Here is a 288,358-nt window from a genome sequence, read left to right as displayed (position 1 = left end):
TCAAAATACATTATAGTAGCAGTGCAGCATATGTAAAAATTGTGTGGCTTCAAAAGGGCATCGATGTATTGAAGGCAAGAGCATCGAGGATGACTCAAGGACTTAAAACTCTCTGTTATGACTAGACACCAGCAAAATTAAAATTATTTGCATTGGAATAAAGATTAGGATAAATGTTTATTCTATTTCCAAACAGGTTTAATTTATTTAACGTACACTTGAGAATCTGAGCCTGCTGAAGCAAGATGAGAGTTTGAGAAATTTATTCTCTCTCCAAATAACACCCATTAAGTTGGAACAAATGCCAAAAGGTTTAATTCTATTTGAGTTTTTGAAGAGAAGCTCAATCAATAGATGACGAAGAAGGGAATCAAAGATTGCGGATTTACATAAAGACAACAATATCAAAAAAAATGTTATGAAACATTTATCGTCCCACCCACTATGGGAATCAGAGCGGGCAAAGGATGGACCATGAAAAGGTCCATTGACCACAGGCAGGATTTTGTTTTTGAGACGAGCAAGGCCGTAATATCCTACCTGATGTGTTTTGGAAAAACCTTGGAAATGTCATTTTTGGAAGAGGACAAGATTAAGAAAGAGCATACATTCATATAGTTCTGTTCGCATCACAAAACATTTCATACCTTTAGAATTAATGTTGAACTGTGGTCACTATTATGGAAGCAAACAAACGTGGACCATTTTTACACAGCAGCGCTTCAAACAGTAAGAGCTAGTTCCGGTTTGGTGGTGTTTGACTAAAAAATGAATAGCAACTAGGATTTTGTGACTTCTGACCTTCTGCAGATGATGCCCTGTGACCCTAAATGCTCACCTCATGAAAGGATGCAGCAAAACAGGAGGCTATTCAGCCCATTATTGCCATGTCTGCCTTCTAGAAGAGCAATCTAATTAATTCACTCCTTGTGCATAGCACTGAAAGATAATATGTTTTTCTATTTCTCCAATTCCCTTTGATTTCACTACAATATCTACTTTACCCTTTCACGCACTGTATTCCTGATCACAGCAACTTATCCTGAAAATTGTTTCCTCCAACAGTTCATGCTGGTGGCATTCTCTGGTCCCGCTGACAGCACACCACCCTGCTGCAGTGGCTTCCAAGGGAATTCCCACTGACAACAGCGGGACTGGAGGATCCCTCCACCAGCAAATGATGTGCATTCCTGCCACCAAGAAAATCACTGAGGAAAGGCCAGAGAATCTCACCCTCATGTCGCCTCTGGTTCATTTTGCCAAGCACATCAAATCTGTAACCTTTGTCTATTGATCCGTCTGCCACTGGAAGCATTTTCTTCTTATCTACTCCATCAAAACAATTTATGATCTTGAAGCAGCTATCAAATCTCCTCTTAACCTCCCCTACTGGAGGAAAATAGTCCCTGCTCCTCCAGTCTCTCCATTCGACAGAAATTCTTCATCCTGCTACAATTCTTGACAATCTTTTCTGCATTTACTCCAAGACCTGACGTCCTTCCTAAAGTGTGCTGCCAAAATGAACATCATACTCCAGCTGAAGCCTAACCAGTGTTTTATAAATGTGTGGCATAACTTCCCTTCCTTTGTATTCTATCCCTCTATTAATAAAGCCAAGGTTCCTGAATTCATTTTTAGCAGCCTTCTCAACCAGACCTGCCATCTTCAACGATGTGTGTACTAATATCCCCAGGTCTCTCTGTTCCTGAACCCCATTTAAACTAGTACCATTTAGTTCATTGTTCCTTTCCAGTCTTCCAAACAAAATGTATCAATTCAAACTTTTCTCCATTACATTTTATGTAACAGGCAGATCTCCATTTTATCACTCTATCAAATCCTCCTAAAGTCTATCACTATCCCCATTGTTTACTTAATTTTTCTTTGTGCTGCGGTCTTAGATTTCCGTTATCCATTGGGGGGCAGAAGTGCTTCTTGTTTTCACTCCTGAATGGTCTAGCTTTAAATTTGAGATCATATCCCCTTGTTCAATGGGACAATTCTATGGCAGAGTCCACAATACATGAAAAAAATTAACTTAGTATACTAAAGAGTCTCCATGTTTAGAATACAGATGCAAGGAACGTTTCAAGCTGACACTGTTTCACAAGAAGTGCATCCCCAACATAGAAGCATTGGACAACTTTTCTTTTGCACTGGACAGGGCAGTTGTGTAATGAACACAATTTGCTGCTGGACCTTTCACCACAGCTTCTTGATGAAACTGATGAAGATAATTTGCCATAAAACTTCTTGCTGTCAAAATACACTGGTACTTTGCAAACGATGGTCCCGATTTTGTGTTGGTAAAGACAGCGAAACTGTCAGTATTCACCATCATTACCCACTGAAACTGATATCAACTCGAGGAATCCGCACACATTCAAGGTCCCCAGCATCACAGATTTCAATCTTTAATCTATTTAGTTAACTCCACAGATTATCAAGAAATGCCTGAGCTCACTGAAGCAAAGGGGCCTCAAAGGCAAAGGCTTTGCATCCTGGTAAGAACTCAGCTATAGTGCAGAAGACTTCTGCTCCAGAATTTGTCATGCCCTAGCTAGCTGTTCCACTACAGCTACAACGCTGACATCTACCTGATAGTGAAAGTTTGCTGAGGTATGTCCTGTCCACAAAAAGCAGTACAAATCCAGTGCAGCCAATTACCCATCAGTCCATTATCATTTATCAGCTATGTAATGGAAAGTGTTGTCGACAATGCAATCAAGTGGCACTTAACAATAACCTGCTCACTGATGCTCAGTTTGGGTTTCTCCAGGCTCAGACCTCATTGATGTCTTGGTCCAAACCTGGGCAAAACAGCTGAGTTTCAAAGGTGAGGTGAGAATGATGGCCCTAGACATCAAGGCAACATTTGACAAGGGTGGCATCCTGGAGCTGTAGTATTATCAAAGTAAGTGGAAATCAAGGGGAAATCTCTCCAGTCATTCATGGGGCAAAATAACTCATCATATCCCTTCCCTCTATCATAAGGTCAGAGTGTGGGAATGTTCACAGGTAATTGTTCAGTACAATTTACAACTCCTCAGAAGTAGTCTGTGTCCAGTGGACAATATATTCAGACTTGGTCAGATAAATGTCAGATGAATGCAACATTTGTACCACAAAAGTGCTAGACAATAATTATCTCCAACAAAAATAACATAACCATCTTCCCTTCAACTGCATTAACTATTAACATCCAGGTTATCAATGACCAGAAACTTAACTTGACCAGCCAAAAAAGACAGTGGCTAAATGCACTGGGTTTCCTGTGGCAAATGACTTACTTCCGATCTCCCACATCCTTTGATCTACAAGGTACAAATCAGGAGTGTGATGGGATACTCCCACTTGTCTGGATGAATCCAGCTTCAACAACACTCAAGAAGCTCAAAATCATCCAGGACAAAGCAGGTCAATTAATTGGAACCTCAAAAACCATCTTTAACATTCACTCCCTCTGCTGCAGTGTGTACCACATTACTAGATGCACGGCAGCAACTCAGCAAGTCTTCTTCAGCAGGACTGACTAAACCTCAAACCTCTAATGCTTGAGAAAGGACAGCAAATGCACGGTAGCACAACATCTGCAAGTTTCCCCTGAAGTCAAGCATCTGACTTGGAAATCACAGTTAGAATTTTATGCTGTCTCACCAGCAGATTTTTAGGCAGTGGGGTGAAAAGGTTGAGGGGTTGGGGCGAGCAGGAACTTGAAGGGTCAGGATTATCTCCAGGTTTCCTACCTGCCCTGTCCATACAGCGATTTTACTCTGGGGATGACAAGGCCTCAGAAAAGAAGTCCTCCTTTCCCCAATGAGGTTCTTAATTTTTTCGCTGGTACAAAAATTGAACCTTTCTGGGGGAAGCACAGAATATAGTAAAATTATATCTGGGCTGGGAAGTGGGGGCGGGGGGCCACTAAAGTTAGCCCCTGCCACCCATCACCTTTAAAGTCCATTGTAGGATTTTAATACATTTTTACAAATTTTGAGGGTCTGTAACATCTATGGATTTAATTCCTTAACCACTTTATAAATCTTTTAGTTTGAATTTCTGTTGATGAGACAATGACAGTCAAGGCAGATGGGATTCTCTACAGGAAGGCTGCTAGTATATTTGTGAAAAATACATCTAATTGTTTTATGACTTATCACCTCACCTCACTTGAGTGACTTAAAATATTTTAACTTTGCAACTATTGTATCTAAAGGAAATGTGTTATTTGTTCAGAGTGGAATGTGAACTCTAAGGGGAAACAAGGAAACAAGACATTAACATTTGTCTTTTGTCTATATGCTCTAGTTACAAAGGTGGAGTGACATAAGATAACTTGTGTCCTATAACCAATGGCAGAGATTATATGGACAAGTTCCAAATAGGGGAGGAGGAATAATGAAAAGTGGGATAAAAATTGGAAAACCTGTAGTCTTTGTTAGCACAATGTCACCTTAACATCTGGCATATGACTCTTCTGGACAGAATTCAACATTTCAAAGACAGAAAAGCAAAAGACATCACCTGTGTTGGCAATGTTCAAGGTCTCCTATGAACTTGACAGATGAAGAACATCTATGTTGTTTTTACTGCTTCATGTTAAATATATGTAAAATCTCACTTAATAAATTCTGCTCAATTCATACATGCTAGTTATTTGTACTTTATAGGTCAAGGACAACTGAGGACCTAAGTGTTAGAAATTGAAAATTCAGACTTTAGATTTTTTAATTAGAACTGTTTTATACCTTGAATCCCTAATTTCATTGACTGAAAGCATCCGTGCCATTTCCCACCAGCCTCACCCCCAAATATCCCCTCACAGCCACCTCAGGCCTTCCTAATCCTCCACGTTCTGGAACTCATCTGGCCCTTAGGTTCCCAGACTTAAGTCTCCACATTTTCTTGGACGTCAACTTCTGACACTGTAGCGACTGTAGAACTGTCAGCCAATCAGATTGGTTGACAGTTCTCTTAGATGGGACTTCCTCCTGAGTGAGTGGCACAAGTCCCACCAGCAGCAGATCAACGCTCATTGTTGTATAAATTGACTACCCAGGTTCCTTGGAGTTGGCCCAGATATGCTTTCCACTGACTCTTCAGATGGCGGAAACAAGACTCCAAGGTCCAAAAAATTCAGACCCACCATTCCTTCACTATCACTGGATCAAAATCCTGGAACTCCCTAGCCAACAGCACTACAGTGTGCCAACTGCAGCATTTCAATAAGATGGCTCATCACTGCCTTTACAAGGTTAATTATAACTGCATGTTAGCAACATTCATATCGCATGAAATAAAAAAACATAGAAGCATAGAACATTACAGCACAGAAACGGGCCTTTTGGCCCTTCTTGGCTGTGCCCAACCATTTTTCTCACACTCAGAATAATACAGCAATCCAGAAGTTGCTATCAGTGAGTCCCCCCTTCCACAGAGTATGCTGTTGAGGATTTCCCCCAATTGGAAACAATTGGAAATTATTGAACTGGAAGAGCTTCCACACTTACACTCTTAGTTGCACCTTAAAAAGTTTGAAAAAGTTACACATTGTTGAATGAATTGTAAGTAGATTTTTAATTTTTTAAGTTCATAAATATTGTTAATCATCCTTACTGGCCCTAAAAAGCTCATCTTTACGTTTTTGAAATATCAAACTTCATTACAATAGAAAAATTATTTTAGCTTGAACTTTTTAACATTTGCTTATATGTGGTCTTCTATTGTAATTACTCCTGCTCCTAATTCTTATGCGCGTGTGTACTCATAATCACTTATTTAATTATGTGAGATAGTTAAATTGAAACTTAAGAATGAAGTGCTTTTAACTTCCTGGTTTGATTGCAGCGAGAATATTTCAGTGTGATTGGCTACTTGCCCCGTTTGCTGATAGGAGTGCCGCTGATGCCTTGCAACTCTTGGCTTGGCCCCTGTTTGGATCCTATAAATATTTTAAACTGCCATTGGGAAAGTGAAAAACCCACGCCACGGAAAACGTTGGCAGCTTTCTTGGAGCTCAGCAGTGAGGGTCGTTGCTTCATCCCTGAGTGCAAAATCCATCCCACTGACTCAAACCTTAGTGGTTTCTTCTTGAGTTTACTTTTGCTGAAAATATTAAGCAATTAAAATCACAAGTACATATGCTTTATTCTGTTAAGATTCCGAAATTGACACTAGTTTTATCTGGAATCGTCACAGTAAAGAGCTACTAACATGGACAACAAAATTCAATCCAACCTCAGCAGGTAAATTCATCATAAAGTGAAGATAGAAAAGTTAGTTACACTTGATGAACATTACACTTTGAAACCCATTGTTACACATGTATGTTTTCAGACATAAACAAAGCAAAACATCTAACAATGTTTCATTTCTTCAGTGATTAGGTTGATCCCAGATCAAATAGACCAGAGATCCTTTCCACTCAAGGAATAGTTCTGAATAAAACAGCTAAGTAAATATAGCAATATTGACTAAGAACAAACATTTTATCATTCTAAATGATCTGATAGGTTGGAAATGTAACTTGATGTTTTATTTGGTTTTATGAAATATATTTTCTTAAAAGTTTAACTGACACAGAAAACAGCAAACAGTTGTGATTGTCAGTGGTTGTAGTAAAAGCCCAGAAATTTGGACAGCCTCCATTTATGCATTCCCTGCACTGGACTTGTGAGGTCCAAGATTGCCCAATACTGAGGTTCAGGCCTAATATTAAATGGAGCCAGGGGCTGATGAATAACCATAGGATGCTTCATCCCTCAGCATCATGATCAGCACAGGCTTGGAGGGCCGAAGGTCCTGTTCCTATGCTGTACTTTTCTTTGTTCTTAAGTGAGCTAGGACCAGGATTTGAATTAGAATGTGGTAGCAATTAGGGAGTGGTTTGCAGAAAGTGTGGGGCCAACATATCATCAAAGGAGCAGCCTCTCTCTTCCCAACTCCACGTACAGGTAAGTTGCTTACAGAGAAAGGGATGCTCCACAGACCTATTTCTGAACGATTGTAGTGTACAATAATCTTCTAAACGTACAAGTCATTTATTGCTCAAGTCAGAGATAAAAAGTAGAATAATACTTTGGTATTAACATTAAAAAAATAGCAAAAAATGTCATCCTTCCACATCATCTGTTCTTCCTGAGAGACACTGTGGGTACGTGATATCCAGTTACTCGTCTTCATTTATTTCAACCACAAAAGGTTCTTGAACATCTATCTTGCCGCTATTTACTATCACACAGCTTTGGTACGGTTGATTTTCACTGTTTGTGTCCTGAAGTTCTATCATGTGTACTACAGACTAAGAACACAATAAGAAAAACTGTCAGCAATGTTCCAGGACATGTATTTACATGTTCAACAGTTCCAACCAGCTCCCTCGTTACCAGGATTAATATGCACTTAATTATAATCACATGTCCTTATCTTCAGTATAGCAGGTACTGTAGCTGAAAATTCCCATGGGGACAGAATGGGGAACACCCCAAATTGTGCTCACTTGTGTGCCCATTCTTTTGATCTTGCTTCATAGCCAAATTTCCTGACTACAGGCCAAAATATAAAAAATGGGCACAAAAACTGGAAATCAATGCAAACAACTGAGGATCAAATAAAGCATCAAATTCACACCATATCATCCTTCTTTAAAATATGAAAAATAAAGATTAAAGCCACTGAATGATAATTCATGCACGTTAAGCACAGTGGGCAAACAATGTCATTTTTAGGGCATTACAAAGGCTACTGGCATCTGGAGTGCACATGACTTCCGAGGTGAAGTTTGCACTCAGATAACCCTATTACAATTACTCAGGACAGGCAGATCATGATGTTGGAGTTTAATGCAGACAAGTGTGAGGTTATTGCATTTTGGAAGGATAAACCAAGGTAGAACATACAAGGTAAATGGTAGAACACTGAAGAGTGTGGTGGAACAGAGGGATTTGGGAGTACAGCTACATAATTCCCTAAAAGTGGCGTCACAGGTAGATAGGGTCATAAAGAGTGCTTTTGGAACACTGACCTTTATAAATCAAATATTGAGTATAAGAGTTGGAAGGTTATGGTGAGGTTGTATAAGACATTGGTAAGGCCAAATTTAGAGTATTGTGTGCAGTTTTGGTTACCTAATTACAGGAAGGATATTAAAAAGATTGAAAGAGTGCAGAGAAGGTTTACAAGGATGTTGCTGGGACTTGAGAAACTGAGTTACAGAGATAGGTTGAATAGGTTAGGACTTTATTCCCTGGAGCGTAGAAGAATGAGGGGAAATTTGATAGAGGTGTATAAAATTATGATGAGTGTAGATAGAGTGATTGCAAGCAGGCTTTTTCCACTGAGGCTAGGGGAGAAAAAAAACTAGGGGACATGGGTGGAGGTGAAGGTGGAAAAGTTTAAAAGGAATATTAGGGGGGGCTTCTTGACAGAGTGGTGGGAGTGTGGAATCAGCTGCCAGATGAACTGGTGGATGCAGGCTCACTTTTAACATTTAAGAAAAACTTGGACAGGTACAAGGATGAGAGGGTGTAGAGGGACATGGTCCAGGTGTAAGTCAGTGGGACAAGGCAGAAAAATGGTTCGGCACAGCCAAGAAGGGCCAAAAGACCTGTTTCTGTGCTGTAGTGTTCTATGGTTGATCAACATATGCTCCAGCTAATGCAACCTCATAAGCTTGCACAGATGAACAGGAATAAACAGCAGAAAGAATCCCCACAGCAGTGCTATTCAAAAGGAAAATCAACTACTTACAGTTTCATTGCTGATTGATTCCTTCTGACTATTGCTGTGATTATAAACCCTACTATAGTTTCCATAGTTGTTTCAAAAGTTTCTAAAATCAGCAGGGAAAGGGATGGCAACTGCTGATTTTGAGAGTTCAACACAAATCAATTTCTCCAGTCATAGGTACACTAATATGCTTTCCTCCCTGTGACTTGGAGATTGAGCAAAGACCACAGAGAGCAGGACAAGCTGCAGGAAGAGGGAGGAGGAAAGTGCTCTCAGCAGGTGGCCACATCTGCTCAGGAAACAATTCTACGACATGAGCCTCAGCAAGGATGAGGTGTGTGAAACGTCTGGCCTTCACTAGTAAGTTGTTACTAATATCTGCAAACTGCTACAGCGACGACTGCAACCTCAGAACAAGGGTTGCACTACTAGTGGACAGTGGAAGTGGTCTGGCAATGAGCTTTAATAATCTGGTTCCTTCCAGTTGGAGATATTAGCAACATCAAGCAGTTTTGCCCCTCTGTCACACTGAGGATCTCTATTCAAAGAGGACTAACTTAATTTCATTTTCTCTTGCTTGAAAGCAAGTGGACAGAGCAAGGACAAGGGTTTGCACCTGCAGGCTTCCCCATGGCGCAGGTTACCATTAACTCCATGTACATTGCTTTATGGGTGCCATGTGTCAACTGTACCATGTAGCAGAACCATAAGGGATCCCATTGTCTCAAGATCCAGCAGAGCACCATTCAGGTCAATGTCCTGGCAACAGTCATGATGTTTTCATTAGATCATAGAAGCCCATCAGTGCAGAAGGAGGCCACTTGACCCATTGGGTCTGCACAGACCACAATCCCACCCAAGTTCTATCCCCATAGTCCTACTTATTCACCTTTCTAGTTGTGCTGACACTAAGTGGCAATTTACTATGGCCAATTAGCCTAACCCACACATCTTTGGACTGTGGGAGGAAACCAGAACACCCGAAGGAAACCCACGCAGATACGAGAAGAATGTGCAAACTCCACACAGATAGTCACCTGATGCCAGATTTGAACCCGGTCCCTGACACTGTGATGCAGCAAGGCTAACCACTGTGTCACCATGTGCCCTTAAATGTGTAATAATGTGGCAGTCTGCCTTCCAGCAGCATTTGAGACACCATGTCACAAGATTATCTGCTGTTAGTATGGCTCATGAATCCTGTTCACAACTCAGACACACACAGCAAGGGTACAATGAAAGCCATGCTGTCATACAAAATGAGATACAGCAGACTAATGGGGTGCTTATAAAACAATTCTTCCTGGGCTGCTCTGGCCAAACTCCACAGTACATGCCTAAGCTAGTCCTGCTGCATAAAATTGTCTGAACGAGGAGACAGTTTGCTACTACCAACCATCTTGCAAGGAGCAGGGGAGGGAGGAAGAAGGCAGGAGGCAACCCAGGGAGTCACTTTCTGCCCAAGCAGTAAGTGAATAAACTCATTCAAATGCAATACCAATAACTATATCACCAATTGTCCATTTGCCAACAATTCTACATTCCTTACTTTCCTTCTGTCACTATCACATTGGCCTCATGACCACAATGCAGAAATAAAGGCCACCAATAAATAAACTTTCCAAACAGAATTTCTAAATGAAATCATGTCATATTGCATACAACCTTATACTAATCATTTTCCTATATGGTTTGGAGGAACAACTGAAAATGACCTGGAACTCAGTTTCTAAGTGCACATGCAAGTGTCTTCCTTACAACCATCTAACCAAGCTTTCAGACAACATCTGCCCCACCTATGACAGAGTCTTTAAATTGTGCATTGGACTTATCAGCATCTCAGAACTCATCAAATGAGAATGGAATCAAGTCATTCTCTGAGCATGAAGAAATTAAGAACTATATACTTACACTATCTGCAAATTGTAAGTCACAGAGATTGTAAGATAAGAAAGGTGGGAATGCAAGAAGGAGAATGAGGATACCACCATTTTCCCCACCATTACTCAAGTTCTCAGCAAGGCCATTTACATAATAGACAGTAGTGTCTCAAAAATGGGAGTCAGCATATGCAACAATGGCTCTCCTTCCCCAGTTAACTCATGCTGTTGTGCGTGATCTTCTCCTGCCAAAAAGAAGGAACTATTGTGCAATATATTTGGGTGACGTGGGTGTCATGAATGAAAACTAGCAATGGTGAAAGTTGGGCGATGTAGACAAGAGGCATTTTAAAAATGTGTTCATGGGGATATGGACAATCGTTGACAACGGCAGCATTTATTGCCTAACCCTAATTCCCTTGAGAAGATGATGGCTTCTTTAACTGCTTCAGTCAATGTGGCCATTAGGGAGGGAGTGCCAGGAATTTGACCGAGAGATAACGAAGGAACTAAGTGTCATCTGAGGCTGGAAAAGCTGTGAGAATTGTGGTGATGGGTCGGTGAATACAGGAACTGGGTGAATCTGACTAAAACCCAACCCTTAAGAACATAAGAAATAGGAGCAGGAGTAGGCCATCTAGCCCTTCGAGCCTGCCCCGCCATTCAATAAGATCATGGCTGATCTGTCGTGTCTCAGTTCCACTTTCCCGCCCTCTTCCCATAACCCTTAATCCCCTCTCTTATCAAGAACCCATCAACCAGCTTCTTAAAAATATTTAGCGAGGCAGCCTCCACCACTTCAACGGGCAGAGAATTCCAGAGATTCACCATAACCTTGCTGGATATGAACCAGGTCACATCACCGTGGTTGGGGGAAGAATCCAAAAGGGGGTTCTCCTTGGTGCACATTGCATTTGGCAACTCTTCCACGATTCTACAGCCAGAACACAATTCGTACATTGGAAACAAAGAATCTCCCCGAGATCCCTGACTGGGAAATGGAAACCCAAACTGAAGTCAGCTGACAAATATCTGAATTTCATTCCTTGTCTTGCTGCTTAGATGGAGAGCCTATCCTCAGTTTAATGGGATTGCAGCTACTCATACACGTAGCCAGTGTTATTTAAAGAACAGGTTTAAGGAAACAATTATATATAGTCATGCAGAAAAGAAAATGGCTAGTTACCATTCCAGATATGACCTTGCCGAACACCACATGCTTTCCATCCAGCCACTTTGGTTTTGTCAATGAAATAAAAAACTGGGAGTTGTTAGTATCTGGTCCTGCGTTTGCCATGCTGACCCATCCAACTCCATAGTGTTTCAGCTTGAAGTTTTCATCAGGAAACCTCTCTCCATAGATACTCATTCCTAGAACATCAATAAGCAGAAGGTAATGCAATTCACAATGTACATTAATCTGATACTTCAAAATATCAGGTATGTCAGGGGATTTTCACAGTAACTTCTTGCAATGTTAATGTAAGCCTACTTGTGACACCAATAAATAAACTTAATTAATTTACAGAATATTACCCATATAAAAATATCCATTTAGAGGTCTCCAGTTTTTGCTCTAATTACAAGTGCCATATTTTTAGCATGCTGCCATGTAACTCAAAATAAATGATTAGTACATATAGCAACTGGAAAGGATGAGGAAAGTTAAAATAGCGGTAAATAAATCGTGGTTCATGTTTTGATCATAAGAACTTTTAGAACACTGCAAACCACAAAAAAAAAATCACAAGCTAAACAACTGTCATTCTGATAAAGTGAAACCAGTTTCTAATGTAAATTATCACTGTAAACATTTTTTAAAAATGATAGAAGAATTTGAAGTATTTTGCAAAGAAAAATAAAGTTCAAAGACAATCATCACCTCCTGTTCCATCTCCCGAAGTAACATCTCCACCCTGTATCAAGAAATCCTTGATCACACGATGAAATGTGCTGCCAGTGTAACTGTACCCTCGCTGGGAAAAATAAATGGACATTTTAAATCAGCTAATTTGTGTTTTTGCATGGAAAACTTAGTGAAAAGTCTGACCAATATATGGATTTAGAAATCAATGAGAATAATGAGTATTAATTTTATGAAACACTACATATTTTCTCTTTAGGAGTAAAAATTCCATGGAAAATCAAAGCACTAAATGTAGTCAGTCAGCAACTGTAGGAAGTTGAATACAGCTGCCCACACACAAAATTACAAGCTTGATTTCTCTCTGGCAGAATGTGGTTCAGAACCTCAGGCCATGGATTCCATTTTACAAAATAAAAACTATGAAGATGTCACCTTAACGAAAACTGAATTTTGATTTCCTACAGGGAGCCATCAGCTCTCTAAAGTGGATGTAAAAGATCTCATGGCACAATTTGAAAGTACTTGGAGTTGTTCTCACAGAACTCTGCTTAACATTTTGCCTCAGCCAACATCAGTTCATCTGGCTCTTGGCTTCATCACTATTAGCAGAAACTTGACCCCTGCAAATTATTCCCGTATATTACAAAAGAGTTACTTTTCTGAAGCACTTCAGTGACTGAGAAAGAGATGGGTAAGACTATGAAAAATATCTGCTACAAACATCTTTGGAATCCTTTATAAAAATGGTAATCTTTTATTGGTGTAAGTAACAGCCAATAATGCAACATCAATACTGCACTAAACTTTATTTTTATATTGAAAAATTGTCCTGGTTGAATCAATAACAAGCATGTATGGTTAGATCTACTAATAATGATATGTGACTGCAAAAAAGCAAATTGAATTGATCATTATAAATATGGAAAAAAATATGTAAAAAAAAGAAGTTAGAAGCCCAAATTAAAAGGGCTAGTGAGGATGGGGAGGGGCAGCTGGGGAGGTGTGGGGGATCAAAGAATGCTTGATTTTTTTTTCAGTTTTGAAAGACTGCTGGGATGTTTTATAATGTATATTTATTGTATAATTCTTCAGATATTGAAATTTCAATTGTTACTCAACTGTCTAAGGAGTCCTGTATTCACATTAAACTAAAATACACTGAAAGAGAAAAGAAAAATAGGCATATCTAGGGTGCTACTATAGTTAGAATGCATATTCCCCATTCATCAAGTTCCTGTCATCTTTTTATTTTAGATTGTTCACTTTTTTTTTTCCAAATACATTACCAACATAGCCTGTACTGAACCAAAAGTCTCATCAAGATTAGAGTCAGGGCTTTGATTTTTAACATATACATTAAGGCCTGAATAAATACGTAATGGATCCAAACATAACAATTTCTTGGCAATTTGCATTAATTTATCTGGATTCAATTCTACATGTTAAACAGCTGAAGGAGCAATTTTACTGTGCATTCCTGAGAATAAGACCAGATACACTTCATGTGAGTTTCTAGTTTTCCCTGTAACAGGAGGACTCTGAAGCAGTCAGACAGATTGATAAATCAAGGTGTTCTAACCCACCACATCAATGCATATCATTTAGCAGTTAAGCACGCAGGTACAGCAGACAGTAAAGAAGGCAAATGGTACGTTGGCCTTTGTAACGAGAGTATTTGAGTATAAGGACAGGGATGTTTTGCTACAATTGTACAGGACATTGGTAAGGCCACATCTGGAGTATTGGTGTCTTTATCTGAGGAAGGAAGTCCATGCGATAGAGGGAGTACAGCAAAGGTTTATCAGGCTGATTCCTAGGATGGTAGGTCTGTTATATGAGGAGAGATTAAGTTGGTTAGGACTATATTCACTGGAGTTTAGAAGAATGAGAGGACATCTCATAAAGACTCTCACAGAGACTGGCAGATTCAGAAAGAATGTTCCTAAAAGTGGGGAAGTCTAGAAGTAGAGGTCATAGTTTGAGGATAAGGGGTAAACCTTTTAGGACTGAGATAAGGAGAAACTTCTTCACCCAGAGGGTAGTGAACATATGAAATCACTTCCACAGAATGTAGTTGAGGCCAAAACGTTGTCTGACTTCCAAGAATAAATTAGATATAGCTCTTTGGATCAAGGGCGAAAGGGGAATGGGGGATCAGGATATTGATCAAAACAAATGGTGGAGCAGGCTTGAAAGGACCAAATGGCCTACTCTTGCTTCTAGTTTCTAAATTAAATTCTGAGCATCACTCAGAGACCAGATAAAAGGATGCATGCTCATTCTGGAGGCTACATGACGGTATGTTACAAAAGGTGGATTTTTTAAAAAGGCAAGATTAAAATAATGAAGGAAATTAATCTGGCATGAAGTCAGAGGGATAGTATACAAATTTTCTCATCAGTCTCAGTTGGGTCATTATGGGAAAGCAGAGAAACAGCCAAAAATGTCATCACAGGGTGTAAGAGGGAGGAATGACAAGAGGGCCAAAAATTCCAATGACTCTGGTGTCTTTTCTAATGCTTTGGTAGAAGAATAGGAGCAGCCAGTTCCCTTGGGTGGAACTGTATGTTTTATAAGAATTACATGAAAATTCAGTATATTGAAATGATGAAGCTTAAGGTAACAATTTACTCTAATCTTTTTCTTTGCAAGTGTGCCTAATGCAATCCATGTATCTGACATACAGATTCTGTGTGGGGAGATCAAACTTGAAGCTGCAATTTGACACCAAGTGAATTACACTTCACCCTGCCAGCGGGTTTGTAGACTTGATGTGGAGTTGCTGGCGTTGGACTGGGATAGGCACAGTAAGTAGTCTCATAACACCAGGTTTGTAGACTGGGGATTGGCTATGAAATTCTTTGGGTGACCTTCCCATTGGACTCTCACCCATCTGACCTCTCCACAATTTTGCGATGAGATGGCCGAGGCCTAGATTAGCTTGATCGCCCTTGCCTCAGTTGAGGCTCTGAAGCGATCAGTGACCACATAAAGGCTTCTTCCTACCCAGCCTCAATTTTCACTCTGGCATGGGAAATTCAGGGGTTAGCGGGGGGAACCCAAAAACTGAGCTTGCTCGGCTTTCAGGTGAGAAGCGTTGGGTGCTTGTATGAACAGACTGCTTTCAACATCGGGCACTGTCCCAAAAAGGTATGGCCCTTGTAGGTGGTCCCTGCCCTTCCCCACACCCCCGTCTCCCCTAAGCCTCCCATTCCCTGCCTGTCCTGAGACTCCACATTTACCTTGTCCTGGACACCCAGAACTTAGACTATGAGGTTTGGTTGTAGTCCTAATCCTATCCATGCAGTTTCTAGCATTGCAGGAACTTAAGCGCTTTCAGCCAATCAAGTGGTCTGGCAGCTCTTTAAGGTGGGACTATCTCTCAGCGGAGGGTGGAAGTCCCATCTCTGGTCAATTAACACTCATTGGAGTATGAGATGGCTGGAGGGCAACATGTTCAATGCCAACTCCTTGGATGGTTGAAATTTTAAAATCCTGGCCCAAGTGTGATACTAATCGCTTGTTTCTAACATTAGATACTTGAGGTTGTGCATGTGATCACCTGGATGCTGCTAAATACTAATTATACTTAGCTTGCTTAGAAACAGAAACAGTGTGAGAATACCGCCTAAAGATCGTCTTGTGTCAGTGAATTAACTCGAGTCACATTCACTATAGATTCAGCAAAATGAAAACTGCTTCAAAACAATACTAATATTCTATGGGATATAAAATTGAATGCATTTAAAAATCATCACAATGCATACATCAATCTTTGGGCAAAATAGGGAGGCAGAGTATCAGACTGGCTCAGAAATGTGTGTGTATAGAATGAGAAAGGTGATGGTGCTTAATTAAATAATAAAATGAATTGGATTTCTACTTTGTGTTAGGGTGTCATAGTAGTTAGCACTGCTGTCTCACAGCGCCAGGAACCTGGGTTTGATTCCCAGCTTGAGTCACTGTTGAGTCTGCATATTCTCCCTATATCTGCATGGGTTTCCTTTAGGAGTTACTGTTTCTTGCCGCAGTCCAAAAGACGTGCTGGTTAGGTGCATTGGCCATGCTAAATTCTCCCTCAGTGTACCCGAACAGGCACCGGGGTGTGGTGACTAGGGGATTTTCACAGTAACTTCATTGCAGTTTTAATGTCAGCCCACATGTGTCACTAATAAACAAACAAACTTTAATAACTAGTTCGATAGTCATGATTTAACATAACAGTACCTTACCTGACCTGTTGCTAGGATGATAAAGTTTTCTACTGTCAATGGAACAACTTTACCAAATAGACCAATGACGATCCTTCCAACATCTTTACCACCAATTTCAATATCGAAGAATACCTAAAGTTGTAGAAAAGCGTAATTAGAGTTGTACGTTATATATTAATGTGATGAGTTTGGTCTGAATTACAACATTTCCATCTGTCAGAAATATTCTTCAAAAATACCGGGCAGGCAGATACGCCCATTAATTTGAATATGCATTTATTAAAATTGTTGTATTCATACTATTGGACAATTTGAGCAAAAAAGTGCAGTTGGTTTTTTGCCTAACTGAAAATTTAAATAAAACAACTTTGAATTAAGAGGAGTGAAGTATATTAATAGGACATTTTCATTTTTTTTGAAACAACTTATAAGTAAAAATCCATAAAAACTGAAAACAAAGAATTTTCTATGGAGACATGTATTAAAATCAATGCTTTGTGGTTTCCTGTTTCTACCACAGTGGTAAGTCAAGCTGGGAAGAACACCTCCTGAATGTCAATTCTTCCACCGTGAAATAAAACACTTTCAATGTGGTTGATTCTTAACTGTTCTTGGAAATGGCCCAGCAAGTCATTCAGTTGTATCAAAGTGCTAAGGAAAAGTCAAGTAAGAATAAAGCAGAATTAATCATCTTGTATCAAATCAGGCATCAGATACAACAAACACACATCGTGCCCATTTGACCCTGTGACTTTCCTCTCACTAACATCTAGGAACTTGTTTTAAAATTAGGGGAATTGACTAGTCATAGTCATTTTCACCAAATTATATCTTACAATGAATGTCCCAGAATCCTCTCTTAACATCCCTAGGTATATCCTGTCCCACCAGCATGACAGACTGAATAGTGTTGCAGCATAGTGCTGTACCGGCAGGAGTGACCGGCCAAGGGAGTCCTCAACACTGACTCTGGACCCCATTAAAATCTTATGGCATCCAAAAAAAAGGGCAAAGAAGCCTTGTGCTGATTACTACCTAATGCTCTCCCACCAAGTGACGAAACAAGACAATATTACATTGAACACCACTTGCAAGAGCACCAGGGGTGACCAGGGCACAGAATGCACTCTGAGTGGGATCAATGCGGATCATTAGAAACAGGCCTGTAGTATCACTACTAACCAAGCTAGCCAAGTCCTGAAAGACATAACTCCAAGGCTGGGCTTGCAGCAGGTGGTGAGAGAACCAACACAATGAAAGAACTGACTTGACTTTGTACCCATAAATCTACCAGTTGCTGATATATTTGTCCATGACAGTACTAGTAGGAGTGATATTGCACAGTGCCATCTTCATACTGAGGACACTCTTTAACATGTGTAGAATGACCACCATTCTAAATGGGATAGGTTCAGATCATGTCAGCAGCTCAAAAAGGGCATCCAAAATGATGCTGTGGACCATCAGCTGCAACAGAATGGTAATCCACCATAAAATATAGTCTCATGACTCAACACATCCCTCATTGTATCAGTACCATCAACACAAAATAAATACTGCAAATGCTGGAAATCTGGAATAGGATCAGAAAATGTTGGAAATATTCAGCAGGTCAGGCAGCATTATGGAGATTAATGAAGTTAACGTTTTGAATCATGATACCCTTCACTGTTACCATTAGGCCAGCAGACCAAACCTAGTTCAATGAAGAGTGTAGGAGAGCAAGAAGCAGTATCAGATATACCTCAAAATAAGGTATGAATGTTGTCAAGCTACAACACACAACAGGCTTGGTCAAAACTTGGGCAAAATAGGTGGATTCCAGAGTGAGTGAAGAGTGGCTGCTTTAAATCAAGATGTAGAGATGCCGGCATTGGATTGGGGTAAACACAGTAAGAAGTCTCACAACACCAGGTTAAAGTCCAACCAGTTTATTTGATAGTATATTTACTATCAAATAAACTGGTTGGACTTTAACTTAGTATTGAGAGACTTCTTACTGCTTTAAATCAAGGCAGCATTTGACAAGGGTGGCATCAAAGAGTCATAGTAAGTTTAGGGGTAAGCCATACCTCACACATAGGTAGATAGTTGTGCTGGTTGGAAGTTAATCCCCTCAGTCACAGGACAACTCGTTGCATGAATTCCTCAGGAGAGTGTCCCAAGCCTGACTACTTGAGCTGCTTCACGAATGAGCTTCCCTTCATTATAAGATAAGAAATATGGATGCTTGCTAATGATTGTATAATGTATAGCCCCATTCATAGCTTCCACAGATATTGAAGCAGTCCATCCCCACATGTAGCAAGACATTCTCCACAGCACTGACCCCCAGGCATAGAAGGAGCACCATAACAATGTCCAATGTGTCATGGCAAATGAAAAAGCAAACTTCTACTGTGACCAAGTAATGCAATTGAAGGATAATCCATAATTACAGTATCAACACATTAAACTGATATGTTCTCTTCCCGTTCCTCTCACATCATTGCAGTTCCTAATGGAGATCAGTCCTAGCCACGCTCCATCGCCAAGCTCACTAATAAATGACAGATGTTGTTGGTGATGTGACATCCCTGGACTTTTCACATTTATCAATGTTTTTGCTGGCAAGAAAACTTATTGTAATTCAACCATGGGAAGTCTTCCAAGAATTCTTGAGCATTGAACCTGGAAAGTCAGCTGGTCTAGACGGAGTTACAGCCAAGCTTATTGGAATCTTTGCTTTGTGTTTGGTGCTCTGTTATGCAATATCTTAAATGATTCCTTCACAGAGGGAGTAGTTCTAATGGAAGTGAGCAACCATTGTTCCAGTACTAAAAGAAAGAAGTATCACTGGGCAAACTATGCCCTATCACCTTGACAGAACATTTCTCTAAGATTGCAGAGTAGTTTGTGACTAAGTAACAATCAGGTTTTGATCCTCTATTTGACTGTGATCAGTATGGTAGCTGGGCTTGTAGGTCAACAACTCACAGTCTGGTTGACATTAGAAGTTCCTATGTGAAACTGCTTTTAAACTGGGAACAAATGCAATCATTATTACTACAAATTTTTCAAAGTTATTTGACAGGGTTGATAATCCATTTATGGTTATGACACTGTTAACATTAAACATACTTGTCCCAATGGATTGCTGCTTCCTCAAATGACCTGCCCTCAGTTTATCAGGTACTACGGTTGCCTATTTTAAAGGTGTCTAATTGACAGGAGGTTTTCTTTGTACTTGACTAGACCCAATTCTTTTACTAATCCTCAGTAATGTTCTCTCTTTTTCTGGCCAGAAATACTAGAAGTATGTGGATCATACGATATGCAGAGTGTATTGGCCTTAGGATATAGGCAGTGAGCTTCAGGAAACTTTCAACATTCTCAATGAATTGTGTAGGGAAAACAATAGGCAGTTAAATGCTACTAAATGTAGGGCCTTGTGAGCAAACTTTAGCAATCAAAAGCACATGCCCCTTGACATAAAAAGCATCAATAAGACTGAAGACCTCAACATCAACATCCTTTGGGTTACCATTGACCAGAAAACTGACTCTACCAGCCACATAAATACTGTGCCTACTAGGGCAGGTCAGAGGCTGGGAATTCTGTGATGGGTATCTCATCTTTTACTCTCCAAATTCTGTCCACCATTCACAACACACAAGTCAGGAATGTGATGGAATACTTGACACTTATGGAACAGTACAGTTCCAATAGCACTCAGCAAGCTCAACATCATCCAAGACAAAGCAGGCCACAGACCAACCAACACTTTAAACATTCACTCCCACCACCATTGGTGCACTGTAGCAGATTGATAGAACAGACGGAGGAAATGAAAAGTGGAAAAGAAGAGGTACCTGCTGGCAGATACTGAAGCAATTGGCAGGGATGGAAGAAGAGCCTGAGATTGTAGTTAAGATGAGGCCAGCAGAAGGAATGAAGGGAATGATATCAGCAAAAGGAACGGGAGAGATTTTTGAACAAGGAAGACAGCAGGGAGCATGGCCAGAAGCAGTGATGCATAATATAGGAAGAAAGGAAGTACTGGGACATAACATGGCAGAAGGCAGAGTTCAGACTACAGCTGGAAACAAAATATTTTTGACATGGGAAATTGCATGGCTTTAATCTCATGAAGAGGCATAACTTAAATTAGAAACGTTATAAGCAATATTGCAGCTAGAGTGCAGGTTTGAAATGCTCCATGAGTTAGAGACCAAGTAGCTGAATGGAAGCAGGCAGGTAGGTTTGTGATAGAAAGATGAATCAGTGATCTAGAAGTAGACAGTAAGTAAAACAAAATAAATGATGTTTTAAGTTACAGTTTATGCATGTAGATGGAAGCAGAAAAACAAGATAGCATACTGGTTAACAAACAGACTTTAGATATGCAGAGCAAAGAATTACATTATGACTGAAACTTGAAATTGCAGTGATTCACAGTTGATTGTACAAACTGGGATTAGGTTTGGAATGGGGCTGAACAAGACACTCTGATCCAACAACTTATTACTTAACCTCTGAATTATGAAGAATCAAAGTATGTAAGTGCTAACTATAGCTGAAAACGATCATCTTACAGTTGTGATAACAACATGCTTTGCACAGAAGGCTGAGAAGTCTGAACATTGTGTCATTTTGGAAGGTGATTAAATGCCTATACAACAACATTGCCTGTTGTTGGCAGTGGCAGCCTCATGAGCTCATGAGGGTGGTACTGGCCTCTTGCTATGAATGGGCCTGTTGCTGCTCTCCCACTCTTAATGGTACCACTGCTCCTCTGCACTTTATGAATCCCAATCAGAGAAGTCCTTTGAGAATGAGAAAGGAGGACAGCCAGGATATGTGTGCTTTAAGTCCTGGTCCCCATACAGCAGAGCTTAGTCGCCAGTTGTCTTGGAACTTGAGTCCAAAGAGAATTTTTACTCCAGACTCGAAAAATCCTTGGCCTCAGAACCAACAGGTGACGAGCTGATCCTCCTTGGCAGATTCAGCAGAGTTGTAATGGACACAGAGCTCTGGGAAAGTGTAATCAGCGCAGGGTGAGAGGGAAATCCAATAGCCATGGTACTCTTCTCCTGATAAATTGCCTAGAACATGGCTTTACCTTAACCAAAACCTTGTTCCATCGAAGAGAAAAATACACAGCCTCACAGCAACACCCTCGTTCCGTACACTGGTTCGACTACCTCATTATCCAAGTGAGAGACCACAAAAATGTGCGTATCACCCACATCATGACAGGAGCTAATGACTGCTGGATGGACCATTGTCTAATCTATCAGTGATCAGCATCAATGTATCCCCAAAGCAGCAATGCAACAGATACATTGCTAAAGAAAAATCAAAGTTGAGGCATTCAAAGATCCCGATAAGAGAAACCTATTCAGCCAGCGCCCAACTGCCAACCTGACTACTCCTGGTAATCCAGGAATGCAGAGTGTCCACAGTGCCTGGTCTGCCCTCAGGGCCTCCATAATCAGCACCTGCGAAGAGACGCTTGGTTACTCAACCAGGAAACACCAAGACTGGTTTGATGTGAACGACCTGGAGATTCACGAGCTGGTCAGCTGCAAGTGCAAGGCTTTTCTGAACCTGAAACAGGAATGTAACTCAAGAGCAATAAAACAGCTCTACAAACAACTGAGGTCTAGCATAAAATTCATGATGTGAAGAACAGATGGTGGGTGGAGAAAGAACAGAAGATCCAGTAGTTAGCCAACAACCAGGACATGCAAGAATTCTTTGGCGCAATCAACATCACTACGGCCCAAGCACCCAAGACCCACCCTGTTGCTGGGCAAAAACGGGAGGGTTCATCAAAACAGAGAGGCAGTCAGTGCCCACTGAAAGTAGAACTGCAAAGATCTCCTTAACAGAGAGATTGTCTTCAACATGAGTGTTCTTGCCTCCAAAAGTTTGTCACCATCCCCCTGCTCCAAGATGACATGTCTTGATCCTGACCAACGGATCCACCACAGACCCAATTTACATTTGGAATGGCGTCAAGTAAGGCTGTGTCATCACACCGACACTGTTCTTGATTTCTTTGCTTCATCTTTCAACCTCAACCTCAGCAACCTCCTCACTTGAGTGGAATTAAACTACAGAACAAATGTGAATCTGTTCAACCTCCACTGCCCACAAGCTATGTCCATGGTCGTTCCATCATTTGTCATGAACTGCAGTATGCAGATAATACTTGCATCCACGCACACTTGGAGGCTGAGCTCCAAGCTATCCTCAACACCTTCACTGAGGCATACGAGAGCATGGAAACTACACTAAATATCTGTGAGACAAAGTTCCTCTACCAAGCTTCTCCTGCCTTGCAGCATGCCCCTGCACCCCCCCCAACCCCTCTCCCTCAATTATCCAAAACCATGATGAGGCCTTGGACAACATGGACCACTTCCCATCCCTTGGCAGCCTACTGTCAACAAGGGTAGACACTGCCTTCAGTGTGCTAGTACAGCATTCGGTCATCTGAGGAAACGTGTCTGAAGACCAGGACCTTAGGCCCAGCACTTAAGACATGGTCTACAGAGCAATAGATACAGACAAATATCCTATATGGCTCAGAGATGTAGACTATGTACAGCAGACATCTCAAAATCCTGGAGAAGTGCCATCAGCACTGCCTCTGCAAGCTGGTGGAGATTTAGAATGAATTGAACCATGTAACAGTCACATTATGAACAAATCCTGCTCAAACAGTAATTGGAGCAGGATGGAGTGGTTAACAAAAATTGAAGGCTGTGACGGAGGTTGTGGATAAGAAATGATAGTGAGTCATAGTCACAGCTAAAGTCAAATAGAATATCAGCTGTAACCCATTAGCTGCTAGCTACATAACATTATCCAGATCTATACTTAGTTTTCATAAAAGCATTGTCCAGATCTATATTTAGATTTTGAAAAAAAAACATACCCAATTACCAGTTAAGTTGGAATATTCTATTCTAAAAGTAGATAAATTGTTCACCCTACTCTTCAGCCTCCAAAAGATGTTTCGGAGCACACTCAGCAGACAGGCAAAAATGGAGCATTTCAGAGGCCTGCATTCAAGCTTTGTGACATGGATTCAAATCCCACTGCAGCAGCGGGCAGAATTTAAATTCAATTAACAAAATTTGGAATATAAAGCTAATCTCAGTAAAGTTAATTTATTTGTCACAAGTAAGGCTTACATTAACATTGCAATGAAGTTACTGTGAAATTCCTTTAGTTGCCACACTCCGGCGATTGTTCAGGTTAATGCAACTAACTAGCATGCCTTTCAGACTGGTGACCTAGAACTATAATGCTTTTGCTAAGATAAGCAGTTGCCTCGAACAACAACTTGTACTGATGTAGCACCATTAAAAATCACAAATTGGCTGACAGGGGCACTGTAAAACAAAATCTGACACCACACACATAAGGTGATATTGTCACGGAATAGGTACATCACAGGACACAACATGGCCATTCATTTCTGTGCTGGCTGTATGCAAGGGCAACTCCGATAATCCCACACCTTAGCTCTACAATTTTTATTTCTGCTGAGATAATTATACAATTCCCTTTTGAACACTCTGTACTTACCTTCAGAACTCTCTCAGGTGCTGCATTCCAGTTCCTAACCACTCGCTACGTGAAAAAGATTTTGTCAATCATCTTAAATTTGCATCGTCTGGTTCTCGAGCCTTCTGCCAATGGAAATAATCCTTCTTTGTGTACTTTATCTAGACTCCAGATGATTTTGAATACCTCAATCAAATCTCCTCTTCTCCAAGAAGAGCAACGCCACCTGCTTCTCTTTTAGTGAAGATGATCAAAAGCTTAGTCAAAGATGTAGGTTTTAAGTTGTGTCATAAAGGAAGAATATGAGACAGAGAGGGATTTAGGACCTATGGAAAACATTAGTGGACTGATTAAAATTAGAGATGCTTAAAAGGCCAGACATTGAAAGTTTCAGATATCTCAGGGGGTTATGGTGCTGGAGGAGATTTGAGAGACAGGAGCAAAATTATGGAAAAATCTGTAAACAAAGATGAGAATTTTAAAATTGAGATGTTGCTTAAGTGGGATCCAGAGTTGGTTATAAGGGGTGATAAGTAAATGGAACTGAGTGTGAGTTAGGACACAGGCGACAGAGTTTTGGATGACCTCAAGTTCAAAATGTGGGAGACCAGCCATAAATGTGTTGGAATACTCAAGTCTAAAAATAACCGCATAAGGATGTCGCAGAAGATTAACTTAGACAGTCAAACAATGTTATGGAAGTGAAAGTAGGTATTTTAAGTGAGGTTGCCAATATGTGCAAACTCACCTTGGAGTCAAATGTGACACCAGTGAATAATGTACCAGTACAATGGTTTAAAAAGACAACTCAAAGTTACGGTTTTATCAAACACCTGATGCAATAACGTTTGCACAGGAATTAATTTACCAAATATCGACTCCTGCTCCTATTTCCTGATTTTATTTAAGATGGCATAACTTTGGAGATGGCTCAAACCAATAATTTTAATGTTTGCACATTACAGGAGGCAGGCATCTGGCATTTAACGAACTCTTTAACCGCAATATTTTAAAGAGTCGTTTCACTGATGAAGTCTCAGGGTGTTCGGTCTGACCCCGCGTAACAAGTGCCTGTGCTAACCACAACTTCTGGTTCGATACTTGCCATTTCCAGAAGTTCTCCCTCTTCCACCCCCCGTTCTAACTTTAGTTTTTTTGTACTCAAACTGCGTACTCCCAGCACTACTCGTCCACAAATAATTAAATTCGTGTCTGAGTGCAAGAAAGTAATGGCGAATCCACAGGCTGACAACTAAAGACCCGCCTTCTACCCATGCGGATTGGATCAGTGAGCTGCAGCGAGCTGTGCTACTGGACAGCTCAGGAGTCAGGACAGTGGGTGTCAATTCCAGCTGAGTGGGATTGCTGCCTGCGTCTATTACTGTCTCCACTGGCTGCTGGCCACTAACTGGGAACCTACCTTAGCTGTTACCTTGGGGCCTCGCTTTCTCTGAGCAATACAGGTGCTGTCAGCCAGAAGAAGCACGACGCACAGAAACCAAGACAGCGGCGAATTCATCCTGCGAAAATAAACTTTTATTTTTAGGTGGTTCTCATTATCGTCCCCGACCAAGACCCGGAGAGAAGCAGGCTCCGCCTCTCACTGGAAGCAAACAGCAGCAGCGTGGCGGCTGCAAGAGCAGAGACAACCCGCCCTTTCCGGGATCCCCAGGCACAATGTGGGTGGCAGAGCACGACTTACGTCTAACCTGCAGTTCTCACATTTTCAACCCTTTTTTGCGCTGCAAGTAGAGCGGCTGGGCACGTTTCATTGCCAACCGAATGATCTAACCTGAAAGGATTTAATAATCTCACAAACAAGCTTGCCCTGACATTATTAAACTTCCAGCAAAAAGTCTCACAACAACAGGTTTTTTTTGTTTTTATTCCAATTCAATCAAATCAAGTCCAATTCAGAGTCTCAACAAGTTGGGACATTCCGGATCCAAGCTGACAAGACAGGGCTCTCCTGTCTTGGGTTTGATCTACATGATCCAATCTGATTGGAGTAGGCATTGCACCTCCTCCAAGGCTTGATCTTATTTGTATCTTAGCCAAAAGGCCGAGATCCGCTTTTAAAAATTGCTTCAAATGAAGCTAAAATGTAACCTAATGACTTCAACCAAGCACAGCATGTTGATGCTACACTTGATCTTAGCCTAAAGGCTTTATTTGGTAGCACAAGCCACAAGCTTTCAGAGGGCTGCTCCTTCATCAGGTGAATGGGAGTTGTCATCACAAACAGGGCATACAAAGACACAAACTCAATTTACAAAATAATGGTTGGAATACAAGTCTTTACAGGTAATCAAGTCTTAAAGGTACAGACAATGTGAATGGAGAGAGGGTTAAGCACAAGTTAAAGAAATGGCTGGAGACAATATACACTCTTTACAATACACACAGTAGAGCAGACTCAGTGTGCCAAGTGGCCTAATTCTGTTCCTATGTCTTATGGTCTTTTGGCAACATTTACATTTCATTTGACCTGTGTTATTGAGGATTGAATTAAGATAAGAATTGACTTGGTAGTTTTTTTTTGGTGTCTTGATCCCCCTGCCTATTGGGGTTATAAATATTCAATTTGGAGCAATGATGACAATGATGATGCACTTTTAGTACAATGTCCCATCAAAAACACAAATCAAATCTAAATTAAAATGACACTGAATAAACCACAAGACTTAGAAAGTAGCAAGTCATACAGATGCTAACAAGAGTAAGAGTTAATATAGTATTCAATCATGATATAAACAGAAAATGTTATACTCTGACTGAACTATTAATAGATTGGTTATATATGCTGATTTCACCAAGTACTAGAAGACTGGGTTTGTTCAGTCTTGTACACTTGACCGTTCTTACTACATTAAGGTGGGTACTGGCTGGCAGTTGTTTGAAAGACAATGCTATAATTAAATATATATTCTGTGGAAAAAATATATTTTTAAAAATTAATTTACTGGATGTGAGTCTCCCTGGCTAGGTCAGCATTTATTGCCCATCTTTAGTTGCCCTGCAGAAGATGGTGCAATCTGCCTTCTTGAACTGCCATGATGTGGCGATGCCAGTGTTGGACTTCAGTAAATGCAGTAAGAAGTCTCACAACACCAGCTTAAAGTCCAGCAGGTTTATTGGTAGCAAACGCCAATAGCTTTCAGAGCGCTGCTCCTTCTTGAACTGCAGCAGCCCTTGAAATGTAGGTACATCCACAGTGCTGTTAGGAAGGGACTCCTAGGATTTTGACCCTGTGTCAGGTAAGATTGTCAGATAAGTGTACACAAACTACTTGTAGTCATCACTCTGTATGTATCCTCATAACTGAAGTTTCTCTCCCTGGAAGCATTCTTGTAAATCTCTTTTGCACTTGCATTCAGTGTATTCACATCCTTCCTATTGAGTGGTGCCCAGACCTGTACACAATATTCCAGATTTAACAATATTCTAGTCTAGCAAATGTCTTGTATAAGTTCAGCATAACCTTGTTGCTCTTGTACCTTATACACTCATTAATAAAGCCCAGGATACTATATACTTTATTAACTGCTCTCCCCACTTGTCCTGCCACATTCAATGATCTATGCACATATACACCCATGTCCCTTTGATCCTGCATCCCTTTTAAAATTATGCTCTTTATTTTATATTGTCTTTCATGTCTATCTCAACCCCTATTTCTCCTCATAACTAAAGGTTCTCATCTCTGGAATCATTCTTGTAAACCTCTTCTACATTCTCTCCACTGCATTCATGTTCTTCCTAGAGGGTTGCACCCAGAACTATACACAATATTCCCAGCTAAGATCTAATTAATGTCTTGCATAAATTCCATGTAACCGTCTTGCTCTTACACTCTTTGCATTTATTAATAAAGGATACTTTATGCTTTATTAACTGCTCTCCACCTCTTCTGACACCTTCCATGGTCTTTGCACATATTCACCCAGGTCCCTATGCTCCTACATTCTTTCAGAATTTTACTCTTTATTTTATATTGTCTCTCTATGTTCTCTTTACTGAGGTACACCATCTCACACTTCTCCATATTAAACTTCATATACCACCTATCTGCCCATGGCACTAACTTGTCTATGCCCTTTTGAAATTCTACACTATCCTCTTCACAGTTTGCCTGTTCCCTCTGGGTTCCTGTTCTCTCTGGGTTCCTCTTGCCTCTGGTTTCTTCTCTCTGTTTTCCTCTTCTCTCTGTTTCTGTTCTCTCTGATTTCCAGTTCTCTCTTGGTTCCTAAGCTACCTTGGTACCTAATCTACAGCTCTTTGCATCCTACATCCTGTAAGAACTCCATCCCTTTCTCTCAGCTCCTTTGCCTCCGTCATATTTGTTCTGATGATGCCACTTTCCAAAGTGGTGCTTCTAATATTTGCTCCTTTTTCCTCAACTGTGGATTCCCACAGGGCTCTCAACAGTTCATCTCCCATGCCACAACCCTCACCCCTTTCCTTCCCTCCCACAATAGGGATACAGTCCCTCTTGTTCTCATATTTCACCCCACCAGCCTCTGCATACAAGGCATAACGCTCTGCTATTTTTGCCAACTCCAGTTTGATGCCACCACCAAACACATCTTCCCTTCACTCCCTCTATCTGCATTCCGCAGAGACCATTCCTCCGTGATAGCCTAGTCCACTCCACCACTATATCCAACACCTGTCCCATCACTCATGGCACCTTCCCATGCAATCGCAGAATGTGTAACACCTGTCCATTTACCTCTTCCATGCTCACCATCCAAGATCCAAAACATTCATTCCAGGTTAATCAGTATTTCACTTGCACCTCGTTCAATTTGGTCTATTTGCTGTTCTCAATGTGGTCTCCTCTATATCGGAGAGACCAAATGTAGACTGGGTGATCACTTCACTGAGCACCTTCGATCTGTGTGTAATCAGGACTCTGACCGTCCGGTTGCTTGCCATTTTAACAGACGATACTGCTCCCACATGTCTGTTCTTAGCTTGCTGCAATGTTCCAGTGAAGCTCAACACAAACTGGAGGAACGGCATCTCATCTTCCGAGAAGGCAGTTTACAGCCTTCCAGCCTCAACACTGAGTTCAACAACTTCAGATGATTAGCTCTATCCCACCTCACCCCTTTGTTTTCATTCTATTTTATTTAATTTTTTACTGTTCGCTACCTTTTATTTGTTTATTGTCCTTCTTCATTTTTCTTCCCCCCTTCTTTATCCCCACTTTCCTTACTTTTTCTCTCCCTTTGCTCCCCCCCCCCCCACACATAAGATCATGAGACAAAGGAGCAGAATTAGGCCACTTAGCCTATCATGTGTGCTCTGCCATTCAATCATGGCTGATGTTTCTCATCCCCATTTTCCTGCCTTTTCCCCACATCTTCATCTGTTATAGTTTACCCTCTGATTTCAGCTTCTCTGCCGTTTGACCATTCACACCCTTTATTCTCTCTATGGACTGCCATTAGCAGCCTTTTCCACTGTTTTCTGAGACTATGACTCATCCTTCATTTCCGCACCCTGCAGTATAAATATCTCCCACTTTTTATGCCTTTTAGCTTTGACAAAGGGTCACTTGGACTCTTTTCTCTCCTTACAGATGCTGAGATTTTCCAGCTCTCTTGGTTTCTATTCTCTCTATGCTCCTGTTCTCTCTAGGGATCCTGTTATCTCTGGTTTCTGTTTGCTGTGTGTTCTGCTTCTTGCTGGGTCCCTGATCTCTCTCTCTGTCTGTTCCTGTTCTGTCTGTGTTCCAAACTTCCAAGATTTGTGTCATCTGCAAACTTTGAAACTGTCCCCTGACACCAGCATCTAGGTCGTTAATATATATCTGGAAAAGCAGGATCCCAATGGGTTGAGAGCCAACATTCCAAATTTCCCTTCCGGGTTTTGGAATAGCCTAGCATTTAACATCAGCCATGTTCCTAACAGTTAAAAAAAAAAGGAGCAGCTATCACTTTTATATTCCAAATTTAAATAATCTGTGCTCTATTTGGTCTATGACACATACATTCTAGATCTTTTCCTCCATCCTCTACAACTGTTTTAGGAGAAAGGTGCTCATTCACAAGCATGCAAAACATAAGGGTTAACTTTCATTAATAAAGAAAAATTATGTTACAGATTATCTTTAGTTTTATTTGAAATCAGATATGATTAAGGTCATAAAATGTTTTCTGAGTGTAATCACCAAGACTGAATGAAAAAATGTACCAATACAGCTCTAACGTAACAAAGGGATAAGAGCAGATTTCAGTCTTCTATGTTGTTTCTAGCATGTGTCGTAGTCACAAAGCCAAGCAATGGCGAAATCGAGCTACCTGAGCTCTCTGCTACATTTTGACAGGGAGCAGTCTTCAATGATGTGAGTCATTGATTGGGGAGCATCACACAAAGAATAGGAACCCAGAGAGAATAGAAAGACAGAGAGAACAGAAAGACAGAGAGAACAGGAACACAGAGAGAATAGGAAAAGAAAAAAAGAACAGGAACAGCGAAAAAACAGGAAGACAGAGTACAGGTGCACAGGAAGAGTGGGAACACAGAGACAACAGGAACACAGAGAGAACAAAATCAGACAGAGAACAGGAACATGGGAAGAACAGGAACACGGGGAGAACAGGAACACGGGGAGAACAGGAACACGGGGAGAACAGGAACACAGAGAGAGCAGGAACACAGGTAGAACAGGAACACAGGGAGAACAGGAACACAGGGAGAACGGGAACCCAGAGAGAACTGTAATATAGAGAGAATGGGAACACAGGGAGAAGGGGAACACAGAGAGAGCACAAGCACAGAGAGAGCAGGAGCACATGGAGAACAGGAACAGAGAGAACAGGAACACAGGATGAACTGGAACACAGAGAGAACTGGAACACAGAGAGAACTGGAACACAGAGAGAACAGGAACACAGGGAGAACAGGAACACAGAGAGAGCAGGAACACAGGGAAAACAGGAACAGAGAAAGAACAGGAACACAGAGAAAGAACAGGAACACAGGGAGAACAGGAACACAGGGAGAACAGGAACACAGGGAGAACAGGAGCACAGGGAGAACAGGAACACAGAGAGAACAGGAACACAGGGAAAACAGGAACAGAGAAAGAACAGGAACACAGAGAAAGAACAGGAAGAGAGAAAGAACAGGAACACAGGAAGAAAAGGAACACAGAGGGAACAGGAACACAGAGAACAGGAACACACAGAGAACAGCACAGGAACACAGGAAGAACAGGAACACTGGAAGAACAGGAACATGGGGAGAACTGGAACACAGAAAGAACAGGAACATGGGGAGAACAGGGACATGGGGAGAACAGGATCATAGGGAGAATAGGAACACAGAGAGCGCAGGAACACAGGGAGACCTGGAACACAGGGAGAATGGGAACCCAGAGAGAACAGGAACACAGAGAGAGCAGGACCACAGAGAGAGCAGGACCACAGAGAGAGCAGGAGCACAGTGAGAACAGGAGCATAGAGAGAACAGGAACACAGGGAAAACAGGAACACAGGGAGAACAGGAGCACACAGAGAAAATAGGAACACAGGGGGAACAGGAACACAGAGAGAGAACAGGAAGACAGGGAAAACAGGAACGAAGGGAGAACAGGAACACAGAGAAAACAGGAACAGAGAGGGAACAGGGACACAGAGTGCAGGAACACAGGGAGAACAGGAACACAGAGAGAACAGGAACACAGAAAGTACAGGAACAGAGAGGGAACAGGAATACTGGGAGAACAGGAACACAGAGAGAACAGGAACACAGAGAGAACAGGAACACAGAGAGAACAGGAACACAGGGAGAATAGGAACACAGAGAGAACAGGAACACAGGGAGAATAGGAACACAGAGAGAACAGGAACATGGAGAGTGTAGGAACACTTGGAGAACAGGAACCCAGAGAGATCAGGAACACAGAGAGAACAGGAACGCAGAGAGAACAGGAACATAGGGAGAACAGGAACACAGAGAGGACAGGAACATAGGGAGAACAGGAACACAGAGAGGACAGGAACATAGGGAGAACAGGAACACAGAGAGAAAAGGAACACAGAGAGAAAAGGAACACAGAGAGAACAGGAACACAGAGAGAAAAGGAACACAGAGAGAACAGGAACATAGGGAGAACAGGAACACAGAGAGAACAGGAACAGAGAGAACAGGAACACAGAGACAGCAGGAACACAGGGAGAATGGCAACTCAGAGAGAACTGGAATATAGAGAGAACAGGAACAGAGGAAGAACAGGAATATAGAGTGAATAAGGACACAGGGAGAAGAGGAATATAGAGAGAGCAGGAACACAGAGAGAGCAGGAACACAGGGAGAACAGGGACCAAGAAAGAACAGGAACACAGGGACAACAGGAATATAGAGAGAACAGGAACACAGAGAGAATGAGAATATAGAGAGAAAAAGAACACAGAGAGAACAGGAACACAGAAAAGGAACACAGAGTTAACAGGAACATATAGAGAACAGGAACCCAGAGAATACAGGGACCCGGAGAGAAGGGGAACACAGAAAGGACAGGAACCTGCAGCAGACAGGAGACAGAGATTGAATATGGAGAGAAGAGAACACAGAGATCAGGAACTCAGAGAGGAAAGAAAACCAATAGAACAGGGGGATTGAGAATAGTCCATAAGTCCCCCCAGTAGTTGGACACAGTATAATCAGGAAACTCCGGGGCTTGTAAGAAAGGTACAACAGTAGTCACGGATGATTTTAAAAAGCTTAGAGACTGTATTAATCAAATTGGCAAGGGTAGCTTCTTGAAGGAGAGTTTATAGAGTGTATTAGAGTTTGTTTCTTAGAACGATATGTTGTTGAATCAATTAGGGGGTATGGTATTCTGGATTGTGTAATGAGATGGGATTAATTAATGACATTATAGTAAAGAATCCTCTAGGAAAGAGTGATCCTTACATGCCTAAATTTCAAATTCAGTTTGAGGGCGATAAACATGAGTCCACACTAATGTTCTGGTATTAAACCAAAATAATTATCTAGGCCTGAGGACAGATTTGGCCATAGTGGGCTGGTTAGAAAGACTAAATGGTGGGACAGTTGATAAACAGTGGTAGACATTCAAGGAGATATTTAATACCTCCCAACTAAAATATATTCCAGAGAGGAAGAAACCGTGTAAGAGGGGGGAAATGCATCCATGGCTAAGCAAGGAGATTAAAGATAATATAAAAGCAAAACTAAGGCATATCATGTTGCAAAGGTCAATGACAGGTTCGAGAATTGGGTACTTTTATAGATCAACAAAGGGTAACTAAAAAATAATAAAGTAATAAGCAAAGGTAAATTATGAAAGAAATCTCATGCCAAAATATAACAATAGCAAAATATTCTACGAGTACATAAAAAGGAAGAGAATAACTAAAGTCAACATTGGTCCTTTGGAGGAAAAGATTGGGGAGCTAATAATGTGGAACCCAAAAATGGCAGCGACACTAAATTAGTATTTTGTATCAGTTTTCACAGGGGATGACACTAGAACCAACCTAATAGTAACAGGTAATACGGAAGTTGTTGAAAAGGAGGAACTTAAAACAATCATCATCACTAGGGGAAAAAGTAGTAAACAAATATTGGGATTAAAGGCAGACAAGTCCCCGGGGCCTAATGGCCTACGTCCTAGGATCCTAAAGAAGCATCAGTAGAGATAGTGGAGACATTGATTTTAATATTCAAAATTCCATACATACTGGAAAGGTTCCAGTGGATTGGAAAAAGGCTAATGTAACACTTCTGTTCAAAAAGGGTGAAAGACAGCAAGTAGGAAACTATAGACCAGTTAGTTTAACATCTGTTGTTGGGAAATTGTTGGAATCCATTACTAAGAAAGTAGTAATGGGACATTTGGAAAGTCAAAACACAATCCACAGAATCAGCATGGCTTTATGAAGAATAAATTGTGTTTGACTAATTTGCTAGAGTTCTTCAAAGACGTAACAAGCAAGTAAATAATGGTGGTGCTGTAGATGTACTGTACCTGTACTTCCAAAAGGCATTTATTAAGGTGCCACACAAAAGGTTAAAAAGCACGATAAGATCATGTAGCATTGGGATAATATATTCACTTGGTAGAGGATTGGCTAACCGACAGAAAGCAGAGAGATTGAGTTTTTTGGGTGTATACTCACTGGAGTTTAGAAGAATGAGAAAAAATCCAATTGAGGTATATAAGATGATAAAGGGGGTTGACACGGTAAATGTAGAATTGATGTTTCCTCTTGTTAGACATTCTAAAATGAGAGGCCATAGTTTTAGGCTAGGGAGTGGATGATTTAAAACAGAAATGAGGAGAAATTATTTGACTCAAAGAGTTATGAATCTGTGGAATTCTCTACCCCACAGTGCAGTGGATGCTGAAACACTAAACAAGTTTTAGGAGTAGAATAGATTGGTTTATAATTAGTAGCAGGATGAAGGGTTACGGGAAATGGCAGTAGGTGGAGCTGAGGCCATGATCATATTGAATATTTGAGTGGGCTGAAGGAGCTGAATTGTTTACTCCTGCTCTGAGTTCTTGTGTTCTAACAGAAACCCAGAGAGAAAGTAACACAGTGAAAACAGGAGCACAGACAGAACAGGAGCTAAAGAAATCAGGAACAGAGAGACAATTGTTCCCTCCTGTTAGAATTTTATAAGTCTCTATGAGATCCCCCCTCATTCATCTGAACTACAGCGAAAACAATCCTAACCTAGTCAATCTCTCCTCATACATCAGTCCTGCCATCCCTGGAATCAGCCTGGTAAGCCTTCGCTGCACCCTCTCGAGAGCAAGAACATCCTTCCTCAGAAAAGGAGACCAAAACTGCACACAATACTCTAGGTGTGGCCTTATCAAGGCCCTGTATAATTGCAACAATACATCCCTGTTTCTGTACTTGAAACCTCTCGCAATGAAAGCTAACACATCATTTGCCTTCTTTACTGCCTGTTGCACTTGCATACTTACCTTCAGTGACTGATGCACAAGGACACCCAGATTCCGCTGCACACTTCCCTCTCCTGATTTGCAGCCTTTCGGATAATAATCTGCCTTCTTGTTTTTGCTTTCAATGTGAATAACCTCACATTTATCCAAATTTATCCATTGATTTGCCCACTCCCCCAACCTGTCCACATCATTCTGAAGGATCTATGCATCCTCAACACAATTCGTCCTCCCACCCAACCTGATATCAACTGCAAACTTTGAGATGTCACATTTTGTTCCCTCCTCCAAATCATTAATTTATATTGTGAATTGCTGGGATCCCAACACCGATCCCTATGGCACCTCACTAGTTACTGCCTGCCAATTTGAAAAGCACCCATTAATTCGTACTCTTTGTTTCCCCTCTGCCAACCAGTTTTCTAATCATCTCAATACACATCCCCCACTTTCTGAATCTGTCTCTGCTCTCAACACCAAACATTGAGATAAAAGCAAAATGTTGCTGGAAATCTGAAATAAAAACAAAAAAAATGCTGAATAAACTCAAAGGCCTGGCAGCATCTGTGGAGAGAGAAACAGAATTAATCATCAGAATTTTACCTTCCCCCCCACCCCCCGCCGCTCACCATGGGAATCAGAGCAGGTGACAGACAGACAATGGTGACAGACAGTCCATTGACCTCAGGTGGGATTTTATGGTCTCAGGATGAGTGAGCCTGTAAAATCCCATCCAACATGTTAAGTCTGGATGACTTCTTTAGAGATGAAGTGGGATAGAATGTGATGGATTATATAGTTGGAGAGGGGATGAAGAAGGTGGAGTAGGAAAGGTCAGAAATAGGTTAGAACTAACGAAAGATTGACAAAGATATCTTGGACATAAGACAAAGGGAATGTTAATGGTAGCATTAAAGACTAAAGACAATGCTGATAGTGGCATAAAGATAAGAAGACAAAGTGTTAATAGGTCAGTGACAAAGGTCAGTAACAAAGGTCAGTACTCAGTGAAAATAAAACCAAAGAACAAGCGACAGACAGTCCTGTTGGGAAGAGGATTTGTGTAGGGACAAACAAATATGGTTGGCTCAAGATGGTGGGGAAAGTTCACAATGTAAAGATGTTGAACTCAGTGTTGAGTCCAGAAGGCTGTAATGTGTGTACCCAGAAGGTGAGGTGCTGTTTCTCCAGTTTTCATTGGGCTTTACTGGGACATTGCAGCTAGTCAAGGACAGACATGTGGGCATGAGAGCAAGATGCTGAGTTGAAAAAGCAAGTGTCGGGAAGGTTGGTGTCTTGTTTGTGGAATAAATGAAAGTGTTCTCCAAAGAAATCATCCAATCTGTGTTTAGTCTCTCCAATGTAAAGGAGACTGCATTTGGAGCAATGATCAAAGAGACTAAATTGAATGCCTTGAAACACCAAACCTTTGATAAGCTGCAAACAGTATTCCTGCACAAATCTTCCCCCTTCATATATCTAACAAGTACACTGTATAAGGATAGCCCTAGCAACTACAAATCAGTCATAATGTCAGTGGCGACAAGCTTCTAGAAACAATTATTTGGTAGTTATATGGGTTGACAGGGAAGAGCCAGCATGGATTTCTAAAAGGAAAATCAGATTAAATTAACATGCTGGAGTTTTTTTGAGGAGGTAATCGAAAGAGTTGATAAGGGTAATGCAACTGATGTGGTGTACATGGACTTTCAAAAGGCATTTGATAAAGTGCCACACAACAGACTGGTGAGAAAATAAATACAAAATTGGCTGAATTGGCAGAGAACAATGGTCAATGAATATTTTTCAGGTTGGAGGGAAATTTGTAGTGGTGTTCCCACTACTGAGTACCTTGCTTTTCCTGATACATATTATTGATCTAGAACTTGGTGTGCATGGGGCATTTTTAAAGTTTACAGATGATAGAAAACTTGGAAGTATTGTAACTGTGAGGAGGACAGTTTAGAACTTCAAAAGAGCATAGACAAGTTGGTGGAGTGGGCAGATAAATGGCAGGTGAAGGTCAAAGCAAAGAAGTGTGAGGAGATGCATTTTGGTAAGACGAACATGGAGAGTCAATACATAATAAGAGGTTGGAACAGAGGGACCTGGGTGTATATGTACATAGATTGTTGAAGATGGCAGGACAGGTGGAAAGAACAGTTAATAAAACATTTGGGATTCTAGGCTTTATTAATAGGGATATAGAGTACAAAGAGCAAGAAGATTATGCTGAGCTTACACATGACACTAGCTAGACCTCAACTAGAGTAATGTGTGCACTTCTGGTATCACTCCATAGAAAGGATTTGAACACATTGGAGAGATTGCAGAAAAGATTTACAGGAATGGTTCCAGGGATGAGAAACTTCAGTTATGAGGAGAAATTGGAGAAGTTTTGACTGTTTACCATAGAGAGAAAAAGGCTAAAAGGAGACTTAATGGAGATGGTCAAAATTATTTGGTGACTGGACAAAGTAGATGCAGAGAAACTTTTCCCTCTTGTGAAAGGATCAAGAATGAGAGGGCACAGATTGAAGTTGATTGCAAAAGAAGTAAATGTGATGTGAGAAAAAACATATTCATACAATGAGTAGTTCGGGTCTGGAATGATCTGCCTGGAATTACGGTGAAGGCAGATTCAATTAAAGCATTCAAAAGGGCATCAGAGGATTATCTAAAAAGGAATAATAAGCAGAGTTTGGGGAAAGGCAGCTGAAAGACACAGTGGTAATGCTCATTTGGAGAGCCCGTGCAGACACAATGGGTTGAATGGTTCCCCGGTGCCTGAACAATTTTGTGAATCTGTGATACTTTGAACACCGGCCAATTTCTTACATGTTCCTAAGGATTACACCGAATTCTCAACTTTTGGCATAAATAATGGAAGTTTTGTGTGAAATTTTGTCAGAAACCTTATGGAAGATTTTTAAAATTATTTTTTCATGGGATGTGGGTATCGGTGGTTTGGCCAGCATTAATGTCCATCCCTAATTGCCCTGGGGAAAGTGATGGTGAACTGCACTCATGAACTGCTCCAGTCCTTGCATTAAAGTAGCTCATGCCTGAGGGTTTTTAAATGTCCTTTTGGGTTGTCTTTTGCTCAAGTAAGTTCAGAAGGTTAGTTGGCCGAACTCTTCACCTTCTTGCTAACCCCTATGTCTGCATCACTGTATTATTGAGCATATACACCTTAGGCTTGTTCCACATTCCATTATTTTGAATGGAATTGAAGTGCGACTAATGGGTTCGTAGCTGACCTGTTCACCTTCCTTAATGTGAGCACATTCCGGCACACTTGGCAATGAGAGTTTGGATTCATGCGGCACACCCAGTAATTTGTGAACTGAGCTAAGTAGGTTCACAGCACTCTGAGCATGTCTCTTGAATTTAACCCAAGTCCCCAAATCCCTAGAGCGCTGTTCTTCCTCCCTGTATCCAATATTTGGAAAGCCAACTCCTTCCAAGGTCATGCAATAAATGGATCTCTTGCAGATGTAAAATTCAATCTACCCTATTGTCCAATGTATCGCAATTTTGTTCTTTAATTTCAATTGTAGTTTATCGATAAAACTAAATTAATCCTGTTTTCTGCTGAATTAAATGCTAATAATATTTAATCCTCAAACACCATTTTAAATTCAACTTAGTTGGCAATGTGGAACGAAAACTTAATTCGAAGAACGCGCCCAAGACTGGGGCAATGCCAGAATCGACACGATCATCTATAAGGATCACAATTGTGCCTTAAATTTGTGGCACAGATTCGTGTCTGAAAATTCAATTTACAGCCATTCTGCTCTTGTGATAAAGGACATTAATTCGATTTTTTCACACAGAGTCTATTCAAATTGTCATTTCGGGAACTTGAGCGGGACAGAAGATCTGCCAGAACATGACCATACTTAGCACACGTGCATTCCTCAAAGAATCGTTTGAATAAATTCTTACTCGAAGTGAGTAGATTCCCTTGGTGCGGCAATAGATGTAGCGGCTATTCAGTCTGAACACCAAGTTGCGGAAGTGCGGGAAGCGTACAGTTTCCACTGTGATGTTACTCGCTATGTTCACCATCGCAAATCATCTTGAGCCCTATTCTAAAACAGACCGCCTTCGCACCATGTTAATATCACTTGTTTTCATCATATGGCATTCTGCCCCTCACTTTGCGATTTATGATTTGAAAGGTTCTGGAAAGTGCCATGTTGCATTGCTTGAGTTTCACAAAGAAGACAAGGCTGAAGTGAAGTCCGGTGAAAAAGCATGAAGGAGATTGGGATGAACATGTTTCTGCATAGTTATTGAAGATATTCTCGTGTGGAGTATATATACCGCCCTCTCCTCACCATCCCCCAGGATAGCACTGGCTATTCGGATTTGTTTTTAGGTAGCTGGTTGCCCAGGTCAGGTCCAGAAAAAAAAACACGTGTGGAGTAAGTCAGCTGCTCCTTACCGAAAATCAAATACCTAATCGAAATGTAAAGTGTACTTTGATTAACCAAAAACCATATGAAAGCAACACCTGATACTGCAAATATGCATGAAGTCCTGAATGATAACTAACTATACCTTTGCTGGGATTTGACAACACAAATCCTAATCGTAAATATCCTACAGCTATTGCACTCTCACTTTCCGTTCCGCCATCGCAGGGTTGTAATGTTCATGCTTTCCTGTTGTAGTATCACCAGGCTGGAGTAACGTGATTTGTTTAATATCAAATATCCCGACAAGCTGTCTCCCTTTCCAGGTCACCACCTGGCACAGCAGTGAGCAGTCCATTCATTGTGAACTCCCGCGCTCTGTGCCTGTGACCAGGCTGATTCCAATAATATGGATGGCTTTCCAAAAACCTATTATTAACAACACATCCTTAGCAAATCTCCTCCCTACATCATCGAAGGATTGTTGGCGATTACAGTCTCAGAATACCCCTGAATGTGGAACCATTGGATTTCCTGGTGTTCAGATTATTTAGAGAATTAAATTATAATTAATGATTTATGACTTATGAAGAAAAAACAACATTGTTGCGTTGAGTTTCACAAGTCTATTCATAACATTCATTACAAGAGAATTTACTCATAGGCTCCCGTTATGTTTGCCAAATATTTCTCGATGGAAACAGGAACATCTCACTTCTAAAAGATTATAAGCGCTGGCCAGTTGGCGAGGTGTGGTTTATCGTTTTGACGGGGAGAAGATGTAAGATTTCTCAGCAACTGCTCCTGTCAGATACCGCTAGTCAGCGCTTATCTAGTCCAAAGCCTCCTTAAATGGGCTTGCGGTCTTTTATACAACCCATTCCACTTCTTTACTTGGTGTTTACTTAAAGTGATAGAAAAAAAATTGGCCCAAAGAGTTCCAAGTATTTTTCTGCACTCCATCTGTTTGCCAGATTAATTCATTTAAATACGAGTTAACAAACCGAGGGAAGTAAACAAGAAGGATCTGGATAGCTGAAGGATCCAACTTACTTGAGCCAAGAACGGGAATTTTTAGTTTGTCAGAAACGATGCTATGAATGAATAATGATGTGTGCAGAGAAACCAGATGCACCAACGACAACATCAAATTCAATATTCACTTAATACTTTTTTTACCGCTGATATTCCACCTGAGAATCTAAGCGAAAGGACTTAATAGGCATTCAAACCTGGTTGGGAGCGAAGGCCAGACTGGAGTTTCCAGGCAGCAGCGCGCACGTTTGCTGCAGATTAACTGTTCTAACGAGCCCAACGAGAAGGATATCAGCCTTATCAATAATCACCTCAATTAAAATAACAAACTTCATAGATGAATACTTCAATCTACGAACCCAATCGGTATCAGCAAACTAAGCGACTTCAGAAACTCACAGTTAGCCACAAGTACTTGCAAGCCAAAACAGGTCGGCATTCAAACGGATTGCAACCGATTAAATCTCAGACAGGTTGGTCGGGACGGGTGGTGGTAACATTTTAATGCGAATTGAATTATGTAGCTGCCGCATGAATCCAAACTCCCATTGCCAAGTGTGCCGCTGTTATTTTGCGAAGTCCAATGGTTCGGGATATGAAAGTGTGAGGAGTTGCGCCCCCTTGGGTTTGTTCAGTTACTACCGGTGAAAATCCAGGAGTTCAGAAGTGGACACTTCCCTGCTTTTCACTTCCAGCTGCTCACCAAGGAGCAAGTTGGTCAACAGTTTTGCTAAATATCCGCAATTCTATTTTCTTGGTGCACTGTGTAATCTACCAAATTTATTTACAGCCCCCTGTGTTTTTCTTCACGCCTCCATTCCGTGAGGTCAGGTTTTCCGAGATGTGTAATAAATAGCGTGAAAGTCAAAGCAAACACCGAGGGAGTCACACCCGATAATTATGATTCCATCTGTAGTTGATATTGTTGTGCGTGAAAGGCTGATAAATTCGATGGTGACGAATTACTCCAATGTCGTTATTGATCGTGTTCCTACTGTAACACATCATTCAGTGACATTGGAGTTTTGCAGCATTTTCACATTAATTCTGAATGCAACTGCAAAGATCTGCATGTTGGAGAAGTTGCGAATTTTATATTTTGATACCAAGTGGAAAGGAGTCACAGGTCTATTTTGTTTTTCGGGACATCACTGATCATAAACCCTCAAACTGTACAGTAGAGACACTCATTCTGAACTTAGATTGTTCTTTCTGAACATTTTTAAGGTTTATACCAATTATACAGGAAATGGAATCGATGGCACGTGTCTTTATAAAGTAGTGTTACATTCTCAAATTTTGCTTTGATCGTTTTTGATGTTTTAATTTTCTCACCTTTGTACTTATCGCACAAATGTGGACGGCTATCACACAGTTAGTTCTTCCGAGTGTTTCCAACAGACATTGAATTTCCCATTAACAGAAGAGAGAAAAAAGTTTTAAACATCTAACATGATCAATGCACAACTGTTTCCGAAGCTCACTTTTACCACAGAAAAACTGAAGTGGATAGACGGCGGCACTAGTATCCGCCCCGACATTATTCCAAATCAACTGCTGTCAATAATTCCACTAAAACAACTTTACGTTCATTAAAGTGGAAACACATAAAAATCTGTTAGGAGAATTTATTTTTGAACGCCTGCCTTGGCCGAATGCCGAGTATTATCGATGCAAGGTAAGATGTAATTCATCTCCCCCTCTCCCCTAGCCCCCGTCTGTTCTCTGAATAGGAAAGTTAGTGTAAAATGGTGATTCAAAGAGTGAATATAAAATGTAAAAGACCCATACATTATTTTATAAAGCTCAAGGTTCATGATAATGATGAGCGGAATGTTTGTGGTGTATTATTGTTTACTACTTCGCTGCCTTTGATAGCGGCTCGTTACAATATACTCATTAGATTTATATACGGACAGTAATTATGGTCCCGAACTATTGATTGGCAAGTTTACAATCTGTTATACTTTCCCTTTCTCTCCCGCACCCAAAATAAGTACAGATGATGCAAGGGAGTGTGATCTTCATTAATCCCCCTTGAATAAATGTCTGGATTAATGAATTATAAACCCATGAAGCCATGACCTTAAAACTATAATCAGGAGACACCCTGGCTAAGAAAAGCTGTTGAATTCTTTATCGGACTCCTGTCAAAATGAACCGTCTATTTGTCTTGCCCGATCAAGAGAATTAATTAACAAGCAATGCAAACTTTTAATTGGGTGTCAAATGGAATCAGATTTCCTAATAACCAGCAATCCAGATCGAACCGTGCCTCGCTTCTACCTTGTGGGACACGTCAAAAAATTGTGACTTGCTTTGGATATTTTACGCGAGAAAATGATGAATTTCGGTAGTTAATTTATCGATCGCAGCTCCCATTCCCGCATGTTTTATTTTAGAAGTCATTAATCAATGAAGAAAAACATGAGTGTGCTCTCTGCATTTAATACACTGAGCCTTATTTCAGTCCAACAAATTTGCTTGGAATACCACATCGATTACCGGGCCAGATTTGTGTATACTCACACGCATACATAAGCGTTTGCACATCTAATCATATTATCGCTTTATAGAGAGTACTGGGGTTGTGATTATTCTGAAAATCCGGAGTGCCTTTTTTTCGACTTATGATTTGCTGAAATCATAATACAGCCAATGATTACAAAACGCTGGATTTTCATCCCCCCCCCCCTCCCTTCCTGCCCCCCGCCCCACCCCGCACTGTAACTTATAGAAAATAACCAGGTACAACAAACGAAATATAATGTTAATATTAATTTTACGTTAATTTATCAGATCGGTTAAATCATCAATCAAGTGAATGTCAGCGAGTTGCTAAATGTGAGGAATACGATACATTGCAGCAATTAGGCGTTGCTTAAATAAATTTACATTTTTTCTTGCTATAATCGACAGAATGCATTAGCAAACTGACCTGGCTGGTGTTGGACACTTTGACAAACAGACGGACATGTAAGAATTTGCAATTTCTCCCCAGAGGACTCCTCTTAATCAGATTGCTAGTGAGCGCCTTTATTGCTCTTTGCCTCCCAAGTTCAAAAAGTCCCCGGTGAAAACAGGTTTTATTTTCCCTCACCATACTGTTCTTTTATTTTCTTTAATTGAAATCGGATTTGTGAAAGTGACAAAAGTGAATGTTACGGGCAACAGATTGACAGGGATATTCCAGAGTCGCACAGATAGATCTGAAGTATTTGGTTAACGCCCTTCCCCAATCTATGAATTGCTGGAATATTTATTGTGTGATCCCAAGTGAATAAAAATCTCGACATATATGCCATATATACTGCAGTATTGCACACATTATAGGCATTGGCTATCTATATATCAATAATAGTATCGCAGTCGATATCCAAATCAATCACAAATAATATAAATAGTGGAAGACACCAACTAAATATTGCAAAACAACCTTACTATCTTCTTTAGGCTCCATCTATTCCCTTTATTCCATTAACTTTGATAATCATGCATATTGTAATGAACACGACGATGTGACACTACATAATCCTGGTTAGAAGAATATTTACCAAACTTCACTTTATGTCAATACTGACAATGGTATTTTCTGGATTATGTGTTGCAAGCTTGATCGCAGCACTCGGTGTATTATTCTATAATATAAAAGGAATATTAAATAAACCGCATGAATTCGAAAAGATGTCTTTACAATGAACTGCCAATATATCACCAGCTATTTGACTGTTACATAAATAACGATCACTAGGGCAGAACTCAATACTCATGGTGTCTAGCACAGTATAACAATACAGTACGCACCATTAGTCGTTGTTTTAATAATCTGAAGTTCAGAGTTCAGAGTATTTTAGAATCACGTTGGCATAATACATTCTTTTAAGTGAAGCAAATTTTTCATAGTCAATTTTACTTCGCACCAAAATTCCTTTCCGCGTGATTGTGTTTGTCTTTTCGCTGTGTGTTATCAATCTATGGACCAGATGACGGACGACCCTGTCAAAATGACGCCAGTCAAAACATTTCCAGTGCTGCCCCACTGGAGTTAGCAGAATATGCGCCGCATTAGATAGAGACATAATCCAAACACCCCAGCTACTTTCTCAGAATCTACTCCAATTGTTGGGGAATTACCAATCAGTGAAAGTCGAACCTGAATATTTCCAATACCTGCACCAATGTTGGCAAAGTTCAACGGCGCTTTGGAGAACATTGCGGTGTGTGGAGGAAAGGGCGAGAGTCAAAAAAAAGTAACAATGAAATGTAGAGCAAGGGAAGCTAATGTTGAAGATGAGGAGAACGCACAGAAACATTCGTCATCGCAAAGAATAGTGAGATAGGGGAAAACACGCAAACAATGGCGAGAGTACAGGCTAATGATCGCAACACACTTAAATAAAAGTTTACTTGATATATCACATCGACCTAAAGCAGCCACACCATGGACTTACCTTCCATTTCGCACTTTCCCATTTCTGTCCCAAAGTGACTTCTTGGCTCTTTCCTCTGAATTGGTCTGAAAGGAGCAAACACATGGGCGATGTTTACTTGACCCCAACAATTCAGGCAATAGATTATGTATACACACTATTTAACTATGTTGTGCAGGCTCTAGATAAAGAAACGGACAATTTGCCACAAGTTATGCAAATGAAGACACTCCCAATAGTGATCGCTGTACTGATAGAATTTAGTGCTGTCTTTAGGGAAATGTGCTAATCTATGGTTGAAATGGACGGGGATTGAATGTAGTGGGGTGTGGTTGCTTTCCAGTTTTTCCACGTTACAGTCAGCCTCCCTCCCCCGTCCACTGTCTAATCTGTGCTGTCGTAAAAACCACGTGTCCTGCTCCAAGTCAGCCTGTAAACGTTAGAGGAACCTCATAGATGAACAGAATCCTGTGGCTCGAATCTAACGCACGGCGACTTCCCACACGAGAACCATGCTTCTCGGATACACGATTAAACACATATAAAGGAAACAAGAGCCCCCCACACCCTCTCCCCCCGTTACAATCGAACTCTGGTTGGAATAACACCGTAGGTAAGTCGTCTCTAAACCGTGTACCACGGTGCTGTATTGTGATTGTACAGAAGGACATCAGCCCCAAGTTGGGCAGTTGATCCACGAGTCCGGCAAGTTTTCCGCAAGTTATTGCGTTCTGATTGTACTTCTAAGAAAGATCTGGCGAGAAAAGATCGTCGGTGTCATATCACGATTTACGCGATATCTAGAAACTTATTGAGCAAAGCAAAACTAAGTGCCCAAGTTTCCACGACATTGCTCTGTCATATATAAAGAACGCGTTTTGAAAATATTATGCTCCGATGCTTATCGTGCACAGTAGTACAGAATTGTAAGATGCTTTGGATTGAGTGGATCTGTCATTTGAATTGTAGCTCGGGCTGGATACATATTGAAACTCGGCGCTTGCACCAGCATGTGTGTGTGTGTGTGGAATACAACTGTCAATTCGTTTCATCATTTCAGCTAAACCTGCTTCTGCATTGAGATGGGGGTCTCATTGTTAAACAATATATTTAGTATATACGTTTCAGTTTATATATTGCACATAAAGTCCAAGGAATGCTTACACCTGGCTAAAGACTTTGAATGGTTTATAAAGATGAGTTGATTAGTTGAAGAATGTATGCTAGTAACGGTTTTTTTCTTTAATTATTGAAGTTGGAAGCCTTTTGAGATGATGAAACCCAGCGAGCCCACTGGATCTGCATTCCTAAAGGTCGATCCTGCCTATATGCAACATTGGAAGCAGCTTTTCCCTCAGCCCCAGCTGAAAGTCGGCTCTCTGACAGTGATTCCCAGCCAGCTGCAGCCCCTCGACAGAGCTGGCCCGGCCAACGAGAGCCTCCGCCAGCACTCGGGACCTCTCACCTCGTCGTCGACCTCGTCGGCCCCTTCGTCCGCTTCCTCGGCGTGCTCGCTGTCTTTCTCCGGCTTGACCCCAGTGTCTGTGCCGCAGATTTCGGTGCTGGGGCAGCGCCCGGTTTCTGATCCGCCCTCAGCGCTCAACGGCAACCAAAGCAAAGAGCTGTGTTCACCCGGGCCCGAAAGGACGCCGAGGTTCGCCTTCACAACAGAGGATCTGGACTATTACCTGTACGGACAGCAGAGAATGGAGATCATCCCTATCAACAACCATACAACAGACCCCAATAACCGTGAGTAAATCATTGCTCCAATAATTTGCAAAGATGTTTGTCTGTCATTTCCCCCTCCTCGTTACTTTATAAAGGAAATTAGGTTTCACATTGTAGGATAGATTATCCCAGAAGGGAAGTTCACCCCGACGTACTCCAACATACTTTTCCTCATTTAGAGGATATTAATCACAATTTATTGCACTTTACAGCTCCTAGACTATCCTTGTATCAGCCGATGATGTATATAGTTTTATTTGATTATCAGAATGCCTGTATGAACTTTTCACCAGCTTTCCCGCTCGCTATTATAGGCGGCTGGGTTTGAAGTAAAATGAAGAATATGTACAATGCAAATCTATCATCTTAAAGTATGGAACAAAGTGATGCTTGACACGGCTTAGATGTTGTTTTGTTTCGGTTTGGGATCCCGCCGAATCAAACACTTCCTTCATTAGAATCAATTACGAAGCAACATTAAGTTGTTCTTTAGAACTGGTTTCGCTTCCCTGTGCAAACTGCTCAGACATTTCCTTACAAATTACTGAGGAAGACAATGTAACTATACCACCAGACAACATTACTGTGGCAAGAATTTTCAGCCAAGCCGTGTGTTTTTTCGACAATAGAGATCAACTTGTGGACACATCAAAATAGTGGCACTTTATCCATATCAAGAGATACTTCAGTAAACTTTTCTTTAAAAAAACGTTTAGAATACTTAAAATACCTAATATTGTGATGCATAACTTTGTGTGGAGTATGACTGAGTTAGATACAGCAGACAGGACAAGCAATCGGGAAGACAATGAAGTCGGTGAGAACATCCTTTTTAGCTGCCACTAATTAGGATCACAATTACAGTGATGGTTTAAATATATATCATTCGAAACCCTGCAGGGTGTAAAATCAAACCTGATTTTAGATCAGTCCCGAGCAACATAAAGGCATGGATTTTTTTAAAAAAAAAGCTCACACTGTGAAAGGCACTCATTGATCGTGTTGTAACTTTTTACGTAAAAAAAACAGTTAAACATTGAAACCGGTTGACAGGGACGTGGATGCAGGAGTATAATTCTATCATCGACAGACTCAGGCAAAACATTTGTTTTCTGGAATCCATAGATACTTTTTTGTTTGATCGATATTTTTTTTCAACAGCTAAGCTGAGATAACTCATTTCATATATACAGCAGCTTGGATGAATGAGCAAGGTCTTTCCAGATGCTGAGGTAAACAGAAAGCGAGTGAAAGATTTTAACTGTAGGACTGAGATGGATCCTGGAGTTACAGGATTCACTGATAAACGTCACCCAGATTCCCGACCCTGTGTTCTTTCAACATCTCCAAATAAAGTAACCCAAATGATCAAGTATGTCAAATTAGCACCTCTCCTCCACAAACTAAACGGTCATTTCAAGACTGACTACCGCCTCTAACTATAGCTTTATTATCCATATTTCCTTTGCTTGAGAGGTGGTGAATGTTTATTTAACGTGATAAAATGGTCCATCAGCACTAATCTCCATCGATAACTGCCACACAAAGATGAGCGATGAGCGGACAAGACACAATTAATTGCCACTAGTTTTCTGGAGAAAGCTGGCCGAATCGACTGTATCAGGGCACCGATCGATCGCCGCAGAGATGCTATTCATCATCTCGGTATTGTTTGGGTCTCTTAGGGACCAGCCGTAGTTTTATCTAAAAATCCTATCTGTCTTCCCCCCCACCCCTCACCACCCCCAAACTCCGTCAGCCTGGTAAAATCCAATCAGCTGCCCAATGGCACCATGCAGCCCCTAGTCTTCAGCTTTGTAACAAGAAGCACACTGAGCATCGGGAGGAAAACACGGCGAGACGCGGCTGAATGAAGAAAAAGCACTCACATGACAACTATTTTCTTTAGTTGTATTGTAATTCTAGATAATATAACTTACATATCAAGAGAGATCATTCATGGCTCTGGTGTAGTATTGACACAATTAATGCAACATATTACAAATCTGATACATACACATATATAATATAAATATTATGATAGGAAATTATCAAGTGAGGTGCACGTTAGAATCTATACTTTGGAATATATACTTTGGAATATATGCCACTGTCTCAAATGCAAATAGGGTGCGTGGTCAGGTTTCAGATATTCTGCCATTTTAATGCAATCCTGCATTGAAAGCAAAACAAATATCTTATATAGTTGAATGATTTCCTAATATTGAATAACAAGAAATATATTTGTCATCTTATAGGCAAAGGCCTATGATATCTGTATTTTGTTCTGGGCAATTTTCCTGGCGCCGCAGCTTAACCATAAGGCATATGTGATAAATGTAGTTGTCAATTTAAAATAGGTAAGAATAATTGACATTTCTGTTCAAATATTTCACGTTTAAACCAGTCTGAAGATGAAATGGTGGATGCCGATAATGGTGACAAATTATCACAAGTATAAAAAGAACTTGGCTGAGTGTTATTCTATTCACTTAAAATTTGGCCTGGGAGTACTTCGGTAAACAATCTGTGAGCAAACTAACGGGAAGCAATAAAACATTTGTTTTCACAATAAGAGATGGTCTTTCGGCATTAGGGATTTTAAAAAATGAGTATTTCTGATCATTACAATCTCACTGTAATGCTACAAGGAAATGTTCGGGTAGTGCTTGACAAAATGCAGAACTCTTTTTAAAAAGTTTAACAAGAGGTTTATAGGAGAACTGCAATCGTGGGATTTAATTCAATTAAAAACATATAATTGATTTCCCGAAGAGCAGATCCGACCAAGGAGTGGTATCGCCAGGTGTACAATCTGTTCTAACTTTGAAACCACATTGACCGCAATAAAGCAAGTACACAGAGTAATCGCTGCACAGTTTTGGGCTGGTAATTCCGCCGGGTTGAAAGCCTGGACATTCTAGATGATTGTCGTACGAGACGCGATTCAAGAGTTGTATTAGAGCAGGCAGATTGCTGTCTGGGGCTGTTTAAACATCAACGCTGGGATTTGTTGATTTTTTTTTGTGTATGGTTTCAAATGCAGAAGCATTAGGGCAGTACAGGGGGATAACGGTTTCAATATCCATACGCGTATTATTCAGCGAGTGTCCTCCTCTCGCTTTGTAATGCAACCAACGTAATACTTTTTTAAAAAATCTCACAATGCTGGATACCATTTATTTAGCACTAAAAAAAATCGTCTCTCCTATTTGCGCGGGGACATTACAATATCTGGCCTTCAGTCAATATAAGTCAAAAAGGGAAATCTTATTTGCATTACTAATCACCCCGCACTCAGCAAACTTAATGACCCCATTGAACTACAAGTGGCTCGGTCGCTGTAAACTTTTGACTGAGTCGAGTCGGGGCGGGTGCTGTTTGAAGTTGAATGGGACGAGTTGTGCGGAAAAGGAGGCCCAGCTCTGTGAAACAGCTGAAAAGCGAGGAGGGGAAGGGAGCAAGTTTCGATTTGTCCCAATCCTGTTCTTCCTCTTTCTCTCTCTGTTGGCCATTCATAAAACAAAAACAGCCTATAAACCCTCCGCACGACCATAAAAAACGAGTTTCCATCCAGCAGACATGCAACAGACAGACCAACAAACCTTCAGACCAAACTGAACGGCAAGTTTTGTTGCAGAGCGCATTACATTGTCAGCTCATTGTCTGCATAACCCGAGTGGTCAGTGACTTCCCAGCGCAGCATCTTGCACATCACTTGCCTTCCACGGAATCTTTTGAGTCAGCTTGAACTGTTAAACTACCTTTATAATATATAACATACCAGTTACACAATCCAAGGTTTCCACAAGAAGAATTGTTTTTGCGAGGCCGCTTATTACAAACATTTTCACTGGCAGTTTTGAGTAACCGGTATTATAATTGTTGAAGTGGTTTGGATCCATTATATATTTCAAAACTAAAATGAACTGTTGGATTTGGAAGGCTACATCAGTTGTTGATGATCTACTACTCTTGGAAATTAATTAAATTGAGGACAAACTATGTACAATGTACTTAAAATGCATTTGCTGTCGTACTTAGTACCAGACAATAGGATATCCTGGCTCATTTCTCACTCTCATTCTCTGTGTCGGTTTCTTCTGCTAAATTCAAGCCTTTTTTTTGCAATACACAAAATTTTAGCTATTTTAAAGATTTGATTCAGACCGGTCTTCCCACCACATTGCAGTGAATCATGCCACTTACTCTTAGTTTTGTACGTATTCCCAAGTTTCCGAAACAACACAATAGTGGCAACAAGAATAAATGGCGCCTAAAATGGAGTTAGAACATTTCAATGTATGAATACCCGTCAACATCATTTCTAAAGACTCAAGTGGCGCTACTGAAAGTGTTCTGAAATGTACTAAATGGGGAAATTCCAAACAAAGGCAGAACACAAAATGCCAATAACATGGAGAGAGTGACCTTGATGCACTGGCAATTTGAGACCATCTTTGTGGTATTCACAACAGACCGCATTCTGGGATTGGGCTGCCAACCCTGTGGAGAATTTAGCACACCGACTGCAACTATGGACAGTGCAAGTACTTCGGGTTTAACCGCGCAATGAAACAGAAATACAGGGAAACGGAACTGTTTAAGGATAGAGATGTGCATCTTTACATTTACTGCATGTTATTGTATCGCGATAGCCAGAGAACAGTCACTGAAACAAGCCTTTACATTCAAATCTGTGCTAAAAAAGTGCATAAGTAATCAATTAAAGACCAATTATCTCAGACACGGTTAGAAATTACTTTTTAAAAGCTGCAACGCTATTAACTTTTTAATGTTTATCTTTAGATACGTATGAACTCTCGACTTTACCTTTCTCTTTCTACAGGGGAGCTGCGTAAGGGAACATGATTTTGCAGCGATATAAAGGAAATATGCTTTCAGAAAGCGAAATAAAAAAAATGCAATGCCATTTTTGCCTTTTTAAAATAGCCCCCGTAGTCTTTTCCCCGTGTCTGCACTGAAGTCTGTATAATAAATGAAGTCTTTAACCCTTGTTGTAAACTGTAATAAGCTGACTAAAGAATGGTTGACATTTGCTTTTTCCTGCCATCTCTTTCCACTAATCGACTGTCTCCGTTTCTCCCCTTACAACCCTTTCCAGTTCGCCCTTTGTGTTGGCACGCATTCTCACTTCGTGTCTTTCTCACTACTCAGTGAAGCCAGAGTCCTGTTCGGGACCAGTCGTTCTAATCTGCCGTTCCTCCTTACTGTCTAGTTTAACCTGTCCCTCTGTATTAACACTGACTACTGAATGAAGCACCTTCAACCCCTTGGTATCCAGGTTACCTCGTCCACTCCCTTACATCCAACTGCTCAAGTGTGGCTCCTTTCCTCTTAATCGACTTTTCTGCCCAACATTTATTACACTCTAATAAGTAATCCATGGTATAGAGGACTTTGAGATGTTTCAACGTGAAAGTCATTGCATAAATCTAAGTACAGTTACTGGTACTGTTGAAGTATAGTCCCCTTTGCCATTTTCTTGCTGGCTAAACTGACCTGTGAACCTTCAATTCTCCTTTCTTTGCCATTAAATGAAGGATGCTTACTTTCTTACCACTCAGTTAAACTCACAATTGCACTTTGATTTCATTTAACTTATTTCTTTCCCTTGCCTTTCAGTCTAACTTCTTTTTAGGCCAGATTAACCTATGGCCTTGTCCAAGTCACTCAGTGTAATCTATGCTTGTTCCACTGTCACATAGGCTAACTTGTTCTTCTTTCACTGGCTAATCTACATTGTCCTCTCTTCAGGCTGTGACATGTGTGCTGACAATCGGAATGGCGAGTGCCCAATGCATGGACCACTCCACTCACTGCGTCGCCTGGTGGGGACAAGCAGCAGTGCAGCTACAGCTCCACCTGATGTGCCATGCGGGCTGCGTGAGCTGCCCCGGGAGGTGTGCCTGTGTACAAGCACTGTGCCAGGCTTGGGCTATGGCATCTGTGCAGCACAACGCATCCCACAGGGTACCTGGCTTGGACCTTACCAGGGAGTTGCCATCTCCAGGGAAAAGGTGCAAGTTGGAGCTCTCAGGAACAGTCGTCACCTCTGGGAGGTAAGAAGCAACTGACCTTAAATCACTCGAACATCAATATGTTTTCTTCTATTCATGCATTAATTTGTGATGCAAATTATGCTATAGGATAAAATGTTATTTGATGCTCTAAATGATGTTTGCATGAAATATTTCCCTTTTCCATGATGTTAATATCACATTCTAATTGTTGGCTGAAAAGGAAGAATGTGCAGTGTTACAGGGAGAAAGCAAGACAATGGCACTAATTGTTCAGTTGGAGACCCGGTGCATACACAATAGGCCGAATAGTCTCCTTCTGCACTGTAACAATTCTATGATTCTGAGGACATTTTTTTTCATGACAGTCTAATTTATAAAGAATGTTCAAAAAGCAAATGTTGCATATCAGATAAGAACAAAAAAAGGAAATCATAATAACCCAGCCATATTGGAATCAAATTGCCAAAAGTATATTGGACAGTTAAACTCATCTTTTGAAGCCTCTCTAACTCCTTCAAGTTCCCTCTACTTGTGAAAATAGTCTTCACAATATATGTTTTGAATATTATTGAAGGCTTCAAATCTTCTTGTCTTGCATTCATCATATGCAAGGATACCAATATAAGGGGAAACAACAATTTATGCTGCATAAGAAGAAAGTGCTGATTGGTCTGCATAATAGACTCAAGACACTGTGTCCAACAATATTCTGCAATTGGACAATGTTTGCTAAATAATCCTCAGTGTACTAACAGTTATGCTGGCAAACCAATTTCAAATTGCTGCTTGGGCTTGCTGTGTGGCACCTTTGCATGGACTGGAAGCTACATATGTTAATATACAGGGCCCTGTTCTTTGCAGATTGAAAGAACACGTACACACAAGCCTGCTGCAGCAAAACAAAATAAGTGACAGCCATTTGCTGGTTCAGTCCTCAGGGCAATGTCTTGATCAATCGGCAAGCTGTCTGGTTTAAATTTCAAACAATGCTTGGCAGTTAACAATCAGTCATCTGGTGCCTTCTCCATGGTAACACATTTACCAATCAGATAAAAGCAAATTACTGCAGATGCTGGAACCTGAAACCAAAAGAGAAAATGTTGGAAAATCTCAGCAGGTCTGGCAGCATCTGTAAGGAGTGAAAAGAGCTGATGTTTCAAATCCAGACAAAGCTAAAATGTATAGAAAGTGGGAGATATTTATATTGCAGGGTGATGGAATGAAAGATGAATCATAGCCACAGAAACCAGGGAAACCAGCTAATAGCAATCCACAGAGAGAATAAAGGACGTGAATGGCAAAACGACAGAGCAGCTGAAATGAAGATGTTGTTTTGGAGGGGTGGGGAGGTAAAGTAGGGGAAAAGAATAGGAAGAGAAATGAAGAAAGGCAACAAAAAAACATAAGGTAGAGAACAGTAAAAACAGTTCATTTTAGCTTCTCTGCCTTTTGGCCATTCATGTCCTTTATTCTCTTTGTGGATTGCTATTAGCTGGTTTCCCTGGTTTCTGTGGCTATGACTCATCTTTCATTCCCTCATCCTGCAGTATAAATATCTCCCACTGTCTGTGCCTTTTAGTTTTGACAAAGAGTCGTCTGGAATTGAAACATCAGTTCTTTTCTCTCCTTACAGATGCTGCCAGACCTGCTGAGATTTTCCAGCATTTTCTCTTTTGGTTTACCAATCAGAGTCTATTTGCCAACCAATCAGCACTTCCTCCTCATATAATATACAAGTTATTGCCTGGTTGTTATTGTTATCCCCTTGTATCAGCATTCATGTACAGTGTCTGAATCAGTGCAAGTCAAAAAGCTTCAACGTGTCTCTTTTTCAACAATACTCAAGTTCTGCACTACCAAACAACTATTAATATATGTTTTGTATCTCTGCATGAGACTGAGCAGATTTCTTGGCAGCAATGCGTTTTGGTCATTTAGGAGCAATTCATCATGTACTATGATTGGCTGCGACATTTTCCACTTTATATGTTTGCAGTATATTTTGTACTTAAAAAGAGTAATGTGTATTTTTGTAGCTGTTTGAAATCATTTTTGATGTTACTTTATCATTTTCAGTGCTGACTATTGAAATATAAGTTTTATTTTCATTATTATTGCCCACACATAAATTGGGCACTGCCAAAGAAATATTTTCACATATGCCATTGCTATATTCGATACTGGTTCTAATATATGAACCTGTAACATTAACATAAGGCTTAGAACTACAGAATCATACAGCAAATTGAATCTGCAAAAAAATAATAGTCCAGGTTTTCTGAAAAAAAGGCATCTGAATGAAGGACAATTTTGCTAATCATCAAATTGGCCAACAGCTTGTAGCAAAGAAGAAATACCCCATAAATTGTGAATCACCACACTTTCTAACCTTTTTATGTTGTTTGCTATTTGTCTTCTGAAACCAGGATCTCACCCTTAACCTCTCCTGGATTTCCATGAAGTGGTTGCACTTTAATTGCCCAGAAAGTTAAATTTGACAATTATCATTGTAAACAACTTTTAATGATATGATCTCGGCCTTTTGGCTAAGATCAAGCATGGGATTTTCCGGTGGCGCTCACCCCATAACCAGAAAATCCTGCCGAGGTCAACGGACCTTTCCATGGTCTGCCTCTCGTCTGCTCTGATTCCTGTGGCAGGCAGAACGGGAAGATTTGCCCACAAGTGTTAGATCAAGCCCAAGATGGGGTGCAATGCCTTATCTTGTCAGCTTGATTTGGATTCAATTTAATTTTGATTTTGGTTTTTGGAGCAAGCAAGGAATGGATTTGTGTTTGCCATTCTGAGCATTGGCCTTGTTACTTTAAGATTGGAGTAAAATTTAAAAAAATGTTAATGACTGCCAGTCAACCCTCTTGGCCAGAAAATAAACAATCATGAGTGGTGAGCCTGTTTCCTTTAGGTTGTGAAATAATTTAGGAGATTATAAATACATCAAATTCGAAATGAGCTTTTATTTATTTTTCCTTTTTCTCTCGCAATTCAATCTTTCCTTCCCTCTTTTTATTTCCTTCTCTATCTGCTTTGACACTGAATTTGCTACTCTCATACCTCCTTCTTCTCAGTCCATCTTACTTTTATTTCTCAATCTTTTAATCTCATTTCGTAAGACAGCTAGTTTGTTCACTGAGGTACCATTTAACATGTTGCTCTGGCTGTATAAATATCACCTTGCACGTCCAGCAACTGTGGGCAAAACATTTAAAAACTACATGTATGATTGTCAGTCTAACAAATGGGATATGCCATAAATGCCCCACTCCATCAACATCTGGCTCATTGTGTTTCCTGGAAATTTAGTTGTCACTCTTCGTTATAATGACAGAGGCTCAGCTTATTCCTTATTAGGAAGCAATGCTACCCCAATAGCTTTCCTTTTGAAATTATATTTGGAATAATTCCCAGTAAAATATTGCTTGTATTATGGATACAAAATCAACACGTCAAACTTTATTTTGATTCTTGACAAATAATATTATTAATAAGGTTTATTAGGTCAATACATTAAATAAAAGGGTATTCAGTCAATAACTGTTATTTCAGAGTATAGTTTTACTTCCAAAGGAAAAAACCTTTAATTTTCACTGGAAATATCTTCTAATCCAGGCATTTAAATTATCTGAATGCTGTAGATTTAAGCAATACATTTAATCTAGAATGTTATTGAAGAACTAGGGGAGATAGGACACAAAGTTTCAATGTTACAAGCTTCAAGCAAGACTTGTGACATTGGAAGAGCTTTTTTTCACATAGTAAGTGGAATTTAAAAATAAATGTCTCTCTTAGTATCTAAATTGTTTGCAGGGATCAATTTGCATCCAGGCAAATGCAGAGTATTGCATCACACTCCTGAGTTGTGACATGTAGATGATGGACAAGTTTTGGGGAGTCAGGAAGTGAGTTAAACACCTCAGAATTTCCAGTTTCTGACCTGCTCTTGGTTACAGCACTTACATGGTTGGCCCAGTTCAGTTTCTAGTCAATGATACCTGCCAGGATGTTGCGAGTGGGGATTTAGTGATGGCAATACCATGGAACTTCAAGGGGAGATGATTAGATTCTCTCTCGTTGGAATGGCCATTGTCTGACACTTGCCTGATACTGATCTGTATCAGTGCAAATACAAATATTGTCCAGGTTTTGCTGCATATTGACATAAAGTGCTTCACTATCTGAGGAATTGTAAATGGTATTGAACTTTACACTATCATCAGCAAATATCACCACTTCTGATCTTATGATGGAAGAAAAGTCATTGATGAAGCAACTGAAGATGGTTAGGCTTAGGACACGACCTGAGAAATTCCTGCAGCGATGTCCTGGGACTGGGTTGACTGACCCTCAACAACTACAACTATCTTCCTTTGTACTAGGTATGTCTCCAGCCAGTGAAGATTTTTTCCCCTGACTCCCATTGACTTCAGTTTTGCCAAGGCTCCTGATATCACACTCACTCAAATGCTGTATTGATGTTCAGAGCAGTCACTTTCAGCTTCCCTCTCAAGTTCAGCTCTTTTGTTGATGTTTTGGCCAAGGCTGTAATGAGGTTCAGGTAATGAAGCTGAGTTGCCCTGATGGTGTCCAAACTGAGCTTCAGTGAGCAGATTATTACTATGTAAGTGCTACTTGATAGCCCTGTCGATGACACCTTCCATCATTTTCCAGATGATTGAGAGATGGCTGATTGGCTGATAATTGACCAGATTGGATTTGTCCTGCTTTTTGTGGATTGATCATTGCTTGGCAATTTTCCACATTGTCGGCCAGCTGTGAATGTTGTAGCTGTACTGGAACAGCTTGGCCACAGGCGAGGCTAGTTCTAGAGCACATGCCTTCAGTCATTTGGTCAGCATGTTGTCAAGGCCCTTACTCTTTGCAGAATCTAATGTTGATATTAGTCATTTCTGCAGCATTTGTAACACATGCAGGATGCAGTATAATATTTCTTTACCTCTCCCCAGTGATAGGGAAGATTGCTTATATATTCTATATCAACAAAATTGTAAAAAAAATTAGAATACATTAATAGCTTTACTGAAAAGTATCAGAGGAAACTCTCTAGCTAAGTTTACAATAAGCATGAAATGGTCAGGGAAAATATATTTCTAAAGTGTTTATCCCCCCCCCCAAAGAGAGCATCACTGTACTATTCCATTTTATATAGCAATCATTCCTTTTGGAGTCCCTCTGAGTGGGATTGACAAACTTAATATCAAATTGTGACAAATTAAATGCAATTTGTTCTATCCACTTGTACTCACTGCCAACTAGATTTAGATGGTTCAAAGTCACTTACAGTTGTACACAACTTACAGCTAAAAGGCTGACAGTCTTCTTGTCCAAGCTGGACTGAAAGTACACACGTATTGTGATGCTTATTTTTCATTCTGCCTGTTTATATTTCTCTCAGCTAACAGCATAGTCCTGAATGAAATTACTTATTACAAAGAGAATTGAATTAGCATTTGTAATATTTTCAGGCATGAATCCCAATGACAGCCATAATTCTACAAATAGGCACACTTTTGGGGACCTCACAAAATTGCAATTGTATTATTTGTTGTAGTATTGTTTTCTATTTTCAGACACTTGCAAGACAAATCAAAGAGTTTATGGGGAAAAACAATTAAAACTTGCGGATCCAAAGTCAACAGATTTGTGAAAGTTTTTTGTGGCAACAATTTACTGCTTTAGCAAATGTCATAACACTTCAAACAAATTTTATTTTATTTCAATATTCCACTTGATCCTTAGTGACTTACCTCAGTTTGATGATAAGTGATAGCATGTACAACCTGCTGGACATTTTGTTTATCTCTGTTAAATGCTGGAAAAACACTACACGAATGCAGCATTTTTAATGCTGTTTATTAGAAACATTATGACAAATTATTTTGAAATATGATGATCGTTCTGAAAGCAAATATGCCATTTAATATACATTCTGCAGGATTCCACTAACAGCAATGAGATAAACGTCCAATTATTTGTTTATGGTCATGTTAGTTGAAGTATAGTGCTTTCCAGGAAACCAAACAATCTCATTGCTGTTTTTTAAATAATGCTATGGAATCTTTCACATTCAGGGAAATTTTCCCGTCCTGTCTGCCACAGGAATCGTGGTGGGCAGATGAGTGGACCATGCAGAGGTCCATTGACCTCAGGGAGGATTTTCCAGTTTTGGAACGAGCACAGCAGGAATATCCTGCCCAGGATGTGTCATTAAGTGCAGATTCATTTCTGACACTGCCACTCTTACCTAGAACTGCACTGAAGTGCCAGTCCAGATGGGCTTTAAGCCCATGGATAAACTTAAAGGCAAAAGTACAATTGCTAACAAAATAGAAGGAAGTCAGAGAAGAAATAGTAGAGGCTTTGACTATAATTTTTTAATCCTTTGAAAAACAAATTCTGCTGAAGAGTTGCTGGTGTACCATTTCTGTTCAAGAAGAGAGGGAAGGATAAATTTGATAATTATAATTTCATTAGTCCAGAGTCGGTTGTGAACAAACGTTTTAGAGTTAATTTTAACTCCTGTTGGGAAGCTTGGGAGTTTGAGGTGCAGACCTGACCCATTTTAAACTTTGGGTCTCATTTGAACTTTGGTGGTTAACCTGTTTTGAGCAGAAAGTGGTATGTATCTGGCAGAGGAAGATGCTGGATGCACACCATGCCAACAATAAGGGAAGTCACAGGAGGCAGAGTGTTTGAGGTCTCTCAGATGTAATTGGTGAATAACCTGGCACAGCAGAGGCCTCTACTTGTTCACTTCCTGGTCTCACTACAGAAGATTTTTTCACTTACTTTCAATGACTTTACTGATTTATCAACAGGTTTACCCGGTGGGGTGTTGTCCCACTCGGGAGCAGGCTAAGATGCCATTAAGATTCCATGGATGTCATGGGGTTCTGATTTTCATTTACTAGTGCTGAGTGAAACATGAGATAACAAAGAACAAACTGCTTGGATTTGATATAGACCAGTCATGTTAGACATATGTGTTGCAATTTTGTTTGATGAACTGACCGATTCCACAGATAAGGAAAATACAGTTGATGGTCCGTATGTATTTTCAAATGACATTCCCTCATGAGAGAGCTTGATGCAAAGAAAATCAGTTCATTCTATATTGAAAAGCTAATAATGGATAGGAAGCAAAGCTTTAGCATGAACAGGTAATGCTCAGTTAACAGAAGTAGAAAAGTGATATGGCAAGCTTAAGTGATAGATCCATTTTTGTTTTTGATAATGGATTCAGACATAGGATGCATAGTTAAATATCCAAAACACATAAAAGTAAAACATTTGTCAAACAATGAAGTGGAATATAAAAACCTTTAGGATAACTTACACAGATCAGCAGTTTGGACAGACAAGAGGTAGATTCAAATCAATGCACAAATATCCTACAAGATATGTTTTGGGAGGAAAAACAATGAATGAAAGTAAACACTTAATGGAGATAATTTGAAGGCTGTGATTGGACAGAGAAATCTAGACTGTGAATACATAATTCTGTAGAAGTGTGAATACTGGTAATATATTTCCACATTTTAAAAATAGCAGTTACAAATACAGAAACAAAGTTGTACTGATGCATTTGTAAAAAAATGTGTTAGTTCGCAAGTATGGTTGTGTGTACAATTTCGGGTATTCTATTATCGATAGGACAACAGACAGTTTTTGTTCATGAGGATCAGAAATTACAATAATGAGGAGGAATCTGAGATACTAAATCAAACAGACTGTATGTGTATAAGAATGCTTTAAAGTATCCCACAAAAGGCAAAGGGTTGTGATGTAATTGCAATGCACAGCATTTTTACATCAACGTAACTGTCAAATGCTACTCTGTAACATTATTTGTATTGTCTAATATATTCCTCAAAGCAAAATGAAACCTAGGAAACCAAACATTTCTGTATCACATGCCTTTTTGTATATGATTTTGAAATTATTACATCCTGGATATTCTGTGTCTCCATTTTGCTTGATCATTGACCTGCTGATGGCCTCTGCACATCATAACCCTTCCATTTCCATCTCTCTCTGAAATGCATTGTACGATGTGGTCTTGTGCTTTCTAATATATTTACAATGTTGAAATAGAATCTCATTGAACATTGTCTTACTAAAATCAGTCTTTTTTTCAAACCCCAGAACTCCTTAACATCTTAAGTCTTTCCCTCCTTCTATAGTCTTCAATCATTTAAGTTCCAATCTCAGAGTTATTTAATCGCTGTTTCATGACTTATTTTGCTTTTTCTATTTTATTCTTTTCAACCTTTTTGGCGCCTGGAGTATGGAGTCTTCAGTTAATTTCTCAATGGAAAATTCAATTAAAATTGTGCTGGCAAACATCATGCCCCAGTGCTCCTGAGATTAAAGTCAGGTTTAATTTTTTTAATGTGTTATTTGCTCAGGTTGCATTTTATCAATGTAGGATATATCCTTATAGAGTTGTACAATCCCTACAGTGTAGAAGGAAGCTGTTTAGCCCATCACGTCTGCACCAAATTTCCGAAAGAGCATCTTACCCAGGCCCTCCCCTCTGCCCTCTCCCTGTAACCTTGTGCATTTACCAGAGGTAATCCACCTAGCCTACACATCTTTGGACTGTGGGAAGAAATGGGAACATCCCAAGGAAACCTGTGCAGGCATGGTGAGAATGTGCAAACTCCTCACAGATAGTCCCCAAGGATGGAATCAAACCCAGGTCCCTGCAGCTGTGAGGTAGCAGTTTTTATTATTCCAGTCTCATATTTTGTTATTGTGATTCTTAATATGGAGGATCTATTAAGGATTTTTTTGGTTCCTAAAGGTTTGCAGTAATGAGGTTTAAGTATTTACACAGTTGTGCTGATAATAGGTATTAAAGTAATATGGTCAAATAAAGGGTTACAGGGATAAGGTGGGAAGGTGGAATTGAGGATTGACATATCAGATCAGTCATGATCTTATTGAATGGTAGAGTAGACTCAGTGGGCTGAATGGTTTACTTCTGCTCCTACATCTTATGGCCTATGGTCAATAAGAGGCAAATCATTTGCACAGGGCAGCTGGGCATAAATTGGAACTGGCCATATCACTGATATCTATCTATCCCTTAAGGCTAGACATTCTACTGACTGCCACTTTCAGAGTAGGCAATTTACCCAACACCAGCCACGATCCCTTCAGCCCCTTATAAGGAGGGAAATCATTTTCACATTAAATCATTTTCTGAGGGATGTCCAGATCACTATCCTGTATTAGACATCAGAGTGGGGGCCATATATGTTTATCTGGAATTTGGTAATTCTCAACTTGTTCCATGCACAGATCTCCACAGATAAAGTGGGCCAAGGCAAGTTGGAAACAGGGCTGACCCAGCTAAATTGGACTTCTGTTTCTCAGGATTATGATGATCCTTTGGTTGAGTGATATCATTCCCTGCACTGAGTCAGAAACTGATTTATGGTCCTGGGACCCACTCCAAGCAACCCCAATTAGTGGAGGCATGATATGTTCTCAAAATAATGGCCTGATATCAAGTGGGCTGTTGATATCCAAATGGAGTTTGAATCAGGGTTAACCGTAGCAATATTACGCTGAGGCCGAAGGGTTGGATTTGGGGGCCCAACTCCAGTCAGTTCCTACAAACAGAGACCATAACACTCACCCTGAATACTGGATTGACATCCAATTTGCATCTCACTGATGCAGATGGCGCACCCATTGTAAAGGGTAGGTGGGGTTCTCTAGCCTTGCTTGAAGCTCACCTAAGAGTAGATAATCCAAAAATAACAATTCTTTAAAAGCACTTCTGCTGTCCTAATTGATACAAGAACCTTGTGAGACTTGGGTTAGAACATGATGGCAGAGCTCAATGCATGAACAGTATTTTCTTTTAGTGCATTTTAGTTTCCAAAACTTCTGAATATATGTTGTACTGCTGACATTTATTACTGTTAAGATTCATATTTGTAAGCGATATTGACTCCAGTATATTTAAATATATTCATTATTCACATGTAAAGAATACTACCCATAGGATCCAGAAATAACCATGCCTTAGAATAATTTGTCATGACATTTTTTCTGATGTTTGTTATTAATATCTACAAACTAGATGTGTATTTTTAACTGCTACCTAGAGTTTAAAAGCACCAGGATTTATAGTGACTCTGTCAAAAGTTTGCATCTAACAGCCTTTTTTTTGCAGACACAAAATGCTTTAGTTTTCATCCATTGACTTTGAATAGACAGAAAATCTCTAGAAGCTTTGCTTCTCAGAGGGTATCTCAAGATATCACAAAGCTGTTTTATTGATTGAATTAAGATGTGGAGCAGATTGAAAGGAGGGGAAATCAGAGCTTGCCATTTAGCCTCAGAAACAATTATTGCCGGATAAAACTTGGATTTGTTTTTAACTGAAATATAAGGACAGCGATGCAAAAGAAAAGTCTGTAATTCCAGAACAATATATGATATGACAAGTCCACTGACATATTCTATCCTCTCAAATGTAAGATAATGAAGGCAAAAAAAACTTCAAATGATTCATAAGTGAATTGTGTGTTTCTATAAACCAATTGTCGATGCTTTCCTTTGAGATGGTTGAACTAAGCTTAGCTGAGTGACCCTCCTGTCTGTATTTATCTTTTGATGTTTAGATGTAACTGAGTTTATCAAAGATTTTAGAAAAAAAATCTATTTTAATAATACAGAAATGTCAGCCCCATTCACTTATTTATTGATTCTGTCCTTCCAGCATTTGGCAAGTTGGGATCTTGCCTTATGAAAATCTATCATATTCCCCATTTCAGTTCAGCTGCAAATTTTAGATTACCATTTTCAAAGCTTCAGTTTAAAATATTTCCTTATCTTTATTTCAGATACTTCTACCATTTGATTATGCAATCATGAATTAGTATCGTTGCACCTTCTTGCACATATATACTGACTGCTGCTGGCTGAACTTGTTCTCTGCAGCCATCTCTTCTTTTTACTCCATATCTATTGCTGTGGCTTCAGCTCAAATTCCTCAGCTATTTACTATTGCAAGCTGCAATGTGTTCTGTTGCTCCCATCATGGCGCCCATTACCAGCTCTCTAAGCTTAGCAGCCCTGACTGCCTCATCCCCTTCCTATAGTGAATATCTTATCAAGTTAAGATAGAATTTCACTGACACCCTCCCCTTTCTTTTCCTTTCCTACTTATTTTTATTCATTCAAGGGCTTCACTGGCTAGGCCAGCAGTTTTTGCCTATCGCTAATGCCCTTGAGAAGATTGTGCTGAGCTTCCTTCTTGAACCGTTGCAGTCCATATGTTAGGGAGGGTATTCTAGAATTTTGACTCAGTGACAGTGAAGGAATGGTATTTCCAAGTCAGGATGATGAGTGACTTGGAGGGGAAACTCCTGGTGGTGGTATTTCTAGCTGTCTGTTGCTCTTTCCTTCTAGGTGGCAGTCATTGTGGTTTTAGAAGACACTATCTAATGAGTCTTGCTGAGTTCCTGCAGTGTATCTTGTAGATGGCATGCACTGCTTGCTACCACTGTGAGTCAGGTGGCGGAGGGATTGAATGTTTATAGATAGAGTGCCAAAGAAGCAGGTTGCTTTGTCCAGGATGGTGTTAAGTTTCTTGAATGTTGTTGGAGATGCACTCATCCAGGAAAGTGGAGAATATTTCATTCCATTCCTGATTTGGGCCTTGAAGATTGTGGACAGGTTTTGGGAAATCAGGAGGTGAGTTACTTGTGCAGGATTCCTAGCCTCTGACCTTCTCTTATGGGCACACTGTTTATATGGCTAGTTCAGTTGAGTTTCTGGTCAATAGCAACCCCCAGAATGTTTATAATGGGAGGTTCAGTGATGGTAATGCCATTAAATGTTAAGGGGTGATTGTTATATTCTCTCTTGTTGGAGATGGTCATGGCCTGGCACATGTGTGACGTGAATATTACTTGCCACTTGTCAGCCCAAGCCTGGATATTGTCCAGGTCATGCTACATTTGGACATGGACTTCTGTTTGAGGAATCGTGAATGGTGCTGAATATTGTGCAATTATCAGCAACCATTCCCAATTCTGACCTCATGATGGAAGGAAAGTCATTAACGAAGCAGCCAAAGACAGTTGTGCCTCGGACATTACCCTGAGGAACTCCTGCAGAGATATCCTGAAGCTGAGATGACTGGCCTACAACAACCACAACCATTGTTCTTTGTATCAACCAACAGAGAGTTTTCCACCTGTCTCTCATTGACTCCAGTTTTGCTAGGGCCCCTTGATGTCACACTCCGTCAGATATGGCCTTTATGTCAAGGGCAATCACTCTCATCCCACCTATAGAGTTCAGCTCTTTTGTCCATGTTTGAACCAAGGCTGTAATGAGATCAGGAACTGAGTTGCCCTCGTGGAACCCAATCTGAGCTTCAGTGAGCAGGCTATTGCAGAGTAAGTGCTGCTTGATAACACTGTTAATGACACTTTCCATAACTTTATTAATGATTAAATGTAGACTACTGGAGTGGTAATTGGCGAGGTTTCATTTGTTCTGCTTTTTGCGGACAGGACTCACTTGAGCAATTTTCCACATCGTTGGGTTGATGCCAGTGTTATAGCTGTACTGAAACAGCTTGGCTAGGAGCACAAGTCATCAGTACTACTGCTGGAATATTGTCAGGGCCTGTGGTCTTTGCAGTATTCAATGCCTTTAGCTATTTATTGATATGTATGCCCTCACTTGCTATCTTATACAGCAGTATTCCAATGACTCCCTCCCCAGAATCACAGCCCTATTTGTGCCAAGCTCCAGGACATTCATATGTTTGCAAACAAAGTCCTGACCATCCATTATCTAGCAGTGGTTGCATCCTAAAAACTTTAGAGCATTATTTAGAATTCAATCCATCATGCTTGCTTTTGAGATTTGGATTCTGTGCTAAACCCGAAAGTAAGCGAACTCATGTTGAGGAATAAACTTATTGGGAAAAAGGGTATTGGGGAGTAGGTGGGGTGCTGGGGGGGTTGGGAGGAGGTGGGGGGGGTGAGAGTGTGTGAGCGGTAAGTGCGCAAGGATGTTACTGCTTTTAATACAACTGGGATAAAGCCCCAGAGAACTGAGACAAGCCTTCTAACCAGTCTGCTTTGGCACTTGTCCATCTCTGTGGCTGCCTATGATTTACTCTCTCATATCACCACCCCTGGAAGGTTGACTTTATTCAGCCCTTTAACTTGAGGCAGGCCTGGTGAGTCAGGAAAATTCCCAATATGAACTATACCTTGCTAGTGAAAATCTGGCCTGATAATCTAAATGCCAGTTGCTTCTCCTCCGATCTTCCATTCATAGGAATATCAGAAAACAAGAATAGGTCATTTAGCTCCTTCTGCCTGTTCCGCTATCCAATACAGTAATGCCTGATTCATTACAATTATCTCTCTTGTCTGTTCAACAGCTTTCTTTATTTCTTATGTTATGTTCAAATCACTCATAATCTCCTACCCTGGCCATTCACCTGGTAAAATTCATTTCTCTTTACCCTAAGGTTTAGGAGTCATAGTCTTTAGGGCACTTGACAGCTTGGATTGACTTTCTTATAATTTACCACTTCATCCCTTTCACAGCCAATTCACCCTGTGACTCCAATACCTCCCTGACACGTAAGGATAACCAATTATCCATCAGTATTTCTCCCCTATTCCTTCCATTTGCACCTCTTATGTCAAGAGGAGAAAGATTATGGGTCTTTTGATCTCAAAAATCAAGATTATTTTTCAATGGCAACCTGAATCATGACATCCTTCTCTGCATCCTTCCACATTTCTTGCCCATACAGATAATTCCAAGTTCACTCTAGATTCATTTCCTGTTTAAGGGCCAATTTCTCCTATATCAATCCTTTCCTTAGACTTTTCTTGCGTTTTCCTTAGATTATTTCTTGCCCAATCTTCAAAACTGTTGTATTCACTTTAACTTAAAAATACCACCACAACCCCCCACCACCCCATCTATTTCAAGTGTTGCTCTATTTCTAAGACTTTTGAGTAGGGCATTATGGCCTAGCTTAATATTCACTCTCTGTCATTCCTGATTTAAGTGTTCTGGCTTCTTTCCCTTGCAAAGTACTGGTGTCTTCCATTGTCAGCATTGACAGCACTTGTTACTGTAATTGCAATCACTTTGCATTATTACCTTAAAACCTACTCAAGCACCATACTCTTCACTGTATAAAAAATACATGTAACAATGATATATCAAACCAAATCAAATCCTCTAATGTTTTCATCTTGGCTGATCACCCTATCATACATCACTGTCTTTCCTTTTGATCCAATTCCTCTACACCATCATCATGTGATTTCACTCCTATTTGCCCTTTGCAGCTCACACATCTGTTTAGAAATTATCGTGTGCTCTTTGGAATACACTGAGATTCTATCTTTTTCATCCTTCTTTTCTGCATTGCCCTGCTGCCTTTCAACAGCATCATCTATAGGCATAAGGCCAGTTTTTATGAGTACGATGACAACACACCATTATACTTCTCCAGTACATCCTGATAAGTACAGAGTAATTAGTACAACTTTTTCTTTTGTTCTGCCTGAAAATACTAGATGCCTTGGGTGAAGTGCATGGAGGAAAATTGGTTGAGGAATTAGCTCATTTCTCTATTTAAAGTAGTGGGAAAAAGAATCATGTGGGCTGTCCAGTAGGCTTGCATTCCGACCAGCTCAGTGTTACACTATCCGCTATGCCAAGGCACAGCAACAGGGAAAATGTCTCATTACACCTCAATTAATAATGATTCAGTATAGAAGTTGTCAAGTACTAAGTGCACAGAACACTCTTTTCAGTTGATCTTGTTATGACAACTGCCAGCAACAAAAAAGAGAAACAGGACATAAAACAGACTACCCCCATGAAACATATTAGAAAAGCAAAATTCTATAATACAAAGAGAAACACAACGGATTCTTGGCAACTGTTATAATGAAGTAAACTCATTACAGTGAAGCTAAGATACTTTGATGTTATGACTGTTTGCTGCATAACACAGTAACTTTCAATGAGGGCGGAATGTACAGGCTGGGTTTTTCCAGTTGGCAAATTCCAGGTTGGGAATCTAGAACAGGCCCTGGGATAAAGTTCCCAGAAGTGGTAAATTGAAAAGTTGCTCCAGGGACCCGGATCCAATTCATGATAGTGAAGCAGGAGATCCAATCAGAGGGCCCTCAGAGTTGACAGATCTGCAGCCCCATCAGGAAAGGCAAGTGCAATGATGCCTCAATATGAAGGCATCCCCAGTTGCTTGCAGAGAAGCCACCAAATAAAGAGGCCTGAAGCTGATAGGGCCTTTAAGGTGGAAGAGTCGTGACAGACAAGGTTGTGGCATTTGTGGCCCTGCCACTGAGGTGTGAAGCCTATGGTTTAGATGGCCACTCAGCCTATGCTGGGAGGCTGCCTCCTATGAGCTGGTGGCCTCCACACTCTGGAGTGAGGAGATGCTCTTACAGTGGGAAATAACATCACAAAATGACACCTACATCAGGCCTTTCTTGCCTTAATTGCCTGCTCACCTCAGTGGAGTGGGAAAGTCCCCTAGAGGCAGAGAGGCATTGGGGAGCTATTGATTCATAACCCTCATGAGGTCCAGGGGGAATCACTGATTGACCTCCCTGTGGGCTTGTTGTATATGAATTTCCCTGGTAACAGGCAATGGCCTGCCCAGCTGGAGCCCATTACCTGAGCCTGTTATAAGGCTGGCCCAGGACAGGGCCTGTTGAACTGTAATCCCAGTCAGGGACTAGTGTGTGTGTACAACACGGTAGTGGTTTTACTTTGCATTCTGCAATAAACTATGTTCCTTTCCAGTCAGCATTCCTGAGTCATTACACATCCATTTTATAGCTTCTGCTGCCTGCAATCCCATTTCCAGGGGGCTGGGAAAATTCATGATGTAGAGATGCTGGCGTTGGATTAGGGTAAACACAGTAAGAAATCTCACAACACCAGGTAATAAACTGGTTGGACTTTAACTTGGTGTTGTGAGACTTCTTGCTGGGAAAATTCAGCCAGACATGTTTGGAAAAGGTGCCAGCACTTTTTTTTTACAGACTCAGTATTCAGTGAGTAACTCTTCACCAATTTGGTTCTTGAGTGGCAGGGAATTTGATCAATCAACTTGCACATGTAAACCACTACTGATAGCATTGATTGACATGCCACCTAAATTACTATAGGAAAATACAAAGACATCAATCAGTATTCGTACTGTACTTCCAGCACTACTCTGGAAATAGAATATCTCAGTCCTGATAGACACTCCTGCTATTGATGCTGTGCTGGGCAAATAAAAGCTCAAACTACTTAAATTTGGCAAGGTTCAGGTTCATATTTACTGTAAAATAGCAATTTTCTGACCCTACAAATACATTGGAAACTCATATTTGGAAGAAAAGCTTAACAAACCCAATTTTTTAATTGGATTATTGACTTAAGCAATCAATTTTGTCTATTTGGGATTTAATTCAGTGAAGATTTCAAAAAATATAAACGACTAATCTTGACTGCTTTTTGTTCAGAGACATTTTCCCATCAATATCTGCTCATCGTGCAGCGTTAGATCTTTTCCTGTGATGTGAAACATTTCAGAAATATTAGAATTCTTGGGGCCCTTTACATCAGAAACATCAGTGGATCCTTCCCCTTTTTAAATCTCTTGACCCCACCCCTGTCTATTTCATACCCCAGACAATCCATTAAAGTCCACCCCTGTAGAGAAGGTTGGGCTGCTGCTCTAATGAATAGGCACTTCTTTTTCCAATGGTATTGGGGGCACACATTGTGAACTTCCCAGGCTGCATTAGGAGAGTTACTTATTAGACAAGACAGCCCCATATTCAGTTCCAGTCCCTGATTATGTGTCCAGTAGGTCCATATGTTAATGCGTTTCTGAGTGAGATGCTTGTAACTGCAGACAAAAAGACTTGCGCTACATTTATTTAAAATGTACTATGAATTCTTCGCTGTGTAGTATGTGACCTGGAAAATGTTGGTACTTTATGAATGTGAAAGGTTAGAAATGGACAGAAACAAGATAAATTGTTAAAAATCATAAAATGCCTTCAGACATTTCCTCAGGACTCAGAAATGGCCACTATAGCTTTGACATAATACCAACAGAAACTCTATTTCTATAATTTGACATGGAAAAATGGGGCAGGTCGTGAAGACTTTCCAATAAGAGATTAAACTGAAACCCTGTTAGTCCTTGCAAGTGGCTCAGGGTTTTAACAGACCAATGGAGCTATCGGCTCTCAGCCAAGCCTCATTATGTATTCATGGTTAAGAGCCAGGCATTCATTGGAGTATTAAAAACTCTGAGCCCAAGAGAAGACACTGCTTGATTGACAACCTTGGCTGTCTAATCTATGCTGCCAAACACACAATCTTTACACAAGATTAAAAGGTTTCTGGTGTTTGCAAGTTCAGTTGTTGAAACTTTAAAAGGTCTGGACAATTGACACTTTAATTGCACTGTAGTAAGAGGACTTTTTTAACATAGTGGAAAGTTATGAATGAATAACTATTATGTTAAAGTTTCTTTTACATATCCTATTTCCATTAGCGGTTTCGTTGGCTCTATATGGTGTATAGTGGATCAGTGGGTATGAACTTGCTGCAGCTTGGCATGGGGGCCTGAGGCAATGTGGAGGTGGGTAGATGGACACTGTTTGACATCAGGGACCATGTGGGTGGGTGAAGGGCATCATTTGGCATAGGGGGCATTAGGGCCACAAGGGTTGCTGAGAAACACATAACTTGGCAAGGGGAGCATGACAGCCATAAGTATTGCTTCAGGGAGTCATACCTTGGCCCAGGGAACATGAGGAGGACTTTCTGAACTTACATTTTAATAAATTCTCTCATGCAGAGCATGAATCACGTCACCTCTGAGGTGAAACATGACTTATTGAAACCCGATCAATGCAGACCCTTAAAAGTCAGTCCTGCGAGTTGGAAACCCCGGAATGGGGTCAGGAATGCTGGAATGGGTCCTGATTGCCATTTTTAAAGGGCTCCCGAGTCATCTCGCCTCGGTGAAAATCCAGCCCAAAATACCCCATGGCAATATTTGGAGAAGAGCAGGGGAGTTCTTTTTGGTGTTTCAATATTTAGTCCTCAACAAAGATCACTAAAATGTACCTGCTCACTATCTTATTGCTCTTTATGGACCTTGCTTTGTACAAATTGATTTGAAGAGCACCATAGGGACTACACTTGAAAAGCACTTCATTGGCTGTAGAACAATTTAGGATGATCCAAGATTGTAAAAGGTACTGTGCAAGTCTTTGTTTATTTTATCACTCATACAATAATATTATAGGGCCATTTAGTTCTTAGAGTCAGTTTTGCCAATTAATTAGGTTGTGATTGGTCAACTAATCAATTCCATTCCATTCATGTGGCTTTGTTCTATACTCCTGGATAACCATACTCAACATTACTCTCAAACGTGAAAATTCAAATCAAGACATTTTTTATTATTTAATGGGATGTGCATGTAATTACCAAAACTAGCATTTGTTGCCCATCCCTAATTGCCCTTGAAACATTCCTGAGGGCAGTTATGTGTGAATCACATCACAGTCAGTCTGGAATCACAGGTAGGCCAGACCAGGTAAGGATAGCAGATTTCCTTCCCTAAAGGTCATTAGTGAACCAGGTGGACTTTTACAACAATCGACAACGGTTTCATAATCATCATAACTGAATTCATTCCAGATTTACTAATTTAATTCAAATTTCACCAGGTACATGGTGGGATTCTAACCCCAGAGAATCCGCCAGAGCTACTGGATTATTACCCCTCCCCCCTCCACCCCGGCACAGAGAGTTCCCTATTTCCACTACCCTTTATGTCTAAAAATCTAAAAATACTTCCTGGTTTCCCTCCTAAATGACTAACTTTCAAGCCTCCCTATTATATGCAACAGAATCCATCTCTTCCAGGAATTCCAGCACTGTTTTGAACATTTGCCATGAATTAGCACCTACTGTCTGATACAGAAACCTATTCCCAAAGTCTAACCCCAGAGAATCTAACCCCAGAGAATTCTAACCCCAGAGAATCCGCCAGAGCTACTGGATTATTACCCCTCCCCCCTCCACCCCGGCACAGAGAGTTCCCTATTTCCACTACCCTTTATGTCTAAAAATACTTCCTGGTTTCCCTCCTAAATGACTAACTTTCAAGCCTCCCTATTATATGCAACAGAATCCATCTCTTCCAGGAATTCCAGCACTGTTTTGAACATTTGCCATGAATTAGCACTTACTGTCTGATACAGAAACCTATTCCCAAAGTCAGTGATCCTTTGGTATAATAAAAGCCTCCTGATATCTAGCTTAGTTTCATGCTTTTGTAACATATACATTTCCTAACTAAGGTATTGTTCTTAGACATTATTGTGATAATGATGTTAAATTGAATTATCCTGGTGGTGCATCCTAATATTCTATTCGTTTTTGCTTAGCTTCTCAACACAAGTGTGGATTTTGAAAGACTCATGCCGAGTCTCTTTCTCTCTCAACAAACTTTAGGTGGAACTTCAGCCTGGTATACACACATTTGGATCTAGCTGTACTCATTACATTACATTGTTTGGTGTGGTCTAACTACTACCAAGTAGTGAGCAGGATGTGGAAGATCAAATCCATAGGGAAATTACATAGAGAAGCAAACATTATAGAGTTTTTGTGCAGTAAGGCAGGAAACAGATCAAAATAAGCATTTAAAAATGCCAAGTTCATTTGAGGCGGCACAGTGGCACAATTGTTGATACTGCTGCCTCACGTGCCAGGGACCCGGTTTGATTCCTGGCTTGGGTCACTGTCTGTGTGGAGTTTGCATGTTCTCCCCGTGTCTGCGTGGGTTTCCTCGGGGTGCTCTGGTTTCCTCTCATAGTCCAAAGATGTGTGGATTAAGTTGATTGGCCTTGCTAAATTGACCTGAGTATTAGGGGGATTAGCAGGGTAAACACATGGGGTTATGGGAATAGAGCTGGTGGGTTATGGTTGGTGCAGATTTGATGGGCCGAATGGCCTCCTTCTGCACTGTAGGGATTCAATGAAATACCATTGGAATGATGTTTTGGTCCCATAGTTACGCACAGAAATAAAGACTAAAATTCATTTTGTAATGATTAATTTTTAAAATGTTAAACCACAGCATCAAAGACAGTAGAAGCAACTTGTTAAATCTATCAGGCAATATACTTTTCCGATGCTTTTCCTGTTTCTGTTTGTAATTTCATTCAAATTATACCATTTTTGATAAACAGCACAACTGCTTATTCCAGTATGTTCTGCTCGTAAATTCAGTCAATATTCCCCAAAGACTCATTGACAAATATACTGGTCTTCATGAAGCAAAACTCTTAAAGCCCAGAAGCTCCCAGATTTGATCGTCATTCTGTTCTAATTTCAGCTAGTGTAATAATTGAAATGTTATTACCGGCCTAAGTGTCCCTCGTTAGTGAGGGGGTAATTCAACAAAGTTCCTGTGTTGGTTGTTATGCATGATCCCTCCTCAATATATCTTACAATACCGGGTTAAAGTCCAACAGGCTTATTTGGAATCATGAGCTTTTGGACCATTCCAAATAAACCTGTTGGACTTTAAGCTGGTGTAGTGAGATTTCTTAGTGTGCCTACCCCAGTCTAATGCCAGCATCTGCACATCAGAATAATGCATGTAGAGATCGATGATGAGAAGGGGATTGCGCTCCAGTTGTAAGGGTCTCTAATTCACTAAAGCACACCTTTACTTTCACTGTTTAGTGGTAAATTCAGAATTTAAAATAGCCTGCCTGCTTTATACCCTGCCTAATTCCATTAATTTCAATGGAAATGAAAATGGGACAGGATGCATTGCGAGCAACTGGTCCAAATCCACAGGTTCGCCATCTGGCAGTGCAAGTTAAAACCAGATTCGTTGAAGCACAAATATAACAATTGGACACTAGGGTGAGGTACAAGAGGATAACTGGGACCATGAAAGTGCGCACTTACAGGGGCCACTGCTTTCAGGAAAGGAGGCAGAAGAGGAACAAAAATGTTTAATTATGAAATTTGAACAGTTAGCTAACATATTGTTTCCTCTTTATACTATATTTATAGTCCCATAAATGATGTGTTTGTGTTTGCCTTGCTATGATTGATATATATATTTGATTGTAATCATATTTTTTCTCTTTATGGATATGTGTTGTTATAAACTTGATACAAGCATCACACATCCAGAACTAAAAGTCTAATCGTAAAGGACAAGAAATACTGCACTTGTGGCTTGCAAGGATGTTTGGGTTTTGGAATATGTGAACAACTGTAATATGTTTGTTATCTTTGTTCAGATAGTTCAAAAGGTATTATAATCTTCAAAGCATTAGGAACTCATTGAGATATGTTCACTTTTGTTGTTGCTGCTTTTTAATTATTGCAAGAAATGCAATCCTGTGCTTTACCGGGAGTAGTATGGGCAATAAAGATGCAATTTATAGGAAAATCCTAGCTCCTGTTTTTGTTGGCTTAGGCCTCTGCCCGTGTAAAACTGAGAGAAAGTCATGATTTATTTCACTGATTTGTAGTCACCATTGTACAGAGTAATGGGTAATTTATAGATCTTTAGGGGATGATATTCCTGAAGACAGTTATTTCACTATAAAAGACTTCCCACATTAAAACAAATGCATTGCAACTAAAACATTTTGTGATATGCTGATAATTTGCAAGAGTCTCTTTGATCACTTGTCAACAATTATGTTGTCCATTACAACATAATGACCACTCAAAGAGATCAAGAAGTAGGAACGAGGAAAGACATTAAAGGTTCTGCTTTATAAGTCATTGTACAAAACATGTTGTGTTGAACAAAGGACAGTTTTCAGTATTTATGAGCCACATATTAAAATGAATATAAGTGTTATGGTATTAATGAAATAGTAAATGGATCTCCAAAAATAGTTAAATGGATATGATTGGAACTTGGGTGTTTTTTTAATGGGTCAATTTTGTGTTTAGCAAAGGTGATGAATGTAAGTTCTGAGGAATAGAACATAAGGGTAGATATTACAAATTTGTGATCTTTGGCACAGTGCTTCACATGACTGAAACATATATCAGAAAGTCATGTGCTGTCACCTGCAAGCCGTGTAAGATTTTCGATCGATTACTTCTCAGAAAGCAGCTGTTTTGTGCTATAAGCTTGTGGTTACCTGAAGCTGGGTGAGTGTGCCAGTGTACAGATGCTATTTTCATTCTATCCACTCTTCAATTTGTGATGGATTGGTTCTAGATGTGAAAAAGACTTGTGATAACCCAGAGAACTTCACTTGTTGGGCAATAAAGATATAAAAATAAAACCAGGAAGTGCCAGCTGGTCTGGCAACATTTATGGAGAGAGAAACAGTTAAACTTTCAAGTTAAATTTGACTTCTTCAGAACATAACATTATAGTTTATTTGGTTTGTGTATTTTCAGGCTCCCCTTGGAGAATGGTATGGTGTTTGGGAAGGATTTTTGAAGGCTGATTAACAACCTGTTTACAGCAATGTAAATATTCCTTCCATGGTCAACTAGTCCTGGAGTGGGATTTGAACCCAAATCCTTCCAGTTCAGAGGCAGAATTATTACTGACTGAGTCACTCAGGCTCCATCAAAATGGTAAAACAAGTATAGAAAACAGTAAACAAATGCAGATTTTTAAAATATAGTTTGTTTTTATGGTGTGTGTTTTGGCCACAGAAAACAGAATTAATTATGCGCTTACACATGTTCCATGAGGTTGAAATACAAAAACATACGTTGCAACGGAATCAAAGCAGAAAACATTGAATTTAGCAGGTTGGGTGGTATTTGTGGAGAGGGGAACAGAATTAACGGGCAAGATCTGCTATGTAACTTACGGCAGCAGGTTCCTATCCTTCACTATGTCGGCATTAGTCACCCAACATAATTTTGCAAGGAATGGCCAATTAGTGGCCAGAGGGTGTGTTCGTCTTCCAATTAAGAATGGCGGGCAAACTTCTGACACTGGAGGGCTTCCTAGAAGCACGTACAGAGAGTGGAAGCCTGCAGTTGCAACTAAGAGAGAGAGAGAGCAACTAATATTGGAGACATGTCTCAGTACTTCCCGTATTTGTAAAAATAAATATGGCCACAGATGTCAGACCACTCTTGTGGAGGCAGAATCACCCTGAGAGTGGCTACTGGCTGCAACTATAGCCAGCTTCCTGCACCAGCTGCAGGGATGGTACTTAAATCCTGATGGAGCACTGGATCTCAGGTTGACCGATGGGAAGCCACCTCCTTTCTTTGGATGTGGAAACTTCCGGGAGGAGGGCCTTAAAAGGCCACTTAGTTGACTCTATTGACTAAGCACGCTTGTGGTTGAATAGCTTTTTGCACCTGACCTGGGATCTTTTAAAGTGATGTGGAGGTGCTGGTGTTGGACTGGGGTAAACACAGTAAGAAGTCTCACAACACCAGGTTAAAGTCCAACAAGTTTATCTGATAGTAAACAAACAAGCTTTCGGAAACACTTTTCCTTCGTCAGGTGTGTGGAAAGTTCTGATCAGAGAAGGGCGTATAAAGGCACAAACTGCTGTGAGACTTACTGTGAACATCCTTTAAAGTGGCCAGGAGTCAGGATTGTATTAGGCTACCAGTATGCAGGGCATATTAGGATATCTTTGGACCCATCCATATTTGTTTCTGCTGCTATCACATAAATCTTAAATCCTGCCCAGTGGCTCAGGTAGATGACTTTTTCAGAACTGTCTTCACAAATGCTGTTTGTGTGATGGGATTTAGATAGTACGGGTGACTAGGCAAAAACCGTGCAAATTGAGTTTCATGTGGGGAAGTGTGAGGTCATGCATTTCAGTAAGAGGAATGAAAAGGCAGAAGAGTGAGGGTGACATTTTCAAACACATAAGATCCTGAGGGGGCTTGACGGGGTAGATGGTGAGATCTTTTCACTAGTGGCTGAACAGGGGGATATAACTACAAGATAATGGCCAGTCATTTAAAACTGAGGTGCATAGAAATTTTTTCTGGTAGAGGGTATGAATCTTTGGAATTATCTGCCCTAAAGGTGGTTGGATCATTGGAACTTTTCAAAGTGGAGGTAGATAAATATTTGATAAATCAAGGGATAGAGGGCTAGGGGGAAATGGCTCAGAAAAGAAGCTGAAGCCAACATAGATCAGCCGTGATGGTATTGAATGGCATAGCAGGACTCAAGGGCCTAGTGGCCTACTTCTGCTTCTATTTCTTGTGTTCTTGTATTTTTTTAAAGGAATTAGATGGCGTTATTATTAATATCTTCAGATTTGGTTTTAAGATTGTCCAGACTATTGAGCTGAAATCTTCTCTTTCTAATCCACTACCAGATCCGAGGTTTTGATGTGAATTTAGTTTATAAAATGTCAACCAAGCTCTCAATTGCCATGGCCACGGTACAAAATTGCACAAAGCTTGTTGCATATTGGTACTAAATTGACACACTCGCTCCGAGAGACCATAAACACAATTGGTGCACGGAGAAGAAAAATTTATACGTCTCTGGGGATGGATACAAGCTTGGGATTAAGGCATATTGTTGGGACAGAGTACAGGGAGGTCAAATCGGTAATTAATTAAAAGGCAGTAATCCATCCTCAGCCTCCTAATGATGACATACATAAACCTGTTGAGTATCACTTTGTGGATTATGTCAGAAGATTTCAATTGGATTACTGTCTTGTAATTGACTGAATAGTATCCTGTATTCTTTGTCATTACCTCTTACCAATCAAATAGCGTACTGTAAATACAAGGGGAAAAAATTCTTGCTGTCAATAATATACCAAATATAAAATGACATTTCCCATTTTGTATTTATGTCAACTTTTTGAGTAAGATGGACAACAACAGGAATCTCATTTCAGACTTTAAAAGCCTGGTAGCTGATGGTCATAGTTATGATAAACAACTTTGATTAATCAGTCTTCTACAGTATTGTTAATTATTTTTGTTCGCATTTCTCTCGAACACTGGCAACAGCATTTCTATCAAATACTGACAACTCCTACAACTTGCAATGCTACCTTGTAATCAGATAATAAGTACACCAGGAATGGGGATTGGGGGGAGGTGTTATTTAGGGAGGAAAGATTCGACAGGTTGGACCTGTGTCCACTGGGTTTCAGAAGAATGAGAGGTGATCTTATTGAAACACAGAAGATCCCGAGGGGACTTAACAGAGTGGATGCCAAGAGGATGTTTTCCCTTGTGGGAGAGACTAGAACTAGGGGACACTATTCAAAAAGATAAGGGGCCTCCCATTTAAGATAGAGAGGAGGAAAATTTCTTTCTCTCAGAAGGTCGTGAGTTTTTGGATCTTTCCCCAGAGAACAGTGAAGGCAGGGTCGTTGAATATTTTTAAGGCAGAGTTGGATAGATTTTTTGATTAACAAGGGAATCAAAAGTTATGGGAGACAGGCAGATTGTCGAGTTGAGCCACAATCAGATTAGCCATGTTCCTATTGAATAATGGAGGAGGTTCAAGGGGCTGAATGGCCTACTCCTGCTCTTAATTCATACACTAACTTTTGTATGATTGTGTACGAACGACATAAATTTATTCTTCCCTCAAATTCTGTCTCCTTCACTCAGAGGAGCATGTCATATGTTCTCAGTATATAGTTAGACAACATTAACTAAAGTTGCTATCTCCTTGTTTAAATTCTTGGTTTGAGTTTGCGTCCTACTGGGTTGCACTAGCACATAATCAATGATAATATCACTGGGCTTATAAGTTTCAATTTGAATTATAAATTGTATTAATTGTTGCAACACTGACAATTTACATTTTCATACCTGTTACTCCTTTGGTGTAATAAGATGTTCCAAAGTGCTTCAGAGAAACACTATGAATAAAATCTGACACTGAGCCACATAAGGTAATACTTGGATAAAACCTTGGTCAAAGAAGTAGGTTCTTAGAAGCATCTTAAAGGAAGAAAAAGAGGGGAGAGATTTAGGAAGGGAATTCCAGAGCTTAGTTGCCAGACAGCTGAAAGTATGGCCACAAATGGAAGAGCAATTAAAATTGGGGCACTCAAGAGGCCAGAATTAGATGAGCACAGCTGTCTGTGAGGATTGTAGGGCTGGATGAGATTATGGAGATAGGGAGGGAGAGAATTTTAAAATAGAGCCATATATTAAATGGGAACCAGTGTAGGTCAATGGGCACAGGGGTGATCAGGACTTAACGTGAGTAAGGACATAGACAGCAGAATTTTGGCTAACCTCAAGTTTACATAGGAAAGAATGTGGGAGGCCAGTCAGATGCGCATTTGAATAGTCAAGTCTGGAGATGACAAATGCACCGATGAGGATTTCAGCAACAGGGGAGCTGAGTCAAAGGCACACTCAGGTGATGTTATGGAGGTAGAAATAAGCAGACTCAGTGCTGGTGTGGATATGTGGTTGGAAGCTTATCTTGGGGTCTAACTTGACATCAAGATTACAAGCAGCCTGGCTTAGTAATCTGGGAGAGAGATGGTATCAATAGCTAAGAAACAAACTTTGGAATAGAGACTGAAAAAAGTGGCTTCAGTCTTCTCAACACTTAAATTAAGGAAGTTTCTGCTCATCCAGTACTCTGTGTCAGATTGGCAGTCTAATAATTTGGCAGTTGTGAAGGAATCAAGAGAGGCGATGGTGAAAACTAGTTTCAGAAGGAGTCACTAGCAGGTAATGAGAAATATGAAGGAGCAAAGGATCAACCCTTGGGAGACACCAGGGGAAATAGAATTTAAGCAGGAGAAAAAACATTTTAAGCTATATTCTGTCTGTAATTAAATAGATAAGAATGGAATGAGATGAATGCAGTGCCACCCAACTAGACGTTGGTGGAGTAGGTTTTTTTTGTTTTATTCCAATTCAATCCAATCAAGTCCAATTCAGAATCTCAACAAGTTGAGACATTCCCGATCCAAGCTGACAAGACAGGGCTCTCACCTTTTGTCTTGGGCTTGATCTACATGATCCAAGCTGATTGGAGTAGGTGTAGCTCCTATTCCAATGCTTAATCTCATTTGCATCTTAACCAAAAGGCCAAGTTGCCGCTTTTAAAAATTGCTTCAAGTGAAGCTGAAATAAACTGAAATAAAGTGAAGTGAACCTAATGACTTCAACCAAGCACAGCATGTCAATACTACACTTGATCTTATGGTCAACTGTAACAAAGGCTGCAGATAGGCTGAGAAGGCAAGGAGCTCAGGTTTGCCTGTGATACTGTCACATAGGATTACTATTAAAACATTATAACTGTGAACACAGTTAAATATGATAGCTCACTAGGTGAAGGTGGAAACAATTGTATCATTTCGGTAGGAGTAACAGATGTGTTGAGTATAGGGCTAACGGGAGGACTTTGAATAGTGTGGAGGAGCAGAGGGATCTAGGTGTATGTGTACATAGATCCCTGAAAGTTGGGAATCAAGTAGATAAGGTTGTTAAGAAGGCATACGGTGTCTTGGCGTTTATTGGTAGGGGGATTGAATTTAGGAGTCGCAGCGTCATGTTGCAACTGTACACAACTCTGGTGCGGCCGCACTTGGAGTACTGTGTGCAGTTCTGGTCCCCACGTTACAGGAAGGACGTGGAGGCTTTGGAGAGGGTGCAGAGGAGGTTTACCAGGATGTTGCCTGGTATGGAGGGGAGGTCCTATGAGGAGAGACTGAGGGATTTGGGGTTGTTTTCGCTGGAAAGAAGGAGGCTAAGAGGGGATCTTATTGAAACATATAAGATGATTAGAGGTTTAGATAGGGTGGATAGTGATAGCCTTTTTCCTCGGATGGAGAAAGCTAGCACGAGGGGGCATGGCTTTAAATTAAGGGGGGGTAGTTATAGGACGGATGTCAGGGGTAAGTTCTTTACCCAGAGGGTGGTGAGGGATTGGAATGCCCTACCTGCTGCGGTTGTAAATGCGCCTAGTTTGGGGGCGTTTAAGAGATCTGTGGATAGTTTTATGGACGAAAAGGGATTGGTTTAGATTAGTGGGTCAGTGTTTTTTTTAAAAAACTGGTCGGCGCAACATCGTGGGCCGAAGGGCCTGTTCTGCGCTGTAATGTTCTATGTTCTATGTTCTATTTCCACTGAGCAATGTGTAGCTGAGAAATTCTGACAGTGGCCTTGTGCATCAGAAATGCAGCGGGCTGGAATTTCCACCCATGTATCTGCCTTCACCACAATCTCACCCAAATATCACAGGGTAATTTACATATTGGTTTTCTAGAACCGATATTACTGAGATGCCCACCTCATAGGATTGTGGAATTGTGGAGCAGTAACTTTCTTGCATTTTAGGATCTGGGGTGAGGAACAAACCACTTTAATCAAACATTTCAAATCTTGCGTCTACTTTCTTCATCATGGGCCTCACATTCCAATGACAATGAATTTATTAGAACCATAGAATCTCTACAATGCAGACGGAAGCCATTTTGCCCATTGAGCCTGCACCAACTTTCCAACAGAGCATCTTACCCAAACCTACCCTTCTGCCAATTCCCATAACCCCACATCTTCACCCTACTAATCACCCTAGCCTACACATCTTGGGACAATAAGGGGCAATATAGCATGGCCAATTTGTCTAACCTGCTATCTTTGGAGTGTGGGAGGAAACTGGAGCACTCAGAGGAAACCCACACAGACACAGGAAGAATGTGCAAACTCCACAGAAACAGTCATCCAAGGCTGGAATTGAACCCTGGTCCCTGGTGCTGTGAGGCAGCAGTGCTAACCACTGTGCCACCGTGCCATCCTTGGATTTATCTGGGATTAATTGGCCTTCAAATATGGCACTGTAGGCACTCATAGGGAACTGTGCAGTAAATCTGTCTGCTTCATGCAATATACTTACTACAAGCATACACATGGCATAACTGGCAGGAATGGTGGAGAAACTGTTATAGATTGGGAGAGATAACTTTCCCCTTTTCCTCACCTCCTGCTGACTGCAACAAGATGTATTTTTGAGGAGGAGTGTCTTAACTCTTTTGAGTGCTGTGATGTTAAAGGAGAGACACAAATGGACTTTCTTGTAAGTTTAATTCAAAAGAAAGAATGTGTTTATTTCTGCAACACCCAAAATGTAAATGCTACAAACACCGACACCCTAAGTGCACACGCATAAACACCGGAAAAGATAATTTCTGGCAATGTAAAATGCACTTAGATTACCATCAGAGTAACAAGGAACAAGTTACTTGTTTTTAATCAGCCCTTTAAGATGGAAGTTGATAAACATTGTAGTCCTGAAGATTCTGTTTCTTGGTTCTTTGGAAACAAATGGAGGTTGGAAATTTCTGGCTTTTTCACATGAAATTGTGAAATTTAGAGAAGATATCTTGCAGGTGAAACAAATTATCCCCTTTTCACTGTTTCAGATATGTCTTTTCAAGGCAGGGCGCTTGCCTTTAGCTGGATGTGATCTCTCCTTTTGAAGTGTTGAACTCAGATTGCCTTACAGTCTCCTGTGTTGATTAATAAAGTATGGACTCCCTCTCCAGCCAGTTTTAGTCACGTGATGGCAGTATCAAGGCATCCCGTAGAACAACGATGAGTTGGTGCTGATGTGATCGATAGGTAGGTGCTGCAGTGTGATTGGTATTCCATTAATATTCCAGGTATGATTAGTTCACTGAAAGACTTTATTTTGTATCCCACTTTCATGGGGCTGGCAAATCTGGTTGTCACTGTCCTTTAAATTTCCTCCATTGAAATGGTGTGGGGTAGTCACTTTGCACTTAGGAAGACCATTTGCATCTTTAATAACTTCTTGGACATATTTGGCAAAGTGGCCAGTGGGAAACAAGACCATTTCTTCAGTCCTTGGGTACATTTAATTCTGCATCTATGGCTTTTGTGCAATCATTTATGGCAGGGTGGGCTTGATGTCTTGCATCCCACCATCATACTTGGAGCCATATTGAAAAAACCTTCAATATTCCTGACCTGCCGTTGAAGAAAGAAGATTGATCTGCAGAAGAAAGAAGATAGATCTCCAGGAAAAGTCTGGGGCTGGAAGATGGACAACCTCGATGACACTGAATCTGGAAGATCCACCTGATAGAAGTTACCCCCACCCATTGCTGTGGTATTCCAGGGTTCCGGGTCACTGGTGTTCTCCATCCAGAACATCCCAAAGCTGGCAGCCCCAGGCCTTCATCAGGTAAGGCCCAACTTTTACACCCATGTTGTCCCACATGTGTTCAGGATCGGCCTATTTCCATGCTGGTGCAATGGAAAACTAGGTGTGGGGGTAAGATTCCAGTCAGGGCTTTATTTGCATCTCATTAGTGGGGTGCAAATCAGTTTCATGTGGCCCCCGGTGGGATTCCCAAGCTGCCATGACCAGCACCATCAGAAGATCCTGTGGCAGCAGGTGGGAAAAATGACGTGCAAGCCACTAACCCTAACAGTGGCTTCCTCCATTGCGAGAAACGTAAAAAAAATCCAAGTGACACACCCAACCATGTCACAGTGGCAAGCCTACCCACCAGCAGATTAAATTTTAAAAGTACAGAAAAGTCAGAAATAGAACCTTCATAGCACTCCCCTCCCCCGCCAACACAACAACCTTCCAAACACCATGGCCCAGTGTAACACTCCGCCCATGAAACACCTCCCCACATAACAGCTTTCTCGCCATGGAACATCCACTGCCCAACATGACGTTCTCTGAGCCAAGCACTCACCTGAATTCTTCTGGTGGGTTATGCTTCAAGGTGCATGCCATAAGAGATTCTAGTGAGGGACTGGGACTAGCAGGCAAAGAAGCCTGATAATTACATTTAAATATATTCGCAAAGTGATCCCAGATTTGAATGCCTAGATTGGTTGGTTGGGGTGAGGGGGGTATGAAACATCTGCTATAGGAAGGCCCGCTGGTGTAAATCGTGCTTTGGGACTCATGCGGGACTTTCCACTCTAGCTGCCGATCATGTACCCTAAAATTGGGAGTGGAAAATTCCCCTCATGGGGATAATTAGACTTACCTGTGTGCCTCCAGGGGTTCCCTTTGCCTGGTTCATGTTTTTAAAAACCTGTTGTAAACTTTGCTGATGTCACGTCAATAAGGGGGGATATCCTAGTGTGGGGTTGGGTGGGGGGGCGGTTGATACAGCAGGCAAGCCCAGTAATGAGATGGATATGTATTTAAACAAGGTTCAGGGCTTTCCTGGGTGGGAACCTCATTACGTCAATGGGATAATAGCATCCTGAGATCTCACTGATGCGATTCTCTGTTTTAGTGTCTCATGGGATTTTTGCACACGTCACCATTTGCGTGCGTGATGAGTGAAGGGGCAAAATATGGCCTTTGTCTTTGGACAGGATTTTACGGCCTCGCTTGAATGAGACCAGAAATTCCCACCCGAAGTCAATGGACAATCCCGTTATCCGCTCCTTGTCTGCTCTGATTCTGTGGCAGGCAAGGTGGTGAAGTTCCAGTGTTTGTCGAGAAACCATAACAAGAAGACAGGTGATTTTCCAGATTCCAATTTGTGACATTGTTTTCTTTTAAATTATCTTTGTGGGCGTGACCTGACCATGATCAAGCCCAGGATTCTGCTATACACACCCACCATAGTGTAGCTCTGACGGTGGTGGGGGGGGCGGGGGGAGGCGCAAGTGGAAGATATACCTCCCCCGACCATTGAAAGTTCTCTGGGGCCTGCCAACTGGGAGTGCAAGTAATTCCAGGGGGGCTGGCCATTTGGAGAATGTGGAAATGGTGCTCCTTATAAGACAGCAAGGAAGGAACAGAAACAACAACCACTGGGCCTTCCCATTCCCAAATGTATCACATTTCACCCCATAAAGAGTGGATGTTCTTTTTAATTTCAGCTGTAGCAATGCCATCTGGAGCAATGGCCACTGTCAGTACTGCTGAGCTGGAAGAGAGGATACCATTGGATACATTGAGTAGGAAGCAGGGTTTAACAAGTTTGGGGAGGGGGAGGATAGGTTGACTAGGGCTGGAGATTATTGGGGGACTTGCCATGGGAATGGCCATTGCCACTGGGGACCCCTCTGTGAACAATAGAATGGCCAAATGGGACATTCCTTGAACCCACAGAGTGGCTACTAGATGGTCTTCCACATGCTGGAGGGTGCACCCACCATTCGCAAAATGCCAACAATGGTGGGATGAAGTCCTTAAATGTCCTCTTAAGTTTTGCAATTGGTCTATGGGCAGGCAGGCCATCCTCTACCTTCACTACTCTGGCAAAATAACAAGACAGTGGGAAGACACCATGTACACCACCCCCACCCCTCCTGCCTTCCCTCATTGTGTTTGCCAGTCCATTCACAGGGGGCTGGTAAAAATCTAGTCCATAGTGTGTGAATGGTACTGGGATGTGTAGTCAGGAAGATTCCATGTGTAATCCCTGGTTTATGTTGAGTTAGCTGATCTCATCAGATTTTCTTATTGCTGATTCATGTCACATTCTGACGGCTTGCACAGTTGAATAAACTGTCAACACTCACTATCTGAACCCACCTGTGAAGAGTGACAACTGAGATGAAATATGTCAGAAGCAGTTGCCACCGTCAGATAAAGAGGGGGTAACAGGAAAAGTGAAAAGGTGCTTTTAAGCTATCATATCATTTACGCTATCTCAACAGAAACAGGTACACTTATGTAATCAGTTGAGTAGGGCAAGAACTTCAAAACTGATGACAATTATTCATTGCAGCTAATGTGGTTCCCAAAATTCTGTGGGTTTTTATCCCAACATCAATAAGGAACCCCCTCTTCAGAACCTATGATATTTACAGAGCTAGGAGCGGTTCACTCATTATACCGATTCCGAAGGGGACTGGATACAGTGCAATACCTGCCAATTGTAGGATGTTGGTAATTCCAGTGGAAACTGCCCACGCATGAACCCCTGGAAGAATGGTGCACATATCCCATTGGTGTGCTTGATAAGCAAGTTGAAAGTGTATTGGCTAATTTTTAAATTTGTTGAGGGTCTCCAGGCTCCAACACAGGCCTGGAACCCTAAGCTGACTTCACATAGCTTGACTAGGAGCAACTCAGTACAGTGGCACAGTGGTTAGCACTGCTGTCTCACAGTGCCAGGGACCCAGGTTCAATTCCTGGATTGGGCCATTGTCTGTGTGAAGACTGCACGTTCTCCTTGTGTCTGTGCGGGTTTCCTCCAGGTGCTCCGGTTTCCTCCCACAGTCTGAAAGATGTGTGGGCATTAGCCATGCTAAATTCTCCCTCAGTGTACCTGAACAGGTGCCAGAGTGTGGCGACTTGGGGATTTTTGCAGTAACTTAGTTGCAATGTTAATGTAAACCTAGTTGTGACAATAGTAAATAAACTTAAAACTTGAACCTGTCAGTGGAATCCCAGGCAAGGGGCAGTGGAGGGAGCTAATGATGCTACAGCCCTGGAAGATCCCCCGCTTTGTTTGGGGCATAGAGCAATGATGGGAAAGATTGGGACCTAGTAGATCCAGATTCCTGCCTACCATTGGCTCTCTTCACACTTGCACTGGATTAAGTACTTTAGAAGGGTTGCAGGTTTTTGGGTCGATGGCTTTTACCTTATTTTGAATGCCTCATATTTCAATCACACGTATGTTTAATAATGATTTGAAATCTTCATAATGAAGATGGTCGGTGTCACTGTTGCATTCACAACATTGCAACTGGGCAGCATAGTGGAACAGTGGTTAGCACTGCTGCCTCACAGCAGCAGGGATGTGGGTTCAATTCCTGGCTTAGGTCACCATCTGTTAGGGGTTTGCACATTCTTGCCATGTCTGTATGAGCTTCCTCCGGGTGCTCTGGTTTCCTTGCACAATCCAAAGATGTGCAGGTTAGGTGGACTGGCCATGCCAAATTGCCCCTTAGTGTTAGAAGGACTAGCTAGGATAAATGTATCAGGTTATGGGGATATGGCCTTGTGGGATTGTGGTTGGTGCAAACTTGATGGGCTAAATGGCCTCCTTCTACATTGTAGGATTCTATGATTCTATAATTGCAGATGTGAAAGGCCATTTAGCCCAATTTAATTTATCCTTTTTGATATATCTGACATTGCAGCAGCCTATCATTTCTTAAATTATTCTAAGATTTTTGACCTTGCACTCTATCCAGAAGTCTATTCAGTCCAATCATCACGTTTTGATTGAAAAACTTTCCTTTCAGTCTTAAATTGAACTTATTTCCTTTGTTCTCCTTAATCTCATATTTGATTTGATTTATTATTATCACGTATTAGTACACAGTGAAAAGTATTGCTTCTTGTGCGCTATACAGACAAAGCATACCGTACACAGACAGGAGAGAGTGCAGAATGTAATATTACAATCATAGCTAGGGTGTAGAGAAAGGTCAATTTAATGTAAGAAAGTCCATTCAAAAGTCTGATGGCAGCAGGGAAGAAGATGTTCTTGAGTTGGTTGGTGCATGACCTCAGACTTTTATATTTTTTTCCTGATGGAAGAAGATGGAAAACAGTGGCGCTGATTTGACCAGCTCACCCCACCCACGACTGGGGCCATGGCCTATAGGGATGAGGCCAGGCCAGATCAGTCCATCATGGAAGGAACATAAGAACATAAGAAATAGGAGCAGGAGTAGGCCATCTAGCCCTTCGAGCCTGCCCCGCCATTCAATAAGATCATGGCTGATCTGAAGTGGATCAGTTCCACTTTCCCGCCTTCTCCCCATAGCCTTAATTCCCTTGTCCATCAGAAATCTATCTACCCGTGACTTAAATATATTCAATGAGGTAGCCTCCACCACTTCAATGGGCAGAGAATTCCAGAGGATTCACCACCCTTTGAGTGAAGAAGTTCCTCCTCAACTCTGTTCTAAAATGCAGCATCCCCCCCCAGCAATATTGAGGCTGTGCCCTCTAGTTCTGGTTTTCTTTCTAAGCGGAAAGAATCTCTCTACCTCTACCCTATCTAGCCCCTTCATTATCTTGTAAGTCTCTACAAGATCCCCCCTCAGCCTTCTAAACTCCAATGAGTACAGGCCCAGTCTATTTAATTTCTCCTCATAAGCTAACCCCCTCATCTCCGGTATCAACCTGGTGAACCTTCTCTGTACTCCCTCCGAGGCCAAATATCCTTCCGCAAATAAGGGGACCAAAACTGCACACAGTAGTCCAGTTGTGGCCTCACCAGTGCCCTGTACAGTTGCAGCAAGACCTCCCTGCTTTTATATAATTTCTCCCTCACGATAAAGGCCAACATTCCATTCCCCTTCTTGATCACCTGCTGCACCTGCAGACTGAGTTTTTGCAATTCGTGCACAAGGATCCCCAGGTCCCTCTGCACAGTAGCATGCTGCAACTTTTCACCCTTTAAATAATACTCCTTCCTACTATTATTTCTACCAAAGTGGATAACCTCACATTTGCTAACGTGATGGACCTGGCCATCTGCCAGGTCCTTGCCCACTGAGTGAGGAAAGGGGCCCGCTGTACATTCTGTAACCATGATCAGTGGGGGAAAGAGAGGGGTGAGGGAAGGAGGTTCCCGCAGATAACTTTTGCCTATCGCCTAAAGGGGTGAACCCGCTACTGCTCTGCATTGTGATTGGTGGGGGGAAGGGAAGGGACATTCTGCCTGTGATCAGTTGAGTGGGACACAATCCATCTGTGCACAGGGAATGGGAGGCAGCAGGGGCTACATTTTTGGGAAGTGCGGGGCTAGACTATTTCTAGCTACTAGCAGGCGAGGCATAACTCGCCAACCAGCTTGATCAGGCAGCAGAGGGAGCTATTGCGCACGTGCTGACCTCTATGGCTGCGTATGCGTAATTCCAATAGCAGAGGCCCGACAGACAGAGAGAGCTGCTGTGATAGTGGGGGTGGGATGCTGGGTTGAGGCTGGATGCAACAGCAGAGGCCTGACAGCTCTCTCCTATCTGTCAAGCTTCTGCTGTTGGAATACCCAAAAAACAGATCAGCAACTCTCCCATTTTCATGCTAGCTGGATACTTTGATTTTTTCTCATAAAATTCTGCCCAGTTGCCGCAATTGGAGCAGGCGAGGGGAGGCAGCATTTTTCGGTCTTGGGTCGAGCAAGGCCGTAAAATTCCGCCCCGTATGTTCAGGGTACATGGTGTCCTTGATTATGGTGGCTGCTTTTCCAAGGCAGCGAGAAGTGTAGACAGAGGATGGGAGGCTGGTTTGTGTAATAGGCTGGACTTTGTTCACAACTCTTTGTAGTTTCTTGTGGTCTTACAATCATTTTCCAGATTTATCTACTCCATACCATATCATAGGCATCTTCTTTCAAAGCTGTAAAGCCTAAGGACCTGAAATTGTAGAGATTGGGGAAGGTGTAAATTTAGAAAATCATCTTGGGGGGGATTTGGAATTTGGAGCAGATCTTAAAGATTTCTGCCCAGCATAGACTCCATCAAAAATTCCAATTGACATCAGACCTTTAAAGCCAGGGACCAGCCTTGAATCTTCAGCCTTGTTGCTGCTCTGTGCATCCTCCAGCACTTGATCCTCTTGCTCAAGTCACATGTCACACCATGTGAAGAATTTCATTCCTCCACAAATATTGATGCGTTTTATTGTGTAAGTGGTCATTATACAGACAGCACTCAGCAGAGCTGGGTAGGATCAAGATTATAATAATGGCCAGAAACAATCGGGGCAGTTTACTTACACATAATGGCCACGATTCTCCCATCATGACCTGCAGCTTTTCTGGCAAGTCATGGTGGGAGATGCGTGTCACTGGTCTTGTTCCGGGATTTGCATTTATGCCAGGAACACATGCACATCTCCCAAAGGTTGTGAGCAGTCGCTGGTCAGACCATGCAGAAAACTGAAGGGAAGGCAGGGTAAGTAATTTGAATCTGTATTTAATATGTTTTAAAAGTATTTTAAATGGAATTATCTGGAACGTGTCGGTCCCAATTGAATCTCCCATGCCGCCAGGAGTACTTCATTCCGGCGGGATTTGGACTAGCCCTCCACACTCAGGGAACTAGCGGGAGACTCCATCGGAATGAAAAGGGATAATTGTGGCCCCTCCGGGATCGGGCGGCAGGGGAATGATTCCCTGGAGCATGGGCACCCTGGCAGTGCCAGCCTGTGCCCCTGACACTGCCCAAGGGGCAAAGTGTCCATGACCAGGGGGCACCTTGGCACTGCCCACCAGATATCTGGCCAAGGGGGCAGGGCCTATTGTGGGCAAGGCCTAGGGGTGATCGGAGGGTCTGGGAGGCCCCATTGCCAACCTACATGGTGATCGGTCTGGGATGGAGGGAGGGCAGTGACTGGGGCGGGCGGGGGGTGGTCTGCCAGAGGTGGCCTGCCTCTGGGGGGGGGTTCTGACCCCAGGGGGAATCAGCGAGGGGGGGTGGTCTGCTGGGGTGAGGGGTCTGGGGGAAATCGTCAGTGCAGGAGGGGGGTGGTCTAGACATCAGGGCACTCTGAGATGGGGGGGGTCACAGTTGTGCTGTGAGAGGGAAAGGGTGGGGGCTGGGGATGCAGCACTGCGGGGATCCCGGGCTGGCCAGTGATTGAGACTCAGCAAATGGGGAGTCTGACAGACTGGGACCACTGTGCATGTGCAGAGTTCCAGAACTGTCAGACTCCAACGCGAATAGGTCCCACCGCCCCCTGGGTTTTTACTGAGATTCACAACTGGGACCTCTGCAATGCACAGAGTGCAGAGATTCGAGTGTGAAGCTGAACTGACAAAATAGTCATGATCTAGAACAGTTTTCCCACCAATTCGGCACTTTTGGGAGAATCACTTCCATTGTCCCCATTGGTGGTTGAATGGTGAGCAAAGGGATAGAGATCTAGAGTAACCAAGGTGGAAACTACAGGAAGATTCTTACAATGAATTTTCTGGTTTAGAGTTGAAACCTTCACCCGGAACCTGAGTGTAAGCAGATCAGGTGAGATGGGTCCATTAAAAGTGTGGCGCCTGACCACATTTTATGCAGTGCTGGGAATTTCTGGCTATGGTTTCAAGGTGAAAGTCTGTGAGTTTTAAGGTTACTAATAGTTATAGATAAGATATAAGAATGTTAACCTATTACTACCAGTTACATATTTGCCTTTGGTGAGTATTACTTTGGTAATGAGGGAACCTGAATGCTGGTGAGTAACGTGACAGCTGGGGAAAGCAGACACAAAACCAAGATTAAATCTTCTGTTGGCCCAGGGCATAAATGTTATTAGCTGTTAAGTCCATAAGATGCCCGGTTTAGTCTCAGTTTCCTCTTGATCTAAGCTCTAATAACATGAGGGTTTTAAAGAGGGATATAGATTGTGAGTGTAAAGAGATAATGATAATTGGCCTGAATTTCCTGGAGATTTGTATCCCCTTTAAAGGCACATCCACTTTGCAGGATCCAATGTACAATGCAAAAGTCCCAGGAAATTTAGTGTAAGTAATGTCAATCTTTACTTAATAACTTCTCTGTAATTTCATCATTCACTCCATAATTTCCTAAGACTTTTGTTTACTTCATCATTTCCACTGTCAAAAAAATGAACAGCTAAGTATCAGAGCTCTACTCCGTTGAAATCAATGCTATGATTATTGAAAAATGGCGCTGTTAGGCTGAGTACACAGAAACTATGACCATTACAACAGATTTAAAAGAGGCAGCATTAATTCAGGATGTGGTAATATAGATCCTCTGAATTGTATATCATCTTCATCAGGGTGATTAAAGCAGAGCCCTTTATTGAAATGTTTTCAAATATAATGCATATACAAATGTTGTATTTATTTCTGCAATCTAGTACTGGAATAAAAAAGGAACTAATAGAATCCTTGACACTCTGGTATTGTCTCTTTGGGTGACTGCAATATTGTTTTCTGATGTTAATCAAGGATAAAGCACAACACTGAAACTCCGCAGTTCACATCCATTGTCTTGTGACACTGCGTGAGCTACAAGATGATTGCTATTTTTCCAATAATCTTCATTTTCTACCAATATTTATTCAATATTTGGCTGCCTTTACAAGTAAATAAACAGAAAAATTAGATTGCAATTCCCACAGAAGAATGAATTCTAAAACAACTACTGGCCGCACCATTCCTGTTTCAATGCTATGCTTAAAGTGATGAATTCTAAGGTTTGGATTTTCACCATGATGTAGAGCTTCTCAGTTATGACACATATGGGAGAAGAGGCCTGAATCTGGGAGTTCCAAATCCAAACAGGACACCTCCCATTTTCACAGGAGTGAGAACAGCCCTGGTTAGGCTTCACCCATTCACATTTTGCAGAAGCAACTGCTCATAAGAGTCAACAGCTGACTGTACTCATGTGTGGTTTTGGTGTGAGATATCTGAAATCCAACGTATGCAGATTAGACCTGGTAAGAGCATATCTGTACTTTGTGGATTTGTTTGGATAGTCAGGGCAACATTTTGGAGAGGTAGGATACCCCTTTGAATACGGTCATGCAACATCTGGAAGAGGTCAGCTGCCCTTTGGGAAAGGTCAAGTGCCATTCTGGAGATGTCAGTTGCCCTTCATGAGATGTCAGATGTTTTTCATGAGAGGAAAGATGCCCTTTGGGATTCTAAAAGTAGGCATGGATGTACATTAAAAGTGCATTAACTCTTTGGAACTGTGAAGCTCATTGGAACTGTCAAAACAACTATCAAATGTATCAAGTTGTACCAGTAAAGGGAACTGTCAAAAACAACCGTTAAAGGTGTCAAAGTTAACTGGAGTGTTTAAAAAATGATTCCTTGCTATTTTACGTTGTATGTTGACATAGGTCTTAGGGCCACCATTTCTGGGTTATTGGTCCATGACTGATTCCAAAACCATCCCTTATCACAGCAGGTGCCTGCCATTTCACAGTTTGATTGACAACTCAAGTGGTTATGAACTATGAATTACGATGCTTGATTTTTATAAAACATTATAAAATTGAATGAATGTTTGTTGTTATAAGGGATAATGTAGTTGAAGGAATGTAAATGTAATAAACGGGGTTATGACGAAGTGTTTTTCTGCAATATACATTTGGAACTTGGTTTTATTTAATCTCAGCATGGGTTCTGAGGTCTTCTTAAGATGGACAGTGGGTGAGATGACGTCATAGGTGCAAGGGAAAAGAGTATCACGTTAGCACGGGTTGGCATGAATTGACATTAAATTGGCATAGAGGCAATAAAGGGCAGTGCTGGGTGGGTACATGGGCATAGGTTGGTTTGGGGGGTTGAAGGACCATGGGGTAGGCAGTGGGGCTTAGGTTGGCATGACTGGCCAGGGCTAGGGTACCTGAGGCATGGATGAAGCATGTGGTGAGGGGTGTCTGAGAGCTGTTTAATTTTTTTCTGTTTTGTTATTAAAATTCAATGCAGTGCTGAAGCACTGAGGCCAGTCTTCAGCCCAATCTGCCCCCACATCCAGCGTCCTTCGTACTTGTTCCAAGGTCACCCAGCTTGACTCCCAGAGAACCCCGCCACACCGTAACAAAAATTCAGTCTTCTAGTTCACTTTGCCGCAGGTCAGATTTGTAGAGCTGGGAAGTGTCCCAATTGTGGACACCCGACCCAGGTGTAAAAATCTAGATCTAATTCTTGATCCAGAAATTGTGGCAGAGATTCACCACTCGTGGATCAGGCAACTTATGCATTCGTCACTGCTATCATTCTTACAGCAAATCCCATCCAAATGAAAAATATACACCAAGCAATTTTGAGTAATTTAGAGAACAATGTGCAGCTTTGGGAACACCATTATAGAAAGGGCATTAATGCTATAGAATAAATGCAGTTGAGGTTCATGAGGATGGTGTTAGGGATGAGACACTACGATTTAAAAGAAAAATTTGAGATACTGAGGCTATTTTCACTTGAACAGAGATGGCTGAAAAGAGATGTAATGAGATTTTTAAATTATGACAGACTTTGATAGGGTGAAGAGAAAAAAAAACTCTTTCACTAGTAGGAGATTAGGCAATATTAGTCATAGAAAAGGCAAAAAGAGAGGTTAGAAGAAATTTCTTTTCACAGAAATTACTATCAAGTGACCACCTACTACAGTGTAATGTGTATGGATTTCAGGTGAGTTCAGGGTTGGTCTTGATGGTGACATTATTGGCAGTGATGGTGCTTTTTTTCTAAATTTGAAGTGAAGTGTGGTCATTCGTTATCAGGAGGGGAGAAAACCACGAAATAATTTGAAATTAAAATACAAGATTCATGCCTTGTTTAATGTAGCATTGGAGGAATTGACCAAACATAACAGGATTCTATTTAGTTTGACATTTTAAAAACCAACTTTTTAGGTTCATCACTATCAAATCAAAACTGTTCAACATTCCCTGACTATAAATGGGGCTCAGGTCTCAGATACATAGAGCTATCTTTGATAGTATCTGTCTGATAAATCAGAAAGGAAATTTAACTTGTGGCAGCTTAACAGCTTTGCAGATTTAAATCAAAACTTCAGCCGACAAAACATGTTTTCAATGCCATCTGAACTTGTTGAATTTCCATTTACTATTTAATCAAAAATCACTGATTTAGAAATATAGAATCTCTACAATGCAGGAGGACATTTGGCCCATCGAATCTGCACTGCCAACAATCCCATCAAGACCCTATCCCTGTAACCCCACTTATTTACCCTGCTAAGTAATCCCTCTGACACTATGGGCAATTTAACTTAAGGGCATGGTTAAAATCAGAAACATACTGTGTGGATGGGTACCTGCAGGTGCAACCCTGTATTCAAGTCTTTTCATAAAACTGCACATGCATCAATAATGCAGCCTGTCAATATACTGACAGTTACTTTATAGTATAACCTTCCAATTCAGGCTGGCCACAAAAATTAAGATACACTCTTGTCTTTAAAAAAGCAAGTAATGGCAAAAAAGTGATACTTGTTACATGATGCATAATTTTTCTTTCTGACTTTTAAATTTAATTAACTGTTTTGTTTCTGGTATGCAAAGGAAAAAAATGTAAACAGATTTATAAATAGTTTTAAATCACTGTGACACAATATTAGAGCCAAGTATGTGGCATTGATTTATGTCTAACACGTATCCATTGTAGTTCTTCTTTGAACTTTTCACATAGTATGTTATAGGATCTCATGTGTGCTCTGCCCAAAGACAGGTACTTTGTTCATTGTCAGCTGATGCTTCATCCTGAGCTGGTTTCTTGGCAGATTTCAGAATCCCTCAGTGCAGGAGGAGGCCATTTGGCCCATTGAGCCTGCATTGACAACAATTGCACCCAGGCTGGTTTCCTGTAACCCCCCATTTTTATCCTGCTAATCTCCCTGACACGAAGGTCAATTTAGCATGGCCAATCAACCGAAACCCACACATCTTTGAAGTGTGGGAGGAAATCAGAGCATCCGGAGGAAGCCCACACAGACATGGGGAGAATATGCAAGCTCCATACAGACAGTGTGGCATTGAACCCGGGTCCCTGGAGCTGTGGGACAGCAGTGACAACCACTGGGCCACTATACTCTGATGGTTTGCCATTGCCTTTCACTTTCAAGGGTAGGTGCCAAGTTTACCTCAGCTGGAATGGGAATCAAAACTATATTATTGGCATTATTCTGAACTACACACTAGCCATCTAAATAACTGAGCTAACCTCTCCATTCAGTATGAAGTAAGTCCTCCATAACTGTGCATTAGTGCTTGAGACCAGAGTAAGTTTTAAGGTTTTAGTGATGTTCAGCAAAACTGCAGCCCCTTCTGTAGTTCTATTGTTTTTACTCCACATGACACTACCTTTACACTATTGATATCACATCTCTTTTATGATCCATAGCAGAATGTTGCAGGTAAGAATTTTCAGCTTGGGCAGGGGAAAGTAAAATAGGCGTTCTTCCATTCTCCGATTAATTTCTGATTGACTGATAGAGGGAAAATAGAGAAGTTGGAGTGAGGGAGCATAAAGGATGGCCAATCCAATATCACCCTTTTTATATTCATGCTAAAGTACTTCATGGGTTAAATTATGAGGAATGATCACATGAATTAGGCTTATATTCCTGAATGTAGAAGCTTTATGGGTTATTTTATTGAGGTTCTTAGAATTTTGCAACAAATTGGATAGGATGGAGAGTGAAAAAACAGTTTCTATTGCTGCAGAGTTACTGAGGTTGAGGAATCAACATAGGGTCAGTGAGGATCATGGAACATATCTAGCAGATGTAGAGGGACTGTTTAAAGATGCAATACACCTCACTCAGTCACTGCATGATTCTGCTCTTATGGGTTCATTAAAGGAAAGGATTGTACTTCACAATCATGATCTGCTGAGCAAGTCACTTACTTCATTGCATTAAATGATGCAAGGCAATTTAGCTAGAGTTGTGGTTTATACTGTGTAGTTGATCAATGTTGTGCACCAAGAGTTGACTGTTCTATAGGCTGCCGTAGTTAGCATGCAGCCTCAGTGGCATTTGCAGGGAAGACCTCAGCCACATAGGCCTAGAGCAAAGGCAAATGTTGCTATTGATGACATTGAGAACTTGAAGTCTATAGTTCATGTTACAATAAAATGATTTTGGTTTTGACATGGCTGAAACACACCAGGGCAGTTTTAAGTCAGGAATCAGAGACTTCCGCTCATAGAGATCAATGGATGTAGTCAAGACTTGATATCCAGTGGATGATTTGTGTGCAGGAGCATAGAGATAGGTAACGTGGTGCTTACATTTACCATCAATCTCTTAACAGCACCTATTCCCCCAGCTAAGTGATTGGACAATCACCCCAAAGGCAAGACTATCTATGTCTGCAATGCGTAAGAGGTAAGTTATTGATAAAATCACATGTTGCCCCCAGAAAATCTGACAACATTCCCTTACATCTAACAATTTCAATGAAACATGAAATAAAAGTAAGGAGACAGTGGAGGATAATGCATATTATATATAACTTTTAAGTTTTCAGATACTGAATATTATCTCAATTTTTACAGAGATAGCTACTGAGTAGTTGAGCTCAGAGGAAAGGGCAACCAACAAAAGTCTTTTTCAGAAGGAGAACAGTAGTTCCTTTTGGAGGAATTTGATCTCAGTTGGGTACAATCAGTGAGCTTGTCTCTTCCTCTAGAAGGAAATTTTCATATTGGGAAAAATCAGGTAATCTTTGGCTGAATGTAAGTATATAATTCTCATAGAAACATAGAACAGTACAGCACAGTAAAGGCCCTTTGGCCCTCAATGTTGTGCCGAGCTATGTCCAAACCCAAGATCAAGCTATCCCACTCCCTAACATTCTGGTGTGCTCCACGTGCCTATCCAATGACCGCTTGAAAGCTCCTAAAGTGTCCGACTCCACTATCACAGTAGGCAGTGTATTCCACACCCCAATTACTCTCTGAATGAAGAATCTACCTCGGACATCCCTCCTATATCTCCCACTATGAACCTTATGGTTATTCTCCGTAGTAACAGCTATATCCACCCGAGGAAATAATCTCTGCACTTCCACTCTATTTGTCCCCCTCATCATCTTATAAACCTCTATTAAGTCGCCTCTCATCCTCCTCCGCTCTAAAGAGAAAAGCCCCAGCTCCCTCAACCTTTCCTCATAAGACCTACCCTCCAAACCAGGCAACATCCTGGTAGATCTCCTCTGCACTCTCTCCAATGCTTCCATATCCTTCTTATAGTGAGGTGATCAGAATTGAACACAATATTCCAAATGTCGTCTCACCAATGTCCTGTACAGTTGCGGCATAACCCCACGGCTCTTAAACTCAAATCCCCTGTTAATAAACGCTAACACACTATAAGCATTCTTCTTGGCTCTATCCACTTGAGTGGCAGCCTCCAGAGATATGTGGATATGAGCCCCAAGATCTCTCTGTTCCTCCACATTCCTCAGAACCGTGCCATTGACCCTGTAATCCGCATTCAAGTTTGTCCTACCAAAATGAATCACCTCGCACTTATCAGGGTTAAACTCCATCTGCCACTTTTCGGCCCAACTCTGCATCCTATCAATGTCTCTTTGCAGCCTGCAAGAGCCCTCCACCTACTACTCCACCAATCTTGGTGTCATCAGCAAATTTACTAACCCACCCTTCAACTCCCTCTTCCAAATCATTGATAAAAGTCACAAATTGCAGAGGACCCAGCACTGATCCCTGTGGTACACTGCTGGTAACTTCTCCTTTGTTAACATTGTAAAGATCTCCAGTGGATAGGTGGAAAAATCCAGAGACATAAAAATTGAGGGCTGTGGCAATACTCATTTCCATTATTACACCTCCTGTAATGTTGACTGCTGTATAGTTTTAGTTTAAATGAATGTGGGCTGTTAAAACTATAAAACCTATTCTATTGTTCTATTCAATTATGACTGATCTGAACTCTATCTATCCCCTTTGATCTGTGATATCTTTAGCTAATAAAAACAAGTCAATCACAGGGTTGATGATCCCAACTGTACCTGCATCTACAGATTTTTGGAGGGGATATTCCAAACTTCTGCTAACCTTTGTGTGAAAACATGTTTCTTAAATTCACTTCTGAATGACCCAATTCTAAGCTTTACATTGTGCCATCTAATTCTGGATTCCTTCATCAGATCAAATAGATTTTCTGCGTCTATACTATAAAATCCCTTTATTATTTTAAAAACTTTGATTAGATTACCCCGTAGACTTCTGAACTCAAGCAAATACAAATGAGGTTTAAGCTGCCTGTCCTCCCAATCTAACCTTTTAAGCCCTGGTATCATTTTCGTGCATCACTATCCATATTCCCTCTAAGGCCAACGATCTTCAAGCGTGGTCCCCAAGGCTCTGTACAACTGAAGAAGCACTTCTTCACTTTTGTATTTTAACCTCAACATTTCATGAGTCATTTCAATTATTTTATATACGTGTGTGGTGTGTGAGCTCTGTCTTGACCCTGGGGAGAAACACACCGGTTTTCAGTCAGACCCTGACACTTTGCCATTTTTTTGATAAGATTCTGTTCAATATTTCCCTTCAGGTCCCTGACTTCCATTTCTTATATATAGGGACAACCGTTGTGGTGGCTTCACTAGTCTGCCCAAATGGGGCATCAACTCCTAGGAAAATATTGGCAATTGGAGACCTGTGGGCAATCTCTCAGAGTCTGCTGGGCAAAAGGAGAACCAGTTATCAGGTTTACCAGTCTGGTTGTCATCTGGGTCTTTCAATGAATGCAGCAGTTTTGGTTTTTTTCGACCAAATAGGAGGTTGCCTTTGGGTGAAAACTCATGCATGCCTGTTCTGTCTCACCGTACCATTATCTGCCTGGATAACGTAGGACTGTGGATGTGGTGTCTTTTCAACTCATTGTCTATAGATAGTTTGGTCTTGGATCCAAAATAGCTGTCTTGGTTGGAGGTCTGGCAGTTGCATGCTTCGTAATGTTTGCCATAGTTCCACATCTGGCTGGAATGATATTCATCTTCTTTCTCTCTCATCCAAGTCATCAACTTGTACATATGGCATTAGTGTGTGGGAGAGTAGGGAGTTGCATTCTCAGTCTTCTTCTCGTTCGGAGTTCACATGGTGCTAAACCCTTTTGGAATTGAGTAGAAAATGAACGTCATTGTTTGTCCTCAGAAATGCTTTCAATGTGCACACTCTTCTTTCAGCTTTACCTTTGGCCTGATGGTATATTATCTATCCTACTGTTCAAAAATGTGTAGATTAGGTACATGAGCCATTGTAAATGCACGGAGGGGAGGGCTTGGGTAAGATGTTCTTTTGGAGTGTTGGTGCAGATTCAGTGGGCCGAATGGCTGCCTTCTGCACTGTAGAGATTCTATCATTCTGTGGTGTGATGCTGAAGGTTAAACTGTTGAAATAAAATCCCCCAATGGTATATTGAAAGTTATGAGCAACTTCAACACTTCATCGACGGGCAATTGCCAAAAATCACTATTTCCATCGAAATATTTGTGAAGATTGAACACATTCTGAATCTTGCCAAGTTCTTGTTAGCAGATGACAAAGGATGAACTTTACATTCAACTCCTTTTTTCAGCTGTATAAGATCCATGCAAATTCTGAGAGGCTTGTTGGAATAGCTCTGGGTACCACCTTGCTGGTTCTGTTACAGGTGAAATAATCCCATGTTTCAACATAGAGTCAATTTTCTTCTTTAATTTAGGCAAGAGTGGAGGAGGAACTTTTCTGAGTGTAAACAGATAAATTGGCTTTGTTTCAGGACGTAGAGTGATATGATCTTCTGATTACAGCTTTCTTAATATTGTTAACAGCTGTGGCAATTCAGCTCTAAAGTTTTTTAGCTGATCTTCTCCTTCCTGTTCCTCCCTCTGAAAATTAGAGGTAAGGCAGTACAGGCTTTCCTGTTTAAGAGTGAACAGCTCTGGCTCAGAATCACAGATCACGTTTTAGTGACTTTTGTCTCTCTACATTGAATGGTTGTATGCAGTTGTTCTATGATCTCCTGGCTTGTGTAGCTTTTTGCACAATGGCTGAAGAGACCTTTTCTTCAACCGGAATTCAGCATCAGAAAGAACCTAACCTGCTGCACCTGTGCTGAACATAAAGCATGTCTTATTTCCCTCAAATAGGATATCAGCACTCCAGTAGCTTCCATTTGGTTGCTGGATCTCTCCAAGGAAAGGCATCTCAACATCATTGATATCTTCTAATTTATGGATCTTGCTACCTCTTGAAGGCTTCTGTTTTTGCTTATCCTGGACAAGTTTCTTGCTGCGACACACAATCTGAAAGTGACTATTCTTTCTGCAAATATGGCGGGACAATTTTTTGCACCTGTGCTTTTTCCCACCACACCAATTACAGTTCTTTTACTGGCAGCCACCATATAACTTTAATGGAACAAATCTTGCAGCAGAGAACTAGATTATGAGGCATTGCTGTGAAGATATATATACAATGTCTTATTAGCATATCACACAGTTAGAATTAACCCTTACATGACAACTCACTTACAACCCTACCTGAAAATCATTTCAGACAGAGTCTTAGGAATCAAATGAATAGATAAACTGCTCCTATAATCTTCAGCTACTAGCTGCTTGGTTTTCAGACAAAACGTAGCCAACCATTCAATGAAACACAGCTTCTTGTTAAAGAAGGGCTCGAGAAGTTTGGTATATGTTGCAGGATAAAGTTTGGTCCGAAGTGCATAATTGTTCTTTTCTACTTCTTTAACCACAAAGTACAAAATGTGCCTGTGTGGTTTTGGTCTTTATAAGAGGGTGCCTGTTGTCCTGCCATAAGAAACAGTGCTAAATTCCACTCAGGGTTATACATTATACTTTCACCATTCCACAACAGGATGTTGTAATCAGTCAGTAATAACTTTGCAATTTTTATGTGGCTACAGATCTAATTTCTAAATAACATATGGTTATCCCTTGAAGATATGCCAGTTCCTTGAGATTTAATTTAGAGAGTGATTAATTTCATATTTAGAATGTTAATTTGGTAAGTCCAAAAAGTACTAAAATAAAGGCGGATTCATTGAAACTTTAAACAAATATCAGTATAATAAACAATGTATAGTTTTAAATAAAAGCTGCTTTAATTCTCTGGTTACTTTATCTTCTATTGTTAATTTATATTTATCTCCAGTTACTTTCCCCATCTGTATTATTGCATACATGCTGCATCCAAATATAACATTCCGAGCACCACCAGATCTTTTATTTGTAAATGATTTTTATCATTTGTGTTAAGTCATTATTTTTTCTGGACAATGACAGAGGCTGTTTAACTTTTAGCGCCACATTACTACACAAATAATCACAGGTCTGTCCTCGACTGCCTTTGCATACTGTTTGTCTTGTACTTGATCCATGCACTCCACTGTACTACAGTTCAGGCTGGATCAGATATCATTCCATTACCTCACACCATGTCTTGTCACCTGTGAGTATTCATGGGAAATGATAAACTGTCTGAACCACAGACCATGTTAATTCTTCCTGTGACATGAATCAGACGAAAGGTGACAAGTTTAGCACTGGTTCACTGAGTTAGAAAGCCACATAATTAGTCACTTCAGTTATTTCATGGCCCATTTCATTTTGGATCCCAGGCTCTTCTGTGTGTACAGCAGTTACCCAATTTGTTTTTGAAAAAGATTCTGGTATTCTTTAGCAAAACATTCCATTTGGCAAAAGTTTTTCTTCCCCCCGCCCCATAATAAAAATGAAAAGCGCGATTATAAATAAATCTGCTAATTTAGGCAGACTGAAGTTCTAAAAACAGTCCCCTCCAATTGTTTTTATAAGGAAAGCAGAATGCTCTCTGAATAATTAATACATGTTATGTCAGCAAGCTAATTTTCTTCCTTAATGTAGCTGCGATTAGAACATAAATGAGAAATTACCTAGCACATTATTGTATCTACTCTCCAGGGACAGATTATCTGGCCTCAAAATGGTTCTCATTCCTGTTTCATGTCAAAATGTAATAAGCTTAGACTGGAGGAATCCAAATCAGAAATGTAATGAAAATACAGTAGAAGTCTGGGAAAGTTTTAAAGCAGTGGGTTAAAATAATTAGTGCCTTCGGTCAGACATCAGAAGGATTTTTTTCTCTCTGTACTACAATGATCAGTAGAAAGTACAGAGATCTTGAATAACCTGGGGATGGAATCCCAGCGCTCACACCAGGAATGGCCCAGTGCCAACGCTACTAGGATTTGCAGGGTCGGTGGCAGTGTACCACATTTGCATGGGGGCGGGTGGATGCAAGTACCTTCTCATTGCCCGCCCAGCCCAAACATTAATTGGTGTGTGTGTGTATGTGATGGAGGGATGGGGGTGGGGGCCGGGGGGTGAGGAAGGCCTGGGGGAAGGGGGGACTGATGAAGGGTTAGTGGATAGGGTATAAATTCATTTCCTCCTCGACATCTCGTCTAAGAAAACTGCTCAAAAATGTTTGATCAGTAAAATGATTTCACCCACAAACTACAAAATGCAGATCTGGTTGTGATAATGTTCCAAAAGTGGTTTATGTTATTGCTCCAGCTCTGCTCCCTTCAGTTTAAATGATGATGAATGATGCTGTCACATATTATCCTGAAAGAAACAATCCAAACATATTTTCCCATTTTTAAAAGGCATTTGAAAGCATTCACCCTGCCAACCATAATCCTTACAATCCAATCAAACATTTCAACCAGTAACTCCAGTTCAAATTAGAACTAATACACCAAAGCACAGGGGGAAACAAGTATGTGGATGACACAGTCTCGTTAAATGAAAAATTATGTTTCTCAAATAATTCATCATCTACTTTTTAAGACATTTTGTCAGTTTTGAACTTAAAAATATATACATAACATTTAAGCAATTGAATTCCCTCCTGAAGTAACCCTATTTTCTAGTTTTATTATCACTAATTGGGATTTAACCTGACAACTTTGGTTAATAATCAACTGATTCTTTTTATGCATTGTTTAGTATTTAACAACAACAACTTGTACTTACAGAACATCTTTATTGTGATGAAACATCCCAAGGCCCTTCACAGAAACTTTATAAAACAAATGTTGACACTGAGGCACATTAGGCGATATTAGAGAAGATGACCCCACAGCTTAGTCAAAAAAGTTATGTTTTAAGGAGTGTTTTGTAAGAAGAATGAGCAGTAGAGAGATGAAGAGATTTAGGGAGTGAAACAACTCCTCAGAAGCCAGTGTCCCTTCACTAGGTTCCCTTTATTTGCAAACTAAATTCCATTCCTAAGAGTGTTTCAGGTGGAAAGTCAGAATCTGGAGCGCCAGTAGTCCCTCTGCTCCTCAATATATATACAGACGAAGCTCCCTGATTAGGCAGGCAATCATCAGGGAGCTCATACTCCAAGGGGCCAACCTCATGGACTCCATTGAAGTCAATGCAGGGAGGGGATTTGAGAACTTAGCATCAGTATGCAATAGCTTCTGTTGACGGCTGTTAAATATCAGGTAGTTTAAGGTAATAAAGTGAATGGGTATTGGCTATTGATTATAGTTATACCCAGATGTGTATGTAAAGAAGAGTCAGCACTGTGGGTTTGGTATTAGAATGGAGAAGTAAGCTCTGTGGTGAGCAGTCTCTATCAAAACATTCTGGTCTCAGTGTCTTCTTCACACTAGGCTTGGGAATTCTCTAGCACTTTGTGATTAGGCAGCTGAAGTGGCGGTTACCAATGGTGGAGTGATTAAAATTAGGAGTGCTTAAGGGCAAGAATTAGGTCAGCAAATATAGGAGTGATGGGTTGATTGCATTTGGCCTGAGTTTTGGATGATCTCAATGTAAATACCAACCATGAGTGCGTTGGAATAGTCAAGTCTGGATGCAACAAAGGCATGGGCAATGGATTGAAGAAGAGCTGAGGTAGAGTTGGAAATGGGCAATGTTACTGGAGTGAAAATAGGTGGTATTAGAGGTAGTGCCAGTAATTGGCTGAAAGTCTATCTTGCAATCAACTATGACACTGTGAATAGTCTGGTTCAGTCTCAGATTGTTGCTAGGAGAGGGATGGAATCTATGGTGAGAGAGAGGAAGTTGTTGCTGGGATTGAAGACAATAACCTCAATCTTCCCAATGTTCAATTGGAGGAAATTGCTGCACCTCCCTTGCTAAGATGGCAGATAAACAACTTGATAATTTAGACAAAGCGGAGGGATTTAGAAGGAAAGTGGTGAGACAGAGTTCGGTGCTATCACCATATATGTGGAAACTGACATGATTTCAAATGATGTTGCTGAGACATAGCTTGTGAATAGGCAATATGTGGCATCCATGAATAAATCCTTGGAGAGAGCAGAGTTAATGTACAAGAGTGGGAAGAAAAGCCACTTATATAGTTCTCTGGCAGTGATTAGATAGATAAGAATGGAACCAGGCCACTGCAGTCTCAGCTAGTTGGACAATGGTGGAGAGCTTGATGAATGGGATGGTGCAATCAACTGTATCAAAGTCTGAAGACAGTACGCGATGATTTAATTCATGAATATGTTTTATGCAAGTGTTCTAGCAGGTTATCATGTGAGCTCAAAATCTGTGGCCTAAAAGAATGAATTAAAATTTCTTGATCATGGAATTTGTCACCGTAGCTTTGCTGCTGTGAATGCTGCAACAACCCAGAGTTCATGCAATGTTGGCCTGGGTGCCGGTGTTACTCACACATCTGCTCTAACTGACAGAGGACTGGAACAGACATGCAATTCATCATTGGAAGATACAGAATAGACAGATCATGACCTCAAACAGCCTCTATCACTGATGCACAATCTGTTTTTTGATCCATACATGTTTTATTAATGCTCCCTCTTAATTACATGTTCAGCTGCACTAATCCTGCCCATCACCTCACTTACCCCCACCCACAACTAATGCTATTTAAATAGTTAACCATATAACTTTTAGATGAGCTGCTTTGACCAGTACAGACTTAGTAAAAGCACTGTTTTAATTGCTGTTGAAGGAATATTGCAAACCTTTAGATTTATGAGGGAATGGTAATGGATTTTGACTAAAAGGTCAGTGGAGCTGGAAGGCCTGTAGGAGAAAGCATGCTTCAGTACTGGAGCTACAGTTGGAGACATCTTGGACTGCAGAATGGCTTGGAAATGGAGTGTTGGCAGCAGAGAGGGAATCTGTGCACAAAGAGAGGAGGCTTTTCAGTGGGACTTACTTACCAACCGTCTTCAGGAAGCACTTTTACTTCCACTTCAGTCAGGGGTAGTGCAGTCAGCACATATAAACGTGGTGGCAACTAAACAGTGTAATTTCTGCAAACCAGTCTGTAGTCACACTGTAGGTTGTGCTGCACAGTAGCTCTAAATGCTTTTAAAATCCATTTGAAAGACATGGCCTTCCCTGATTTGACCAGCAGTCATCACCCATCTCTAATTGCCCCTGAAAAGATTGTGGTGAGCTGCCTTCTTGAAATGCTGCAGACTCTATTGTATAGGTAACTCATGGTGCTGTAAGGGAGGGAGTTCTGTGATATTGACCCAGCGACAATGCAGATCCGATGATATATTTCCAGATCAGGATGGTTAGTGGCTTGGAGAGGAAGGTCCAGGTGGCAGTGTTCTCATGTATCTGCTGTTCCTGTCCTTCTAGATGGTAGTGATTGTGGGCATGGAAAGTGCCATCAAAGAAACCTTGCTTAGTTCCTGTTTGCATCAGTGGATCCTTCCAGGCATGAACAGCTGATCGCACTATCTCATAGTGTGCATAATATTGCTGCATCAGGGAGGTAACCAGAAATTGTCTATAACAGGAGAGAGATCTTAATAGTCTTCAGTGATCAAAGGCAAGCAGGAGGGTAGAACATGAGGTTTTGCCAGGCTAGTGGGATCCTCAATAAAGCAGGGTGCATAACTTGCAAGGATGTGGCACTGCAAGTCCCACATGTTAATAGGGAATAGTTATGCAACTGCAAGGTTACCACTCTGTTGATGTCCATATGTGTATGACCATGCCCAGAAAATTCTGCCCCTAAGGAAAGAATCCTGTCATCCTTACCTGGTTTGGTTTATATGTGATCCAGACCCACAACTCTGAAATTGCCTAGCAAGTCATTCAGTTGTATCAAACCATTATGAAATCTACAAAAAGATCAGCTGGCATCGATGTATATACCAGAAACGACAATGGCACTGTCATAAGAACATAAGAACATAAGAAATAGGAGCAGGAGTAGGCCATCTAGCCCTTCGAGCCTGCCCCGCCATTCAATAAGATCATGGCTGATCTGTCGTGGCTCAGTTCCACTTTCCCGCCCTCTCCCCATAACCCTTAATCCCCTCTCTTATCAAGAACCCATCAACCCGCTTCTTAAAAATATTTAGCGAGGCAGCCTCCACCACTTCAACGGGCAGAGAATTCCAGAGATTCACCACCCTTTGAGTGAAGAAGTTCCTCCTCAACTCTGTTCTAAACCGCCTCCCCTTTATCTTGAGGCTGTGCCCCCTAGTCCTACTGTCTTTTTTGAGCGGGAAGAGTCTCTCCACCTCTATCCTATCCATCCCATTCATCATCTTATACGTCTCAATGAGATCTCCCCTCATTCTTCTAAACTCTAACGAGTACAAGCCTAGTTTATTCAGCCTCTCCTCATAGCTCAATCCCCTCAACTCCGGTATCAGCCTAGTAAACCTCCTCTGCACTCCCTCCAGGGCCAAAATATCCTTGCGCAGGTGCGGCGCCCAAAACTGCACACAGTACTCCAGCTGCGGCCTCACCAATGCCCTATACAGCTGCAGCAAGACCTCCCTACTTTTATATTCAATCCCCTTCGCTATGAAGGCCAGCATCCCATTCGCCTTCCTGACCACCTGCTGCACCTGCAAGCTGGGTTTTTGCGACTCATGCACAAGGACCCCGAGGTCCCTCTGCACCGTCGCCTGCTGCAGTTTTTCGCCACGTAAGTAATAGTCCTTCCTACCATTCTTCCTACCAAAGTGGACCACCTCACACTTGCCAACATTAAATTCCATTTGCCATTTCCTGGCCCATTCGCCCAGCCTATCTAGATCCTTCTGCAGACTCTCCACACCCTCCGCACAATTTGCCTTTCCCCCAATCTTGGTGTCATCAGCAAATTTCGACACCCTGCACTCGGTTCCCTCCTCCAGATCATCTATATAAATGGTAAATAGCTGAGGCCCCAGCACCGACCCCTGGGGCACCCCACTAGTCACCAACCGCCAATCCGAATAGCACCCATTGACCCCCACTCTCTGCCTCCTATTTGACAACCAATCCTCTATCCACGCTAACACCCTACCCCCAACTCCATGTCCCCTGACCTTCTGCAATAACCTCTTGTGAGGTACCTTGTCAAACGCCTTCTGAAAATCCAGAAAGACCACATCCACCGGCTCTCCTCTATCCACTGCCCTAGACACATCCTCATAGAACTCCAGTAAATTTGTCAGATACGACTTCCCTTTAATGAAACCGTAAAGCCCCCCTTATTAACAACTGGGGGTGTTTTGTGCCAAAATTGGGAGAGCTGTCTCATAGACGAGTCAGTAACAGCCTAACATAGTTATACTCACAGAATCATATCTTACAGCATTACCATTCCTGGGTTTGTTCTGTCACATTGCCAGGACGCACCAGAGATGGTGGTGCAATGGTATACATTAGAGTTGGAGGAGCCCTGAGAGCCCTCAACATTGATTCTGGAACCCATGTAGTCGCCTGGCATCAGACCTGACATGGGCCTCTTACTTCATTTATTTGCTCTTTACTTTTCTTTCTGTGATTGTTCCAGCAACTGTTGCATGTTGCCTTTACGAGGGCTTGCTGCCTTTAAGCGGTCGGTGTTAGCTAGCCACCCAAGCGGCTGGGCTCTTTCGGTGTAGCAGTGTGTTGTGTGCTGGGCTGTATGCTACAAGTATGTTGATCAGCAAGCAGCATGATATTTATGTGTTTGTTGTCCCAATGGGACTGTGTGTGGGGTAATCACACATCACAATCCCTACACTCAAAAGCAGCCCTTAATAAATTCTCCACCTTCTTGTGTCATACAGAGCAAGTTTCTGATATATCCTGTCTTTTCAATAACTCTTTTTATTCTTTGTGCCGTCCTCTAGAGTTTTGGTTCTTCACCTGCTTTCTTAATAAATAGAGGATCAGTGGATATCATCTTACTGTAATTCCCAATGGTCTGTTTTATCACATGGATTATAAATGTGTAATAAATAATATGTACATGCTTTTAAATGTCAACAGGGACTTAGTAATAACACTCTTGCCTCTGAGTCAGAAAGATTGTAAATTTAAGACTCGCTGAAGAAACTTGACCACATAAGTCTCGGCTGATATTCCAGTACAATACTGAGGTGGGGCTAGAGTGTGGAGCTGCTGTCTTTTGGATGATCTAAATCAAGTCCCTGTGTTCTCTCTCAGGGAGATATAAAAGATCCTATCACACTATTTTGAAGAAGTTTAAAAGTTCATTTATTTGTGTCACAAGTAGGCTTACATTAACACTGCAATGAAGTTACTGTGAAAATCCCCTAGTCGCCACACTTCAGCACCTGTTCGGGTACACTGAGGGAGAATTGAGCATGGCCAATCCACCTAACCAGCACGTCTTTTGGACTGTGGGAGGAAACCGGAACATCCGGAGGAAACCCACGCAGACAATGCAGGTTCTGCACACACCATGACCCAGGCCAGGAATCAAACCAAGGTTCCTGGTGCTGTAAGGCAGCAGTGCTAACCACTGTGCCACTGTGCTGCCAGAGCAGTGGAGGCTTCCCTGGTTTCCTGTCCAATTTTGATCCCTTAAGCAACATTACTCAAGAAAAAAAAGAGTGTGTTGTTAGTATCATGTTGTTGGTTGCAAGAGTTTGCTATGTGCAGATTGGGTGCCACATTTCTAACAGTAACTCTACACTTCTCAAAGTACTGAATTAGGTTTCGGATGTCCTGTGGTTGTGAAAGGTGCTATATAAGTTCAATCTTTTTCAGCCATCCTTGAAAAACAACTGCTTGTATTTGGACTAATAAGACTCGATTCTTGAGGCAGACAAACTCTGGCCAGAATGTGGTTCATGTGAGGTATCTGTTGCAGTTATTAGTGGTTAAAGTAAACCAGTTATGACATTTATAGATGTGCCTTTCTAACAATGTATAACTAAAAATAAAAGTGGGAGTATGTTGAGGAATAAGTTGAAGAGGCTTTCTTACTTTATGTGACTGTGTTGCAGGCCATTAGTGGTTGATCGGTGCATGTTCTGTGTTAATCTTTTACTTAAAGTGTGTATTCGGTGTTGAATGGTGCAGATATCAATAATAATTTTAGATCCCATCAATTACTTTTGTGGAATTGGGCTTGTTTCCAAACGTAAGAATATTGCTGTAAAGGTTGATTATTTATGATCTTTACATTAATGAATGAAAATGGTTTATAGTCATTCTTGGATGTAAATTCACAAATATTTGGCAATCCTATGAAAGACCTGAATGAAGGCCTTAACAAGATGTGTATATTATTTAAGGCACTGATATTGATACCCAGTGATTGCTTCTAATTAAGATTAATATTCAACGCAAACATAATCCATTAAAAAACAAACTCAGCAAGTAAGATCCATCCCTGTCTTGCTCATGAACTTATGGATAGTATTGGATTACAAAAATAAATTTATAATTGTGCAAGGAATTGTAGCAAGTCTAAGGATTGAGTGTGTTTAAGAAACCAGCAAAGAGCCACCAAAAAGTTGTTAAAAGGGGAACATGCAGAACAGAGAGCAAATAGCCAGGAATATAAAAACAGATGCAAGAGCTTTGACAAGTATATAAAAAGGAAGAGAGTAGCTAAAATAAACATTGCCCTGTTCGAAGCAGAGACAAGAGAAATTATCATGGGGAATGGGGAAATGGCAGACAATTAACCAGTATTTCATGAGGGTCTTCACAGTAGAACACACAAGTTTTATGCCAGAAATAGATGGAAACCAAAGGGGGGATAAAAAGAGGGAAGAAATCAAGTTAATAAATATCTGCAGAGAAGAAGTACTGGAAAAACTCAAGGGATTAAAATCCAACGTATTCTCAGGACCTGATTGCCCACATCCTAGAGTTCCAAAAAAGGTATCTGCAGAGGTAGTGGACGCATTGGCTATGATTTTCCAAAATTTCCCAGATTCTGGAACAGTTTCATCAGATCAGAAGTTGTTAATGACTGATGTACAGACTAGACAGGTAGGCAGAGAACTTACAATTGGAATGTTCTCAATCCAGGGTGTGATATAAGGCTGAATATGGAGCAAAGTGTATGGATGTTGGAGTGATCATTTCTTGTGTAAGTTTGGACTCTCCTGGTTGCTTTGTGAACCATATTGTTCATTTTTGGCTGAGGTAAGGAGGTTTCTGTCCTTGAAGAGTTACCGACTGCCTATCCATAACATCATTAGGTCTTCATCTCAACAATCCCAATAGCTTAAAAATAGGGGTTGTGAAACCAGGTGGAAACTCTCGGATGAGGAATAGAAGAGAAGAAGGGAGAGGAGGCCAGCCACTCAGACACATCATCAACATGTTTGCCCTTCAGAGTAAGCAGCAGCACCCTGATGGAGTTGAAGGCTAGCAAGGCTTGCAAGGGAGAAGGGGCCTGTCAGGTGCCATTAACCTCCTAGAAGAGTATGTAGAATGAGAATTAGCTATCTGGATATGACTGAGGTACAGTGCAGATGAAGGATCCACTTTTCTGGGGGACAGTAAGATCACATCTAACTGTATATGTGGGCACCCTATGCCTGTGGCACTGAAAGTGACTGTCATCCTCAATTTTTATGCTTCAGGTCGAGTAGGAGATCTCTATGGTGTGTCACAATCTATAGCACACAGTCGCATAAAGCTTGTCATGGATGCGCTCTTTAGGAGAGTGAAAAACTTCATGCATTTCAGAACAGGTGAGGATAGCCAGGCGGAGAGTTTGCAGCTATTTCTGTCTTCCCAAAGATTCAGGGCACCATTGCTTGCACCTCTGAGATCAAAGCACCCATTGGAGAGCCAGAGTTTTTGTGAATTATAAAGGCCCATTCAATGTCCACCGAGTGTGTGCTCACCAGCAGCAGACCCTCCTGGTTTATGCAGGGTGTCCTGGGAGTTGCCATGATTCTTATATTCTTCAGCACTCCCAGGTTCCAAGACTTTGAAAACCCATGCACACTGGATGGCTGGCAGGTGGGGGATAAACGACACTCTTTGAAAATATAGCTGATGATACCTATGAGGCATCTTTGAACACCTGCTGAAGAGAGCTACAACAGAAGCCATTCTTCTTCAAGGCCCATAATCAACAGAACTATAGGGCCTACTCAAAATAAGGTTCCATAACACCTTGTGAGTCATGAATTTTTTGGAGGCTGCTGTGCCTTCATACCATCAGGTTAAAGTCCAACAGGTTTATTTGGTAGTACGAGCTTTCGAAGCACTGCCCCTTCATCAGGTGAAGGAGCAGTGTTCCGAAAGCTCGTGCTACCAAATAAACCTGTTGGACATTAATCTGGCGTTGTGAGACTACTTACTGTGTCTACCCCAGTCCAATGCCGGAGACTCCACATCATGGACTTCATATCAGGACAGTGCTTATGTTCCACATGAACTTCTCCATTGTACTGATCAGGGCACACATTCCCTCTGGAAGTCCACCAGATCACCATGTCTATCCTGCATGACACCCAGCATTTGCCACCTAATGGATGACTCCAGAGGTTACTCACCTGCCTGGGGCTCAGTCTCTTCCTGGACTCCAACACTCTTCCGAATGTCAGAGATCTGGGATCTTTCAGTCTCCAACAGCTCCTCAGGTGCATGGGGGCATGATTTTCCAGTGTATAGAGCCATCTGTACTGAGGCACTAACCCCACCAAGGTACCGGGCGTATCTGAGGTAGTACGAGGTGTGGAATGAGGCTGTTACACAACAACATCGGCAGGTCCCTCCTCCTCCAGTGTTAATCGTGCAGTTACAGCGATGCGTGCATATGAGCATAAAGAAACTAGTAGGTAGCTGCTTCTGCATTCTGCAAATGGGCATGGTGCAATTCCAATATATACGAGAAAACATAGAGGAACAGTGAACATAACCATGTATTCCTATCCCCTGAGCCCTTCATTTCAGAAGCCGTCACTCCCACATTGAAAGTGTGTCCCCTTCACTCTCACCCTCCTCAAAAACTCCCATCTCTTTTCACCCAGCACATCTCTCTCACCTGCTGGCAAACCATAAAATGTCCTCCTTCAACAGCATCCGTATGCCAAATTTGGAATTCCACCACCTGGTACCACTGCCTCCCAGCACATTGTGCTTGCTCTTCTCCTATGAAGACAAAAACACGTTCGTGAGGACATATTTTACATGGCTGAGGTGTACATGCTTCTCCCCAATATCAGTGGTCTATGTGCCCAACACTTTGCAGGACTTCTCCCTTCTACATCCCACCATCCTACCTAGTTCTAAACAGCTTTGCTAGGGCTGCTAGTGTACCACCATCCCTTTGCACCAAATGCATGATCACATATAAATATTCATGCAAGATGCAAAGTGACTTCCTTACTCACCCCTGCAGACTGGAAAAGGTCATTCAAACACTGTATTCAAGTCCTATGCACAGCCTATGGCTGTTCGCTGTCACTGTCACCTCTGTCAAGGCTGTCTTGGTGAGATGTGAAAGCTTCCTCGTGCCATCATATGTCTCCCATTGATCACCGACTGTCTGCAGGAAGGCTTACAAGCAGTCATCACAGAAATGAGGGGCTGTTTGCAATCAGCCATTTCTCTTGCCACTAACTTGGCTTTGTCCTCTGGCTACTATTCCACAATTCCTTTCACAAGTTGGTCTTGTGTGCACAGCAGATAGCAGAAATTGACTGTTACTGAAAAGCATCCTGCCACTGCACAGAGTCCCAAAATTGTTTCCTCAGTCTTGCTGGCATCCTTCCTGATTTTCAGAAAGTTAGCTTGTAGATAAAGCAAACAATTAGGGAGGCAAATGGCATGTTGGCCTTTACTGCAAGGAGATTGGTGTATAAGAATAAAGAAGTCACACTGCAATTGTACAGGGTGGTGATAACACCTGAAACACTGGGTGGACTTTTACCAGCACATTTGCCTGAGGTGCATATGATCCCACCCGAGGCCAACAGAGAATGCCGTTCATCGAGTCTCGCCCGCCCCCAGAAATGGGGCAGGCATGTGGTAAGATTGCGGCCCCTGTGTACAGCTTTAGTCTCCACATTTAAGGAAGAATAAGCTTGTATTGGAGATGATATGGTGAAGGATTACTAAATTGGCCCCTTGGATAAGATGAAGGGAGATTGGGCCTCTATTCACTGGAGTTTAGAAGAATGAATGGTGATCCTATTGAATCCATAGAGTCACTACAGGTAGAGACAGAAGCCATTCAGCCCATTGAGTCTGTGCCGACCCTCTGAAGGAGCATTTCACCTAGGCCCATACCCGACGCTAATCCTGAGCATTGATCATGGCCAATCTACCTAACCTGCACAACTTTGGTCACTAAGGGGCAATTTATCATGGCCAGTCCTCCAAACCTGTACATTTTTCGAGTGGGAGGAAACCCAAGCACCCACAGGAAGCCCATGCAGACATGGGGAGAGTGTGCAGACTTCACATAGTTACAAAAGGCAAGGAATTATAGGCCGGTTAGTTTAACGTCTGTAGTTGGAAAAATGCTAGAATCTGTCATCAAAGAAGAAATAGCGAGGCACCTGGAAAAGAATGGTTCGATTGAGCAGACGCAGCACAGATTCGTTAAGAGGAAGTCTTGTTTGACGAATTTATTGGATTTCTATGAGGATGTGACTAGTGCGGTAGACAGAGGGGAACCGGTGGATGTGGTGTTTTTAGATTTCCAAAAGGCGTTTGATAAGGTGCCTCACAAAAGGTTGCTACAGAAGGTTAGGGTGCACGGAGTTGGGGGTAAGGTATTAGCATGGATAGAGGATTGGCTGTCTAATAGGAAACAAAGAGTTGGTATCAATGGGTGCTATTCTGGTTGGCAGTTGGTGACTTGTGGAGTGCCGCAGGGATCGGTGCTGGGGCCTCAACTGTTTACCATTTATATAGATAATCTGGAGGAGGGGCTAAGTGTAGGGTGACGAAATTTGCTGATGACACGAAGATGAGTGGAAAAACAAATTGCGTGGAGGGTGTGGAAAGTTTGCAGAGAGATCTGGATAGGCTGAGCAAGTAGGCGAGGACCTGGCAGATGGAGTATAATGTTAGCAAGTGTGAGGCTATCCACTTGGGCAGAAATAATAGCAGGAGAGATTATTATTTAAAAGGCGAAAAGCTGCAACATGCTACGGTGCAGAGGGACCTGGGGGTCCTTGTGCACAAGTCGCAAAAACCCAGTCTGCAGGTGCAGCAGGTGGTCAAGAAGGCGAATGGAATGTTGGCCTTAATAGCGAGGGGGATAGAATATAAAAGTAGGGAGGTCTTGCTGCAACTGTACAGGGCACTGGTGAGGCCGCAGCTGGAGTACTGTGTGTAGTTCTGGTCACCGCACTTGCAGAAGGATATATTGGCCTTGGAGGGAGTGCAGAGGAGGTTCACTAGGCTGGTACCAGGGATGAGGGATTTGGCCTATGAAGAGAGACTAAATAGACTGGGTCTGTACTTGGAGTTTAGAAGGATGAGGGGGCATCTTATAGAGGCATATATGATAATGAAGGGGATGGATGGGGTAGAGGTAGAGAGATTCCTCCCGCTTAGAAAGGATAGCAGGACTAGAGGACACAGCCTCAAGACAAGGGGGGGCAGTTTAGATCAGAGTTGAGGAGGAACTTCTTCACTCAAAGGGTGGTGAACCTCTGGAATTCTCTGCCCGTTGAAGTGGTGGAGACTACCTTGCTGAATATATTTAAGTCACGGGTAGATAGGTTTCTGATAGACAGGGGAATTAAGGGTTATGGGGAGAAAGCGGGAAAGTAGAACTGATCCACTTCAGGTCAGCCATGATCTTATTGAATGGCAGGGCAGGCTCGAAGGGCTAGATGGCCTACTCCTGCTTCTATTTCTTATGTTCTTATGTACCCAAGGCTGGAATTGAGCCTGAGTCCCTAGCACTGTGAGGCAGCAGTGCTAACCACTGTGCTACTATACAAGCTTTGGAAGGGGCTTGATATAATGGACCCTGAGATATTGGGCAGAATTTTCTTGTTCCTCTGCGACATATTGGGCAGGAGGCCACTACGACGTGTGCTGTTCAGTGATGGTGAGATCTTATGATCCTACCGCTGTCAATGGGGTTTCCTGATCAACGCATCCTTCACTGCTGCGAAACCCATGGCGGGGTTGTGCTATCGACAGGACTGTAAGATTCTGCCAGCGTGAACAGCAGCAAAATTTTGGCAATTGCTTCCATTGGTCAGAGTATCTAAAACACAGGGATGCAGTCTCAGGATAAGGGGCGAATCACTTACAACTGAGGTGAGGAGAAATTACTGCGCTCAAAGGATTATATATCTTTGGAATTCTCTACCTGAGAGGGTTGTAGATGTTCCACCATCCATTATATAGAAGACAGGGAAAGGCAGATTTTTGAAATCTCAGGGCGTCAAGGAATGGGGGGAATGAGTGGGAGAGTGCAGTTCAAGTTCAAGATCAGCATGATTGTATTGAATGGCAGAGCAGGTTGAATGGACCATACAGTCTACTGACACTATCTTTCATTTTCCTGAGTTCTGGAATTATCGTCAGGTCTATTTTGCAGTTAAAACTGACTAGCATTTACCTGACCTGGAATTAGCAAACAGCTTGTATATGTTAAATGTTAACTTCAATATGCTGTAAGTGTGTGAAGGGAGTAATGTGGGATAAAGATCTACTGAAATGAAATTTAGGCATATTTTATGATTTACATTGAAAGCATGTTTTTAAGGTATTATTTTCTGACAACATTTACAAATGTTTACTGTTAAATCATATCGATGTGCTTATGTACAGTATTACAAAAAAGGTCTAAAATTAATTTGCGAGCTAAAATTCTTACTTTTCATCTAAACAGAATAGCTAAGTAAAATTCAAGTGTTTGCTCTTTGGGAAGAAGTGTGCTTATGCCTCACTTGTGGGTTATAGTCTTTTCCACCATTGGAATAAATATGTTTTTCATTGCTCTTAGATCATAAGACATAGAAGTAGAATTAGGCCACTCAGCCCATTGTGTCTGCTCTGCCATTCAATCCTGGCTTATATTTTTCTCATCCCCATTCCTCTGCCTTTTCCCCATAACCCTTGATCCCTTATTAATCAAGAACCTATCTATCTCTGTCTTCTCATTCTGAAAGTTCCATGAATGCAAATTATTACTTAGTTAATAAAATAAAAGCCAAGACTTAAATTATCTGAGTTGTTGTTTCTTCCTACATTTGACACAGTATTAACTTGGGGCAACATGGTGGCACAGTGGTTAGCATTGCTACCTCACAACACCAGGGACCCAGGTTCAGTTCCTGGCTTGAGTCTGTATGTTCTCCCTGTGTCTACTTGGGTTTCCTCCGGGTGCTCCGGTTTCTTCCCACAGTCTGAAAAACGTGATAGTTAGGTGCATTGGTCATGCTAAATTCTCCCTTAGTGTATCCGAACAGGGTCCAGAGTGTGTGACTAGAGGATTTTCACAGTAACTTCATTGCAGTGTTAACATAAACCTACTTGTGACAATGATAAATAAATTTTAAATCTTCATTGGTGGAACATCTCATCTCACTCAGTCTTTCATCTTCTTTAGACTTTGAAAATGCAAGCTTAGTGTTACCTCATCACAACGTCTTGATTCAACTTATCATTTTTACTTTTCAACCTTGGTGGAATTCTACATTTCTGTTCTTCATCAACATGCATTTATTAAAAACAATCAAATGACATATTTTTAAGAAGCATTTTTAACCAATGGATGGTTATTAAATGAAAAGACAGACTGAAATTCCTTTATGCTTTCAGTGACATGTTCTAATTCATATCATTTTGCAAGATAGGAATGCTCCATCCTTTCTGAAACACTTTCACTGTAACCATTAGCACTGTAGAAGTCTCGAGGCTGAAAGCGTTCAAGGTTTTTACTACGTTTGTCAGATAGTACAAAATTCCATTACCCAAATTGTTGGACATGTGTGACAGAGGTTGACCTTTTGTCATGTCAGTGCATTTTGCTTAGGCCTCAGGCTGAAGCCTAATGGCCTCAAGTCTGATTTACTCACTGTAATAAGGGCAGAAGGTCAAGCAATTGTCAGCTTGCCTGTACATTCTCTCTTCAGAGCTGGTTGGAGGCTGTTAACATGAAGCTTTTCAAAGTGAATTTACAACCAGCAGTACTGACAGAGACCAATCAGTACACCATAAATGTCAGGTTAGTGAGATTGAGCAGTAAGTAAAGTACTGACGGCACACTATTGGCTAGAATCAGTCGCTGAAGGTTTGACTAAATGTGGTAAGCATGTTCATTGGAAAATCATTAATACAACATGATTATCTGGCTGATTCAAACTTGGGGCATGATTAGTGGCGGGTGCAGGGTGACCTATTCCATACACCTCCCCAACCCCTCCCTAGATCATAAGAACTGGGAGACTTTAACTCCCAGGTCTCAGTTACTGATAGCGTACAGGAGTCAAAACTGATCAGTGATCAGGCTTCTGCGGGGCATCCACAAGAAAGGTAAGAACAGATTGGGGGAGCAGAATGCCAGACACGTGAGACGCAAAGTGTCATTGTGGGCTAGGAGAAGGACTCCTCCTCCTGTCCCTCAAAGAATCTTTAATTTTTTTTTTACAAGAATAACATGCCTGGATCCTTACTTTTACTGGTGAGTCACTGTCCATATTGATTATAGTCAAGCCCACAGTTAAAATGGAGTTCGCATCCCAGTGAGGCTTTAGATTGCTCAGAAGTTCTCCTGAAATGTTTCCATAACCAGACTAAAAACACAAACACACTAAGCTATCCCAAATAATGATAAGTGTATTCAACTTTATTTCATATCCTTTTGGGTCAGCATCCAATTGGCAAAGTTGATTTGTTATACCTTAGTTGCCAGATCAGAACAATATTTGGTTTCTCGTAGTCTGTTATACCTGACTGTATCTGAAAAATCAGTTTATAAAATTTCTTTCTGTTGATTACAACTCCAGCGAGTGAAATCTCAATGTATAATTCCTTGAAGTTAGGCTTGCTGAGCTTCAGTGAATTGTCAAATCAATCAGAATGGATATAAATAGACAATGAATGAAATGTCCAAACTAATTTTTACAGCCTGAAGCATGCTGCTTTACACTGTCTAGATTTTGTTCTCTACTTCCCACACTGGCTATCAGAAGAAATGTGGACAGGAGTGGTCATACAGTTCTTCAAACTTATAATAACATCATGTATTTTCACTGACCCAGTGAGATGGGGAGGTGAGCCCTGAAGGGCTCTCGCTTCTGGTTGGAAGCGTCTGAGTGGGAAGAAAGCAGGATTAGGTTATTGAGTTGGATAATCAGCCATGATCGTGATGAATGGTGGAGCAGGCTCGAAGGGCCAAGTGGCCCCCTCCTGGCTCATATCTTCTGTGTTTCTATGGCTGATCACACACCTCAACTTGCTTTCTGCCCTTTCCCCATATCCCTTGATTCCCTTTGTGTTGAAAAATTCAGTGAGTCTAACCCTTTGAGATCACTGTTTGGTTCAATAGTAACTTAAATTAAGTAACTTTTAAGTTAAAGTTCCCCAGTTGAATGTTGAACTAACTGATAGCTGAACCTTTAAACAACATACTGTTGACAACATTGTCCAACCCGAAGCTTAGGTTATTTCCCTTTGCAAATAACAAATACCTTGACAATAACATTAAAAAACAATAGTTATTTAAGCCTAATGGCTCATTCATCCTATTTAGGATTAGAGGATTTGAAATGAGTTGGTAGTAGGTCCCCAGGTATCGACTGGCTGTTTGCTGATCGTTTTGATCAGCGGATCTTCAGTCATTCAGCACTGATTAATCACTTCCATACTTAATATTTAGCTTTGGATAAACACTCAAATAATTAATTTTATTCACGTGTCCTGTCTGGAAGCTGATGCATTTTTTTAGCTTTTAGCATAAGGGACGAATATATTAGCCGTCGGCTGCAGCACTTTTGGGTGTCCACTTCTTTGACCATAATGTATTCTAACGATCACTGCCCCAAGGTATTCACTACTGGAGAATCAGGGCACTCAATGGTTGAGCCTTTGGTATTCGTGCCTAAGTGTGCTGCCCCTTTGTGAGGCCAAATTAAATAGCTGGTTAAAAATCATATACATATTAAAATTACATATTTAGGCCAAGGCTTTCCATCTTACCCCCTTCCCCCCTCTCCCCAACAACCCCAAACAACTAAGAGAAGTACGCTGTTGTGCCCCTGCCCTCCTACTACAAGCTTGCAACCAGTCTGGCTGGAGAAACAGCACCTATTTTAATGAGCAATGAATGTCAAAGGCACGCAAATGCCAAAGAATGGCCTCTGCTTTATTCCTTATCATTTTCACTCTTTGGACACTGGGCAGAGAGGCTGTCATGTTTTCTTACATTACATTGTCTATGCAAGTGCCTTCATAGTACAGCACTGTACTGTTCACATCATGTAAAGGAGAACCTGCAGGCACCTGTAGACAGCACATCAGGAGCCTGCAGCAAAACTTTGCCCCCAAATTGCTGAGACATTCTAGTTGAGCCTAAATCCTACGAGTTAATAAATTATGGGCTGGAAATATAGCCAGTGACTGGAGACATCTTGGAACAGAAGAACGCCTTGCCCTGCCGTAGGTGTGTTCCAATTGTGAAGGGTGATACCTAGGCCTTAATATTTGTACTTTGAAGGTATCTTGACTCACTCATAAACTGCATCATCCATCACACCACAAGATCATAAGCAATAGGAGCAAGAATAGATTCTTCAGCCCATCAACTTTGCTCTGCCATTCAATAAGATCATGACTGACCTGATTGTGTCCATTTTCTGCCCATAGCCTTTGATTCTCATCTCAATCTAGAATCTATCTAACTCAGCCTTGAATACATTCAATGACCCAGCTATCACTGCTTTCTGTGGAAGAGGATTCTAAAAGCTCACAACCCTCTGAGAGAAGAAATTCTTTCTCACCTCCACCTTAAATAGGAGAACTCTCATTTTTGAATTGTGCCTCCGAGCTCTACATCTCCCATGAGAGCAAACATCTTCTTAGCATTTACCCCAACAACCCCCCTTCAGAATCATAGATGTTTCAAAAGAAAACCTCTAATTCTTCCAAACTCCAATGGGCATAGGCCAGCCTGCTCAGCCTTCTCTCTCTCTATATGAGGAATCAACCGAGCGAACCTTCTCTTAACTGCTTCTGATGCAAATATGTCCCTCCTCAAGTTAGGAAACCAATACTGTCTGACCTATTCTGGGGATGATCTCATCAGTGCCTTCTACAGTTGTAACAAGACTTTCCTTCTTTTATACACCATCCTCCTTGCATTAAAGACCAACGTTCCATTTGCTTTCCTATTTACCTTGCCGACATGCTAACATTTAATGATTCATATACAATGATACCTAGATTCTTCCCTGTACAGCAGCATTCTGCCGTCTCTCTCCACTTAAGTATTATGCTGCTTTTCTATACTTTCTGCCAAAGTGGACAACTCACATTTCCCCCCATAATACACCAATTGTCAACTTTTTGCCCACCCACTTAATTTATCCGTTTGCATCTTTATATCCTCTTCACAACTTGCTTTTATACCTATCTTTGTATCACCAGCAGATTAGACTTCAAGTTGGTCCCTTCATCAAAATCATTAATATAGATTGTGATAGTTGAGGCTCAGGACTGTCCCCTGCAGCACTCTGCTAGTCTTCGTTTGCCAGCGAGTCTACCGTTTCCTATAAGTTCGTGCTTTGGCTTACAAGTGAGCCAAATGTTATTGGAGGCACACAGGAAAATGAAGCTAAGGGCACAATTAAATCAGGCATGCTCTTACCGATTGATAGAACAGGCTCAAGGTATTGAATGGCCTTGTTCCTATCCCTTGGGTTCTTATGTTTTAACCAGTCATCTACGCATGCTAGTATATTACTCCAAACACCATGAGCTCTTATCTTGTGCAGTAATCTTTTCTATGGCTCCTTATTGAATGCCTTTTGGAAATACAAAAACACTGGAGCTACTGGTTCCTTTACTCATGCTGCTTGTAACATCCTCAAAGAACTCAAATATATTTGTCAAATGTGATTTCTCTTCACAAAAACATGTTGACTCTCGCTGATTGTTTTAAGGTTTTCTAAATGTCCTCCTTAATAATTACCTCATTAATAATGGATTCTAACATTTCCTCAATTATAGCATTGGACTAACTGGTCTATATTTTCCTGCTTTCTGTCTCCCTCTTTTCTTGAATAGGAGTTCTACATTTGCGATTTTCTAATTCAAAGCAATCATTCCAGAATCTAGGGAATTTTAGAAAATTATAATCATTATATGATTCTATGATTCTATATCCATCCACTACCTGTGCAGCCACTTCCTTTATGATGCTAAGATGTAGCCATCAGGTCTAGAATAATTGTCAGCCTTTAGTCCCATTAGTTTTGATAGTACTTTTTCTCTAATGATTACGATTGTTTTAAGTTCCTTCCTCCTTTTAGGCCTCCTGATTTTTAACTATTTTTGGATGTTTTGTGTCTTCTATTGTGATGACAGATACAGAATACATGTTCAAAGTCTCTGCCATTTCTTTATTTCCAATTATTAATTCCCGGATCTCATTCTCTAAGGGATCATGGTTGCCTTAGCTACTCTCTTCCTTTTTATATACTTGTAAAACATTTTACCATATTTTGTTATATATCTAGTTAGCTTTCTCGCATACTCCAATTTCTACAATGCTCTATGCATCATTGTTCATCTTTTCTTTCAATTTAATTCCATCCTTAACTTCATTAGTTGTTTACAGATCCTGCATGCTTCTTGTTGGGCATTTCTTTCTCAAAGGAATCTATCTTTGTTGAGAATTATGAAATATCTTCTTAAATGTCTGCCACTGCTTCTCTAACATCTTACCATTTAACTCTTTTTCCCAATAACACTTTTGACAAATTTGTCTTTGCACCATTGTAGTTGCCTTTATTTATTTTAAAAACACTAGTTCACTAATGTCCTTTAGGGAAAGAAATCTGCCATTCTTATCCACTCCGGATTATATGTGACAATGACATAGTTGACTCCTAAATGCCTTTGGGGATAGGTAATACATGCTGGCCCAGCCAATGATGCTTACATCCCATGAATGAATAAAAATATGTTTCAGACCCACATTTTTCAAACTGATTGTAAAACTTTATCATGTTATATCATTTTTAGCTTTAGTAACAGAGAATATTTTACCATGAGTTTATTAAATAATCCTATTTCATTACGCGCTACTAAAATAGCTTGCCTCCGGTTGGTTGCAGAATGCATTGTTCTGTGAACTCATCCTCCAGTCTGTCTTTGCTAATTTGATTAATCTGATCTGCATGAAGATTAAAATCTCCCACAATTCTTCTACCTTTGTTAAAATCCCCCATTATTTCTTGATTTATGCTCTATACTACAATGTCATTACTGTGGCTTATAAACTACTCCCGCCAGAGACTTTTTTCTTCCAATCAAACTGATTCTATATTTTGATCCTTCAAGCCAAGATTATTTCTCTCTACTGTATTGCTTCATCCTTTATTAACAGAGCTACCCCACCTCCTTTTTCTCTTTCCTATACTTTCAAAATGCCAATTGCCCTTGAATATTCAAGTCCCAACTATGGTCACTTTGCAAACATATCTCTGTATTGGCTGTCTTGTTAGACTCATTTATTTCTACTTGTGCTATCAATTCCTCTACCTGCGAATGATGTGTGAATTCAGAAAAAGATCCTTGAATTCTATCATTTTATCATTTGTCCCTGTGCTGACCTTATTTGCTGTTGCACTCTTATTTTATGTGCTCAATCCAATATGGATGAGTTGCAAACCCACTTGCAAACTGCCTGTGGCAGCTGAAGTCAGGGAAACGACTCAGGTCATGATGATTCAGGTTTCATCTATGCTTAACAGGTAATTGATTCAGGTTTCATCAATGGTTAACATGTAATCAGGAAATTAATATTTAGTCCATGAAAACACATTGTTTGCATGCTTAGACAGATGCTCACTTCTGCAGTGTAAATGAGTAATAATTAACTCAGTGTAGAAATTAAGTGAAATTAAATGACACAGGAGATATCGGCCATGTCTGGAGCAATTCTGCACACTTAATACAGATCCACAGTATTTTCTTAGCTGACATAAGTGAAAACTTTCACTCAAACTCATTTTGTTTAGTAATTGTTAGAGCTAGATTGTAGTACCACCTAGTGTTAGATGGGTAATGTTTTAATGAGAGGCACATTAAAATTCAGTCTATTTCTGGTTCCCATGTAAAGATTACTTCAACTGTAACCCCCCAAAAACTCATACGAATCATCGTGAGGAAAACATATCCATTTGGCCTGGATTGTGAGGTCAGTGGTGAATCTACAATGCTTACAACTAATCTCAAAGAAAATTCCTGATCTTTGTCTGTGGATGTCGTGTTTCCAATGGCAATTTGAATCTGATGCCAAGTCAAGGGGATATTCAGGTGTCCTGCAATTGTTGTGCCATCAAGCAGGGTAAGTGGTCAATCATATTGAATTGGTCTTGCAGATCACAAACCAGAAAGTAAATGCACTGAAATTTCCACTTCTACTTACAATTGTACAGAGGCTGAAATAAACCCAGGATTGTAACTTACACCATTAACACAGAAGGTGAAATATCATAAAATATCATTAAAAAAAATAAAATTTGGAACATTTTATTGTTATGGAGAAATGTGGCATTTCATAAATATAAAATTTGTTTTTCATTGCCAGTCAGGCTATTCGGGGGTAAGTATAAACTTAATATGTCATTAAAAGCTCTATTACACCTCACTCAGTCAGATGTAACCTTTTAAAGTGCATTTATAGTGAGGCCAGGAAATTAAAGGAAAACAATCATTTGAATGATTTCTAATTATTTTTGCAGTGCACCCTATGAAGGATTGTAGGTTTACTAACAGCAACTTTTCATTTAATTTTGCGTACGTATAATTCAAATTTGTTGTAATTCAGAGGAGAAATGTTAGTGAAAGCTTACAGTTCCATCATCACAACACCCAAAGTCCTGGCTATTAAGATGTGCAAACATCAGCATTAATTGTGGATTTCAATTAAATGCTGTATGCAAGGACTTATAAATTAGGCAGTTTCACTGATTATTGCAATCATTTACAAAATTGATTACCTTGAAGAAACTCAGTGCATCCCAGTAGTAGCTGAAGACAATATATCCATCTTATGATGACAATTCATAGTGAAACAGAGCACGTTGATTAACATAAATAAGTCCTCATGGAAACAACTGGATGTTTCAAGAGTAGATTTCTGTATGGAATCCTATAAACAAGTCAATTAATATATTGAAATGTAATAAGCAGGGAGAAGAAACAGATTATTGTGACATTATTGAGAACTTGAGATCAATTGTTTTTTGCTTGTTCCATTGTTTGTGATGGGTATTCTGATAAATAAGCCTAACAACTACAAAGTTATTCATTCTTCCAGTTCTTGACAAAAGACACGCGCCAGAATTTTACCACTCCGCCCACCACAGAAATCGGAATGGGCAAGGGGCAGTCCATGGAAAGCCTCAGGATTGACCTTGGGCAGGATTTTGCAGTTTTGGGATGAGCGAAGCCATAAAATCCCAATTTGGAGACCAATTGATTTATTTAAATCCTGAAATTTTCCCCTCAAATCTCCCCCCATGAGCTCCTTGTCACCATGGAGACTCAACTCCTGTTAAGTCAAAAGATTCAATTCAAATTTTATTGTCCATTGAGAAATTAATTGTGCTCATTCATTAAAAATCACTCCCAAAATAATAATTAACAATGAAAAAGATGCACTACATCACAAACAATGAGCAATGTAAACTGAGTCAGTGCAGTGCAATGCCAGCTTATCTCTAGATACACAGAAAATACATGGACAAATTCTTTTTCTTGATCAGAGGGCTGGAATAGTGAGATGGAAGGCATTAGCTTTCCAGGGATACTCTCCTGAGGATATAAAGAGCAATGGATGCAAAATTATCATTCAGTCCATGGTAACATTATAGAAAAGACACCAATTACTTAAGTTTCCTCCCTCCTTCAGTGATCTTTGTCTTGTTTAATGGGTTGGCCTTTCCCACATTAGGAGAGGACGCAGGTAAGCAACACTTGTGCTGACATAGAAGGAATGCTGCAAAGCATTTCTCTAGTGCACCAGCCTTTCTACGATGATCATGGACCTCACCTGGCTGGGCCGGTTGATGCTATCCCACCTGCTCTGCTGTTGGATACTGCTCCCATTGTATGAAGCCAAGCCTAGGGAGTCTGATGGCGAGGACTATTAAATCTTGGTGGAGATGTTCTGTGAGGATCCCAGCTATTCCTGTCATCCTGGTGTCCTTGAAGGTGATTGCAAGTGGCAGGTCCCATAATTCCTCCAGGCTGTGGAGTAATTGGACACAGCTCGGCCCCTGATCCATCTCAGTGGCTTCCATCATGGCTGAATGAATTAAGGGAGTGCTGCATACCTGGAGAGCCAGCATTGAAGGAGGAGGACAGCACTGCCGGAACTCCAGCAGCAAGAGAACATCCTCTCTTTCCTGTCCCAAGAACAACACTACGTGTTGCCTCCAAAGGCACTGGGGTGTTCTAGGATTCTCATATTCACAAAGTGCACCACAGCTAATTGCTCCACTTACTCTTGCTACGTTCAAGAGCAGAATTCCTTGTGTCTTACGTCCTCCATCTAAAGTCAACCATAAGAGAGGGGGATAAACTGATAGAGAGATATAACTAGCGACTCTCAACAAATAAACTAGTGAGTAACCCAGGATTGAGTTTGGGGCCCCTTGCTGAATACCTCGAAATTACACTAGCCGATTATTGAAAGGCGGTGAGTTGTTGGCAGTGGGGCGCGCTGTCTACTAATATATGGTTTGTTGCTTTAGGGAGCCTGTCCTTTTTACTGCAACAAAGCCTATATGTTATACTTTGGTAAGATTCACATAAGAATCACTTTGGCTGACTGATTACATCTCTTAATGCCACTTGTAAATATTTAGTGTCATATATGTTAACAGTTACCATGCAGAATACTTTCCAGAGATCCTGCTGTCACATTACTTAACCAGTGATAAATTGTATCAGATATTTAAAGAATCTGTGAAAATATAACTTGCCACTTGTTTGTTTATATATTGACAAGATGATATAGTCCTTGAGTGTCAAAGGTGATGTGAACTGCTATGGTTTTCCTGTCAAAGTAACTAGAATTATTTAAATGGTCTAATGGGATAAGGATTTAGCACAGATTGAGGCAGGCAGACTGGCCTCCCAGCTGTTACATCATCTGACACAGGAAGTTGCTATAGTAATCAATTTAAGAGCTTTTCAGGAACACATTACAATATTTTGTAACATTCATTGAACAGTGCAAATTTTGCTCAGATCAATTCAATACTTTGGGTTCCATTTTATCCTCTGGTTTTACACTAGTCAAAACATATTTTGCTACAGATACAGAAGTGATAATGTTTGCAGGGAGACTTTGATGCTTTGATGGGGATTTTAACTGCCCTCAATTCTGCCTTTAATTGGTGCCCATTCACACTTACATTCTCTAGAGTATTACTATTTCCAGTCAAAACCAACAATCCTGGTTACCTTTCCCCACAATTTTGTTTACATTTTCAATTAAGTCATGTTCCTTTGTGTATACCAATGTTCATCTTATGTGGTCAAAACGTATGAGGTCTTTTTTTCCTCTGGCAATTTTCCCTCCTCTTCTCCTGAAGACATTGGAAGTAACTTTTAACTTTAGTTTGAGTGTAAAGCTACCAGTATTAGACCAAGGTGCCTGTTATAGACTCTTTGATATTATCACTTCTAATCGAGGAAAGGAAAATTGGGTGGGATGTATTACAGGAATCTGATACAATTCTTCCAACTTTAAGTGCTCCCATCCTCAAGTTGAAAATCACTGTCGTGGATTCATGGTTGGATGTGCCTTCGGTTTTTTTGCCAGTTTTTGTTTGCACATCATCACAGAATCGCTAAAGGGCAGAAGGAGGCCATTCGGCCCATCAAGTCTGCACCAATCACAATCCCACCCTGGCCCTATTCCCAAAACCCCTCATATTTACCTTGCTAATCTCCCAATATAAGGTTAATTTGCCATGGCCAATCAACATAACCCGTACATCTTTGGACTGTGGGAGGAAATTGGAGTACCCTAAGGAAACCCACGCAGACATTGGGAGAAAGTCCAAATTCCACACAGACAGTGACCCAAGGCTGGAATTGAACCAGGTCCCTGGTGCCGTGAGGCATCAGTGCTAACCACTGTGCCACCGTACCACCCACAAGATAAAACAGCCAGTCCTGGTTTATTCATTTAACGTGGTTTCACTTTAATGTTGTTTCTAAAATGGTGTCAATATATTCATATAATGTTGTCAGTTTCACTTTAATGTGATTTGCCTTAGCCTTCTTTTTCTGTGGCCTGCCTACTGATATGAACTTTCCTGCAGTGCTTTTGCGCTCGCCATCAGTCCCCTTTTCCTTTGCTGCTGAACTTGCCTCCTGATGTTGCCTTCCTTCTGCCTGACCTTACCTCCTGGCACTTCTTCTTGATCTTGCCTCTGTCCTGAATTGCCTGCCAGTCTCTGTTCTTATCTTGTCCCTTGCAGGCTGTTATTCCTACTTCAGTCCTGGCTCATGGTTCTGCTGCTGAAATCACACTGAAATCCTGGCCTCCAGTTGTTCGGTGCAACTAGTCCTTGGAATTCATCTACTACTTGCGCCAACCAAATTCTGCCACTAGATAGAATCTGATCAATCTAAAATGTGTTTTTTTTTAACTCATTCTTGGGATATGGATGTTGCTGGCTGCCCATCGCGAATTGCCCAAGGACAGTTGAGAGTCAACCACCTTGCTGTGACTCTGGAGTCACATGTAGTCATGATGTGGATGTGAGTTTACTATCAAAGCTTGTGAGTTTACTATCAAATAAATCGGTTGGACTAAAACTTGGTGTTGTCAGACTTTTTACTGTGTCACATGTAGGCCAGCCCTAGTAAGGATTTCCCTTCCCTAAAAGACGTTAGTGAACCAGATGGGTTTTTCCGACAACCAATACTAGTTTCATGGTCATCAGTAGACTCTTAGTTCCAGATTTTTTTTATTGAATTCGAGTTGCACCACCTGCTGTGATGGATTTGAACCCAGGTCCTCAGAACATTAGCTGAGTTTCTGGATTAATAGTCAAATGATAATACCACTTGGCTATTGCCTCCCCTGTTATTTCTTTAAACATTTTACAAAATATTGTACATTGCATTTTGCAGTGCAAGTTATTTCAGCTGGAATGCCCAATGCTGCAGATGTATGGTACAGTATCTCAACCTGTACATTGTTTTTTCCAGTGAGAAATGTTTGATGGAACCTAACTCTGGCTTTAACGTTAATTGCTATGGAAACCTATGATCCACTTAAAGGAATTTAAATTGAAGTCCCAATTTTCAGGAACTTAACCACAACTTTCAGTGAGGACTCAACAAGCTGATGAAACATGAAGGACATCAACCGCACATCCAATTTCACTTATACTTTAGCAAGTCTTTCCAGATAGCTATTAGGAACAGAAACTTTTAGCTATTCTTCTGTTCCTCCCTTCTATATAAATTTTCACTCTTGTCTTAAAGTTACAAAGCCAGTGTTCAGAGTGGACTGGGCAAACCTGAAACCATCTCCTTTCTTGCTCCAAAAACCAAATTCAAATGTTGCTGCCCCAGAGAGCAGTTAAGTTAGAACAGACTAGTAATTAAACCTAGAATCTTCTTGGTCACAATGGCTCAGCTCTTCACTACCTTAATCACCAAGTCATTGGATAAGTAATAAAACTATTCAAATTGAAAATAATTTACAGAGACAACAAGAAATAGAGCTGAAAAACATAAAAGAAAATTTGAACAAAACAAAAATCTGAATCGGACCCAGCTGGCTATGAAATTGTCTTATTTTACATAAATATTTATATTGCATACTTATCTCTTTTGGATGTGAGGGTGTACAGAGTTTTAATGAAAATTAAAGTTAAGTTTCGTGCAGCAATTAAAGAATCATTTGGAAGCTGTTTAATGAACCGAATATTTTGTCATTTGGTATTCTGTCCTCTGTCTGTGAAAAAGACTGCAAAGTTGGAAAAGAAATAAGCTGCAGTTGTTATAAAGAATGCAACAAAGGTGCATTCTGTAAAATGTGGGACATTTAAGCTTCAGTAAACTAATGCCTGATACCTGTATGTTTATCAAGATTATTGAATTAATTTACATTGAGCACATTGTTTAAAAAGATTTAGAAATGGCAAATCATAGAATCCCTACAGTGCAGAACAGTCCATTCGGCCCATCAAGTTTGAACCGACTCTCTGACTGAGTAACCTAACCCCTGCTCTAACACTGTAATCCACACAGTCCCCATGACTAATCTGTCTAATTTACACATCTGGGAACACTAAGGGGTAATTTAGCATGGCCAATCCACCTAAATGGCACATGTTTGGGCTGTGGGAGGAAACCAGAGCAGCTGGAGGAAACTCATGCATACACAGGAAGAATGTACAAACTCCACACAGACATTCACCCAAGGCTGGTACTGAACCCGAGTCCCCAGCACTGTGAGGCAACAATGCTAACCACAGTGCCACTGTGCTGCCCTCAGAATTCCATAGCCCTGATATTTATGGACCATGGTTTCAGAGTATTTATGTGAGGTGGCAAAGGGTGTGGGGTAGGTGGGATAGGGGAGGAGTTGGGTGAGGGGGGCAGAGGAAATTATGGTCTGAAATTCCTGGATTCTGAATCTAGAATTCCAGATTTCCCCAGCCATGCAGAGTTTTAACTCCAGGACATGTTTAAATATTTTCCTCAGGCCCTGCCCAACAGGCTTACAGGCTTCATTGGCTGTTGGGTGGGATGAAGGAGCAGGTGTAATGATGGAGAGGTGGAGAGATTGTCAGGTGGGGGGCAGGAAAGGGTAGTGGATTGTGGTAGACTATATTTGGGAGCAGGTCAGTAGCCAGGGCATGTAGAGTGTTATGGATCCAATGCTTCTCGCCTCCAGTATTTGTCAGATTTTCTGAGGTGAAATCAACTGAATGACAAAAATTAAAACACTGTTAAAATGCAACCATTTTAAAATCTTCAATGACCAACCTGTCCTAACAGGGCATTGGTTAGTTGCCCACTGTCCTACCTCCTTTAATAGTGGAAGAAGGCAGGTTTGAGCTGACGGTTATATTTGAAATTTGTAACGTACTTCCTTCTCACCTGACCCAAACTTGGTCATTTTTAAATGTTAAAACTCCCCCAGCTGGGTCCGCAGCACAGGCTATTTGCTCAACTGATCAATGCTGACTTTTACGTTCCACGTAAGCCTTCTCCCAACCTTCTCCATTTACATTTTTCTTTATCTGAACTGCAGCAGTAGTTTAAAAGAGAACCAGTAAGTACTGTGTTAAATTTATAGCATAACTAGTTAAACCATTTAACACGATTACAAATTGAATGAGCCAGGCGGTTATGCTGGAACTGTATAAAATGTTGGTTAGGCCACAGCTAGAGTGTTGTGTACAGTTCTGGAACCCACATTATAGGAGGGATGTGGTAGCATTGACGAGGGTGCAGAGGAGATTTACAAGGATGTTGACTGGGCAGGAGAGTTTTAGTTATGAAGAGAAAAACCTTTTCACCTAGAGTGTGATAGGAGTTTGGAACCCTGTCTGAAAGGCTGTGAAGACAGGGACATTCATAATATGTAAGCAGTATTTAGATGTGCATTTGTGATACTAAGGCACATATGCTGGAAAATGGGATTAGGAGAGTTAGGTGGTTGTTTTTGACCAGCATAGATATCATGGGCTGAAGATCCTTTTCAGTGCTATTGGGCACTATGGCTCTATCACTGGAATTTTGCCACTCCACCTGCCATAGGAATTGAAATGGGCAAGGGGCAGACAATGGGAAGGTCCATTGATCTTGGGCGAGATTTTCCGGTCTTGGGTCGAGCATGGCCGTAAAATCCTGCCCAATAACTCAATGGGTGATTTAATCTTCATATAGTTTGAGGTTTAAATTGGCAATGATAGCCTTGAGGATGAACCCATAGAACTTATTTGGGACAATGTGTTCTACAATGTGTTATTTCAGTTCTGGTAATGCATAATGAGGCAGGATTCACTGAAGATCTAATAATAAAGGATCCTTTAGGCAAGCATGATCATAACATGATAAAATTCCAGGTTCAGTTTGACAGTGAGAATCTCATATTTTAATCTAATACCAAAAACTTAAAACAAAGGTATAAGACAGAATTGGCTAATGTATACTCGGAAAATAGGTTACAATGTAAGATAAGCAGTAGTAGGTATTCAAGGAGATATTGCAGATCTCTTAACAAGGTTGCCACACAAGATAAGTGCTTGTGCTGTCTGTTTACTATCCATGTCTTAACATCGATAGAAAATGTGGGTAGTAAACTAACTAGCTGATAGGAAACAGAGGCCAGTATTTTCCAGCCTCTCTTCAGTGGGTTTTCCTGTGGTGGAGTGGCTCACCCTTGGCCACTGGTAGGATATTCCAATCCTGCCGAAGCCAATGGCGATTTGTATGGCTTGCCCGTACCATTGACAGGGAACCCGCAATGGTGGGGGATGGGTTTGACTTCATAAGCACCAGAACGTCCTATTGGCTGGAAAAGTTGGAAAATCCTGCCCAACGGGTTGGAATAAATGGCTCAGTTTTCATATTGGCAACTATAACTAATGATTTGCCACAGAGATCAGTACTCTCGGCTCAACCATTCATAAACTATATTAATGTATATATTAATGAATTGGACGAAGGGACAGAGTATATTGTAGCCAAATTTGCTAATGGTATAAGAATAGATAGAAAGCTAGTGGAAAATACAAAGAGACTGATATAAAGGATATAAACACATCGGGCAGAATTTTCTCACGCTGCCCGCCACAGGAATCATAGTGGGTGGGGCAGACCATGCAAGGTCTGTTGACCTCGGGTGGGATTTTCTGGTCTTGGGGTGAACATGGCCAGAAAATCCTGCCATTAAGTGAATGGGCAAAAATTTAGCAGATGGAGAATAAGGTGGAAAATGTGAGATCGTCTACTTTTGTTGGAAGAATAGCAAAGCAAAATATTATTTAAATGGGGAGAGACAACAAAATGTTGTGGTACAGAAGGATTTGAGTGCTCTCATACACGAGTACCAAAATGTTTGCATGCATTTTTAGCAAGTAATTAGGAAGGCAAAAGGAGGTTAGAAGATGAAAGGGGCTTGGAATGTAAAAGTAGGGTAATACCACAATTGTTGGTGAGGCCACACCTAAACTACTGTGTATAATTTTGGCTTCCTTACTTCAGAAGGGATAGATTGCATTGGAGGTGGATCAGAGAAGGTTTATTTATTTACTTATTCATGACATGTGGATGTTCTTGGCTTGGTCAACATTTATTGCCCATTTCTAATTGTTCTTGAGAAGATGGTATTGTGCAACCTCCTTGAACCACCACACTCCATATGTTGTAAGAACACAAACAGGGCTGTTAGGAAGGAAGTTCCAGAATTTTGACCCAGCGACAATGAAGGCAAGGCAATATTTCTCCAAGTCAGGAAGTATGTGGCTTGGAGGGGAACATGCAGGGGGTGGTGTTCACATGCATTTGCTCCTCTTGTCCTGAAAGGTTGAGCAGGTTGGGCCTATACTCATCAGTGTTTAGAAGAGTGAGAGGTAATTTTACTGAAATCGAAACATTTTGTGAATGCTGAAAGAATGTTTGCCTCATGTGGGAATCTAGAACTAGGGAGCACAATCTGGGCATAAATTGTCACCCATTTAAGGCAGAGATGAGGAGGAATTTCTTCTCTCAGAAGATCATTAATCTTTGGAATTCCCTACCCCAGAGAGATTGGGTCATAAAATATATTCAAGGCTGAGTTAGACTGATTTTTGATCTACAAGGGAGTCAAGGGTTATGGGGTCAGGCAGGAAAGTGGAGTCGAGGCCACAATCAGATTAGTCATGATCATATTGAACGGCGGAGCATGCTCTGGAGGTTGAATGGCCTATTCTTGCTCGAATTTTTTACACTGTTATGTCCTTGTCAAACCCTATTAACATATACTCATTTTGCCTTCTGCCTTATGCAGTTATTTAGCTTCCTGTTAAAAAAATCTGCATTATTTACCAAAACTATTTGCTCTGTTCTGAGTTCCAAATTTTCACAATATTTTGAATTCCCTGAATTTATTAGTGGCTATTTTTTATAATCCCAATCTGAGCAGGGAAAGAGCTTGTAAATAATTATTATATTTTAAATTTTAGTGCAACAGAGATTAGGAAGTCCCTGGCTCATACCCTGAGATATTTTAGCTTTATGCTGGTTGCAAAAACATTGTATATGAAGAGGTACTTGTGTTACAATCAATCTGAAACTACAATTGTGTGAGATTATCTCTTTTCTCAATTTTGATGACTTCACTCCTGACATACAGTACACTGTCTGGTGCCTGCTCTCAATGAGAAAGCAATGTTGTGGCCACAACACTTCTCTGCACTAGAAAATTTGGCCTCTGACCTCATTAACATTAATAAAATGAGCCGCCATCACTTGTTACACCTCAACAGGCAGCTCAGTTCTGGCTAGTACAGATATCAGACATGAACGATTGATGATCCTTAGCTAAATCCCCAGGAAGAGGTGGGGAGAAATGGGGAGCTTTTTATTCAGGATATTTTGCACAGAAGCAGTCCTTCCCTTTCCCTTTTGGTGGTGTGCTGCTTAGCAACTGCCTAAGAATCCCAAGCTAACTAGGCCAGACTCGTGTTCAATGCTGTGATATTGAATTTAACAAAAAAGGTCTAAAAGAATCATTGCTTTCTCATTTACAATGTTAGATCAAGTATCTTTCAGGCATTCTGTGGACATGGGATGTTGTTCCCCAAAGTTAACCCTGTACGCAATATGCCCCTGATAATTAGACACAATCAGGTCCAATTTCTGCCCCTCTGCGTACTGTCAAATCTATTTTCTATTTGTAATGTACTCATATGTTACGAGCACACATAGTACACAGTGACATCATTAAACATGTAAACTGGAATGCAGAAAGGCTCAGTGTAGAGAAGAATCTATGAATAGGCACTGATGGATAGACAGAAGTTGACCAGTATACAGAAGAGGAACTGAAACTATTTCATAATTATCATATAATGATTTGTCAGGTGGACAGACTTGCATTATGTCATCAGGGCGGTACCTAGATAGCATTTAGGCAAATCTCCCTCATACAGAACACACTGGATTAATCAGTATAATGTCCATGGCAAAAGGATTGGTTTATTTGCCTAATCTGGATTATGATCTGGAATCAACGGTAAGCAAATATATTATCCATCAAGATTATAGAAACAAGTTGCCAAAAACCGCTTTACAGACTTGATGATCAAAGTCAATCTGTCTATTTTGAAGAGTTCATGTAGACTTTTGTGAGAAGGAAAAAAAAGTTTACGTATTAGTCACAAGTAAGGCTTACGCTGCAATGAAGTTACTATCTTGGTACTCATCGATAGTCACTTAAGTTGGATTGAAGTAAAACACATGGGTCAAAATACCAATACTGAAAGTACAACAGGCAAGTTATGGTCCATTTTTGCTAGTCATGGTTACCTGAGGAGCCTCAATTTTATTCTGCTCAATTCCAAAATTTCATAGAGCAAAATGGTCTCAAACAAACCCTCATTCCTCCTTACCATCCAACACCGCAGAGGACATCTGAAAGATCTGTAGGGATAAAATAGGGACTGAAATTTCAATATGAAACAGTGGTTGTCTAAATTTTCTGCTGAAGTATGGAACAGCTCCACAGTCCATGATAGGTTATATACCTGCTGAACTAGAGATGAATAGTGTTGAGGGATACTGGTTTGACCAAACTTGATTGTTAAAGTTGAATGCAAACAGTTCAGTCAAGAATATCAGTATGAAACAAACTAAACTAAGCTAAAGGGAAAGTGGTGTCAAACAAAATGAACATGCTGAACCTCCCTCAAAAGTCACAAAAGTGGAATGTGGGAAATGTCATAAAAGGTTTGTGGAGCTGAAAGATATTTGATTGAAATTGATAGAAAGATAAGAACTCTCTGTGTAGGTCTTAAGATCCCAGGAAAGAATGAACGTAGACATGGGCTCCATCCATTTGGGCATATGCTTATGCCAGAGTGTGAACCGTTTCAGACAATAGACAACCGAAAAGAAAATATCTTCTTTGAGTACTAAACAGAAGTCAAACAGTCTAAAATCTGACTCCACACCAAATGTGTAAGGAGGTCAGAAATGCTTCATAACCAATTAATAAACTTGATTTGTAGATAGTTTAAGAGAAATAAGTCATTTGTCATCATGCCAAATGTGCATATTCACAAAGATGTGTTTATTTATTTTTAACTATTGAAGTTGTATAGTTAGTGAAACAGGAAGTAGTTTATTCAATAAAACTCCTTTTAAAGGGGAGGCAGTGTAATGTATTCATTTGTTATGAATATGTGTCGTGCGCAGTGATGTCATCAAGCACGTGAACTGTCCATCTAGATGCCTGTTTTTTTCACAAGTGCCTCTCAATATGTAACAGTGTCAATGTGAATTATGTAGTGAAACTGGTCAACAATATTAATATATGGACAGAATTAATTGTTGAAGCTCTGACTAGGCCACAGGATTACTAGAAATCAATTCTGTTTTAAAAGCAAGTCTTGCATTTTTATATTTTATGGAATATAGAAGGAAAGCATACTAATGTGTGTGCATTTGTGTGTGTGTGTTTGTTGGAGGGGGCGGGGTTGTTGAATTATTGCCAATGATAACTGACCTCCCTCGGGCACTGCTTATTGTCACTGGCATCATTCCCACAGTCTAAAACTGTGTTATTGTAACATGAAGCTTTATCTGTCACAGATGTGACATAGACCCTGAATCATAGTTAAGAAGTGCTATGAGCTTTTCTAAAAAAACTTAAGAGTCATAGAGTCATAGAGGTTTATAGCATGGAAATGGGCTCTTTGGCCCAACTTGTCCATGCTGCCCTTTTTTTTAAACCCCTAAACTAATCCCAATTGCTTGCATTTGGTCCATATCCTTCTATACCCATTTTATCCATGTAACAGTCTAGATGCTTTTAAAAAGACAACATTGTACCCGCCTCTGCTACTATCTCTGATAGCTTGTTCCAGACACTCACCACCCTCTGTCTGAAAAAATTGCCCCTCTGGACCCTTTTGTGTCTTTCCCCTCTCACCTTAAACCTGTGTCCTCCAGTTTTAGACTCCCCTACCTTTGGGAAAAGATATTGACTATCCAGCTGATCTATGTCCCTCATTATTTTATAGACCCCTATAAGATCACCCCTCAGCCTCCTATGCTCCAGGGAAGAAAGTCCCAGTCTCCCCTTACAACACAAATCATCAAATCCTGGTAACATCCTAGTAAATCTTTTCTGCACTCTTTCTAGTTTAATCATATTCTTTCTATAATAAGGTGACCAGAACTGTGCACAGTATTCCAAGTGTGGCCTTACCAATGTCTTGTATAAGTTCAACAAGACATCCCAATTCCTGTGTTCAGTGTTCTGACTGATGAAACCAAGCATGTGAATGCTTTCTTCACGTCTCTGTCCATCTGTGACTCCTCTTCCAAGGAGCTATGAACATGTACTCTGAGATCTCTTTGTTCTATAACTCTCCCCAACTCCCTACCATTAACCGAGTGACCTGATTTGATCTACCAAAATCCATCTCCTCACATTTATCTAACTTAAACCCCATCTGCCATTTATCAGCCCATTGGCCCATTTGATCAAGATCCCCTTGCAATCCAAGATAACCTTCTTCACTGTCCACTATGCCACCAATTTTGGTGTCATTTGCAAACTTATTAACCAAGCCTCCTATATTCTCATCTAAATCATTAATATAAATGACAAATAACAGCTGACCAGCACTGATCCCTGCTGAGGCACACCGCTGGTCAATGGCCTCCAGTTTGAAAAATAACTTTCTACAATCACCTTTTGGCTTCTGTCATCAAGCCAATTTTGTATCCATTTGGCTACTTCACCCTGGATCCCATGAGATTTAACCTTATGCAATAACCTATCATGAGGTACCTTGTCAAAGGCTTTGCTAAAGCCCATGTAGATAACATCAACAGCACTGTCCTCATCCACCTTCTTGATTACCCCTTCAAAAAACTATCAAATTTATGAGACATGATTTTCTACTCACAAAGCCATACTGACTGTCCCTTATCAGTCCTTGCCTCTCTAAATGCCTATAGATCTGGTCTCTCAAAATAAATTCTAACAACTTACCCACACAAATGTGAGGCCCACTGGCCTGTAGTTCCCAGGCTTTTCCCTGCAGCCCTTTTTAAGCAAAGGCACAACATTTGCCATCCTCCAATCTTCAGGCACCTCACCCATGACTATCGATGATTCAAGTATCTTGGCTAGGGGACCCACAATTTCCTCCCTAGCCTTCCACAGTGTCCCAGAATACACTTCATCAGGTCCCGGGGATTTACCTATCTTGATGCGCTAAAAGATTTCCAGCACCTCTTTCTCTATTTTATGTACACTCCTAAAGACATTACTATTTAATTCGCAAGTTCCCTGGCAGGTGTGCTTTTCTCAACAGTAAATATTAATGAGAAATATTAATTTAGGATCTCACCCATCTCTTGTGGATCCACATATAGATGACCTTGTTGATCCTTATGAGGCCCTACTAACTCCCAAGTTACTGTTTTGGCCTTTATGTATTTGGATTCTCCTTTGCCTTATCTGCCAAAACAATGTTGTATCTCCTTTTTGTCCTCCTGATTTCTCTCTTAACTCTACTGCTATACTCTCTATACTCTTCAAGGGATCCACTTGCCTATGCATGTCATGTGCCTCCTTCTTCCTCTTGACCCAGGCCTCAAAGTCCTGAGTCATCTAGAGTTCCCTACTTCTACCAGGCTTGCCCTTCACTCTAAGAGGAATGTGGTTACCCTGAACCATGGTTAACACACTTTTGAAAGTCTCCCACTTATCAGATGTCCCTTTGTCTTTCCACAGACTCCCCCAATTAACTTTTGAAAGGTCCTGCCTGATACCATCAAAATTGAACTTGCCCCAATTAAGAATTTTAACTTTTGGGCCAGACCTATCATTCTCCACAGCTATCTTAAAACTAACAGAATTGTGGTCACTGGGACCAAAGTGATCCCTCACTAACACTTCTGTCCTCTGCCCTTCCTTATTTCCCAAGGGGAGGTCACGTTTTGCCCCCTCTCTAGTTGGGCCATCCAAGTACTGAATGAGAAATTCCTCCTGAATACACTCAACAAATTTATCTCCATCCAACCCTCTAATACTTTGGCTGCCCCAGTCAATATTGGGAAAGTTAAAATCCCCTATTATTACCACATTATTTTTCTTGGAGCTATCTGTAATCTCCTTACATATCTGCTCTTCAATTTCCTACTGACTATTTGGGGGCCTATAGTACAACCCTATCAAAGTGATTTCCCCCTTCTTATTTCTCAGTTCTACCCATATAGATTCAGTGGACGGACCCTCGGATATATTCCCTCTCAGTACTGCTGTGATGTTTCCTTAATCAAAAGTGCAACTCCCCATCCTCTTTTACCTCCTGTTCTGTCTTTCCTATTGCATCTATACCTTGGAACATTGAACTGCCAGTCTTGTCCATCCCTTAGCCATGTTTCAGTAATTACTATAATATCCCAGTCCCATGTACCCATCCATGCCCTGAGTTCATCTGCCTTACCCATCGGGCCTTTTGCATTGAAATAAAAGTAGCTTGATCTGGACTTCCTTTGCTCTCTGTCTTGCTTTTGCGTGATCCGTTTGGTACTAGGATTACTGACAGTGCCGTTACTATTTAATGTGCTCTCTTTAATTTCTGTGCTGCCCTGAACCTTCTCTTCTGTCTCCCTACTGTTTTGGGTCTCATACACACACCCTCCTCAAACCAGTTTAAACCCTCCTGGGTGGCTGTGGCAAATCTCTCCACCAGGATATTAGCATCACTCCAGTTCAGGTGTAATCATCCCTCTTGAACAGGTCACTCCTTCCCCAAAAGAGATCCCAATGATCCAAAAATCTGAATCGCTGCCCCCTGCACCAGTTCCCAAGCCATGCATCCATCTGCCTAACCTTCTTATTCCTACTCTCACTGGTATGTGGCACCAGTAGTAGTCCAGAAATTACTACCTTTGAGGTCCTGCACTTTAGCCTTCTGCCTAACACTCTATATTCACACTTCAGCACTTCATCCCTTTTCCTACCTATGTCATTAATACCAATATGTACAACAACCTCTGGTTGCTCACCCTCCCCCATAAGTATGTCCTGCAACTGCTCAGAGATGTCCTTCACCCTGGCACCAGGGAGGTAACGCACCATCCTGGAGCCTCGGTTGTGGCCACAGCAGTATCTGTCTGTGTCTCTAACTCGCGAGTCCCCTATTACTACTGCTCATTTGCTCTTTGCCCGACCCTACTCTACAACAGGACCAGCTGTGGTGCCACAGGTCTGGGTGTTGCTGATATCTTTCCCTGACAGACTTCTTTTGTATATTAGTTGATACTGATTTGCTACCTATTCAGTCAAGAACTAAATCAACGTGGTAATATATGAATATCTTAATATAAAATTACATAATAATTTAAATATTTGAAATTATGTCTTTGTATGTGCAAGTTAACCTACTATACAAATACCACGGGGACGATCGTACCAAAAAAATTTCGAAGTGCTGAACGAGCATTAAAGCAGGAGAGAATAGCATTCATTATTCTTCAATAGCTTTGAGACACTATCTAATGGCATTTGGAAAAAGAAATCCCAAATGTGATTCTCACCAGTAGGGGCAGTAGACAGAACCTATTCATATTGGGAAGCAGACTGCAGACTATTATGGGTGCTATTGCACATGTGCCCGATTCTCCCAGTACTAATGCACACATTCATTTGGGTGATAGCTCATTCCTCCATTCCCCTTGACGTTGCTCCCCCACCCTCTCCAATCACTGCCCTCTCAGAAAATTGGCCTGAATACCCCCAATAGATCTCTGGCCCCTATAACCCCCTCCTCTAGCCGATCCCCTCCATCCTGATAACCCCCATCCTGTTCGATCACTGGCCCCCATTACCAACCGCAGCCAATCGCTGTTGCAGTGTTCGTTCCTCTACCTCCCCATCATGGCTCCATACTCTGCCATGGCCCTGTGGGCCTAGTGGGCACTGCCAGGGTACCAGGCTGGCACTGCCCTAGGGACACTGCCGACCACTGGTCCCAACCACCCGGGCAGCTTCAATGGTCTCCAGTCCCACCGGTGAATCTGTTGGTGGGGACCGTAAGTGATTCTAATTGGTGAGGACCTCATCCGGTGTAGTTGTAAAGGCAGTGATTCATCAATGACCCTCCCTCCATTATAAAGTCAGAAGTGATATTAGCTGGATTAGATCTCATTGAGACGTATAAGATGATGAGTGGGATGGATAGGATAGAGGTGGAGAGGCTCTTCCCGCTCAGAAAGGATAGTAGGACTAGGGGGCACAGCCTCAAGATAAAGGGGGGGTGGTTTATAACGGAGTTGAGGAGGAACTTCTTCACTCAAAGGGTGGTGAATCTCTGGAATTTTCTGCCCGTTGAAGTGGTGGAGGCTGCCTCGCTAAATATTTTTAAGACGCGGGTTGATGGGTTTTTGATAAGCGAGGGGATTAAGGGTTATGGGGAGAGGGCGGGAATGTGGAACTGAGCCACGACAGATCAGCCATGATCTTATTGAATGGCGGGGCAGGCTCGAAGGGCTAGATGGCCTACTCCTGCTCCTATTTCTTATGTTCTTATGTTCTAGAGGTTCTGTATCTGAATGTGTGCTATCAGGTGAATTATCTGAATAAATAGAAATAAATGTGGATAACCTGATAGCCGTTACAGAGATGCAGCTGCAAAATGATCAAGGCTGGGATCTGAATATTCAAAGGTACTTGACATTTTGGAAGGACAGGAAGTTGGGGAAAGCAGGTGGAGTATCTTTTATTAAGAATGACATTTGTACAATAGTGAGAGGTGACCCTTCTAAAGATCTAGCTATTAAATAACTTTGGTTAAAGATATGAAATAGCTGCTGGAAGAAGTCACTTATGGGAGCAGTTTATAGACCTCTAAACTGTGGGATGGACTTTATAAGAATAAATAATGGGATTAGTAAGAAAGGTATGGCAATAATCATGGGCAATTTTAATCTCCATATAGATTGGATGAATCAGATTGGCAAAGATAGCTTAGAAGGTGAGTTCAGACAGTGTTTGAGGACAATTTCTTAGAATAGCGTGCTTGAGAACCAACCAGAGATACGTTATCCTAGACCTGATAATATGCAATGAGACAGGATTAAGTAATTGTTTGGAGATAAAGGAATGCTTGATAGCAGTCATCATAATATGATTGAATTTCACTCTTGATTTGAGGGAGAAAGAAATGGCTGCAAATTGAATGTTTTAAGCTTAAATAAAGGCAATAAAGGTCTGAAGACAGAGCTAGCTAGTGTGAACTTAGAAATTAGCTTAAGGGTAGGATCGTAGAGATGCAATGGCAGATATTTAAGGAGATGCTTCATAAAATCTAACAAAACTACTTGCTAATGAGGAAGAAACACTGTAGGAGAATGGTGCGCTGTCTGTGGCTAATTAAGGAAGTAAATGATAGTATCAGATTGAAAGAAAAGGTGTATAATTCTATGAGGTTTAATGATAGGACAAAATTCAAGAAACCGCAAAGAATGACACAGACAATGAGGGACAAATTAGAGTATGAGAGAAAGTTAGCTAGAAATATAGAAACAGAGACTAAAAGTTTCTATAAGTATTTAGGAAGGAAAAGAGTAAGCAAATTAGATGTTGGTCCTTTAGAGTGAGAACTTGTGCAATTATTAGTGGGAAATAAGGAAATGACCAAAGCATTGAATTGATGTTTTGTCTCTGTCTTCACAGTAGAAAACACAAATACCGCTAAATTGAGAGGTGAGTGGGAAGGAGAAACTCAAAATGTTTACAATCATTTCAGTTGCCTGACATTCCATCCATACAATGCAGTACCTTACCCAGTCAATTGGAAATGAAGCAGACTCAACATTTCCCAATTGATTGATCATTGACTGCCAATTAAATACCCTGCTTGCCTCATCTCTGATAATTTTTTATAACTAATAAACAGATTTGTTCGAAGAAAGTAGAAAAAATACAATGAGGGGAAGTCTCTGGCCTCCCAGCTGTGTGTTTCTTGATGGTGAGAGATGGCGCGCTATTCATTAGTGGTGGGATTCTCTAGTCCTGCCACTGTCAATGAGATTTCCCATTGATGTCATACCACATTGCCGCAAAACTGGGTAAGGTACTGCATTGTATGGATGGAATGTCAGGTAACTGAAATGATTGTAAACATTTTGAGTTTCTCCTTCCCATTCACCTCTCAATTTAGTGGTATTTCTGAGGTGTTATTTGTGTTTTCTACTGTGAAGACAGAGACAAAATATCAATTCAATGCTTTGGTCATTTCCTTATTTCCCACTAATAATTGCACAAGTTCTCACTCTAAAGGACCAGCATCTAACTTGCTTACTCTTTTCCTTCCTAAATACTTATAGAAACTTTTAGTCTGCCGCCAACAGGACTGGAGATTCCTGCTGGCGTGGACAGACAAAGAATTCACCCCAACATGTTTTAGTTTCCTGATGATTGTTCTTCCAGGATTTTGCTTGTAATAGTATTCTGAAAATCAAGTTTATCTTTGGCAATGCATTTTAAATTAATGCAACCATGAAAAGCAGGGAGTAATTCCTATGAACTGTGCTGTCAGCAGAGGGATGTTTTCTATATCTTCAAGAAGTTGCAGACATTCCTGGCTCAAGCCTTTACAAATATCCTTTCTCGATATGGATATTTCTGCCTCTGCACCAGTGCTGACTTTCTCTTTGTCCTTCCATGTATTGAAATGACTCAGTGATTGCGCACACATCATATCTGGGCAACAACTCTGACTAAATCCTAAATATGAGCTTCCAGAATTCTTGAAGTGCAAAAAGCAGATGCAGCAATGGCATCAGCCATTCTCTATCTAAATAAAAGGTTGGCTATCTTCAAAGAAATCCTTCTCCCAAGTTGCCAGGAACAATGCTTGAGATGCAAACCATCAAAATTGGGATAATCCTGTCAAAATCATTTAAGGGTTGGAAATCTTAAGGCATAGACTATGGGGAGAAGCTTGCAGTGGAAGCAAATGTAATTTCTGCTTCTGGCTGTGATTGGAACCGAACACAGTTTCATGCTGGCTGGGCAATTAAAGGCCAGCCACTGTTAAAAGTGACCAGACATTGGCTCAACACTGCTGGCAGCGGCGGGAGCATGGCAGGTGCAATGGAAATCAAGCTAACAAAATAAATACTTCAGAAAAAAGATACAAAATCTCAAGACTAGGGCAACAGCAGACTCTTAGCTGAACTCTAACAACTCACACAGCCAATGCTCTAGCCTCCTTTTATCCTGAGTTGAATGAGAAAGGTGAAAAAAAAATGGATTGGCCATTTGCCCATGTTGCCCAAGGGCTGACCTGAAAATCACATGGCCAACATAAAAGCTCAATTCAATTGTCCTTTTAATTGTCTTAACTGGCTGAGTTTTAGCTGGTGGGTAAGTTCCCGATGTGCATCTATGGACTGAAACATCGCACATGTGCGCGATGATGTCAGGACTTGCATCCAACGTCTCCTTGCACAATTTCATGTTCTTCTGGGCTGGCCGCACATTTGAAAATTACTTGTAAAATTCTGGCCGAATAATTTTTCAGAGAAGGTGCTGATCTATCGCATATTGATATCACCAACATTACTCATTTGGATAAAAAAAATGATTAGGTTGAAAAGTTTAAGTTATGAGATTTTAATTTAAACAAACATCTACTTTCATATTCACTGGTTGGATATTTGTGTGGGTAACTTTCCAATACAGCTGATCCATTTTGTCATTCAGAGCTTTAAGAAGATCATTTATAATCCTCATGCCCACGAGAGATTTAAATCTTTCCAGAAGAAAATAATAGTTTTATGGAAAGAGCTGAATTTTGCCAGGCACTTCTATTTTAAGATATTTGTGGCTTTGCACAAGAATACATGACCCTTAACTCTTCAACAAGAGAGAAGCAAACCATCTCCCCATGATGTTCAACAGCATTACCATTGCTGAATTCTCCACTATCCATTTCATGAATTTTTAACTGAACCAATCATATAAATACTGTGGCTATGAAAATTGATCAGAGACTGGGAAATCTACAGTGAGTAACTCGCCTGCTGACTCCCAAAAGTCTGTCCACCATCTATAAAACACAAGTCAGAAGTGTGGTAGAATACTCTCCACTTATCTGGATAAGCCCATTCACCACCTTAAACATTCGCTTCCTGTACAATTTGTGGACAACAATGTGTACCACCTACTGAGATAACTCACCAAGCCTTCTTTTACAACACCTTCCAAATGTAGTGACCTCTACCACTCAGAAGGACAGGGACAGCAGATGAATGGGAGCATCACCAAAGTTCTCCTCTGAGTCACACTATCTTAATTTGGAAATTTATCACAGCCCCTTCTCTGTCGCAGGGCCAAGAACTTGCAAGTCCCTTCAGAGTAACACTGTGGGTGTGCCTACACCATATGGACTCCAGTGGTTGAAGGAAGCATCTCACTACCACTTTCTCAAGGGATAAGGAACAAATGTTGATCTTGCCAGCAACATTCCCATCTCATGAAAGAATAAAAAGAAAGAGAAACAAATTAATAGAAGAAAATAACCTGTAGCCACATATGTGCTAGCATAGTTCATCATTTTAAAAAAAGTGAAGCATTGTTCTGTGGTGATTCAGGTAAGTACAATAAGCAAATGAAATGAGCTTGCATTTATTTAGCACATTTATGATCTTAACATGTCCCAGAGGGCTTTCCAGAGCTACACTTTTGACATGTATTCACTATTATAATGTTGGAAATCCAACAACCAGTCTGCACACAGCAGATTTTCACAATCAAAACTGTGATAATGACCAGATAATCTGTTGTGATAGTTTGTGAGATAAATATTTGCTAGAACACCAGGGAGAACTCATCTGCTTTCATCTAAATACTGCCATTGAATCTTTTACCTAAGAGGTGAAGACAGAGGCTCGGTTTAACATCCTATGCTAAAGACAAGAGTTGAATCATTGGGAGTTGTGATGGTGAGCTTGGAGGTGGGGTGCATGGAGAATGGTGCATGGGTGGGATGAGGGAAGCTGTGTTTCCCGCTACTGCAAAAGTTTCCCAGGTATGAAATAGAATTGAACACCAAGTTCTAACAATCTACTAAGTTATAACTATTGCTGACCAATCTGTACGACCCTGGAAACTATTTTTTTTAAATTTGTAACAAATTTTCTACTGTGTTAAAATTCTATATTTTAAAAAATATAGTAAAAAAGTTTGTTTATGATATTTCAGCATCTATTGTGTATGTCCTCATCTTTATTTCATTTCCTGTTAAATTTATAAAAAAGGAAGGCTCATCGGTGCATTTTACTTTCTGGTTCTCTGTCTGTGAGAATTCTGCAATGTGTTTGGCTACTTACTCTGCATGTTGGATACTGGATGCCTGGCGATCCATTTAATTTGGACCCTTTTCAAGTAACACCAGGAAAGATGAAATCCACCCCACAGACGCGCTGGATCTCTGTGGGAAACTTTTTGAGGTCAGCAGTGAATTCACTGCTGATCACAAAATCTAGGTCAGTAATTGTGTTGGCTCAACATTGTTTTATTGACAGCCTGCTGGTTTGCCTTTGAACCTAAACCTCCCTGGGCTCTATGTTGCTTGGGTCCCCTTTATGGACAAGTCCCACCCAAGACTATGGGGTATGGTGCAGTCTATTTTGAATTAGATCCTGCCATGCATTTTTCACCAAATCCTACTCAGTAAGATGCTTATTAGCACCTCAAACTGCGACCTTCTTTCCCTTATTCCTTGCAGAGATGATTGCAACTCATGGTCAATCAAACCCCCTGCTGGTCAGCAACATTCCAATGAATCATAATTTGCTGAGTGGCCAATTAGTTTTGTTTTTTAAGTGCTCTTTCAGGTGCTTAACTAGATCTTAAAAGTAGCTGCATTCTCATTTACTGTTACATCATGTGGGAGAAAATTTCTGTTGTTTCGCCCACAAGCTGAAGCATATCATGTATAAACCAGCAAGACCACATTCTCCCTTTGATTTTAACAGCCCAAAGTTTTTATCCATGATTAGCACAAGGACAATTTACAGGTAATATTAAGTCACTAGCCTTTCAGTTTCTTTCAAAAAATAGTTGCTGGATTTGCAATGTCTAAATTGGCCATTTTATTACCAGGTGTTTGCAATCTTACCCTGTTGAATATTTGCAGTTTAAACAGAAGATGCCTATTTGACAGCAATGTTTCACAAACTGCAACATGTAAAATTAGGTCTGACTTTGATGCCTCAGATAGATACAGATGGGTTATTAAAGCTGTTCTTCCAAAAGGAATATATTTTATTTATATAAGTATCATCTTTTTCATTTCATCCTTGGTGATTTCAATCTCCATATCAATTCATCATTCTCTCTTGTGAGTACATGCCCTCCTATTCACCCTTCATTTCTCTGTCCAATCTGTACTATCTACAAGACACACTGCAGCAATTCACCAAAGATCCTTAGACAGCACCTTCCAAACCCACGACCACGTCCATCTAGAAGGACAAGGACAGCAGATAAATGAGAACACCGCCACCTGCAAGTTCCCCTGCAAGCCACTCACCATCCTAAAATATATCCTGGAAATATATCACCATTCCTTCACAGTCACTAGGTCAAAATTCTGGAATTTCCTCCCTAATGATGCTGTGGGTGAACCCACAGCACATGGACTGCAGTGATTCATCTTCTCAAGGGCAGTTAGGGATGGGCAATAAATGCTGGTCAGCCAGTGATGCCCATGTCCCACGAATGAATAAAACAATGGGTCTGCTCTCATGTGGCTCCATTCTTATCCATCTTAATTTTAGCCAACAAATCATCTGCAATGGCTCCCACACCACTATCTTTGTTGTTGCCTAAGGGCTTAACCTTGGTGTACTGCTATTTTTCATTCACTTTCTACCCTTTGATTACATCAGCCAAAAGCACAGCATTAACTTCCACATGTACGTTGAAGACACCCAGCTCTATTGCACCACCATTAGCCCGAGTGTTATAAATATTGTGAGGACTAAAGCCATTGGCCAGAACTTTACCCTCCATCTCCCCCCTACTCCCCACAGGAGTAGACTAGCTGGTGGGAGAGGGATATTGGATGGGGCAGCATGCCCATTGCCCTCTCCACTCTGATGGCATTTTAATACCAGATGAATTCTGGTAGCCTGGTCGGGGGCATGAAGATCCCTTGCCCAATGAAGGCACAGCGATATCCACGTGGTGATCTTCATGTTCCTCCTCCACCCTTCACTGTCTTCATGTAAATATTCCAGCCATATCCCTACTGTAAACCTTGTTCCCTAGCCAAAGAATCTATCTCTCTCCCTGACATCTATATGGGGCTGAACCTGTATTTTTTTTACAATTTTGGCATCATATTTAATCCTGGGATGAGCTTCTGACCACAGATCTGCATCATCACTGAGCCAGCCTATTTCCACCTCTGGAACAATCCCAGCACTATCCCTGTCTCAACCTATCTGCTACTAAAACTCTGATCTATGTCTTTCTTAACTCCAGGCTCAACTATTTTAATGCACTAACCAAATTCCAAGTTCTTATCCTCCGTAAACCTGAGGTCATCCTAAACTGTACTGCCTATTCTCTAACTAACATGAACGGGAACAGAGTATAGAGTGGGGACAAAGGTGTGTAGCCCCAGTCTTGGAAATTTGCGACTCATCAGACCTACCCCAGTTTCACTCAAAGATGTGGGTGTGGGATAAATTCAGGCGCATCAACCTTGGATGCAGATCATAAGTCAGCACTGGGGCATGCAAGTGCCATGACAGACAGGTTAGAAGGCCTGCCTTGCCTCAGTTCTCTGGGACTTGGTCCCAATTGTTTAAGAAACTTTTATTCTCTCTACCCTTGCACCTTACACCCTCACCATGCTACCCACCTTCGTGCCTCCTTAAGCCACCCACCACCCACCTCCCTGTCCACCCACTTCTGCTCCCATACCGCAATTCACCTCCATGACAACTCATGACACCTTTCTTGCCACCATCACAACATCTCATAACCTCATGCCACCTTCATTGTCATTTACCCAGTATACACCATGAGTTGACCTCAGGAGCCATGTAAAAATGTAAAACCTTAAACTTGTAACCATCTAACTTCTAACAATCTTTGTATAGCATGCAAGAAATGATATATTTCACTATACACTAATACATGTAACAATAAATCAAAAAAATCAAATCAAATCAAATCTAATCTAGTATAGTTCTCACCCATACATACTTGATACATTCATGAAGCCCATCCAAAAATTTTTAATTCCCTCACATGCTCAATCTGTTACAAAAATAAACAAAATTCTATTTAGGAACTATATCCAAAGACAGCTGATCCTAACAGTCTCTTTAAATTGTCAATCAAAATGTGAAATCAGTCCCTCTGCTGAGATAAATGCTTTTGTAGCTTTTTAAACGCAGCCAAACATTCAAAATAGGCTCAGCTGAAATTGTTGGGAAATGTCAACAAATAACTATCGAAATTGAAAGAACAGATGTTAATGAGTTTTTCTGCCCTACATCAGACAGACTGTCAATTAAGGCAGCCCAGCAATGTGTTTCTTTTTACACTGATAGCTTCAAAACTGTTAATTTCATGTTTAAAGGCCATCTGTTTAAAAAGCCACTCTATGGCATTTAAGCAAGCCTTATCCATGCTATGCATGCACTTATGTCTATTCCTTAAATTCGTGGCACTCACCCAGCAGGTTAAGATCCTTGAAACAATAAAAAGTTGAATCTGTTTGAATCCTGCAATAATTTCAAATGGCCTTGATGAATTCAGGTTTCCTGCTTGTATGATTCATGTCCTGCACCCTTCCTTTCCAGCAAAATTGGGATCTGTTGAAAATGGGACTGGTGCTGCTGCACCCATGTCTAGAGACATGGGTCATGAACATATGGCCCAAACTCCATTTTACTCCTGTGCCGAATTGCTTACATTAACCGATGGTCAAGCAACATTTCAATTTTGATATTCTCATCGTTGCTTTAAAATTCCTCCATGACCTTGATAGTCAGAATCACTCTATGATGGCCATGCCTTATCTGCCTATGTTTTAAGCTCCGGCATTTTCTCCTTAAACCTCATCACTCTCTACCTCTTTTTCCCTTTTTAAGATGCTGCTTACAAATTTTCTCTTTGACCAAGCTTTTGGTCATCTGTCCTATTATCTCCTTACATGGCTCATTGTCAAATATTTTTTATAATGATCCTGTGAGCTGTCTTTGATTGTTTTATTATGTTAGTTGTACTATATAAATACAAGTTGTTGTATATAACTAAACCAGATATTTGGAGAAATATCCTAACAGCTTTAATTTGTATTTTATCACCTATTGCAACACATTCATGTACCAGAAACCACAATTTTCCTTCCTACATATGTACATTAAACCAATAACATTGTTCAGCTGTTATTGATTAGTTTATGTTTTTCCCAATTTAAATGCGATGAGAGGATTAAAAAGAGTGAAGTGACTCACTATTATCTTTGTAATAGAACTGCTTGTATCAAAGCTGTGGTATCTCTCTTATTGTTGGCTCACATAATCCAGTTTCAAAGCCAGCCAAATGTGTAATCTCCTTTAAAGCAGCTCCTCTATCTTTGGGGATCCAAGCAATTTTTGTTGGCATTTGCAGTACAGTACTGGAGATGATAGTGGCATCAAAGTCGATTGTAATATTTGGCAGGGATTTTTCATCCACAATTGCTCTGCAGTGATTTGTTTCTTTGGAATGAACCTGAGCACATTTTCTGATAAAAGTATGGTAACTAATAAAGAAGTGATATTATTTTAAAAATGTAACCGTAAGTGGCTCATGTAACCAATTCTACAGTATTTAGTTAATGGCGACACTCTTTCACAAGATTTATGCTATTATCATTTCTGATTAGAAACATGTTTTGGTAGTCTCACTGTTTGTTTTAGAAGCTTTATCCATCTTTATGGATTGCATTAAATTGCCTGCTGCTGTGAAGTTGAAGGAAAAAGTTGCAATGATTGAATACCATAGAGAACAATTTTCCTTTAACATTTGTTTCTTATAGTTTCTTTTTTACAGCTTACAATGGTTTTAACTTCTTGTGTGTCAGATTATTTTAAATATAGCGTTTACTTTTAGTAATAGATTTTAATTAAGATGTAACAACTGTGATATATCAAGGAACATTTGTGGACCATCAAAGAAAGCTTTAAGAAGGAAGCATATATAACAAAGCATTGTGCTGGCCACCTTCCAGTGAACTGAAAAATAACAAATGTTATATTTAGCAGCTGGATGTAGAAATACTCCTGTAGAATACTGAGCAATAACATATTACTCACATTAGGAGACTCCAGAAACTCAGCAGCATCAATGGGGTGGGTCTCAGCCAGTCAAATGCCATCTGGCTCCAACCTTGCACGATGAATGAACTGTCAGTACTTTTTTTCCAATGGATAAGCTCAGCCAAGTAAATAGTAAAAGATTCAGTGGTTTGTTCTGATCACAGATCATGTCCTGATAGTGTAAAGCTGATCCCACAAAACGTTTTTCTGATCAGCAAGCACGGCATGTCTGAAGAAGTCTGCTGATTGATTGATAGTCCTGCTTTTATTGATAACCTCTATCATTCTTGGAGATAAGTAAGCTATTGGAGGTAAGGATGTTTCTGTTCATTCTGTACAGTGCTAACTGGTTTCACGTGACAAAGTCTCAGTACATACTGTCTTTGCACAAATCTATAGATTATGGGACAGTTTGATATATTAATTGGGCAGCTTGTAGGCTCAATGAACTTGTTCATGTTAAGCTATTTATTTAGAGAAACAATACTCAGCTTGGGGAAAATGTAAACCTTGTTTCATTTAATTCTCAAATATAGATATAACACACAAAATGGTGCTAAAAAGATGCATTTTATCCCTCAGGCAGAGGAAGAATGGTTTCATACTTTTTTTTCCAAAATGTACTGCTGTGTAATGCAGAATGCAAGAGTAGATAAATGCCTTACATTCTTCTCAATGTAAGAAGCAATGCAATCTGCTAAAGTGACAAAAATATTTTTACTAGACTTGAAAATGAATTGAAATTGATGGTGGAATTACATTCTGCTCATTAAAATTGCATAGAATTCCTGTAGTCGGGAAGGAGGCCATTTGGCCCATCGAGTCTACACTGACAACAATCCCACCCAGGCCCTCTCCCCATAACCCTACATATTTATATATGCTCCTGACATTAAGAAGCAATTTAGCATGTCCAATGAACGTAATCTGCGCATCTTTGGATGGTGGGGGAGACAGGAGCACCGGAAGGAAACCCATACAAACACAGGGAAAACGTGCAAAGTCCACACAGACAGTCATTCAAAGTTGGAATTAAACTCGGGTCCCTGGCGCTGTGAGGCAGATATGCTAACCACTGTTTTTATGTTTAATTAGCAATCAAAGAAAACAATAAAATAACTGTAAATGAGGTTGACTAAACAGCAAATCCAACATTTGCTACAACATGCTGGCCAAAGTTGGACTTTCAGAACAGGTGATTGGTGGTGGTTCCAGGAATATGATCTTGTCAAACTCCTGAGAATAAAATATTATTTGATTGAGCAGAGATATGACTATTAAAGAAGGAATTGTTGAAGTACTGCTTGTGTTCAGTGGCCTGAACTTACATTGTACGATACTGAGCCTCAGACAATTACTAGGTCCGCTTTTGAAAAAGAGGTTAAAAACGATTTCTGAAGCTGAAATGGCAATGTGTGTTGAAAACCACCTGGGTAACCTCACAGAGAAGCATATCGCTAGTTTGCCTGGTGAGACGATTTGACGAAGGCACTACATGCAGCTTCTGTTCTTGCCAGTCTGCAACCTGTGTGTCAGATTTCACACCCCAGTGTGGGAACTTTCTCAGGAGATGTCAAACATATTAACAGCCAAAGAAACACATAGATGTTGCATCAGCTGTGGTAGAACAACATTTTCAAATTAAATAAGGGGCAGATTATTACCATAATCTGCAAGGTGCAAAGATTTTCTGCGTTTAGGTTTTTGGCATGAGGAGATGTTTAAGATATGCAGATTCCCCATAATTGGAAATCCCACAGCTAGGACTTGCCTATTATTGATAGCCCTTCTGTGATCCATTATTCTGCTTTTTAGCATTCAGAAATATACCAGATGTCCCCATCTGGAAAATATAGGGCATGATTTTCCAGCCATTCCCACTAGTGGGATCTTCCAGTTCCCCTGACGGCGACCCCCCTCTCCCCCTACTCCTCCCCACCATGGGTTCTTCGGCAACGGAGGGTGTGTACAGTGGGAATCCCCATTGACAGTGGCACCCCAGAATATCCTGCCAATGGCAGGCTAGAAGATATGTTAGAAGATATCCAGCTCTCGAGACCTCACCCCTCAATCTCCTTCACCTTCTCTGATATCTCCCATGCCATCTCTAGCCCCCCACATGGTACATTATACTCTACAAGCCAAGTCAATATCAATTCATGACCCATTCCCCCTCACTCTCCATGGCCCTTATGTTGTCATGTAAACTCAATGTCAATTCATGCCCCTTTCATGCCCATTCACCAAGTATGCACCATGTACATAACCAATGAACATGTAATAACAATGGCAAGTGTGAAACTGTTGAAAGAGATTAAAAACTCCCATTCACAAATCTTTTGTAAAAAAAAATTTTGCTCCAACAACTCTGTAAAAGTCAATTAGGCCGACCATTAAAATATTAGTAACTGAGACTTCAAACATTTTGCATCTCTTATCCAGATAAACTTTGAGACATTGAGAAAACAGACTAGAGGAGGAGCAGCTTATTAGAACCACTTATGGATGTCATTCAAGAAAAGTCAACAATTCACTTTGGTTTCCAGCTTTGAACTAATGCTTTTATTGGTCTGGACTCACAATCAAACATTGAGTTGGCATGGAAAGTGTAAGGGCTGTGGAGGGTGTGGGGAGGGGGAAGGGGGGATCTAGGGGGCATCAATTGGCATTGCATTGGAATGAATGAGGCAAGGGAGTATATGGTGAGACCTTTTGAACTCAATTTTGAAAAGGTTCCTGAATCCAGATTATGGCTTGCAACTCCTCTGAGTGGCTGTAAATTATGAATCTTGAAGAAGATGTCCCAACTCTATAAAAATTATGGGAGGATAGGAAATGCCAATCCCCACAATGGAGCCAGCCATGCTGGGAATGCATGATGCAGGCTCACTACCCACACCGTTATCCTGCACCAGCAGAAATTGGGGGCGCAGGGAATGGCCGGAAGAATCCCAGAATCAAGTCCCACCTGCTATTTGTAAATTTCTCCTGAGTCCATGAGAAACCGGGCTTAGGTTTTGTGAGAATTGTGATTTCAGTGATTGTGAACATGAGAGTTATTTTGGATGTGCATCTCATAACTCAAATTATACATCTGTTAAGAACTTAGAATTGCTTCATTGCATAGAATAGTCTTTCAAACGATGTAATCTTTCTGAGGTTTTGCTGTTATGCATTAACTGGGTTGGTTGCTTCTGTTAGCAATGCTCTCACATCCTTTAATGTTTGCTAATGATGACCTAGAGACCTTTTTACTTGTTATTGAGAGCAATTATAATGAGTGCTTAAGAGGTTAGTAGAGGGTCAGACTTAAACACATCTCTACTGTAATAAAACCATTTCAAAGAGTTTTTGACAAAGATGTAGCATCCACGGTGTACGTCTCTGAAGAAATGTGCTTCATTTTTATTGGTTTCTATTGATTCATTTTAATGGTAATTCCAAAAAGGTTCTGCACATATCCATGTATTTTCTCAATGGGAGACTATTTAAGTTGTGGGTGCAGCATTTGGAAAGATATTTCTTTCCCCTGGGGTAAGTCAAAGGTTTGAACTGTAATTCATATGCACGTCAATATGGCACCAAATCCGGTACCATGCATCTTTTGTATTTTGCTTAAACGAATTTTCCCATTCCGCCTGCCACAGAAAACGCAGTGGGCGAGGGGCGGACCATGGAAGGGTCTGTTGACCTAAGGGGGGGATTTTCCGGTTTTGGGGCAAGCGTGGCCGGAAAATCCCACCCACTGTTTCATTTCACCTGCCCCGTCATTTTGTATCAAGTGACAGAAATATGCAACTTGGTACAAATAACCCTATGTTAGTATCATCATTGAATCTCTCCTGTTTTATTCCCCTTCTCCCTGTCATACATCTGCACATCGTTTTCTTTTGAGTAGAATTACTTCACAAAAGAGTGTTTTGTGAGTGATGTGGCATTAGCTGATGTCAGCAGGCTGCCACTGTTGAAATGTGGGTTTCTGCTATCTTTGGAGTAGATAGAATGTAAACACATTGTAATGTTTACGTGATACGGTAAAGTGTACTTGTTAGAGACTCCAGGAACAGTGGGAGATTGGGAACATGTCTTCAAAGATGATAGGGTACATGCTTGTAAAGGTGAAAGGGCAAATGTCTGCCAACATGATAAAACCCAGCTTGAGTTCTTGCTGTTAAAGTAATTGATTTTATTGTTTGACATGTCAGCTGATTTCTACCTAAAATCAAATGGAAGCTGGTAATTTGTTCAAACGTGTGTGATGCAACTCAATAAGTAAAATTCTGCCACATATATTGTTGTTATAGCTAGTAGAAAATAATAAGATAAATTTTAAAAAGTATACACAAGGCATTCCTGGTAACTTTGGGCTTTGTTAAATTGTAAATTCTAATAGAATTGGGTATTTTGCCTTTTGTACTGTTTCAGTGCTGGCAATGTTTCCACTCCAATTTTGGGCGAGTATTGACTGCCATTAACAGCAAACCTCATAAAAAACAACTCAAACAGAGTTAGCAACAACTGTCATTGTACTTAGAATACCAGCTGCAAAGCTTGACTCCAAAATGCCAATAGATTTAGTGTCACATATGCCAATTTTACTAGAAAAAAGACATCGGCCCTGCTTCCATGCACTTCCAGCATGCTCTGTGTTGAATGACATGCTGTTAAGGACATTAGCATAGTGTGTGTGCCAGAATTATGCAGAGTGGTGATATGGTGATATTAGTTAACAGCAACTGCTGATTTGATGCCTGATTTGTCATTTTTGACCTCACCGCTCTAGGTAACACCCGTTCTCAAACGCACAGAACTCAACCTGCTTTCAGGAGCATATAGTTCCCCTCACCAACATCATTTAAAGGCATCATCATTCAACTAGCAAGTTAATTGCTTACTCCTTTCTACGAGCTTGTGCTGAATTTATGGAAACGCTCTGCTTTGGAAGGGTTCATAATGGTTGGTAAAGTCTACAAAGAGTGGTACTGGATGTTGTGAAGACATCAAGTGTTCTGAGAACACCATCAGCTCCCAGTTGTGGATGCAATAGTCACAGCCCCCCTTGGGCTGCTGTATTAGAGGGAGATGGAGCAGTGGCTGCAGATTTTAGAGGGAGCTGGAGCAGATGCTGCAGCATTAGAGGGAGATGGAGCGGGGGCTGCAGTATTACAGGGAGATGGAGTGGGGGCTGCAGTACTAGAGGGAGATGGAGCAGAGACTGCAGTATTAGAGGGAGATGGAGCAGGGGCTGCAGTATTAGAGGGAGATGGAGCAGGGGCTGCAGTATTAGAGGGAGATGGAGCAGAGACTGCAGTATTAGAGGGAGATGGAGCGGGGGCTGCAGTATTACAGGGAGATGGAGTGGGGGCTGCAGTACTAGAGGGAGATGGAGCAGAGGCTGCAGTATTAGAGGGAGATGGAGCAGAGACTGCAGTATTAGAGGGAGATGGAGCAGAGGCAGCAGTATTAGAGGGAGATGGAGCAGGGGCTGCAGTATTAGAGGGAGATGGAGCGAGGGCTGCAGTATTAGAGGGAGATGGAGCAGAGACTGCAGTATTAGAGGGAGATGGAGCAGAGGCTGCAGTATTAGAGGGAGATGAAGCAGAGGCTGCAGTATTAGAGGGAGATGGAGCGGGGGCTGCAGTATTAGAGGGCGATGGAGCAGAGGCAGCAGTGTTAGAGGGAGATGGAGCAGAGGCAGCAGTATTAGAGGGAGTTGGAGCGGGGGCTGCAGTATTAGAGGGAGCTGGAGCAGGGGCTGCAGTATTAGAGGGAGATGGAGCAGAGGCAGCAGTGTTAGAGGGAGATGGAGCAGATGCTGCAGTATTAGAGGGAGATGGAGCGGGGGCTGCAGTATTAGAGGGAGATGAAGCAGAGGCTGCAGTATTAGAGGGAGATGGAGCAGAGACTGCAGTATTAGAGGGAGATGGAGCAGAGACTGCAGTATTAGAGGGCGATGGAGCGGGGGCTGCAAAGAAGGAATCAAGCTGCTCTCAGGGAGAGACGAAAGAGAAGAAGGGCATTCAATCAGAAATCTTAGCCACCTAGGATCTACAGCGACCATTTCTCTTATCTGCCCTAAACCTGGGACAGTTTGATCAGTGGCTGTGTTCACCAAGTAGATGATCTGTGTGCTGTCTCCTGAAACCAGGCCAGCTACCTCAAAGAAAGGTGAGGATGAATTGTCGGTGGCAATCAAAATGACTGTGGCCCTCAATGCTTCTGTAAGTACATTATTTCAGGATGGAATAGACACATTGCCAATGTGTTAGAAATGATTTGCTGCACCCAAGAAGTGACAGAGGCTCGGTATGCCAGGGGAGAGAGAGCTTCCTTGTTATCTCTCTAATCAGAGCAAAGCTGGTGAAGTGAACAAGCTGCTGTGCCAAAACAGTAACTTCCCATGAGGGAAAGAAAAAAGACTTGCTATTATATAGTGGGTTTTTTCTCTCACATTCTTAACAGTTCCTAAGTGCTGTACAACTAATGAATTATGTAGCATAAGGGGTTAACAGAAGGGGTTTGCTAAGGGATATGACATAGATGACAATGATACCAGTCAAGGCATGTTTTGAAGTCCCTCTCTCTTTCTCATTCCCTGGAGAGGTTGGAGCACTACAGCCAGGAGCAACTTGCCTATTCTGTAACCCCTTTAGATATAGTGTTAAACGAGTAACAGAGCATGACTGCAGTCTGTCCAGTACCAGATCCCACATCTAAGTTCACAGGAAAGACAGACCATCTCAGAAAATGGTGGCAGGTGTGGAAATTTTGATATAAAAAATACATTGATGTTTCAAAGAAACCACAAGAGTGAAGGAAACTCAGCAGCAGCTCATATTTATAAACTGATGGAAGGAGGAAGGAAACTGGAGAAAGGTAGCTAATGACTGTATCCAATGAGCAGTCTCTGTCCCCACCCCTGCATGCTTGATTGTCTTGATAGTCCACAAAGAGGCCAGAAATGGGAATTATGGAAATGGCATTTCCTTCAATACTGAACAGCACTGAATCTCCATAGAAGCATCATGTCAGTCCCTTTTTGCTGTAGGTCAGGTAGCAGAAAATGTTCTTCTGAGGCAGGGTGCATGGGGGTCCACAATGGACTTTGAGACCTTTCTTAACATCTTTGACACCAATTTTAGCCCAAAGTGAAACTTAGTCATCGACTGAATATGTTTTAACTAAAGATCCCAACAACTTATGGAATCAATTAAATTATGTCTAACCGAACTGTATCACCCAGCTAATTCTTGCAGTATGGGGCACTGAGGGATGAGATAATCCAGATAAAAAAATCTCTCTGGGGGAGGGGTGGAATTTTCCTGTCCCACCTGCCGTGGCAATCTTAGCAGGCAGGGGGCAGACCATGCAAAGATTTGTTGATCTCAGGTGGGACTTCCCAGTTTTGGGGCAAGCACAGCCAGAAAATCCCACCCTCTGCAGACTACAAATGATCTCCCTTTACATCAAGTGGCCCAATATATGAGGCAGAACAGGCTTCTATAATTTAACCAAACTATAATTCAGGTCAATGCTAAGGCTTCAGTGATTCCATTGACTGTGTAGGCCCAGTGGCCCCATCCACAAGAAAGCCTGCCAAATTAGGGAAAAGCGGGAAACTCCAAACTGGTTGCCATTTTGAATGCAGGCATTGTGCCACAAAAAGCTTCCACTTCAGCAAAACTGAATATTTCAAGCTTTTCTACAAATCCAATAACTTTAGCGGAGGTAGAAGATAAGAATATATTGATGAAGCGCACTCGATTCAAGAAATTGGAAATCAAAATAAAGGTTAAATTACAGAGTTCCTAGGAGAACTTTATAGCCTTCTAGACTATTGGTCAGTTATAGTGCAAGTTAACGACTTCAATATTACCATTAAAATTGCTACTGGAGTTAGTGTTACCATACTAGCAAATGATCTCGACTAGTTTCAGCCAGTACCCCTTCATTGATCAAACATCAGATCAAAGCTGCAGGCAGGATTATCGCTCCTCCTTGCTACAAGGGGCAGCAGGTCGTTGATTCATTCTATTGTTTACACAATGGATACACATCCTTATTGAGTGGTGATGTTCTCAACTTTCTAGAAATCTGATAAAAAACAGGCGTTACTCAGCATTTGAACAATGCCGGGGGGTGGGGGGGGAGCGCGGGGTAGCGTGGGGCAATCTTGAGCCTGTATTCATTGCCCATGGGGATGGAGGCAAGGGCTCAAGATCCAGTGAAACCTGGAAGTCATTGATCTCGTTGACGAGATCATGACTCTCAATTTTTGCCACCCCCTGGCTGGCAATGTATATTTCCATTCATCAACATATGGTTAAAGGTCCCTTTCACTGCATATTGAGCCCTCACCGTGACATCACATCGGTGAGGTTTACAACAGGTTCTGCCAGATGTGAACCTGTTGTGGGGATCTCCCCTCCCCCGGCGCATAAAGGTGAGTGTAGCCCCTGTGGAGAGGGACATGGCCAGGCAGCGTCCTGGCAATGCCCCCTGGCACTGCCCCTTGAAACAGGTTGGTACTGCCAGGTTGGTACCATGTCAACCTCAGAGTGCCAACCAGGCAGTACCAACCTGTGCCAGGGGACAGTGTCAAGGGAAGATCCAGTGGGGCCCTTATGTTGAGGGGCTTTATTTCTTGTTGGTGGTGGGGGGGTGGGGAGCAGACATGATAGCTAGGAATGCTGGCGATGGCTGAATGGGAGTCAGCAATCGAATGTTTGGGGGAAGGGGGATGGGTGCCAACACTGACTGTTGGAGGTGAGGGACGAAGGGATCCAATGTTTGTGGGGGCAGGACGAGGTGCTGGCTGGCATTGGGGATGCGGTGAATGCAGTTCCAATCATTGGGAGGGAGGTTATTGTTTTGTCTGATCAGGGCACTCTTTAAACATGGCGCTCTGTTCTCAGTGCAGCCATACTTCGTCGGTGTGTTGAGGTCCAACAACCCTACATGACAACGTGAAAAATGCCCATTGTGACATGCCATTTTTCTCACTGGAACCAACAGTCTGCCATTTTTTGGTAAGATTTCACCCATTGTGGAACCATCTTCAACCTTTCATTTAGAATCAGTGGCATTTCAGTGCACACTAGCTGAGGACGTTTCTTCAGTCAGCAGTAAGTTTCTTTATTTCAGAGACACCATCCACTAGACCCTGGATGGAGATTGAAGTTATGAATTTCTCAGTTCTTCACGAGGTTAGGCTGGTACAGAAAGCACTGAAACAGATGGTGACCATCAGCATGAAGAGCTGCTGGATCTGGACTGGATCTTTCCAGGGAGTGATGAGAAAGAATAACTGAGTGATCTGTTGGATGATCAGGTCCTCGAAATTGATCTCTTTTTCCAATAAATAGACATGCCATATGATGTTTCTGTTGGTTCAGTGGCTGAACAGCATCAGATCTTTATTCCACTGTACCTACCAATGTATTGCCTAGTCTATCTCTTGTCTATGAAGAGTCTTTCTGAGAGGATGCCTTGCCTGAGTCCATGTCAAAGCCCATCAAAGATCATACTGCTAAAGAGCTGGTACCTTCTAGCGATGAAAGTCAAGTGACACACATACTTCATCTTCAGCTGAGAGTCTTTTCCCATTTCGAACTGGAGGTCAGCATAGAAGCTGCAGTAATATGTTTGGCATTTCTGAAGCTGTAGAATCCTGTACAGCAATCTTGTCTCTGAGATAATTACCTACAGAAAGTTTGTCCTATCTCAGAAGATGTTGTTCTCTTGTCTCCATATTCTCAGCAATTCTTCCCATGGCCCAGAGTTGAGTAGACTAATAGGAAGAAAATTGTGGCTCTCTTAGCATTACCTAGAAAAAATAGATACTCCTCCCAAAATATCATTGGGAAACCATCTCCTCATCTTTTCTTGAAAGGCTTACACAAATGTTATGGTTTTTCCCCCCTTTGTCACTTATATTCATTGAAATCTCAGAGCTTCAATACCTTTTCAGTCTTTGATGTAGCAGTGAATGCTGTGGCTTGGACAGCCCTCGCCGGAGTTGAAAAATCATTTCTCTTCTAAAAATCTCCCCCTGTGTGCTTTGAGGGAGCAATAAGTTCCTCGGAGAGTCTTTTCTTGTCCCAGAGAATCCAAAGGTCGATGCTCTTCAGTCTTTTCGGGGATCAGTCCTCCATTGAAAAAGACTCATTGTCCTTGCAGTTCAGGCATCCTGCAATCTACACTCTGCTTACCAGCATTCCTGCTGAACTGCTGTCTCATTTTGATGATGATGATGTCCTCCAACACAAAGAAGAAAGCCCTCATGTGTCTCCAAGATGACTTTTCTCAGAGCCAGAATACTGTGGGAGATTGAATCCCACAGGATTGTGACCTGGGGAGGGGAGAGTAGGAGTTGGAATTAGTTCTAAATAGGGAATGACAGAAATGTGAGGTAAATTGTTAAATGCAATGGGTGGGATTCTCCAGCCTCCCAGTCGCGTGTTATTTGCTGGCAGGAGGTGGCATGCCATTCACTGGTGGTGGGATTCTCTGCTCCTGCCACTATCAATGGGATTTCCCATTGAAGCTACCCCATGTCAGCGGGAAACCCGCAGATGGGAGCACGCTGCCGGTGGGACCACAGAATCCTGCCAACTGTGATTGGCCGGAGAATCCCACGCATAGTTTCATGTTGTTGTTAGATGTAAGATAGTACATTTTGTGGAAAGTTTAGTATAAAGTATAAACAGAAAGTACATGCTAATGTACGGTGAAGTTAATGGTGTATAACTGATATCAATCAGTCATGTGTTATACTTGCGAGGGAAAGTGATTGGAACGCCAGGCCCTGGAGCAACATGACTCCTTTTTTACGACTACAGTCCATCTACTAGCCAAGTACCATGCTGAGTATGGGGGCACAATCCTTACTGCCACAGGTTTGGTGACTTCCTCATAATGCTGCAGACTCAATGGGCTGAAGGGCCTCTTTTGCCTCATTCTATGAACCTATGACAGGACAAGTAGAAGGAGGGTGAGAAGCAGGAGGAAGAGTAGAAGGAAGAAGGGAAGCTGGAAAAGAAGAGAAGGAAGACAAATAGGAGCAGTGAGGGATGAGGAGATTAGGTTTCCGTCCTCTCGTATGAAAACCCAAATCCCTATTTTTCAATAATTCTACATCTCTCTGAAATGGATCATCACAGCATCCTCTAGACCACAATTCTGATCTGAATGCCACTACAAAACAATCATTCCATGCCAACTATATTCAACAAATCATCCAAAACTCCATACAATAATCAACTAGTTATCCTTTGTGCATATTCTTTGTGCCTGGCTTGTGGGTGCCATTGCCCAATTTAATTTTCCTCCACACTGCTATTCCAGTGGCTGTAATATTACTGATGGAAGGCTGCTGGTTTTCAATACAGCAGACTTCAGGTGGCCTTATTGAATGCCCTTGAGCAGCTTTGAGCCTTGAAGGCTTGGCCTCAAACTGATCCACCTTGATATGGGTGGCAGTAGTCTGGGTTGTCTTGTTGACAGGAAACAGCAGAGACTATGTGGCGATTTTACTATTTTGATTCTAAGTGCTGAATCTGGCGTAATTCAGATCCAACTTGGAAACCTATTCTGAGTGCCCCCATATGCACTCAGCCTGAAAAGAAATCGCAAGTCTGAATCGCACTGTGGGCGGGGCTCATTGCACCCGAAACGCTGCTGCTCCGATCGGAGCCTTCAACTGCTCATGCACAGTGAAAAAGAAAGTTGAAAAACAGTCCCCTGTCACATCGCGCCAGGGCCGCAAAAAGCGGATAAAGCTGCCTGGGAACAAAAAACGGGAATATTGGCCCCCACAGAAATTGCCGCACTCCCACGACATAACTGTCCCCCTTATTCACCTACCCCCCATCTACCCAGACCGATCGCAACCCCCCTGCCCCCTTCCCCCCAACGATCTCCTGCAGAGTGGCGGCGGATCCCAGCAGCCCTGAACCTCGTCCCACCCACCAGAGATCCCATCTGGCATCCTCCTCCCCTCTCCACCAGAAGAGAGCAATCTGGCCTCCTCCCTTCCCCCACCAGAGAAAGATCGGGCCTCCTCCCCCAATCCCCCAGCCCCACCAGAGAGTGATCGGAGATTGGGGCCTCCTGCCTCCCCCACACCCCCCTACCAGAAAATGATCTACCCTCCCTCCTCCTCCCCACCTCACCAGAACTGATCAGGCCTCTCTCCTTCCCACCCACCAGAGATATATCCGACCTGCCTCCTCCTCCCTCACCCCCCACCAGAGAATGATCGGGCCTGCCTCCCTCCCCCCTCCACCACCGATCTGAGCCAGAGAGCTGCCAGAAGCTCTGAGGTCACTAAACTTCTTTCAACACAACATCCAGGTCCTGGGGTTATAATGCTGCATTGACCAGTATAGCTACCTGTTCCCACTGCTTTTTCAGCACTTGTTGGAGAGCTTCCTGGGCTCCTAAGGGAACATAACTTCTCTCCTCTTGTCCACCTACAGCTTCAAAGCTTCCAGCATGAAATCCGTGAACCTTGGGGAAGGCTCATTAGCCTGTTGTGCCAATTCTGTTGCTTCCTTCAAGCCTTTCACTATTTTTCAAGTAGTTTCAGCCCTGTTGCAGCCAGAATGTACCTTCCCTCATCATTAAGATGTGCAGACAGGAGTTATATGGCACAGGGCATCTTAAGTGGTGCTAGTTTCGCATGAATTTGAGCTCCCTCCTGAGATGTGCAGCCACTCAGCAGCACAATGAGCGCAGGATTACACATTGCAATCATTTTAATTATCAGGCAGCGCACTGTTCACAATCCCTGTACCTGAGTTAACCCCCACAAAGTTCACTCTCACATCCAAACTGGAGATTTGGCAGAACTGTTTCTCTTTGTAATATACAAATTTATCAAGCTAAGTGTTGCATTGATGTTGTATCATCATTCCCTGTGGTGTTGGTTTCCACTGATTTGTCTGAAAGTATTCCAGTTATTGTCTAGCCACACTTTGAACTGGAATTTACAGGAAAAACAGCATTGCCAATGTTTGTACTTAAGATGTGGTGGTACAAATTGAAAGGGAATAGACTGCACTGATCCCTGTTTGCCTCTGGCATTAAGCATCCACGGTCACTGCATTATTTGAGACTGGGGAAATCCACCATGAACATTGTACTGCCTGTAACTTGAAGTAACTGTAGCCCTGTACATAGTTTGACAATAAGTTGAAATAGTTCAAGTAACAAAACTCATTTGATATTGCTAGTTTCTCAGATGGGTGGGGCACAATAAAGCTACAGAAGCTAGCAGCATAGGAGGCTATAGATTGGTTGTATGTGCTCATTCAAATTCTATCAGCCAAGCTGTGTTCTTCATTTATAGGAAGTATATTATTGAGCCAATGTGTTAATTGTGTGCAGTGGAATACCAAATGCATAGTTTGAATGAGTGGGCCAATTGGAATAGTCTACTAAATTGCCACCTGTCTTGATGTAACATTATGTTATTCTATGACTTAACAGATGAAGTATTCAGTCTGAAATACAGGAAATTACATATGCTGCAGTACTTTATACGCTTTGAAGCAGCTAAATGTCAGCATCATCTCAGGGCCACGTTTTCACAAGAGATTCACTGCAGTGTTAGATGGGTGAATAAGACTATCCCAAAGGATAAGTAAGCCTAAATCTCAGCAAGTCCCAATATGATGCCAACATCATCTTCAAGTGCACAGTTCCAAGATTAGCTCTGGTGATATGCAGACCAGCTCGAAGGTCTGGTGGTCAAATCAGGTCAACCTACTCAGCTTGAGAAGAACAGAATCTGCATTCATGTGCAAAACACTATATGCACAGAACAAAACTGTTCAGCACCATTTTGGGTTGACAAACGTTTTAAGTCCAAGATATTGAAGTACCCTATCATCTAAATCAAAATCTTGCACAACCCCTCCTTCAAATGCTAGACTCTGGGAGTTAGTGACCTCAATAAGTTACATTTATTTCATTAGTCACAAGTAGGCTTACATTAACATGGCAATGAAGTTACTGTGAAAATCCCCTAGTTGCCACACTCTGGCGCCTGTTCGGATACACTGAGGGAGAATTTAGCATAATCCACCTAACCAGTGTCTTTTGGACTGTGGGAGGAAGCCACAGCACCCTGACAAAACCCACGCAGACACAGGGAGAACATGCAGATTCCGCATAGACATTCACCCAAGCCGGGAATTGAACCCGGGTCTCTGGCATTGTGAGGTAGCAGTGCTAACCACAATAATGGACCAATAATTTCAACTGTCCCTGTCAGGAAATGCCATCCAGTCTAAGTGGGAAGCAACAATCAAATGAGCAGAAAGTTTTCTGCTGGCTTAAAGATTCCACCTGAAATGATCTGGACAGCCTGAGTTTAGTTGTTTGTGAGCATGGGCTGATAGCACAAAACTTCCCTCATTCACTACTAATCAGCAGATAATTTCACATAGAACTTACACATCATTACATTGAAAAAACATCCATCTCATGTTGAACAGGATTTGAATCCAGGGTCAAATGCCAGCTCTGATTGCGGTGAGGGGGGTGGGGGTGGGGGGTGGGGGGGGGCAGGGAGAGCTGGGGTGGGGGGGGGTGGTTGCGGCGTTGGGGTTGTGGGGAGCTCTTGGGATCTCTGTGGTGGGCTGGTGGGAGGTTACTTTTTTGTCCTGATTGGGTCACCCTTTAAACGTGGCACAATCTCTGTGCAGCCGGGCTTAAAGTCCAACACGTTTATTTGTAGCCAGGTGGCCACCTGATGAAGGGACAGCCTGTTCTGAAAGCTTGGGGCGTTTGCTACAAATAAACTTGTTGGGCTTTAAGCTGGTGTTGTGGGATTTCTTTCTATTTTACCCCAGTCCAATGCTAGTATCTCCACATCAACCAGGCTTTGCCAGAATGTGGACCCTCGCTGCTGCGTGATGGTATGAAACACCCCCCCCAATTCTTTCTGGCAGAGTGACTTAAGTGTCAAACCCACTGCCATCCAAGTGATTCTTTCAGTGTCTAGTGTTAAGTTAGACTTTCTAATGCTTTGATAGTAAGTACTAGGTCATTTTTTTAACAAATGTTTCCATTTGCATTGAATTAAATATGCAGCTTCCTCAGTGACCAGAAGCATTGGATCCTGCTATTTTGTTTCAACTGCAATGTGTATATAACAATCCTATAGATAAGCATACTTGGCCTCACTATTTCTTGTTTTCATTGGTCATGTGTTTTTTTCATCAAAACTAACATCGATCTCTTTGCCGACTTCTCCACCCACTTCACCTCCCTATCTGAAAGACACACAGTGAAAAGCATTACTCCTGGCAGATTTAGACATGATTAGACAGTGGGCAGACAAATCATGGATTCACTTCAGTGTTAAAAGGTCCAAGTCAATAACTCTGTCAAGAAAGATGGACTATGATGTTACCTGCCTACGTTACTTTATAAAGGTTGTAAACATTATGGTTAAGGGTCTGACAAGGATTGGCCGGACGGAGTGAACCCAGACTTTATTAAAAGACTTTTATAAGACTTTTCTTTGGAGTGAAATTTCATGTTCATTAACGTAAAACATATCATTGATGGAGAATTGTTAATTTTCCTTTTAAGGCAGACAGTGTCAGCAGCAAGTCTGGGGAAGTTTCCAACCCTTTGCCTCTAGCCCACCCTTAACAGTGCAGCATCTCAGGCTCCCATTTGACCTTTTTTCTATTCCTAACTCAAGTCATTCTGTGATTTTTGAGTGCAGTTGGCAATCTAAAATAAAATTAGATATAGTCACAGATCCTTGCCCACTGATAACTGGGTTGAGACTAGTTAAAATAATTTAATATGTGGCTTTCATGCACAACAGGTGGAAAAGAATATCATTACATTTATATAGGCTGCAATTAAGTCCTCAGATGCAAATTATACCAATCTCAGTGAATCATATTGTCCTTAATTCATTTTAATGTATTATATGACCATAAAAAGGACTACACATCCAATTTGTATATAGGTGATATTGACTGGATCACAAGAGATGTTTTAAATTTTTGACATCTAGGAGGTGATCTCAAGCTCACACTTACTGTCTGCAGGAATAGCAGCAGCGGCTCAAGATCTGGAAGTCATGGATCTCCCTGATAAGATCATGATTTCGGATCTTCCTCTCCTCTCACTGGTGATGTCATCAGCTTTATGCCCATAGTGGGTGTGAACCTAATTTACATAGATTAAAATATATATAAATATAATTAATCATCCCCCTTGCCATTGGCACGGTTTACAACAGCTTCACCTGGACGTGTACCTGTTGTAGGGATTCCCCCCTGGGGGTGTAAAGGTGGATAGAGACCTGGGGAGAAAGGGACATAGCCAGGGAGCAGGAGGGAAATTTGTTCATTTTTGTAATTGGAACACTTATTCTCCAAAGTGTTGCATGTTATCTTCTAAAATTCATTTGTTTGATAAAATGAATAGTAAAGTTTATCAATGTTAGAAATGTGAGTTCAGATGAGAGCGGCCATTCTGTCCATCTAGATTGATACTTTCCAAACCTATCTATGATATTTTCCACTTCAGCATCAAACTGCATCTTTTCCCACTACTCTATATTTGGAAGATGGTTCAGATACTGATCACTCTTGACATAAAGAAATACTTCCTCACGTCAGTTCTGAAATGGCCAGTTTGCCCTTCATCTCACTGTTATGATTTAACTTGAAGGAATGCTCCGGATTAATCTTTCCCACTGTTTAGACCTCTGTAAGGTCACCATTCATTTATTTGTTTTCAAGGATGAGGATTCAAACCTTTTCTGTAAATCAGCCCTATGTTCGAGATCTTTCATTAGATATAAAGTGGTAATGATTATTGTTGACACACATTCTATAAGTAAAAGAGTACACACACACGTGCAAGGAAATGTGGCATCAAAAATAGCAACCAAGATCATAATAACACTGTTTAGCCTCCATTTCCTGTTTTATCAATAAATACCAATCTTTTAAAATGTTACATGGTAGATTAATTTTTAGAACTTCTGAATTATTTCAAATGTCAGTTTAACTGCTCAGAATTCCTTTTGTTTTTCTGATTTAATTGATGAACCTCAGTGAATATGATGGTTGGGATGTAAAAGAGTCCTGTTGAAATACTCTTGGAGATTATTATCACAAGAAGATGAAATTTAACAGTCCTGATGAGTTCTGAGAAATACACTTGATGAAATACATTTGATGTTTCTAATAGTTGTAAATGGCAAATACATTTCTGTTAACAGGTTGATGGCATGTCGTACTGAAGCTCCATATTATTCTTTGAATAAAATAGTTAATTCCTTCTCTTTTAATGTAAAGTTGTTGGGACAAACTATGGCAGATGTTACTGTTAAAAGAGAAAGGCAATGGCAATGATGTAGGATACAAAATTCAGCAGAAAAATTTGAATTGACCAACTTCATAACATAAAGGAAGGAAGCCTGTAAAGAAAGGTTAGGAACGTGGTATGCAATGTAGGCTATAAAGATTTTTGGGGGGATTTTCCACTCTTGGTTTCAGTGGGCAGGAATGGCAGAGGGGGCAGAGAATCGAGAGGGAGTCCCAATAGGGCTTTTATGCTAGCGGGATGTCCCCATCCCTGCTCGTGATATAATGGGGTTCCTGTGGTGAAATAACAGGAATCCCAATATAATCAGTGCCAACTTGGCTGTGCCAACATGTGCCGAGGAATGCCATGGTCAGACCCTCATGGGTGCGCAATTGGTCGGGGGGGGGGTTCAATTTTTGTGTGGTGGTGGGGGGGAATGCAGGCAGTGAAGGGAGAATTTACAGGCTCTGGGGGAGTGGGGTGGGGAGACCATCCAATACCTCTTAGCTTGGGGTTGTGGGGGGTTTAGTTTCACTTCAATATTAATGGATCTGTCCTTTAAAGATGGCGCCACGATTTCTGCAAATACATTGAAGTAAGTGAGCTGGTTTATGTGGCGCCAGAGATTGTTTTGTAAACCCATGCTTTGTTCATAGTCATGAAGCTGAATTCAAACCAAACTCCATGATTTGCCTTGGGTCCTACTAGACTTGATGGCAACCCATCATCGAAGCCTTTCATGGTGTGATCCCTGTTGCCAGAACAATATAGTTGTGACGATTCAGCTGTGAAAATCACTTCCATTTCAGATGTTACTTAGTTTAGACTTTTTGGAATTCAAATTCATTTGGAATATCTTAGCATAATCCTAACATAATAAAGAGGTTCAGGGGAGATAAATGTGCTTATGTTGGGACTGATGGATGGATTATCTCATGCTACCTGAGGAGCTGTGTCTATATGAACTGAGAGATTGGTAATCCTTTCACATTGCAGACTCAATGTTAATCTTGATAGTCTTTAGAAGACCTCAGCTGTGGGTGATGATGATTATTGTTGGTAATGAACCAAAGTTTTTGCTGCTATAATTAACAAAGCCATTTGTAGTTGAGTGCTTGAGTTTCTGTTCTCCTCTTGGAAAACTTTCTCCTGAAACATACAGATCATAAAAGCAACATCCTCAGCCTGTATCTCTTGTCTGCAGCAACTGATGAGAGGGTCATTGGAAGTGTAGAGATGGGCAGTCCAGAAAAGAATGGACGATAAAGGAAGATCACATCATAATGTTAAATGATACGGAAAAGGTGTATTATAGAATATTTATTTTAATTTAAACTTTGCAAGTACGATAAGTGGACATGGGTTGAAATGAGTAAAGGGTAACTTTAAAGTTATGTCTGATATCAAGACATTCTTCTTCATGCAGCGATTGATCAATGCTTGGACTGAACTTTCCAATAAAGTGATGGAGGCAAAAAAACACTCTGGATGCATTTTAAAACAAGCAATCAGATTCTGCAATGACAGGACTAAAGGGTGCTTCAGGATGGATGATCCAATATATGATGAATAATCCCCCACATGCATTGTATTTTCTGATTGTGCTGTTATCCCTTAGAGCAGCTATATGACTGGTAGCTCCAATATTGTGTTAGAATCAAAGCAGGGATTCTCTCTTTGAATTTAAACAATTCAGGACATGACAGAGAGCAGGGATATAAATGTGAGTGCCCCAGGGATCGGTGCTGGGGCCTCAGCTATTTACCATTTACATAGATGATCTGGAGGAGGGAACCGAGTGTATGGTGTCAAAATTTGCTGATGACACCAAGATTGGTGGAACAGCAAATTGCGCGGAGGGTGTGGAGAGTCTACAGAAGGATCTAGATAGGCTGGGTGAATGGGCCAGGAACTGGCAAATGGAATTTAATGTTGGCAAGTGCGAGGTGGTCCACTTTGGTAGGAATAATGGTAGGAAGGATTATTACTTATGTGGCGAAAAACTGCAGCAGGTGACAGTGCGGAGGGACTTCGGGGTCCTTGTGCATGAGTCGCAAAAACCCAGCTTGCAGGTGCAGCAGGTGGTCAGGAAAGCGAATGGGATGCTGGCCTTCATAGCGAGGGGGATTGAATATAAAAGTAGGGAGGTCTTGCTGCGGCTGTATAGGGCATTGGTGAGACCACAGCTGGAGTACTGTGTGCAGTTTTGGGCGCCGTACTTACGCAAGGATATTTTGGCCTTGGAGGGAGTGCAGAGGATGTTTACTAGGCTGATGCCGGAGTTGAGGGGGTTGAGCTATGAGGAGAGGCTGAATAAACTAGGCTTGTACTCGTTAGAGTTTAGAAGAATGAGGGGAGATCTCATTGAGACGTGTAAGATGATGAATGGGATGGATAGGATAGAGGTGGAGAGGCTCTTCCCGCTCAGAAAGGACAGTAGGACTAGGGGGCACAGCCTCAAGGTAAAGGGGGGCGGTTTAGAATGGAGTTGAGGAGGAACTTCTTCACTCAAAGGGTAGTGAATCTCTGGAATTCTCTGCTCATTGAAGTGGTGGAGGCTGCCTCGCTAAATATTTTTAAGACGCGGGTTGATGGGTTTTTGATAAGAGAGGGGATTAAGGGTTATGGGGAGAGGGCGGGAAAGTGGAACTGAACCACGACAGATCAGCCATGATCTTATTGAATGGCGGGGCAGGCTCAAAGGGCCAGATGGCCTACTCCTGCTCCTATTTCTTATGTTCTTATGTTCTTCTGATTCCCTCTTGAAACACATTACCGAGAAGCTTCACTTTGATTTAACTGGTTAATTGATTCATTTAATTGGCTTAATGATAGCATTAAAATGGTACACAAATGTATTTTCTGCAAACACTCCATCCAGTACCTTACTAAAGGAAATTTAACCTCCAAATGGCTGTTTCCTTTTATAAAGCTTACAAAAGAATGTGAATTCCTGAATGCTGGACTGTGATGCTTTCCACTGTATTTCTCGTTGTTTAAAGTGTCATTTATTTACATGAAAGTATGGGCTTTCACATTTTTTTAAGTTTCCAGTATTTTTGGTGTAATCAGACTATTGCTAAATCGTTTTACTGCATTTTGTAGTAAATGTGACACAGCTGTAAGTAATTCATTTATACACCTTCTTCAACCCAACAATATTTGAGTCTGTCCATAAAAACTGTGTGGCATTCTCAGTGAAATAGTTGCATCAAATTATTTTAGTAATCTGAATCATCTATACAATAGTATTGTTATTTGTAAAGTAAAAGTAAAGTTTATTAGTCACAAGTAAGGCTTACATTAACACTGCAATGAATTTACTGTGAAATTTCCATAGTCGCTACACTATGTCACCTGTCCAGGTCAATGTAACTAACCAGCACATCTTTCAGACTGTGGGAGGAAACCGGTGCACCTGGAGAAAACCCATGCAGACATAGGGAGAACATACAAACTCCACACAGACAATGACCCAAATCGGGAATTGAACCCAGGTCCCTGGTACTATGAGGCAGCAGTGCTAACCACTATGCCACTGTGCCGCCCTATTTGACATATATTTAGTTTATTTTCAAACAATAAGCACGAACAATGCTGTTCATTGGAAACATGCCCTTTAGACAATTCACAGAGTTAAAAAAGAATCATAAAATGCAGATCGAGCTTCTGATGTTTGTCTTAATTGAAATAAAACAATATTTTGCAAATTCACCTGTAAACTATTTTAATATTGAGACAAATATCAGACAGCAGTGCACCTCGGCTAAAACCTTTTCAATTGGTCTTGTATCTTATCCTCTAACAACTAAAAGAAAATATTGTCCAAAATAGTTTCTTTTTTGTTTGGAATTCATTATTTCATCAATTTGCTAACAGTGGAATAATGAAATCTACCATAAAGGTCAAGTTAAAATCAACAAGCATGTTGTTCCACATTTTAGTATGATTAGTTTTTTTTTAAATTGTTTATGAGATTCATGAAAACGCCACAAGTCAGTGATAAACCTCCTGGCCGTAAATTTCTATGTTTGACATTAAGCAGAGATACAGCCAAAGCAGCAAAACAGTGATCGCTGATGATCCAATCAACTGTTTGACCTTTTGACCTCTTTCTCAGATATATGATCAGGAAGGATCGCTACAGCACTTCATTGATGGCAGTGACCCCAGCAAATCAAACTGGATGAGATATATCCGGTGTGCAAGACATTGTGGGGAACAGAACATGACAGTTGTTCAGTACAGGTAGGAGAAATGTAAATTTTTTGACCTATCAACATGATACTTAGCCCAACTTGTTACTTCTGCAGTCAAATGAAATCTGATGGCAATGTATATCAGTTGACTTCATTATCATCCATTGCTTCATCTGTGATTTTCCTTCCATCAAATGTCAAGAATGAGATTGTTGGCTCAATTCCACTAACAATGCCACCAATACTGAAGTCACATAATGATTTTATTTAATCTTGGTATATGGATGACACTGGCAAGGGCACATTTACTGCCCATAGCTGGTTGTCCTAAGAAGATCTTACCCATGAACCGCTGCCATCCTTGTTGTGATGATGTTCCCATTATAGGAAACTCCAGGATTATTGCCCAGTGACAATGAAATAGTGGCAATCTCTGTTCAAGTGTAGATGATGTATGGCTTGCACTATAAATATTTCCATGATTTTACTGAGGTTGACAGTTATTCTCGCTGAACTGATGCAATTTTGTTTCTCATTGATTGTACATTGCAGCTTTACTCTACAAATGGTGTAAGAGGTAGATACTAAGTAGCCCACATGAGCCTAGAGTGGAACAAGACTTGGGCTGGCAAATTGCAGCTAATGTTTATGCCATTGAAGTACCATATAATGCCTATCTTACTTTTCTACATCACTGCCATCCACAAAGCGACCTGCCATCAACATCTTGGCAGTTACCGTTTGACCATTCAGTTAACTGGATCAGCAATATTAACAGCATGACTACAGGAACAGGGCAGAGGCTCTGTATTCTGTACTGAGTGGATTATGTTTTAAACCTTAAAATCCTGTTCACTATCTACAAGACTGAAGACAAGTTTATGATAAAATTCTCATTAGTAACCTGCATGAGTTCAACCATAACAACAATCAAAACACTCAGTATTATCTAGAACAGAGCAATTCACTTCATCAATACCTGAATTACTGTTCTCAATTTCTCAAATTCCTCCATCATCACCACACTTTTCTGCAGTATTTATGATTTATACAGTGCACTGCAGTAACTCATTGAGATTAGTTCAATAGTGTCTTCTTTCCTCGTAGCCTTTACCGCTGAGAACAAGAAGAGCAGTGGTCTCTTGGAAGCAGTCATTTTTAAGTTCTTACAAAGAACAAAGAAAAATGAACGCAGGAACGGGTCCTTCGGCCCGCCAAGCCTGCGCTGATCATGATGCCTGCCTAAACTAAAACTGTTTGCATTTACAGAGTCCGTATCCTTCCATTCCCATCCTATTCATCTATTTGTCTAGTTGCCCCTTAAATACTGCTATCGTACCTGTTCCCAGCACCTCCCCGGCCAGCAGGTTCCAGACATTCACCACCCTCTGCGTAAAAAAAACTTGCTCGCACATCTCCTCTAAACTTTTCCCCACACATCCCCTAGTACTTGACATTTCTACCCTAGGAAACAGCATCTGGCTGTCCATTCTGTCCATTCCACTCATAATCTTGTAGACCTCTATTAGGTCACCCCCTCAACCTCTGTCATTGCAGTGAGAACGAACCGAGTTTATTCAGCCTCTCCTCATAGCTAATACCCTCCAGGCTAGGCAACATCATGGTAAACTTCTTCTGTAGCCTCTCTGAAACATCCACATCCTTCTGGTAATGTGACTCCTCTCCAAGTCCTGACTTGGAAATATTTGTTGTTTCTTCCTTGTTGCTGGATCAATATTCTTGAGTTTCCTAACTAATAGCATTGTGTGAGTATCATCACTATGCCAATTCAGGAAGAAGGTCCATTGCCAACTTCTCAGGGCAGCTTTGGATGGACAGACAATGTGGCTTTGTCAGCATTACCCACATCTCATAAAAATAATGATAAATAATTTTGTCTGTTCAGAATTTCTGTTATGGACTTATCTATCCCTTACACAATTTGTACAGTAAAGTTGCAATGTACAGACAATAGGAAACAATGCCACAGCAATTCAACCAACTCTGAGAATAACACAAAGCTCAATAAAACTACAGGAATATTTGTATTGCAAGTCATACTTCAACTTTACTTGAACGTAGACTGTTATCCCTTTCTTGTCACTCTGGGTCATAATCCTGGAGTTTCTTACAATAACAGAAACACCATCACAACAAGAATAGCAGAAGTTCTTGGATAAGGCCTTCTTCAGGCATCCAGCTACGGACAGTAAATGCGGCCTTGCCAGTATCACCGATATATCAACAAAAAATTAAATACTTTATTTCCTGACTTTATTATGCAGGCAAACTGCAAAACAGAGATTTGTGAGGCCTTTTTGCTGTGGAAGGACCACTGTTATCATAATACAGAAGCATTAAGTGTCCTAATATCATTTTTACATTTGACCAGATGCTGAATGAAGAAGTGTTCATTTTTGGAAATGTTGCTGTCTCAGTGAAACTGTAAAAGCTCTGATAGATTATTTGAAAAAAATGTGAGGTGAACTCCTAAGTGTTCCATCCAAAAATCATTCCTCAACAAATACAAGCAGAAATCCGATTTACTGGACGTTTAGCTCATTTGTCGTTAATAGGAGCATGTTGTTCCCAAATTGGCTGCCACTTGACCCACATAACATCAATTATTATGCATCAAAAGTAAGTAACTATCTGTGAAGCACTTTGGGACATTCTGAGGATGCACTAATGTGGTTTATAAATGCAATTTATTTCTTTCCTTCAATGAGGATACATTCCATCCCCATTGAAACATGTCCAACTTACACATACCCAGAAAGTTTACCAGGGATTGGAGGAGTCAAAGCGGAGGAATCTCAAATGTTTACAACAGCACTGCTTGAGGTTAACCAGCTAAAATTGTGCAACTTGTAAGTATAAAGCACTGTCAGGGTTTCTTTCGCTTGTTAGTTAGGATGGCTCTGCCAATTAGATCAGTAGGTTGCAGGGTCATCTGAAGCTGAGTATGAAGAATGCTAGATGTTAGTCCGAAAGGGGTGATAACTAAATTAAATCCAAAAAAAGAGACTTACAGAAAGTACATATACGGTAAAGGAGCAAATGACAAAAAGTGATGGGACAAGAAACGTGGTAAAACATACCAAGAAGTAATATGAAATGAATATGTCAAATAATATAAAAATAAGTACTATGTAGAGTAATTACGACAGAATGAAATAGGGATTGGACCACAAAGTATGAACTAAGTAAACTCACAGGAAATGATACTGAAATGGCAGGGCTATTGGATAGAAACTTTGCATTTCATTAGAGTCCCAAGATGTGTAAGTTTAAGGGGATTAGTGGTGTAATACATGGGATTAAAGGGTAGGGCTTGGATAAGATGTTCTGTCAGAGAGTCAGTGCAGATTTGATAGGCCAAACGGCCTCCTTCTGCACTGTAGCAATTCCAAGATTCTAAATCAGTGTGAACCTGTGGCTACTCATAGCAACTGGGGAGAAGATAACAGAGGGAGTCATATCCATATATAAAAATTCAATAGAGCAAGAAATAATTCAGAGAAATAGTGGACAAAAAATATAATTCTTATCTTCAAAAAGGGAGACAGAGCTAACCCATGGAACGACAGACCCAGTTTACTTAATATCTTACTGGTCTTCTAAAAGGAAGGTTATCTTAATTATTTGAAGAACAGATAGAGTAAATAAAGTCAATGTAGTGGATGCAGTATATATGGAATTTCAGAAAGTATTTCAATAAGAGACCCAAGACTGAGTTTGAATCAGGATTCAGGTAATAAAATTGATTGAAAGATTGCTACATAACTGAATAGAGTTAAGTGCAGTTGGGGGAAGTTTTCTTAGACTGGCAAAAATGAAAAATGTGTCCTGCAGGGATCTGTGCTGGAACCACAGGACTTTATGTTGTACATTAATTATTTGGATTCAGGAATTTTAGACATGGTATTGAATGAAACTTGCAGGGTTTTTGATAGTAACAAATTTAATATTGTGATATATAAGATGGTTAGCAGAAAGAATTAGGAAGCCATTTATTCCTTGGAGGCTAAAAAACTAAATGTGGTGAAGGGAAAAGAGGGATCTGGAATTACAATCACACTAATTGCCAAAAGTAGCAACCCAATGTGATAAGGCCATTAAGAATATAAGACAAGGTACTGGGCTTTATTCCTGGGAGGAATAGAATATAAAAGCTTGCTGTATACAAATTTATGTTAAATCTTGGTTAGACTACACTGCCTGCAGTTCTGCATACAGAAAAAAGAAATTTGATACAGTGCAACATCATTGACTTGTGAGAAAAGTTCTAGCTCATGGATTAAAGAGGATAGTAGGAATGTGGAATCATAATTGGCAGAATAATGGGAAACAGCGAGTAATGGTTAGTGGATTTTTTTGGGGCTGGAGGAAGGTTTATAGTAGTGTTTGATTGGGTTCAATATTGAGACCCTTAGTTGTCTAGATCTTGGTGTATAGGGGGCAACTTCAAAGTTTGAGGATGATGCAAATTAAGGGTGGTACAAAACTTGGAAGCATGGTGAGTACAATGTAGAACCTCAGAAAGACATAGACAATTTGGTGGAATGGACAGATGAAGTTCGAAGTGGAGAAATGGAGGAAGAACATAGAACCACAATTTTAAACAATGGGTACAAGGGTGTATTGGAGCAGAGTGTGTATTTTTACATGTCATTATAAATGGCAGGATAGGTTGAGAGAGCAGTTAATAAAGCATACAATATCATAGAACATAGAACATTACAGCACAGTACAGGCCCTTCGGCCCTCGATGTTGCCTAAGCATTATTCATAGAGGCGTGAAGTACAAGAGCAAGGAGATTATGCTGAGCTTATATAAGACATTAGTTAGATCTCACCTGGGGTATTGTGGACAGCTCTGTGTGCCACATTTTAGGCAGCATCTGACTGCTTTGGGGAGGGTGCAGAAGAGGTTTACAAGAGCGGTTCCAGGAATGAGAAACCTCGGTTATGAAGATAGACTAGAGAGGCTGGGGCTGTTCTTCTTGGAGAGAAGATGACTAAGAGCAGAATGGTTAGAGGTGCTCAAAATTGTGAGGGGTATGGATATAGTAGATAGGAAGAAACTGTTACCGCTTGGAAAAAGGATCAAGAAAGACAGGGCCCACAAAGAAATTTGCAAAAGAAGCAAATACAATGTGTGAAAAAACTATTTCACACAAAGAGTGGTTCAGTATGGAATGCAAAAGTGTGGTGGAGGCAGGTTCCACTGAGACATTCAAAGGACATAAGGCAATTACTTGAATAGAAACAGTGTGCAGGGGTAATGGGGAAAAGGCAGGACAATGACACTAAGTCATTGTGCTCATTTGAAGAGCTGCTGCAGACACAGTAGGCTGAATGGCCTTCTTCTGCATCATAGCAATTTTGCGATTCTGTGATTTACAAAGACGTTGTCATAATTGACAAGGTGTAATCATCAGAAGAAATAAGATGAGATGCCGAGAGTAACTCAACTTCTGACTCTTCAAAACCTGTCCACTGCCTACAAGGCACAAGGCAGGAGCATGATGGAATAATCTCCACTTGCCTGGATGGTGCAGCTTCAACAAAATTCATGAAGCTTGATACTATCAAGCAGAAAGTAGCCACTCACTTAGCACCTCATCCGTGCCTTAAACATTCAGTCTTTCCAACACTGACATAGTAATGACCAAGGAAAGTGTGATTTGAGTCAAAAAGGAAAAGGCTACATACATGAGGTACAGGCAACTAAAAACAGATGAAGCATTTGAAGAACTCAGGGAAAATAGAAAAGAGCTCAAACAGGGAGTTAGGAGGGCAAGAAGGAGTCATGAAATGTCCTTGGCAGACAGGATTAAGTAAAATCCCAAGGCATTTTATACATATATTACAAGATTACAAGGCTACAAGATGAAGGCATGTAAAATTCTGGTTCCAACACCCCTCTCCCTGATGAGCTCAATGCATTCTACACCCATTTTGAGCAAGAGGTCAGCGAGAGCCCTTCATTGTGGAAGCCTGAATCTATATCTGAGACCACCATTGCAGATGTGAGAACAGCTTTCTTGAAGGTCAACCCACGGAAAGTGATTGGTCCGGGTGGGGTACCTGGACGAACACTCAGATCCTGTGCGGATCAGTTGGCGAGGGTATTCACGGACATCTTCAACTTCTCTTTACAACAATCTGATTCCCTATCTGCTTCAAGAAGATGACCATTATCCCAGTGCCAAAGAAAAGCCAAGCAGCTTGCCTCAATGATTATCTTCCGGTGGTTCTGACATCCGTCATTATGAAGTGCTTCAAAAAGCTAGTCATGGAATGAATCAATTCCAGCCTGCTGGACTGCCTGGATCCACTACAGTTCACCTCCTGCCGCAACAGATCTACAGCAGATGCCGTCTCCCTGGCTCTGCACTCAACTCTGGAACACTTAGATAACAAAGGCACCCATTTCAGACTCGTATTTATTGACTATAGCTCAGCATTCAACTCCATTATTCGTACGAAACTCATCTCCAAACTCCATGGCCTGGGCCTTGGCTCCACTCTCTGTGACTAGATCCTGAACTTCCTACCTCACAGACACAGTCAGTAAGGATAGGCAACAACACCACCTCCACAATCATCCTCAACATCGGTGCCCCACAAGACTGTTCTCAGCCCCCGACTATACTCCTTATACACCTATGACTGTGTGACCAAATTCCCCTCCAACTCGATTTTCAAGTTTGCTATCGACACCACCTTAGTGGATCAGATCTCAAACAATGATGAGACAGAGTACAGAAATGAGATAGAGAATCTGGTGAACTGGTGCGGCAAAAATAATCTTTCCCTCAATGTCAACAAATGAAGGAAATTGTCATCGGCTTCAGGAAGCATAGCGGAGAAAATGCCCCTGTCTACATCAATGGGGACGAAGTAGAAAGGGTCAAGAGGTTCAAGTTTTTAGGTGTCGAGATCACCGACAACTTGTCCTGGTCCCTCCATGCTAACACTATAGTTAAGAAAGCCTACCAATGCCTCTACTTTCTCAGAAGACTAAGGAAATTTTGCATATTAGCTACAACCCTCACCAAGTTTTACAGATGCACCATAGAAAGCATTCTTTCTGGTTGTATCACAGCTTGGTGTGGCTCCTGCTCTTCCCAAGACTGTAAGAAACTACAAAAGGTTGTGAATGTAGCCCAATCCATCATGCAAACCAACCTCCCATCCATTGACCCTGTCTATACTTCCCGCTGTCTTGGCAAAGCAGCCAGCATAATTAAGAACCCCACCTACCCCGAACAATCTCTATTCCACCTTCTTCCATTGGGAAAAAGATACAAAAGTCTGAGGTCAGGTACCAACTGATACAACCATAGTGGGTTGGAAGTCCAGATTAAACTGCATTCATTTCAATGCAAGAGGCCTGATGGGCAAGGCAGATGAACTCAGGGCATGGATGGGTACATGTGACTGGGATATTATAGCAATTATTGAAACATGGCTGAGGGAGGGACAGGACCGGCAGCTCAATGTTTCAGAGTACAAATGCTATAGGAAAGATAGAACAGGAGGTAAGAGGGGAGGGGGATTTGCACTTTTGATTAGGGAAAAGCAACACTGAGAGGGGATATATCCGAGGGTTTGGCCACTGAGTCTATATGGGTAGAACTGAGAAATAAGAAAGGGGAAATCATTTTGATAGGGTTGTACAATAGGCCCCCAAATAGTCAGTGGAAAATTGAGGAGCAATTATGTAAGGAAATTAAAGATAGTTCCAAGAAAAATAAGGTGTTAATAGTAGGAGATTTTAATTTTCCCAACATTGACTGGGACAGCCATAGTATTAGAGGGTAGGATGGAGAGAACTTTGTTGAGTGTATTCAAGAGGAATTTCTCATTCAGACTAGAGAGAGGACAAAACTTGACCTCCTCTTGGGAAATAAGGAAGGATCACTTTGGGATCAGTGACCATAATTCTCTTAGTTTTAAGCTAGCTATGGAGAATGATAGGTCTGGCGCAAACGTTAAAATTCTAAATTGGGGCATGTCCAATTTTGATGGTATCAGGCAGGAACTTTCAAAAGTCAATTGGGGAAGTCTATGGAGAGGCAAAGGGATGTCTGATAAGTGGGAAGCTTTTAAAATGTTTTGACCAGGTTCAGAGTAAGCACATTCCTCTTAGAGTGAAGGTCAAGGCTGTAGAAGTAGGGAACCCCAGATGACTCAGGGTATTGAGGCCCTGGTCAAGAAGAAGAAGGAAGCGCATATCATGCATAGGCAGCTGGGATCAAGTGAACCCCTTGAAGAGTATAGGGGGTGTAGGACTAGAATTGAGAGAGAAATCAGGAGGGCAAAAAGGGGACACAAGATTGTTTTGACAGATAAGGCAAAAGAGACCCAAACAGCTTCTACAAATACATAAGGGCAAAAAGACTAACTGGGGACGGAGTAGGGCCTCTTGAGGATCAACAAGGTCATCTATGTGCAGATCAACAAGAGATGGGTGAGATCCTAAATTAATATTTCCCATCAGTATTCATTGTTGAGAAAAGCATGGATGTTAGGGAATTTGGGGAAATAAATAGTGATGTCTTGAAGAGTGTACAAATAATAGAGAAGGAGGTGCTGGAAGTCTTAAAGTGCATCAAGGTAGATAAGTCCCCAAGACCCGATGAAGTATACCCCAGGACATTGTGGGAGACTAGAGAGGAAATTGTGGGTCCCCTAGCCAAGATATTTGAATCATCGGTAGTCACAGATGAGGTGTCTTAAGATTGGACAATGGCAAATAGTGTGTGTTTGTTTAAAAGGGGTAGCAGGGAAAAGCCCAGGAATTACAGGCCAGTGAGTCTCACATCTGTGATGGATAAGTTGTTGGAAGGTATTTTGAGAGACAGGATCTACAGGCATTTAGAGGCGCAAGGAGTGATTACAGGCCATCAGCATGGCTTTGTGATTGGAAAATCATGTCTCACAAATTTGATAGAGTTTTTTTGGGTAACCAAGAAGGTAGATGAGGGCAGTGCAGTTGATGTTGTCTATATGGATGTCAGTGATAGTGAAATTATTGGGGAAGATTCTTAGGAATAAGATCTATACACATTTGTAATTAAATGGTCTTCTTAGTTACAGACAGCATGGTTTTGTACAAGGGAAGTCATGTCTCACTAATTTAGTTGGGTTTTATGAGGAAGTGACAAAAATGATTGACAAGGGAAGGGCTGTGGCTGTTGTCTACATGAAGTTTAGTAAGGCATTTGACAAAGTCCCTCATGGCAGGCTGGTGCAAAAGATTAAACCTCACGGGATCAGGGGTGAACTAGCTAGATGGATTCACAACTGGCTTGGCCATAAAAGACAGAGGGTCGTGGTGGAAGGGTGTTTTTCTGAATGGAGGTCTGTAACTTGTGATATTTTGCAGGGATCAGTGCTGAGACCTTTGCTGGTTGTAATATATATAAAAGACTTGGAAGAAAACATAGCTGGTACAATGCCCAATTCTGGTCACCACATTATCAGAAGGACTTGGAGGCTTTGGAATGAGTATAAAAAAGGCTTACCAGGATGTTGCCTGGTATGGAGGGTATTAGCTATGAGGAGAGATTGAATAAACTGGGATTGTTCTCCCTGGAAAGACGAAGGCTGAAAGCCAACCTGATAGAAGTTTATAAAATAATGAGAAGTAAAGATAGGATGAACAATTGGAAATTTTTTCCCAGGATAGAAATGACAATTACAAGGGGGCACAAGTTCAAGATAAGAGGGGAACTGTTCAGTAGAGATGTGCGGGGGAAGTTTTTACACAGAGAGATGTGGGGACCTTGAATGCACTGTTAGGTGAGGTGATTGGGGCAGTTACATTAGATTTAAGACTTATCTTGATAGGCAAATGGACAAACAGGGAATAAGCAGTTAGGTAGGACAATGTGATTGGCGTAGGCTTGGAGGACCAAAGGGCCTGTTCCTGTCTTAACTGTTCTTTGTTCTTTGTATACAGTGATAGCAATGTGAACCATATACAAGAAACTTGCCAGTTCTCCTCACATTCCCAACCCACAACTTGTACTAACTAGCAAATACATGGGAGCACCACGATAGGTTCCTCTCCAAGCCACACACCATCCTGTCGCTCTTCCTTCACTGTCATTGGGTCAAAATCCTCGAACTCCCTCCCTAACATCACTGTGGGTGTATTTTCACCACAGGTACTGCAGTTGTTCAAAAAGATGGATCATAACCATCTTATCAAGGGCAATTAGGGAAGAGCAACAAATGCTGGCCTGCCAGTGACACTGCATCCCATGAAAGAATTAAAAAACATAGGAAAGGGCATGTTGAATATTCAGAAACAAATAGAGGAATACCAGGGTATGATGGGAAGTGATAATTTTAGTGGAAGGAGGCCTGCTTGGAAAATAATTACACACACTGATTTCACGTCTTGTCTCTGTGCTGTAGATTTTATGTCATTTCAGGCTGATAAGGTTTCATTTCTAATTGTTACTTGTATTCTTGCCATAATGGCCTGCTTTCCCCAACTCAAATGCCATGTTTGGCTTCTTAAATACTTTAAATATTGCTTCACTACTTCAGTTCCAATGTTTCATTGACCAGCCTGCAAGAGTTAGTACATCTTATAAATGCCTGGAGAAAACAATAATATTGGGGATTGTAGAATTTCATTACTCTAATTTCCAATACCCAGGAAACATATGGACTAGTTCCTAAGTATTCTATCAAATTCCCAATCATTGCGTAAGATTTTCTATGTAAACCATAATCTATTTCCAATTACATTTTTCTTGGGTGTAGATCCTAAAAAGCACATACTGATCCTGTTTTCCATGATGGATGATCTTAAAGAATATTTAGAAAAATTTTTTGGCCCTGTTGGAAGTGAAAGGCTTCTGTTACTGAGGGGTACTATTGTTAGAGGCAGACGTATCTGCCCCAAAGTTTTATTTTATTTATTCATGGGATGTCAGCATCACTGGCATGACCAACAAGTTATTGAACTGGAGTAAAATTTCTTCATCCATAGGTTTTGGGACAGCACAGCAAAGGGATGGAGGAAAGTCCATCTCATTCCTGATTCCTTGTAAGGGCTTACCGTGGAATTTTCAGTATATAACATTTAACATAGTGCAATAAATCTAAATTAATTAGAAAACTTGCTCGTCATAGATTGAGTATTGGATTGACTTTCTGTTTGCTCAGTGCTCTTGAATTGTTGTCTTCAACATCAATTTCAATAATTTTGTCAGTGTATATATCCAATTGAATGTAAGTTTTGTGGTGCAGTGTCTCTGCCTCTGGGTTTGAACCCCACCCCAGGACTTGATTGCCAAAGAAGATGCATTCTTAACATGGCAATAAGCTGACAGCCAAACTGCAAAATTCTTCAAGCACACTAATGACAGGTGGTAAGAGAATCCTGTTTTGATGTGGAGTGGCGCCCCTTAAGCGTAAGCGTCTGGCAACAGGCTAGAAACATGTTCCAGTAAAATGTAGCTACAGAAATAGATGAAAGGCTGCCTTGTGGGAAGAGAAACCACAAACAACATTGGGTTTGACCCGATGCACACCAGCATGCTCCCAAATGTCGTGACTCCAAATACACAACAAGCATTATCTGCTTTATTCCTGTGAATTGGAATGTCTGAGTGATGGGAACATTTGCTAAAGTGCTGTTTAAATATAAGATGGTGCATGTTACAGTGACAAATCAAGGGAATCATCATAAACTGAGAGACCAAAGCCAGTGTAGTTTATCAGTGTCATTGTAGGACCTTGGTGCATTACATTACTGCTCTGAAACACATCGCAGTCTGTCTTATTCTTAAGAAAGACACTGGTGAGTTTTGTAGGTCAGGTTGATTTGGTTGTGGCAATGTTTCTTTGACTGTGCAGGCATCATGGCAGACAACAATGAAAAGAAAGCCCCCGTAAACAAATCATAAGATTTCTCCTGAACTCTTATAGTACTGCATAATTTGCTGTAGGGTGATATTTACACATGATTTGTATATAGCAACACTAAAGGCTGGATTTAACCTGCCCCTGCTAGGTGTGTGTTTGTGGTGGTGGGGGGCACATAAATTGGAGCAAGTGTCCAGCATACCACCTTCCCACCCATCCTCGAGCTCACCTACATAATATGGCAGATTGGTGAGCACCAAAATCAGCAGTCTGCCTGCCATATTTGAATAAATAAGAAAGTGCTAATTGAACTTATTAACAAGCCACTTGACCCTGATAATAAGCTGTCGACACTATAATACGGTTAGTGTGGGAAGTCAGGTGGGTGTAGGCAGGGCAATTTTTATAAAGTTTTTAAAAGGATGAGAAGTAAGTAGGTTATGATATTTGTGCATCAGGGGAGCAGTCCTCCTAAGATAGTACTGCCCCCCACTTTCTTCCTATCTATTTGCTCTCCAAGTGTAATCCGCAATGAGGGGCAGAAGTCCTATTCTCCACCAACTTAGCCCAACCGCAGCATGTTTTGGCTGTAGGACGAACTTGCGTAGAGTGAGCTGACTCTGAGCTGGCTTCCTTGTGGAGTGATAAGCCATCCACCCCTACCCACTGCCCCGGTAAATTATAGCCTAGTATTTACTTGGCTGCAAAGGAACAGCACACCCAAAACATACCATTTCTCATGTTCAATAAGCTTCTAATGTGGTTGTCAACATGTGTCAAAATGGCAAATACACTGTCAGTTGCCTTCTGCACTGCCCTTAAAGTTGGCAATGTATAATCCAAAAAAATCATATAAAGTATAAAAAAAATTATTTAGCCCACCTAGCTCATTCTTTCCACAAATTACATACAATCAGCTTTACCACAAGTTCAGCTACAACAACTTCTTTTAGGTCCCAAAATGTAATCCAATAAAACTTTTAGAAGAGTTAGCTCATCTCAATCCTATATTGTGTGCCCTAGTGAAGCCGTTTAGAATTACATTCTCACGCTCTCAGCATTCAGTTCAAGCTGGTATTCTAATCTTACGGTAAAAGTTAGTAAAACTCAATGTTGTGTGAACTCTCAATCAACCTGCTCCCCTCAGTTTTATTTCCTGTGCATAGTATGCACGGACTTTACTGTTGAAAGGATCGCAGCATCAAGTGGTGATTTAGCGTAAATTTGAGTTTCTGTGCACAAAATCATTTTAGGAGGTAGTATGATCCGGGTGTGAGAAGGAGTAGAAAGAACGGATTGCGATCCACACATAAGGTGTGGTGGAGAAAGGGACAGGGAGTGGACAGCATCATCTAGGTGCAAGAGGGGAGGAGGATACAAAGTGAGTATCTTGTTAATACCACAGGTAAAAATAATCTGCTTCAGACTTCTTTATAGTGAACAAAATCCAGACGTTACTGACAGGACTGAAAATCCTGGAAAATACAGGTTTCTGTAGCTAGTGCCAAAATTTGATAAACAGCAGGGTGGAAAGTATGGAGGAGGAAGGACTGAGAGAATTGGAAGGGAGGGCAGAGGGTGGAGTGGCTGTCATTGCTACCTAAGGTGGCATTCTCCCAGAGGAAGGAAGGGGTGCACATAGGAAGACTGCCTATTAGGATCTGATGGCCTATTGCAGCTTCAGGCAGGGGAGGTTGTGGAGGGGGGTGGGCGGGGAGAGGGGGAGAGTAGGGGGTCCTGATTGAGCACTCTGTGGTTCAATGTAGGCCAGCCGCATGGAAATATTCCCACCTATCCTCACTAACCATCCACCTCTGTGGGGCCTATTTAACTGGTTCAAATAACTCCAGTCCTAATTACCTGATTTGAGGGTGACATCCATGATTCTGCTCCAGACTGTGTGCAGTCCCAGCAGTGACCACCAGTATTAGAGATGCTGTTGGAATGGAAGAATTGTCAGTTCTCTGATTGGCTGGCAGATCTTGGGGGTAGGCTCTTTCTTTAGAAGAATGGGATCCCAAACCCTAAGCAGTTCATTGCCTTTCTGGCACAGAATCAAGAAACGGTGAAGGTGGGTTTGCCTCTGGCCTGCTGGTCTGGACTTTCTGACAAGATTCAGCCCTGGCTGTTTTTACTGGAACAGAAAAGGTGATGAGGAGATCTGGGAGAGGAATTCAAAGTTATAGAAGATTTTGAAGAAAATCCAGAAAAGCATAAACTTCATATCAGTACCAAAAGGATAAAGGGAAATGTTAGGAGAATGTTTTTACACAAGACATGAAATTCCCTACCAGAAATAGTGGTGGAAGCAGGTTTCAGAATAAATTTTAAAAGAGAAGTGGATAAGTACTTAAACAAAGAACAAAGAACAACCCAGCACGGGAAACAGGCCCTTCGGCCCAACGAGCCCGCGCCGCCGCATCACCCTACACCTATTCTACCCTGCGTGTCTACGAATGGAACCCCTAACTCAGCCAGATTCAGGGGAGAATAGTGTCAATTTGGTAAACAAATCAGCCTAAGAGCACACATTTCACAAACTCCTCTCCCTCCGTACCCCCAGCTCTAGGCCCCCTCCAATTCACTCTGGGAAGATTAAAGTCACCCACTACAACCACTCTATTCTTCCTGCACCTGTCCAAAATGCCCCTGCAAATGCCTTCCTCCACCGACCTCGGGCTGTTGGGTGGCCTATAGTACATGCCTAGCAATGTAATCTCTCCCTTTTTATTCCTCAACTCCACCCACAGTGACTCAATCCCTGTCTCTTCCATATCGTCCTCCCTCTGCACTACTGTGATGTTTTCCTTTACTAACAACGCCACCCCTCCACCTCTCTTCAACCCTCCTCTGTCACACCTAAAACACTTGTACCCAGGAACATTCAGCTGCCAGTCCTGCCCTTCCCGTAACCACGTCTCTGTTACAGCCACCACATCTAACTGCCTCACAAACATCAAGGCCCTAAGCTCATCCGTTTTCCCTGCCACACTCCTAGCATTGAAACAGACACAGTTCAACCCACGAGTGTCCCTCGGAACCTCCTTCTCCCTGATAATTTTCCTTTCACCCGACTCTCTCCCAGCCACCTCCCCACCCCCCCTCCTTATTAGTTTAAACCATTCCTGAACACCCCAGCTAACCTCCCCGCTAAGACACTAGTTCCCCTCCCGTTCAAATTCTCCCCACCCCTCCTGTACAGTTGCCCTTCTCTCCTAAACACCTCCCAGTGATCCACAAAAGTAAAGCCCTCTATCCTACACCAATCCCTCAACCATGCATTCAACTGCATGATCTCGTCATTCTTTGCCCTGCTAGTACTGGGCAGCAACCCAGAGAGTGCCACCCTGGAGGTCCTGCTCTTTAGTTTGGACCCCAACTCCCTAAATTGCCTACGGACCTCTACCCTACTCCTCCTTCCTATGTCCCCCTCCCCTACGTGTACTATGACCTCTGCCTGGGTCCCCTCCCCTTTCAAAATACCCTCTACCCTTTCCGTTACATCCTTTACCCCTGCTCCAGGGAGGCAGACCACCATCCTGGAGTCACGCCTCTGTCCACAGAACCTCCTATCAATACCTCGGACCCTCCCATCCCCTACCACTATCACCTTGCCAGCCCCCTTCTGTCCCTCTAAGTCAGTCTCCCCTTCCTGCCTATCTTTCTGTGCCCTTGTCGACGAACCTTGGGGGGCCTCTGGGGAGGCCGGGGGACCCTGACTACTCTTCTTCTTCCTCTTTCTCCTCCTAACAGTCGTCCACCCTTCCTGCTCTTCAGCCCTTGGGACCTCTTCCTGCTCGTGGTTCCTAGCCATTATCTCCTCGTTTTCCCTGACTAGAAACGCATCCTCCAAACGCCCCTCGAGTTGCCTGACCCGGGCCCTCAAGCGCTGCAGTTCTAAACATTTACTGCAGATGTGGACCTTGGGGACACGTGACACCACCAAGAACTCCCACATGTGGCACCTGACACAACTTATATTCCTCCCTATATTCCCTGCCATGTCCCAACCTCCTGTAAGCGCCCAAAGGCAGAATGTGCAACGCCCCTTCTCTAAGCCTGCTCTTGCCTAAGCCCAGCGAGCCAAAGCCCTTCTCACTCAGTTCCCACTCACTCCGCTGCCCGCTCCTGACGCTGCCTGCTGTACGCTGCTACCCCTTTTTTATACCCCCGCTCCCCCTTAATGACAATCCCCTTGCCTAACTTCCGGTACGGAAGTAAACTACACTCTAACAAGCTCCAAGAACCGGAAGTACAGGAAAAAAGTGGTTTTCAATTCAAATCAGTCACTCACCACAGCCACAGCCACCAGGTTCAATGCTCCGGAGAACAATGAGACTTGACAAATAAAAAATTGTAAAGTGTAATAGGGAAAGACAGTGTGAATGGGATTAAGTGGGTAGCTGTTTTAGAGAACCAATTAAACTGATGGGCTGAAAAGCTTCCTTTCATGGTTAAAATTGTATGATTCTATGAACAGAGATGGGTTGGCATTGGCAAGGCTTTGTACATTAACAATAACATTAAACCAGTGGAACACTTCAACTTGTGGAACATGTATAAGAAATCAAGAAGAACATTCACACAAATAAACCCAAATAAGGATTTTGATGCTCTGGAAGGCATTATGGAAAACATAGTTGCCTGCCATGTCTCAATTGTTTTATTCTATGATAGCAGGATTGCTAGGACATTTACCCTGCACAAGTGATCCTTGGACAGCATTCCGACTGTTCCATTGTGGGAATAGAGTTTGTCATGTGGAGAACAAAAAGATATAGTGAGTGATTATTTAAGAAGGTTTTACACATCTCCACTCTCCAAACATTGTCACATAATAAATCCAGTCAAAAGATGCACATAGGGATTTATTTTATTTATGAACACAGACACATTTTTACAGTTGACTATTTAGGACCAGTAATATGTGAGGTGTAATTCTGCAAAGTTCAGCCAATTACAATGAACCGGCCTGTTGGTGGTCAGCAGGGGTTAGAGAATTGGGGTTGAAGTGTTAGAACTCTATTTCTGACCCATGCTTAGGTATTGCAAAGCTTCATAAAATTGATCCCATGGTGTTTAGACATAATAGTCTTGCTTCAGTGGAAAAATCTGTGCAAAGATTTGCTTGTCAGTAGTCCTTTCATTAACAGATTTCTGAGGGACAATTTCATAAAGTCCTGAGTGGATGTGGAAGCATGCGAGTAACAAGCCTAAACGAAAGCGTTATAGTTCATTGTTCATCCATATTCAAGTCAACAACAAAGTCTCCAGAAATTAGTCCTTGATATATTTGGAATTTTTTTTGTGTGACATGTTTGATTGACTTCATACTCTGTTTTAACAGAGTTCCAGGCTCTGTTATTTCTTGTGTTCTTAAGAGATAGAATACTAGAAATACAGAACCAAGGTCACTTTAACTTTTAAGGATAAAAGCGAAATACTGCGGATGCTGGAATCTGAAACAAAAACAGAAAATGTTGGGAAATCTCAGCAGATATGACAGCATCTATGGAGAGAGAATAGAGAGAGAAGGATCATCCAGCTTTAAAACATTTTCTCTCCACAAATGCTATCAGACCTGCTGAAATTTTCCAGCATTTTTTGTTTTTGTTAACTTTTAAGCAGTCATAATTGAAAAGTACTGATCGCTTAAAGTAAAAAAAAACTCTTGTGAAATATCATTAAAGCCCACTCATATGTCCAGTAGGGTGGCCATTGATCTGGGCTAGCCAATTAAATAAGAACTGACCTCACACCGAATCATACTGAAGTAATCATTAATATTACAGTAATAAATACACTCAATTATTATCTGTTATTTTATTGTGGCAATATTACCCTTAAACTGCCACAGTAAGCACCTAAATAAAAGTTAAATAATCAAATATTTTAATTCTTCCACATCCACTGTTCTGTTATTTTAACTTTTTTAAAATGTCCTTTTTCTCTGAGAACAAGCTAAGAACATTTTAACCTGTTTTCTTCTGTTTTCCCACCATTCACTTTGTGCTGGGAGAACCTCTGAAACATTTTGAAGTTCTTTGCCTGAACATTCTCTCCTAAACAAAAGAAATAATATACTTAGATGCTGCCTATATAGTTACGTAAGTCTTCCGTGTCTTCAGATCATCCCAAATTGCTTCACATTCAGTGAAATACTATTGAAGAGTGGTCACTGTGGTAATATGGACAAGTAAGGGAGATAGCTCATACATGGCAAGATCCCAAAATAAAGCAGCAATGACATAAATGCCCAGGTAATGGATGGGATCTTCCAGCTGTGCATGCTCTAAGACCGGACTTCCTGCTCAAGGTCAAAGGCCTTTTATGTGATCCGCCGAATTTTATGTCCCTCCTGCCATGAACAGGATGAGAAATTCCGCCCAGTATGTTTCGGTGAAATTGGCTGAGGAATAAATGTTCTTTGGATTGTTTCATGAGATGTTTTACCTTCAGCTGCATGACCAGATAGAGGTTTAATTGAATTCCTCATCTAAATCACCAAGCTGAGTCTTGTACAGTCCTTGTAAGAATGTGGTCAACCACAGAGGGATGATGATAAAACACTCAGAATCTCTCAGAGATAAAATGCAGCTGGTTGAACAAATTCATCCTAGTTGAAGGTTGGAAATAGACCAGATGCAAGCATGCTGCTAACTTTTCTTAAAAGGTTGCACATTTTATTCCATTTTCCCTTCAACACCTTCTTCAACAGAAAAGACATGTGGACTACCAATCCTCCTCCAGTCTTAGTCTACAGCCAGCATTAGGATGTCCATAAGGAAGGCCAACTGTGACTTCCCTTGAATTTATGATTTCTTATTATAAGGGAATACCAGGACAACATTGGGCTAGTATGTGGGAAAACATGAGGCAGAATTGAATTAAGCACACCAGAGTCATCATGATGGTGTTGGGAGTATCAGACAGGAAAATCCACATCAGGTTCCCAGTATCAGGAAGGCTGTCCACAATTAAGTTGGGGCAGCAAAGGCCCAATGTAGTAGACTCATTAATGAGCCACATGATACCAATTATCCTTGAGCCCACTGGAATTTAATGGTAACTCTATTTCTCTCCCATGCTTCACAAAGGCTGCCCAGCAAACCCTGGTGAGTTTGCATGCTGCATCATAGGGAGGTCCCTTGTTTTTAAGCATTCAGTACCCAATGGAGCAACCCGGAATCAGGAAAGGATAGGGCCACTGAAAGTCAAACATTTGCCTTGCATCCACCCGTACCCTGACCTCTGAACCCATCCCTCCCATAGCGATGTCCTCCCTTCAAATCCTGCCCTGGCCCCACTCACTTACGTCCTTGTATCCAGTGTTGATCCTTGGGTTGGGGAATTACTGGCCAGAACTCCTGGGGTCCTAAATCTTGTGGAAGGCCTGACACTGGCCAATTTAGTGCCTTTGGTGTACTTAATTGCATCAGACTTCCCAAAACAGAAGAGATGTGGATTGCCGATGGAGACGTGGACAACAAATTGGCAACAAATCCTAGCCAAGATTTCCATCATTCCAATGTTTGTTTAAAATTGCTTTATTTGTTCATTCATGAATAAGACAAGCATTTACTCCCAGTCCCTAATTGCTCTTGAAAAGGTATTTGTGAGCTGCCTTTATGAATCACTGCAATCTATGGGTATAGATGCTGCCATAGAGCTATTGGATCGGGTGTTCCAGGGTTTTAAGCTAGCAATGCTGAAAGAATGGCAATGTATTTCCAAGTCAAGAAGGTATCTGACTTGGGGCTGGTGTGGCTTACATGCAGCCCCTCCCTTTTTAGTGAGAGAGGTTGTCAGTTTGGAAGGTGCTGCTGAAGGAGCTTTGGTGAGTTGCTGAAGTGCACCTTGTAGATAGTACACATTGTGGCCCTGGCGTTTTGATGGTGAAGGGAGTGAATTTTTAAGTTGGTAAATGTGATGATCCACTGCTTTGTTCTAGTTGGTATTGAGATCTTAAGCATTGTTGGAGCAGCACTCATCCAGGCAGGTATTCCATTACACTCCTGGCTTGTTCCTTGTTAATGGGAGAAAGTTTTCAGAGAATCAGGCATGATGTCAACTACCATATTACACCCAGCTTCTGACTGGCCCTTGTAGCCAGAATATTTATGAGGCTGATCCAGTTAATGGTCAATGGTGAACATCCATGATATTGATGGTGGAAATTTGACAGTAGTAATGCATGGAGTGTCAAGGTATGGTGGCTCTCATGTTGGATGTGGTCATTGACTGGTACTTGTGTGGTGCAAATGTTGCCATAGATATCAAAGTATAAGTTGACCTTTGAAGCTTTGGAATATCTGTCCAAAAATGAGGTGTGACTTATATGCCAAGTATGAAAGTGAACCACTGGTGTGGTTGTGCATTGTCACCATCATTGTCATTCACCACATAAGGTCTGTTCTATCTAACATGTTTTAAACTCTATGCATCTATGCAATAACCCCTATATAGTCTGCTTAGTTTCTTGCATTCATTTATAAGGTACTGCCTGTGGAGTGAAAAATTGAGGATGACTGCTAATATAAATATGGCATACCATGGCTGAAAAGGGATAATCGACTTATACGCTGAGTATATGCAAAACACGACTATTGGGGCTGGACAAATGGGGTCATGTTAATTGTCATGTCAACAAATACTCCACAATCTACAATATTTGATATTTAGCACCCAATTGTGGATGTGATCCAGATCCTTCTGTGGCCATAATGTAGACTTGGACTGCTTTAATATTTGAGGAGTCGTGAATGATGCTGAAAGCTATGCATCACCAGTCAGTGAGCATCACCACTTCTGACTGTATATTGGAGAGAATATGATTAATGAAGCAGCTGAAGATGGTTGGGATCTAGGAGAACAATCCTAAGGAACTACTGCAGCGATGTCCTAGGGCTGAGATGTTTGGCCTCCAAAGGCCATTTTCCTTTGTAATAGAAATTTAAATGTTTTTCCCTTGATTCCCACTGCAGTCATGGGACAGAGAGACTTTAATACAACTTTGATGAGGAAGATATATTAAGGGCAGAGTTTTTCCCAGAAAATGGTAAAGTGTCAGGTTCTGACTGAAAACCAATGTGTTTCTCCTTTGAGAAGTGGCCAGGTTTCCCCTCCAGATCTTCTCACGCTTTGTCAACAAAAAGCAGGGGAGCATGTTTCTGCTATCATTCCTATGGGTGCAAACCCCTCTTTCCATTGTCTCCTCCCCGAAATAAAGGCCCTGCTACCAACCTAGTAGTGCCCCTCACCACCCAGGGGCTATACTCAGTCTGAACCCCCAGCCTGGTAATCATGACGACTTTCCACTTCTAGGAACCAGTAGTGGTTCCTGCCAGCTGAGACAGGGGAATTTATGGTTAATCTGCAAGGTAAACTTTTATGGCATATCTAAATCTATTTGTATTCATGTTAATCAGTTTCACGCCCTCGCTGAGTGTAATCCAGATTATGTCACTGGCAGAGGGTGGGGAAGATCTCACTCTGAGACCTCCCCAGTGCAAATCCTGTTGTGATCTTGCAAGAGTTAGCGGCTACAGCGGAAAGTGGATCCACTGCGAATGGGGCCAGAAAATCTCCCCTTAGGGAACTACAGAATGGATTTTTTAGATGGTTCCAGATCAACTCTATATGATCCATAAAAGAATATACAGTTTTGATTAAAAGAAGTACAATCAGTAAACTATAAGCAAACTATTGAAAATTCTCATACTTGAGGTGGAAGGGGGACCAGATGCTCACCTTAGATAGAATTTTATGGCCTCATTGCACCCATTTTGCAGCAGGAAACTGTTGTAAAATTGGGCACGACATCATTCGTGGGAATGGTGCCCATTTTCACAGCCATTCCTATATTACTGAGAAAAAATAATTGGCACGATCTGGAGCCTGTGCAAAATGGACAAAATGTCAATTTGCATTTTTTTACATTCATCACAAAGGAATTAGCAAGCTTCACTCTCGCTCGTCCCAGCTCACCTGCCTTAACCACCTCATTTTCTACGGCCAGATCAGTCAGGAAAATACCTCACGTATAAAAGTCGCTTTCAGGCGCTTGAGCAGTGAGGGTGAGCGAGGAGTTCAGTCTCTGCATTCAAACTGCTCCGTGCTGCTCAGAAGGGATTGTTTTGTGGTGGCCGTGTTGTGTTTCAGGTCAGGGGGAGGTGAAGTGTTTGGAGGGGGTGGGGTGTTGCTGTTGTTCATGGGGTTCGACTTTGGCGTCTCATCACAGATCTGGCTCAGAGCACTGAAATCAAGTCTTAGCGCTAACGTGGTTCCTAGTGCAAGCAATAGCAACCATGTTGCTGGTGGGAGATGGGCTAGAAACTTTCTGAAGTGGCAGTGCTGCAGCTTCAGGACTTGTCAAATAGCACTGTCTGTGGCCATCACTGGGTTCTGGGTGTAAGTTTGTGAGCGGAGGGGGAGGAATGGGTGGGGCTGTGTTGCCATTCTGGGCTCCAAAGGGAGACAGTGAGACACCTGTTCCATTTGTTGCAGGACCTGGCATCTTGGGGCACGATGGGGGCACCCATTCCCAGTGGTTGTGAAAGTGATGGCCATGTTAAAATTTTATGCCACCGGATCCTTCCGGACTTCCAGTGGAGACCTTTGTGGCAATTCCCAACCATCTGCCCACAGTGTGTCAAGAAGATCACAGATGCCCTGAATGCCCAGTATGGCCAGTATATTAAATTTGACCTGGACCAGGCTCAGCAGGAAGCGTCGGCTGCAAGATTCACCAAATTTGGGCTATAGACTGCACACACGTCATTCTCAAGGCCAAGATGAACAATCCAGGAAGATTCATGAATAGAAAGGTCTTCCATTCAATAATGTGCAATTGGACTGTGACCATCAGCTGAACATCACGCACGACTGCGCCAGATACCCCAGCAGTGTGCATGACAGCTTTGTATTGAGGAGTTCTGATGTCCCGGTAGTCTTTGAGGAGAAACCTAAAGTGCAGGGACGACTCGTGGGGGACATGGGCTACCTGCTTTGGACTTTGCTGATGACACCTGTGCAGAGGCCTGAGACTGAGGTGGAGAACCCAGTATAATGAGGCCCACGTTGCCACCCCTTCAGTAGTGAAGTGGGGCACAGAGATCCTCAAAATGCAATTCAATGCCTGGACCATTCTGGCAGGGCCCTCCAATAAAGCCCCCTGATATCATCCTGAAATGTGGTGATTTTCTGTGTCCTACACAACTGGCACAGTAGCAAGGAGACCTTTTGAAGGAGGAGGATGTGGAGGCTGACTAGCCAGACATCATTGGAGAGGAGACTGCCCAACGGAAAGAGGAGGAGGAAGAGAAGGAGGAGAACGACAATGAGTAACACCATCCAAGCACCAGAGGACTGGCAGCAGCAAGGATTGGGCATGCGAGGGAGACCCTCATCAGCATGTGCTTTGGTCACTAAGGGCCTGTGTTGCTACATGTAGGTTCCATTCCCCCTGCACCCCCCCACTGGGTTGGAGTCCTACAATCTCCTACATTTTAACATCAGAGTGGTGGGCCTGGGCATGCTGTGTTAGCGAGTTTCTGTGGCAGGCAGGATGGTGATGACAACTTGCTATGCATCACTGTGATGATGCCCTGGCACAAACTAGTCTGACTCCTACCTAAGCCCTGTATGCACATTGGCACCATGTCTGGGTGGTGGATGAGGGAGCACTAAACCCCCATGCAGGGTACGGGGCAGGTGGGGTGTGAGGGGAGGTAATCTCTTGTGGGTACTGGGGATGCCATGGCCGATGCTGTAAGTTGGTGGCAATGCATGCCACCCATTGCCAGTGAATTATTTGAGAGCCTTGATTTTCTCAGCAGCATTGTATCGAGGGGCATCTGACATTGATGTGCAGGGTACTTCTGGCAACCATCAGAGTTAGTATATTCCTATTAGAGGATAATTAGAAATATGTTAGTCACAGGGGTTGGGTGAAATAACATTTATTGTTGCCAATAATAGTGCTTTCAAAATAAGTGTTAATATAAAAACATATGAACATGAGACTTTAAAGTGCATAAATATTCTATCTAACTAGTGAGTGTGTTTAAGACAAAGATAGAAAGGTTCTTGATTAATGTAGGGATCAGGGGCTATGGGGAAAAGGCAGGAGAATGGGGATGAGAAAAATGTCAGCCATGATTGAATGGCGGAGCAGGCTTGATGGGCTGAGTGGCCTAATTCTGCCTTATGGTCTTATGGTATTGCCCTTCACCTGTACCATCTTAGTGCAGCTACAACTTCTTAACCTTACGTGGCCTACCACTATGTCTCAGTGTCTCCCCAGGATGTACATCAGAGGTGGAGGTGGTGAGCTATCTACCCCATCTTGTGGCCTGTGATGCCCTTGGCGATCGTCTTTGGAGGGCCTGGACCTTGACAGCCCTGGCTGCTTCCAGGTGCCAGGGACATATCCATGACATTCTTTATTCATCGCACTGCTGCTGAGATGCCCCGGTGTCTGGAAGGGGAAGTCAGAAGGTGTAGCCATAGTTTCAGTCTCCTGGGTTGAAGGCCTGGCATGGGCTCAAGCCCTTTGTCCTCCCTCGGGGTTCCTGTGGGCCCTTCGGTACTCCATGGGACGATGGTGCTCTATAAGTTCCGGAGTCACCTGGCCCTGCCAGTCCTGAAGGACCACCTGCGATCTTGCCCTGGTGGTCGAACCCTCTGTGTTGGCTTCCCAAGTCAGGGCTACCTGTCAATGGCAGCGGCAAATGTCCCCTGAGATTGGACCATGCTCTGCAGCCCCTCAGCCATGACCTTTTGTGACTGGGCCACATTTTCAAGGGCTGCTGCCTTAGCCTGCTGTGTGTCAGTGCTGTCCCACTGGGTCCCAGTGCCCTGGCACTAATACATTCTACTACTGCCTCCCAGGCTACATTCCCATCCTTTCCACTGGGATAGCATCCTGCTTGGGGGAAGAGAATGTCTGCCTTGTCTCCACCACCTCCAGGAAGCTGGCCAGATCAGCATCGGAAAAATGAGGAGCTGTCTTCCTGGAGACCATTTCTTCTTGCACTGCCTGCTTGTCTGTCCATCCTTGGAGTTTTTATGGAGCTGTCCCTTGTTAAGGCAGATCAACTGCAGACAGTTTGGCTGAATCACGCGCCCAATAGAGCATTCCAGAGAGTTTAAAGCAGTTTGCCTTGTTACCACGGAGGGGAAGCCAAGTCAGCACTTGCAAGTGTGCTGATAGCAGAAAAGTTGGGGGGTCTCTGATGTCTATGGGAGGAGGGGAGGCTGGATCTGGCCCGGGTGTGGGGGATGTTCTGTCAGCAGAGCTTTTTTTTCCCACTTTTCATGTGTATGCTCAGTTTGTGGTTCCGATCTGAGCTGCTGGCTGTTTGGTGAATTAGGCCCCACCCACTGCCTCCAGTGACTAGAAACAATCCTACCCATATTTTAAAAGAGTGAGTGCGTACGATTAGGCGTGAAAACTCACCTGAAAAACGGACACAGGAACTCTCCCAATTTCACGCTAGCTGGACACTTAGAAGAAATCTTGTAAAGTTCCACTGCTTGTTCAGGAGTTTCCTGGGCCTTTCCTGGGAGTAGATTCTTTATCTGCTGCAGAACTAGGCCAGTGATACATGGGGATTTCCCAGGTTCCTGGTTTCCTTGCTGGATCCTTGGCTGTTTGCACACCCAGTGAAACAAAATGTGCCAACAAAATGGAACCTACTTGAAGGTCCGGGTCTGCATCATGGCCTGGACCCCTGAAGCAAAACACTAATTATTTTCACAAATATTTTTAAATGCAGATCTGAAGGAAGGAGTCCCTTGACACTCTGCACTTTGATAGTGTCCAGTGGTAGAGAGGTCTGTGAACATGCTGCTTAAATTGCAGGCTTACCTATTTTCAGAACTTACGGATTTATAGTTGTAATGCTTATTATATAACACAAACCAATGAAAACTGAGCCTAGGTAGCTATATAATATTAGGAAGAGGACGGTATTTCCCATTGATTTTTTTATTCTCACCTATTATCTCGCCTACATGTCTTCTTTGTTCCTGAAGCTAATTAACTCTTTGCTAGCTATGGTTCAGTGGGCACTGATTGCCTCTCGCACATCACACAAGGGCATTCTTAATGTATGAACCTTGACAGTAAGAGTCAGCAGGCTATTCAACCTGGGGAAAAGGAGAGGGCTTCACAGCCACATCTTTTAAGTAGGGCTGGTTGTGTGGCAATCAAAAGTAGGAATGCTGGATGATTGCTTTTCCTGCATTTAGCAATAGTAATGCCTGCTGTAGTTCCTTCACTGTCTCTCTGGCTGTCAGAGTGGAGCTGCAGCTTAAAGGACCTTCATGTCTCTGGCTCAGATATTCACTGAATAGTTAAAATAATATATCCTTTCAATGAACTTTGAAACATTTGAAGTATCCTTGTGGAACTGTTCGGAAGACATATTTTACCTGCTGCAAGTTTAACTTCCCTGACATAACTGAGGGAGAATATTTTTGCTTTATGAAACTTTTGAATTTGATTTATATGGACAAGGGAAAAAAAGAATTTGATTCCCAAACAGTGTTTGGAAATGCAGAAATGGTAAAATTCTTACGATGTGCATAAACATCTATTCTTAGTACAAGTCAGTCGGTTTGCATATGTTTTGATTTGTGATGTCTTAATGGAATTCTCTTCAAAGAATTTTTAAGATTGATTGACGATCCTGACCACCCCATCCCAACACTGTTTTTATTTTGTGCTGACAATAATGTTCATTGGCACGAGTTCTACTATAACAGAGACAGGACATCATGCAGTTATCTTTATGAGTCATCCAAACACAATACTAAATACATGTCAGCAAAGGAAATATTAGTTGAGAGAAAAAATGTCTTTGATGTATTTCAGCATGCAGTGATTTGTGCAGACCTCAAAACTACTGCCCTCTTGCAAGAAACAGTGTATGCTTATAGTTTGGTAATCTTTCTAAGAGCCTCTGAGACCACCCATTGCTTTAAAACAGTCCTATCCTTTCAGAAGAAACTATACATTTACATCCAGCATGGTCTTCTTACATGCGGAACTTTGAACTCTCTTGTGGTGTTTCTGTTGGAAGAAGTCAAACAGAGAAGTGAAAATTGTGAAAAATCTTCTCCTTAATCACCACCCCCCACCCTGGTAAATTATCGCTTATTTGAACTGTATAGTACAAACCTTGTTAGAGCCTGTGAAACTGTGAGAAGACGTATGATCATTTTACAAGCCTTTGCAATTGAGACTCCCTGAACATAGTTTGTATCAGGTATTCAGAGATGCACCAAAAGCATTCTGCTTAGCTTGCACCGCTCCAGTCAAACAAGAGGCAGAATGCTCGGTAAAAACATCACAGATGGAATTTTTGCAGCTGCAATTGCATCTTAGAGATTCCCCAATTTATTTGTATTGATCTTTATGATGTTGTGGCCGAGAGTCACTAGGCAATAACAGAGTATGTTGACAAGTGTATATCTCACTGTTAGGGAATTGTGAAGATAGTCTTGCCTATGGTGTTAAGCAAAGAGCAAATTGCAATGGCGCTTGCAAATCTTCATGATTTGACTTGGTCGAAGATAATGCTACATGTTGCTTTCATCTAAAAAGTGTGGCATCTTACATTTCATAAGTTTTCTTTTCACTTGCTGTCATTTTCAAGCCAAGTGAGTTTTCCATTAGGTTTTCCAATGAGAAACTGTGTGTTATGGACCCAGAAGGTCCTGAGTTTACACTGAACTTCATGATCTCACAGAGCTCGCGGTAAGGATGTTAAGATTGGCCTCAGCAACTCTAGATGTTTGATCCTAAAAATACCACAAGAGTGCAAAGATGTGTTCGGAGGGGACTTCCACCCCTCGTTTTTCTGATCCTCTAACCCTGTACCAAACTCTAGAAATGGAGTCATCAGAATATTCAGGTTGGACATTCATGCCCATAATGGTGCAATAGATTTTGATATTCATAGTGGCACATTTCCATTCTTAGGGTTGCCACCCAAGGTCTGATTTAAACTGAAGCTACATGTCAGGACTGTCTTTGGAAATCCCTCAATTATATTTCTATTCTGTATTCACTGGTTCTTCACAAGGTCCATCGGGGCTCATATTTCTGGTGTAATCTTGGAATGCCCTGAGAGATATTTTCAAAGTCAGGAAGCAGCCTAATACAGGCAGACTACAAAAGCACAATTTACCTTGGAACCTCTGAGCAGCTGAAACTCAATGGATGCATATTTGGCCCCAAGCTGCAGTTCACCACGCTCCAGCTAAGATCAACCTTTAGTTTCATGCATTCCTTCCTAATGGGAATTATAGCTCTTTTGGCTCTTCAGAGGCTAATTGCTTTCCAGGTATAACGGGGTTCTTAAATTATTGGCACTTTTTCTTAGGCAAGGCACTGTAACTGGCTGCTGGGAAATGAATCAGTGAAGCATTGGGTAATTCACCTTTAAGGGCCCGATTTTTCCAAACGGAGCCTGAGGCCAGATCCAGGTGTAATACAGATCCGAGCCTGGAATTCTCCTTGCAGCGCGCCCATACGCTTCTTGAGGGCTCTGATCTAATCTGTGCTGTGGGCGGGGCTTAGCACTGCCGGAACGATGGAAGATCTGAACTGCGCATACGCAGTTAGAAAAAAAGTCTGAAACAGCGTGCCTGGGCGCGAAAGAGAAAAACAGCAGATAAGGGGGAGGGGTGTGGAGGATGAGCCGCGATTGGACGCCTCCGGGAGGCAGGCCCCCTTCGGCAGACCACCCCCTGCAGATCAGATCCCCCTGGGAGGCAGGGCCCCCCCCCCCAATGCGATCGCATCCCCCTGGGAGGCAGGCTCCCCCGGCAGAGAACACCCCCAACCTATCTCAATCGCTCCTCTCCCTTCTGACCTGCAGCCCTTCCTGGCCTTCTACTGGCGTCTGCTAGAGAAGGGGTGCGGGCTCATATGGATCTCTGGTTGGGGGTGGGGGGGGTGGTGGTTGGTGGAAGATTGGGGGGAGGGTGGACTTGGGAGAATCTTGCAAACTGAAAATAATGTAGCATCTTTTTTGTGCTGCCTACTTATCTATGGGAAAGGTAATTAAACTACAGTGTCCTAGTGAGCAATTAGTGACCTGTATGTCCCTGTAGCCATGAGCCAGGTGCTCAAATGTTTAGAGTCATGTGGTGAACTTGGAAGAATTGTCCCCGTGGTGGAACTTGGTTGGAAATAAGATTCAAGTTGATTACTAAATCTGAGAAATCAACCATAGTGAAAAGAAGTTTGTATCGGCAACTCTCTGTCACATTCCATGGTAGATGTGCCCCTACTAATGAATATGATTTGCATGGGCAATGTTGGGTGCAGCTAATCTGCCCCTGGAGCAGCCTTGGATCCTTTCTTTCATCTTCTTTTCATCTGAAGCTTGCACAGAATTAGAAGAATTCCCTTTGGAAGATAGTGTCAAAATTATATTTGCAGCAACTAAAAACCCAATAGTCAAAAATTTGGGAAAATATTTCAAAATATATATACCCCCATCCATATTTTGAAATTGGTGGCGGGGGGGGGGGGGGGGGGGGGTCTGATCCGGGGGTGGGGGGGGGGGCGGCGGTCTGCCGGGGTGGCCTGCCTCCCAAGGGGTCTGACGGGGGGGCCTGCCTCCCGGGGGGTTCCGATCGCAGGAGAGGTGGGGGCTGCTGGGGGGTCCTACCTCCCAGGTTTATTTTGCAGGTCGCTTACAGCACGGGTCCAGAACGGATCCGAAGACGATAAAATGGGATTTGATGGTAGAGTTGGGCGTGCAGTTCATTAAGTCGATTTAAATACATGCTAACGCATTTAAATTGTCGGGCCACCCGATTCGGGCACTGACCGGACCTGCATTGGTAAAGTCGCGATCTGCTTGGATTTGGTGCAGATCGCGTTAAAGGCCCGATTCCCGAATTTATTTTTGATAAAATCGGGCCCTAAATCTCTCCTTGCCTGGGTAAAGCGTAATTTACACTGCATTTCCTCTAACAGTCTGACTGAGATTTGGAGCTCACCAAAAGTGCATCAGAAGCATTGATCCATGTCCTGGCAAGCTGTAGCACAATTGGGTCACACACTAACATGCTGATCTTGCCTCTTTTGAAAATAGATATATAAACATCAGTATCTCATTATTTTATTCCTTTGTTTTATGTTTTGAAACTTTCAATCGTAGAATCAAGTCATAGAATTGCTACAGTGCAGGAGGAGGTCATTGGGCCCATCGAGCCTGCACCGACAACAATCTCACCCAGGCCTTATCTCTGTAACCCCATGCGTCTACCCTGCTAATCTCCTTGACATCCAGGGGCAGTTTAGCATGGCCAATCATTCTATTCTGCATATCTTTGGAGTGTGGAAGAAACCAGAGTACCCAGAGGAAACCCACGTAGACACGGGGAAAAAGTGCAAACTCCGTAGAGTCACCCAAGCTGGAATTGAACCTGGAGCCCTGGCATTGTGAGGCAGCAGTGCTAGCCAGTGTGCGACTGTGCTGCTGTATAGGGGGTAGCAATATTATTGCTAAGAATGGACCATTTTCTACGTGTCTCTCAATGTTGGCAGGAAACATTGCTGGCCCAGATACATTATTATCAAATGCAGAATAAAACTTGCTATACACAATCCCAAAAACATGCCTTAATCCGCATAAATAAAACATCTAAGGTGGGAATTCTGTCAACAGCATGCTGTTCCTGATGGCATAACCAGAAGTGTGCACCATTTCCACTCTCTTGTTTTTTCTCTTTTCCCATGCAATTACAATTAAAATTTAAAGTGCCAGTGGTGCGCATGGGAGACACATGCAATGTGTACACATTTTACATGTTTACACATGTAATGGGGAAAGTCTTTCAATAGTGCTGACAATGCAGCTGCTACATGCAGGTTATGAAATAGACTTATGATCAACAAGGCATCACAGCCAAAACTTTCCTGATCAACTCCATTGCCGTTAACATAACATTTGAGAGCGCAGAAATGGTATGGGTGTCTTTGAGAATTAAATTTCCCTTGTAATTACAATGGTTTAACCTTATTTATATGTGTGTCGTCGTTATTTGTTGAGACTGATTTAATCAGACAAGTAAATGTATTGGCCCTCCTCATGGTTGGTGGTCATAGTGGAGTTTGGGACATTTCTTTTATTGTGAAAGAAACAATGTTGTGTTTTTTGTTCACTCTTTATTGAATGTTAAAGTTAGTGTCCAGTGTTGTACCCACCGCTCTGTAGGATGTGGCTGATATTACAGGCTCAGCTGGCTGTCCCTTCCATGTGTTGTGAAGGACACGAAAGGACCACTCTCAGTAGGGATAATTAAAATGTTGTGGTAAACTCAGAGCCTTGAAAGGACTCTGCCAGCCAACATCCTGAGATGAATCTACCATTGACTCAACTTTGTCAGTTCTGAGCCTCTGTGCAAACTCCCACTCTTCTGTGCCCTTCCCTTTTGCCATAGAGTAAAACTGATGATCTTAGACACAAGTGCACAAAGCCAACTGGTGCACACCACTTTTAAACCAATGTGAATCTGATGCCATGAGAATCTTGTGCACCACTGAGTTTAACTTGAAGGTAAGGCACAAATTAAAATAGTTTTATGTTAATGAGTATTCATGGCATGCAAATATGTTACAGGTATGAACTTGCCACAGGACGGCATGAGGCGTGACACAGGGCAAACACTTTGCTGACTCTTTCTCCGTATCTCAGCCTATTATCAGGAAATTGAAATTTTGCAATTCCCGTCCAAGCAAGTCACCCCCCCTCCCCCCACATGTCAAATTTCCCACTCTTTGGAGGTTCCATAAAATTCCATCCCTCCTGTACCAATGTAATCTCTCCTTTTTTTGCATCATCAGCACTTTTGACTTTCTGAATGAGGTTGCTATTTTAATGACAGTTTGTGAGACAGAATATATAACTGAGTAAATGTGATTAAGAATTTCTCTGGTTACCATGCACAGCAATATAATAAAATCAGTTATGAAGACTTTCCTTATTTGGCAATTATGAACCTGTAAATATTTTAACAACCGGGGAATGTTTATGTTTCAAAATTAATTTCAAAAATGATCTTTGTATATATTAAAATATATCTGTGGTATCATTTTTCCTATGTTTTAGCTCCATCTTTTCAAATGTTTCACTCATCTTGCTCCTTTGATATGTACACGTGCGTGACCCTGACTGAATTCCTGGGCAAACTTCACATCCATGAATAAGCAGCAAGATTTTTCTTTGCAGCTCAGTTGATTTGGTTGTGGTCATGTGCACAGTTATGGAGAATGGGCTGTATCCTACCACTTTGCAACTCAAATGATGGCATGAATTTGCTCCTCCATGGAAACCCAGTGTCATGCAAGAAAAAAATGTGCTGTTCATAAGTTATCAAAATTGAAATCACTTTATTTATGCATTTTACCAATATCCTTTATTTGCTGTTTATTAGGTCATGCATATTCTACAGAGCCTGTGATGACATCCCAAGAGGAATGGAGCTTTTGGTCTGGTACAACGATAGCTATACCTCATTCTTTGGGATCCCCTTTCAGTGCATCGCGCAAGATGACAATCGTAAGCCTTTCCTTTAGCAACTTTAAAATAACCTGAACATACAATGTACCCTTTTCACTGCCACACTCTATTTGCTAACAAACTCTCGATCTGGCACTGCATGTGTTTAACAGGTAGAGTTTGGGCAGAACTTTGCTTTCTGTAGAAGTGGTAAAATCAGCTGAAAATTTCACGTGAAGGCTGTTTTCTTAGCAGTGTTGTTAAAATTCAGGACATCCTGATGAAATAGTGCAGTTGAGAGATGTGGAACTAAATTCTGCTGCCTGTGGTGTTGCTCTACAAGGTCTTGGTTCGTTAAATAATTCTGTTTGAGCATTTGCTGTTCCATATGCTACCAGGTTTCATTCAAAGAATTGTTGTGGATTTTATTAACTGCACAAAGTAAGAAACAGCAACAATAAATGGTTTATGGTAAATGCAACTCAAGCATTCCATCCTGCAATGCAGTGCCATGGAAAACAAAACCCAATTTGTAACATTGCATTTTGCCAGCATTTGGCAGCAAGCTGACTTCTCTTTCCTGTGGCACATTTTGGATAAGAGTCCAATCACTTTGTGCTACCTTGAGCTGGCATCATAATTGAAATTATATGGAGCCTAGCTGAAGAAAACAAGCTATCTGTGAGGCTAGATTCCTCTGTAACCAGTAACCTAGTAAGATATATGACAATATGTTTATTTTTGAGTAAGTTATAGAATGACTTACCATTTTATAAACTGGACCTATGCTCTGTAGTTTATTGCCACCTTTTACACATCCCAAATCATTACAAGTTGCAGGCTTGTGCCAGGGAGGTTGCTAAGAAAATGCTCAAGATATAATTATCCTGTGAAAGTTGTAAATGTATTCAAAACATTCAAGCTAATATTTTTTGTTTGCTACTTCAGTCAGAGATATGATCATTAAAATAGAAGTTCTTGCATTTTCATGATGGATACTGGCAGTGGTAATTTTTTTTTTTAAATAAAAACACTGGCTGTGAGTCTCCCAAAAGCGCTGAATTGGTGGGAAAACCGTTCTAGATACAGACTGTTTTCTCAGTTCAGCTTCTCATCCGAATCTCCGCAGTCTGTATACTGCAGAGATCCCATTTGTGAATGTCATTAAAAACCCAGGGGGGTGGGATCCATTCACGTTGGAGTTTGACAGCTCTGGAACTCTGGCGCATACGCAGTGGTCCCGATCTGTCAAACTCCCTGTTTTCTGGCCAGCTCAATCGCTGGCCAACCCAAGACCCCCACAGTGGTGTCCCTCCAGCGCTCCACCCCACGGCCTGATCAAAGCCCCCACAACAATTCCCAGGCCAGCCCTGACTCCGCCCCTCCGCCGTCCCGGAGTGCCCCGATGTACTGCCCACACCACCAGCCCCCCCAGCAGTGATTATCCCCTTCACCCTAGCAGATCCCCCTGCCCCCCCCGGTGATGCCCCGGGGTCAGCCCCCATCCCCCCGGAGGCAGGCCCTCCCCAGCAAACCATCCCCCCATCTCCCAGCCCACTCCAATTGCTGCCTTCTCTCCATCCCAGACCGATCCTGTCTGCGGAGTGGCAGCGGGAACTCCCCAGCCCCACGGATTGCCCCTAGGCCCTGCCCACAATAGACCTGCCTCCATTGCACTGCCCAATGCCTGATGGACAGTGCCAAAATGCCCACTGGGTATGGGCACTTTGCCCCTTGGACAGTGCCAGGAGCACCACCCCCACCTCCCGACCCCCTGGGGGGCCCCAATTGCCCCTTTATTCTGGCATGGTTTCCCACTAGTTTCCCAAACATGGGGAGCTAGTGTGAACCCCACTGGAATGAAGTACTTCTGGCAGGGTGGGAGATTCACTCAGGACCTGAAAGTTCCAATAATTACATTGAAAACATATTTAAAATACATTTGAAAAAGATTCAAATTACTTACCTGCCTTCACATCTGTTTCCAGCGTGGTCTGACCAATGATTGTTCACCGGCTCTGGGAGATTCACATGCATTCCCGGCACAAGTGCAAATCCCAGAACAAGGCTGGCTGGCAATGCACATCTCCCACTGTGACCTGCCAGAAAAGCTGTAGGTCGTGATGAGAGAATCACAGTCACTGGTGCAAGTTCACATACATTTTCCCCATGTAAATTATTATTAATAACTTGGAATGCTCATGTTTAATACTATAGATTACTTCATGAAATGACCCAGAAATATATTCTTTATAGGACTTGTACTGTGCATTTGACGATAAGTTTAATTAGGAACATTGAAATATTTCAACAATTGTCTGCAAATTGCTTCAGATGCAGTTCTAGAATTGCGAAATATACCTCGTTATATCTGAAGAACATGCAATACATTCAACGTTTAACAGTTGGGTAACTTTTTTGTGAAGAGCTTGGTTGCTTCAGGAATGTTATCACTTCCAAATTATAAATAAAACTGAAGCAAACATGCCTTCCAATAAAATTAATTATATTGCAGCATCGTATTGATTAGTGTGCCAGAGCTGCAGTTGCAGACCATCCTGTGAAGGAGATTTTCATTTGCAGGGGTGGCCTTGCAAAAGTTCAAACCTCCTCAAACTGGAGACACCCTAGAAGTCATCATCCTGTGATAGCAACAACTGCCTGTAAATGGGCTTGCTGCCTCAGGAAATTGTCTGTGATCTTTAATTGGACAGTGAACCCCAAAGATCATGTCAGCGGATGCATTGCCGATATTTGCTGGCTCGGGACCCAGAAATGATTGTGCTTTTTCAGTTAATTTTAAAGAGGACTAGATTCTACCTGAAGTCAACCTAGATCCAGCTGAGGAACAAGCAGATTTTCGCCCTGGAAAAGTCCCATTGCTGATGCAATGAGATATATAGGCCTGGAATTTCCTGATATGGTACATTTGATCACAAAGTTGGACCATGGGAACAGACTGATTCTCCAGTGTTGTATTGAAGAGGAGATTAACTGGAAAACTCATTCAGATGTGCTGCAGTGAATAGTGTGGCGTGTGACTGAAGGGAAATAGAAATCAGTGTTCTCCGCAGCACACAGTTCAGTGTCAGAGTTCTGAATCTATTTTAGAGAATAGAGCCTTCATGCTACTAACAAACAAAGCTGCCACTTACTCAATTCATACTCAATGTAGAAGTAAACAATACAAGCCACATATGTGCATGCCGGTGAAATGATTCATTTTGGTAGGAAGAATGACGAGAGGCAATGCAAGGTAATTATACGGAGGAGCAGAGGGAGAGCAGGAGCAGAGGGACTGGTGATATGTGTGAATAAATCACTGAAGGTGGCAGGAAGGTTGAGAGAGAGGTTAGTAAAGCATATCTGACCCAGGGCTTAATAAAAAGGGGCATAGACTACAAAAGCAAGGAATTTATGATAAACCCATATGAAATACTGATTTGGCCCCAACTGGTGTGGGTTTCCTCTGGGTGCTCCGGTTTCCTCCCGCAGTCCAAAGATGTGTGGGTTAGGTTGATTGGCCATGCTAAAATTGTCCCTTAGTGTCCTGAGATGTGTAGGTCAGAGGGATTAGCAGGTAAAATATGTAGGGATATGGGGGTAGGGCCTGGGTGGAATTGTGGTTGGTGCAGACTCGATGGGCCAAATGGCCTCTTTCTGCACTGTAGGGTTTCTATGATTCTATGATTCTATGGAGCATTGTGTTCAGCTCTGGGCACCATGCTTTAGGAAGAATGTGAAGGCATTCAGGAAGTTACAGAAAAGATTCACAAAAATTGTTCCAAGGATAAGGAATTTCAGTTAAGTGGATGGATTGGTTAATTTGAAGGTGTTTTCCTGGAAAAAAGAGATTATGAGCAGAATTGATAGAGGTGTTAAAAAATTATGAAGGGCTTGGACAGAGTAAATAGGGAGAAGCTGTTTCTGTTGGTGGAAGGATCAAGAACCAGAGGAAATCAGAGTAAGGTGATTGCCGAAGGAAGAAATGAGGCAAAACTGTGAGTGTTCAGGATCTGAAATACAATGTGGTGAAGGCAAATTCAGTGGAGACCTTCAAAAGAAAATTGAACAAATAATTGGACAGAAACATTTGCAGGGCTAGGAGAGAAAGGGCTGTGTTGGATTAGGTGAGTTGCTCTTGCAGAGAATTGGCAGGAACACGATGGGCAAAATGACCACCTTCTGTGTGTTAACATTTTATGGACAGAATTTTACAGTTTCCCATTAACGGGTTTGAAGACAGATAAGATGCAATGCATGGCCTGCTTGCTGCCTACTCACCTGCCCCAACCCGTTCTCCTGTTTTATAGAGGGTGGTGGAAGTATCGGGCTGCCTGCGGTTTAACACATTTTTGAACGAGGACGAATTTAAAACTTGAATATGGTACTTTGCCCAAATTAATGATATTCAAGTCAGACGATCCAGAGATTCTAAACGTTCCAGGGAGTTAACAGTTTCTGACCGCATGCCTGATGATTCAGATGTTAACTGTGTAATTATATAATTTAGTTTTTTTCTTTCCTGACAAGGTATCTCCAGTACAATTCGGCTTGTATTGATTTCATGTAGTGTGTGTCACTGCTATTTAAAACTTCTATGTTGGAATACTCGATTCCATTTATGTTGAGTCACTTCTAATAATTGACAGGATTGAAAATGGAGTAGAAGCACCTCCGTGTATTTTGTGTTGTTTACAGTGCCTTCCTTCTGGTGCAGCCTCCATTATCGATCACGATAGACAATGTTGCAGAAGCTGCTCAACTCTCTATACTATTGTTACATAATAAACATTTCCATCTTTAGTTTACAGTGCAACAATATGTTTCATGTCGCACAGTTCAATACCATACCCAGTACAGATATAAATTCAGATCATTGCCTCCTACTGGCAAAAATTGAGATGAAACAGAAAATGTCGAAAATGGAAAAGATGTGCAATGATTTAGACCTTGGCATGTTGGAGGATGAGAAAATCAGGGTAGCATTACCAAAAGAGAAAATTCTGGAAAATCTCAGCAGCATCTGTAAGGACAGAAAAGAGCTGACGTTTCGAGTCCAGGTGACCCTTTGTCAAATCTAAAAGGCACAGAAAGTGGAAGATATTTATACTGCAGGGTGAGGGAATGAAAGATGAGTCATTGCCACAGAAACCAGGAAAAAAGGCTGTTGATAGCAGTCCATAAGAGAATAAAGGGTGTGAATGGCCAAATGGCAGAGAAGCTGAAATCAGAGGACAAACAGTGACAGATGAAGACATTGCAGGGGCGGGGGGGGGGGGGGGGGGGGGTCGTGGAGTGAGGTAAAATTTAGAAAAACGGAGAGAAGGGGAGCAAAGGGGAGAAAAGGTAAGGAAGCATTCACTCTTGAAGCAAAAAAAATGAATGAATGTCTCAGGACTGAGGAAACAGAAAGCGCAGAGATCTCAAAACCAGAAACAGGAAATAAATGGATAAACCTGAGAGCGCACAACATGCTGCAAAACAGAAAATCAAAAGAAACAATGAGTGGATGACAGATGAAATACTAGCAATGATGATAAAAAGGGGAATGAAAAGAAACGCATGTGACTATGAGGAAATTGAAAAGAAAATAAAGAATGCATATGGACAGTCCAAAGAGAACTGGTAGAACAAAATGAATGATGAAGTATTAGGGCTGGAAAGGAATCACAAATGAGAGTTATGCACCAGAAGGTGAAATCTCTGATGGGTAAGAAGAAAAGTTAACAGATAGTGGGTGCATAGAATACAAAGGTAGTGAAATATTGTTTGAAAGAGATACAAAAGCAAAAGGAGAAACAGAATATATAAGTGATGATCCAAATTGAGAGAGTCCACAAGATAAATGATAGACCAAACATTTTGATATCAGAGATAAAAAAATTTTGAAATTGATGAGTACAGAAAAAGCTCCTGTATAACTGAAATAACAACAGAACATTTAAAAGAGAAACAGAATTAGGGATGGTCAGAAAATATGTGATCAAATATATATCAATGGATGCATTCACATGGCAGATTCAGTGCTACATAGGTAAATGTGAAATTGTCCACTTTGGATGGAGAAACAGAATGGAAAGATATTATTTAAGTGGTGATAGATTGGGAAAAGGGACCTGGGTGTCCTTGTACACCATTCACTCAAAACAAGCATACAGGTACAGCAAGCAGTTAGAAAGGCAAATGGTATGTTGGCCTTCATTGCAAGAAGACTTGAGTACAGGAGCAAAAATACCTTGCTGCAGCTGTGCAGGGCCCTGGTGAGACCACGTGCAGTATTGTGTGAAGCTTAGTACCACTAGTTAAGAAAGAATATACTTACCATAGAGGGACTGCAATGAAGGTTCACTAGACTGATTTCTGGGATGGCAAGATTGTTATATGAGCAGAGATTGAACTGACTGGGTCTATATTCACTGGAATTTAGAAGAATGAGGGGGGACTCTAATTGAATTCCATAAAATTTTGACAGGACTGGACAAACTGGATGTAGGGTTGTTGTTTCATCTGGCTAGGGATCTACAACAATGGGTCATAGGAGAAGGGGTAGGCCATTTAAGACTGAGATGGAGGAGAAACTTCTTGACTAGAGGGTGGTGAAGCTATTTAACACAGGAGGTTTTGGAGGTCAAGTCACAATATATTTAAGAAAAAAATAGATTTCCAGACTCTAAAGGTGTCAAGGGTATGGAGAGAGCACTGGATTATGGTGTTGAAGTAGAGAATCAGCCACGATCATATTGAATGTTGGAGCAGGCTCAAAGGGCTGAATGGCCTGCTCCTGTTTTTATTTTTCACGTTTCTATTCTGAGTGACTTGAGTTACCTAAGAAACCTAAAGTAATGCAGTGAAATCAACCTTTAGAACTATAACCTTAACGAGTCATCTCATTAAACACATCTTAATAGAAATAATAGCACATTTGAAGCAGATATTGATGAAGCACAGTCTGGATTTAGACCTGGAGTATGCACAAGGAAGGGAGTATTTAAGCCAAGGCCAAATATCCAGGAGTAAACAAATACATTTATATGCATCCTACATAAACTGAAAATGTATCACTATAAGCTAATTGATCTGTGGTTGAAATGTGACATTGACATTAAAGATGTAAGATATATTGGACCAAAAAGTGAACGTGAGGCTAGAAAATGGACAACCAAACATGTGTGAGGATGTGCAAGACAGACAAGTGTGACACACCATGACAGTAGATCTTCAAGTGAAGAGAGGAATACAGCAAGGCTGGATACTGTTGCAGAAATTGTTCAGTCAACACAGAACAAATATTTAGAGGTTGAGATGTACTTCCAGGGGTAAATGTTGGGGGCAAGAGCATAACAAGAATATGGTATGTTGATGGCACAGCACTAATTACAGAATCAGGAGATGCCATATAAAATATTATACATCAATTAAAATTTAGAAATTGAGAATATAAATGGAGTATGAACACCAGAAAGACAAAAATGATAGTAGTTAGAAGGAATACATTAGAAGAAACTAGATTGAAGATTGAAATGCATGGTGTCACACTGGAACAAGTAGATACGTTTGTCCATTTAGGACAAATGATAATAGAATGTGGTAGATGTGATGCAGAAATTAGAAGAAGAATAGAGATAACTGAAAGTAATTTTGTGAAGATGAAGAATGTGTTAGCAACAAGAAAACTCAGCAAGGAAAAATCACATGAGATGCTACATTCTATTCACTTCCCTGTGTGCCTCAAAACCTGGACAATAAATAAAGATCTGTGGAAGAAAATAAAGGCCTTTGAAATGTGGCTACTGAGATACTAAGAATTCCACTTAGAGCCCGTAAGACAAATGAAGTGCTACTTGAAAAAGCAACAGTGCTCTAAAAAGTGACACCCAGCAAAGAAAATGCCTATTTTGGCCATTTGGTTAGAGATGAGAGGTGACAGAGATCTCTCATAAAGGATAAAGTAGAGGGCATTGGAAAGAGGGGTAGATGGGTGTAGGTGAGTGGGTGTCGACGGACATCACAGAGAGGTTACAGACAAGCTACAGTGGATGTGTGAGGATGTGCAAGACAGACAAGTGTGACACACCATGACAGTAGATCTCATAGCAGAAGTAACTATAAGCAACAGCATATAAACCAAAGAAAATCAAATGTTTTCTTTGCACTTTGCCGAAAAATATTGTCTTCTTCGTGCATTAAAAGTTTAAGGATTCTACATAAGTTACCATTAATATCCATATAAACGTTTCAATTTTAATTTGCAGTCTATGGTTAGACAAATGTACCAAAACCAAATGCATACATCTGAGTGAACTGTATATTTGCGGGCCCAAATCCTGATTAGTCGATTCCACCAGGGAGTGTATGATGGTTTAGGCCATAATTCTGTCCAAAATTATACTTCACGAACCAATCCTGCTGCTTGCCACAACCCCTTTCCAACATTTTTCTCCACATCCCCCACTTCCCATTCTCCCCCACCCCACACACCGTAATGTGCGCTCCTACCCCCATTAACTGTTTCGGCCAATATCTCCCTCACCTGTTATTAAAGGAGCTGCAACCAAAGACCAACAGTGCTCGATGAAATGCTTAATCTTCCACCATCAGGAGCTACACCACAAGCACTCTGCAGGAAGATTAATACTTGTAAATGGCTTATACTAATCCCATAAAACAAAATTATCATAACGGTGTTAGCCTACAATGCTAAATGAGCTTTTGGCTTTTTAGCCAATTCAAAGAGATGCTTGCTTGGTGTCTTCAGCATGGGAGGTGAATGACTGCTGTTGGGGACCATTGAGGTACTTGTGGTCATTAGCCTTTAGAAGCTGGGGTCTGAGTGGTCCAACTGTAGACTGGCGCAAATGGGGTTTCCACCACACTGACAGCAGTGGAGCAGGGAAAACCCCAAGAAAATTCCCAGCATTCCACTTTTCAGCCTGGGAAGGAAGCATTTTAGAAGTTTTTGAGCTAGTAATTGACACAGAAAAGGTATAATCAGATTTTTACTTTAAATTAAGTTGCAAGAGTAAGATGAAGAAGCAGAGAGCAATACTAATAAAATAAAATTTAGGGCTGATGTCAAGATTCATCAGACAAACCCATCATCAATGTAAAGAATAGAATTCCAAGATGAATAATGGAAGCAAAAACTCTGAATTTTCTAAGGGACAATTTTTTTATAATTTATTCATGGGACGTGGGCATTGTTGGCTGAGCCAGCATTTATTGCCTATCCCTGATTGCCTTTCAGCTGAGTCGCTTGCTCGGTCATTTAATAGTCAACTACATTACTGTGTGTCCGGAGTTATATGTAGGCCAGAGTGGGGAAGGAATTATCTGATTTTTATTGAATTCTAATTTTACCATCTGTCACAGTGAGATTTGAACCAGATTGCCAGAGTGTTACCTTGGGTCTCTGGATTATAATTTTGTGAAAATACCACTGCACCACCACCTCCTTTCTATGGTGAACTGAGGGAAACTGAGGATTTTCCTGGTTGGGTTAATAAAGGTGGCCGTGGCCTTCTTCATCCATAATTGTCATTTGATTTTGCGATTGTACTCGAGCAAAAGTTTGGTCACAGTAAGTTTGGGGCTGTCATTTATAAACAAATTTCAAACTAAACACTAAATCCCATGCTTTTTATTCCAGATTGATTAAGAAAATAGTTCTGACATTTATCTAAAGCTGCTTTATTTTTGAAAGAAAATTCCAAGCACAAGTTAGTTCAGTTCAAAGGTTAAATTATTGATAATAAGATCAATAATATATGTCTTCTGTCACTAATAAAGTGCAAGTGCAGTTGTTACTAAACATGTTTTTATTTATACCATACCTTATTAAATCAAAATAAAAATGGTTAGAGCTTTGCTAGGCTATTATCTCATTCCATTATCTTGGAACTGATCCAGGATGGAAAGTACAGCTGGATTGTCCCTAATGCTGCTTGACTTCAGTTTTCCTCGTAATGTATACATTGGGACAGAGGGAACAAATTAATACCCCCTACCCCATCCTTACCTGGCCCTCTTCCCGCTCCTGGAAAATCATGGCAACAAATAGTGTAGCCTTTGAAGAATGTATTTCGCTAGTAAGAAGGAAGAGTAAAATTCACTTACAGGTATTGTAAAGCTTAAGTCTTTGGGTAAAGTTTGGACAACATATTCAAAGGCGTTTGACATTGTTTTGCCTCAGTGCTTGAGTTACAAATGTCATCTGTTTAAAGCAAAGGATGTTTCTTTTTTTTATTCCCATAGTGAATGTCCCATCATCTCTTGCTGACGTAATGACCAGGCATGAGACGTTACAATCGTTCAACAAAACTGCCAAAATACCACCTACGGCCGTGTACCGTTCCCTGAGGTTTCCACAGACATCATGCAGCAAGTCACTGTGTGACAAACCTGGGCCACATGACTCCATAGCTAACCATATCAATACGAAGAACCAGCGAGTACTGGCAAGTCCAACCTCAACCAGCCATTTAAGTGGAGAATTCAGTGACTGGCATCTATGGAAATGTGGACAATGCTTTAAGACCTTTACCCAGCGGATTCTTCTACAGATGCATGTGTGTCCACAGAACCCAGACAGGTAACCAGAATCGAACACAGACACAGGAGAGTGGTGAGAATGTGGAATTCGCTACCACAGAGAATAGTTGAGGTGAATAGCGTAGGTGCATTTAAGGGGAAAGTAGCAACATCATAGAGAAAGGAGTAGAAGGATATGTTGATGGGGTGGGTTAAGGGACAGTGTGAGGATGCTTTTGTGGAGAAAAAGTATCAGCGTAAGCTTGTTGGACAGAATGGTCTGTTTCCATATTGTAAATGCCACATAATAAAAATGACTGAGAGCTTAAATTTGCATCATTCTGCTTTTACATTATTGGGAGATCAGGTCCATTTTTCATGATTTAAATGAGGAATGCAATCAAATTAACCCTCCAAATATGATATTTTTGAAGGGTTGCTAACTCTTTCAGCTAGGGATGCTAACTGCAATTTAAAGTTTAAAAATTTTAAATTTATTTATTAGTGTCAAAAGAAGGCTTACATTAACACTCCGGTGCCTGTTTGGTACACCGAGGGAGAATTTAGCACGGACAATTCACCTGACCAGCACATTTTTCAGACTATGGGAAGAAACCAGGGTACCTGGAGGAAACCCATGCACACACAGGGAGAATGTGCAAACTCCACACACACAGTGACACAAGCCAGGAATTGAACCCGGGTCCCTGGCACTGTGAGGCAGCAGTGCTAACCACTGTGCCACCATGCTGCCCCACTTGGAGTGGTTCTTGGAAGCTTGGTCCCATGACCTCCTGCCTCCAACAGCCCTGCATGGTAAAACAAATGTCTTCCCACTTCCCCAATATTTCTATAATTAATAAACATAAGTGACTAAAAATTAAAATGAAAAACTACAATGTTTTAATCTCCTCACAGGTTTCCTCCTGGATTCTTTGCTCACAGCATTGTTCAGATTAATCTTCAATTCCTGGAGACTCCAGGACAATGCTGGAGGGTTGGCAAGTCTCAGCTGAATTTTAGTGTGGGCCTTGGAAAACAGACATCAGGTCAAAGAGTAGGTCTTGAGTCCACAGTGCCGGCAGTAGGACCTGGCTTGGTGAATTTACCAGAAGCAACTCCCTGATTCCCAATGAGAGGGCTGGCAGCTCTGAAGCCACATCAGGCCACCCGCGAGTTGGCCACTGCTTAGGCAGTTCAGAGATCAAAAGGCTGAGAAGGCTAAGTATCAGAATCCCAAAGGGCCAAGTTGGCAGACCCTTCCAGAATAGCAATTGACACACCGAGGGTGGTCTTCCCTGATTGCAATACTCTTTTTGGCACATTGAGCCTCCAGCTCTAAACACCCTCCCCTGCACAACTCCAGGGAGCAGAGAAACCCAGGAAAATTGTCCTTAATAGAGCCATTAATAATTTAATTAGGTAATCACCTCTATTTGGCAGACAGCCAATCTGCAGCTAATGCTGTTACAGTGAAATTCCCCCAGTAGCAGCACTACATTGGGATGCTGTCCTGATACTGCTGTCCACTATTTTCCAGGACCCTCCACGCCATCATCCCGCAGAACTGCTTCTCAGCCCATCACCCCATGGGGAAGACCTGCCCCCATGAGGCTTTTGCATATTTTCTAGTTGAAACCAAGGTGACAAAGCAGTCCAAGATTTAAAGTGCAGTTGTTTTAAGTGAGACTGAGAATAAATTGAATGGTACATTATTCCACATCTGGCCCAATGACCATGCAATGTTCCTTTAAATTGGGATTAAGTAAACAGTTACTTTCATCTTCAGAGCATTCACTGGCTGTCTGAAAGTTGTTAGTGCATCAAGCATTTGTAGGGGCAGTCCATGTAGAAAAGAAATCACTACACAGAACGTGTACATGGAGTATTATATTTATGGAAAAAACAGAAGCATCTGTGGTTCATATATTGTGGGCTGGGAATGAGTCTCTGTACTGGCTGTGCTTTCAGCAGCACCCTCCCAAACAGAGAGCCATCCACAGGCAGCTCACTCCTTCAGAGAAATGTATTCTAGGCTGCAGCAAGTGATAGTTCCAGAAGTGGGGACAAATTGGGAAATTGGGATGGGGCTGGTGGAGGACTGCCAAACAGTAACAGTCTGTGTCAGCAGGTATAGAGTGAGCAGTTGAAAAGCAGGAGGAGGAAGTGGTGGCACAGTAGCACAGTAGTTAGCTCTGCTGCCTCGCAGCACCAGGGACCCAGGTTCGATTCCAGCCTATGGTGACTGTGCGGAGTTTGCATGTTCTCCTTGTCTGAGTGGGTTTCCTCCAGGTGCTCGGGTTTCCTTCCAGAGTCCAAAGATGTGTTGGTTAGTGGGATTAGTCACGGGAAATGTGGCGCTTTACGGGATAGGACCTGGGTAAGATCATTTGTCAGTGAGTCAGTGCCGACTCGATGGGCCGAGTGGCATCTTCTGCACTGTAGGGATTCAATGAAGCAATCAACACATTCTCTTTCTGGGCAGGTTATCCGTGACTGGCTCATTCGATAGCAATACCTTTGAATATAACACTGATTCCCCAATCACCAACTGTTCCACATCTTACCGTCCCATTACACTGGACATCAGTAGCCACTCAATGAAACAAATGCCACATAAATAAACATTCCAAACAAACTTACCAAGATCCCATACAAACGTCAGTGAATCACTTATGTGCTTGTCTTCCATGTGAATTTGCCTGCCTGGGTGCTCCCTGAGTGGCTGCACCATTGGCTGTTGGCTTTTCATGGGGGGATCTTGAAGAAATCTGGCCCTACAAAAAACAGCTTTGGACTGTGCCACCTGAGTATAGACAAAGTGGTGGACAGGCAATAACAGGAGCACTGATGGAGTGACAGTGGTGGAAGATGAATAGTATCTTCCTGAGTGATGACAGCAGATTTATACTCCAGGGAGCTACCTCCACTCCCTGGAGGCGATGCCTCATCAATCCTAATAATCTGTAGGATAACAGATTACTCGACTGCTCTGGGAGCCGGTAAGCCCATTTGCGCACTAGCATTCACTGCTGTGATGGCTGCAGTTTGAGCTTGCATGACTACATTCTAAGCTTCCTCTGCAACACTTGGACACATTGCATGGCTTCTTTCTAATGATGGGATTTGCAATATTGGCTGTCAGGTGTGTGTTTAATTGCTCTCATGGAGCTGATAACTACTTTCGTGGTGGAAAAGTGGGTTCCAAACTCTGGTGAAAACCCCATGCCAAGTTTGTGATAGGCTTCTAATGCTCCTTGGGTGATGCAGCTGAATAGCTGGAAATATTTACAAGTTGAAAGCTGAGATTCTGAGGCTGGCACTGTCAGTTGGTGTGTGAGGCTGTAGTGAAGTTATAGATGTGAGGTATGAGTGGTGATTGATAGAGATGATTGACAGGTTAGTGATGGTGATTTTTAAAATAAATTTCACAGGACGTGGGTGTTGCCAGCATTTATTACTTATCGCTAATTGTCCTTGAGAAGGTGGTGGTGAGCCACCTTTTTGAATTGCTGCAGTCCATATTGTAAACCCACAGGCCGGGATTTTCCAGACGCGCTCAACCCAAAACCCAAAAATCCTGCCCAAGATCAACGGATGTTTGCATGCCCCCCCACCCCCCCCCCTCCAACCCCCCTCCACCCCCCCACCCACCCACTCCTCCTTGCTACAATTCCTGTGGTGGGCAGGATGGGAAAATTCTCTCCACAGTCTTGTTAAGAAGGAAGTTCCAGATTTTGATCCAACAACAATGAAGTAACTGATACATTTCCAAGTCGAGATGGGGAGTGGTTTGAAAGGGAACTTGTAGGTGCTGAAGTTTTCATGTATCTGCTGCCTTTGTCCTTCTCAGTGGAAGTGGTCGTGGGTTTAGAAGGTGCTGTCAAACGTCCTTGGTGAGTTGCTGCAGCGCATCTTGCAGATGGGACACACTGCTGTCACTCAGTGTCTTGGTGGCTGAGGGAGTGAATGCTTAAGGTTGTGGATGGGATGCCAATCAAGCAGCAGCTTTGTCTTGAATGGTGTCAAGCATCTTGAGTGTTGGAGCTGCACTCATCCAGGAAATTGGAGAGTTTTCCATCACACTCCTGACCTGTGCCTTGTAGGTACTGGACAAGCTCTGGGGAGTCATGAGGTGAGTTACTTATTTCATGATTCCAGTTGATGTCACTACTGGACAGGAAGGTCCCAGATGGAACTGCAGCTCAAGAGGCTGTAATGTTTACTTTTTTCAGATAACTGGATGAACAGTGGCACAGGACTGCCAATTAGCTGCTAACAATAGGAAAAAAAAATTTGTTAAACATGAAAAAATTGACCACAATGCAATATTCTTTCACTCTCACTTATTTTCAAAAATGTATGCAGATTTTAAGAATAACAGCTTACAAGATATATCTTATGCACTAATGTTCTCAGTAAATGCGCAATCCCTGTAAATCAATAGACCAACTGTGGTCATACACACCACATTCTGAAACCAAGTGACAATGTCACCCAATTCAACTTCTGTAGATTTCTCAGTTTCCCCCACATGATTATTACACTGTGAACCAACTGGATTCACCGGACTCTGGCTTCCACATGAGCATTTCCTAAACTCCAATCTTGAAAAGACATGCCATAGAATCTTCTTCCAAATAATTCTTTCTTCAGTTTTTTTCAGCAAGGATCCACTTCAAAGATTTCCAATCCTTTGTAATATTACTCTGCTTTGAATTGTCACATGCATTCAAATTTCCACACAATCTCTCAGGTACCTAGCCATGCCAATAGAATACTTCTGCTTCACAGGCTTAAGATGTTACCAAACTTTTGATAGAGCAGTGCATGTTGATTTCGGTGTTCACATTTTTATTTTCTTTACATGCAAGCATATTCAAATTAAGAAACAAAACAAGAAAGTGTACAACTGGATCAATCAAAGATTACAAGACTAGATAGGAGATTAAACATCTGATACTTGAATAGTTGGCATCCATTTTTAGGAATGCTTTTTTTGATCAAAATATAGCATTAATAATATAGTGAGATACACAACCATAGGATGTATTGTATTGCCTGTGCAAAACTAAAGAAAAATATTTTATTGCATGACAAAGGTTTGCAATTACAGTTTTGTAAAATACTTTCCCTTCAAATTTACACATGGAACAGAATATAGAAACCATAAAAAGTTACAGCACAGAAGGACTCCATTCAGCCCGTCATACCTGCATTGGCCAAAAAGAAGAGAGAAAAAATAGAAACTAGCCGCTCATTATGATCCCACTCTCCAGCATCTGGTCCGTTGCCTTGCAGGTTATAGCACTTCACGTGCAGATCCAGGTATCTTTGGGTGAAAAAGACTTTCTTCTTGTCCCCTCTAATCCTTTTACTCATCACCTTAAATCTATTCCCCCTGGTAATTGAATTCTCAGCTAAGGGAAACAGGTCTTTCCTGTCTACCTGATCTAGGCCCATCAAATTTTGTAACTTCAATAAGGTCACCCTTCAGTCTCCTCTGTTCTAAGGGAAACAACCCTAGCCTATCCAATATTTCCTCACAGCTGCAATTTTCAAACCCTGGCAACATTCTTGTAAATCTCCTTTGTCGTCTGTCAAGAACAATTATGTCCTTCTTGTAATGTGGCGGCCAGAACTGGACACAAAATTCCAGTTGTGGCCTCACTAGTATTTTAAGCAGTTCCAGCGTTACATCCCTGTTGTATTCAATACCTTGTCCAATAAAGGAAAGCATTCCATATGCTTACTTTTCCCACTTATCCACCTGCCCTGCCACCTTTAGGAACCTGTAGACATACACTCCTCTAGCCGTCTCAATAGCCCCCAGTTTACTCTTGCTTTGTTTGCCCTCCCCAAATAAATTACCTCACATGTCTCTAGGTTTAATTCCATCTGCCACTGTTCCACTCGCACAACTAAATCAATGATATTATTTTGAAGATAACAACTATCTTCTTCACTATCAACTACTTGGCCAATTTTTGTTTCATCTGCAAATTTCCCAATCATGCCTCCCACGTTTAAGTCCAAATCATTTATGTTTACAATAAATAGCAAGGGCACCAACAATAAATCTTGTGGAGCAACAGTGGAACATGTTTTCTGTTCACAAAAGTATCCATTGGCCATTCACTTTGTTTTCTGTTGCTGAGCTAATTTTTGACCCAACTTGCCACCTTCCCCTGTAACTCATGGGGTTTCACTTTACTGAGAGTCTGCCATTTGGGACTTTGTCAAATGCTTTACTAAAATCCATGTGGACAACATCCACTGCACTACCCTCATCAATCCAACTTGCTACCTCCTCAAAAAATTTGATTTGAGTTAATAAGATCTTCCCCAAACAAATCCATGCTGACTATCCTGATTAATATTACCTGAAATATTTAACAGGAAAAGGCCACATGGATTAGAAACCTTTTCCTTTGGGTAATTCTTAATCCTCTCTATCTGAAATCTTACCGTATGTTTCAATCTTTTCCATCTTTAGAAATACACTTTTCGTTCCCATTACTTGTAACTTAATTTTATTATTCTTTATGTAAGAACTTGCTATCTGATGAACCTTTTCATCATCAAATGAGTGATACCCAGCTGAATACTTTCATGCACATCATTACTGGAACACTCTTCTTAACACCACTCCTTTGGCTCACTGTCCTGGCAAACATCACTCCTCCACATATCCACTGACTTGCAACACCCACAAAGTAATAGAAAAAGTTCACAATCATCCCCCTGGATGGCCATCACTGGTGGGGCCAGCATTTGTTGCCCATTCCTGCCCCTTAAACTGAGTGCTTGTTAGAGGGCAATTTAAGAGTCAACCACATTAGTGTGGATCTGGAGTAGACCAAACCAGTAAGAATGACAGATTTCCTTCCATGAAGGACATTAGTGTGTTTTTATGACAATCCACAATGGTTTTGTGGTCATCATTATACTTTTAATTTCAGATTTTTATTTAATTCAAATTTCATCATCTGCTGTGGTAGGATTCAAACCCAGGTATTACCCTGGATCTCTTGATTATTTGTCTAGTGACAATGCCACTATGCCACTGCCTCCTGTACTCCCAACAAGAAAGCTGATCTGGTAAAACCCTTCCACACAGAACTTCAACGCAATTTCCATCTGGACAAATGAATGAAAATCATTGGACACAACAAACAAATCCCTGATCTCAAACTCAACCCAACAGCTGCCTGGTTTCAATTTCCCAAGTAAATAATTGCTCATCCTCAACAGATCCAGGAGCAGCCATGGCCCCTTTTGGCCAGCCTCCCCAGATGGGGCATTAGTGCCAGCTCCCCATGCCCCTGTTAGAGAGAGCAAACTATGCAGCACATCATAGAAGAATGTCCAATCCATAGACTCAGTGAAGACCTATCTGCACTCAACAGAGCAGCACTGGAATAAACTGCTTGGCTTAGGGACTTTGCATTCGCTAAATAAAACAATAAAATCATCAAATATCTCATTTTAAATTTGTGCCCCCAAGTTTTTGAATCTTTTACTGTGATGAGCAGTTGATGGATTAACTTTGGCAATCACTTTTACTTGTGGATTTTTAAATTTGGTTACGCATTTCTTCCATATCGATTGATATGCTGGACAAGATAGTGAACCAGTGGCATCAATCAGTGCCCTTATGGTCACCCTATATTTGGTGTAGGTGGAGAGGAACAAACAACCCAGCAAAGTTTGTAGAAATGATGCAATGTGAATTTTTTAAAAAAGTGTTAAATCTCAGTTTTAATAGAAGACTGCTAGTCATACTGCTGTACAATAATCAGCCCTGAATGCCAATGAAGGAATGTTGCTCTTTTAACTTTGACATAGTTTAAATGATTTGCAAAATTTCTTCAGTCCAAGTTTTTTTATCACATTGCAATGGAGTTACTTCTGAAAAAGATCGCTCAGCTTTTAGTTTAGCCAGAATGAAGGAGCTTTAGTGCAAAAATAAAATGATTAAAGAGAGCGGGGATTTGTGAATGGATGGTTATGTCCAGATGAGCTTTTTGAGGAGGTCACTTGTGTGGTGGATCATGGATTGTATTTTCCTCCCCTCTGTGGGGTCTTTCGTGGCCATGAGAGACAGCACATTGCCCAGTGGCAGCAAGATCTTATGGTCTCACTATTGTCAATGGGATTTCCTGTTGAATGCACACCTTGCCACTGGGAAGCCTGCAGCAGGGTGCACAGTCAGTGGAGCCATAGGGTCTCGCCAGTGTAAACAGCAGCAAGATTTTGATGCATAAATTTTATCGATATGGACTTCCAAAAGACATTTGATAAGGTACACATTAGAGATTGTTAGCAAAAATGCATGTGCATGGAATTGTAGTTAACCTTTGAACAAATTGATTGAGGAGGTAGGAGACAGAAAGTAGGCTGAATGGAACATTCTTTGGTTGGCAAGGTATGACAAGTGATGTTTCCCAGGGCTTTGGACTAGGGCTTTAACTTTTCAAACTGTTTATTAATGATTTTGGTGAAGGAATAGAGGGTTTTATGTCTATGTAAGGAGGCACAGTATGTTAAGTAGATGGGAGTGGGAAGGGTTCTAAAAAGATGAAATAAGAATGTCAGATGGAGCTCAGTGTGGGAAAGTATGAAGTGAACTGCTTTAGGTCCAACAGAGACTAAGAGCTGTGAAAGATCAAAGAGATTTAAATGTCTACGCACAGAAATCACTAACATTTTTTGCAAATGGCAAAAATAATTAGGACAGGAAAGGGTTAATTTAAACAGCACTATTTTATCCTCTCACCACCTGTTCCTAAACATAAAGGTGTATTGATTTGCTTCCCCTTTATAAGCAGAGGTGTATTTCTCAATCCTTCAGTTACAGTGTGATCTAATTTTTATGAATAATGAACAAACTCAAGATAGATTGAATTCAAAGGGTTAGTTTATTTGCACAGACTAAAATGCAGGAGGGGAGTTGCAATATTGCCTCCTCTGCATTCATACAGTAGAAGAGGGATAGAGAAATAAAAGAGTTACAGTGCAGAGATGCAGTGAAAAGAAACATTGTATCAAGAAGTTCCAAGACTCCAGAATCAAAGTCCAATGAGATATTCCTTCATGGAGATTGGGAACTGAAAATTAAGACTGGATGGTTCACTTTCTCGTGGTGCTGACTTTACTTGATAAAGTAGCGATGAATCTTGAATGCGATGGTACAGGAGTCCCAGCAGAAGCAGTGTAGATAGGAGCCAGGTATCCAAACCTGGGCAGAGAGCTCCTTTTCTGTGAGGCTGTTTATAAGATGATAAACAGAAGACTGACCTTGCTGTTGCACTAGGCAACTGGTTTCACAAACTAGAGGTCCATGGCACATGACTCCCATTCCTCCATACTGTTTTTGACACAGGATGTGTATCACTTGTCTGAGTCCCCAAGATTGTTAAATGTCCCAATCATTTGAGAATTGAAAGGAAGGTGGCAGGGCCCTTTATCCCAGCAGACAAGCAGATTCAGGTTGGCCAACCTGGGTTGTGAAATAAAGGTGGCCTTTTCATAGTTCTCTTTGAATTTGGTCTTTACAGGTCAATTGTGCTCATTAGTTCCTCTTCAGAAATAATGAGGTGCAGGTTTCTTTGATACTGGTAGTTCCTTTTGTTTAATGGTCATAGACAGACATAGTTTCAGTGATTTTAAAAGGCTTTTGTACAATTTTTTCAAAATTTTAGAAATAGCCATGAGGATATTACAAATATATTATAAAAGTTTATATTGTGAGGTCTTGGTCCCCTCACATTGACCTCTATTTATTGAAGTACAAAGAAAAGTCATGACTTGGTTATATAGAACTTGGGTCAAACCTGTTCTGGAATATTGCCTGTAGATTTGAGCAATAAACCTAAGGAAAAATATATTGGCTTCAGAGGTGGTATAACCCTGGCATTTCAAAATAAAAGGAATTAAACAGTAATTTATAATGGCAGTTTGCGTAATTTTGGTTCACATTCTCCGCTGAGTTTAAGAGGTTAGGGGTAATCACTTCATGGTTTTCAAAATGATAATAGAATTTGATTGATTGATGTGGATAAACAATTTCATCTTGTGGAAATCCAGAATAGGAAGTATAATACTAAAATTAGAACGAGGTATTTTAGGAATTTCAGCAGGATTCACTTTTTCTCACAGAGAAATAAAGAAAGGCTTGCATTTGCATAATGCTTTTCATGACAATTGAGTGTTTAAAATTAAGTGCTTTTGTAGTGTATTCACAGTAGCAAGTTTTTGTTGAGCAAACTCCCACAAACAGCAATGTAATAATGACCAGATAATCTATTTTTTCTCATGTTGATTGGGGGATAAATATTTGCCAGGCCACCAGGGATAACTTCCCTGTTCCTCTTCAAAATAGTGCCATGGTTTATTTATTATTTATTTATTAGTCATAAGTAAGGCTTACATTAACACTGTAAAGAAGTTACTGTGAAATTCCCTTAGTCGCTATGCTCCAGTGTCTATTCGGGTACACTGAGGGTGAATTTAGCATGGCCAATGTACCTAACCAGCACATCTTTCAGACTGTGGGAGGGAACTGGAGCACCCGGAGGAAACCCACACAGACAGAGGAAAAACATTCAGACTCCAAACGGACAGTGACCCAAGCCAGGTATCGAACCCAGGTCCCTGGTGCTGTGAGGCAGCAGTGCTAACCACTGTACCACTATGATGTCCCAATCCTTAGCATCCAGTTGAGCATGCCGGAGGGGCCTGATTTTAAGATCTCACCAGAAAAACGGCACCTCCAGCAGCAGCATGTTCCCTGTCAGCCTTGGTTTTTATGCTCCACTGGAGTGACAGTATAAAGTTTGAACTCTCTGTCTTCAAGAGGCTATAAATGTTAAGGCAGCTGCAATTTACAAGACTGAAATCAGTAGACTTTGTTATGTGAGGGAACTAAGGGATATGGAGCAAAGGCAGATAACTGGAGCTGAGGTACAGATGAGCCATGATCTAATTAAATAGGAATAAGCTCAAGGGCCTAAATGGTTTTTTCCTGTTTGTATATTCCTAATGTGCAATGCACTATCTCGATCTAATTAACTGCTAGTAGGTAATGAATTGTGAATTTTGCTTAGCACTGTTTTTTTTAATGCATACACAATCATCAATCCAGTGGGACTGTCAGAAGGAAATAACTGCTCAATAACATTGAGGAATATTGCTGCCAATCATTCATTGCCATAAAGGGATTGTTTCAGTGAATATAAAATAATTACACCTTTAATTTTTATGACTTACTGTAAAAATAAATTATTTTGGTGCAGTTATATTGGCCAAACTGTGAAATTGTTTTCTTAATTTGCTGTAGTTTCTTAGTTTCTCCTTTATATAGAGGCAGTTTAAATATGAGCATATTTGAATAAACTTAGTTTAGAATTTTAAACTGAAATATCCTAATTTCCTGATAAAATGTTCAACATACAGCCATTCTGAATTTGTTATCCTCCTAACCAATGTCAGAATCACAGATTATTCTAGAGCTACTGTAGAGCCAGGGAGTTGAGGGAAACCAGAGAAATTTTGTTAAAATAATTATTTTCTCAATAAAAGGTAAGATAGGAATATGTTTAAATGTTTGGCTGAAAGCTGACCAGTATAATTTAGTTCAGATTCAATGAAATAATCCTTTTAAGATATATATAGAAGATGAATGTTTATGGACACCTTAGATTCCACAGGGGATAAAAATGGTCTGAAAGTTTGTCAATATCAAATTTTATGGCTTTGAAATGTGGATGAGATTTAGCTGAACTAGATTTGTACTCACTGGATTGAATGTTTAAGTATTTTTTAAGTTTCCTTATTTGCCCTTTTTTCTCAATTCCCACCTGATTTGCTATTTTTCATAATTATCAATTACAATTCTATAGCTAACCAAAGATCAAGTAAAATCTATGGCCCATGAACTTATGTCTGATTCTCCTGATAAATTCAGTTATTCATTCAGTATTGAACATGATATAATGTATAGTGTAAATATTCATTGAATCATAGAATCCCTACAGTGCAGAAAGAGGCCATTTTCCCAAGTCTGCACCAACTCTTTGCCTGGCTTACTCTGTAACCTCATGTATTTAACCCACTAATCCTCCTAACTTATATATCTTGGGACACTAAGGGGAAATCTGACATGGCCATTCAACCTAACCCGCATATCATTGGATACCAGAAAATGTGTAAACTCAACATAGACAGTCACTAAAGGTTGGAATTAACCCAGGTCCTTGGCGCAACAAGGCAGCAATGCTAACCACTGTGCCACCCATTGAAATATATTGACAATTATGATCAAACAGTACTCTCAAAATATTTCAACACTTCTTGTTCCTTGGCCACATTGCCTGCGGCTTGGAACAGTTCCTGCAAGAGAAAATTCTGTTTAATCTCCACAATTCTTATTTAGTGTTAAAGGAATTAGACTCTAAATATCTACATATATACAAAGAAGCTCCTCTACTTCTATGATATAGTAGAAAGCCTCAGACTCTTTGATACAGTAATTGAATCAATGTTAAATGGCTTTGAACTGAGCTTTTTCTTTTACTTTTTTCTCCCTTATGACCAATCCCTTATGTACCACATTCTTGAAGTGCTTTTATATATAATATAGCGATAATGATGTGAAATTGGCACCATTATAATAATAATGGATATTACTCCTACTTCCCTCTGGCAACGAACTGCAGGAAAATATGATTAAGTGTTGCAGTGGTTGGGGATTTACAGTGTACAATATAGATAACAATTTTGGATAATATTGCCATCATTGAAATAGACTGGCAATCAACTATGCAGACACATTCCTGACATCCTTTGGAACGAAATCAATAAATGTAGGTGTGTGTGTGTGTGAAGATGCCTGAGTTCTCAATGCTGAGTCACATCTGTTGGCCTTATCTGAATCTACCACAGCATAGCAAACAATACTGTGTAGAACAAAAGTCAGTAATATTGAAAAGCAGCCTTGATTTCTTCACGACAGTAAAATGTTGTATTTTTAAACCACAAGGTTATACTCAATTATCAATTGAATATTACACTGCATTTCATTACATTGCTTGTCGAAACTTGTCAGAAGATCTAGGACCTCCCAGAAAAACACTCCAATTTAGCTCATTACCAAATTATGCCTGGTTTTAATGCAAATACTGAGTATACTGCAGGCCCACAAGGTTTACAGAACAGTGACAAAAGCTTGTTCTCTAAAGTATACACTGCCTATTTACATCGACATTCTGTCAACTTGAAGTGGTTTATTACCTTAAGTACTTTTATAGGCACACTGTAATATACAATGCCAATCCAATAGAATGCAATAAATAAAAAAATAATCATAATACATCCCACAGTTAATCATAACATTGCACTTGCATCGCGAATTTAACTTAGGGTGGTATCAATACCTCCTTGCTGAAATATGCCTAAAGCAGAGGTGAGGTTTATATATGTATATTTTAACTTTTGGCTGTACATTTTGCAAAATGAAAGGTTTGAAATGCTGTAAGGGTGGGCTTTCCCTCCAGTGTTAATATAGAACATAGAACATAGAACACTACAGCACAAACAGGTCCTTCGGCCCACGAGTTGCGCCGATCACATCAACACCTATCTATAACCCCCAATCCCATAAAACCCCATATACTCATCCAGAAGTCTTTTAAAAGACCCCAGCGAGTTCGCCTCCACCACCACTGACGGCAGCCGATTCCATTCACTCACCACCCTCTGAGTGAAAAACTTACCCCTAACATCACTTCTGTACTTTCCTCCCCGCACCTTAAACCTGTGTCCTCTCGTAGCATTTCAACCCGGGGAAATAGCCTCTGAGAATCCACCCTATCTATTCCTCTCAACATCTTATAAACCTCTATCAGGTCGCCTCTCAACCTACGTCTCTCCAGGGAAAAGAGACCCAGTTCCCTCAACCTAACTTCATAAGGCATGCCTCCCAGTCCAGGCAACATCCTTGTAAATCTCCTCTGTACCCTTTCAATAGCCTTTTTTATGAAAACATAAAAATTCACTAGACCAACAACAGCAAAAACTTGTATTTATATTGGGTGTCTAACATGGTAAACTGCCTAAGGCACTTCAGAGCTTGGGCAATTGGCATCAATAGTGGGGCAATTAAAATCAGGAATGCTCAAGAGCCAGAGTTAGAGGAGTACATACATCTCAGAGAATGGAGGTGATTATAGAGATAGGATGGAGTGAGGCATGGAGGGATTTAAAAGTGAGATGAGAATTTTAAAACTTAGGCGTTGATCATCTTAGTGCCAGTGCAGCGAGCACAGGGATGATGGGACCTAGAGAGAGTTAGGTCATTGGCAACTTTGGATGACCTCAAGTTTACAGAGGGGAGAAAGTAGAAGGCTAATCAGGAGAGTACTTGAAAAGCATAGAATGACGGGCTGCCTCCACCACCAGAAAATATGCCACATGGGAGGGTGGGAGCAGAAAACTTTGACCAATGGCTTCTTTCTTTCCAATATTTAGTTACACAGCATTGGATATGAGTCTGACCACAGTGGAGTTGAGAGTGGTGGTGGTGAGGTTTTTTTTAGAAGGAGCAAAATTAAAATGAGAGGGATGCCAGGTGACCTCATCCCTAGTTTCTGTTTAATACTGTGGGCCAGGGAGGGAGAGCTAGATGTAAAATCTGAGTGAGGATTCTCTCAGATTTGTATAGATGTAAGATATTTTGTGAGGAGAGGGCCAATTTCTATTTCTCAAAAGAAGTTGAGACTGGAAATTTTAACAGAAGAGATTTGAAGCTGCATCTTACAACAAACTATGCTCAATGTTTGCACAATTATGTAACTTGCAGAACCTTACTCTTTTAAAATATCTCCAGTTAATCTTAGTGGGAGTATAATGCTGTCTGTATCTTATCTGTGATTTAATCATGATTTGACAACTCATGGTATCAGCAATTGGTTAATTGTACAAGACAGTGGAATGTCACAGTTTAATTTTTATTCTATGGCAGTTTTATGTAATTTTAGAGGGTTGTCCAGTTAGGAAACACAGATTATAATTAATACAAAGACCAGCAAATGAGCAGTATCTTAAAATATGGGGGGGAATTCATTACTAAATAACACTGAAAGTTTTATAAATAAAACTTAGTGGTGTAAAAAAACTGTTTTATTTAATTTAATAAATGATAGAGAGTATATTTGGTTGTTTTCTAGGCCCTACCAATGTGGACACTGCTCTCAGTCATTCTCCCAGCCTTCAGAATTGAGGAATCACGTTGTAACCCATTCCAGTGACAGACCTTTTAAATGTGGGTACTGTGGACGTGCCTTTGCTGGAGCTACAACTTTGAACAATCACATTCGAACACATACAGGGGAAAAACCATTTAAGTAAGTAAGGTACAGCAATTACCTGCTTTAGGTATTTTCATGGCTGAATAATCATCTCTCTCATCACTGCAATTTTCTGTCATTCGTAATTAAGTTTATTTCAGTCTGACTTCCATTTAGGCATACTGTGTTTAAATCTTTCCTGATGGCTGGTCCAAGTTCCCTGATCATAGTGAGTACAGGTCTAAATTCCCTGATGATAATTAAAGCACTTTTAATGCCCTGCAGATTGGTAGTAGGTTCAAGTCCTAGTTCCCCACTCATTCAATGTAATTCATATTCACGTAACTGTGGATTCATATTTTCTCTTCAGTATTATTTCTTCTTACAAAACAAATAAGTTACTCATTTTTATTTAAGGAAATAATGAGTCAACACTTCTTCTTTTATTATTTAGCAAATGCAAATCCCTGAAGTCAAGTGATAGCCTCCTCATTTACTGAGTTCAAGGTGATTAGTCCACTGCTTTGCCTGTAGAGGGGACACTCCTTGGTAATGTGCAACATTCGTTACATTTCTCCACAAGTGTGTAAAGAGTTTGAACTGAAACCCCAGTGGTGGAGGTTGGCTGCACAGGGCCACTGCAGCTGACCTGTCCTGAACCTATTTAGCAATGACCAATGTCACAGTGGCATTTCAAAGCCTTCTATTTGACAGATGGGTTTTATCACAAGATGCTTGTTCGTGACTTCCTGTGTTTCCCATTCCTTGATCCAGAAGATGTCTGCTGGTAGATCTTGCTCAGAACAGGTGCTCCACATGGGGTGCTGAGATGGAAGGTGGGTTGAACAGGTTCTCATCAGGTGGTAAGTGAGATGCAGCCCAGATGGTTTCAACCAGCTTGTGGATTTTTGTCAGTTGGTGGATGCTTGAGGCAGTGATGTTTGTAACGACAGGAAGCCAGGAGTGTTGAATGGAGACTACCAGTTATGATGTGCATTGTTGCATTCAACTGAATGTCAACAAGATATGTGTGAGTGATAACCTTTGTCAGAGAGATGCACAGTACTCAGCTGCAGAATTTGATAGGGCAAATGCTGAGGTCTGGAGTGCTGTGGCAGCAGCACCTCATGTTGATCCAGCAAATTTGTTTAATAGATAAATACTGCTTTGACCTTTGCTGCTATTCCTTTCAAGTTTTCCCGGATGGACAGAGTCCTAATCAAAATCATTCCCAACTATTTTGGGTTGGGATCATACTTTAGTCTCTGGCCTTCCATACAGATAGGCTATTCTTTTTTGGTATGGCATTGTAGAGGTGGAGTACACTGGATTTCATGTGAGGGATTTAATATGAGAAGCTACAAACTGAAATAGTCCATCAACTTTGTAAAGTCTTTGTTAAGAATCTGGTCCTGAGTATATATCCCATTGCCTTGCTGCACTCCAGGCCCTATAATACTTTCTCCAATTCTGTAATCCATACAGGATTAGGACTGTCGTGTTCTACACGTGACTTCAGTTTGCTTCATGTGATATAGCTTATTTTCTTTAGCGTCACTGTCTTTCTAACATGGTACAAATGACTGTGTTTGGGTGACTGATGAACAATTTAATGTAGGTGATTTGTGAGTTACTCTAAGGTGGTGAGATAGGGTCCAGAACTTCTGACTTAAATTAATGAGCCCTGCTGTCATTTCCTCCCATGATTCATATTCCTTTCGGAGTGCTGCACTTTCTGCATCAAGGTATAGGGTGTTGATGGGTCGATAGCTCAAAGGATGGTTGTGCAAATAACTTTATGAATGGCACCACCAAAACACTTACATGAATCTTCCCATAGTTATATTACAAATAGGTATAGTATGAATAGATATAGTTACAAAGATGTGGTCCAAGATCTTGCTGTATTTCAAACAATCCTCAATATGGAAGTTCCATCACATCTTCTTTGCACTGTTGATGACAGGAAGGCAAAGATCTACGTGAATGTGTGATGGCCTGTGCTGATTCTGTGGGAAGTCAACCAGAACTGGGCACTGCACTGATTGGGGGTGACCATCAAGGGAATTGTGCCAGAACAGTACCTGGTACTAATGAGGGTGGAGAGTGGAGTGAAAACTGGCCCATTGTCCTCCTTAACCAATTCACATCATTCCAGTTTTTCTAACAAGGTGAAGCTAAAGGTCTGTGTGAGGCACAGGGTATGGCATCCATTGAACAACACCCTGCTAACTAACATCATGCTGCTTTACATTTTTGTTCTGTTCAAATTGGAACCCTGTAGGCAGATGCGGGGGAGCTGAAAATAGAGGTTTAGCATAGCAGTGTACTTAGAATAACTCATACTGTTATACATCTGCTGATAAAATGGGCATCACAGACATGAGCCACATACTTTATAAAAAACACTACATCTGGGAAATCTAAGAATCTGACTCATTGAAATGGACAAAACTCTAGCAAATAGGTGCATGTTCTCTGCTGTAATATCTTAGTAACAGCAATATTTAATATTACACCAAGACCTTCTTCACTGTTAAAAAGTTCTGTGTTGGTAATTTATAAGTCAGCCACATCATGGACATACTTCACTTGAACAGTTACACTCCAGTTAAACCAGCCTCCCATCCATTGACTGTCTATATTTCCTGCTGCCTCAGCAAAGCAACCAGCATAATTAAGGGCCCCACGCATCCTGGACATTTTTTCTTCTACCTTCTTCCATCAGGAAAAATATACAAAAGTCTAAGGTCACTTACCAACTGACTTGGGAACAATTTCTTCTCTGCTGCTGTCAGACTTTTGAATGGACCTACCTCGCAACAAGTTGGTATTTTTCTACACCCTAGCTATGACTGTAACACTACATTCTGTGCTCTGTCTCATTTCCTTCTCTATAAACGGTATGCTTTGTCTGTATAGTGCAAGAAACAATACTTTTCACTGTATGTTAATACATACGACAATAATAAATCAAATCAAATCTACCTAGAGGATAACATGATAAAATTTGATCATGAAACATGGAATACCTCATGGCATTTTAAACAGGTTTATAATAGGGTAATTTTCCATTCTACATAGGTGTTGGCACTGGTGGAGAATCAACAATCAAAGGCTGGAAATCCAGACAGAAATCATTATTGACAGATTTTCACACATTGGATTTTCCAGCTGTTCTTGCCCCAAGACAGGAAAATCCTGCTGGAGGCCAATGGACTTTGCCTGGTCTGTGTGTCACCCACTACAATTCCCATGGCGGGCAGGGCAGGAAAATTCCACCCACTGTGTTTCATACATCTTCAGATCAATGTTTTAGGTCAGGCAATGGTGATCTCACTAAAAATGGGTGAAGCTTCATTTTAAAGAATTCTCTGACCTCACCTGTGGCTGCGATTTTCCAGTTCTACTGCAGTGAATGGAGATTTGGCTGAGCACCAAATTCTCTGTTCTCACTGGCAGCAGTGGCAGGTTAATGAGGTCAGATAATCCCGGCCAATGTTATTCATACAAGCACAATTTACCAACAATGTTGTACTCTGCCCTCAGATCATTGGTGTAAAACAGGCAATCCAGTTCAAAATCACTTTGTCCTGTGGAATTTGCTATCTAAGGAGGAAGGAGCTTTCTTGGAGCGTATATAAATGTCGACTTGAACTTTGGGTTTGTGACAGTGGAATGTTCAGTACAGTTGGTATTTTGTATATTTTTCTAGGCTTTTGTCCTAATTCTTGCCAGCAGAATTTATCATTTTCACAAGCAGATTTTTGAATAGTGGGAATTGTAATGGGCACAATTCCCTTTTTGTGTTATTTGGAGAAGGCAGAAAAGGTAGACTCCTGGGAGACACCTTTTCCCACTTGTCCTATTCACACAGCTGTGTGTGTGAATGCAGATGCACATACCTAGGAATAGCCAGGGAAAACTGCTTGTCAAATTACACTTCACCAGGGTGGCTGGAACAGAATTGTGACGTCTGCTCCAAACTAATGCTCAGACCATCTTGTTTTGGAAAGGCATTTCCACAGCCTTGAATTTTCCTCAGACTCATTCCAAACTATTACATGGGACCTGACATAAACCACAAGCATTTCCACTTCATGGAAATTCAGCTGGTTTGTGACCAGCAGTGCAGGATCATTGAGGCAAATCCCAGCTTCCCATGCAGCAATCATGATGTTTTAATCTTGAGATATTCCTGCATTGAACTATTCAATGGAGAAGCCAGGCAGAAGGGATAACTTCAGGGAAATTAAAATTACCCTCTTGCCTTCTGTCACAAAGCCATTGAAACAATCACAAAGACCAATTGAATAAAGTTACAATGTAGTCCTGGCAGTTATCAGAGATTTTGGTTATATTGTAGGAAGCTGCTCGATCTTTCCAGACAACTGAAATGCTAGTCCTTTCATTCACTAATACCTTATTTCTCTGGACATAGTTTTAAAAAGCCTTGCATTTACATTATGCTTTTCATGACCTCAGGACATCCCAAAATACTGTACTGTCAATGAAGAGCTTTGGAAGTATTTTGTTCACTTCTCTAAGATGCCTCCGGAGCAAGGTGATTTCTTGCAAGCTGTGCCTAGCATACCTTCTAAATCTATCCGTTACTCTCATTCTAGGTTTCTAAAACTTCATTATCTTTCTCTACACCCTTACAATGACTATGACACTACATTCTGTGCTCTCTCGTTTCCTTCTGTATGAATGGTATGCTTTGATTGTATAATGAGCAAGAAATGATACTTTTCATTGTATACTAATACCTGTGACAAAAATAAATCAAATCAAATCATTGTTCTAATGCAGACAGCAAATCTGCACACACAGCAAGCTTCCATAAACAGTGATGTGATGATGACTAGATAATCTGCTCTTTGTGATGTTGAATGAGGAATAAATATTGACCAGAACACCTGCGTTTCTTTGAAATAGTGCCTTGGGATCTTTTACGTCCACTGAGAGAGCAAATAGGATCTTGGTTTATCATCTCATCTGAATGAAATAAAATGGAATCAAATTTCATTCAGTACAAGTGAGGAGAGCTTGTTCATATTACATTCTATGTCCTGGTGTTACTTATTTGACAAAGAGAACCATATTTTGAAATTCTGAATGCAAAGACCCCCCACCCTATTATTAACTAATAACATAGGTCAGAGGCTAACATGCTGGAAGAATGCATGCAGCTAAATGCTTGACCATGCAAAGAGTAAGTCAATGAGTTGGAAGAAGTCCTGAGCTTTAAGGAGGTCTCTAACATCATCATCCCTTACTCCTGGCCTGTTCTTACACTTGAAGTTGGCAAGTTAGCCTGTTCATATTAATTTAACAGCCCCAAAATTAGGAGTCCTCTCTTAATTTGCGTTTGCTCCTTTCTTTTATATATTGCCTCATGGGACAAACAGTAAAGTTGTGTGGTGGTGTTGGAAGTTTGAAAAGCACATGAAATGAGAGCCAAGTGCCTACCTTGCACCCCAATTTGTATGCCAGTAAATAAATATCTTATTGGTAGCTTGTATTGTTGGCTCATCTTTTCAGATGGTATTGTGACAGCAGTTTCTGTTGAAGTGGCAGGAGTCACATGTTTCTATTGTAGTATGGAATGTGAAGCCTAGAATGTGATATGTTACGAATCTTTAACTGCCAAGGTTTAGCAAGGTGAAACAAAACATTTTGTGGTGTATATAATCTGTCTATTCTCCTGATATAACACCTTTCTATAGATGATTTTCTCAGCTCCTTTGTAATTTAGCTCTGTTTATCACCTCATACCCATCAGGCCAGTGGAGCTATTGGGGACAAAGCATTATGGGATCCTTCTATTTCTTCCAGAAGGAAGGTTCCAAAGGAATATCATAAAGGCAGCGCTCATGTCCTTGATCAACCCTTTCGAGCTTTGTCCATCCAGAATTTAGGAGTCCTTTTAAATGGCATCAGCCATTTATTTAAAAATAGTTCTTTTGGGAATTGACTATATATAATTAATTAGGTTGACCTTGCCAAAGTTGGCAAAGTTGGTCCAGTGTAAAATTTGCTGTACTTCAGTTTTGCCACTTCAGTACCAAGCTGGAATAGTCACTCTTATGGTGAGGGGCACAATGAAGCATTAAATGATGTATTGTGTCAAAGTGCTTCGTAGAGATCAGACAGGTAAAATTGCTCTAAAGTTGTTACCTACATGTTCCCATACTAAATGTTAATCATGGAACAAAATCCAAAAAGTAAACTTTTATGGAACTCAGCTAACACATTCAAACCTGCTCTAAGTACCGATATATTCAGATATATACAGACAACTGCTGCTGCTGCTGCAGTGTAAACCTTAGGAAGATTCATGGAAACACTTCAACAATCTGATTGATTTTAACCAGGTTACTGTGTAAATAGATTTTTATAATTAATTGAAGAGGTTTCAGGGTCAGAATGGAAAATAGATTTCTTTTAATCCAAAGGCGTTACTTATGAGTGACCTTGTTGACTCTACTTATTTTTTTAACACCTTATTCCTGTCATCTTTTGGAAAGGGTTATGATGCAGTAGAGACTTAATATGGCAAAGTCAGTGGTCTGATTTTACCTGATGTCTTTTTGAAGTGGTAATATCTTTCGTTGCTAATCCTTGAAATGCATCAAAATATCATAATTTTTCTGAAAATAATTCAAGACAGCCATTGCCACTACAGAAATTCTAATTAAATTTTGATTTGAAGGAAAATAAATAGTACACATTGGCATAAAAAGAAATTTAATCCAGGGATGTACTTGTTCAATAAAAACTCCTTCTGACAGATTATAAGTCTTCCTGTTACTAAGAATGAAATCACAACATTTATTAAAAGTCCAGTGGATCTTCAGTGATGTTACTCAATGTTGGATGGAGGATAGTAACTGTCCCTTGCCCGCTATGTTGTAATAATGGACTGGATTGTTATGGGGTAATGGCGGATGGGAGATGATTCAGGGATTTCCACCATCATTCCTGACATCCCAGTTTTCACTGATGAAGGCAAAGGGGGCATGCAGTGAACCGTACCTTTCATCCCTAACCTGGCAGATGCCATTACAGGGCTCAGCATCTCTCAGACCCCTAATTTTTCTTGAGTTGGGCCAACTTCTCAATGAGTCAAGATTCAAGGCCCTTTCTGAGGTGTTGTGAATCTTGGATGTAGGAATTTTTTGAGAGATAACATCAAAGACTCTTAACCATGCTCCCCCTCAACCCCTCAATGCCAACTCACCCCACCCATCCCAAAAATACCACATACCTTCCACGCCAACCCATGTCTCTACTCCAAATGCTCCCCAATATCCTCCTTGCCAACTCACAGTCCTTCCACTCCCATTTGCCCAGTATATACTGTGCACAGAATCCATGTACCATATCGCCAAATTGGCATGGATGGGGCCTGGAGAGTGAATAGGGACATAAGGCAGTGTGAGGACTAGAGGGCCAAATATTTCACAAAACAACTGGGATAAAATCCCTGAGACCTGAAGCAGCCCACTCACTACTCACCAGTCCCTGTGGCTGCCTCTGACCTGCTTCTGGGGTCAACAGGCTTGATGCTTGGTAGGTCTACCCTACATTACGTTAATAAAGTGCACAACATTTTTAATAACAGTTCCAAATTTGTAATCATTGGATCTGCACCAAATATGTGATAGGATTTGTCCTATTCTTATGGTCCTTCATCCTGAACCGTTCTTGGTGAGTTTTCCATGCTCATGTGAAGGATTCCTCCACCTTTGCGGAGACAATATTACTTACAACTTACATATTGATCAAGTACATACAACCCTTTTTGTATGTACTAGATCAATAGTGCAAGTTTATTTATGAAAGTGCAGTGTTTGTAATTATTTTAAGTTCCTTCCTCCCTTTTATCTCCTGATTCGCCATTATTTTTGGAATGTTATTCATCTTTTCAAAAGTGAAGACAAACACAAAGGGGGCGATCTTACCGTTACCTCCCCACTGGCCAATAGGCGAGCAAGTCAGTAAGATTGCGAGAAGCCATGATAGCAGGTTTGCACCCGATTTCTCACCTCTCGCAGCCATTTCCAGGAGAGGCTGAATAAATTATTTAAATGTCATTTACATATCATTTCAATGAAATTAGCCACATCAGACTCAATTGTCCAGGCTCACTTGTCTGTGTGGCCTCACCGGGGGGTGTATAATCCTGTGAGAATCACAGCTGGTCTCCAGCAACAGGGACTAGGTGTGATGACCAGAGACCATTGAGGCCCACCACCCCTACTCCCTGGAGGTCGGGTCAAGGGGGTGCTGCCCCTTGGGCAGTGCCACCCTGGCACACTGGCACTGCCCACTGGACATTGGACAGTGCCAAGCAGGCGGTGCCTGAGGGGCAGGGGGATCGCTGTGCACTCTGCACAGCAATTGGTGGGGGCAGGGGAGGTGCACCACTGCTATTCTGCATAGTGTTCAGTTGCAGGGCAAGAGGCTCAATCAATCTGGCTGGCGGGAAGGGCAGTGTAGAGGTCGATTGGTCCAGCTCAGGCTAGGAGACTTGCAGTTGGCCACAGGGCCACGATTGAAATTAATTTAATAAATTTGGATCTGAAGACTAGTCTCAGTACTGATGACCATGAAACTCTCACCAATTGTTGTTAAAAACCCATTTGGCTCATTAAGGTCCTTTGGGAAGGAAATCTAACACTCTTAGCTGGTCTGGCCTACATGTGACTCCATATCCACAGCAATGTGGTTGATTCTTAACTGCTCTCTGAATGGCCTAGCAAACCACTCAATTCTCGGCTAATTAAAAATGAGCAACATATGCTGCCCTTACTGGAGACGCTCGGAACAAAATTCAGGAGTGTGATGTTATTCTCACTTAGCTGATAAGTGCAGTGAGTTTGACACCATTCTAGGAGGAATGGTGCTGCACCACCACCACCCCCACCTTCCTGTCTGATGCCTTAAGCAAGTTCACTTTTTGAGTTTTCTTCTCTGCCTCTGAACTCTATCCAACAGCCTCAAACTTGAGGCTAAGTGGAAAACAGCCCTTAAGTGGTCAATAACTGGCCATTTATGGGTCTCAACTGTAGCATGGGCAAATAGTTCCACTTAAGCCGAGGAGAGGTCTGGATGGGTGGAAGGAGTGCTATAAGGGTAGTACTATATTGATGAAGTTGGCATCATTCAAAACAGACAGTGAACCAAAGCTCAAATGTGTCTACCTTGGTACATGTTAAAGATTCAAAGAGAGCACGGGAGTTAACCTGTATTTTTGTTAACATTTCTCTTTTAACCAATACCATCAAAAAGAGATGGACTGGTCGTTTATTGTGGGACCTTGCTGTATGCATTTTAGATTTTATAGTAGTATGAGCAACTGCTGCATGTTAAATATTCTTCTTCATCTGTGAAGCAGATATTCTGAGGATGTAAATGGTCCCATAAAAATACAAATTCTTTCCTCCTTGTAATCTGCCCTGCTGTATCAGAACTCTGCACGATGTCTGCCAGGTCAACTCCAGGGGCACCAAATATTGATCAGGAGCAGAAAACTTGAGCAATTTACCCCAAATAATCTAACAACATGATACAATCTATCACCACCTGTCTGAGATGAACTAATATTGGGCAGAGCAAAGATTGAGCTCTTTGGTTGTTATTGTTGTAATATGCATTTAGGCGATAGCAGCATGACATCATTAGAAGGAAAGTGTGTCATGTCATCCAGTCTTAGTTTTATGTTTGCCTGTGAACAGAACTCAGCATAGTTCTGATGTCATCAATGTTTCTATCCATATATATGTGTTGTCCTGTGCCTGATCTAAATAAATAAACACGCAATGTTTTTACCCAATCCCTTATAAGTGGTTGGTGCTTTCATATTGTTATACAAACATGACATAGTGTTCAGCAGTGGCCAAACAGCCTGGCAGCAAGATTAAGTAAAGTTACAACATGGTCAACAGCATTACATTGTGCTACAATACATGATACATTACGTCGATGAAGTTGAAGGGTCAGAGAATGGTGAGAACACAGCATGATTACTGCGCAGAAAAGCTTTGAAGACCAAAGCCAAAGGCAATGCTTAAACAAAGAGCTGGTAAGAAGATGGATAAACCGTGGAGAGATTACATTTACAATGCACAGCCTGTTAGTTCAGTGAGTGGGACAACCATCGAGAGGACCAGCACTGGGTTAGCTCAGAAAGGGAAGGTCAGTGACCAGGGTATGGGCTACATTGATAGTGAGCGAGGAAGAGTCAAACAAAAAAGAACAAACAAATCTATCAAGAAAACATTTTGATTATAACAGGTGCCTCTGGGAGTTGTGGAACACTAAACTGAATAAAACAAGGAAGAAGGTCAAAGGGATATTGTCAAAATGTCCACAAAACCCCCAGTTTGAATTGAGATGTAGCCGACCTACAATCAAATTCAAAATGTTTAAACAGTGTACAGAGCTGTGATTTCTTGATTCATGTGTGTCTGAACCAGACAGGCAAACCATAATATCTACTTAGCAATTGGGAATTAAGGTCTACACAGGCCAAACACATCAGGAAATCAGCAGAAGAGTGAAAGAATCTGCAGCTGCCAGTGGCCCTTTCTGCCACATGCAGAATTGGTAGAAACTTGGACATTTCCTTGGTGCAGACAGAAAGCCACACCTTCCACATGTTTTCCTAGCTTTGTGAGTTCCAGTAGGTGCATCAAAAATTGAGGTTAAACTTAAGACCTGGAATATCAGTTCAGAATCAAGCTAGGCTTCAAAATTTCATGTCATTTTGACAACAGTCTATAGAATCTATAGACTACTCCTTCAGCAAATGCAGAGAAAAGGTTACCTATTGTGATTTTTGAAATGCAGAGCTAGAGCTAGCAGACAGAATTGTTGAGTTGCTGATCATGACCACTCCCATGGAAACATTCCAGAAAGATCTACTAGGTAAGTTCAGAATGTATTGCATCGAATTGCTCAAGGATGGACAGAAATACAAAGTGGTCCTTGCAGGTCGATGATGCTTACAGGTCTTAAGTTTAACCCCAATTTTTGATGCACCTGCTGGAACTCACAAAGCTAGGAAAACATGTGGAAGGTGTGGCTTTCTGTCTGCACCAAGGAAATGCCTAAGTTTCTAACAATTCTGCATGTGGCAGAAAGGGCCACTGGCAGCAGCAGTGCATGAGAGCAAAGGCTCATGGAGCTACAAAGAGCTATGCACTGATCCACACAGACCGTACACAATGGGTACCTTCAAGCAAGAAAATTGACCATCCTGTTAGACACCTGTACATGAGGTGTCGAACAAACCAAGGCATGCTGATGTGCAGAATAAGACAAAGAGTAGTGAACACATGTACTAAACCATCAATCCTGTGGAAAGTTTACAAGTTATCTCACTGTCCAAAATGTTTGTCAAGGTTGAAATTACCTGTCCTAAGAAAGTTGGCAACAATTCAATATTGGCTAACATTGATATTATGGCAAATGCTAACATTCTACCTCTGCAAATTCTAAAAGACCTGTAGCCACAGGCATGGAAGGCCAGAATGAAACTGTGCATCTTTCAGTGGACAACAGTTCACTAAGTCTGTGTGCAGGGTCCATAATCCTGGAGCACAATTATATTAAATCTTCCTGGTTGTCAAAGATGTTCTACACTATGGAGACTAAAGGCCCAGAAACAGTAGGTTTACTGGCATACTGTGACCTTGCAGTAGTGACAATCCATGGAATAATCTAGACCTCACATGAAGATCAGCCTCATAACCTATTCCTATCACCTCACCCTAACATTGAAATACCCACCATCGAACATCAAGCCATTGTTTCCATGACTGTCATTGACCTGCTCACCTCCGGAGATCTTCCATTCACAGCTTCCAACAAAGGACAATTCACTACTACCTCCTTCCTAAATTCACAAACAGGACTGTCCCGGTAGGCCCATTGTATCACCACTCTCCTCTGTCTGGCTGAACTTGTTCTCTCACTCAACAATTTCTCCATGAACTTCCTCCAAACAAAAGGTGTGGCTATGGGTATTAGTTATGCCTGTCTCTTTATGGGGTATGTAGAACATTAAACCCTCCCACACACATACACTTTCCACCCCTCTATCATATGCTCTATCTCCGACACTTACCTTGACCTCTGTCTCCATTTCTGGCAATAGACTCTCCACTAATATGGGCAGCACAGTGGGCTAGTAGTGCTGCTTTACAGCACCATGGACCCAGGTTTGATTCCTGGCTTGGGTCACTGTCTGTGTGAGATTTGCACATTCTCCCTGTGTCTGCATGGGTTTCCTGCGGGTGCTCCGGTTTCCTCCCACAGTACAAAATGTGCAGGTTAGGTGGATTATCCATGCTAAATTGCCCCTTGGGGTCAGCGGGACCAGCTAGGGTAAACGCATGGGGATAGGGCCTGGGTAGAATTGTGGTTGATGCAGACTCAATGGGCCAAATGGCCTCCTTCTGCACTGTAGGATTCTATGATTCTATCTACTACAAGCCCACCACCTCTCACAACTATCTTGACTACAGGTCTTCACATCCCATGTCCTTTAACATCTCCATCCCATTCTCTCAGTTGCTTTGCCTCTGCCACATCTGTTCCGATGATGCCACTTTCTAAAATGGCACTGCTGATATGTCTTCTTTCTTCCTTAATCGTGGTTTCCTACTCACTGTGGTTGACAGGGCTCTCCACTGTGTCCGATCCATCTCCAAGACCACTGCTCTCACTCTATCCCTTCCTCCCAGAACCAGGATAGGATTCCCCTTGTCCTTCGCTGCTCCCATACTCTTGATCAGAGAGACCAAACCCAGACTGGGTGACCACTTTGCAGAATACCTTCAGTCCATCCACAAACAGGACACAGACCTCGTGTCGCTTGCTATTTCAACACACTACTCTGCTGTCCTGTCCACATGTCTGTCCTTGGCCTGTTGCAATGTTCTAGTGAAGTCCAAAGCAAACTGGAGAAACAGCACCTCATCTTCTGATGAGGTGCTTTACAGCCTTCTGGACTGAACATTGAGTTCAACAACTTCAGAACATAAGCTCAGTTCTCTACCTTCACCCCATTTCCATTTCATTTTATTTATTTATTTTTAAATCTTATTTGTTTCATTTTTCTACCCTTTAAAAATCTTGCTTTCCATCTTGTTTTCCCTCTATGGTCTCCCCTTATATGTCTCAAGTTGTCATTTGAAACTCTTCTTACCTTGTTCCACCATTTACACATTCTGATCTTTTAATGGCTGCTATCAGCCCTCTTTTTAACCATAATCGCTACCATTTACATTCCCTTTGCCTTGTTGTCAATTATAACACCCTTACCCCAACAGTATAAATCTTGTCCTATTTTCTATTGCCTTCAGCTCTGGCGAATGGTCATCCAGACCCGAAACGTTAGCTCTATTCTCTTTCCACAGATGTTGTGGCCACTCACCTGATGAAGGAGCAGTGCTCCGCAAACTTGTGATACCATGTAAATCTGTTGGACTTTAACCTGGTGTTGTGAGACTTCTTACTGTGCCCACTCCAGTCTAACAGCAGCATCTCCACATCATATTCAGCAGACCAATGCATGTAAATTTAACTACTCTTGCACATTGTACTCTCTCAGAAACTAGACAGCAATTGATAAAACTATAAGAGAAGATGACCAACCTACTTGATAAAAATGGGATTATAGGCTTTTTTCTTTTAATTCATTTTCTTTATAGGATGCGGGCATTGGTGGTTAGGCCAGCACTTATTGCCAATCCTAGTTGCTCTTGAGGAGGTGGTGGTGAGTTGCCTTCTTGAACTGCTGCAGTTCCTGGGGTGTAGATACAGCCACAGTTCTGCTAGGGAAGGAGTTCCAGGATTTGGATCCAGTGACAGTGAAGGAACGGCGATATATTTCCAAGTCAGGATGGTGAGCGATTTGGATGGGGATTTCCAGGTGGTGATGTTTCCAAGTATCTGCTGCTCTTGCCCTTCAGGATGGTAGTGGTTGTGGATTTGGAAGGTACTGCCTAAGGAACATTGGTGAGCTCCTGCAGTGCGTTTTGTAGATAATACACATGGCTGTCAAGTTTACAGTTGGGACAACAAGTTCATATCCAGGATTTCATAGAAGTTATGTGACAACCAGTCAAGGTGACAAAGATTTGTTTGGAATCAACAGCCTATGAAGCTATTTCATAAGGGCACAGTTGTGAGGCATAAACTAGGACAAATTCCTTGCAGCTCCACACCAGCATAGAGTTCCGTTGCATCTTGGGGCAAGATTCCCAATGTAAACAGACATGTCATCCAAGAATGACAACCTCACAGATCACTGTGACCAATTAAAGCAACCCCCAGACTAAGGTTACCACCACAAGGTCTGGGCGTACAAGTAGATCACCTCTCTGTCTTACAGAGTCATAGGAGGGAACTTACTGCACTTCCCACTGGTAGCATTTTTCAGTCCCACCAAAGTCAATGGACTTTTGAACAGCTTGCCCCATTTTACAGCCTCATCTCTGTTGTAACGAGGCCATAAAATTCTGCCTATAGATTCATCAGTAGAGAGCTGAACATGAACATGTAATTCGTTACACTTCTTCGAAAGGGGACAACCCCCTGTAGCAGCAAGATGGGAAAATTCCCACCTCAGTTCCATTTTTGTTTGTGAACAGAGCTTGGCACAGTTTGGATATTTTCGTATGTTCCCTTGTGTCTAGCCTCAATAAATATGCTTACACAAATCTTTGAGTGATTGGTGTCTTTATATCATTATAAAACACAATGGTTACGACTCAATCACAACTATCTTCCAGCTATTCCACTGATAACAATTTGAAATGTAAGTCATCATTACTTGATTTCTTAATTTCCATCCCAGTGCCAACCATTTTGCCATTTTGAGCTATATTAAAAAACACCATTGCTTAAGTGTGTTATTTTCCCTCTGGACATAATTGTTTGGATAATCCAGCAAATAAGAATCAGAACCTTGTGTCCAAATTCCCTCTGCTCCATACCTGTAAGCATGAGCAGACAGAAGCTGGGAAATAAAGTAGGGAGTTATTTCCACGGGCTGCCGAGCACCCATCAACTCTAAGATTTGCTTCACTTGCAGCATGGGGAATTTTTTGGGGACAGGATATAAGGTTGGGGTGGACTCAAGTTCTATTAATGGAAATAGAGAAGTCTGCCCCAATCTCTTGACTGAAGGCAAGGATATCTTCAAATAACTTATACAGATTAGCAGTCTTGGGATTGATTTTATTGACAACATTTTCTGAGACCCTGTGCCATTGGCAGGACTTGGACAGAGGTTACATACATTGGGACATGGGAATTAGGAACAGAAGTAGGTAAATGCAGCCCTTTGAGCCTGGTCTCAAATCCATCTCCATGTCTGCCCCCATATCCCTTTAACCCATTTTTAAAAATCAGAAATATATCTAATTCACCCACTGAGGAAGTATTTTGAAAAATCACTGGTGCACTGCCTGCAATTTTCTTTCCTGCCCACTGCAAGGCCTTGCCAATGGCACAGGATCTCAGGAAATCTATCTCTAACTTGCAAGCCCATTACCAAACATTACACATCCTTTAGCTTACCTAGATCTTGTCATTGAATTGAAGTGAAAAAACAATAAACGTTAGTTACGCTGTAAAATCCTTGCTTTCACCAAACTATATCAATCTCTGTGAAGAAATGATTTTTTAAAAATAGACTGAAGCATTTGAAAGAAATTTGAATATGTTAACAGCTATGTTCAGCAGATTTAATGTTGGGGAGTTTGAAATTATGGTTTTAGTAGGCCAATAAAAACAGATAATTGCTCAGCACAGCATGAACAGGACCCCTGGGATTCTATAGTAAACAAAGGTGGAATTCTCTGGCTTTCCAATACTGCAGTAGACAATCCAGATCAGTCAACATTTCAGAAAGTTTGGTTTAAGGGTAAAATATATACAAACTGACCTCTGGGCCTTTTCATAGCAACTCTCTGCTGTCCAAAATCATCGATCAAAAGTAAAAAGGCAACTACAGCTAAGCTGTGTTTCAATCAACATGTGCTCTTTATTCATTGACCAGATCTGTCTGCGACAACATCTATTTATCATCATTTTCTTGGCATCTAATTTTGCTATGCATCTCTTGTATGCTCGCTCTGCCATACATTCGTCAGGCATTTTGGACATTTAGATTTTATGAATGTGCCACTCCTGGCATGGTATCTCGCCTGCTGGGAGTCAGCAGGGAAAATCGTTTGGAGTGCTTCACCACAATGCTGTGCCGCGTAATTGAATGGAAAATTGTGTATAACGTGCCTTCAATGCTTTCATATTTGGTTCATGAGGTGAGGGTCTGTGCCAGGAGTACAATTTATCTTTCAAGCTAGTACCTTGCAGCTGAAAAAGTGTAAACAGCATCCCAAGTTTTTAAAGCCATAGAAACCAATTCCTCACCCCTTTGTCTGACAAAAGACTGCCTGTATAAAACAGCTTCCTCCAAACTGAACTCTGGCTTAATCAATTACCATTTGTGACAAAGTAAGAAACAGTTGGGACGTGGTGAAAATAACTCTACAGAAAGTAACTCAGAGGAGCTGTACTGCTATTGTTGCAGCCAGAAATGTAAAGAAAATCAATTTTCCTTTGTTTTCCTGACAATCTGTAAAGTGGAACAAATGGTACGGCTACAGAATCAGAGGATTCTGAGATCTGCGCCTCTGAAAAAACAAGTGGGAAAATGGGGGGAGGACACTTCAACAAATGACAGTTACATTTGCCAAGCTTGTACTATCATTGCTGCGTCAACCTTAAAGGAATTCCTATCTCATTATATTTATATTATGAATTTTTGGCTTGAATTCCCCTCCCCAGGCACTGCCTCAGGCTGAACTGGACTGCTCATGACTTCAGTGCCCTGTTTGACCTGGAGCCGAGCTCTAACCTCATATTCACAAAGACTACCTCTACCACCCTCTACATTCTTGACTCAACTGATCTGTCTCATTCATGCCTTTGTAAGCTCCAGGCTTGATTTTGTCCAAAGCTGTTGGTATATACTATCAGTAAACAGAAACACATCAAACAGACGGGAGTGGATTAGCTGCCTGTTATACATCTACGATGTGGAGATGCTGGCATCGGACTGGGGTAACCACTTTAAGAAGTCTCACAACACCAGGTTAAAGTCCAGCAGGTTTATTTGGTAGCAAATGCCACTAGCTTTTGGAGCGCTGCTCCTTCGTCAGGTAAGCTGATGAAGCTTACCTGACAAAGGAGCAGTGCTCCGAAAGCGGGTGGCGGTTCCACCAAATAAACCTGTTGGACTTTAACCTGTGTTGTGAGACTTCTTAATGTGTTATACATCCAGCCCAATTTTAATTTCCATTTCCATTGTCAGATATCCACTAATGTTTGTCTCTGACTGTGTCCTGTTTTTTATTTGCATTTGTATAAAAATCAGTGCTGGTAAACATACTGCTCTTACAGACACCGAATTATACTTTGATACATTACACAATGCCAGACAAACCTAATATCTCACTCCAATTTAAGAGATCCAAAGGAAATTTACTTCATTGAACGATAAGTGACACCCTTCATCTGCTGTCTCCTGTCACCAGAGCAATGAAATGCTATTAGAATTATAGTTCCCCTTTCTTCCATTCGACTGGTCTGAAATATAGTAGTCTGGGAGGCTCTGGTGCATATTACTTCGCTTTCAACATTTTTTTGAACAGTAAACTATCATTGCGTCGTCAATGGAGACGGGAGAGGTTCCAGAGGATTGGAGGATTGCGGATGTAGTTCCTATTTTCAAGAAAGGGAACAGAGATAGCCCGGGAAATTACCGACCGGTGAGTCTGACCTCAGTGGTTGGTAAGCTGATGGAGAGGCTTCTGAGGGACAAGATTTACGAACATTTGGAGAGGTTTGACATGATCAGGAATAGTCAGCATGGATTTGTCAAGGGCAGGTCGTGCCTTACAAGCCTAGTTGAGTTCTTCGATAATGTGACTGAACACATTGACGAAGGAAGTGCCGTGGATGTAGTGTACATGGACTTCAGCAAGGCGTTTGATAAGGTCCCCCATGCAAGACTTCTTGAGAAGGTGAAAGGGCATGGGATCCAAGGGCCTTTGGCCATGTGGATCCAGAACTGGCTTGCCTGCAGAAGGCAGAGAGTGGTTGTGGATGGGGCTTTTTCTGAATGGAGGTCAGTCACCAGCGGAGTGCCTCAAGGATCTGTTCTGGGACCCTTGTTGTTTGTCATTTTCATAAATGACCTGGATGAGGAAGTGGAGGGATGGGTAAGTAAGTTCGCTGATGACACGAAGGTCGGTGGTGTTGTGGATGATCTGGAAGGATGGCAAAAGTTGCAGCAGGACATAGATAGGATGCAGGACTGGGCGGAGAAGTGGCAGATGGACTTCAACGCGGATAAATGTGTAGTCGTCCATTTTGGCAGAACCAACGGGATGAACGAGTACACTATCAAGGGCAGAAGTCTGAGTAGTGTTGAGGAGCAGAAGGATCTTGGGGTCCGGGTCCACAGGACTCTTAAATCGGCCTCGCAAGTGGAGGAGGTGGTCAAGAAGGCGTATGGTGTACTGGCCTTCATTAATCGAGGGATTGAGTTTAGGAGTCGGGAGGTAATGCTGGAACTTTATAAGACCCTTGTCAGGCCTCATTTAGAGTATTGTGCGCAGTTCTGGTCGCCTCACTATAGGAAAGATGTAGAAGCTATTGAAAGGGTGCGAAGGAGATTTACAAGGATGTTGCCTGGACTGGGAGGCATGCCTTATGAAGTTAGGTTGAGGGAGCTGGGACTCTTTTCCCTGGAGAGACGAAGGTTGAGAGGCGACCTGATAGAAGTTTACAAAATGTTGAGAGGAATAGATAGGGTGGACTCTCAGAGGCTATTTCCCCGGGTTGAAATGGTCGCTACGAGAGGACACAGATTTAAGGTGCGGGGAGGGAGGTTCAGAAGTGATGTTAGGGGTAAGTTTTTCACTCAGAGGGTGGTGAGTGAATGGAATCGGCTGCCGTCAGTGGTGGTGGAGGCGAACTCGCTGGGGTCTTTTAAAAGACTTCTGGATGAGTATATGGGGTTTAATGAGATTGAGGGTTATAGATAGGTCTGTAGGTTGGTAGGTGATGATGTGATCGGCGCAACTTGTGGGCCGAAGGGCCTGTTTGTGCTGTAGTGTTCTATGTTCTATGTTCTATAAGGTTTTATTAATAAATCAGTTGTGATCCCTTTTATCTGTTCCATTGCTAGACAAACAAAATGTTTTAAAGTTTAAAGTTTAAGTAATAGTGTCACAAGTAGGCTTACATGAACGCTGCAATGAAGTTACTGTGAAAATCCCCTAGTGCCACACTGCAGGGCCTGTTTGCATACACTAAGGAAGAATTTAAAGAACAAAGAACAACACAGCACGGGAAACAGGCCCTTCGGCCCAACGAGCCCGTGCCGCCATTTTAATATTATAAGTCTCCCCTCCACCCATGACCCTTGCCGATGCCTATGGCATTCCACATTGAGGGAAGACTAATTTGGGGACAATTTGTTACACCAATCAGCCTAACAGCACATCTTTGCGTGTGGGAGGAAACCGGAGCACCCGAAGAAAATCCACGCAAGCAAGTGGAGAATGCACAAACTCCCGCAAACACTGGCCCAAATCCATATATCTGCTCAGCAAACAGTGATAGTCACTGAGCTGTCGTGTTGCCCAGCATCTGGCCCTGTTTAAGCATACACTAACGACGTGAAGTACTAGGCTACCCTCGAAACAACCAAGAGCCCTCGTATGACCCATCGCGTGTATGCCCCTTGTTGGACAACAAGGCAGACCGAAGCATAGCATGGCCAATGCACCTGACCAGCACATCTTTCAGACTGGGAGCACCCAAAGGATCAAGAGAAAAGGAGAACCTGCAAACTCCCCATAGACAGTGACACAAGCCAGGCATTGAACATAGGTCCCTGGTGATGTGAGGCAGCAATGCTAACCTCTGTGCCACCGTACCTCCAATGTGAGGGGTGTTTTGGATTAAAATGACAATCTCTACAGACATTCAGAGTAGAAAATCCACAATCTGACTTGGCTTCTGGATAAAGCACTGAATGCCAGTGGAACACCCTGCCTGGCGAGGAGGAGGGGGGGGTGGAGAGAGATAAATAAAACTATAAGAATGATTTAGGTGATCTACAAGGCACAGCTCCTGTTGAGTAATAAAATTGGCACTGTCAGAGGTAGTAGAGAAATTCACAGGTAGAATGTTCAGTCTCCTCAATTGTAGGAGGACAGTGCGAATGAAGGTCCCACTTTTAAAAATTAATGAATATCATATTTCAGCGGTTAATTTGTGATTATCTAACATCTGGTGGTATGTGACTTTATAAGGCTTCCTTTGATGTAATGTTAGAAGTTGAATCACTGAAGAAAGATTAATGATGAAAATATTATTTATAGTTTTTGTGACATCTATGTTTGAACGTAAAGTGCAAATATTCAGCTAATTTAGGACCCGATTAGGGATCGTTTTGCTTACCTAGACCATTTTGCTTACCTAGATCTTGCTTACCTAGACCATCCAAATCTACATTTAATGAAAAAAAAATGTTTTTCTGTTGCTACCTTTGATGTCAAGGCCCTGGGGCTAAATATTCAGTAAGGACTGTTAATGGTCTCAGGAATCACATTGTGCGATTAACCGGTATCCATTCAAATGAATCCAAGCAACGTGGAAACTTCAGGCAGAATCTTGTGGAGGCAATGGGGGCCTCAGCTGCTGACACTTCAGCCAGCGAGAAACCCACATTGCCTCTTTTCAGGAAGGGCCAATGCAGCTTGTTCCAATGAGGTACTTGACAGGCCAGTGATGAGCCTTTCCCCGGGGTGGAAGACCTGCCCACTCCGAATTTCCAGCCAATCTGAGGCCAGCAGTCCTATTGAACAGCAGGGCAACTGAGGAAGTGGTGGCTGCTGCTAGTACAACACCCATCCATCATTGGATCCCAAGCCACAGTTGAGTGATGGCAGGAGGGAAGATTGCGATGAATGCTAACCTTTGCAGGTGTAATGCATTTTCTTTCAAGGTGCAGTACTTATCACATGCATGCTATTAATGGCATATGCTCCATGGTGAGACCCCCTACACTAACATCTCCTACTTTGAAAATAGACTATGAAACCCTCTCACCTGATGTCCAGGGCCCCTGTGATTTCTCAGATGCATTAATGAATGGTGAACTGCAACATGTTGATCATGTCACTGGCTGCAACCTGAAAAGATCCATTGGCCTTGAAGGCCACCATGCGCTTAATGGCCACAAGCAGTGGGCAGCATGGTGGCACAGTGGCTAGCACTGCTACCTCACAGTGCCAGGGACATGAGTTCAATTCCTGCCTCAGGTGACTGCCTTTCTGGAATTTGCACATTCTTCTTGAGTCTGTGTGAGTTTCCTCCCACACTCCAAAGATGTGCGGATTAGGTAGATTGATTAAGTTGCTAAGTTGTTTCTTAATGTCAGGGGGATTAGCGGGATAAATACGTGGGATTATGGGGATAGGGCCAGGGTGGGATTATTGTCAGTGCAGGATCAATGGACTGAATGTCCTCTTTCTGTACTGTATGGATTTCATGATGCTACCAGTGTCGTCCTTACACTGCACTGAGGCTTCAGATCCAGTTTGAAGATATAGCACGGTTCTGTGACCACCTCCTTGGTGAAGCATAGCTGCCACTGACACTATTTCTGGGGTGAAGGTATGAAAAATGCTCTGTGGAAATCCCAAGCAGATATGGTCTTTTACTGACAGCCCTCCTCTTCCCTCTATGTATACCATCTTCTCCTGTGTTCCTTGTCCTTGCGATGCTGCTAGCCAAGGGGAACTGCAGTTAAAGTCCCCATGACTGGATGCAATTGGGATAGAGAAATGCTTTTCAAAATCATTCCAAAGATCCAGCATCACTACCTTGAACAGATAAGCAACTTCTGTCAATTCCACATTGGAGCCACACAATAGCTGTATAGCAACAAATAGGTAGTCAAAAACACTGCACCTTAAATTTGGATGCTGATCCTTTGAAATGTTTTTGGCAGGTGTGCAGCTGGTGGCATCTTCAGCCGTGCATGTCTGAGAGAGTGACAACATGGCAGGGCAGGTATCAAATCAGTGTTACATATTGACTGGTGTCACAATCTACCACCTTGCATACTTCTGATGTTCTGACTGATGTTTAACCTTTACAATAAGGTATCAGCACAGACCATGCCTGATGGCTCCCATACCATCTGAATTTGCAATTTTGCAGGTCTAATGTTTTTATTACCACAATAACTGGATTTTCCACAATATAAAATTGGGTCCTTAAGCTGATGACAATCACAGATCTACATTTGTGTTAATCTGTACTATTACTAGGATAGGAGAGCCTATTCTAGTAATAATCATGGGGTGTCACTTGTGGAGGATGACATCGACAGTTGATAGAGGAAGACATGAGCAGCTGATGGAAGGAGACATGAGGAATTGATAAAAGGAAACATGGGCAGTTGATGGGAGAAGAGATGAGCAGTCAATAGAGTGAGAGAGGAGATGTTGGAGGGAAACGTGAGCAGTGGATAGCAGGAAACGTGAGCAGTGGATGGAGGGAAACGTGAGCAGTGGATAGCAGGAAACGTGAGCAGTGGATGGAGGGAAACGTGAGCAGTGGATAGAGGCAGGTTTGTCCATTTTCAGTTGGCCACTCCTCAGTCTGATCAGAGGAATGAGACAAGAAGCACCAATTGATTTTTGTGTTCAGTTATAAAGGGACTCACGGTGGCACCCCGGTAAATTGACAAGTTAGCTTCATTTGTTTATTACCAATGTGAGAGAAATAGTCATGTCTTTATATATAGCTTAATTGTCATGGGAAGGCAGCAAGAGTGACTGCTTGGGTAGTTGGTGAAGACTAAGATGAATCTTATGATATCTAAAGTGAGGGGAAAGGATTAGAAGGGGGGAAAAGCACTTTCTGGCCTCATATTCAGTTAAGAAAGCTCTTCAAAAGTTTCTCAGTGGCAGCCTCCTGCAGTTCCATCAAGGAACAATGGTTAGCTGCGTGTAGACCTGATAATTCTGAATTCAGCAGCCCTTACAGTGAAAGGAATGTTCAGTTTTGCTCTGAAAATGTACATTAGGATATTCAAGGGCCTATTGGCTACTGGAGGTGAATGCCAGAGTTGTATTAACAGAGTATGATCCAAAACGTCGACCTCTTAAATTGGATCCAGGCAGCTGTACAGAAAACAGTTGCAGTGTGATCCATTTCTAAGCCATCTTATGACTAGACTATTCCTTAATCATGTTCTGTGACAAACTAATTCATTTGTTTCAGAAACCTTGTTTGATTAGAAAACATTGCAGTTTGAGAATTTGAAGCTCCCTTGGCAGAAGACAATGGCTTTAACAACGGCTTCAGCAACTAATCAGTTTCCAAATAAACATTCAGATTGCACTAATGTGTCATCAGCACTTTGAGAAACCCTGAGAGGGAGAGCATTACACACGTGCACTAATGAATAAAACAGAAATCTTTATGTGAATACTCTTGGGTCCTTTCATTGAACAGATTGGTTTGATAGTTTGACAAAGGATATTGTTTCTTCCATTTGATAAGATTCTATCGATTAAGCTAAAGATGATTAACCCATTCAGGACATGGTTTCACAAAATAAACAACGGTAACAGTATTCAACCTTCTCCCTTTCCATTTCTGATCAGTAACAACCTTTGTCTCAGTTGATTTCCAATCTGCCCTTCATTGTCTATTCACACTTTGGCTAAAAAGGTGTTCATACCTGTTCCGGGCACATGTGATCACAATTCACAACCTGCCCACACCTGATCCCATTGAGACAGACAGTATGCAAACTTCATGCTGCCTCATTTGAACCATTTCAGCCTGCAGCCCAGTGCAACATGCTTAACTGCACATTCAACAGGTGGCATTATACCATGCATGGCATTTACTCCTCCAGCCTTTAAAAGGAAGTCTGCTTTTCATAAAGGTAAGTTGCACTGAATAGTGCTGTAGTTGGAGAGAAGTGAAATGAAACACCAAGGCAGTTTCTGCAAGTCAAGAATGTGCTGCTGAAGGCCTGAAGCTGGAGGTTGACAGGATGAAAGAGACTGTGGACTGAATATTCTTGGTTGAAATGTTATGAGCAGGGGGGCAGGAGGGCTGGTAAGAAGGCACTTGGAGGTGAGCCTGGGTATCTTTCAGCTGCCCTGGTATGTTATTGAAACAGGGAACCATAATAGCTCAGTTGCCGCTGGTGTCCAGTTCAGTCTCTGAACTGGACAATTAAGGGCCATTTCCCACATCCACAAGCATTTTACCCATGTCAGGAGGGTCTGTTGCTGTACTGGGAGACTGCCAGATAAATCCTTGCAGCCTCTCAACAGGTTCTAGAGGGCTTCTTTGATGGATTCTTCCTGATCCTGAGTGTCCTTGCAGCAGTAATAGTCTCCCCCACAACAACAGTGCTGCTGGTGCATTTTGACCCTTGCCCATCTGAGCAGGGTTGGTTTGTGATTCAGCTCTGGCAGCGTGCGGATCTTGACCATCAGTGAGAAAATTCAACTTTATGTTTCCACGGTGCTGGGGGCTGTCAAAGACTGCTTCCCTGAAGGGAATGGGAGCAAAAGTCCAGGGAGTTTTGACTTGAAGTCCATCCCCAAAGACCTATCGGCAGTGCCACAGGAGATTGGATTGAGACTGCCCAATTGGGGGGCGGAGGGGGTGTCTGTTCCACTGGTCAGAGATCTGACAGGGAAGCCCAGTCAACATTATTGAGGAGGCCCAACTGTAACTTAAGTGGCCACTGTCTGTACAAAGATAGGTAGGAAAGCAAGTTGTGAGGAGGATATAAAGAGTCTGCAAAGGGAATTAGACAGGTGAGTGGACAAAAAATTGACAGATGGAGTATTAGAATAATATGGGAAAATGTGAAGTTGTCCACTTTGGCAGGAATGCAGAAAAGCTGAGTCTTATTTATATTGAGAGAGACTGCAATATATTGCAATACACTGCAAACTGGGTGTCCTTGTATACGAATCACAAAAAGTCAATATGCAGGTACAGCAAGTTATTAGGAAGGGAAATAGAATGCTGGTAACAGCAAAATGCTGCAGGAATAAGAAGAAATAGGAGCAGGAGTAGACCATCTAGCCCCTTGAGCCTGCCCTGCCATTCAATAAGATCATGACTGAACTGAAGTGGATTAATTCCACTTACCCCCCTGCTCCCCATAACCCTTAATTCCCTTATCAATCAGAAATCTATCTACCCATGACTTAAACATATTCAGCGAGGTAGCCTCCACCACTTCAATGGGCACAGAATTCCAGAGATTCACCACCCTCTGAAAGAAGTTCCTCCTCAACTCTGTTCTAAACTGCCCACCCCCCACCTTATTTTGAGGCTGTGCCCTCTAGTTCTGATTTCCTTTCTAAGTGGAAAGAATCTTTCTACCTCTACCCTATCTAGCCCTTTCATTATCTTATATGTCTCTATAAAATCCACCCCCCCTCAGCCTTCTAAACTCCAACGAGTACAGGCCCAATCTACTCAATCTCTCCTCATAAGCTAACCGCCTCATCTCCGGTATCAGCCTGGTGAACCTTCTCTGTACTCCCTCCAAGGCCAATATATCCTTTTGCAAATAAGGGGACCAGAACTACACACAGTGCTCCAGCTGCGGCCTCACCAGTACCCTGTACAGCTGCAGCAAGACCTCCCTGCTTTTATATTCTATCCCCCTCGCTATAAAGGCCAGCATTCCATTCCCCTTCTTGATCACCTGCTGCATCTGCAGACTGAGTTTTTGCGAATCTGAGACAGAAAAGAGAAAATGCTGGAAAATCTTAACAGGTCTGATAGCTTCTGTGGACAGAGAATAGAATCTATGGCCGGAATTTTACTGGGGTGGGTGAGGCTCGCAGAAGGGAATTATCTGTTGGCCTCTGATAGGATTTTATGAGCCTTGCCGAGCCATGCCCGAGCTTTGTCATAAAATTCTGCACTTTGGGCGGGGTTTTATACTTTGCTCATCCTGAAATCGTGAAATCCCACCTGAGGTCAATGAACCTTTCCATTGTCCGCACCTTGCCTGATCCAATTCCCATGGCAAGCGAGGCAGTAACATTCTGGCAAACATTTCAAACAATGGATCTGACCTGTTGAGATTTTACAGCATTTTCTGTTTTTTGAAGTAGAATATCAGAGTTTGTTTCGAGCAGGATGGAGTATGAAAGTGGGGAAATCTTGTTACAGATATACAGGGAATTGTTGAGACCAGACAAGGAGTACTGTGTAGTTTTGCTTTTCTTATTTAAGGTCAATGGACTTTTGGCTGCCATTCTAAATTTTCCATACTTGCCCACGACAAGGGGGCCAGAAAATCCCAGCCAGACTTTGTAGTGAAAGCAGTTCAGAAAAGGTTCACTCGGCTGATTCTTGGAATGAAGGGGTTAACTTAAGAGGAAAGGTTGAGTAGGTTAGATCGCTTGGAGTTTGGAAGGATTACAGGTGATCTTTTTGAAAGATTCTGAGGAGACTTGACAGGATAATGCTGAGAGATTTTCCCCTTGCGATAGAATCTAGAATTCAGGGCAACATCCAAAAATAATGGGTCTTCCATTTAAGACATGAGGAGGAACTTATTCTCTCAGACAGTTGTTAGTCTTTGGCAGTCTCTTCCCTAGAGAACAGTGGAGGTTGGGTTATTAAATAAATTCAATTCTGAGTTAGACAGATTTTTGATCTACAAGGGAATCAAGGGTTATGGAGGTCCGGCAGGAAAGTAGAGTTAAGGCCACATTCAGAACGGCTTTGATCTCATTGAATGGTGGAACAGGCACATTGGAGAAAAATGGTGTACTCCTATTTCTATTTCTTATGATCTTATGACCCAGCATCAAGAAGGGGGTTGTTGAAAGGCACCCTCTGACCATGGCTCTTCTCCCTTCCACCCTCTCCAACAACCCTTGTGTAATCCCCATCCACCCTCACTTATGTTTGCCCTTGGAATCCTTGGTAATCTTGGGCCTCTGCTGGAGCAATACTGGCACCTACCAGCACTCCCTCTACTGCTGCCTGCTGATTAGCTGACAGCTCTTGGGTGCACAGGCTTCTGCTGCCAAGGCCCTGAACCTGTGACAGTGGAAGGCCAGACAGTGGAATGTTAAGAATAGGCTAACAGGTTTTCCAATTAAGTCCAAATTTGATGTAAATTATTCAATAGAAGTCACTGATAAATATTAGTGGTGTTGGTGGAGAATTGTGTGTGAAGTTGGGTCAAAGAAATAAAGGTCTTTTTTTAAATGAAGAAGCAGAACTCATGCCTCCTTTACTCTACAGCAACCGAGAAGCTCGAATAGTGGTAGCAGAGAATGGTTGCTAGTTCCAGGTACAGGGTTGCAAGTTATAACTTTTTGGGGAAAAAAGAGCAAGACTTCATTCAAATTCTAAAGTAGGAGGCAACAAAATGGCTGAACCCAGAATAAGAATGTCAGAATATGTCTATCCAGCATTATTTTCAGCAACTGAAACTTATGACCAATGGAGAAGTGAAGACATCATGTGGACTATGGTAACTGCTTTACAGAAAAGGAAACAAAGTATGGCATTGGCTCTTTCTTTACCTTTATAGAAGTGAAATCAGACACAAAGTGTTTTCCGAATTGGAGTTGCAACATTTGAATTCAGAAGAAAGCCTGGATAATTTATTAAATTTCATGGATAAGATTTATCAAAAGGATGACTTATTAAGTGTATATGAAGCCTGGTCAGAATTTGATAGAGTTTGGAAATCAGAGGATATTTCTATTGAAGAGCATATGATGGAATTCAGTAGGCTATATAAAAGGCTGCAAGACACCGCCTGGAATTTCCACAGTCCATGTTGGCATTTAAGTTACTGGACTGTGCTAAAGTGACCAATGTGGATAGGCTGCTGGTTTTGACAGGAGTTAAGTTTGCAGATAATACCTTATTTGGTCAAATGACAGAAGCCTTAATAAAATTTCTAGGGAAATATTCTATCCCTGTGGCTCTTATGACACAAATGGGTCAGTCAGTGGTGAAGCAGAATGTGGAAGATACACTATTAACAGGGTGGTAGATTGCATGGGCACATGCAGGCTACAAGAGTATGGCAGAAGATTGGGATGCAGAAATTATGAAGACAAAAATGCCTTTAATACCTATAGCAAGAGGAAGGATATAGAAAATGGTAACAGGAAAATGAACCCCAGAAATGCCCAGGGAATGATAAGCTGGTGTGACTCTAAATTTCATTACGCTTTCAACTGTTTGAAAAGATTTAATAGAGTGTTTGAAGTTACACATGACATGGAAAAATCAGAAGAGGAAATAGATGGTGACCAGAAAGAAAGCATTGTCTTATTAACAAGAAGTTTTACTCCTGTAATGAGAATTTTTGTTGAAGAGTTCTTCAATTGTGCTGTATTCGACAGTGGCTGCACATTTACCGTGTGTGGAGTTGACTGGTTAAAATGTTACCTGGACTGTTTAAATGCTGAAAATCAGAACAAGTTAAAGAATTTGGAAGATCCACAAGTTTCACGTTTGGGGATGACAATATCCTGAAATCACTAAAAAGAGTGCGGTATTGCTGGAGTGAATCATTTCATTAGCACAGATGTTGGGCCCAATTTTACCATTTGGAGTCTAAGGGCCGGATCTGGGTGTAATATAGATCTGAGCTTGAAATCCTCTTTGCAGCGTGCCCATACGCTTTCAGCTATCTCCGGTCTGATCCGTGCTGTGGGCGGGGCTTAGTGCTGCCAGAACGATCGGAGCTCTGAACTGCGCATACGCAATTAGAAAAAATCTGAAGCAGCGCCCAGACGGGAAAGAAAAAATAAGCAGAAAGTGGAGAGAGCGGCTCTCTGACACAAATCATCCTCTGGGTGGGTCAGAGCACCCTCTGGGTGGGGAGGGGTAAGTGGGTCAGAGCATCCTTTGGGGGGGAGGAGGAGGCGGATCAGAGCATCCTCTGGGAGGGGGAGGAGGAGGAGGTGGGTCAAATGTATTTCTGGAGGAGGGGTGCGAGAGGGCTGATCGTTGTCTGGTGGTAGGGGGGAGGAGGTGGGTCAGATGTTCTTCTGGAGGGGAGGGGGAATGAGGCCAGACCATTCTTGGGGGGGGGGGCAAGTTCATTGTCTGGGGGGTGTGGGGGAGGCAGATGGATCTCTAGAGGAGGGGGACAGGGAGGTCCGCTGCCACTCTGCGGACGATTGATGGGGAGGTGGGGAGGCAGTGGTGTCCACTGCCACTCTGCCGGCGACCCCTCCTCCACACCAGAGGACCGAATCCCTCCTCCTGGAGTGGCCGCTCTCTAACCCAGATCATCTTCTGGGAGATGGGAATGGGGGGTTTGGGGGAGGGGGGGGGGGGGGGGGGGAGGCGGGAGAAGGGAGGCGGGTCAAATGTATCACTTAAGGGGGAGGGCAAGAGGGCTGATGATTGTCTGGTTGTGGGAGGTGAGGCCCAATCGCTTACTGATAGGGGAGGTGTGGATGAATCCCTAGTGGAGCGGGCAGGGGGGTCCACTGCCAGTCTGCAGGCGATCAGTAGGGAGGGAGGGGGTGGCAGGGATGTACACTCTTCTGTCTTCTGCCTCCTTCCTTTCCTGAATGGTGGCATTACATTTGTGGTTTTCCAGTTCACTGTGAATTTTCCGGAACCTAAGAATTTGGAAGATTACAACCAATGCATCTACTTTATTTGCAGCCACTTCTGTTAAAACCCTAGGAAGTAGGCCATCAGGGCCAGGCTCTGAAGCTGCTTCAGAGGTTCCCCTGCAAAATAAAAATCGGCTTCAGATTTTTATTTTGCAGGTCGCTTACAGCGCGGATCCAGAACGGACCAGAAGACAGTGAAGTGGGATTTGGTGGTAAAGTTGGGTGCATGGTTCATTAAATCAATTTAAATGCATGCTAATCTGTGCCCAAATCGGGTGTCGGTAAAACTACGATCTGCTTGGATTCGGGTGCAGATCACATCAAAGGCCCTACATCTGAATTTACTGCGATTTTGCGCCCAATTTTTGGTAAAATTGGGCCCGTTGTGTCAAGTGAGATACCTTTTGGAGCGCTGTTCCTTCATCAGTGAATGAGCCTGATGATGGAGCAGCACTTTGGAAGCTCGTGATGCCAAATAAATCTGTTGGATTTTAAACTGATGTTGTGAGACTTCTGACTGTATAGAGTAGTTGGCATTGACAGGGATGCATTCTTCACTGATTCGTTGAGTGGCAGGCGAGAAAACTGTCATCCAAAAAAATCCTGCCCACAGAGGCTTTTACTGTCTGTTTTTATATTTCTTGCTAGTTTTCTCTCATTCTCCGTCTTACCTTTTAATCTATTTTTCCAATCCACTTTCATTAGCCAACATGTGCTTGTAATTGCCTAAGTTTAAGACACTAGCTTCAGACCAAAATATCTCACGATTTCTATTATAGATTGTAAATAGTTAAGGCCCAGCCTCAGGGTGAGGAGACAGCCCTCGAAACAACAACAACCAGAACGGGGATCAAACTCCAGACTAATCTGATCTACACGCTAACCAACTGAGCCCACCTCATTAACCATTGCCAGGATAAAATAAGCTTTGTCCGCATTGATTTCAGAACATAATATTCTAAGAATATTTTCTATGAATTCATCCTCCAGGTGACCTTTATCAGTTTGATTCTTCTAATCCATATAAATATTAAGATCAATTATTGCCCACAATTATTGCTATACCTTAGCCCCCTTTATTTTTTGATTTATATTCCGTCCTGCAGTGTAGTTACAGTCAATAGGCTTATAAACTATTCCCCCAGATATTTATTTTCTTGGCTATTTCTTATCTCCAGCTAAACTGATTCTGCAGGTAGAATTGTCCCATTTTGACACTAAGTGGCGGGGAAGGAATGTGGAATACTTCTCCTGTGGAAGCTGGCAGGAAAACCTGCCAAACCTCTAGCCCCAACCACATTAATTATGCACCTGGGTGTTTTACACCATATTCAATGGCAGAGCAGACCTGGGTGCCACGTAGTTTGCCATATTGTGTAGAGTTCCAGTATAACCTTCCTGCGGATATATTGTATGCCTCAGCTAACAAATGAAAGGATTCAATATGCCTTCTTAGCCACTTCAGGGATCTGTGGATATTCACTCCAAGGTCACTCACTTCCTCTACACCTCTCAGTATCCTCACTGAATCCTTTGCCTTGTCTGACCTCCCCAAATACATTATCTTACACTTCTCAGTGTTGAACTCCATTTGCTCCTTTTCTGCCCACTTGACTGGTCCATCGATATCGTCCTGCAGTCTACAGCAATCCTTCTCGCTATCTACCACATGATCCTAGCTTTAATCTTCCACGGTGACAGTGGAACCTTTTAAACCATTTCCAGACTGGTCAAAGCCTATGTTCAGCCACCCAACATCAATGTGATTACCAAGACCATTCAGGCTGCAGCTGTGGTGCAGTGTAAACAATGATTCACATTGTCAAGGAGTGTCCAATAAAGATGTAGTTGGGATCAAAATAATTCCATCTAGCCTCTAACTAAGTTATAGTCTGGCTCCATGACCATCTACATGTTAAAACAATAAACAGCGGGCATAATCTTGTTGTCCTCTCTCGGGATGTCAACATTCATCCTCCCTGACTGGCAGGGTAGCATTCTTCCATAACTTCTTGTTCCAGGTGTAGTCCCAGCAATGGCCACTGCACCCGGTGGCACTATTAAGCTGCCAACCTTCCAATTGGCCGACAGCTCCTGGAGATGGGTGACTGTTCTTTAAAGGAAGAACAGCCATGATATCAACCAGTTGGTTGCCTGACCCTGTAAAATGTGACAACAGACTCTGCAGATGACCAAGGCTGAGTTGACCTGGGCTTTTGGGTCCATTGTCTCAGTGAGAATAAAATGCTGGCCAATGGGTCAGTGAGCAAGTGCTCAAACCATGGAGTACCAATTCCCATAATATCATAGCCTACCTTCCCCTTTAAAAAAAAAATGACTTACTACACTGTTACTTTAATATGCTTCACTTTTTTCCCTATTGATTTATTTTCATGCACGTGATTTGGATTAGTGCCGGAGAATGGAAATCATTCAATTTCATGCAGCCAACATCAGTGTTAAACTATCACAGGTTAGAAAAAACATAACAAAATACAATGTACAGCTACTTGTACTCTGTCCCAGCAACCAGCCTCAGTTTCAACTTTCCCATTTCAGTGCCTCTGACATTATTGTCCAGATAGGCTCATTAGATACTGGAGTAATGCTGCCCAAACTCATTTCACATAAAAGTTCAACAGCCAGGAGTCAGAAGGTCCTTTTTCTCTCCCAGTCTGGTCTTTAATCTCTGAGAAATAAAGGGGCAGTGACGAACCTACTGCACCACCCAGTTATCCATTTTACACCAATGTTATGTCATGTACTTAAAGAAGCACATCAAAGTTGTGGAGAAGGTAGAGAAGGGAATTACTGAGAGGATGTAAGGGATTTGAGAAGATTTAGTATTGAGAATTGACTAAAGAAAATAGGACTGTTTTCACTAGAAAAGGTAAATTTAAGAAAAACACTTAAAGGGAAAATTCATTTTGACTGGTTAGTGAGCCAAAGGCAGACATTGAGGTTCAACAGCATATGCCGGCAGGGGGGCAGAAATTAGTTCACATAGCACCATTCCTAGCGTGGCGATGTGGACTTATCTCGATTGTTTGGTGATAGGCAGTATACCCTGTGCACTGCAGTAATGTCATTGAAGGAGGCTGTGTGGGCCATGTGAGAAGCATCCCATGGCATTACCTCATTGAATTCATTAGTAATATTATGCAAACTAATTTCTCCCCTACACTTGTTAGAACATGGAATGTCCTAGCAAAAACATTTATGGAAGCAAAAAATATTTGAAAGATACAAAGAGGGAGATAGGACACTGAAAGAATGTCTCCCCTTGTGCAGACACAGTTTAAAAATAAGGGGTCCACCATTTAAGACAAAGATGATAAGAATTTTTGTCTCTCAGCGGGTCATGAGTCACTGGAACACTGGAACACAGCATGGAAACAACATCATTGAGTATTTTTTAAGGCTGACTTTGATAGACTTTTGTCTAACAAGGGAGTCGAAGGTTACCGGAGGTAGGCAGAATGTGGAGTTGAAACTACAATCAGATCTTATTGAATGGCAGAGGAGGCTTGAGGGGCTGAATGGCCTACTTCTGCTCCTAATTTGTTTGTTTGTGTATAGGGTACGGGAGAGCAATAGGATTAAGTGGACAACACAAGGGTGCAAGCAAACGCGCAATGGGCCAAATAATCTTTCTCTGCATTGCATAATTCTGCAACTTCACTCGTCTATTGAAGTATGTGATGACTATAATTGTTCCTGTGGACAACAAGTTCCTTTTTAAAATTGATAGACATCATAAAGTGCATTTGCAAATTTAAAAGCCTATTACTGTGTGCAACTTCTCCATATTCAACAAAACTTTCTCCTTTTCTCATTGTTCCATTGAATCTTATATCTTCCCAATCAATCTGATGTTGCCTCTTAAAAATCTTAAAAAAAAAATTGGATTAGGTATGAGAATTTACAGCTCTTTGATGTTCCTTCAAAGAAGTAACAAGACTCCACCCTATTAGCCTGAGGTACATCTAGTTCCCTGAACTGCACTGGGAGAAGAGGCCTTTCCAGTTCTGATCTTTTGGTCTATTTACAGTGAATTCCAAAAAGCATTTCCTGGATTAGTTGCCATGAGAATGAACCTCTCTGTAACAATTCCACGGAGAGTCTCTATCACTCCATTTGTGTGATGTTATTCTGTGACCTTTCTCTTGCATCACCTTGATGACATTTTTGTTTGGAAGCAGTGTTTATTGTGTGTGAGCAGCTGTTTGCTATTTCCGCTGTGCAGTAAAGCCTTTGGAGAGGAAATCAGTCATTTTGGTTTAAAAATGTACTTCTCAAGTAGTTTGCTATAGAAAATATATCGAATTAAATGGGTTTGTAATCCATCAAAAAACGCAAAATGCCGGAAGTGTATAGCAGGTTTCCTCAGAATTTTGAGTAGGTCAACATTTTAATTGTCAACTGTCAGAGATTTCACTCCAAAGTGCTACTGCTTTTGTAAGTTCTGAATTAAAGATGGACAGATTCAAAAATAAGAGGAATCAATCCACCTACTCACCCAACACTGTACATGGGCAGTGCATCCAAAGTGTACTGCTTCTGCCTGGATGCACAGAATTCTTTGTTCTGCACTGTTTTGTTAATCCAGAATGAACCCTAGGAGGGCCAGTTGAAGGGGCAGTGAATTCAGGTATGAATACAGATCACTCTATTAGCAACCAAAGATCCTGATTTCACCTAAAACATAGAAACATAGAAAATAGGTGCAGGAGTAGGTCATTCAGCCATTCGAGCCTGCACCATCATTCAGTATGATCATGGTCAATCATGCACTTTCAGTATCCCGCTCCTGCTTTCTCTCCACACCCCTTGATCCCTTCAGCCACAAGGGCCATGTCCAGCTCCCTCTTAAACATATCTAACAAACTGGCCCCAACAGCTTTCTGTGGTGGAGAATTCTACAGGTTCGCAAGTTCCTGAGTGAAAAGCTCTTCCTCATCTCAGCCCTGAATGACTTACCCCTTATTCTTAGACTGTAACCCCTACTTCTGAACTTCCCCAACATCGGAAGCATTCTCCCCACATCTAGCCTGTCCAGTCCCATCAGGATTTTATATGTTTCTATGAGATCCTCACTCATTCTTCTGAATTCCAGTGAGTACAAGCCCAGTCGATCCAGTCTCTCTTCAAATATCAGTCCTGCCATTCCAGGAATCAGTCTGGTGAACCAGTCTGAGAGCAGCCTTAGCCATCTTCAGCCTATCAATCTCCTCCCCCTATTGCTCCCAAAACAGCCCTGGTGGCGTACCCTGGAAAATGCTCAAAAGCCAGGTTTGCAGGGCAGATCATAGCACCACATTTTCTTGGTGTTGTCAATTGACATTCAACCAAGAAAATGAAACTATTGAACATTCTCTCCTGCCTCACTTAAATGACTCTATTAAGCCTAACCCTATTGTACCTAATCCTGACCGATCTCTACGCCTCCGGCAAAACCCCAGAAATCCCACGGCTTTGTAAAGAGAGAAAGGGAACGGCTGAATGAACTTGGTCTCCATCCTCATCCCTGCTTTTCGGACCCATGGAAATGGTTGATCCACAGCAGGTAAATGAGCCTTTTGAAAATTTCAATTTACGTTTCTTGTATACAATTTGAAGTTTTGAAAATACAGAAGACAAAGATGTTCCATGCAAATTGATTACCATGGGGGCATGGTGGCACAGTAGTTAGCGCTGATGTCTCACACACCAGGCACCCAGCTTCAATTCCAGCCCTGGGTAACTGTGTGGATTTTGCACATTCTCCCGATGTCTGTGCTGGTTTCCTCCCACTGTCCAAAGGTTAGGTTAGGTTGATAGGCCATGATAAATTGCCCCTTAGTGTCAGGAGAATTAGGAGGATAAATATGTGGGGTTGCAGGGATGGGACCTGGGTGGGATTGTTGTTGGTGTAGACTCGATGAACCAAAAATAGCCTCCTTCTGCATTGTAGACTCTATGATTCTATGGTGAAGGGTTCATAAACCAGATATCATCTGTAAATTCACCATCATCCATAATGTGCTGTCACAACATTCGGTATATTTCAGAAGGTAGAAGAAGCAGGACATTCAGTTTTTAAGGTTTTTTCCTATCATGAAAGGAAGAGTAAAAAGACAACCACCTGTGGTTTTTAAAGCAAGAGCAGTACCTGCACTGCTATTCACATGCAGCTGAGATCTTCTTTCTTTAATACATTTAAAAATGAACAAATTGCATATTGTGAGGCGTTTACAGCACAGGAAAAGGCCACTTGATTTAACCAATCTGTGTCAGTGTTTATACTCCACATTTGCCACCTCCACCCTTCAACTAACCCCATCAACATATTTTTTGATTGCTTTTCCCCTCATGTGTTTATCTAGCTCCCCCTGAAAGGCATCAATGCCAATCCCCAGAACTATTCTTTATAGTAACATGTTTCACATTCTAACCATTTTTTGGCGAGAGAAGTTTCTCCTGAATTCCCTATTGAATTTATGAGTAACTATCTCATATTTATGACTCCTGCTTTTGGTTTCCATAACATCAGAAGTAAGAATGGAATTCAGTTGGAACTATTTTTACATTAAGCTTAAAAAAACTATACCAATTGTTACCACAGAACCTACTGAAGCTGACAGTAAGTGTTGGCTTAAAAGGCAATAAGGTTCATTTCTGACTAGAGAAGGGATTGATGTAATATATTGACAAGGTCAAATGTTGTGGTTGAGAAATAGTTAAGGGATCTGTTGGGACTTAGCCATTTGTTAAAAACAATATACTGTTGTGGAGAACTGGTGTTTTAAATACCCTTGCCCTGGTATTACATGACATTGGTTTATTAGTCTGCCTCCTCTGTGAGATTCTGCTTTTGTATAAGACAAATTCTATATTGCCACCAGCAGGAAATGCTTTTATTTGACATAAAGTTTTCTTAAATTTCCTTTGTAGAAGAAATTGCCGCAGGTGTAAAGTAACTTCTCTGACTTCAGCTAACACAAAATACATGTAGCAACACAAGATTGTCTAATATTCTGTTTTCTTATTTTGAGCACAAATCTTTCATCCTGTGGTCTAAGGCAATTAGATGCATCTTTTTAAACTGTCAGAAATCATGGCCAATTCCAACATTTGCTGATCCATTTATCTACTTTTACAATGATACATTATAAAAATGAGACATTTATTAAATATTTGCATAGAACATTACCACAAAGGAGCTCTTTAGAAAGGGCAACCTTTAAAAAAAAATTATTGGCCATTTACAGCTAACAATAGAATGGTCTAAAAACCTTAGACTAAATTGTATTTTCCAACAATAAAGGATGTTGGAATGCTGCTGGAAGGTAGCAGTGCTTCAGATCTCAGAAGCATCATTCTATATTTAAGCGTTGGGACTGTTTTGCTGAGTCTGATGTGCCATTTACAGCTCCTTCCATGTGATTTTGAATTACTGAAAGGTGAGATTTAGCCTGTCATCAATTTCTCCTAGGACTCTTGAGCATCCGACAGGCCTGCTCCTTTGATGGCATGCTCCTGAAAATCTCTTTTTGTTCTTTATCTATTTGAACTGACAGTGATCAGGGCCATAACAGGACAGGCATCTCTTGAGAAATCACCTTCCTCCTTGCCTATTGACAGATCCCTCTGTTCTGCATCAAGCAGACCTTGTCCCATCACTTGCATCAAGGCTGGGGAGTAGCCACCAATTAGACCCTGGGAGCCTTGTAAAATCTGCAACCACTTTTAAGTGTCTGTTCAGATTAGTCGAGATGAGGTAATGCCCGTCACCCTTTTACACGCAGCTCCCTGTCTCAATTTTATCATTGCCTCCACAGGTGCGAGAAGTGCGATCGGAGCTTCACACAAGCCACGCAGCTGAGTCGACACCAGCGGATGCCCAATGAGTGCAAACCAATAACAGAGAGCACAGAATCAATTGAAGTGGATTAACTGATTGACTGGCTGGAATTAAACTGCAAGGAAAGTCATGATTAAATGTCATGGACACTTAAGCAAAACCAAAGATTTCCTCTGAGCAACTTTCAATCAGTCCCAGAAAACCAAAAGCAGTAATAAAATAAGTAAGATGTTTAAAGATATTGATCTTGGCATAGGAGAGAGAAAAAGAGACCAGAAAAAAAAGATTATTTATTTATGATTAGAGAAACGACTCATTTCAGTGGACAAAATTCAAAAGAATAGGAGACTTGCATAGATTCTTATGCCCAGAATATAATACATTTCTAAGAACCTTTTAATTGTTATTTAATACCAAAGCTAGAAAAATATTAATTAGTGGGTTCAGCAATCCACAGTTGTGACTGAGAATGCACATTGTTTAATTGCACCTTTTTAAGCATGACTTGAGGGACACAGATCCTTCTTTTTTCCCAGTGGTAATGTCTACATGATAACATGAAAAGCAAAACTCTGCATTTTGAATTAAAGAGTCCCAGATTCATTGTAAAATACAAACGAAAGTATGTTCAGTATCTTTTCCTTGTTCAATTAGGGCTGTCTGCACTGTTCAGCACTACAGACCTTTTGAATAAAAGAACAATTTTCCTATTTTACTTATCAGACAGAGTGTAAAATGGCATCAAAGCAACATTAACTGAAAATGTATTGCTGCAGGACAGCTGCCAGTGTGTCTGCCAACAGAGCCACTATATCAGAGGCACATAAGTAAGTTGGAACAAACATTTGGCCATAAATCCTCTGGTAGAATAATAATTCAGCTTATGTTTGGCCTAAGGGTGAAATGCTTCTTTTGATTACATTATCCTGCATGATTAATTCTTCTAAACACGTCTATTACTTTTGAGTGCTAAAATTAATGTAAAACAACTGAAAATGTGTTTAACACTTGTTAAACTAGCAACTTGGTACCGGTACACCCGAGATGCAGAGTTCAGACGCCAACGTTTTTGTGGCATAACAGGTTCTTCTCACACTCTCCAAGCAAGAGGACCTGTCTACACATTAATGATGTGTGAGCTCCATTACAACAGCTGAAATCAACTGAAAAAGAACAAAGTTTGGTCAATGCTGTGACCAGTATGCATCTACTTCCAGTACTGAGGTTGGTACTTGTCTGGTTGGAACAAGTGAGTCAGGCACACTGATCATTCTGGTATATCTGTAACTCGAAGAATGCGTAATACACTTGCTGTGAGAGAAGCTTCAGGATTCTGTCACTTCATTTAAAATGGCACTGGTGTTCTTGTCCTTCTCCTGCAGCACTTTCAGAAAGAATTGTCTAGCCTATTGAATAACATTATAAAAATTTAAGGTGAAACCATAAAAGCAATATTGTTTATCCATTAATATTGCCATTTCGTTCACATACAAATTTTCATTAATTATATTACTACAAAAAGCCATAGAAAAAACACATTAAATTCTTCTTTATTTGCAGATATAAAACACTCTATACATGCTATTATATACTGGACATTAAGGGGGTGATCTTGAGCCCCATTTGCTGTCCATATGAATGCTGGCAGGGGCTCAAGATCTGGAAGTCACAGTTCTCACCGGCAGGTGGGCAATTTTGGATCTTCACCCTTCGCCCGCAATGTCATCAGATTCACACCCATTACAAGTGTGAATCTGCTTTACATGAATTTAAATGAATTTAAATATTATTGACCCCTCTACCCCTGCTGCATTTTGACACTGCACCAATGTAACGTGATGTCGGCACAGATTACAACAGGTTCACACAGATGTGAACTAGTCATAGAGGTGCAAGACCCTGGGCGCAAAAGTAAGTAAAGCCCCTGAGGGATGACCAGACAGTGGTCTAGCAGTGTCAACCTGTGCAAAGGATGGGCCTCCCAGTGGGGAGCTTTATGGGAAGTGAGGAATTCATTTTGATATGGAGGTGCCTGGGAGCGAATAGAGGAGCTGAGGATGCTGGCAATGGCCATTGGGGGGTTGGGGGAGGGGAGAGTTGGGCCTGATGATCGGAGGAGTGGGGAAAAGGGGCTGATGATCTGGGAGCAAACGAGCCATTGATCGGGGTTGGGGGTAGAGAAGTGCCCAATCCCATCAGGGGTAGGGAATGGAGCCCGTGAGACCTCTATAGTGGGCTGGGGGTGGGGGGGCGGTTGCGGTGGGGGTGACTCAGGTTATGATTGGAATGCCTCCTCCCCCCTAAAATGATGGTGTGAAACACACTGATTTGGAGAGAAAATCGATGTGTTTCTCTCCGTAGAAAGCTGGTGTATTTCTCTCCAGCTTTCTCGCTGGAAGCAATACTCTGCTTTTTTTGGTAAGATGCCAACAAAGGACTGATATGTAACTCATCAGCCAGAAAACAAAAAATAGTTAACGTCAAAATAAGAAACCATAGTTGGTTATATTCTGAATACATTAGATTGAGTTGACCAAAAATATCTTAAAGATACTAGCACCCTGAACCATCACTGCTCAGGCCAAAGGATTGATTTTCCAGCGACATCTTTGTTCTGCAGTATGGTATTACTGAGGTCACTTAGCACTGGAGTAACGGTTAGGGTTTTTTAAATCACATGGCAATGTCGCTGCATTTTAACCCTTTGATGGCTGCCGTGATATTCCTACGCTATTTTTTTTTAAATTTACTTCGAATGAACCAAGGAATATTTTTGACAGTACAATTTTATGTTACTCAATTTGAAACATTTTGACAGAAGATTTCATGATAGGAGTAGCTACAAGAACAGGACAGAAGCAGTTTGAACACTTACCGTAAGAACAAAATGAGGTATATTTTCCAGTCCTGTTCGCAGTGGGAATCATTGTGAGCTGAACGGATAATTTAATGGACAATTGAAAGGTCTGTTGACTCGGGCTGGAATTTCCAGTCTTGGAGCAGGTGGGAATGGAAAGTCCCAGCCAATATTTTTTATAGATAGCGTATAGTGAAAAATAAGCATTGTATTGCGAAACCAAAAAGCTTTTAAGTTTTTTTAACTACTAACTGTCCTATCATGCCACATCCTTAATGGCATTATAGCCACTGCAAAATTAATCAAGGTTAAACCTTTATACTTCTGTTTTCTCCAAATATTTCTCTTCTACATTTTTCTGTTGACCGGAATTATGAACTATTTTGTACAATGCCATTATTTTAAATTGTGTTTTTCGTGTTAAGAAGTTGATTAGTGCCCGGAATGAATAACTACTGACTAGCTAATCACAATCTTAGATGCAACTCAGCCATCCGTTAACAATTGATCCCATATTGCTGCTGAATATAAGTACATGGCACAGTCACAATGTACCTACCACCTACAGTACCACATATTGAATGATTCAAAAGTTAGCAATGGAGCTAGTTTGGCATGATGGTTGTCATATGTAAGGTTGTTATAAATAAAAATGTGCAAAAATAAAATTACTAATGTGTGAAAAATACAATGTTTAGCTAACCATAAGCCCTCCATAAAATAAATACTGTACTCAGTGGGCAGTTAATTTTGCTCATATGTGACTTTTGATCAAAATCCCTACCCTCACACCTCCACTTCCATCTCCTCCCTCTCCCAAGTACCCTACAACATTAGGTCCTGCACATTAATTGTTAATTGTGATCATGACAATGGCCAATGACTAATCTAAAAATATTAAAAACAATGGTATAAGCTTCATATTTAGATAAATGGTACAAATGATATATCTTGTCACTGAAAGCTACATTAGAGGGGCAACAAATAAAATTACAGATGAAATTTTGCTTAATTGTTTTAAATTACTTTTCATTCACCTATCTCATTCCCTGAGTAAATTTTATTACCACAAACTATTATCTGAACATTTTCTGTTGAAATATAAGGAGGGCACTTTTTTTATACTGTTCAGAAACAATGGCCAGAATGAATTCCAGCTCATTGCTTGTAATGCAGATCTGTAAGGAAATAATACCACAGAAAAAGATCAACATACTGAATTTAAAAATAAAGTGTCATTTGTTTTAATATGACTTGTACAAACTACATATGTTTTAATATGCGATTCAATAGAAAGAATAGATGATTAAAAAGAATGCTAAGTTTAATATATACTTGTGGATTAAAGATTACCATTTCAAAGACAAACTCTTTAAAAACAATTTTTGATGCAACCTCTGTCCAAATAGAACAAAAGCATTGAGTGACTTCAGGATGGCCACCCCAATTTTGGACGCATTGTGTGGACATGGTGACATTAAGAGCATTATAAGCAAACCAAAAGGAGACTTTTCTATCATTGGTATAACCAATGGCTTTAACTCTTCACTACTGGCAGCCCTGTGACTTTGATTGAGGTGGTAAACCAAGAGGAGGAGCTGCAGAGTAGGAAAAAGCCTTTTAACGGCCCTGAAAATGATAACTCTCTGGAGGTCACTGAGAGTGACTGTGACTTATTATCAATAAACACTTCCTTTACAAATAGTCTCTCTTTCTACTTGTCTTTCTACTTTATTATGCATAATAATAACTACAGAAGCAAAATTGTATTCATCCCAAAAATACTAATAATCATTTCTAATTAACACAGAACCTCAAATTTTAATATTGTTGCAGCACCAAATGATGATCTTACACAGTAGTTGTATTTTATTGATATTTTTATTATATTGAAGTTTCTCAATATAAATGGTTCAAAGACTCCAACACAAATGATATTCATTTACGTTATGCATTTGAATATGATTGTAGTTTATTAACAAGCATTTTTAAAAAATCAAAAATAGCTATAGTTAATAATTTACATAGCTATAATAGAAAATATTATCAACACATATTCCTCTTATATATTTTTTTCTTTGTCGATGAATATAAACATGGTATTCAATCAAAAACATATTTTGAAATTATTTATGAAATCAAATACTATAGGTGAAAAGTGTTTTATGATTGACATCAGTCCACTGAAATGCCAATATGCTTATTCATGTTGTTGCTTTTATGAGCTGTACATTCATTTTGTTTTACAAGATTAGTTTTAACATTCTGTACAGAACTGTGTAAACATTTTCTGATTGCAAAAGAGCCACTAACTGGAAATCTCTAGATTTATTGACTAATCATGAAACAGTATTTTGAATTAAATAGGACTATGTTCCTGGCTAAAATGACTGTCAAAAATACAGTTATTTATTCTACACCACATAGACACATGGATTGTATTTAGGGTTTTCCATTCACAATACCACAGTGACAGTGACATTTTTGCGTTAAAGACACTGGGAGTCATTTTTCCCATCATTGACGGACAGTAATCCAGCAGAACAGATCACCTGCTCATAGTGGAACCTGGTCAATTTTTATCGCATTGATTTCATTGAGAAGAAAAATCAGCTAAATTCTAAAATAAGTGTATGATTTGTTCCATCAGATTACTGGCCCAGGTGATGAAAGTAGAAAATTACTCCCACTCAGCCTGTTAAGTCAAATGCATTCAGTGTCTGGCAATGAGGAACCTCCCTGGTAGACCACTGAAAAAGTTTACAGCCTTCAGGAGACACACGGGATCTATGTGTGAGTCCCATTAAGCTTCTGAGCAACCATTGAATCCCAGCAGATCAAGGGATAATTGGTTGGAGGTGGCTCATTACTTACTTCTAATTGATAACAGGTGGGATTCCTTCCTTTACATCTGCACCTAAAATGCTGGAAACTGCAAGACTATAGGCTGGGTGTTGGAAGATGGTGATAGAACAGATGGCTTTTTTTTTAAATTTTCTTTTCCTGATGGTGCAGACATGCTAGCTGAATGGCCTTTTTCTGTAGCTTTTCTATGGTTCTTGCCTCCCACTATATTAAGAACCGTTTTGCAGACTCTAGGGACAGGATTTTCCAGCTGTACTCACCCCAAGGCCAGAAAATCCCACCTGAAGTCAACAGACCTTTACACGGTTTGTGTTCTGCCTGTTATGTTTCCTGTGGTGGATGGGATGAAAAAGTTCTGCCCTAGGAATTGGATGTGGGTTTCTCAAACCTGATTTTCCTACCCTTCTATTGTTCTTCCAAACTCTGTTCTGGCTTGCTCCATTTAAAATCATCCCATTGTGTAGGAAAGACAAAAGCAAGCTCAAGATTTCTTTCTGTGATGTTTGAATTCAGTCAGAGCAGAGATGTAAGTAGTCTGTTTCTATCTCTGTTGAAGTTACAAGGATTGTGCATGTAGGGGTGACAGTTTTAGAAAGAGTTAAGTGTTGCAGTTGCATTAGGATATATACATTGGATGAATGAGGCAATGCTATACTGGGGAGTTTTCATGCATTAGTAGAATGACTAAAATTGGTTTTAGTTTTTAAAATTAATTAAAATTGATTAATTCATTGGTTTTGAACCCCTTCAAAAGTTGCATAACTTTCCCAACTTGCAAATTTTTGTCTGTTGGCTGATAAATCACCTTTTCACTTCTTTGATAAAGACATGAATTGATGGGTGGCATGGTGGCACAGTGGTTAACACTGCTGTCTCTCAGCAACAGGAACCTGGGTTCAATTCTGGCTTTGAGGGACTGTGTAGAGTTTGCATGTTCTCCCTGTTTCTGTGTGGGTATCCTCTGGGTGCTCCAGTTTCCTCCCACACTCCAAAGATATGCAGGTTAGGTTGATTTAGCCTTGATTGGCCTTTAGTGTTAGTGGGATAATGGAAATAGGGCCTGGGTAGGATTGTTGTTGGTGCAGGCTAGATGGGTTGAATGGCCTCCTGCATTGTAGCAATTCTGTGATGGCTAACAATGGAGGATGTGCAAGGGGGTGTTTGTTTGCAGGAATGCTTTGTTTCAGTGGAATTGGGAAGAGGAAAAGAATTGCAGCATCTGATCCTAACATCAGTCCACTGGTGCAACCTACATTAATCCTGGGCAGCAATGTGAGACGCTGGTGCTGAATTGTCATCAATACCTTATTCTTTTACCTCAGGGTTATTAGCAGACAATTTGAGCTTGAGGTCTACAGAATAAACAATGACTATCTTGTGCAAAAACAAAGAACTGAAATAAAAACAGAAAATGCTGAAATACCTGGTAGGAAAGGCAACAAGTTCGAAGAGAGTTAGGCCACTTTAACCTGAACTGGAAAAAGATAGAAATGTATTGGGGATAAAGAAAAAATCTGATGGTCTGTAAGAGTGGAAAATGAGAGATTAAATAACAAAAGGTGTGATCGTGCAGGGCCAAAGGGAGTGGCAGTTGTTCAAGTAAGGAATCCAAAGATGTGTTGTCACAATTCCCCCAGAGACTGATAACTTTGTGAAGAAAGGAATTACCATAATGCCAATGGAAGTAACGAAAGGATGAAATTTCACCTTTTTAAGATGTTTACTGCAACAAACAAACTAATATCAACATTGACCAAACATTAATTAAAAGGCAATAGATACATCTAACTTAGTAAAAAGAAAGGTTTCACATTAACTAACTGATGCAACCAGAATTTGCCTTATGAACCTTTTTTTTATGTCATGCTGCAGGCAGATATGGAGTATTGAAGGAATAACAATTAAAAAAAAAAAACATTTTAATTTAAATTCAGTATCTCTACTAATGATACACAAGTGTCTACAAGATGCATTGTAACAATTCACCAAGGTTCTTTTGACAGCACTTTGAAACCTGCAACCTCTACCACCTAGAAAGATGAAGGCAGTAGATACGTGGGGACACCACCACCGGCAGGTTTCCCTTCAAAAACACACCATCTTGACTTGGATTATCACCATTCCTTCACTGTTGCCAAATCAAAATCCTGGCTCTTCTTTTCCTAACAGCGTGTGTAAGAGTCCCACAATTAGGACAGGCAACAAATAATGTCTTTGCCAGCAATGCCCACATTCCATGAAATCACTCCTAGTTGTCCAATTGTGATTCATCACTTACCACCATGCCAAATCTTCCAGTGTCCTTTAACACTTGTTCCACTCTGCCTGAGATTTCTAGATCCTGCTATCACCAGCAAGGCACACGTCAATGAATCCCCTATTCCCACAGATCTGAACCGTTCTGACAGTCTGGTATTCCAGAGATTCATGTATTTAGTCCCTTTAAATGGTTTAGTCAGCTCTGGTAAAATTCTTTCCCCATGGAAAGGTTTGCTTCTGCTCCCATTTTTTTTATAGAACAATGAAGACCTGTTCCTAGGAGAGTTCCAATTCATTCCTTGCTGCTTCTCTGCAGAATCTTTCCTGCTGTTCTATGACGTTCTGTGAGAAATGCTTAAAAACTGCCACTTGACATTTCAGTGGGTTCTACTTGACTTTCGAACCCTTCTCAACTCTCATCCTCGGGCAACTTGAAGTCACTTCTCCAAAGTTTACCAAAAATTCACCACCCTCTTTTTCACAACTATCTGTTTTAATTTGTGTTAAAGGGACAGTGGCTGGAGGAGATGAGATTGGCAGAATGATGAAAAGCAGTCACCCAAAGTACAAACAAGGGAGAATGAGTTAAAACTGAACCCTGCAAGAAGGATGGAAACAAAATCATGGAAACTCTACAGCACAGAAAGAGGCCATTTGGCCCATCAAGTCTGCACCGACTACAATTCCACCCAGGCCCTACCCCCATATCTCTACATATTTACCCACTAACCTCCCTAACCTACTCAACTCAGGACACTAAGGGTCAATTTAGCATAGCCAATCAACCTAACCCCCACATCTTTGGATTGTATGAGGAAACAGGAGCACCTGGAGAAAACCCACGCAGAGACGAGGAGAATGCACAAACTCCACACAGTGACCCAAGCCAGGAATCAAACCCAGGCCCCTGGAGCTGTGAAACAGTAGTGCTAACCACTGTGCTACCATGCCACCGTGGGAGCAGAGATTATGGGAGCAGACATTGTTAAATTCAGTGTTGAATCCTGAAGGCTGTAAAGTGCCCAGTCACAAATGATGTGCTGCTCCTCATGCTTACTTCAAGCTTCATTGAATTATTGCAGGAGACCAGGGCCAGAAAGGACTGATTGGGAACAAGGTGGAGAATTAAAATGACAGGCAACTGGAAGCTCAGGGTCATGCCTGCAGCCAGCTGATCTACAATTGATCTACACTATGGAGTAGACCGCATTTGGAACAGCGAATAGAGTGAAATAAATTGAAAGACGTACATGAAACCTTTGTTTTACCTGGAAGGAGTGTTTGGGTCTCCTGAGGAGAGAGAGAGAAGATAAAAGGGCAAATGAGGTCTTGGCAGTGATTAAGGAGTGCATCAGGGTGTTGCAGAGCGAACAGTCTCTTTGGAATACTGAAAGGTGAGGGAGAGGAAGATGTGTTTGCTGAGTGGTGGCATTACACTAGTAGTGAAAATGGTGGAGGATGAACTGTTGAATGCAGAGGCTGCTGGGGTGGAAGGTGAAGACAGGAGGAACCTTATTGTGGTTCTTGGAGGGAGGGGCTAGAATCCCCTCAACTACAGTGTGGGGAGAGGTGGGAGGGAACAATCCTCAGTGGCGAAGCAGGAAGACACATCAGAAGTGTCTGCATTGAAGGTTGCATCAGAACAATCACGATGGAGACATTGAAATTGGAATAGAATGGAATTCTTGTAGCATGCAGGGTGTAAGGAAATGTAATCAAACTGGCTGTGGGAGTCAGTGGGCTTATAGTAAATATTGGTTGTTAGTCTATCCCCAGAAACAGAGAAAGGGAGAGTGAGAAAGGGAAAGGAAGAGATGGAAGATGAGAGAAGAATGAAAATTGCATGCAAAGTGGATGATATTTTCCAGCTCAAGACAGGAGAAGGGATCAGCACTGATATATTCATCAATGAACTCGAGAAAGAGTTGATCCTAGCAGGACGCCAGCATGAAGTTCCCACCAAACACATCTGCCTCTCCCTTTCCCTTTCAGCATTCTAATGGAGCCATTATCTCCATGACACCCTGATCTGTTATATATGCTGCTTCAGATGCTGATAAAAAGAATGTGGAGTTGATGTGTGTAGGTTTTGTAGAGAAAAGCAAGCAGTTTATTAAGAGCTGTTCACTGTACAAGGGCTGGATCTCAACTAAGGCAAAGCTCATGAAATACTTGATGATGTCACGGAATGATCACGTGATCACACTCTTAAAGTGGCCATGCAACAACACAACAACTTAAATAGATAACATGGTCCACTTGTCAACCACTCCTACAACTGTTACTTTTCCATGACAACTTTCCATGCAAACCCAGGAGGTTCAAAATTAACTTTTTATCTAGATAATGGCCTGGTGGTATTATCGCTAGACTTTTAATTCAGAAACTCAACTAATGTTCTGGGGACCCTGGTTTGAATCCCACTGTGACAGTTGGTGCAATTTGAATTCAATTTTTTAAAAAATCTGGAATTAAGAATCTACCAATGACTGTGTAACCATTGTCGATTGTTGGAAAAACCCATCTGGTTCATCAATGTCCTTTAGGGAAGGAAATCTGCCATCCTTACTTGGTCTGGCCTACGTGTTACCCCAGAGTCACAGCAATGTGATTGACTCCCAACTGCTCTCAGGCAACTAAGGATGGGCAATAAATGCTGACCCAGCCAGCAACAGCAATGTCCCACAAATGAATTTTAAAAAATCTCTTTCCTTACTCACAGGGCTCTAATGCTCCTTGCAGATGAAATAGTGATTTACTGTATATTTTTCAATATAGTATATTATTTTTGCTGCTCACAATGCAGTCTTCTCTGTATTGGGAGAACCAATTGCAGAGTGGTTCACCTGAACACATCTACATGGTCCTGAGTTTACTGTGGCCTGTTTTATTTCAATTCCCCACCTTAGCCCCACACATCTTCGGTCTCCTTCAGCATTCCAATGAAGCTTAACATAAGTTTAAGGAACAACACTTGGTAAGATTCACTCAACAGCTCACCAATGTTCCTTATGTCTGTGAGCTTTACCATCTAGAAAGACAAGGTCAACAAACAAATGGGAACACCACTGCCGGAAATCTCCCCTCCAAGTCACACACCACCCTGACCTGGAATTATATTGCCGTGATTTCACTGTCGTTTGCTCAATATCCTGGAATTCCCATTGCACTGTGGGTGTATCAACACAACATGGGCAGTCGTTTAGGCTACCACATGTTCATGGGAAATTTGTGATGGCGAATAAATACTGACTGAGCCAGCAATGACCACCTCCAGTGAAAGAACAAGAAAAATTTACCTTTTCTTTAGTCAACAGCTTTTTGGATTCAACAATGTTTTCAATAATTTCACATGATACTCTCTGCCCCATGTAATATTCTTATTTTTGCAAGTTTCAATTTTAGTTTAGTTATTCCCTCGTTAGTGCTTGCCAATGGCAGCTCTTCATCAATCTACCATTCACACTTCCTTGAGACACATCTTTTATTTCTTGACATTTTTCACTGTAGCTCCCTTTATCTTTTGTCATTTAATCTCTCTTGCACTCCATGGTAGCAGCGGTTAACACTGCTGCCTCACAGTACCAAGGCCCTGAGTTTGATTCCCAGCTTGGGTCACTATCTGTGCGGAGTTTGCACACTTTCCCCATGTCTGCGTGGGTTTCCTCCACGTTAGGTGGATTGGCCATGCAAAATTCTCCCCCAGTGTACCCGAACAGGCCCTGGAATGTGGCAATTAGGGGATTTTCACAGTAACTTCATTGCAGTGTTCATGTAAGACTACTTGTGACTTATAAATAAACATTTTTTTTCACTTTTAACCTGTCAGAACTCATACCTTTTGAGCTTTGCCCACCCTCCCCCCTTTCACTTGCTTAGTGTGACGAATTCTAACTTTTCTGAATTGTAATGGAAGGTCGATGTCCTGAAATGTTAACTATGTTTCTCATTCCAAAGATGCTGCTTTCAAGTTTTACCTGCTTTGATTCCCGTGCAGTGCTTCTTGGCTGCAGCAGGAGCTGCTACCAACCTGTGTATCCTCAGCATCCATAATGCTGTTAATATTTTACTCACTTGATTTTTAAAAGGCTTCTACAGATCCTGTGACAACATTTCATGTTTTAAGATTTTATACTCCTTCAAAAACTCCTTCATTATTTCTATAGAAATATTACAATTTTGAGTCATACATTCTTTGTTTTAACATCCTCCATTCCACTAAGTCACTTACAGCTCTAAAAAAATCAATAAGGCTTTTGAACAAGAATGTGTATGGGTTTCTGGACCACTGATTTCACCTGTACTTTCTTCTGATGCAATGAATGGGAATGGAACTCACCATATCACAACACTTCCTTTTGATTTTATGTTACACAAGAAAATAAATGGTAAAGAATGTTTCCTTTTTACCTTTAATTATGGTAAAAAGCTACATTTTAGACAACTAAATGTAAAAGGACCAAGAGACAAAACAGAAAATATCAGCCCGGACACATCCCTCGAGGGACAGCATAATAAAAGATCAAGGAAACCAACAAAAGTTACAAATTCCTTGTGACAGTGAACACGGCACATTATCTGTCCACCTCCCTTAACTTCTCTGCAGCCTTTGACATGGTCAATTGCACTGTCCTCTATCAGTGCACTGTCCTCTTATCTGTTGTAAAATAAAGCATCTACGGTCAAAATCAAATCATCTCCAACAACAATTCCTCTTCCCATCCTCACAAAATAATGAACACTGGAATGTGCCAAAAGTAATGAAGCATGATGAGAAACATAAGTTGCCAGCTTATATAGTGATTCAATGTATATTTTTCAATATAGTATAGTGCTGAATCTTCCTCAGTAAATCTACTGAAGAATCTGTAATTAAGGGAGATTTAGTAGATCAAACATAGGGAGTGAATTTCACCAGAGATTCTTCGGATTGTTCACTGTAATTCTGGCAAAAGAACTGTGAGAACTCCTGAAAAATTATGCATACTCTATGGGTTGGGGGTGGGGAGGTGTTGGGGGGAGGTGCAGATGGATTTAAAAGGCATGTTAGCCATGGTTGCATATCTGACCGACAACCATTAAATCTTAGGAGAGGCCAGAGTCAGGATTTGCACCGGCAAGATTTCAGAACACAATCTTCGTGGGCCTGGCCTGTTGACATGATTAAATTCACACCCAGGAAGGGAATGAATCTGATTTGTTTGAATTTGAATCCGGGACTGCTTTTCAAAAAATGGGAACCAGGTGCCATGACCTCTGAAAGGAAGCACCACTATCTTCACCTCGCACCAGGGAGTCTAAGGGGACAGAACCATCCGGGTGGGAGGCAGGGGGGAGGCAGGGTTACGTGTAGTGGTCAGGGGTTTTCCAGAATAGGGATGTGGTCGTGTTTGGTGTGGGTGGTCCTGAAGTCTCTGCGTTGCAAAAAATCTGGAGTGGCTGCCCAGGAATCTTCAGTGTTGAGGCATGCCAGCAATGGGATCTCTGAATGATGCAACCTGAGTAAGAAGGGTCCTATTAACTTTGTCTTTTACAGAAGCAGAAAGTAGTTGTGCCCTCTAGCATTTCTGACACTCATGCTGGTCAAACTAATTGGCTGTCAAGAATTAACCCTTAATAATGTTGTCTGCCCACAGTTTCAGAGTCAAGGAATGGGACGAGTACTCAGGGTTCAGGGCTAAACGCTTGTGTGCATGGGATCAAGAGGCATTGGGTTTGCTTATGTGCTGGACCCTTACACCTGCTAGTCAGGATCCATAAGCTCCCCGCCGCCCCCCCACCCCCCCCCCCAAATGGTGGGCATCACCATTCAGTGGACTCTGGCCATTCATGATGTGCGACCATGTAAACCTCCTGTCAGAACCTCCAGTGTTATGGAGACTAAGGGAGGGGAGAACCAGATCAGAGGCCAGAGGCTGCTTTGACTGGATGAGGGCAGAGACCAGGGCCACGTGCCTTCACATATCCAGGATATGTGAAGGCACCTGAGCTGTGAGTGAGCAGTAGCAGTCGAATAAGGTGTGGGACTGTTCACTTCCAGGAACGGGAGGTTAATAGGTTGGGAAGGTACTGATATTATCCGACTACAACACCAACCTAACCATCTCTACCTCTCTCCATCTCTGAACAGGTTAGGAGAGTGAGCAAAGAAATGGCAGAAGGGATACAATGTGGAAAAGTGTGAGGTTATGCACTTTGAAGGAGGAATAGAGATATAGACTATTTTCTCAATGGGAAATGCTTAGGAAATCAAAAGCACAAAGGGACTTGGGAGTCCTGGTTCAAGATTCTCTTAAGGTTGATGTTCAGGTTCAGTCAGCAGTTGGGAAGCCAAATGCAATATTAGCATTTCATGTTGAGAGGGCTAGAATAAAAGAGCAAGGATGTACTTCTGAGGCTGTATAAGGCTCTGGTCAGACCACATTTGGAGTATTGTGAGCAGTTTTGGACTTTGTATCTAAGAAAGGATGTGCTGGCCTTGGAAAGAGTCCAGAGGAGGTTCACAGGAATGACCCTTGGAATGAAAAGCTTCTCGTATGAGGAACAGTTGAGGACTCTGGATCTGTACTCATTGGAGTTTAGAGGAATGACGGGGGAATCTTATTGAAACTTACAGGATACTGCGAGGCCTGGGTAGGGTGGATGTGGAAAGAATGTTTCCACTGGTGGGAGAGACTAGCACCAGAGGGCATAATCTCAAACTAAAAAGATGATCTTTAAAACAGAGATTAGGAGGAATTTCTTCAGCCAGAGAGTGGTGAATCTGTGGAACTCTTTGCCGCAGAAGGCTGTAGAGGCCAGGTCATTAAATGTCTGTAGAACATAGAACAATCAATATTGATAGGGAAAAGATACAGAAAACTTTTGGGATTGAGGGCAGATAAGTCCCCTGGGCCTGATGGCCTACATCCTAGTGTATTAAAGAAAGCGGTGGCAGATAAATGGATCCATTGGTTTTAATATTTCAAAATTCCCTGTACACAGAAAAGGTTCCAATAGATTGGAAACATGCTAATTTAACACCGTTATTCCAAAAAGGGGGAAATTACAGACCAGTTAGTTTAACATTTGTTGTTGGGAAAGTGTTAGAATCAATTATCAAGGAAGCAATATCAGGACATTTGGAAAGTCAAAACATTATCCATCAGAGTCAGTATGGCTTTATGAAAGGCAAATCATGTTAATTTGCTAGAGTTCTTTGAGGGTGTAACAAGCAAAGTGGATAATGGGGATCCTGTAGATGTGGTATATCTGGATTTCTGGAAAGCATTTGATAAGGTGCCGCACAAAAGGTTAATTCATCACGTTAGATCATTTGGGTTTAGGGGTAATTTATTTGCTTGATAGGTGACTGGCTGATGGACAGAAGACAAAGAATCAGGATAGATTTTTTTTTCTGGATGACAAAAAGTAACTAGTGGGATGCCACAGGGTTCGATCCTTGGTCCCCAGCTTTTTACAATCTATATCAATGATGTGGATACAAGGACAGAAGGCTCTATAGCCAAATTTGCAGATGACATAAGAAAAGGTGGGACAGTAAGTTGCAATGAGGAAATAAGAACTTTACAAATGGATTAGATAGGTTGGAAGAGTGGGCCAAAATGTGGCAGATGGAGTTTAATGTGGATAAGTGTGAGGTTGTGCAGTTTGGTTGAAAAAATCAGAAGGCGACTTATTATCTATATAGGGAGAAACTTCGGGGAACTCCTGTGCAGAGGGATCTGGGTGTCCTCATTCATAAGTTGCAGAAAATTAGCTTGCAGATACAGCTGATAATAAGGAAAGTAAATGGATGTTGGCATTTATAGCTAAAGGAATAGAATATAAAGGTAAGGAAGTATTGTTGCAACTATACAAGGCATTAGTGAGGTTGCACCTGGAGTATTGTGCACAGTTTTGATCCCCTTATTTGAGGGAAGATGTAGTGGCATTGGAGGCAGTTCAGAGGAGGTTCACTAGATTGATTCCAGAGATGAGGAGTTTGTTGTATGGAACAGTTTAGGCATATATTGTCTGGAATTTGGAAGAATGAGGGGAGATCAGATTGAGGTATACAAGACGATAAAAAGTATGGATAAAGTAGATGTGGAGCGGATGCTTCTGTTGGGGGTGGGGCATTCTAGGATGAGTGATCAGCCTTAGGATAACGGATAGCAAATTTAAAACAGAGTTCAGGAGAAACTACTTCTCACAAAGGACTGAGAATCTGTGGAATTTGCTACCCCAAAGTGCAGTGGATGCTAGGAAGTGAGTAAATTTAAGGAAAAGTTAGACAGATTTTTAATTGGTAATAGGTTGAAGGGTTATGAGGAGAAGGCAGGAAAATGAGGATAAGAAGTATATCAGCCTTGATCAATTGGTGGAGTGGACTCGATAGGCCGAATGGCCGAATTCTGCTCCTATATCTTATAAACTTATGAAGCATTAGATTTTACTTAGAAAGGAAACCAGAACTAGAGGGCACAGCCTCAAAATAAGGGGTGGGGGTGGGGGGACACAGTTTAGAACAGAGTTGAGGAGGAACCTCTCCTCTCAGAGGGTGGTGAATCTCTGGAATTTTCTGCCCATTGAAGTGGTGGAGGCTACCTCGTTGAATATGTTTAAGTCACGGGTAGATAGATTTCAGATCGATAAGGGAATTAAGGGTTATGGGGAGCAGGCGCATAAGTGGAACAGATCCACTTCAGATCAGCCATGATCTTATTGAATGATGGGGCAGGCTCGAGGGGCTAGATGGCCTACTTCTGCTCCTATTTCTTATGTTTTGTTCTTATGTTCAATTCCAGATTTTTATTGAATTCAAATTCCACCATCTGCAATGGTAGGATTTAAATTCAGGTCTCCAGCGCATTACCCTAGGTCTGGATTACTAGTATTGTCCAGTGACAATACTACGACTACTGTCTCCCTTTCTTCATATGAGGCATGTCTGTGGGAAGTGCTGTGCAAGGTTGTCCTATCAACTGGATATGCTCAGCATTTATCAGCCTGAGTTCTTTAATCTTTTCACATTTTCCAGTGTTCCTGCCAGGAATAAATATAAAACAATCAGTAATTATTTGTTGATGTAAGAAATCCTTACTTATCTGCTTATTTTTTGTTACTATAAAATTACATTTAATTGTTTTTTTTTCTTATCCTGATTTTAATCCAAATCAATTTTGTTTTCATCTGGCCTTTTCTATTTACAAAATATCTGTCTGTTGATTGAGGCACCCTACTAGTGATGTGTGTAAAACAAGCACAGAGCTTGTTGAATATTTATGGCCGTCTGGAATCAAAATGTGATAACCATTTATTAGAATATTCTATCAATGTTTAGAATGAGTCATTATTTGTATCCATCCATCCTGAGGTCTCTGTTACTTCTGGATTGGACAGTGTCTGTTGTGGCTGTAAGGGCTGGTTCATGAGTGGCAGCCCTTTCCACAGCTGGCACAGATAAATAGCTTTGGTCCAAGGTTGATTAATTTTTTTTCCTTCTGTTGGGCTCTCATTTCTGCTGTCCGGTCATTGATTTTGACCCTGATTTTTCCACATCCTTCCTAACTGCTTATATCCAGACAACTGGGCCAGCAATGAGGATCTCCTATGCATTGACTTTGAATCCGGTCAACTTGAAGTCTCACTTACAGTTATCCTTATATCTCAGAGTTGAGTGACCTATTGGTGATGTGCAAAACCAACCTCACCAGAGAGCATGTTTTTGGGGATATGGCTGTAATCTATTTGCCACACATGACCTCACCAATGGAGTTGCCATTGATTCAAGAGGGCAAACATGTTAGGCCATCTCCGTACATTGGTGTATTTCCATAATCGGCACTCTGTCCTGCAGGACATACGGAATATTCGGAGGTAGCGGAGATGGAAGCTATTCAGCTGCTTAACTTCACTTGCAAAATTTGTGCATCCCTTAATACTGTAAAGGAGGGTGCTGAGATCATGAACCTGCTACACACAGAGCTTCATATTTTTGGTTAGTTTGCTGTTGGTCCACACTTGACTTTTGAACTTTAACATGACAGCCGTGTCCTTGCCACTTCTGCTGCTGATTTTGACATTAAGGGTCAGGTGGCCGGGTAACTGTTGATCCAAGGTATGTGATGCTATCAACAACCTCCAGTGTGAGGTTGTAAATGTCGATGGAAGGTGGAGTCTCTGGGTGGGATTTATGGCCTCATTCATCCAGAAATTGTAAAAGCTTGCCTGAGGTCAATGGACCTTTCCATTGTCCACCCCTCACCTGCTCTGATTCCCAGAAAACAGGATAGTAAAATTCCTGCCTCTCTATCCTGGCCCATTAATCTGGTCCACCTGACGATGATTGTCAATTCAAATCCTTGCAGGGCCCAGGTAATATTGTTAGAACATTCTCGTGGTATTTGGAATGAGTCATAAACCATTACATTTTACCAGATACGTTGTGTACAGTTTATATTGGTTGGATTTTATGTTTAAATGTGGATTTAGTATTTTGGATTCCAGCCTTTAAACTTCAGCTAATGTAAGTGGCACTGTTTGCTTTGTGATAGCAACAACATCAGTTTCCAATACTTGTGATCAACTATGTGCTCAGTACTTCATTGTATCAATACAGGCTGAATCGACAATATATGGTGAATTGATTCTATTTCATTTGTACTCAGTTACAACTTCTTATAGATCAATTTGCCCCAGGGGATTGAACAATATTAGCGTTGTATCCTCAAAAGGCCATTGTTCTTCCTTGCTGGATATTTAGAAGAAAAACTGCAGACTAGGTAAAGGTCTTCAAAGTGTATACTCTTGTACAACAAACTCCCAGAACCAATTTCTTACAGTACCAACTAAACAATGATGAATTCTCAAGTGCACGCCATGCTGCAGGAGAGCAGCCATTAACTTGGTTTGTAACCTGTCAAATAATAATACCATTTACGTGGCAAATGAAAACTAGACAGAAAATGTAGAAATTTACTGTATATTAGACCCAATATGCTCTATAAACTAGAGGTCATTTTTAGGTTTGAATCTTTCAGCATTTATTTTCCTCTCACTATTATGGCTACTTAGCTTGAAGGATTGTCAAATAAGTCTGGGTTTCTTCCATTATCAAAACATTCCTTTTTTCAGCTAATGTGTTGAGTCGTTACTTACATTGAGCTTCACCATATTCTCGTTCCATTGCTTTTTTTGAGTTAGAGAGTGGTGAGAAGGATATCCCTGCTGCTTTCCGCTTTTGCTCACCATGTATAGCATAAAATCTTGGTACAGGGTGTCAGCATAACGTGCCTCCAGATTAATCATTCAAAAAGATTCCATGCCCAAGACAGGGATACATTCCATGCCAACTTCCGGTGCCTCTGAGTGAGATTGACAACTTGTATCAATTTGTTTCAGATAAACAGCTGATCATTTAAGGCTCTGTACAGTGTAAGTTGGTTGGTTCTTTTTGCCATTTCTCTTTCACTTCTCTATCTCTCTATCCCTCTCTCCATTCTTTGGCTTCC

The 288,358-nt window shown here is 41.4% G+C and overlaps 2 protein-coding genes across 3 annotated transcripts; one reads left to right on the top strand and one right to left on the bottom strand.

Moving 5' to 3' along the window:
• Positions 1–5,527: 5,527 nt before the first annotated feature.
• On the bottom strand, positions 5,528–25,864 carry ppic (peptidylprolyl isomerase C). Of its 2 annotated transcripts, none has more exons than XM_080188952.1 (5): positions 25,678–25,864; positions 16,704–16,817; positions 12,487–12,580; positions 11,791–11,975; positions 5,528–7,297 (listed from the first exon to the last, which is right to left on the bottom strand). In XM_080188952.1, the coding sequence occupies exons 1-5, from the start codon at positions 25,762–25,764 to the stop codon at positions 7,166–7,168; spliced, it is 612 nt and encodes a 203-aa protein (XP_080045078.1). In that variant the 5' UTR covers positions 25,765–25,864; the 3' UTR covers positions 5,528–7,165. The 2 variants fall into 2 exon arrangements, with proteins under 2 accessions (XP_080045078.1, XP_080045077.1); XM_080188951.1 differs by having other exon boundaries at positions 5,529–7,297; positions 25,666–25,864.
• A 20,495-nt stretch (positions 25,865–46,359) lies between these two features.
• prdm6 (PR domain containing 6) lies at positions 46,360–268,974 on the top strand. Its single transcript, XM_080189688.1, has 8 exons — positions 46,360–46,840; positions 52,598–52,902; positions 172,896–173,023; positions 205,333–205,457; positions 215,652–215,988; positions 224,356–224,364; positions 231,155–231,331; positions 268,860–268,974. The coding sequence occupies exons 1-8, from the start codon at positions 46,360–46,362 to the stop codon at positions 268,972–268,974; spliced, it is 1,677 nt and encodes a 558-aa protein (XP_080045814.1).
• Positions 268,975–288,358: the final 19,384 nt, after the last annotated feature.

This window comes from Carcharhinus amblyrhynchos, chromosome 5, assembly GCF_965287045.1.
Source record: "Carcharhinus amblyrhynchos chromosome 5, sCarAmb.v2.hapA, whole genome shotgun sequence".
Lineage (NCBI taxonomy): Eukaryota > Metazoa > Chordata > Chondrichthyes > Carcharhiniformes > Carcharhinidae > Carcharhinus > Carcharhinus amblyrhynchos.
The sequence above is the reverse complement of the archived record's forward strand: the minus strand, read 5'-3'. Positions and strand labels throughout refer to the sequence as shown.

Coding starts and splice junctions, on each gene's coding strand:
- prdm6 (XM_080189688.1), top strand. CDS start 46,360: ATGATGAAACCCAGCGAGCCCACTGGATCTGCATTCCTAAAGGTCGAT. Junction 205,458..215,651: donor CATCGCGCAAGATGACAATC/GTAAGCCTTTCC, acceptor TTATTCCCATAG/TGAATGTCCCATCATCTCTT. Junction 231,332..268,859: donor ACAGGGGAAAAACCATTTAA/GTAAGTAAGGTA, acceptor TTGCCTCCACAG/GTGCGAGAAGTGCGATCGGA.
- ppic (XM_080188951.1), bottom strand. CDS start 25,764: ATGAATTCGCCGCTGTCTTGGTTTCTGTGCGTCGTGCTTCTTCTGGCT. Junction 16,818..25,665: donor GCCCCAAGGTAACAGCTAAG/GTAGGTTCCCAG, acceptor CTACAACTTTAG/GTATTCTTCGATATTGAAAT. Junction 11,976..12,486: donor TTCGGGAGATGGAACAGGAG/GTGATGATTGTC, acceptor TTGATGTTCTAG/GAATGAGTATCTATGGAGAG.